At 40.9% G+C, this 288,358-nt stretch overlaps 5 protein-coding genes across 12 annotated transcripts; 3 read left to right on the top strand and 2 right to left on the bottom strand.

The window, feature by feature from the left end:
• Nucleotides 1–1,340: 1,340 nt before the first annotated feature.
• Nucleotides 1,341–15,177, bottom strand: cpa6 (carboxypeptidase A6). The gene is made up of 11 exons (XM_020646199.3): nt 14,782–15,177; nt 11,123–11,198; nt 7,318–7,442; nt 5,952–6,066; nt 5,352–5,453; nt 5,139–5,243; nt 3,852–3,962; nt 3,468–3,558; nt 2,432–2,634; nt 2,193–2,277; nt 1,341–1,995 (listed from the first exon to the last, which is right to left on the bottom strand). Exons 1-11 carry the CDS (start codon nt 14,895–14,897, stop codon nt 1,781–1,783), a joined length of 1,344 nt encoding a protein of 447 aa, XP_020501855.1. The 5' UTR covers nt 14,898–15,177; the 3' UTR covers nt 1,341–1,780.
• A 6,876-nt stretch (nt 15,178–22,053) lies between these two features.
• Nucleotides 22,054–109,101, top strand: prex2 (phosphatidylinositol-3,4,5-trisphosphate-dependent Rac exchange factor 2). Its single transcript, XM_020646529.3, has 41 exons — nt 22,054–22,564; nt 38,375–38,446; nt 39,802–39,924; nt 41,478–41,582; nt 43,764–43,865; nt 44,807–44,968; nt 47,802–47,935; nt 48,842–48,945; nt 50,392–50,541; nt 51,037–51,178; nt 55,518–55,618; nt 56,630–56,733; nt 56,816–56,865; nt 60,637–60,712; nt 61,707–61,779; nt 63,289–63,431; nt 63,775–63,867; nt 64,827–64,975; nt 65,064–65,149; nt 67,785–67,921; nt 69,404–69,521; nt 70,154–70,338; nt 72,310–72,471; nt 74,851–75,073; nt 75,187–75,394; nt 78,476–78,655; nt 78,887–78,981; nt 79,566–79,648; nt 80,490–80,580; nt 82,836–82,964; nt 83,903–83,944; nt 85,120–85,217; nt 85,349–85,495; nt 87,777–87,879; nt 88,035–88,178; nt 88,277–88,391; nt 98,940–99,006; nt 100,011–100,201; nt 103,905–104,007; nt 106,910–106,977; nt 108,235–109,101. Exons 1-41 carry the CDS (start codon nt 22,412–22,414, stop codon nt 108,278–108,280), a joined length of 4,857 nt encoding a protein of 1,618 aa, XP_020502185.2. The 5' UTR covers nt 22,054–22,411; the 3' UTR covers nt 108,281–109,101.
• Nucleotides 109,102–109,543: 442 nt separating this feature from the next.
• Nucleotides 109,544–166,380, top strand: c20h8orf34 (chromosome 20 C8orf34 homolog). 4 transcript variants are annotated; one of them, XM_065949062.1, is made up of 16 exons: nt 109,544–110,024; nt 120,954–121,098; nt 121,392–121,523; nt 123,419–123,538; nt 123,763–123,791; nt 124,575–124,738; nt 125,657–125,713; nt 128,066–128,232; nt 143,609–143,735; nt 147,431–147,516; nt 147,638–147,711; nt 156,156–156,282; nt 159,930–160,420; nt 162,493–162,589; nt 164,942–164,980; nt 165,802–166,380. In XM_065949062.1, exons 1-16 carry the CDS (start codon nt 109,956–109,958, stop codon nt 165,807–165,809), a joined length of 1,932 nt encoding a protein of 643 aa, XP_065805134.1. In that variant the 5' UTR covers nt 109,544–109,955; the 3' UTR covers nt 165,810–166,380. The 4 variants fall into 4 exon arrangements, with proteins under 4 accessions (XP_065805134.1, XP_065805133.1, XP_065805135.1 ...); XM_065949061.1 differs by having other exon boundaries at nt 109,545–110,024; nt 143,609–143,744; XM_065949063.1 differs by lacking the exon at nt 125,657–125,713 and having other exon boundaries at nt 109,546–110,024.
• Nucleotides 166,381–208,823: 42,443 nt separating this feature from the next.
• On the top strand, nt 208,824–243,919 carry sulf1 (sulfatase 1). 5 transcript variants are annotated; one of them, XM_065948712.1, is made up of 21 exons: nt 208,824–209,257; nt 222,113–222,402; nt 222,856–223,095; nt 223,747–223,898; nt 226,536–226,705; nt 229,534–229,684; nt 229,784–229,959; nt 230,152–230,280; nt 230,729–230,785; nt 232,914–233,040; nt 234,919–235,132; nt 235,582–235,828; nt 235,920–236,016; nt 236,113–236,207; nt 236,378–236,446; nt 237,268–237,437; nt 237,663–237,805; nt 237,948–238,071; nt 239,503–239,536; nt 240,928–240,978; nt 241,100–241,578. In XM_065948712.1, exons 2-21 carry the CDS (start codon nt 222,228–222,230, stop codon nt 241,257–241,259), a joined length of 2,781 nt encoding a protein of 926 aa, XP_065804784.1. In that variant the 5' UTR covers nt 208,824–209,257; nt 222,113–222,227; the 3' UTR covers nt 241,260–241,578. The 5 variants fall into 5 exon arrangements, with proteins under 5 accessions (XP_065804784.1, XP_020502057.1, XP_020502068.1 ...); XM_020646401.3 differs by lacking the exon at nt 241,100–241,578 and adding an exon at nt 241,725–241,909 and having other exon boundaries at nt 208,826–209,257; XM_020646412.3 differs by lacking the exons at nt 240,928–240,978; nt 241,100–241,578 and adding an exon at nt 241,725–241,909 and having other exon boundaries at nt 208,829–209,257.
• An 813-nt stretch (nt 243,920–244,732) lies between these two features.
• LOC109993243 (solute carrier organic anion transporter family member 5A1) lies at nt 244,733–284,498 on the bottom strand. Its single transcript, XM_029279527.2, has 10 exons — nt 284,426–284,498; nt 282,480–283,928; nt 263,195–263,327; nt 262,859–263,076; nt 257,311–257,475; nt 253,496–253,694; nt 249,819–249,978; nt 248,749–248,990; nt 248,544–248,608; nt 244,733–247,237 (listed from the first exon to the last, which is right to left on the bottom strand). Exons 2-10 carry the CDS (start codon nt 283,435–283,437, stop codon nt 246,780–246,782), a joined length of 2,598 nt encoding a protein of 865 aa, XP_029135360.2. The 5' UTR covers nt 283,438–283,928; nt 284,426–284,498; the 3' UTR covers nt 244,733–246,779.
• Between the last annotated feature and the right edge of the window lie 3,860 nt (nt 284,499–288,358).

Here is a 288,358-nt window from a genome sequence, read left to right on the forward strand (position 1 = left end):
ATGAATATAAAATGGGACCTGGGTGATATTTTATAAGGCTGCATTGGGTTGTATACTTATGTTAAATTAAGAATATGTTGTATAAAAGGGGAAAGCAAGCTCCCAATTTTGGACATTTTAACAGAAAAGAACATTAAAATGGAAAATAGGCAGTTTATGATTTGCATAACTACATTTATGGCTTTATCTTCATCATTCATGTTTATGCTTTTGAAGCGAATTTTTTCCACTAACAGCATGGAATTGGACTTTGCATATCACCCTGGATGTAGGAATACTTGCATCCTGTATATAATAATAAAAATTGTATTTTATATAATTATACATAGTTTTATGTGTAAGTAGTACAAATCTGCTCTCGTTTGTTAATGTCACATTGAAATGTCGTATACCTACTCAATTCTTTTTTTACGCCTCTCCTCACTGATGACTGTGTGCCTTCCCACATGTTTCGTATAGCTACACTCTGCCTTGTGCAGCCTTATAAGATTCAGCAAAGTCCAACAGCAAATATATCCAGGAAATCTGGCAATTTGACAAGACACGGATTTGGCAGTTGTGGGCAGCAGAGTTCGCGTTCACTTTGGGATGTCTTATGTGTCAGTTCAACAGTTTCTGAATCTGTAAATATGAGCAGAGCTGCAGAGTGAGAGACCAGCAAAGAAAGAGGGGGATGTTTGAAACTGAGAGCTGGATTACAAATGTTCGGCTTAAAGTGATCCTTTCATAATGAAAGTTGTCAGTTAGATGAACATAATGACTTAAATAATGTTTATTGTTCAACAGCCCATGTGTACAAAACATGCATAAAATGCAAACATGGGCTACATCTGCATGATAAAAAAAAAGCTAATCATTTATGGATTCACAAGCTGAGATTTAAAAACAAGATTAAAAATGACAATATTGATCTTTATTCATGAAGTCAGATCAAATACAGTTGTTAGAATGTCACAAAAAGGAAATAACCAGTCAAAAGTAAACGTTTCTGACTCTGTCACTGATCCATACCTGAGTAATGATGACACAGTAAGTTACTGAAGTGATGCGGCAGTTCCCCAATTTCAGTATGAAAAAATGTAACAAAATAAAAACCATACAAAAACGTCACTAAACCCACGATTGTCTTGTGCTAGCATATTCAAAATCCAAAATGGTTGCAGTAAAAGGGCATTAATACATTTAACATTATAGTCTGAAATCTATTCTGGCACATGGGTAAGGCTAATTTTAAAATAAAAAAGCATCTGTGGATAGAGATAAAGGGTTGTATTAATCAAAAACAGTTCATGTGTCGAGGCTTTTAAACATGATATTATAATTCGTAGCTGTTTCTTTAAAAAAAAAGAAAAGTGCTGTTGTATTATTACAAGTGCTCACATGACCATTATTTACTTAAGGAAGCTTAAAGTGTGAAAACTAAACTACATTTTTCATGTTTTTAAACAGAGAGCAACACAGATATTGCATGGGACACATGAACGCTCCACTGCTCTCTGACTCTGTTTGTGGGATCTTTACGTATATAAACAGGATGGTCACACATAGGATACATGGTTCAACACAAAAAACCCCACCACTAGTTCATATCTGCCAAAGGCATCTTATCAGAAAAGGAAAATAAGGTGAACAACCTCAAAAAACAAGGAAAGCAGATTAAAATCCATGCTTTGCTGGTTGTTCTCGTCTGATAATATCTTGTGGGGGGGGGGGGGGGGGAATATGAAATCTCTGAGGGATATGAGGTGTTGAGATAAGTGACCGGTGAGTGGCAGCGCGGTCATATATATGGAAATCGGTCCTTGTCTGTCTCGCACTTCTTCAGCAGACCTGATGCGATGGCCTTTACGGCCCTCATAGTCTCGGTGCAGGTCGGGTTGATCAGAGATTCAGGCAGGAGGAAGCCGAAGTATCCCGTGTCCCTCAGCTCAAACGCGAATGTGTACGGGATCCCGTTTCTGTACGCCCAATCTATGGAGCTGCCCGAGCTCACGTCTGCAGAAAAGAGAAACAAACAGTTGCAGCGGCATGTATGCATTAAGCTCCTCCCTTAAGGTTGACAGGTGACGCTAGAAGAGAGCCAAAAATCCTCAAGTATGGCATGAGAAATCCTAATGTCGGTTTTGTTTTCTGAATCCGGAAGACCATTTGAGTAAATTCCTTTAGAAGAAGAGTTAAAGAACTGTACTCACACAGAGTCGTGGATGCAGGTCCATATCTGTACCTTACTCCATAAGCAGAGTAGAGGGCTGTCACTGCATTTTGAGCTGCTGACTCCTGCATCGAGAGAGCATGATGAGGCAAGTTGATCATTATATGTCCTAACATCAGGATTTATTAGTGCTTTCTGGTGAAGTCACCTCAGCATACAACCACACAGGAGTCTGCTATGTAATGAATTAGAACCTTATCTTGAGTCATTACGTCTTACCACACAGCTGAAGTTGGGGATAGTGGCGTACTTGTAGGAATAGGGGTAGAGCAGCATTTGGGCGTAGGCGTGGATGGATATGTAGGCTTTGACATGTTTCTTGTGCTTGCGCAAGAACTTAGCAACGGCCTTGACTTCGGGTTCAGACTCGGGGAACGGCCCGCAGTAGGTGTCGTCACAGGGATGAGAGGAGGCTCCTTCCTCTGGAGAAACACAAAAGGGCCATTTTGTAATCACAACCGATTGCGTTAAGCCACAGGTCTGGATTCACAAGTCAAAAGTTTGTGTCTGATAAACAAATTATGTTTAAATGATTCACGCTTGACCTTGACCTTTTTAAAGCAGAGTCCAAAACAAAGCGTCATTTTTTTAAGTGTTTGCAATTAAAAGGAACTTTAAAAAGTCTAATCCAGGAATAACAGAAGCAAAGGGGAGGGTAATGTTAGAAATAAAAGTTATCCTTCAACTAGAATATGTCCTTTTTTTCACTCATTCTCAATTCTTTTGCACTTCAAGTCCATATTCTTTCAATCGTTTTTGTTTTTCATTCATGAGTATAAATCCTCACAATCATATTCTCTATGCTGCAAGACTACATGAACAGCATTGTAAAGTAAATACAGTGCTTTCTTTTACTGCTGTTTTACAAAGAAATTCAAAGTTTTTTTTCTCACAGCAAGTTCTCCAAATGACAAGCTTTGAACTAAGAAGTCAAACAGTCAGTATGTGAGCTTATGTTCCTTTGCTAGGGCACAACTTTGTGACTCAAATTCTTTCTGTATTGCAAACTCCTGTGCTATATTCTAAGAGACTACCCAGATTGATTCAGCAGAACCCATCCAACCACCTCCCACTAGAGACTAAATGACATCAAAAACAGACTGTCAAATATTTTATCCACAGCTTTAACACATTAACTGACAGAAAAACTACATCAGCAGGAGACTACAAGGAGTTCTTCGTCAAGTTGCCGCCCTCATGTACTGTGTGTGATTTCCCTCAGAGTTCAGCTGAAGTTCAGTGCTATAAAACTCACCACACCATTTCACCTTCCAGTTTCTGTTAGCATCCGTCCCTCGGCAGTGGAACTTGTGATTTCGGGACCTCGTTTTCCTCCAGAACCGATCCTACAAGTAAAATAAAGACAGTCATTTAATGTCCGCCGGCTGTCAGACGCATCTAACAAATGGAGCGTCCTGCCATCTCCAAAATAATCCATCTGTCACTCATGAAGCTCTGGTTGGTCTGTCACTAAAAAAAAAAAAAAAGGTTGTAACCAAGGAGCATTTTTCTTTCTGTTATTTTCACTGAAGATATGTTTTTGATTTAAGATCAGAAATTTCAAAAAATATCTGACTCATGCTGTTTGACAATTAAAGTAACCTTTAGTCTGTAGTGTATGTAAAAAGATGATCAGTACCGTGGTCCAGCTGAAATGATATCCATCCACATTGAGGACGGGCATGATGTAGAAGCTGAGCTGGTTGAGCAGCCGTCTCATCACAGAGTCATACTGATACGAGTTGACAGCCTGAAATTAGAACATTAGACGGTAAATTAAATTAAATACAGAACATAGAATAAACCAGTATAATTATAGAGTAAATTCACTGCGTTCAAAGTTATATTGAGTTGTGGTCCATTTACACATTTGCATGTAAATGCTACCCCCGTCTTCTGTTATTTTGCAAATGTCTGTTACTCCGTCAGTTCTTTTCCTGCAAAGCTATAGTGGGTTACTACTCATGCTATAGATGAGGATTGGAGTGAGGCAATCTGGGCTCTGGGCTAATACTGCTTATATACCTGCCCTTTAATCAGTCCTAGGTATAGGTCACAGGCCAATGTCGATAAGCTTAAAGCATTCAACAAAAATGGCATCCTGACCTCTACTGGCTAAACTTAGTTACTACATCACAGTGAAGCCACATCACAAACATGAATGAGCCAATTGGAGCATATATGACTGTTTTCAAACCAAAAAAAAATCTAATTTCAATCAAGTTTTTTTTTTTTTTTTTTCTCAGATTCTTTAATTTGATAAAATTCCTTTTTTTGACCTTTTTCTCCTTTTGAATTTGTGTTCTCTTTAATGTATTCACATCCTACTCCTTTTTTAATATTCACTGAAGGGTTTACTGGTATTTGTAAATCCATGTTTTAGCCTAAGGGGATAAGTCATGTTTTACTTTGTCTCCTGATGATTATGTTTATATTCAAAGCATCATTTCGGAGAAGTGTCTGCAAAGAGAATCAAGCGTAACTAAACAATGTTTTGTCAATAGTATGCTTCATTCCCTCAAACAGCTGACCTTTAAAATGGGCATCTGCTTTTTTATAGTAACACACATGTCTTTTCAGTTCATCTGGTTACTACACTTTAAACTTTGTTGATTTTTTTGTTCAAGCATTTTAAAAGTACCAGCCAGTTGTGGACTATTGTGCATGAATTAAGAAGAGTTATATGAAACACTGTGACTCATGAAACAAAAGAAATCGTAAGTTTTCCCATAACTGTAAGTGAACTGAAAGCAGATGTTCCTGTTTTGCAGCAGACCCCAGAGATTTAAAACAAAATCCCAGATGGTTTGCTGCAGGTCAAAGTTTAGATATGCATTCTTGTAAGACACTTTTTAAACATGCAAACAGATCAAACTCTGTTTCCATATTTAACTTTTCCCACAAAACAAATCCAATTCAGAACTACCTCTTTGACAAACCACTGGCAGAAGGCAGGTCCTATCCACTCTCTGGCATGGACGCCGCAGTCGATCCACACAGCTTTCTTCTGATGACGACTTCTCTTTCCTATCTGACAGGAGACAAGCACTTACAGTTTGAGTGCATGAGTGTGTGCATGCAAATGTGTGTCTTTTGCATGTCATTTTTTCATGTTTATGCCACATGCCTTCTCTCCTACCTGAAGCACATATAGCGGCCTTCCCTCGTACGACTTCCCGATGGAGAACATGTCAACCAGGTCTGAATGGGTTCTGTTCACATCAAACATCCATCTCTGGATCTTAAGGGTGAAAAAACACCATTTAAATATTTGTTTATAATGTTTTAAACAGAAACCAGGGAATTATTTAATTCATTTGATAAGCATTTCTTGTTTCCAGAAACTGAAAGTAACCCCAACAGTAAAAGATAACATGGTGATTAAGTAGATTTTTTTTTTTCTGCACATAAGATTTGTGTCGACTCTGAAGATCTCTGAGTGGAATTCTTGCTGCCTTATAGCACACTTTTATGAACCAAAGCTGATCAACCAAGGAAATAAAACAATATTATTGAGTGCTGGTAGTTGAGTTTATGTCTCTATTGGTGTGAGAGTAACACCTACACACTTGTAAGGAGAAACCTGAGGATTGAGGTTTTAAAAGCACCTTGAAGAGGGTATTAGTTTACTGTGAGTGTGCATTAGAAAAGAGAGCAAAGAAGAGTGTGTGAGAGAGAGAGAGAGAGACAGAGAGAGACAGAGAGATTAAGGTAGGCAGATGACTGGCTTCACATCTACCTCTTCCAGAGAGTGGTACACCTCGTAGTCATACTGAGACTCTGACCTCCGCCTGCGAGACGAGCGGTATCCTGTCTGCTTCTCAATTTCACTCTGTAGATTGGAGATAAAGACCCTGTGGATGGGGGAGAACTCATATGATGTACAAGATAGCCAAGCCCTGACACAACATAACAATAATATCGAAACATGTGAGTTGAGTCAACGAATTGCAGGAATTTCATTGACATTACTGTGTAGGGTTTTTATTACTTTTGCTTTTGTACGGATATATTTGTTGCTACTACTTTCAGTTTAGTTTTAGTTGTACCCCATGTGTATTAGGGTTAGGGTTAGGGTTAGGACTCAGAGTTCTGTCCCTTCTGAGTCAGTTTGATTAATCAAACATGTCTACCTTTGTTCCCTGTGTCTGTTCATGTTTTCTTTGTAAAAGTAAGTCATTGTTTTTTTGTGTTTTAAGTCCGTGTAAAAATCCACATCCGGGTCCTCGGCCTTTGGTACTTCACCAAACATGCCTGGATTTATTGTTGAGTCTTTCCTTACATCAATAATGCAGTTTTCTAAATGAGCCTTCACTGTGTTTGATAGCAGTGCTGTTTATCAGTATATGTCATGTGTTGCAAATTAGCCAAAACAATATTTATCACCATCCTTATCTGTTTATAGACTTCTCTCTGTCTACCTACCTCCCACTACGACCTAAAACAGACGACGTGATTGCTTTTTGCTATGCTATTGCTATGTGGGCAGCTTCTTAAACGCACTTCCTCACACTTCTATCTCTAACTACCTCGGTACCTCTTAAAAAAAGATGGATTATTTCCCTGAGGTGAAAAAATCTGACGTGTAATTTCCTCAAAGCCCAGCCACACACCAAAGACTGTCCCCTGCAGTGTAAAGCATTTTGAAATATTCTCAGCCAGTCAACACAGAGTAAGTGGGGGGGGGGGGGGGGGGGGGACCTTCATCCTCAGATCTGCAACTCCTCCCTCAGGACAGAGATGACAATGGAATTCTTTCTAGCCGCGGCTGCTTTGATAAAGCTCTCATCATTTCAGCGTTAATTTCGATGAGGGATGGGGCGGAGAGATGAAAGGGTTGCTTCTGGGAGCAGATTGCGAGAGGGGGCTCTGTTGTACTCTGTGTGTGTTATTGCGAGTCCCAGCTTTTGCATGCAAACTAAGGCCAAGTCTGCATGTGCAAATCGTATATTCCAGCTGGGGAAATCCGGGTAATTGCAGCACCCTTTGGATAACAGATGTGTTTCAGGGGTGTACAAACTCTACTTACAAGATGAACAAATGCTTACGAGTACACAAACAAGCATGTGTGTGCACTGTCGTCTGTACTGTATTTCCAGTCTTACCGATAGTCCATATGCTCGAGCTTTAAGCGTGCATGTAAACCTCGAGTGCTGTTGCGTTTCACATGGACGTCCACTGTGGCGTTTTGTTTGATGAGAGTAGCACTGTTGGGCTGCCAAAGGTCCACCTAAAGGAACATGACAAATATGTTAGAGCATCAGTAACAGAGACACAAACAACCAGCAGGACCTCTTTATATGAGAAAAATCCTACATTCAGGTCATAATAAATAGCAATATCAGAATATATCATGTCATATCATTGTATGTACCTAAATCAATTCTGAGCAGGTTTCTAAAAGATGGTGCAAAAGATTACTGTGGCCCGTTAAATTAAATGATTGTAACTTATACCAGTAATGATAACCAGTTCACCCTGTAACAAGTGAAACCTGGGCAGTTTGACACTTCTCCCATCTTTACTCTTGGAGTAAATCGGAGGGGAATGTGGAGGAATCTGTGTTAATAGGGCAACACTGACAGGGTCTGTTAGCTTTAGCGCACAGGCTAATCTAGCCAGCTATATAAACACAGACACCATGTGGTGACTGATAAAATAACAGAGAGTCAGGGAAACTAAAAAGAAGCAAGATATTAGTATTCTTTAAAGAAAAGAAGAGCATCAAGACACTCAGTGCTCCCAGCAACGAGAACGCTGTTTACTCAGAGTTTTTGTGTTTGCAGATGCGTGTGAACGTCTTCAGCTGGCTTTCGTTCACACTGTAGCAGGCATGCAGGCCTGCACACAGGCTTGTTAATGTGTCAATTGCTTTAATGGTTTACAGAAAGCACACCAGTTTGATTTAAAGTTTGCTTTAGGCTGGTGTAGAAAGTGCTACTCTGAAAGCCAAACAAATCCCAAACACATACGCCGAAATGCCCTGAAATATCCCCGATCAGATAACACAAGCTCCCACTGACAATTCTCTGATTTGAACATCTTTATGGCTGTATTTAAAAGCTCTAAACTCTTTGGGATTCTTCTCTTTCAGTGAACATAAACCTAATTTGTGTTTTTGTGGTTAATTTAACACTCACATGGGCAGAACAAGACAGGAAAGTTAGCTAAATAAATAAAAAAAGCTTGCCTTCCTAAAGGCAGCTGAGGTCAAGCTGTAACTGAGTGGTTATATAGAAAGTCAAAGAAAACAAGTTTATAAAAAATAACGAAGTAATGGGTCTGCCAATTGTTGGTTTAGCTTTTTATATATTGTTGGGCAGAAACGGGGAGATGGCATCAAAGTGGGGAGGACACATAAACAGACTGGTAACATTTCTATAAAAAAATGGCTCACATCAAATGCAAAGGAGAAGTCCAATAGGTAATTAGGGGAAAAGCAAAATTAAAAACACAGACAGGAGAGGGGAGACAGAGCAAAAATAGTGTAGTAAGAAGAAAATCCATGATAAAAACACTAAAGGACACAGAAACTAAAGAAAGACAGAGATGAAGTACACTTGGAAGGTTAATGAAGACTTGTCTTAAACCCCAAAGGAAATTCTGGTGCCAGGATGCTCCAACATTACAGTACAAAAGAAGAACAACTTATCTACATGACGTATGAAAAGCAAAGTGTATTATAAATTATATATATTTTAAAGTGCATGAGGGTAAACGTGCTTCAAATGAATCAATAGAAGTACAATAAGCTCAGCTCACAAAGGTAAACAGAGCCAAGTTTACAAAGACGTGGTGAACCGGCAGATAATGGTCACTGTTCAGATCTGAAGCAGGTACAGGTCGCTCTGTTTAACAGGTCATCATTTTGAGTATGTTCATAAACATGTTCTCCATGAGATGAAGTGCTTGTGACTGAAGAAAGTAAGTTTTAACTTTTTGATTGACATTGTTTTGTTGAAGGTGTTCAAGGTGTGTTTCATCTTTAGGTTATGTGGAGTTCACCTGTCAATCAAACAGTGCATCCTGGACTGTGAGGTTTACTATAAACTTGTAAAAACCTGCTAATGTGGATATTTTCAGTAGATCAGACTCTGTTGAGTAGACTGGACCAGATTGTTTCATGTTATCATAATCTGTTTTGGTGCTTTAAGGAATGCAAAACTGATTGATTGATCTTTGGAATAATCACCTGTAAGTGTTTTGAGCAGCAATCTTTAACAGGTGAATGTTCCATGTTTATTACTCAGCCATGGGCAAAGCATGAAATGTCTTTTAAACTCGAGTCCAATAAGTCTGACTCTATAGCACTACAGGCATGACAGTGCGGCTGAGCGACTAAAACCCAAGTCCACAGCTGTCCAAACACAAGCTGCCGCTGCCTCGGTTGGCCTTGGATCATTGTGCTGCTCTAACATACACACAAGTCTGACCAGGTCTTGACCAGCAGCCATGGCTCTCTCTTCGTATCCCTCACCACAAATCATAAACATTTACTGACTCCCAATTTTCATTCCCTTTTATTTCCCCGCTCACAGCTGTATTGCTTCTGGAACTCTTGAGAAAAATCTGACCTGAACCAAAACACATGAATTAAATTTATGTTGATGAGGCATCTAACTGCATAAATACACAAGTCAAGCAGACCAAACCAAACAAGGCCAAAAGAAAGTCTCTTCAATGACTCTTTTTCTTTTTTTACAAGTTGTTCAATACGTTTTCTTAAGGACACTGACTTGGTTTGAACAGATGCAAATACTTAAAGCCTGTAAAATCAAACTTAACTCTAAATAAAGCCTAACTATTGCCAAGCTTTAGTCTTCCAATCATTAACTTAGTTCTTGCAGGAAAAAAATGCAGATAAGAAAAGAGGATATGATTCTTGAAATGCTTTTTTCAATTCCAGTAAGTGGGCCTCTTGTAAAGACTAGCATTAATATAGTGTGCAATACCTCTCACGATGCAATGAATGAAATTCTGATGGAAAAATGAGTTTTATGAAAGATGTTTCCGGTACAATGGCCAAGTTTCAACGTACTGGAATCAAAGCAACTTTTAACTGTTTAATTCTAATCTTGAATGTTTCTTAAATCCCCCCAAGATTCAACTGCATCATGCTTTTAATGATTCAGAAAACATTTGTGCTGTATTTGCAAACTTAAACAATATGCAAAGGAAGGTCGTATACAGTATGCCCCTGGGGCTGATGGGTAATCACTCCTGAATTAATTTGGAAAAAGCCAGGCCTTGCTTTTTGCATTTTTTAAACAAAATATTTGACAACATTTTTCAGCCTTTTAAATTTAAACTCTTATTTGTCTTTCCCACTTAAATGTATCCATAGAATCCTATCTACAGTATCTCAGTTATACAGACAGAGAGTATATCCTCACTGTGACAGATGAACACACTCGGCTGCTCCCTGTCTCTCTATTTTCCTAACGCTGTCCCAGTCCTCTGTCAACTCCCCCCTCCCCTCCCCAGCGTCAAGCCTCACTCTGTCTGTGACTTGCTGTTTAAGTGTCATAGAAAGCCCAATGAGGGACTGTGGTCTGGTGTGAGCAGAATAATAACAGATACACTTTATGTGGCATTTAAGAAAGAGTGAAGTGAACAATAGTGAAGTAAACATATTTAAAACAGTCTGAAAACTTACCAATCAGAGTCTTACATCGTCCTTACTTACTTTGTTCAGGTTAATATATACAGTACATATGGGAGGGGGGAAAGTGGGTGTTGTCAGATGTAACTAATGTATCATGTCATGTGTTTTTTGTAAGCTGCTGGATGCTTTGAATTTCCCTCAGGATCAATAGAGTAGCCATCCATCCATCCATCCATACATACACACATGTCGGAGTAGTGAGTATGTGTGTTTAAAGGGAATAGAAGAATCATTGATTCACTGACCTTCATATGTCCCAGAATTCTCTTGAGCGTTTGGACCTCCTCAGCATCACTCGGAGTGATCCTGAAGACCTGATCCCTGTAAAAACAACAGAGATCCTCTAAGCGTCTGATACATGATCAAAGTGCCCTAAATCCTTTTTAACGGCAGTAAAATTTACTTCAACAGGCCTTGGATCCATTTTCTATAACATCGGGGGCCATGCAGTCACAGGCAATACAAGCTCCCTTTGTGCCGATTGAAGTTGGCATTTATAATAGCAGGTGTTTGGTGGAGGAGTGGGTCGGTCCTCGTCAGGGTCAAACCCCAGTCAAACAATCAGAGAGGGACATCATTAAAGGATTATATTTCATGTTTTCAGCTATGCAGGTTAAACCTGGAACTGTTTTTTGGTGGACGCTGTCGATATAGCCATGTGATATAGTTCATATATCAAAAGATTAAAGTTTTTTACTTCTCTAATATTTAATTATTCACAATATTGAATTACTTAATCGTAGTTTAAATTGACACAGCAATTAAATACTGCTTAAATCTGATTTACTTTTGCATTTCAATATATTTCTATACGTTGCAATCATGTAAAATAGGCATTATGTTGTCGTTTTCATTTCAATTAAAAACATGTTGAAGTATGAAGTATTGTGGTGCAATCACAAACAATGCAGCCCAGCATAAACAAAATACAAACAGAATAAAAAACAGAACTACTTTAGTGCAAAGTGAGTAAAATAATGATGTGCCTGTATGATTTAAAAATAGACTCTTTGCAAGAAGCCCACTATAAAACACCTGTGGAGCTTTTTTGAAAATCCAAGCAGTCAGCACTGTAGTTCACTGACATGTTCTTACACTCAAAGTTTTTACACACAGAAAACAAATCATTCATGAAAAGAGAAGTGGGATTAACTGTCTTCTCATACACTCCCACGCCTGTGACCACATCAAGCCCTGTCCTTCATAACCTCCACTGGCTCCCCATCCCCCAGCGTATCCACTTCAAACTGCTCATCATCGCCTATAAAGCCCTCCATAACCTGGCTCCAGCCTCTCTGTCTGACCACCTCCCCCCCTCCTGGGGGTACAGGGCCTTCTCCACTCCTTCTTTTACATTATTTCTTTGTTGTATTGTTTTCACAGTTTTATTTTGTTGTTATTCTTTGTTAAGCGCGAAAAAGTTTAATGCATTATTAAAACACAATGATGCTTGTGCTGATTTGAAGCCTATATTACCCAGCTTTGTTTTATCAGGAACAAAGATGAATCCTGCAGGGGAAAGTCCATCAGTTATTGGGAACATAAGTTTACATAAACAAACATTAACAAACATCTCATTGATAGAAGAAGTTTTAGAGCCTCTCTAACCTACAATACAATAATACTCTTAATCCCCAGGATGACTTTGACATAGCGCTGCTTTGATTCTTCAGATCGCAGCTCTTAAAAGCTAACATACTGAAGTGCTCCCTCAACTCTGTGTGATTGGTTACCTGAGTGTCTGCCAGGTTGTATATGTATATGTCCACTTTCATGTGTTTCAAACCTCTTTCTTCCTCTCTCAGATTTATTTCAAAGAGCTTTTTTTTTTTTTTTTTTCCCCAAATGTGCCACACAGGAAGTTGGGCCCCTCAAAACAAAGGTAACAGCAGGCGGCTCGGGGGTTTGAGGAACAAAAGGGACCAGGGTGTCCCATGTGAGCGGCCACCCTATTTCAGTGGCCGCATTAGCTGCCCAAAACCTGCATGTTTCCATGGCAACAACAGTGAAAAGAGATGGAGTCAAAATGAGGTGGCAGTTGATTTGTTTTGGGCGTTTATTGTTGGGATGGGATAAAAATGAGGAAAACTGAATGAAGATCCTGTGAGTTTTTAGCTGGTTATGAAATGGACTGAAAATATAAATGATGCTTTTATTCATGAGTGTAAGAAGCAAACTGGACCCTCAGCAAAGCGATCCGACTATTTCCAAATAGTTATTCTTAATGACTGAAACTCGGAAGTGATAAACGGAACACCGCAGAGACGGCCTTTGTTTACGTTCTTCACAGCAAGGATTCTTATTTTCATGATTCTCATGATTTGACCGTCTAAAGAAAGCAGGATTTTTTGCTAAAAAACAGACTGAGACATGTTCTCGACAACTTCTGAAAAGAGTTGAGAGGTACAGCTTTGTCTGTAGAGGATGCAAAATCAACACAGGCTAAAAGTTTCTCACAGGAGCTTTAGAGTCCAGTTAGCTCCATAATTCATCTCAGATTTCAAACTTTGAAAACAAACCTTGCAGTTTAGTATACTCTTGTTTTCTTTAATATAAGATAAATGATTCAATTTCTTCAACCCAAATAAGTGAAACTCTGTTTTTGTTTTCATTAGTGCAAAATAAAGTTCTTCCCCGTGTTCTTCTGCAGACCAAACTGAACCAGATCCTCCTCTTTGTTTTAGTGATCCCGCAAGATGACGGCAGGCTGTTTTAGTTTGAGTATTTTCTTGGCAAAGGCCTTTTGCTTTGCATCAACCAGCTGCAGGGCTTTCTGAGCTAAAGCTGTCCTCAAGTTGACTGTCTATTGATTCCCACAGTGGGACTCTCGGCAGGATGGAAGCAATTTGCTTTAAAGAGCAGACTCAGTGAACTGATACTCTATTCTAAATAAATCACCATTTCTGCAGTTTTAGCATCCAAATCCTCGTGTTCAAAATGCTAAAGTACTCTTTTAATGACTGATAATGACATTTTCTCGCAATAAAAGCTATAATCTTAAGACTGTAAAGGCTCATAGTGACTGATTCTGGAGTGTATCCAAAGTATATGTTGTTTGAGACATGAGAGGAGGGGGTTTCCAGCTGAGGTGGTCTCTCTCCGTTCCTGCTAAATTACTTCTGAAGCATTTTTGAAAAACATGACTCCTTAAAACATGTAGTGGCAATTTCTTCTTGTGTGTCATATGAAAATACATGCTTTCTACATGTTAACCTAAATTACTGTATGTGTCCCGCTCCAGATGGTCCCTTAAAAAACAACAACATATATTTGTCCCATTGCTCTACAAGCTTCACATCCAAGGCCAACCTGAGAGTTGCTATTATAGGAGCTAAGTAAAGAGGTGTGTGCCCTATATTCAGACTCATAAACATTCAGAAGGTTAGGCATGCCAAGACTCCGTCAGAAATGACTGTTTTGACAAATTCTCGCTCTCTTGCGATTATAGAAACACATGGCTACAGGAAAAGGGTTGAGAGCAGCTGCCTTGTTGCGGCTATAATTTTTTTTGAAATGAACGCTTTGACAGGCTTCTGTTGCAGGAAGCATCCTGAGTGACATCTGTGCCTATCATGGGCAATCTGACTGTCTCTCTGCAGCGGAGCACATCAGATTCACTCTTATCCAAACGCCACAAGACAACAAGATATGTCGATATTGACATTAAAGCACAATATTGTGTCTCACACTGGAAATATGTCTCAAAATGATTAAAAAATAAATAAATGTCGGTAGATAAAAAGACTTTGTTCATTCTGTCTGCTTTGAGATAAAGCCCTGATGTAGTCTGTGAAGAAAACTTCTCCTGTCAGCCATGGTGCACTTTTCCTGCAGAATGAGCACTTTTTTGGGAGCCCCAGAAATGAATGGGGGGGGGGGGGGGGGGGGGGGGGTCTTTACTCACCCTGCGTAGCGGTTGTTGTACAGATAGGCACCGACGGGACATAGCACGCTGCTGCAGATTATCACACAAGCCAGTAAAACTGAGGCGCGAAATGCGCTCCTGAGGTCCGACACCATCCTTGGCCAGCAGATCAAAGCCAAGAGACAACCAAATAGGCAACTTCACGGGGATGCACGTCAACTTATCCGGGAAATGAATGAAACTCAAAAGGAGTCGTTTTAGGGCAGCATCGGCAGATTGGTTACTTAGTTGTCGCCGCGCGCGCTTTGGGGTAGTTGTTCCTCTCTGACACAGAAGGTGCAAAAGGTGCGAAAACAGTCATCTGGCACACGAAGAAGCATTTGCCACCTCTTTTAAAGCTGTGGAGGGAATTGCAGGGTAGCAGCCGACTTTTAAAACGAGGAGGACCTGAGTCACGTGGGCCGGTGTCGGCAAAGTTGGTAACTGGATCCCTGATCACTGGTGCGCACTCAGTGGATAATCTACAGGCTTTGTGGTACGGTGACACAACATGTGGCTGATTATTATACGTCTCTATATTTCAATGTGATGCGCGTTTCCTGTTCAGACATGGACTGTATCAAATGATTCATCTTCATAATTCAAGAACAAAAGGCTCAGTCTTCTCAGCTCAGGTCTTTGAATAAGACCCTCAGCTTTTTTCATGCGCTCATACCTGAGAGCCTTTTATGTTTCTCTGAAATATGATGTTCAGTGCAAAAGCGCATGCATACTGTATGATGCAAACTCAGCTGGTTTCAGGTCAAACGGTAGCTGTCGTCATCCTCTCTCCAGGTTTTCTAAGTATTTTTGTCCTAATTTGACAGTTCGGTTATTGTTAATTTGTTTCCACAAATGTGTAAGATTTTACAATCTGAAACACAGCAGTGGAAAAATCATAAAACATTCAACCCCCCCCCCCCCCCCCCTCCCTCGATGTCAGAGGCAAATGGCTGCTGCCATAATGTAGTTAGCCTTTTGGTTAGATTTAGGTGGAAACTAAATTTGACTATATGAGGAAGAAAATAACACATCCTGAAAATCTAAATAGAGTTTGGTCCAAACTGTTAAGCGATTAAACTCCTAAATCCTCAGCTTCCTGTTGTCTGGCCCCGTTTACACCTTGCTTTAACATCCCTTTTTGGTGATTGTATCACAAGTGGATAGTCTTAAAGCACAAGTGAGTCCTGAGGATGCATTGGGATCCAATCAATCAGGCTGCATACAGAAGTAGTAACAGACACATTTATCCACACTGGTTAAGTAGTGTGAATACTTGTGGGTCCTGGGCCACATTAGGGGACCACCCCCTCAAGTGATGTCATCTGCGGTATAGCACTGTTAAGAACTGGGAGAGCAACCTCCCACTGAAAAAAAACATCATGACACAATCGGTCTCATCAAACCTTAATGATATAATGGTGCTTTTTTTCGCATAAGCAACCGGCAAGTGAGATCCAAACACAGAGGCAACTGGAGACACAATGTTGATGTAAAGAGAGAAGTGCTGTCCAGTTGTGAACAAATTACTGAAACCACATGTTGATACCGGGTGTAAACAGGGTCTCTTGTACCTTAATACCCTAGAGTCTAGAGCAGTGGTTCTCAACTGGTGGGTTGGGACAAAAATATTGTGTCAAAAATTCTATGAAGCGTTTTATAATCATGTTTGTTTTGTTTCTTTGTTCTGTCACTTTCTGTACTGTTTGAGGTCCAACCTGCACCATTTTTCATTGAACAAGTCTGATTGGTAAAAAAAAAATATCTGAAAGAAGGGTCGCGATCTTTCATGAAGGAGTTGGAGGTGGGTCCTGAGGCGAGACCAGGGCCGAGACCGAAAGTACTGACTATCCCTCAGCTCTGTCAGTGCTCTGGCCTGTCTCCACCAGGAGTCTCTCTGTGCAGCTTTAGGTAGCCCTCCCAGTTATTCCTGGCTTTCTGTGCCTCTGTTTGATCCTCTACTTATCACCCAACACAGTGATTAAATGTCTAAGTCAACCGCCAGCCTTTTCCTTTTGTGATTGCATGGCAGCAGCACATTTTTCACATGCTTCTCTCCAGTGTCAACAGTGCGCCACCTGTTTTACACCCAATTACTGTACAACAGAGCCTAAACACTCCCTGCTGCCTCTAAAACAGACACAGACATTACAGTAGACAGGAAAGGAATGCTGGTTTAGACAGTATCCGCTTCATTGCGCAAGAGATGTTAGAAAATTGGACTTAGGCTCTTGATTATACTGTTAATAATGATAATGTTTGCAGAACACAGGCGCTCAAGTCAGCAGAGACAAGTCGGTTTATGGATTGAATTTAAAGATGCTCCCTGATCCTCTTGTATTCTTTTAAACCCCGGAAAGTTTCAAAAGATAAACATAAACCTCAGAGTTAAGAGTAAAGGCGCGTCTTGGGATCCTTAACCTGACACCAAACATATTAAGCCTTTTGTGGAGTTACATGCATACACCGGAAAACTTCAAATTAAAAACCCGTCCCAAATTAAGGCCCCGTCCCTTTCACTAGCCTGGTATTGCTGAATCTTTTGACAAATGAGGCAGGTCTCAGTTACTGTAGAGGCCCCTGTGCATTAGATGTTGAAATAGTTTTTAGCTTGATCACAATAAGTAGGCAAAAGAGTGCAGCAGGATGGCTTAGACGGACTGTTGTACAAAGCTAGATGAAATTTGTGATTTTTAATTAATGTATAATGATATTTATAATGTTAAATATTCTTTCTGGTGTGTATTTTACAATCGTATAGCGTTTCCCATCTTTGCTGTGCGCGAGCTCGGTTTAAAAAATGATGAAAGGCCTGTCTGGTGTTGAAGCCTGTCCCAGATAAAGGCAGGGACATTTCATAGACTGACGTAAATAACAGCCTGTGCAATTAATTGAGGTTTTACAGTATTCATTTATGTGTATGTGGGTGACTCCCTTTCTACAAAAGTAATATAAAACTCATGCAACAAAATAAACAGAAAATGTATTTGGAATATGTTACATTTCCTCAGGCTATTTGGTGAAACAACAATGCAGGTTGTTTATCATTTTCTCCATATCCTGTGGTTATTACGTCAGGAGTAAAGCTAAAACATTTCAGGAAAAACAAACCTTTGCTAATATCTATTTTTCTTATAAAGCACAGAGGGGTGCACGACTCAAAACATTGAGGTAGTAAAGCCAAGCGTCGTCCATTTGTGAAGAGCTCTTGAGCAGCAAATGAAGTTGAATTCAGGGAGTAAAAACGTCTCTACTTTTAAGTGCAATAAAAAACTACTATCCATTAGAAGAAAAAAAAATCCCCCGTAAAAAAAAGCACCAGGCTTACAGGAGGGATGTACTGACAGAGCTATTTTTCAGAACTAACTTCAACCCAGAAACTTGAGTGTTTTTGAGCAGCAGGACGGCTACACACAGAAGCATATTCATAAAAATGCTTGCTTTACGCTCTGTCTATATCATGCTCAGGGATTTGTGGGCAGAGTGGAAACCGTGGCATTTAGAGGCTGTTTGGGTAGCTGGTCTTTTTAGCGTGATAGTTTGTACTGATTTGTAGGCTGAGGGCACAGAGGGAGCCGGTTTGGTGGTGTTTGTGTTGCTTTTAACACACAGGAACGCAGACTTGGGCGCTGGGTGCCGCTTTGGGATCTGGTCAGCAGAAAGAGGGAAAACCATGCATCTCTCTAAGAGTTGATTCTAGCGCCAAGCAATCTTAGAGTGGCATCAAGGTGCAGTAAATCAGCATGTTCCTCCCTGACTGTGTGTGAGGGGTGTGAATGAGCTCTTTGATAAGGGTGCAGTCTGGGGGCGGGGTTAGTACTGGTTTGGGAGGTGGGTCTGGTCAGACTGTTGGGGCTAACTGCAGCTCTTTGTGGTATCTTTAGGCACTCTGGAGGATCTGAGAGTCCCAACTGACCCTGAGCCTGAGGGCACATCTTTGACCTTTGACTCTGAGAGTAGAAGCAAAGAAAAGGAGTGGAGGGGGGTGTAGACCGAGTATGTGTAGGGGCCATTTGACAGCCAGGAAAGTATCATCTCTCAATAAATAGGTAGAGGAAACTAATCAGAGAGGATCTGAGTTTGCACTGGTCCATCATCTTCAGATAAGTGGATATGAGAATTGCACTGGCTTTGCTCTGCGGACATCAGACTTTTAAATATTAGACTACAAAGCACGAAAAACTTCAGCCACTAAATCAGATAAGATTGTTTGGCATAATATGAGTAAAACTGTTGAGGAATAACCTATTATCAAGTACCAGTGGTTCCATATGGGTATCCAAATGTGCCAAAAACAATTGTGTTTCAAATCTTTGTCTTTTCAACTATTAACTGTACCTTTAGCTGTGACAGACCTATTTGTCCTGTTACTACTTTTACTTTGGAGTTCATTTGTCTGTTTTCAAGTTACTGTTGAAACGTTGATCTACGGTAAGTTCCTTATTTCTTCCATCATGAAGGCACATTTGATCCAAACAGGGAATGAAGTACCCTAATCAATAAAAAAAAAACTAAATAAAAGCATAGAAAAGTTTCTTAAGAAAATCTCTTAGTTTAACCTCAACTGTATTCTTTACATCTCACAGTAGTACAAGATGCTGTGGACAAGTTGGTGTTCTGCTCACTTGGACATAAACCGTGTAAGAAACTTTATCCAAGTTTCATAAGACGTATAAAATCTTTGAGAGTTTACTGTTTGAACTGTATAATGAAATTGTAAATCAAATCCGTAGTTGTAATGCTTAGTTAGACTTGTTGATATGAGCCGTGGTTGTGTGTCTCACGTTGTAACAGGTATTCTTATCTTGAACTTTTTTTTTTTTTTTTTTTCAAATGTGGTTCTTAAAACTTGCAGAAAGTTTGCGACAATGTTTGTTGTAGTTCGTTATCACCACAAGATGGCAGCAGAGCCTTCATGTCGGTTCTGTACATGTAAATAGAATCTCTAGAATAAAGATGTTATGATTAAATGTAAGAAATCTGTGGTCATGTAGGCCTACTGAGAGTTATTTGTAATTACTAATATTATAAATAACGGTATTTATTGTTGATAGTGAATATTACAGAGAAGACGTTCAAAATGTGTTTAATGTTTAACTTTTTTCAAAAAGTTAATATTATTATCATTATTCTTCTTATTTTCTCCATATTCTAATTATATCCCTATATTTCCTACTGCTATTCTGCATATTAGAGCAACTGTAATGGCCAAATTAACCCCTGGAATTAAAGTATTTCTCATTCTGATTACATGTTCAAAAAGAGCCAGCAGCAACAATGAAAAAGTTAATTCCGTGCACCGAAGTCATGGGCAATAAAATCTGAGGGTCTGGAAAGCTATCTGCGCTATAATGGCTCATATAACGATATATGAAGACGGTATACCCAAAATGACCTCAAGGTTCTTTACTTTTTTAGGACTGAATTTGAGAACATTTACAGTCCAAGCCAGGCTCCTTCAGACTTTCAAGGACTAGTTAATACAAATGCCCAATTATGAGGCCTGCTTGATGGCAAATCTACATTCAGCAAGATCAGTATTTAATTCAATACAACAGCCCCCTCTGGTGGCAGACAGGATATGGTACAGCACAGGAGTTTAACGTCAGCGTTCAGTACTGCATTAAACCACCAGAGACTACTGCATATCAAGATTTGCTCACGTTTGACAGCTATGTCCTCGACTCACCTCACAAAACTGACACTTACCTGCAATTGAGACATTAAACCCCTCTATCAAATAAAACCCCCTCTGGTGCTGATAGATTAGGGTGGTCGGTTTAATTCCTTATCTCTTCTCATGAAAGTCCTTTAATAGACACGCAAACAGAATGAACAGAGATACATAAAAAATGTAGTGTGTTGCTTTTCTACAGAATGAATTTCATTTATTCCCTGCTGGTGGAAATATTAAAAAAATCTTCATTTTCAGCTTATTAATATGGCTCCTTAAAATTGCCTTTCAAACGGGTGAAATCAAAGCTGGTTCAAGTGTTAATTGCATTGTTTATTTAGCCTGGTGAAAGAATGACTCTTTGTCCAAAGGGGGTATATCTTCTAACTGCTGTTTTCATGTCTTTGTGTGGGTGTTTTTGCACTTCCGTCATTAGTTTGTTCTTCCCCCCCCCCCCACATAAAAAACATTGCCCCAAATACAAAGCAACAGCAGAGTGAGAAGTGGATGTGTTCTACAAAGCCTGTAGTGGCTACAGGATTTATATATTACCAGCTCATAAAGCTGTGGCATAAGAGCATCTGTTAGGTTCATCAAGAGAGCGGGTTTAAATAAAAGAAAACATGGAGAGGCACTTTTCTGCAGACATTTAAATCAAGAAAATTGCTACAAGGAGTTTTTTTGGGTGTCAAACTACTTACGTGTGTCTGTTAGAAACTTTGAGAAACAAATTCTGTCTGGAGATTCTGGGGCAAGAATGGATTTCCTCTCACGTAGAAACAACATAATAAAAAGGCTTTTAATGTTTAGATTTCACTAAATGGGGATGAAAAAGTAGAAGGAAATGAGTGCAAAAAAAAATCTCACATGGTCTCTTGAGGTCAGAGAAAGCAAAGTGAGGTGAAAAAGATTGATTTTTGGGATTTTGGTGCTTTTAAAGGAGAGATAGGACCAGTGGATAGAGTTGGTGTGCGTGTGCGTGTGTGTTTGTGTACAAAACTGGTTAAATGGTCCATTGTTTTAGTTTGTCTGCTTACTTGTTTGTTTAACTGTATGTTCACTTGTTTTTATTGATATATTTGTTTTCTCTCTTCTAGTGCACCCCGGGGAAAGAAACTCAATTCGGATTATTGATTTGTAATGTGTCAAACATTTTCAAATAAAAGTACATCATGAAGAAGAAAAGAAAAGAAAAAACACATTTGATTGCTTGAAAGTGATTTTCTACTTTCTCCAGTTTATGATGATGTGTTGATACAGTTTTGTAAACATTTGTCCTGTGCAGAGTTCAAAAAGTTATCTAAGATTACTACAATAATCCCAGAAGTACAGTTATTGCTCTTTCACATTAAAATAATAAACGTTGTCAAAACAAGTATTGTAATCAATCAGTTCTGCCTGTGTACCTGCCTGTAGTTTCTCACTCTTTATTACTGGAAATCTAGACGCTCCAATAATATCAAACAAGAGATAGTGAGTTATTTGGCTTTCCATTTTCCATACCTGTTGCTCTACTTTTATTTTTTAAGACAGCATCCGGAAGTCTCCAGATGTCGTGTTGAGTCTTGACGATGGTCCTCCCCTGCATTGAATGCTGCTTTAGGAGGCTGTACTCGGATGTAGTGTGTAGGAGTCACATGGACACAAGCTTGTAGCTGCTGTCCACTCTTCTGTGAGACTCTGTGTGAAACTGTCTCCCGTGCATGTCTTATTTAAGTCCAGTTTTTCCCATCTTGTTTTTTTTTATTTTATCTAGCCTTTAGTGCGTTTTCACCCAGCATCCGTCACAGCTTTTCATACTTTTTTTTTTTTTTTTTGTTGTTGTTGGTGGTGAACTTCCACTGCAGAGACCTGTCGCTCCCCAATGTTTCCCTACGCTGCACACTCTACACTTTCGCTTCTGAAACCTGTTGTGTGATGCGAAAACTTCCCACAGCCGCAGGAATTAAGGCTTGAATGAGTTTACTCACGATGACTGAGGAGAGCAGAGGTGAGCACAGAGCTGAAAGCGGGAAGGACCTGGAGAAACAGCTCCGGTTGCGAGTCTGCGTCCTCAATGAACTTTTAAAGACAGAACGGGATTATGTCGGGACACTCGAGTTTCTCTCGGTGAGTTTTGTCAATAACTTGAGCCAAACACGACACATAAACACACAGTTTAACTGAGAGTTACGAACCCCCCCCCGCCCCCTCCCAGAGCAAACAAACAAACACAAAACAGCGAGCCTGTTTAGTATGCATGGTGCATCACGACTCTCCCACAAGTGTTACAAGTAAGCAAACCCCTCTGCGCGCTACTGTTGCTTTATATAATGAGAGCAGAAGTTTTGTCAACTTTTCCTGTAAAAAAAAAAAAAAAAAAATCCTGAACTCCTCTTTTTATTGGGGATATTAACTTTTCAGATTGAAAGTGTGAAATTGGGAAAGCAGGCACAAAGAGGCATGGCACAGTCTTAGTTCCTGCACAGCTGGTGAGATGTTTAATCCTCCACTCAGCCAGACTGGACTGTTAGAGGCTTTCAATTCTTATAACTAATTGTAAGTCATTTTGAGCACTTGATTCTTAAAAGTAAAATGAAGACAGAAAAAAAAAAATCTAAGTTTCTGGACATGTCTATATCAATTTGAATGAAGTAACTTGATATCTTTGGAGGAGACAACAACCTCTGTATTTTTAACTTACCTGTCAACAACCCCTCTCTTATTCTATTAATATGATTAACCCACTTCCCACACACCATAGAAAACACTGCATAGTGACTTTTTTTTTTTTTTTTGCTTTCTTTGCCAACTTGTGATCAAATCCAGACATGTGGAGTTCTGCCAAGGACAGCACAGGTGGACTCAAATGAAAACCACTCCTTCTGGCAGCACAGCTCAGGCTGCATACTGAGCGTTACACAGGGTTGCTGCAATACAGGAATGATATGCTGTCAGCTTAATGGCATTACATAAAGTAACACCTTAACTAAAATAAAAAAATAAAAACGGAGGTGAGGGGACTTTCGGAAACATGGTCAGTTTGTATTTGAAAGCTTTGAAATGTGTCACTGTGGTTATTGCATATTTTAACAAAGAAAAGTCTGGATGTTGAGGATGTTAATAGTGGGAAAAGCTTGCAGTAAAAACCCTTATACGGTGTGTTGTGAGCCACTGGTTTGGAAGTGTCCTGTTGAATTATTCTCTGCAGTTTCAGTTTCGCAGCGCGACGGGAACTTTGCAAGGAAGTCCGGTCACTGTTTTCCCCAGACCACATGTAAGAGTGTGTACACCCTGACCTCCCTCCCACTCCCCAGATGTTTCCAATGGAGGACAGAGGGACAAGGAGGGAGGGGATGGGAGCTCAGTCTGGCCTTTCTTAGAAGTGGCATCATTGGAGAAATGGAAGGGGGGCGATTAGATGAGTGACTGTGTTTTTTTTTCTCAGAAGAGCAGGGTGTGTGTGTGTGTGTGTGTGTGCAGCCACCCCTCCCTCCTTCATCTTCCCTATAGTGCTGGGACTGGGATTCATTTCAGAAATTATGAATCCTTACAAGGGAACTCTGTTCTGGGACGGATGCATCTGACCAGAGTGAGATCTGACAGTTATCGGTTGTTGGTTTTAGCTGCGTTATCAAGGCCAAAAGATTTCCTGTTGAGGAAAAAGCTGCATATTCAAATAAGCATTCAATGCTCGAAAACAGATACAACCATGGAAACGCACTTAGCCGAAAAATATGCATTAACAGAAAATGGGCTGCAAACACACACAAATGGTAAAGTTAGCGTTGCAGTAACCAAAAGGTTTACAGGACTCTGACCCATAGATTGGTCTCAAGTGTTTATTTCCAATTCTCCCTCATAAAGTACGTCTCAAATAAATACAATTGACTAAAATCATGTTCCACTGGGCGCTCCCTACAGGCCTGCCGCACGTCTGTTGTGGGGACTTAATATGCAGTGATTTTCTGCAGAAATTGTTTCTGGATATGTATTCTTAAAGTACATTTATGTGTCTGTATTCTGGCACATTTTTTTTTATAATTCGCTTCACGTTTCGGTTGTCGTATTTGCGTCAGAATTGTTCATGTAATCCTAAATTGCAGCCTATTTTTCCTGACAAAAATCTTTGCAGCTGTTTCAGCGACTTGAGAGGACAGAAAAGAACAAAAAGTCACCTTTATCTACTGTCTTATGATCTTGGAGGGTCCCGGGGAGCGTCGGTGGGGGGGGAGACACTTGGGATGATAAAAGGCCGACCTACCAGGGAGAGGGGTCATGCTTGAGACTTTCATCTGATCAGCCACAAACACACCCTTGCCTTCACATCTTTGCTTCGTCATGCGTTTTCTTACACCTCTACAAGTTTCTGGTGTCTTGAGGTCAGGATGGCCACGCCGCCCCCCCCCCCCCCCCCCCCTCTGTGAGACTGGTAGGATAATCCAATGGGACTCAGAGTACCAGCAGAGAGAGTGGTAGACTGGATATTGCCTGAAGGGGAAAGGTTAGATGGGGGTGGTTTCTTCTCTTGTTAACCATATTTCCTGGAGGAGGAATTCCTCCGAGGTTAGGAAATACTGGGGAACAATGAGGCTCCGTTCAGTAGCCAAAGTTTAACAGTGGAGCAGAGATTGCCGCTGCTGATCTGTGGGACCCGAAAACAATGCATCTCAGGCTTACTTCACTCTTAAGGTAGTGGAAAACAACTCAAGAGAGCGAGGATGATTAGAGCACTTTGTCCCAGGACAGTCTGAGCCTATTGTCTGGCAGTACCTCACCTCTTGTGGGAAAATATTCAGATTGCATCTTGAAGGTCTAAGGATCGGAGAGTCTAAATTTGACTTTCTTAAATTTACGCAGAAGTCTGATAGTTGGAGGAAGGCTGTAGGGAAGCTGTCTCAGGCCTGTCTTACGTAATGAGCGTTTATAGCCTGAGATAGCTTGTGGTGGTGTTTATCTTGGACAGCTACGAGCCGATATAATGACAGTCATTCTTAGAAATGTCTGAATCAGGAGAACAAATCAAGGCACAGTGTAAACAGTTACTTTTAAAAAGTTGTTTGGCTTTCTGCAGTTTTTAAACAACAGTGTCAAATAGCATACTGATTCTGTCCTTCTCAGAGATATTTCAGGTTATTTTGTTGCATGATAAGCACATACGGAAGAAGAATAGATGTTTGGACATCGGAGGAAACCTTTCATGTGCTGATTTAGGAGAGAGATTGGAGACACAAGCTAACCTAATGTATTTCAAAAGAAGTTTTGCAGTGTGTTAAGTGATCCCTGAGCTGCTGCCTTCTCCAACAAAAGCCTGTTGAGCCGTGAAGCCGTCAGAGTGCAATGTTTAAAACATTTTGAATCCCTTGCATAAATAAGACATACGAAGATGTGGTTAAAAGACATTGAAAAAGTAATCATGTTGAAACAAATGTATTTTTTGTTTATGTGGAAAGGTGTGTGGTTGAACATGTTGGTGGCAGGAAGTTTGGGAATCAAGCCTAATGGAGAAAACTCCATCAACGGCCTCTTAAAAACCCAAATGAAGAAGTGAACACTGCAAATACTGGGTGTATTTGTTTATGGAGGTTCCACAGCTCAGATTTGGATTTGTTGACATCCTATATGAGAGAGTCCAGTAAGCTGAGAGGTGTTCTTTTTTTAACTGACTGGCTACTTTTGACCCTGAAAGAGGTCAAGTCAGGGGAGAGTGTTCATATGCTGCAGACAGCGCTGATGACCTCAAAGGTCACGACCTCTCGCCACCCTTTCCCCTTTCCTGTCGGTAGACTTCATGCCAGTTTTCAGCTCTTATTTTCTAAAGGAAGCAGGGACAGAAGATGCTGATTGTCGACATGGCCTGATTTGATAAAAAAAACAAAACAACAAACAAGACTGTGTAAACAAGGAAAACAAAAGGTTTCTGTGTGTGTGGTTGTGTGTGTGTGTCCAGTATCAGTACAAATATACAGTATGGAGGCATGTTGTAATAATCTATAAATCACTGACTCTATGTGAAAAGTCAACGATGAATCCTAACATACATTAGAGCCAAAATACCCTCAAGGTGGAAGCTGTCATCTTACGCTGGTGACATCATTTGGAGCGAGAGTTGAGAGAGCAGATATCTGGCTAGCAAAGCCGCAGTATTGGCCTTCCATTCCTTCCATTAACTAAAACACGCATTGAATTACAGATAAAACAACAAAGATCCCTCAGGTCAGAGCCGATTCTTGGGTTGGTTTGAAGCAGATAACTCACCGTTATGGAAAGTTGAATGACTCTTACTGTTTTTGTTTGTTACGTTCCCTCTCACTGTTTCTTTTTCTACTCTGCTAACGTGGAGCACACAGTGCCACAGGAAGCAGCATTCGACAAAACACAGCTGCCTGTTCTCTCTCTCACACACTGCCAGTTTGACTGTGAGATATTTACGCCCCTGTTACACCTCGTTCCGCATGTGTTTATTCACAGGGATTGAAGGTAGTAACAGAGGCATGATGGAGGGGAAGATGGCAGCAGTTTGAATCGTCGGAGCCAGCGAGAAAGGACAGCACTGTGTGTGCATGCCTGAGTGTGTGTGCAATATGTGAAAGTCCCGCTGTTTGTTTGGACGCCGTTCCTCCGGTGCCTCCGCAACGTACTGCATCCGGTCAGTAGGGGGAGCTCCACATGTTTTGACTTCAGTTTTGGGGAGGTGTCATGTTGTTCATGTTTTGAAGTAGTCTGTAACATTTAATATTCACTTTGCAGCATTTTACTCAAAGTGAACTGATAAATAGTGACTGAAGCCTGAGATGTTAATAGCTGTTGTCTGAGTCTGTTTGTGAGGATGCTGGGTGAGAGAGGGCAAAAGCAAAAGTTGTTTATGTCAATGTAATGACTAACTCTCAGTGATACAGCGACGAGAGCAGATAACATTAAGCTGTTTGAATATCTCTGTAAGCGGCAGATTGGATCAGACCGTCTGTATACAACATACACACTCACATGAAGCTGGTCAGTTGCAGTTGTGAGGCTGAGGGCGAGCGCTCAGAGACCGCCAGTGGCCATTAGTGTTGCTTACATGAACTTGTCTCCGCAATTGGGTGCATTTAGTGATAAGAGATTCCACAAAGAGCTGTTACTGCCCTTCTCTTTTCCTTAATTACCTGCTTTACTTGGAACTGATGATTGCCCGTTCTTACTGCTCCACGTCTACCTCCTCAACCCTGTGACCTTTCACACACCTCAAATCTCTCTTCCTGCGCCTCTTAATTTCGTCTTTCCACCACTCTTGTCTGTAAAAGTTTCCTATTATCACCACCGTACTCGAGCTGAGTGTTTCCCCATCGCTGACCAGCATCTCGTATAAGTTATAGCGTCTGAGTGGATTTCTATTTCTGCTTTAATTCGGCTTTGTTCTCTGACACAACCCGGTCTGTTCTTTGTTTCTGATACGTTTTTTTCTCCTCGACTCTTTTTAATTGGATTAGGTCAGCTGCTTCTCTATCCGGGAATGTAGACAGTTTCTATTGTCTGTCCTCAGTGTTAGGCCCCTGATCTGTAAAGCACACACTTGCATTTCTTCTACACACCAATGACACTGCACATGCTTTAAGTGTAAATAATCTATCTATACTTCAAATTCTATGTATGTTAATGCTCTGTGTTGTTGCATTGCCTCATATATATGTCTTTGTACATGTTAAGCACTTTACCTTAAAGCTTTTTTTTTATAGAGATCCTGAAGATGAATGGTTATAAGGATTAGCTCAGGATGACAGCCGACCCCTGTCCTGCACAGCATTTTGTGTCAGCCTTCAGTCCCTTAGCCATAAAAATCCCACCTGAGTGGGATAATCCTTCATCTATCGCGCGAGTCATTTTGAGATGGCTGAGCTGAAGCTGTGTTTTACCAACAACACAAGATATAGCAATTCCCTACACGTGGCAACGGACCTGTTTAGTAACATTCATGCCCACATCATGTGTTATGCAACTTTGACAGAGTCTAACAAGAAACATGGAACATTTTTGTGTTCAGAAAGCAGTGTAATAACTGACTTATCATGATGTTAGTTTAAGTTTCTTAATATGTTTGTAAGGATTAGTGTTGAACCACTATCATTTGGAATACTGGCTTAGTTGTGCATTGAAAGCCAACTGTTTTTTATTGTTATTTGCCAAAGTTCTTATATTGCCTCTATTGTTAATACTAAGTTAATATTCCAGCTTAATTCATGCAATTTCAAATGATTGGTTCAACCTTTTGAGGAATTAATATTCTGTCTGTCCTGCAGAGAGTCAGATGAAAAGATTTATTAATCAGCCATTGAGCTTTCTGAGCTGCTTGGATTCACTTAGCATACAGACCTGTTGGAGGGATAAACAGATACTTTGGCTATGGCCAAAAGAAACAAACTCGGGGCTGGGCTATTTTTCAGCTTTTAGAGGTCCTGCAGTTTTAGGTATATTAACCCACATGTTTCCTGTGTTTATGCTAAGATAAACTAAGCTAACCAGTTGCTGACTATAGCTTAATTTTTACTGTGAAGAGGTGAGAGCACATTGATCTTCTTTTCTGTCTTGTGTAGTTTTACGTTAAAGCAACATGTTCATATTTCTTAAAGGCTTTAAGTTAAATCACGGCTTTCTAAAAACAAGCATCAATGTTTAGCAATAAACTGTGTGCTTCTGCTTTCTGCTCTTTAATTCCCTTTTGCTGCATGCTGCCTCCATAGTCCTCAAGCAGCTTACACTGTAGAGAGTTTCTTTTGCTTTGTCCCAGGGGCCATTTTTCAAGCAGGATTTCCTTCCTTCCTTCCTTCCAGGCCCTCCCGGTCTTTACATTGTGCTGCAAGTTTCCTGCTTCAACACACTCGCTCTCACACACACTCTTCCCCGTATAGGAGAGAGGAAAGGAGAGTTTTGCCGCAGGTGCCCACTTGGCAATGTTGGGCTTATGTTGCATAGGCGACGGGGCTGTGTGGACCCCTGTACTGAGTCTATGGCTTGGTTTCAGCTCAGGAGGCAGAGGTGGCGCTGTCTTGATTGCCGAGGAGAAAGGCAGCCTTTGATTTAGCCAATGCCAGCTGCCTGGTCACATGGTGCTTACGTGCCACAAGTAGGAAAGTGGCGGGACTTTGGTAGACACACAGGGATGTCCAAGGAGTGTGAAGGGGGTCATTATCACAAAGGGGCCTGTGTTTTAGCTGGTATGCTTTAATGCAGGGATCACACATCTGCTAAGATCAGTATGCCTTCAGTGTTGGTTGAAACCTGCTTCAGCAATGCCGTTCAATGTGAATTTGCAAAGAATGAACCTATCACACTCTCTCTTATTAAAGAGTCCCACATAAACGTACAGCTGTCTCTACTCTTTCAAATCTGACTGTAACATTTTTGACAGAGAGTCCTGAAATGTGGGATGACAAGTTTCTCTATAGTTACACTCTCGCTTTCCATGTCATTAGTCTCTCCATATATCCTGCCTTTCTGGGCTCTGAATCTATAAACACCCACACCCGCCCAGCCAGACATGATGGGAAATTCCATTCACTCCAAATTATTTAATTAAGCACTTGAATGGGATTTGTTATAGTGGCTCTGAGAGTTAGACAAGTGCCCCTCTGTCCCTCGGCCTATCTCGTCTGCAGACATCCTTTTCATGTCTCTCCGTCTCTTTCCATTTTATTTCAGTCTCTGAAACGGGTTTGTTTTGGACTCTAACTTGCACAGTGGCTGGACCTTGTTTGTTTGATAGAACATAAGAAGGCCTCTCCTTTTACATTAAAAATCTTCAATTGGCTTTTCTCTCTCAGAGTTTTAGTGTCTAGTTCTGCCTGTGAAGCTGAAGTGTTTGGTTGCTGCAGTTGCCCTGCGCTTGCTCATGTTTGATTTTGTCTGGTCTCTGCTAATAACCTAAAAGTGAAGAGTACTGTCTCGACCCACTCTATATCTAGATATTTACATCGATGACATCATAATAAACTACGAGGGGGAAAGGACCTTGCTGAGAATTTGGCCTCCAATGAGTCTATATCAAACTGTTTTTAATTTTTTTTTACTCCTTTGGGCACATTGCCCAAGTTGCAATAAGAGTACACAAATAAAGACATGAGGTTTAGATACCTAAACATTTGTTTTTGTACCTGGCTTTAAAGACTTTTTAATTCTGCTGTAAAAAATGGCATTTTAATATGGGCTGTTATGGGTATTTCTTGGCTTTAACCTTAATCCCATCAGACCAGCTGCATAGCTTTTTGTCACAAGGAGGATAAATAAATCACTGACTCTTTAACAGTTCTTTAAAGTGAATGGTTTCATTCTTGCTTGCGTGAAAGAAAAGGCTTAATCTATGAACCTTTACACTCATTGCTGTGGCGCCTTCTGCTTTGTCCATTCACAGACAACAAGAAGACAGAACCCTGGCAGAAGGGGTTATTTGTACCGGTGGGCGTGCTTTGAGTAGTGCTTTAAGGAGAGTGAGAGTGGGGTAGAAAACTGGCTCGGCGTCTGTTCAGTTCTGTTCAGTGTCCGGTTTCTTTGCGTGACAGATCCTGACTCTGCAGGTTTCCTTTTTTCCCCCCTGACTGTCCTGCTGCGATAGACGTCTGTGTGTGACAGTCATGCTTGGAAGAGCACCACAGATTGGCAGACTGATGATTCTGCTTAGTCATCCTGCAGATCAATGCATGGTCCCCGTGGCTCTGATGGGAATTGCCAGTCATCAGTGGGTAATGGTTTGCTTGGTTTCACATTGAGGTTGGAGAAGCATGACTAGCTGTGTCTCTTAAGTCTAACACTCCTCTAGTGGAGGCTCGTTTTGCTGCTTAATATCCAATTTCACAAGTCAAAAGATTCCTCCTAATACACTGAGGATAGCTGCCATTTACAGTGCTGTGATGGGTGAAATTGAACAGAACTGCAGCCTGTCAGGCAGCTGGTGTAATGGACATGGCCAGACGCATCATTTTACGCTCATGCTCATTTCAATCCAATGTCAATTGTGCACCTAGCGCACCAACGCTGAGTCACAGACATAGATGAATTGCTTCATTTCAGCTATTTGTGTATTTCCTTTGCTGCCTGGGTCACTGGCAGGACAAGAAAGAGGAGAAAAAAAGATATATTCATAGAAAAAATACGTTTAGGAGATCTTTGAAAGCACTTTACTTGGATGGTCGAGATCATCCTTTTTTTTAAAACCAGATTACCCCAGCATTTTTCACCCAAAAAACATTGCCTGAAACAAAAAAAAAATCTTTGAAATGATAAATCCACCAAGTTCCATTAATTTTCCTGGAAAAAACAAGCCTCTTCTACAAGAGTATTTTGTTCCATTTTGGGATTCATCAAAAGCTCATTTCCTGGCTGGAATTTCAAATTAAAGTGAACAAGAGTTCTAAAGCCAAATGAATACACACTTGGTTCTCTCTGTTGTTAATCAAAACCAGAAATCCTGCATTGAGCTGCGCAGATGAGCCTTAATAGCCACTCCCACCATAGACATATTAACATTCCCCACTGTATTTATAGTGTCTGTTTCCTGTATACATTCCAAGCTGAGAGAAACAGGATGAATTTGGAAAATTAGCCAGAGGCATAACTAGATTGGAAGAACCAGGATGACTTTTGGAGGTGTCACCAGGACCTGATGAGGACAGGAGGGGCCAGCTTCACTACAAAGAGCCTTTTCTTGGTTTTTGGATGTTCCCTTGTGTGCCCACAGGACCTGAGAATGACAGACTCTTGACTTGAGGACTTCTGGGGATGGTTCAGTTTTTGCTTGCCAGGAGTTCTTTTTATTTTGTATTGGTGTGTGTCATTGCAAGAGATTTAACCGACCAATGTTGATTTGAAAAGCATTTCCTCTGTGCAGGAAGTACAGTAAAGGCAGTGTATCCTCCCTGAAGGGTTGTCGTGTTGAGGCCAAACAAAGCTCGTTTTTCACCCTCCCCTCCTTACCATCTCTACTTCCTCCGTTATCTGTTTATTCTGCTGTGTCGCTGTCTTTTCTGCTACTCTTTACTTTCCTTACCAGCACATACACAACCCCTCACACACACAAATCACATGGACTCAGGTGTTTCCAGAGCTTCCCCTCAGGCTTCCAAGCTGCTGGCACACCTGTTAGCTGCTGTCCTTAAAACCGTTATCACAGTGCTTTACTTTTAAGTCTGCCATCCTTTGGGATAGATGTATGATGAATAAAAATGAGACACTCACTCAAAAAGTCTGTTGCGTTAATGAGCTTACTGTCACAGTCTAGTGATTTACTACAGTAGGCTTTTTCATGTGGAAGCATTTTTTGTGTCTCCATCTCTGGCTTTGAATAGTCTTTGTCTTTTTTGTGTTTGTTAACAGGAGAGGATTCTTTTACAGATGGCGGACTAGAACACATTAAAATACCCATTACCCGTACATGACGGTAGTAATATCTCTTTCCACTGAGTTCACGATTTATGTGATCATGTTTGAGTGTTTGCCAGCTCTCCAATCAGGACAACAAAGCAAATTAGTGAACCATCGGTGGACAAAAGAGGCAGTATGTCCGATAAACTCTGAGAAAGGCCCATTTATTCTCCTGGAGTTCATACTGGTCACCAGTGCCAATGAACCCAAATCTGACCCTTTTGCAATTTTAGAAATGGATCTCACAAAGCAGCAACTTTGGCTGCAGAGGAAGCTTTTAAAATTTTACGGACAGAAGCACTATTTCATTCAATTTTCTACTGCTTTTAATATGGCAGCTTCAGTACTTTTAATTTCAGGGAGAGCATGGTGATCTACTGTTGAGCCAATCGCTCAGCTGGGACCTTGGATTTTTTTGTTGCATTAGTACATCAAATAGGCCCCGTGTTCCTCCAAAAGTTTTAACTTGAATGTATTAGCAGATGTTTTGAAGCTGGCCTTGTTCTTGATTCAAACTAATTTCTCTAGCCTGGGAGCAGCTACATATCCTTCTTTTTTTATTCCCAGTGTAATTCGCTGCATCATTTTCTCTCTTTCAGAACTTTTTTGTACACTTTTCCACGCCCAATGAGATTTGTATTCCCATCATCCGTCCATTCTGCATGGTGTGGCTTTGTAATGTGATGAACCACTAGCTTTTCCTCCCCCGGTGCTCTCTCCATCCTCTTGTCCACTGACTTCATGTTTTTTTTTAATTGTATTTTTTGACATACCCCAGATGCTCTAGCTTGGCAAATGTATTATACACAGACTTTATTTTGAAGTGCAAAAATGTCCTTCATTGTCCTCTTGTTATTTCATTTTTAGTTGATGTGTCCGAGGGAGCAAGACGCCTCTTATTTAAGCAAAAGTCCTTGTGTGGTTTGTCTGTTTCATTGACACAGAGATCAACATTTACAGGAGGGGAGACAAGCCTTCCGTCGATTGTATCTGTCAAATCTGGTGAAGAGATCTGGAGGGGGGGGGGGCAACATTGCAACAGCATAATGTCCATTCAAAAAGTATCCTGAACTAAGTTGGCTCTGAACACACTGTGTCGGAATGTAAACAGGCTTCAAGCCACTCTGTTTCACCTCTGCCTTTCACTTCCAATGCGCTGCTTAAATCCTAGGGCAATGTATGTAAACTTAAACTACCACAGTCCAGAGTGACAAAAAATAAATAAAGTTTTAGACCATACTCTTTGTCATGGATATATTTTTGCCTGCTACTAACAACTACAGTTAAAGGATCTATGTCCTTCTAAGTTTTGATTCCGGTGCTGGTGATTTGTGTATGTTTTGACCAGAGAAGTAGGCGGCCTTAAGGCACTCCACCTTCTGTTTTGGATGCCCCTCGGTTTGCCAGGCAAACCAACAGGTGTTGCAGCGATGAAAGCGAGCAAGCGAACTTGTTCAGAATTAACTGATTCTACCCAGCCTAAAAAGCCTCTGAATTTTTCGATTAAGCTCGATGACGCAGAAACATGGTAAAACTAGGATAAATGTTTTGTATAAGTTTAGGATGAGTACTTGCCAACACCCACTCAAGTCTAGGTAATGGAATACAGAATTCAAATCAATTTTGTTGGTATAATAAAGGCACACAAGGTTACCCCCCCCAACCCAAAAAATTATGTTTGCTGCAATATAGCATCAGGTAGTACGGCCATATTTCCACACATTTGTTGCCCACAGCATGTTACCCGGTGTTGATTAATGGCAGGGATGGCCTCATCCAGTGATTGGACCAATCCATTCATCACACCCAGCTTCCTTGTGGTTTAATGAAAACTTTAATGGGGTTTTAATGTGTGGTCCCTCCCTCAGCCATCAGTGACAATCCATGTGATTATACCTGGGCCTCAGGGAACAAAGTGACTTTCCGAGAGAGTTTTTCTTCATTGTTGATGCTTGATTGAGGTTACAAATAGTGTGTATTGTACAAGGAGAGAAGATGCAGGAAAAAGAACAGCGGTGTTTAATACCCTGTGGCTACTCAAGCAATTCAAATGAGTGAAGAGGGAGAGTTTGTCAGGGTGAATGGATGCCTTTTTTTTTTTTTTTAAGAACTTTCCTTAATCTGCCAATGGAAGGAAGACTGTTGTACAATCTCTGCTGTTGTCCAACTCTTTTATCCTCTTTGTCTCCTCAGTTCATCCTTTTGGCTCATCCTTTTCTTCTGAGTATCTTAGAAACATATGGCACTGACGGGGAAAAAAAAAAAACACTTTTTAAATCTCAAAGAATATTCCTGTAGGGAAAAGTAGCACTTATTGTGAAGTATATCCTTTTCTGTTCAACAAATCTCATCACCAACGGCTCTTATTCAGCTTGAAAAAGCAATAAAGTCTTTCTGTGATTCAGTTGAAGCCGGTGGCCTGGCATGGTGGATTCCAGCTAGAACGAACATCCAGTCCTAGGGACCAAAATGTGTCCAGGAATTTAATGGTCTTTGTAGAGAATGTGAACAAAGACAGCAGCCATGGCGGAGGAAAGTAGAAATGTGTTTGTTAAAAATTGACTCTGAAAACATGCTTCCAAAGTCGGGTGAATGGTCACTGCCTTTCTGTCAAATAACATCCCCCAAATCACAGAACACTGGATAACAAAACTAGATTTGAATTACTTACCACACTGAATTTAGATACAATCAGGATTTTGCAAATGAGCTGCACCGTTTTATGTACTGCAGTGCTGTCTGATACTGTACCGACCTGGAAGTGAGCTTGTACTCACAGTCACCACGGTTAGACTGACCATAAATTCAGTCAGTCCGCCAGCTTCCCATTCACTGTCCTCGGAGCTGTTCCAACAAGGCTGCCCCGGGCTGTCTCTTTAGGAGAGACATGTTAGTTTCCACAAAACAAGTCTGAGCCAGCGTCAATTGTTGGAGAATAACCAGAACAGTGCCTCAGATGAATGTCTCCGACCTTTTGTGTGGCAGAATCTGTTTTCTGTGTGCCATTGTGATCAACTACATGAGAGAGGTGTTTTTTTTTCTTCTTTTTTCTTCAGTTTTTACACCATCACTTTTATGTGCCAAAAGAAACACTCTCTTATCTTTGACTCTCTAATCTTGTGGGGGTGATAACACAAGTCATTATCTTCATCCAATCAGATTAACAGTGCCTGCGCTCCATTATGCCACTTTTTTTTATTTATTTTTTATTAATGTTGTTTACTTCTGCAGCTCTGCTCCTCGTGTTTTTGCTGCAGAGTCGACCCGCAGATATAACAGTATAATTAGTGCTTTGCAGATACAGTGATTATTTCCTGTTCAATGGAATCTTCATTATTAAAACTGAAGTGACGGACTCCCTAATGAGCCCATGTTTGATGTTACACATCAATGACAGGAAGTCTTTTTTATAATGCAAATGAGCACAGCTTTTACTCCGCTCAGGCCCGACACTGTAAGCCCTGTCAGGCCTGTACGAGAGCCTGTCTCCGTGTTTGTACATTTTAGACTTGCTAATCAGATGCTAATGCTCATGAGTGGCAGAGTTGCGAGGCAAGACAGCTACAGAATGGTAATCAGCATGGACTTGGCCTACAACAAAGAGGCTGATTATTTAAGCTGCATTTTTCCCCAACCACAAGTTTTTACAGTACTTCTACATGTCCTTTTGAAGTGTTGCTTGACATCAATATGATCTAATTAAGATGTTATCCGTTATTTCTCCCATGTCTGCTTTTTTTGAACAGAGCCTTGCTTTGTAACAAGCTTGAAATTGATATTTCACCACTAATTTAGCCAAACCACCTTCCTATCAGCTCTTAATTAATCAAATGAAACGTTTTAATACTCGAGTCACAACCTCTCAGCGAGATCGCAGTTTCAAGGAATAATTCTTGGCTCATCCGCTCATTAAAGTGAGCTGTTTACATGCTTTGTGGTCGTATTATGTTAGCTTGCTCAGGTCAGGCTGCCTGCTGTGTGGCTGCACAGGGAGACAGATGGCGTTATGGCCCTCAGTGGGGCAGTAAAAGGGATTGCCCATGGTTAGGGTCAACTGCAAAGACAGATGTAATTTTTTTTTTTTTTCTCCCCCTCTCCCGCACTCACTGTCCCTGAATACATCACGCTGTCTTTCCGTGCGGAGTGCGATCATGTTGGTCATGCGTTTGTGGAGCTGCTGTCGTCGGCTCGTGTAACGCTGTACCATGACATAAAGCTTTGTGCTGCTGAAGTACACACTCTCTGTGTCTGGGTGTGTTGGATTGTAGCGCTGCCTCTGTGCTAATTATGTTGTCTGTCATATTGTGATGCTGTTGTGACTTCAGTGACAGGCCCATTGATTGAGTCGGAATTTGAGTTTTGACAGCCCTAATGCATCCCGGGAGCTCTCCTTTTTTACATTTTGTTTTTAAAATGGTGTTATGATTGACTCACTTGGAATCAAACTGTTGGTTAAAATCCCTTTTTTGCCTTTCTTTTCTTACATTCAGTTAATTTATCTTCCCTGTTGTGAATCTCACCAAAGTGTTTCAGCAGACAGGTTCGGCATAATAAAATCGAAGCACATACTTTATTCTACTCACAGATCTCATCTCTGCTTTTATCTTACTTGAGTTTCTGGCTTTCATGCCATTAGGGGGATGTATAGAGTTAGTGAAATGACATGGGAAATGAAAATAAACGTCCGTAAGACTAAAACCCTCATCACACCAGCTTGTTCTTGTGATGTTATGCCAAGGAGACATTTTTCTTCTCACCGCTACTCTTATTCAAATTTGAGAACAATGTGGATGTCAGGGAGTTTGTTTTTGTTGCTTTAAATTAAGTTTGATGAAGCAGAAATTCAAAGCTATTACAAACAATCTCTCCTACTTTTAATGAAGCCTTTTAGATGTAAGCCTTGCTTCGGATTCCATCATGGCTTCCCCAAAGTGAAGTGCAAAACACACATCAATCAAATCGATCAATTTGTTTTCCACAGAGCTTTCTAGTGAAGATTGATTACTGTCTGACAAACAGTGTTCCATGCATTGCACATATGAAGATAAAGATTCTTGTCTGGTGTCTGCTCTTTTTAAAAAAAAAGGAGCTCTCCCTTAGGCAAATTTTGTGAAATTCCTAATTCTTTCTTAGGCACATTTTAAGAATACATTCAATGCAAACCTCCTTAATTTGCCATTCTCACAAAGTGCCTTGAAGCATTAAATAGGTTGTCCAGGGCTTGTGCAGCGAAGCAGCCTGGGAACCAGCGTCTTCAGGGACTGAAGAGCACTTCCCATCCATCTTAATTTAAACACCGTTGCTCTCTCTAACTCCCATCCCCAGCCACTTAACACCACCTTTGAAATACCATTACCATGCACTGCAATTATTATGATTTTTTTCTTTCATAATGTCATGTTTTTAGGTATCCATTGTGATGGTTACCAGGTGATGCAGCTGCACACAAAGCCTTAAATCCAGTCTTGTGTTCATCTTTTTTAAAGGCACAAGTTAATCTAATCCTGGGGCCAGTTGAGAGGTGTTAACTGATGCTTTCGTTTTCAGGTGTTTCTACATCGACTCAACCAGTATGCAGCCACCAAAATCGACAAGAATATCACGGAGGAAACGGTCAAGGTGAGGGTCAGTCTGTGAGTAATGGGGAGTGCATATTTATGAAAATGTTGAAGAGCAATTGACTTTGACTCAGTCGATGCAGTAACCAGATCCGTTAAAAGGCTGGAAAATGACGCTACAAGCTAAATAAAGTGGGTCTGTTCTTGTTTTGGGATGCTCTTTCAACCTAAAAATAGCAAAGTTCTGAATGAAGAAACACGAGAGTGGGCGATCCAGGAAGCAGCTGTGAATATAATCTGTTTATAAATGATTCCGTCTGGAGGATAATAAAGAGTCCTCTCTCACCGTGGGGGGGGCGTGTCTGTGACTGTTTCTGTGCGTTTGCTTACTTTTGAAGGTAAATACGCATTCAGTGGATATTTACTGCATGTCCCCTTTTTGGGAATTTGCCTGTCTCTGTTGTGTTTTGTTTGGAAGCATGCCATACAAACAGGATTTTGGGGACAAAAAAACGTTGGTCGTTATCGAGTCAAGTAAGCAGGCTGTGATGTCACAAAGCAGTTGGATAACATCCAACCGTTGGAGCAGAAAAGGCATTGATATAATTTAACCAAACTTTTTGCTGTTTTTAGTATCACTGAGGGTTTGTTTTTTTTTGCCTGGGAACACCCCTAAAAGACCTCTACGATTTAAATCAGCAGCTTCTTTCTCCATCCAGAGCCAGTGTGTTGTTTCGTCCTTTTAATATCACCACAAAAATGGGCAGAAATGAACACCACATAAGGGGAAAGTTTCCATTCAGCAGATCTTAAAAATATGCTCCTTTCTTTGAGCTTCTTTACTTAACTATATTCTTTATTATTCAAAATGTAATAATCAAAGTAGAGCTGCCTATTTGCCTATTTCAAAGAAACCACACTCTTTGTTTGGTGGCCTCAGAATTTTCCTCCCCTTGTCCCCCTGACCACAACAAAGCAGCAAATGAGTAACTATTGATTCAGGGCATTTTATGCACTCCAATAGCTGGCGGATATACCACCCAATTTCTAAGTATTGAAGTATTGAGAAGCCATGTACGATATAAAAAGAAACAGAGTATAATGATTTTCAAAATATTTGAACCTCATATTTGATTGAAAAAAAGCACAAGTACAACACATCGAATGCTGTAACTAAGATATTTAATCGTGTTTGGAAGACTAACTATATGCCCACTTTGAATTTGAAGCCAGCAACATGTTTTGAAAATGTTGCTGTGTAGCATAGTGTTCCCCTTACACATCATTCTGTAAGAGTTTGGGTACTTAGGAAACCGATCTCTGTAATTTTCTATCAGGCACTCAATCATTTTGGAAATAGGCTTGTACTCACATGCAGCATGACTATCGTGTGTCTTTCCCCTCTTTCCCTCTTAGGTTTTATTCTCCAATATTGAGGAGATCCTGGCTGTTCACAGAGACTTCCTTACCATGGTGGAAGAGCTGCTCCAGCCTGACCCTCACGCTCATCATGAAATCGGGCGCTGCTTCTTACACTTTGTAAGTTACACGTGCTTCCCCACAGGCGCCATTTCTAAATCCTCCCTTTCTTGCAAATCAAATCTCATCCTAGCACCTTTTAATATCATGTCTCTTATACTTATTTCACCTATATTTATCCAGGTTAGTCCCATTGAGATCAGAAATCTGTTTTTCAAGGGAGACATCAATGTAATCTGTGCTTGCTTTACGTCTTTGTTTACTGGAGCCTGTGAGCTAAAGAAGTCCTTTTTTTTTTTTGTGCCGATAAGATCTGCTGAAATAGATAAGATACGCCACATGTTGTCGATTTATCTCTCTGGATTACAGAAGATAAGCGAGAGCACATGTGTGATATGCTCTTTATGCCTCTGATATACCGCTCGTCCCTGCTCTATATTACATTTCTTTGATGCAGAGCCCTGAGGCACACTGGCATATAATAGCTGACAAAGTCTAATAAATCCTATCGTCCTTCTGCCAGTCTTTAGGCGGCTCCTCTGCCAGCAAGGTTGCTCATGTAGCATTGGGCCACAGCTGATACAGGGGAAAGAGAGATGATTTAAAAGTATGGTTTGCCTTCTGAAGAGATGACCTCATTGAGAAAACTGGATATTATTCACAGCATTTCTGAAAACCAATGATTAAGACTCTTAATTCAGTTTTGAATGACCATGTGAGTTTATTGAAATAATACTAAGACATATTTTCTTTCTCCTTCCTTTCTTTATTCTCATTTTATTTCGAATATCTTTTTACTTTTTAGTGACTTGCTGATGTTCCAAGACAGAATTACACAGTCTTGCTTTACTACATGAACATAAATATAAATAGATTAGTAAACCATTTGGGCAGTGGACCTGCTCAAATCCAAATCCCCTCTGTGATCCATGCCAGCAAATTGGTTCACTCTGACTAAGAAGTCCCTCTCTTTATTTCTGGAGTACAGTGGAGTCAGTCTCCAGGGCCCAAGAAACACTCATTTTGCAGGTTCAAAAACCTACTTCCTAGAAAACATAATTCAAGAAGAAGGGCATACTCCACAGTTAATCATGAGGTCGAGTTTTCACAAGTGCCCCCGCTTGTTGTTATGGCAGTTATGTCTCTCCACATAACCGTCTTTGTCTTCTGAGGGAGATTAGTGTGGCTGTAGAGCGTGGACTATTTCTGGTGCTCTGTGGTGACTTTGGAGTGAGTGATTTAAAGGCTGTGTGGTCTGCTCCCACTGCTGCTTCTCAAAGACAATGGAATATGAATGTCATGAGAACTGCTTTGGTGGAAAGTTGTCTCTCAGATGGCTGCAAGACAGATGATGGGGGTATGATGGGAGCCCCCGCACACTTTACAGTGTACGTTATGGTTTTTATGATGGGGAGGAGAGTATGGAGAAGTATATATGTCTGATCTACTCTCTGTTTTGTCCTTCTTTTTCTTCCAATTTTGGGATCCAAGAGTCGTTATTTCACTCTTATGTATTTCCTTGTCAAGCTTCATTTATTTTTATTGCCCCATTTCTCTTACTATCTAGCTACTTATGTGTCCCTGTCTTACCTGTCCTTTTCTTACTCTTGCAGAAGAGCCGTTTCCAGATTTATGATGAATACTGCGGGAACCATGAGAAGGCCCAGAGGCTGCTGCTGGAGCTCAATAAGATCAGGAGCGTTCGGACGTGTTTACTGGTGAGAAGGGGCTGTAAACATGCACATAATATCCATTTTCACTTCTCACTTAGCTAAGTTAAGTCTCAGAGGATCAGTGTCAGGGTAACTGTTTTCCATCAGTGCTCATCTCTACATGTTTGCAGATATTTTTGTGTCCATCTCTAACGCTTCAATGCATTTCATGATATGATGTTGAAGCAGGGTCAAAAGTCACCTTGGAGAAGTGCTTGCATAGAAAAACAAACGGTCACAGTCTCTTACATTTACAAACACTCAGTCACCCACACACAGCAGCTGGAGAGTGTAAAACCCTGTACTTCATGTTCCAGTGTGTCTAACAGCTGATGCGACGTGGGTGGACTCTCTCTTCCTGTCCCAACTATCTGAGGAACTTTCACTTCAACTGGAGAGCATCATGTTGCTAGAACATAAAATGACTACATCCTCACTGGCTTGCTAAAAAAATGTGGGTTTAGGAGTGCTAGTGTGTGCACACTTCTTTCTTCCAAAGTTATTCTTACTGGATTTGAGCAGTTTTACTTCACACAGAAAGACGACCCCTGTTCAGCTGAGAAGTTGAACGAGGAACCTTCTAGCTGTGAGGCGACATCGTTAACCACTGCACCACCGTGTGCAAATTCATTTTAAAATGTTTTATTTTAAGCTGATGATCAATTAAGAGTCATTCAATTAAATTGAAAATAGTAGATTACCTAGTTTCCAACTTTTTACACTGAACACAGAAGTAGAAAACTATTACAGCATTTGCGCTTCTTACCCTACGCCTAACACCAGAGGATATGTGAATATGGCGAATAGCCTCTTACAGCCCTTAACTGAACCCTGCTTACATTTAACTTAACACATTTTAATCATAGGCTTTGACAGTATGTAATGTTAGTCCTTCACCTCTTTACCTCAGAGCGGCACACTCTTGTATCACACTTTCACCCCTCGCGTTTTAAGACCTCCATAAAAAGAGAGCACTTTGAAATAGAGATCTACAGCACGGATAAACACCCAGCAGAACCTGAGTACAAGCACAGATTTACGCTCTATTGATTGGCTGATTGTTTGGTATGACCTTTCTTATGACTGTAATTGATGGAATAGTAAATCAACCTCACACATGCACATAATATTCACACCATCAGAGAAGGGTTTTGCGTCTGATTTACTGTCCATGTGTGCCTTTAATCTAGGAGGCCAGAGGAGGCAAAGATATTAATTGACTTTGATTTAATGAGGTCTTTATGGCCTTGACCTTTTTGTGACATACATCTACATCAAAGCTGAATGGGTCTTGTGTTACCCTCCGACCTACACTTAGCTACGGGCTAATATACCTCAGGTCAATTCCAAGGCCTTTCAGTGACCAGGGTAGGGGTACCTGCTAACATGACCTAAACCTTTGGCCTTCTGTCTACTACAAAGACTGGTTTATTATTCACAATGTAACTCAGCTCCTCAAATTGACAGAGATGATTAGCGGTTGATCTCATAACAAGTAACATCTGAAAGAGTTACTTTAAGCTACTGAATGCCAAGTTTAAGAGGCCAGTGAAATCTAAATGACAAAATCTGTTCTCAGTTCAAACTTTGTACAGATATTCATGTTAATTCATACAATATGTCCTTTTATTTAGCTTATGAAAAAGTAGCTACCACAGGTGATATTCCACATCTGCCTCAGCCGTACTCTGAGGCAGAGCACTAACCTACTAAACTGGGTTTCTTATTGTAACAGATCCACCAATAATATTCAGGTTCACTCTCTATGTTACCACAATGAATGTAATTGAGCAGTAAAATATCATGTAAATGCTTATTTCATTTTGGCTTGAGGAATACGGAAAAACTTGGAACAGTGCTTCAGTAAAAAAAAAAAAAAAAGTGCGTCTTCTGCCAGAATTTTAATTGGCCAGGCTCACTACAGAACGCTAATATTTTTCTTCTGATTGAACATTAATTGAACTTGTTATTTAGAGTTAAATGAAATGAATAGTAATGTATGAAAGCTGCAGATATATTTTAAAAGTCTTTAAAGCTTATTAGGGTTGGGCATCACTTTCTGGAGCACTGTTTCATTTACTGATTGGATCTTACCTTTTATATGTCTACCAGGTTGTTTATTTATTTTCTTTCAGTCTCACATAGCCGTCAGCCTAACCTTGTTGAAACTTCTCTCCTTTCCTCTAGAATTGCATGTTACTGGGAGGCAGGAAAAACACAGAGGTCCCGCTGGAAGGTTACCTGGTAGCTCCAATTCAGAGGATCTGCAAGTACCCACTGCTGCTCAGAGTGAGTGTGATCTCTGGAATGCTAACCCTGTATTAAAGCGGTGCTACACCCTATGTGCCTCCCCTATATAGGAGCAACTTGTACTTCTCGTTTCATGCTCCACCACCTGGTCATTAGTTTGGGCTGTCCCTTTCTATTCACATCAACCTCTGCCTCACTAATGAAACAATGATCTTGTGGTCTGACACTCATTGCTTTAGTTCCCCAATACAACCAAATTGTAGCAGTGACACAAGTCCTTTCATCACCTCCCCTACCCAGCTGCCCATCCACACATTTTGACTGTCCTCATTCATACCTGCACCATCAGTCTCTCTGATGAGAGTTTTAAAATCTCCTTTTCCAAATGTGAAATGCGAGTGAAATTAAATACACTTTCAAAGGCTTGTTTGCGTCAGTGATCTGAGCTGTCCTGTCTCATTCGTCTTCTTGTTATGATCTTATTAATTCACCCGGGCGTCGTATAAACAGGGACCGGCACGGGCACAGAGATGTAATAATAATAAGTGGGTAATCTGATGCTCTGCCATTTGAAGTCGTCCAGCTGCTACGGCCTCCTCCTCTAAACTGACACAGATAGCCATCCCATGGCTGCAGATATATCCAGAGCAGTGTAAATCAGGTCTGCAGTAGCTGACATGCTGAAACTCAGTGTTTAGACTGTGGATGCAGAGATTGCCATCGCCGCATAGTTTCATAGTGTAGCAAGGGATTTAACCATTCAAGTCAGGAACCACTGCGAGGTAAGGGGGGAATATCGGGGAATGGCAAATACATTTGTTTCTCATGCTTTTAATGCTGTGAAAATGTTGCTTCAGAGCCAGATTTCCTACAAATGTGATTTCAAGTCTTTTAAAAAGGATGCGATTTGTACTCCTCCACAGTCATGAACCTGTTTTTTTGTGTGTTTTTCTGAGATTGTTGGGTTTATGCACACGCAGGAGCTGCTGAAAAGGACCCCAAAGAAGCACAACGACTACGCCCTCGTGCAGGAGTCTCTGCAGGTGATGAAGGCCGTGTGCACCAGCATCAATGAAGCCAAGAGACAGATGGAGAAGTTGGAGATTTTGGAGGAGTGGCAGTCCCATATCGAAGGCTGGGAGGTGGGTCTCAGTTTTAAACTGTGTTCTCTGTGTTGAAAGTTTTAATCTCAAACGATGACTTCAGCTTAAACTGGCTGCTTTCACTTCTGGCTTGCTTGTTGCTTTTTTTTTATCGCCTTAAATACACAGCTGAGTGTTTTCCCCCCACCAAAGCTCAAAGTCATGACTTATTGAAAGCCACTTAGCCCCATGCAAGCAATTCAACAGGAACTTCAAGTGCTGTGACTTTTGTAGCCTTTTAAGCTTTCTTGTTCTCTGTGGGAACAATGGCTTATATTCACCATGGCCAGATTCTTTCCTGTCTGGATGTTATTGCCTGCTGTTAAAGCCGTCATGCTTTAGGGTGACAGATCCAATCATCCTCAGGTAGGCCGCATGTCTTGGTCTCAGGGCTTTCCTCTAGTTCACTTTTCTATTTGAGTTCTAGGATGCCTTAATAAAGGGTCAGTAGGCCTGGTAGGTGGTTGGAGGGGAACAGACAGTGATGGCTTTGGTGAGGCATTAGACTGGGACCCCTGACTTCATGCAAACCTGACCTTAAGGCTCCCTAGACACATACAGACTGAGAGACATTGCTCATGTTGATTCAGCTTTTCACTTAAGTGTAGGAAGTAACAGAATGTTTCTGAATACAGCATGTTACAAGATAGCATGATTGCACCCGCTTATATATGACCAAGATGTTCAAGTTTCTGTAAATATGATTTTTTTTTTCAGCCGCTGACAACTTCCAGTGATATTGCATTAGCAGAGAATTTTGTAAGGCTTTAGGTTTGATACTTTTGCTTTATAGCAAAATTAATGGAAACTTCAATGCTTTGGCGAGATTTATAACTTAAAAATAAAACAAACAAAAATCTCCTTTTGAAGAAGTTATTTGGAAAAAACTGCTTATTCCACAAGAACAACTCATCATTATGCAAATTATCAAATAAAGGACACAAGACAAGAAGCATTCACACACACGTACATACAAGAGTTCAAAACGTAAGGATAGTGTGATCATAAGAGGCTTTGCTTGAAGTTGACGTTTCTCATAGAAGACATGGTCCTGGCGGAAACATGAGCTCATTCTGGAGTTAGACCCTCTGACTGCAGCATGCCAAGCTCTGCAGCAACAGCATGAAGCTTAGAATTAGAGAGTCAAAAAACTAGAAAGAAAAGGAGAGAAGGCTAAGTGATGTTTGCTTCACTGTGTGGGTGTTTGAGGAATGATGGATGGATGAGGAGCGATTGTAAGAACTGCTGTTTTTTCCATTTCCTGCTCCTCCTTCACCTCCTCCTCATTGCTTGTTAGCCCTGACCTGCTCCACAGCTGGCTGCCCTCGGGGCATGCTGGCAGGTTCACCTCGCGTGGGAGAGACAGGGCGATGGCTGTTAGTGGTCACCATGGTGACAACAGCCAGTATTTGGTCAGGGCGATGGTTGAGAGTTGGTTAGTGTTGCGAGTGTCTTTATTTTGTCACTCAGTACTATATAAATATGGTAATTTTAGATCAGTGGTTTGTCGTTTTCAGATGAGTTTCATTTCACATTCTGTTCCCGTGTTTCAGTTTAATAGGAATTCTTAAAAGCGTCTTTAGTTTGCTTGACTTGGACTCTTTTTGACCATACTTTGTACATAGTAAATTGCATGTTCTGCTTTGTCATTCCACATCTTTTATCCTTTTTTTCAGTTCTTATGTCTGGTAGTTGCGCAACTATAAAAATACAGGGTTCAAATGAAGTTTAAACAGATAACTGAGGGTTTTTTTTTTTTTTTTTTGATAACTGAGGGTTTAAAGTGTTGATTAAGTTGAAGACTGCATGCACCCTGCGGAGAAAAGAGATAGAGTGATGTGAAGAGTTATAGAAAGATGCTGCAGACAAACTGAAAAATAAATGAAGTGTACATTAAAGGAATTAAGATGACTGGGGTTTCTGTTGAAGTTCGTGTGTCTGTTCTTTTATTGAGGAAATGCACGTCTAAAGTCCCTTGAAGTGACCAAGACAAGCCGGCCTCTCCATGTCTGGTGTGCACATATTCATTGGCTGCAAATAAGTTTAACATCTGGTCATGGGCTGGGGAGTTAAAGCACCCTACAAGAGCGGGGAGTCTTTAAAAAAAAAAGTGTGCAGGGAGAAAAGAAAGAGATTAAAAAATAAAAATAAATAAAAAGAATAAACTGGGGAATCAATAGGAGGAGAAGAGAGGGAGAGATGATAGGCAGAGGGGAAGGGAGGAGGAGAATCCAAAGGGACGAGGAGAGAAAGAAGGAAAAAGCAGGGTTAGGTTTTGGCCCGTTGATGTCTCCAGCAGGAGGAAATGCTTAGCACATTTTCCGGCTCTGTGCGTAGGGAGTTATTTTTAGCTCTGAGGGGCCGATCAAACGTGGTCCATAAATTCCCAAAGCCGGCAAGGTAAGGAAAAAAAAAAAAAAAAAAAAAAAAAAAGACGGCTCGCTTTATCACTTGCAGCAGGAACACCAGAGCAATGTGGTGACCAGGCGCGACAATGCAGCACATAGTTTGACTCGACGGGATGTTGTTGTAGAGAAGCTATTAACTGCTGCACATTTTAAAGTCCCTCAGCAATCTGGTCCGAGGAAGCAGGGAGTGTTTTTACAGACCCCCGAGAGACAGAACAGGAAAGGCTTCGCTTTGTAACCCCTCCTCGTGTTCAGACACCGTGTGTGAACACTCAATTGTATAGAAATAATGTGTACAAACTGATAGAATGAACACTTTTAATAACTGAAGAATCATTTTCTACTTTTTTTCCCCCCCCTGAATATCCCCTTCATTAAACTGCATTCAAGCATCTTTTTCCCCTTGTTTTTTTTTCTGTCTTCAGGGCTCAAACATCACAGATACATGCACGGAGATGCTCATGCACGGCATCCTCCTGAAGATCTCAGCTGGAAACATACAAGAGAGGATTTTCTTCTTGTTTGACAAGCTTCTGGTTTATTGCAAGAAGAAAAACAGGTGACTGGACCCTCGTTTATTCATTACTCTACACATAAAATCCACAAAGCTGTACAGGGATTTACATTCTAATAACAGTGTATATATATTTTTAAGAGTCTGAATAATATTGTTTATTCTAATTTCTTATTTCCCTGTCTCTGCACTCCTGCAGGACATTTGAAGCAGGGACTTTATAAATAATTGACTTACAGCACTTCCTCAACTTCAGTTTTTAAAAGGGAGCAGTGCACTGTGGGATCCGTTCAAGCGAGTGGGTTGATAAAGAAGTTATGCAGTAGAGGAGACATGTGAGAGAAGGATTTGAAAGAGTTTCTTTTTTAAATGGGGGGGGGGGTCACAAGAAGAGGGCACGTGATTGGTCTAAATTCAGATATGAACACCTTTCTGTGGACACAGGTTGTAGATTATTCTTCAGATAGTTTCAGAGGAAGTGAGTAATGCAACATTTATTTATCAGTGTAGTCAGCAAACTCTTACATGATTGCAAACCATTGCTTTGCTTGTGTAGACACGTGCTGCTCACACTGATCCCGCTACTTACAATGCACCCATGTCAAATCTGTGTTTTTGTCACCTTTGTTTACCCACCTCAAACCACGCTGCCACCTGCTTCGATTTGCTTTTACTGTACGTGCTGTTTACCGCGAAGTGTCTGCAGGTAGTGCATGAAAGCACATCCAGTTACCTACTGAAGAAAGAAAAAAAACTATAATAGGTTCCTCTGCTTTCAATGACTGGAAACATTTTCCTCACAAAATTTGGTTTCACACAAATATAAAAACATCCGATGGTTATAACTATATAGGTGTCTTTTAAAGTTCCTGAATGAATTGAGACTAATTACTCAGTCAGTAATGACATTTAGTAATCAAACATTATTGTGGTTGCTTCTCTCTATTCAAGGCGTTTAAAAAACAGCAAGACGGCCGCAGAGGGTCCTCGGTACCTATTCAGAGGAAGAATTAACACAGAGGTGATGGAGGTGGAAAATGTGGACGATGGCACAGGTGAGAAAGAACCAACTTTGTTTCCCCCTCCTCGTTGTTGTATTTCAGTTCTGTTGGCTGCAGGGGTTTAAAAATGTGCCATAATAGGAATGTTGACAACATAGTCTTTGGCTTCAGCCACTGCACATCTGTGTGATTTGGGCTCACCGATGGGAAAAACAAGATTTACCTTTAAACATTACTTCAGCCAGCTATAGTTACATATGCTTTGGGCTGTGCTGCTGCTGCTAGCACTTGTTGAACTTTTGCTCGTGTGTCTCTTGGCCTCACATAGCCGCTGATTATCATTTATATTTGTAGAAGCCATCATTTCCTCTCTGGCGGCCCTCGATGGGCAGCAATATCAGGTGTTTTTGGTGAGAGAGGGATACAGAAGGCTTGGGTCTGGTGAGGCAGAGTGGGAAGATAAACACATGAAGCAGGCGGCGATGCAGAAACTCTTGGGTGTTCTACACCACAGGCAGGAGATCTCAATCTGAAATCCAGCATGACTGGAGTATTCTAGCTCCGATTGCTATGTTATGAAAGCGCTGTGACTTTTTCCCTGGCACACATTCGCTGCCCTGAGGTTGAAAACGCCCTGGAGGCATACCGTATGAAGGACACCACAGTGTAGATGCTTTTAGATGTGATTATAACTGATGATTGTGAAAGTTTGTTTTTTGTTACACCCAGAAGTAAGACGAGGAGGTATTTAAAATCCTCCCGAAGTGATAGATTAATGACATATATTCAATTTACAGTCAAGACTGAATTTCCATTTAATCTGAGTTGACTTTACATCTGTATTTGAGTTTCGGACGTGGAACATAAATAGCTGTGGGGGAGTTTTCTGAAGGCTCAGTGGTTAATAATGGAGGTGGATGATTCATCCTGTTACTGTGTCCCCTTTTTTCTCATTAAAGGAGAAAACCGATAATCAATAAAGCACTCAATAGAGAGGCAATGTAGGCCTGGCACTGGAGCTTAAATAAATGAGTGCAGAGTCGATGATTGAAGATAGATTACATTATTCCCGGTAGCTTTATTATGTATGTTGTTTTTGGAAAATAGATGACACTGCACAGTATAAAAAAAGTCTTAAATCTTCATATAAAGTGTTGTCTCTTGTTGTGTGTTCCCTCTTCTTTCCCCTGTGAACTATTTCCCTTTGTTTTCTCTGATGCCAATTATTGGAGTTCTGACGAATTTCATTGACAGGTTTAATGCGGTATTTCTTGTTTACTGTGAGCCCAAATCTGTTTACAGTGTCATGATCAGTGCGACCACTAATTGACGACCCTCCCCTCCAAACATGAAACACAACGCTGAGCTTTTAAAAAGGTCTAAAAAAAAAAGAAAAAAGAAAAAAGAAAGTGGATTTACTCGTTCCACCCCTTCATGGGGAAAGGGCTTTATAAAAGTAGCCGAATCAAACTCTTCATTCTCTCCTCCTCTGCCTCACAGCTGACTACCACAGCAGCGGGAACATAGTAAACAACGGCTGGAAGATCCACAACACGGCCAAGAACAAGTGGTTCGTCTGCATGGCCAAGACCCCGGAGGAGAAGCAGGAGTGGCTGGAGGCCATCATGAAAGAGAGGGAGCGCAGGAAAAGTAAGAAGGCGCTTATTTTAAATGCAGTCAGTTAGGGAAACTCATTTCCTGTGTATTTTTTCTTCGTCTTCTGAACATCTGTCTTGAATCACTTAACTGAGAATATTTTCTGTGTATGGGAAAATCAATACAGAACAATTTGGCTTGAATAATTGAAAAAGTTAGCCCTGATCAGGTTTGGCATGTTTATTTAAGAGCAAATAATAAAGTATGTGATCTCTTTTGCTGGCATGATTGCTGCTCCTTAAAAAAATCAGGTTGAATGCAGCAAAGTTTCTTTTATAGTCGTTTTGAGATTGTGTACAAGAAATACATTTTCGGTGTGTTTCATTAGCCCTGCCTATTATAAGCAAAGACACTGAAGTGCACGTTACTCAGCTGACATTATGCTTTTATAGCTTGGGAATGATGTCACATCTGAATGCAAAGATCAATAGCAGCATGATAACGACCGGCTGTTTTGCGCCATTCCTCCCTCCCTCCTCTGCTGCACAGGTCTTAGGCTCGGCATGGAGCAGGATACGTGGGTGATGGTGTCAGAGAAAGGAGAGAAACTTTACCACCTCATGACCAAGAGCAACCTCATTAAGGACCGGAAACGCAAGCTTACCACCTTCCCCAAGTGCTTCCTAGGAAGGTACGATTCTTGCCGCTAAAAACAACCATTTAGTCTGTGAGGAAGCTGCTGAGTGTTGTTCTCTGATATCTTATTCTATGCATTTTAAAACATTATACTATATGTAAAGCATATACAGAGGCCTTGTAGAGGAGAAATGATCAACACATTTGCCTACAGTGGATGATCATATCTTCAGAGCAGCTAACACATGACCGTCTTGTGATATAGATGCCTTTCTCTAACCCTGCTTTCATTTAAAGTTGGTGAGGATTTCTAAAGACAGCCGCCGGGGAGAAGAAAGCCTTGCCGCTTTCTGTCCAGGAGACTGTGTGTGTTATGTATATCTGCAGTCTCAGTCATGGGAAAATCAAATCCAGCCAGATTTAGCCCATGAATCTTATTTAAGGATTATTGGTGTGGTGTCTGGGGACGGATCAGCCATTGAATGCCGGTCGTAAATCAAAGAGAGATATCCCTGTGCAGCTCAGCTGACTGCCCTCTCTCTTTCCCCTTGCCCATGTTAGATTACAATAAGCTCTCTGCAGAGGAATCAATGAGTTAACTTCAGTGGAGGCCCCTTGATGCCAGAGGGCAGCTGTTCTTCAGTTCATGTCCTTGAGTTTTAACAGCAATGCCCATGTACTTTCAATATTGACTTTTAATGAGTTCAGACATTTATTTCTACCTTGTGTTTCCCTGATAGGTGAGAATATTTTCTGTAAGAACCTGTTTTTGAGCTATTTTAAGCATGCATAAGTTATTGGCCCAATTTCAGTATTTTGCTTTCTTTATAGCGGATGTAAACATCTTGTTGTCAGACCAGGTTTGCATGCAAGTGAATGAGTAGAATAGTTGGTTCCCCCAGGGTATGATCCTCTCCAATAAACGCATACAGAGGTCTTTCATTTTAGCGTCTTAGATTCTCATTCACTTCAATCGCTGATAACTGAGATTTAGAACCTTGTGATCTTCAAATGATTGATTTGATTCAGTGTTGTTTTTCTTTCATTTCGCCGTAAAGCTTTTTACTGAAAACTCAATGGGATATCACACCTCTCGATCCCCTCAGATTGGAATTTGTAAAAGCCTCTAGCCTCAATTTTGAGGTCTGTTCCTCACATTCAACACAATTGGCTATAATGTACTCCCCACATTGTCAATACTTTGTGAGACCGAGGAGGTGACAAATCTGGACGAGGATTATAAAATCTACAAACATCTGGCTGCAGTCAAAGAGTTTTCCATGTTTGAAATGAAAATTGTCTGTGGTGACCCACAGTCTTTTTATAGAGTGATGACACCAGAGGAATTAAACATTTTCACGAGCTAGTCTTGGTTGGATATTATTTAAACTCTGCTCCTATCTTGTTTCTTGAAATCCCATAACAAATTTCCCTTGTTAACACACCGCAGCGTTTCACAATGAGCCATGTTTTCCATTTGTTTCGATTTTTATAGAAATCTTCTGACTGGTAATAATCACACTGAAAATCAACAGAGCTTAAACATTCCTCTCAAAAATCCCTGATATTTTAGAAGCATTGAGGAAAAAAAATAGAAGAAAAAAAAATAAACCAAAAAGCGTACTTGTGGCCATGTTACACAGCATGGTGGTTTGGAATGAGGGGTTACTTTCTCCTTTGGACCTCGTAGACAACACCAGATCCCTTGCGGTCTGGAGGAGGAATGGATCTGTCAGCTAAAAAGATTAAAAGGATCAAACCACGTTGACTCTGAAGAGATCATATGGTGAGAAAGCAGCTCAGAGAACCTCTATTTGGTAATGTATCAGCCTTTACACAACTTGTCCAACACCTGGATGACCACTTGTGGGTGAAAAGATATCGCTAGCTCCTCTGTACTTCCCCTGTCTGAGAGGATTTTGAGGATGGCTCCAAGTAGGCATAATTGGTGAATTGGAACCAGGATGGTATTTTTCTGATGAAAGCCACATTGCCTATGGCTTCATCTCAGCCCACTCCTTCCATTGTGAAACGCTTTGCTTTTATGCTCTTTCCACGCCTCCTCTTTCTCTTGTTTGAAATTTTTTAAGGCCGAAGGCTGGACTCATACTCCTCCCCTTTAAGTAGTGCAATCGTATTTGTGGTTTAGTTTCTATGACAGTGTAATTCATCAAAGGAAATGTGTGTGACAGCCACCTAGCGTGCAGTCATCATCCAATTTTAAACTTGGAATAAGCAGGAAAACAAAGGCGGTTCAGAACGTTAGTCTTTTCTACATGTGGTAGACAAAAGTGCTTGTTGTGATCGATGTTGATGAAAAGATTTGAAAAGAGCACAGTGAAAAGGTGTGACATCCTGTAAGAAATGCCCTTTGTCTTTGTCAGTCTCTGCTCTTCTTTGTGACAAGGAATAAACCTTTTGCTCTTTCAGCGTAGACAAATGACAAATCTAAGCTGATATAAAGGCTGCTTCTTTAGCTGCTTGTAGATGAAGACAGCATGTAAAAAATACACCAGGGAGTTGGATTCATGCATCAGTCAACGTTCTGAATTATTCTATAAATGTAGATTCGTCCAAAAATTGGTTTACGGTATTTTCTTGCAATATAGAAAGAGGTAAAGGGCTTTTGAAGAGTGATACTATTCTGAATCTGTTTTTAAGCTAGAGCCAGTTGACCAGCTGGACCTGCAGCCAATATTAGCATGACGGTTGGAAAGGAGAAATAGTTGGCTTGGCTGTAGTTGATAGACACCTTGTTAATTTGACACTTAATTTTTTTTTTTTGTTGATAAAACACAGAAGACACACAATGCTTGTTAGTGAGCTCCAGCGGTACAACTCTGCCTGTTTTGCTAGCTATTAGCGGACAGTAACATGCTAGCTACTTCCTGTCTTCAGTTTAAGCTGGCTAAAAAACTGTCATTGGCATTATGAGAGAATTATGAGACTGATTTACATTTAAAAACATCTAAAAACATTGATAAAATGATATTAAGCTATTTTGAACTTTGTTTCATACTGAAAGTATTTCTTCATAACATTAAAATATTAGTGAGAAACTAATTTGGATGGAAAAATATATAGATAATGTAGATGTAGATAGATTTTTTACAAACTGACCTTATTTGCTTCAAAATGACTGAAAAGAGCAAGGGAGTATGTGACCTTGTGACCTCACCAAAAAGAGACTTTTCTCATGTACATAAACAAAAATGTTAATTTTCTGACTTCAGAAGCTAATTTCGAGGCCATGAGAGGCTCCCTCACTCAGAGTTTTAGGTTCATTGACGAAATACTCTAGTTAAGTCAAACATGTCATGTCTGTTTACACTTGAAATTATACATTTGCACATTTAAAACTTTCAACCTGATTTGGTCAGTTTCTACCGCTCCACCGGTAGATTTAAAGTGTGTAACAGTTTATTACCAATGCTTTGACCCAAATCTACTTGAAAACAGCATAGTCCAAAACTCAGGTTAGACTATTTTTCCTTCATGGTTTAGGTACGGAAGTTTAAAAATTGACATTGTTATAGAGTTTTTAAAGTGTGTTTTTCCCCCTGTGGTTGGTAGCGAAGAGAGAGGACGCCAGGGATGAGTGGTTGAAGAGTGTAAAATGTGGGACGGATGGAGGAGCAGGAAGTGGAGGTAGGGGTTTGGCACGACGCTAACACCAGACCACCTCCGTCATGGCCTGAAAGTAAACTATGAAGAATTCCAGTGGTAATGCTGGCTATGTTTGTTTGTTTTTTTGGTTAGACAGGACACAGAAGATGTAATCAGAGAGGCTACTGGTTCCTTGCATACACTCTGTGTCTTTGTACACTTTTTTCTTTTAACTTGAATCACTAAATTATGGAGAATTATCCACTTTAGCTCATCCAGACCATCAGAAGATCAGCCTTTTTGTTTGTTGTTTTAAATGACCCAGAGCAAAATAAATTCTTGCATTTTTCAAAACTGAACTTCCCAAGAAACAACTAAATCCTTTGTTTTCCGATAGTCCAACTTTGTAAGTCTGAAATAAAAAAAGTTTAACTGGACAAAACAGACTAAAGACAGCTAACTGTTTTAACAAACGGATGTAGACCCTAAGACTAAATAAATCCTCCCTCATTGCCTGAATAGTATTTGTTTCCTCACTCAACTCAATATAGTCTGAATGTTTTTTATGGCAACTTGTAGAAGTTCTCCATAATGAGGTCAAAAGTCACCACTTTTTCCTTATTTACAGAATAGCAAGCCTAAATTCAAAGCTTTCTCCACTGATCACACACATCCTCCATTAACAGAGCTTTACGATATCCTATGAGGATTTTGTACACGTTATTTTGTGTTATGCAGGAGTGTCTGTGAATGTTTATACGCCTGTGTTGTCTTTTGTGTGTCCCCAGTGAGTTTGTGTCTTGGCTGATGGAAATTGGTGAGACAGGAAACCCAGAGGAAGGGGTTCACCTGGGTCAAGCTCTGCTGGAGAACGGCATCATCCACCATGGTTAGTTCTCACAATTTTCTCCTTCCTTTTCACCTGCCTCTACTTGCTTGATCAACATTTGCTTTTCATACTTAAACCAGATCTAGTACTGTCTAATTTTCCTTTTTCTGAACGGTTCAGAGCATTCAAATGCCTGCCATTGCCTCACCTAGCTTCTCTGCTTTTCCAATGAATGTTCCTCATTCAACAAGCAGAGTTTCATAACACTTTTACTTTCCTGGCATGTGCCTACAATGCAGATGCAGCTGTTTTATTTATGTAATAACAGGTGTCCCATTTAAACACTCCCTTGACACAATATTTAGGTAATGGTTTGTAACTATTAATCTTTTCCTAGTGTTATGTTTGTGTTATATTTGCTAAGCGGGCTGTTCCGTGGGTTTTGGTTACTACAAGTGTGTTTCCTGCATGAGGATTAAGCTGGCTAACACTTCGCATTTATACCAAACAGTGCATACAGCTCTGCATGTATTTTTTCCTCAAAAGAGTAGGGCCTCAAGTCATGTTGTAACTTAAATCACTCTGGGATGCTTTATTGCTTCCTCACAGAGAAATGAGATTGGGCTGCAGAGCTGTTGCTGACAGAGAGGAATAGCTCCAAGCTCCTCTGAGAGCTCTCTTGGTGCAGTAAGAAGTCCCCATGTGAAAAACGATAGAATATCTTTTCATAAAAACATTTAATGGAACCCGCACGGCTGCAGCCAAGAGTACAGAGGGGACTGTTATTACTTTTAGGAGGGTCCTCGACAAATTCCCCTACAGCAAGAGGAGCTTGAGCAGCTGTGTTATCTGTGACCGCTCTGTATGAGGTTTGCCTCTTGTCTGGAAAGCTTCTTTCACCACGCAGCACTGCTTGGCATGAATATGTCTTTAAACCTCTTATGCTTTCGAATTTGAAGCAAGATGAATAATGCTCCTTGAGGGGTTTGAGAATTTTTTGAGCTTGTTTCTTTTTCTTATTCTGGCACGTCTCCTTTGGAAACTTCCTCATGTTGAAAACTTCCTTTTTAGTCACAGACAAACACCAGTTCAAGCCTGAGCCCGTCCTGTACCGCTTCCGCTATGACGACGGCACCTACCACCCCAGAAGTGACATGCATGATGTCATATCAAAGGTGAAAACAGTGCGAAAGTACAGTAATATAATGCAATATAGATCACACTTGTGAATGTCATTTTCTCACTCTTGTTTCTCAGGGTGTTCGACTCTTCTGCCGCCTTCACAGCCTCTTCACTCCTGTCATCAGGTAGGCCGCCTTTCCCCTTCACACTCCATTGCAAACCAGCCAGTGGGGCTCCAGTAGCTCAGCATCTGGCTCTTACTCCTAAAAATAGCTCCAAGTCGAAGCATGGAGAGTGGAGGAGAGAAATAACACTATGAACTATGAGCTCATTGTCTTTAAAGAGGATGTGATTTATGCAGAACTGGCACAGATGGTGATGGAGTGCAGTGTGGTCCCTGGGTGACAGAGTTGGCTTAGTCTCAAATCACAGATGTGGTGAGGAAGATTGAGTCCATCAGATGTTACAAGTAGTTTGGGTTTGTTTGGGACAGAGATAAATGGAATCACTGTGATGAGTCCCTCGCACTGCTTTGAGATTAGATTTTTTTAGCATTTAATTACCTGTTGGTAAATGTGTCTAGTCACAGATACAAGGTGTCATAGTCAGTCCATGAAGACCATGTAAAATGCTTGTATGTTCAGAAAAGGATTAGTAAGTGTGTAATGAGTTGTGTGTGTGTTTTGTGAAAGGATAGTGCACCTTCTTGTACTTTTCTCCGTGACTAAATTCAAAGTTGCAGGTGATTTCTTTTTCCTTTGCTGTGTTGGTCACATAGCTCAGTCCATTCATCACAAATACAAATCAGCTGTTTTCTTTTATAACGCTCTTCTCAGGGGCCATTCAGTTGCAATACGCTGGTTTTACACATTTCAAAAAGAGTGCTCGACAGCTTATCGATCATGAGTTCTTAAAGGCCAGCGGGGAGTCATGCTGTTGGAGGCAAACATTGATTCCTTCAATGTACGTGATCCAAAGTATCAATCTAGTTAATCAATCGTTTTTTGTATAGAACCCATTCATAACAAACGTTATCTAAAGGCACTTTATAAAAGAGAAGGTAAACATTTTGTTTACTCTAATCCATCATGAGCACAGCACATGGCAAGATTTAGCAAAGTTACAGTGGCAAGGAAAACTTCCTTTTAACAGGCGGAGACCTCAAACAGACTCATGTTGAACAGCCATCTGCTGAAAGTGTGTTGGGCTTTGAAAAGTGGGATAGAGGGAGATGCAGGAAGAAAGAGACGGATAGAGACAAACAGAATAGGATAGGTTTATAGCAACAATGTCAGTAATAATGGTAACAGTATATGTAGTATCAGTAGTAAACAGCTAAGTATAATAATAGACTGATCAGTCTAATATTAACATTAGCAACTGTAATACTGATTAATGTTTGTTATGGAGGATTCACTTTGATATATATATATATATATATATATATGTATATATAATAATGATAATAGATGTAAGGGTGATATTAATATTTGTAGCAGTTGGAGTTAGGGGGGTCCATAGCAGCAAGTCGTCCACACCAACAAGAAAAGTTGATGCTACGAGAAAAGAGAGCTCAGGAGCTCCCATGAAGATACATGTATATGGTTAGTAACTCAAATGGTGCATTAAGATTTTCCGATAGTGACTTGTAGTAATAAGTCGCCTTTTTAGTATCTAAAGTTCAACATAGACTTTCATGTATTTAGGTTTCAGTCCTGAATCGATAGAAGTTCTACAATATTATGAATATTTTTGTAAAGATTTGCAATTTGAAGGACAAAAGTAAGCTCAGTCTCTACTTATAGATGGTGGCAATTAGTTCTGAAGTGTGTGAGAGCAGGATCATTCGGCATTGGATGTAAAAAGTCACTTGAACAGGTGTTTTTTTTTTTTTTTTTTTATGCCAATTTGGCACATCTCTTTGGCTTACTGAGCGATCGAACAAAGCGATCTCATTTTACAGGGGGAATGCCTCGGCATGCTTCGGTTTTTCATGTTGAGCACAGTTGAACAGTGTTTGAGGTGGAGGCGTCTAATTCGTTTTACCGCAAAGCACTGATTCAAGTTTGCCCGTCTATGCTGGATGTTGAATAGCCCAATGAAAAGCTTTAATTTCACACCTATAAAAACTGTGCCATGACTGCAGGAGGCAAACGGATTGAGCATGTATTCCGGCACAGAAGCTTTTTTTTTTTTGCATTTCTATTTGATCCAACCCCTGAAAAGCCTGAAGTGATTTTGTGTGTAAGCATTCAGTCCGTTGGCATTTGTATTGAGGCTAAACCTCTTGACGTAAAAACTCTTGTCTGTGTACAAAAGTTGTGCGTCGTTAGCCAGCATATCTGTGCCGTGTATTTTCACTGAGAGCCCAGGACAATGCATCACAGGGCCTGGGAATGCCAGAGTTTAATTGGAGCAAGCAGCCCTTGCCTAATTAGGTATAATTTCCTGGCAGGGTGACAAAGATGAAGTGAAGGGTGGTGGTGGGGGTATTGCACAATCCCTGCACCCCTATAGAGCTTCTCCTGCTTTCTTCACAAGAAAACTGGAACAATCTTCTCTGACCATGCAGTTTGAAATATCTGCTATAGGCTTGATACTGTGTGCATGCAATTTAACGCCTTATAATGCAAAACCGCACATTTCAGTGGAGAGCACTCATGTATTATCTTCACGCAGGGTGGAAAAACTAAACTGGCATTTAAGTTCAGCAGCAGAGAAATATTGACGAGTTGTCTTCGTTATGCTGATGGCTCCTCCAGGAACTCAATATGTGTGGATGCCTGTGTTGGTTTTCTAAGAAAAAAAAAAAGGACTTATTTATCAGGACTAAAACAGCTGATTAAAGCTTGAAATTTTAGCATCCTCTGCGTAATATTTTCCAGAGTAAGCTTTGAAAATGTAACATTTGCCTTCATCATCCATTTATCCATGCCTAAATGTCAAGGCAAACTTTCCTTCTTGGACAGCTAGTTTAAAAACCACCTCTCTGACCTTTCCCTCTTTTACTCCTGAAACTGCTGTTTCCTCATGCCAGACATATGGCTGCCCTTCGGACCGCTGTTTACTACCCATTTCTCACACTGACAGCCTCACTGTGCACCAGCCTCTGTAGCCCCAATCACCCTGTTTCACTTTCTAGACTCTCATTCAGGGGGGGTGGGGAGAAACAAGGTGCCTCTTTCCTTTTCTGGTCAGAGTGGTTTATGCATGGCACGGCAGGGCAACAGGCTGATACCAACACAGAGAGCAACGCAGGCTGTCAAAACGAGTTAGGAAACAGAAAGTTCCATTGTGGAAGAAACAGGGCAGCACTCGGCCTCTCACGCCGCTCTCTCTGAAGAGCTACAGACAGCTTAGATTTGACTTAAACTTGGCCCACATGTCATGTTTGAATTGTGTGTTTGTGTGTGTGTGCGTGCAAGAGGTGTGTGTGTGTGTGTGTCTGAGTGAGTGGTTGCATGTGGTGGAAGTGGTGGAGTGGTGTAAGTCACGGTGGTTCTGGACTTTCCCGGCCCCTGCGTGTCCCTTGGGAGGCCCCTGTGTTCATGGGAAAGTCACGGCTCCATTTCAAAAAAAGGCATTTCTCTGGGGGCCGCACGGACAGACGAGCACGGGGCACCCCCGAGCCAAACTCTGCAGGGGCAGTTACCAGCCGTGCTCGGAGGAATGCTATTTTGCTGTCAGCGGCTGTCTGAAACTCACAAAGATTTATGATGCCACTGCCAAGACTTGAAAAGTGATCACGCTTTGATGACAGTTGGAATTATTAATCCTCTTTTAGGCTTTGTGTCTAAATAGACCATGCAAAGACTGTCCTGCATGCTCAACATATGGGTTTATTGATGTAAAAGTGAGTGACAGAGTTGAAAACTTACATATGACAGTCCTATTTTCAACGTTTGATTTCATTTTCATATTTTACTAACATACTTTCTGCTTCAATGTCCATCCAGGGATAAGGACTACCATTTGAGGACTTACAAATCAGTGGTGATGGCCAACAAACTGATCGACTGGCTTATAGCACAGGTAAGCCCTAAATGTGAGCAAATGGTATCATACATCAACTTTTTGTCAGGCATGTCATTAAAACATTATGTTTAATAGATATTCTGTTTATAAATTCTCCACCACAAAATATGATTCAATATTTCATTCCAACAATGACAAAATAAGCTCTGTTTTACAGATGTTGAGGCATATAACTTGAAACATCAATTGCATTCTTATGTATATGTATTTTTGAGGTTCACTTTAAATTTGCCACAGAGGAAAGAAACTGAGATAACAAAGCATTACTTGCCGTCAGACTCGAGGCCCGCAGCAGAGCCCAAAGGAAACAAAAACGGAAAGCAGAATTGATCTGGCAGCTGAGCTTTATTAACTCTGACAGGAAGCTTTGAGGTTGACAGATTGATAGTCCTGTTCAGGATGACAACAAAGAAATGAAATGTGTATGGCCACCACCACAGAATCAATGGCAGACATCACATGTGTGTGCATATAAGCATACACGTGTGTGTGTGTGTGTGTGTGTGTGTGTGTGTGTGTGTGTGTGTGTGTGTGTGTGTGTGTGTGTGTGTGTGTGTGTGTGTGTGTGTGTGTGTGTGTGTGTGTGTGTGTGTGTGTGTGTGTGTGTGTGTGTGTGTGTGTGTGTGTGTGTGTGTGTGTGTGTGTGTGTGTGTGTGTGGTATATTCCATATGAATGAGTTTGACACAAGCCTGCAGAATCAGGACTTCAAAAGCTGTCACACTCTGCTGTCTAGACATGATTTTGGCCTTGTTTAAGAAGGAGGGCAGAGTTGCTGTGCAGGCCTCAGGGCTTTTTGACACAGGGACAAGCGGAGGGTGTAAGTCGACATTTTTTTCAGAGCACATGTCCTTTGTTCTGTCTGTCTTTGTACTGCATTTACTTGCATCTTCTTTGGATTACCCCCCCCTGTCTTATTCAATGTATGCACTCTTTATGCTTAAATCCTCTTTTCTCCGCATCTCATCTTTTTCTTCATGTCGTCTTGTGCAGGGGGACTGCAGAACGAGGGAGGAAGCATTGATCTTGGGGGTGGAGCTGTGCGACAATGGCTTCATGCATCACGGTACGGCACTGACTTTTTCAGCCAAGCAAACAAAGTTAAGATCCTGTTGTTAACCAACAGTGGAATCCTCTCCATCATTGTTCAAATGAGACTTAAATGCCTTAAGGAGTGCCTGACATAGAACACAAATACACTTGTGTTTCTTCCATTTCTACTTATAATTCCCTGCACACACTACAGGAAAAGAACATTTTTCCAATGCAGTAAATGAATTGGTATCTGTTTATGTGTTGGTGGTAAGGGCTATGAATGGATTCATGCGTACTGTCATTAGCTTGATGCATACTTGTGTGCATAAGACTTATGTAACCAAGGATTCATGCATGGTTTCCTTTAACTATGAGAACCTGGCCCAAAAACACATCGATATTTGTCGGCTTAAAGTGCAAAATGGTCAGTAGCCATGGTTACAGCTTGTTTATGTGCGCTAGTTTTTAACTCTGCGCATCCCACTTGCCAAAATCCACATCATACTCACTACAATATGAGTCACAGTTTGTCTCCACTAACCTCTGTGATGTAACTTCACCAAAATGCCCACAGTTCAAGCCTCGCACTACAAATTGCCAGCCCCTTTTATGAAACATTACAGTCTCAGCCATCAAAAGTTGCTTTCGCTTCCACCGCCGTCAGGGTAATTTCACCGTTTATACAGTAAATGATTTGGTCCGACAATTCAGCTATTAAAACTGTTTGTGCTATGTCTGAGCTTGAGGGCAATGAAGTGAGGAAATGTTTAAAGGAAACCGTTATTTCCCTCAGGGCTATCTTTTAAGTTCAAAACTGAAATCTTGGTACAGGCTTTATGTTGCCATGGAGTCAGGGTTCATTCAAAATGATATCTGTGAACAAAAGTGGAGTCCCACTTTTTCTCCTCTTTTTTTGTTGAGGTTCATTGGCATTCTCCATTTGGCATGTGACTAATAACTTCTTAACTGTATGTAAAATGTGTGCATCCAATTGTATGCCTACAAAGCACCAGATGAATCTGATGCTCTGATTATAAAGAATGGTACATCTTCGATATGTCATGGAGCTAGAACATGCTTAAAGTTCATCAGAGTTGTTTTTGCAGCCCATTAACCACATATCATGTGTAGTTTATATTGCATGCATTTTCAGCCTTTTCAAGTATTATAGGGTTTCCATTGATTTCTCAAGTCTTTATTACCATTGTCAAACTTACTCAATAGTTTGGAGCTATTGCAGTGAATTCATTCCAAATGTAACCGCTCTCTAAAATGTATCGTCAGGAGAAACATAAAATAACCCTCAAAGAAATGCTTCAAACTTCATTGTCACTTTGATGGATTGCACAAATAAATAAAGTCTGTTTTAAAACTTTGAAAGAAAAGAAAAATGTCACAAAAATATGATTTTTTTTTTCATGGGGTAGTTAAGTTAAGAGTTTTTCAATCTCTATGAAACTTGGAAGTCTTTCTTTGCACGACTGTGATTTTCTCAGAAGGTTTCATTACAGTTGCTTGTTTCATGTTTCTCCTCCATCAGTGTTGGAAAAAAGTGAATTCAGAGACGAGCCTTTGCTGTTTCGTTTCTTTGCGGATGAGGAGATGGAGGGTTCCAACACCAAACACAAACCGATGAAGCACGACCTGAAAATAGTCGAGAACGTCATCTCCAAGTCCCTCCTGGTGAGAGCTCACTTACACTCAGTACTCCTTAGAACTCATCCTCTCTCGGGGAGCTATGACCTCGCTAGCATGCAGCTACAGCTCGGAACAAACCAAAGTCACAGTAAATCATTATGAAGCGTACAGCTGTGAGAAGGAAAAATCACAGCACTGCAAAAGTCGGTTTTATACATCAGTAAGCATTCTTTTTAGGAGGAGTGAGCAAATACCACCAGCTTTGCTATCTGTCTGTCTGCACTACATTTATCTGGTGTGTGTGTGTGTGTGTGTTTGTGCTGGGTGAAAATGTGTTGGTCTGCTTGTTTGGGATTTTGTTGATGGGAGACATGTCGTGTTTTTTCAGATAAGGCCCAATGATGGTGGCTATGGCTTTACCCTGGAAGAGAGAAACAGAGTCCCCATCATCAAATCTGTGGAGAAGGGCTCCCCAGCTGAGGTAAGAATAGACATACAGTACATTTGTACAACATGTATGTGTTGTGTCTTTGACGCAATCGATATAAAAAGGAAAGGAAATCCCTTTCAGCAGAGTTGGGTTAAACCATATTAGATGATGCATCACTACAAATATGGCTGCTTCCCCCATTCTTAAATGTGTCTTACCTTAATGTGAGCACCTATCATGCAAGTTTCCTTTATCTCTGTCAGTCTACTCGGTTCAACACGTGGCGTGGATTTATCCATTGTACTGTGGAAAGTAAATTCACGTAATTGCTGTTGTAATAAATTGGACTTTGCAGTTTTCAGACCGTGAGTCTTTCTGCGTTATTGAACTTTGTTATAAAGAAGTTTCAGCATAGAATTGACCACTTCCAAGCAGATAAACCACAGCCAGCAGAAGCCATGTGTTGTTCTGTGGTTGTGGTTCAATAGTCAGTCAAAGAAAATAAAAAATCTCAAAGTGTTTGTTCCCCAAACTGGACCTGCTTTATGATAATGAGCACTGATGTTAAGGCATTTTTGACCACAAATGCAGCCCATTAATTGATGCCATATTTTCTCCTTTGGTGTTTTTGCTTTGATCTGATGGATGGAAATTGCATGGAGCTGTTTGAAAGCAAATGTGATCAATCTGAGCACACGACCCATAATTCCCTCCAGCCCTGAAGTAGCTCTGAATGCGTCTGAACGATCTGGATTGCATAAAGACTAGCAAGGATAAAAGTTGTTGTACCATATCGTCTTCTATAACTTGGGACGTGTATGCCTTTCCTTGTGATATATATAGAAACCCTGAGGCTATATTGATGTTTTTATGTCAAACACAGTTTACCTCAAGCTAAAAAACAGCAAGACTTCATTGATGAAGTGATTCTTCAAACCTGCTGCTCCACTCCATCATGCACTTCCATCATCTCCTCATTTCTTTTTGTATTTTGTGTTTTCTGCTGTAAGATGGCTGGCTTGGAGGTGGGTAAGAAGTTGTTTGCTATCAATGGAGACCTGGTGTTCCTCAGGCCTTTCTCTGAAGTTGAAGTTCTCCTCAGGCAGTGTTTCAACAGCAAGGGACCCCTCAGGGTGCTGGTTAGCACCAAGCCAAGAGAGTAAGGCAGAATTTCAGTACTATTCAAAACTATATTGTCTAAAGCTGTCTTGCATCAGATTGACTCTTTTCCCTCCTCTTGCCTTCAGGACGGTGAAGATCCCAGACTCAGCTGAGGGGTTGGGTTTCCAGATTCGTGGATTTGGTCCGTCTGTGGTCCATGCTGTTGGTAGAGGTAAGGAACTTAAGCTTATCCGAAAAAGTCCTCCTAACAACTCTCTGTTATTGTGTCCCAGCTGGCAAACAGCTGCCACACCAGTTATTGAGTTCATGTGTGACTCAGGCAATTTTTTTCTGCTCATTCTTTCCATGTGTCTCCATTGGCTGATTAATGCTGCTTCTGAAAGTGGGAATTAGCTCGTAATCTTTTCAAATCAGAATCGGAATTGTTTTCCTGTTGCCAAGTAGGCTGACATACACAAGGAACTTGTCATGATGTTATCGAGGCATAATGGTAAACACATGCACTCCTGAAAATTTCTCGATAATGAAATCTTCCTGAGTTGCTCTTGAACAAATATTCCGTACAGTTGGAGGTTTAGCTTTCGGAAGGGAAGGGTGTGTGGTTTCTCAAGAGATAAGATACAACATAAAAGTGACACAGCGGGAATTAGTGTCATGTTTTAAACACATCAAAGATAGCGGACTCCAACACGGTGTAGACAAACCTAATTGGATGTATTAGATTTTAGATATGAACGATATGAAGATATCATCACCCTGCCCACTCGCTTGCGATACATTTTCCTTCAAATTGGGTGATTTAGTAAGGGGCTTACAGGAAAAGATTCCTGGGGAAACAAATCCTGATAACCTTGGTGTGATAATTCAAGGTTTGCAATCACAGATGCAGCCCACCAGGAAAATTACAGGAGTGCATGTGTGAAAGGGGCTGCACAAATCTAAATAGGTAGGTAATAGGTGAAATAGCAAAGTGAACAGCAGTGCTCCAACTGCAGAGAAACCTGAATAGAATTAAAATATATACTATATGTAGCACTGTGATGTAAAAAGGCTGCAATTTAGGTCTTTGGTGTATCCAAATTACTGCAGCGTACCTAAAGATTCGGCCTGTGTTTGATGGAGAAGCACTCAGCATTTTTCAGTCCTGAGTCGTTTTCTCCTAACACAGCATGTGCAGTGGCACAGCTATCAGAGCTGGCACAAGATAGGGTCCTATCTGAAAACAATCCGTGGCCTTGTCTGGCTGTTCTCAGGGGAATTGGATCTTGTTTTCTTCCTTAAGCAATCTAAGTGAGATAGCAGGGGAGAAGTGTGCATGTGTGTGTGCGTGTAAGTGTGTGTGTGTGTGTGTGGTGTGGTTGCCTGGGAACCCTGCTGTGTTGTTTTAAGTAGATGCTCTGGTCCCCTGACACAAAGCTGATGATGTAGAAGGTGTGTAATCCCTCTGATTGTCATAACAGCTGCTCTCTCCGGGTGTCTGAAGTCACCACTCGCAGGTTTTACCAATTAGAGGCAGAGAACCCGAGAAGGAGCGTCATATGAGAGACGTTTGATAGATAAGACTCACCATGAAAGACATTTCAGGTGGCGATACATGCTATCTATATGATGAGCTCCTTCCTGTCATGCTTTACGTCACATCTCAATAATAACTTTGCCTTCATTTTGTGGTTTGGTACTAATTTTACTCTGGATAGCGTGTCCTGAAACAGGCTTCTCTCCCGGCCTGGCTCTAGCGTCCCTGTCCTCTTTCTAACATGTCTCATAAGACTCTCCTTTTTTAAAAAAAAAAAATATTTTACCCTTTTTCTCTTTTCAGGCGTGAGTATGAATTAATTAACATAGTTTTTAAAGTGGGCATTTGAAAGAAAAAAAAAGTAAATATGTGATGATTTGATGAAATTAAAATACTTACGTGTAAGTAGATGGAAAGTGCTTAAACTTATTGGAAGGTGGCAGTTAATGCAAATGCTTTAAGACCTGTTATAAAAGAGCTGAGAGGGTGAGAAATCCTCAGGCTCTCTGGAAGTATGTTCTGCAGTTGTGGAGTGTAGACACTAAAAGCTGATTCACCCTGTTTGGTTCTGATCCTGTAAACCTGTCCCAGAGGACCTGAGGAGTCTGGATGCCTCTTAATGAACTGTCAGGTCTGATGTATTTTGTAGGGCAGTAGAGCATCATTGTTATGAGGGTTTTGTTCTTTGAGCCCTTAACCTTTCATTAAGGGCCCAAGTATCTTGTGTGTGTTTTAAATTCTCTGTCTTGTGCCACATCTGTTGGTGTCCTTGAAATCCAAACTGCCTCTATCACAACAGCCTGTTTGACTGTTCTTTTCATTCAGTAGACCTGTCTGTTGATACACTGTATTACAAAGATAGTAAAAGCTGTACAGAATCTCCAGCTGAATAATTCCATTCTTGAATACTTGGAGGAATCCAGATTCTGTGTTTTGCAATGTGAGGAATGCAATCTATGAAAACAAATGGGAAGGATATTTTGTCTGCCGTGCACTTCCCTCTGATAGCTGTAAACCTTGAAGTTCTCTTATGGTCTGAATCACATCCCTCTGAGAGGCCCTCGTCTACCCCAGATAAACAACTTCCCATCTCTCTGCGCTCTCTCTCACACTCCTCCAGAGCTGCCAAAACAGGAAACTAAGTTGTTAATACATAGATGAAGATGGAATGTTGTTTAACCCCTTTTTGAGCTACAGGATGTGATGTTTTTTTTTTTTTTATTTAGGTTGTGCTGGTTGTTCCACAGTTATTCACCTGGGTATGAGTTTTCAGAAGTTGTTGCCCTTGACGCCTCTCCTTACTTTTTTGCCTGACTCTGTCTCACGCCAGGCACAGTGGCAGCCATCGCCGGTCTCCACCCGGGCCAGTGCATCATCAAGGTGAACGGCATCAACGTGAGCAAGGAGAGCCATGCCAGCGTCATCGCTCATGTCACCGCATGCAGGAAGTACAGACGGCCCACACAGGTGAGGCAGGAGAAGAAATTAAAAAAAATTGATTATAGGAGACACCAAACGTTGCACTTGCAGTTTAAAAGACTTTCATTCTAGGGGGGAAGAAACGAGGAAAAGAAAGTGGGGGAATTTCTTTTTCATCATCAGAAAAAGTTCCCTGACAGCATTCTTTTCTGCAATTATGTTGATTTGGTCTCACTTTCATTTCCCAGCCTTCCCATTGAATTATATGTGAAATGGTTGGAAGAAGAGAAGTGTGGGATATTACGGAAAGCTAAGTGGCCAATCAGAAACGAAACAAGGACTAGTTTACTGTGTGAGAAAAAACAAAAACAGACCTCCAAGCTCCCATTTACCTTAATTCTTCTCTCTTTCTTTTCTTTTTTTTTCTGACTCCTTCTTTCATTCTCTTGGGTCATTACTCAGAAATAATACTAGTTTTGGCTCCTCCAGCTGACCTCTGGCTCACTGCATTAAGCCTGCTGTGGGAGACTGGAAGGCTGCGGGGAGAGGTGGGAAAGGATCTGGGGGTTGGTGAGATCCCTGGAGGAAAGGAGGGAGGGAGGGAGGGAGGGAGGAAAAAGATGGAGGAGAAAGGGTAGAGTGGTCGCCAACAGATTATAGTACAGGGGGAGAAGGCAAGCTCAGTCCACCTGTTGAAGATTGTGTGAAAGTAGAAACCCAAAGGTGTATTTTAGTGTAGTGTTGCGCTATCGCCGAGACCTGTAGGGAGGTGAGGCCTTAATGAAGCACTTCAGGGTTCCAACACTACTGGAGGATCTGGTTTATATCAAGTGTGGACATAGAGGAGCCGCCCTCTCTGACTCTTTATGTGTGTGAGCAGTGTGTGTGCGGTGGTACACGAGAAGACCACAGACCAGTAGGCAGACCCAGCATGTAGCCTTGGCAGAAAACCCCACTGTGGGCTGGGGGTGTGGAGAGGAGAGAACAGACCCAGACGGAGACACACTCCACACAAAAACACACAGACACACATACACAGGCAGGGCTGTGTTGCACGCTGAAGTGAGTTGATGAGATTGGCATGGGTTAGCGTTTGCGGTCGCACCAAGCACCATGTTCCCATATGTTTGTGAAGGCTTTTCACTGCTTTCCTATGCCAAACCCACTGTGACACTGTACTCCGTATCTGGGCAGAATCAGCTAAACATGCTGCATTGTACCAAAACACACACACACACACACACACACAAAAACCAGAGCTCTGTGCTGTGTTCAGTTTATTTATTTAGGGGACACCTGTTGTGAGTGATGTCATGACTGACTGATTTAGGTTGACGGTTGTGTGTCACTGTCACTGTAAGTGTTCTAGTTAATTTATCATGCAGTTTATAAATGCAAAAAGCCAGAAATTTTCAAGTCAAAAAAAGTATCAGTGTAGCCAAAAAACTAAAAAAAAAAAAAAACCTCTATTTCATAAGGCGGGTGTGTATGATTTTTTTAAATTTATGTTTATTTTTTTATCTTATGCAGCAAGACACGATTAATTGGGTGTACAACAACAGTGAAAGCGCCCAGGAGGACAACCAGAAATCCAACCAGAAACCAACCACGGAGGAGAATGGAGACGGTTTCGAGTGTAAAGTAGAAGGTGACTACACACACACACATTCAAACATGAACATGAGAATTACTCATCTTGGGGGGGGGGGGGGGGGGGGGAATTTGAGTCAAGGTGTCTCTGGATTCAACCCAGGCTTGTTCGCGGGAACATGCACACGTCGGCTTCCCCTGTTAACGCAGAGACTGAGCTCAGAACCGGCTCATCTGGACTGTGTTAGTCTGCGAAAATCTGCCCCCTCTGGCTCATCAAGTGTTAATTCTCCCCTACAATTTATGGATCCCAATGAGAAAGTAAAGCTATTGCCTTCCTAGCAAACAGCCCGGGAGCAGGATTTATTGCTCTATTAAGTCATGGAGTTAGTGTAGGGTTGGTTAACGTAATGCCCTTTGAATTGCTTGTCATTTCTTTGGGGTGATGGAGGGGAGCCATATGTGGAGGGTGTTCCCCTGAAATGAGCTGCAGATTTGTTGGTCTGAGGCCTCCTACAAAGCAGAGCGTTTGATGATGAAAACACTTTTTGTGTTGAACATGAAGATTATTTGTGTTGATCACAGAACATGATCACTTAATAACTTTTGCATGTGTGCTGATATATTTAACTGAGATCTGTTCTCCCCCCCCCGCTGTCTCTTTTGTTTCTTGTCTTTCTACAATCACAGAGGTAATGGACAAATTCAACACGATAGCAATCATAGACGGGAAGAAGGACCACGTGAGTCTTACAGTGGACAACGTCCACCTGGAGTACGGAGTGATGTACGAGTACGACAGCACAGCTGGTATCAAGTGTCACGTGCTTGAAAAGATGGTTGAACCCAAAGGATTCTTCAGCCTCACAGCTAAGGTATTCTTTCAGTGAGAGGATTCTAGGGCTTTACGACGTGCTCTTCTATCTAAACAATACGTGATTATTGCTCTTATCCCAATAAAACTGATATTATTATAATCAAAACATTACAGCTCCTTTCTCATTCACAAACAAATGGTGATGTTACCGTAAAGCTGGGACCCAGTGAGCTCCAATTGTGATTTCAATGTTGATGGTTGGTTGAAAATGGGAAGTAACTTTAACCATATTTAGCTAAGAAGCTCAGAATCCACACATTACCTTTTAGTATAATGTAACACCATCCAACAATGATTTTAAAGAGTAACCTCGTCAACGGCTGGCTGGCTAGGTTTTGATACATTAGGAAATATTTGACTTCCTAGATATTAGGATATGGCCCAGTGTCCCTTTATTCACTCTATCTAAATCCTTTTTGGCATGGTTTGCTAAAGTACAAAATTGAAACAAATTTGAGCTTTCTGTTCGGAGCATGAAATTGGAGGTGATTAGGCACATTGTGAATATGGAGAATGTTGGGTCAATTTTCTTTTTTTTTTCTTTTTTTTTTCCACCAGGAATAATGATACCCACAAAGATTCTGGACACTTTACAAAACGTGGGAGTGTCAATATAGGCTCAAACTAATTTCCTTGTTTATTTACCGTCTGAAGAACATCCAGAAATATTAGTGTTTTTGTTTAGACTTGAATAATATGCTTGCTGTTTTCCATTCTTAGTGAGGGGGTTTATTACCCTTTAAGTGTTGAACAGCACTGTTGGTGTTCATCATCTCAGAACAACAATGTTTTGCATGATTACAAAGAACGATAAAAATGGAAACAAACCACTACAGTACCTCCCCTGGTCATCCTTTTCATTATTTATTTTTGCTGTTTAGACTGAAATGAAGTCCGAGGAGAATATTCACTCATATTTCAAATGAGCTTTGTCATGGCTTTCTCCATCAAGTGGGAAATGTTGTATTAATCACCCAGTGAAATGATTTGGATACTTAAGTGCATACTGTTCCAGCCATCAGCTCTCCTGCTGTGTAGATTGGCAGTCTTGAGGCTAGTTAAAAGTGACAGCTTTATTTCAGTCATGTTAGTTCCCAGCTGTGTTAAGTGCAGGCTTTTTACATCTCTGCGGCGAGGTTCAGAGAATGATCATTACTGATTTAAAATACACAGAAGAAAGACGATTCACTCAGACACTGTTGCACACATGCTGGCTTGGAAAATAAAATGATGTTTGGCAACAGCTTTCTGCTATATACCATAATGAGCAACATCTCTCGTCATGGTAAATTAGCAGAGATCAAAAGCTGGATTCTTGTCTTAAACTGATCTAGATTTACAGCTCTTCAGTTCAGAGTTCAGAAGGCTTTAAAAGCACCCTCTTTAAAGGAAACCCATTGGCACGCACAAAAATAAAAGTTGCAATATCCCCTCCGATGATAAGTAGTTTCCCATTCCTCAAAAGTGAAAGTAATTTTAGTATTATTATAAACATCTACCCCAGCAGTCCTTGATATCCTCTGAGATCTGTGTGATGTTGAATTTTAATATCACTAAGTCTCTTCCTGCGATTACATTTCCTCCACCGGGCACCTCATTAAACCAGCTCAGAGATGTGTGTCTCTCTTCCTCTGCATATCTAATATCTGATCTGGAAAGTCTGAGTCTACATACGTACAGCATATGTACCCCAATCTGGCTGCATCTCCGTGGATTTATGAGTAGCACACATGGATGCTTAAGTTATCCAAGTGAAGCTGCTCATGAAATGCTGAAGAGGAATCGGCCCTCCAGCTGAATTTTATGTTGAATTTGAAAGATAAACAGCTCGGTCACTCATTTACATCCCATTAGTTGTTCCAGAAGGGCTTTCAGAGGCATCTGTGTATCAGTTAATCATCTCTGCCCCTTGGTTTGCCCTCTCTCTCTCTCTCTCTCTCTCTCTCTCTCTCTCTCTCTCTCTTACCAGATCCTGGAGGCACTGGCGCGTAACGATGACACGCTGGTGCAGATGTGCAGCAGGTTGAGTTTCAGCTGTGATGTCATCCCAGAGGAGCTGCAGATTCGCTTCAGCGCCATGTGTGGTGAGAGGGTGGAGCACATCAACCGCCGTATCACCAACTACAGAAAGGTAACTGTCCTGCAATCAGAGTTGGGCACAGTTAATCAAAAATGTAGCAAAGACATTATACTTAGATATCAGTTTGACAGTTAAATCTGTTCAAAACACGTTATATTAAAGACATGTATGTAAAAACATGTATTATCAGAAAACAGAAAAACATGAGCTTTTGGAAATGTCAATAGATTGGAGACACATTAGCCCCTCTTTTCGTAAGTCTCTTTTACAGATTTACACACCAACTTTTATTATGAGGCTCATTCATAATAAATTATGAACCAGGCTGTGTTAAAGAAGTTGAAAATCTATCAACCTCCTTCAGTTCCAGACTTTTGCAGTGGAGTTAACAGTGGAGTTGCTTTGTGGGTATTTTTCATTTTGAATATCACAGTTTCTTTTGTGAATTGCAACTTGAGACAGGGATTTCTCTGACAAGTGAAGCTTAATTCTTGCTGTTATCAGCAGCAGTAACCCATACTTTTTGAATTTGCCCCTGACTGTGATTGAAATAAATCAGCTGTACTAATACACTTGTAGACCTAAAGTGAGGAATAGTTTAAAACAAGTACTGAAACACATAGATTTTCCTTAATGAATGTCTCCTGTTTTATCGCTGCAACAGCATCAACATGTCAGCTTGCTCTAAACAAAAGCCACAGGAAACAAATGGAACACAAGTGTCAGTGTGTGACGGCTGTTGTGCTAAAACGTAATCAGCTCTCATTGACCTGCAAGTGGAGAAGAAATATTTAGCCAACATGTCTGTCATTAACCTTCAAACTTGTCATTGAGTTTGTGAATATGTGTGCAATATGCAGCGTAATCCAGCGCTCTGTTCATAATTAGCTCACAGCTGGTTGTTGACGGAGCAAAAGCGTTTTCATCACTTCTCGTTCACATCTGTAAGCATGTGTCTATAGGCCAAACATCCCAATGCGTGCAAGTGTGCGTGAGACGGGAAATAGGAAAAGATCTGACTCGACATGAGAGCGGGGCCTTGGATTAATTACCAGTCACTTATAAATAGCCCTGCACAGCCACAGCCGGGACGTTTGTTGTGTAAGATCCCCCTCCTGCACTGGAGCATTCCTTTCACACAGGCCCCTAGAGAGGACGGAGGGGGCGAGTGAGAGAGGAGGGATGAAAGAGGGAGCACAAAGTCAGAGAGCGAGAGAGAGAGAGAGAGAGAGAGAGGAGCGGTGAAAGAGGGAAGAAAGGGACAGAAAGAAAGATCAGAGAGAGGTATAAGGAGAGATGTTAACCTGAGGCCTGGAAAAAGAAAAACTCTAGAGACAGACAAGACGGTCCCAAGAGAAGGTCAGCTCACAGTCCATCTAGAGAAAATCATCTCGCTTGGAGCAGCAACTTCATACACTCTAAGATAACCAGGGAGTCATGTTTAGTTTCACATCCTTACTTATCATATACATTATGCTATTCTGGACAGTCCAAGTTGCTAAAAAAAACACATATCTGATAGATAATGAAGCATCTTCTGGGTTTTTATTTAAGACAGGATATGAGCTCTGTGATGAAGAGTTCAAGGAAAGTGCAAGCACATTTTGCATTTACAAAGTGTGATGGTGATATTCTGTATTAGCTCCACTGGATCCGAGCAGTCCCTCAGACTTCCTGTGCATTGTGTTTAAACACAGAGATGCTATCTTGTAGCACATTCAGGAAGTTTTTTGTGTACAAAAGGGCCGGGTTGAGGTGGTTCCATAGAAGATACATAGTATTAGGTTGCCGAGGAGGATACTTGCACTCGTTTGAAAGCGTATAAAGGAGCAGAGAATCTTTGTTTCATTTAAAGTAATGTCATTGTCAGTGGAAAGTGTTTTTTTTTTATCAATTTTTAATGAGTTGAGTTGTTCTAGAGTTGAGCTGCTGTACACCAGTTAAATTAAGTTCGTATCAATTTCAGAAACATATGCGAACATTGGCGTCTGGAGTTCTTCACATTTGTGAACAGTGATGATGCTGTGTGTCTGTGTTGTGTCTTCAGATCAGGTTAAACATTACAGCTGCTGCATGGAAAAAAAAAAGGAGGAATGAAGAAAAAATATTTGCACGAGTGTTGAAACTTTTGTTCTCGCGCCAGCTGGTAAAATGTGACATTGAACAAAGCATGAAGTTGACAAATTGTTGTGCAGACCAGACACACATCAGCTGTGTCATTTAAACTTCTGAAACCTGCCTGCTGTACATTCCTATCCCCTATGTTTGATTACTATTGATTGAGCCCACTAGCCAATAAGATCACAGAATGGCATTCCTTGCAGTAAATGCCTTTATAGTGCAGGAGATCGACCAATATTGCTTGAACATGTCACCCCTTTTTGCCTTTTTGAACACCTGTGTGTCTTTTTGTTTCTACTCTTTTCATAGTTTGCTCGGGTGTTGAAGAACAGAGCGTGGCCCACCTTTAAGCAGGCCAAGGCAAAGGTGTCCCCCCTCCACAGCAGCGACTTTTGCCCTACAAACTGCCATATCAACGTGATGGAGGTGTCCTACCCGAAGACCACCACCTGTCTAGGAAGTGCCTTTGGTGTGCAGTTGGACAGCAGGAAGAACACGTTGGAGAAGGGAGGACGCAGAGATGCAGAACAGGGTAAGTCGAAAGAAGAAGAAGAAGAAGAAGAAGAAAAATAAAGACGCCTTTTCATCAGAATCCGCAGCGAACTTGCAGACTTTTTACTCATGTTTTATTTTGTTTTTTCTCAGGTAAACTAAACCCTATGGTTAATGTCCAGCACACTATCACCACCATGGCAGCCCCGTCAGGTCACAGCCTGGGCAGGACTGAGGGTCACGGCCTTCGCTTCCTGCTAAGAGAAGAAGACCTGCTCACCTTAGATGCCTACCAGAAACTTCTCTACAAACTCACCACGGTTGTGAAGGAGATGGAGACGCATGGGGCCCATATTCACGAGTGAGTGGCTACATACCTACAGAAGGAAAAAACATCTGTACCTGTGCAGTTAGAGACTCAAGTGGTGTTGTTTCTAATGGAGAAAGTTTTTCTCCCGTTGATTCTATTTGACTCGACTGAAAATGTATTTTGAAACCAGATTGCCTCATTTAACAAGCAGTAACTTTGAGCCGCCTGTTTGGTCAATGTGTTGCATCTGGCACTGGCTAGGCATACATTGTGGTCATTAGTCTTGCACCTGTGTGTGTGTGTGTGTGTGTGTATGTCTGTGTGTGTGAAGTGGGCTGTTCCAAAACAGAAACTTCAAGTCAGCTTTCTCTTCTATATGTCTGGACAATTTGTGCACAAAGGTATGCAAATGTGTCATTTAAGCGCTGGATTTTTAAACCAGATATGGTGTAGGTGAATGTTAGTGCGTGTGTGTGTGTGTGTGTGTGTGTGTGTGTGTGTGTCTGTTTGATCAATGTTTCTTGGTCGGCCACTCTATCTCAATCTATCTTTGGTTCATTGTTTGGAGGCACACGAGCACAGGGAAAGGAAGTGGGAAACTCTGCTCTGGTTCTCCCGCCTCCACCCCCAAAACCGGAAATACAAACTCAATGAGTGTTAGTGAGAGGGCGTGACATTAGGCCAGGTGCCCTCTGGAAATACCATTGATCAACAATGGACCACTGATACATGCATGCACAGTTAACAGAAACACACTTACCTCCATTTTTCTATCATCAAAGAACCTCTTTATACATAAGCTGTTCTCACGCACTAATTAGAAGTATGTGTTATTATGAACGTTTAGATAATAGTGCTATAATTAGAAGTCTTCTCAGCTAAGGCAGCAACATTCATGTCCCAGAGAAGGACATAAAAAGTCTCCAGATGGAGCTGTGCTGTCTCCTGACCAAGCAGTGCTAATAATGAGTCAAGTTCACAACGGGCGTCTTAATGGCCGTGTCTGGACAAATTTTGTCGTGCTGCTATCGCTGCCAATTAGCGCAGCCGTTTCCATGCATGTTCCAATGGTCAGAGACACGGCTAGTGAGGCAATAATGACCATTACAATTCCCTATCTGTTTAAACATGAGCCCCACACACACACACACACACACACACACACTCATTGCAAACTAGAGCTTGGAGCTTGTTGAGAGAGAGACTGTATGGGTGGCAGGGGGGGCTAATATGTGTTTTGTTTCTAATATTTGCAGCCTGTCTGCATCTTCATAATTGGATTTGGTTGCATATTAACCTGTTTACCGGCTCGCAGAGGGTCACTAGTGCTCGATTTGTGCATACACACCCTCTCTTTTTTCAGTGTCTCTTTGTGCTGTCACATTTCCTTTGTGTCTTGCTCTCTACACGCCCGTCTGCACACATTGACATGCTGACAATTCTCCCTCTCTTTGTTTTTTTTTCCCCTCTCTTTTTTTGGTGCGACTTATTTTGACAGCACAACTTTATAATGGTGTAGTAATGAACTTAAGTTGCGATATTTATGAGAGCCCTTTTGTGCATTATGTCAAACTCAACCGCCTCTGTTCCCAACACTAATCCAAGACAGGAATTTTACAGTGCATGCATTGAAGATAAGGCACATCCTTTTAGTCATTTAGGGGAAGAAAACAGAGATATGTGATGATGTTATATAATTTCTTGGCAAAATTTTCAGGAATCCATTTAGTTCACAGACGAGGGGTCACAGCTGTGTGTGGACGTGCCGTGCGGCTTGCTTTATACTTGGAACTCCTCCTAGATCAAATCCTAGATCCTTCCTAGATCAAATAATTACCCACTTTCCTGCTCCATTTTCCCTATTCTCTGCCCATCATAAATACTGTCCCAATTGGTAGCGGCTTGAGCTATAGGGTTCTCTGACTTATTTACCTTGGTGCATATTAAAGCATGCAAATGCCCTATCACAAACCAGCTTGTTGTTTACCTTTGTAGTGCAGATGCTCTTATAGAAGTGTTTGATGTGTGATGATTTAATTTGTCAAAGTTGGAGAAAGAGCTTCCTGTGAGAGATTAAGATTCTAATTGCCAGAAACAAGCAGCGGCGTACTTCGGGGCCATCTTCTCGCCTCTTTTTTTCCCCCCCTCTCTTTCTCTCCCCTTCTCTCTCCCACTCTGTGTTATTCTTTTTTTTTTTTTTGTGCCCCCAAAGGCCCCAAACTGTGCTCACTTCTTTACTAACCAATAGCCAATCACAGCCTGGAGAGCTTCTCCATGGCGATGGAATGCCACTCGGCTTCGCAGGGGCATTGTGGTGGCTCCTGGAGTGGTCCATTATGCGGGCATCTCTGTGGCCTGTGAATGGGTAGAAAGGGGGTCAACGGAGAGAGAGAGAGAGAGAGAGAGAGAGAGGAATAGGGGTGAAAAGAGGTGTTTCAAATCATCAAGAGGCAAAACAATCTGAGAGGCATTTGGGTAGCATGAGGAAGACAGGTTGTTTGTTTCAACCAGCTAAGGAAATGTACTTAAGGCTGGAGTTATGACACAATGGAAAATTGCAAGCGGGCACATATTGAAATTAGGCTGACATGCAAATAAACATTGCGTGTCAAAGTGAGATTAAAAAAAAAAAAAAAAAAAGTCAAAGCGCAGCACTTTTTGGAATATGGCTCTAAATGCCACCATGTGTTGCTGCAACTGTGAAAATATCCCTGCTGGCCTCTTCCTGCTCTTCTGATATCAGTCTAATACAACCCAGGCCAGAGGTGGTGGGGGGGGGGGGGGGGGGGGGCGTGATCTCTGCAGCGTATTGACACAGCTGTTCTGAGCTACATGTTTGAACCTATTAATACGGTGTGGATCCCCAACCTTCTGAAGCTGCGCAGCGGAAGCAGCGCACACACAGGTTGGGCTTTTGTTTGGCTCGCTCAGTCAGCTGTTATAAATTCCATGTGTACAGTTCAATGTGTTTTACAGTGCTGGGATCCTTGTACGAGCTTCCTGGCCTGATCAAAGGACTTGCTTTATCCTGCTTTGTTAAGAAGTGTTAGTTTTGGATACATTTCAGAGCTGTTTTAAGTAATCCCCCCCACACACACACACACACACACTCTCCTTGTTTTCCTCCATCAGCCTTTTATCGTCCATCACCCACCCTCCAGCGTCAGAGGCGAGGACCCCAGAGAGCTACATATCAGCAGAGAGCGAGGGGGAGAAGGGGGAGCGCAACGGGAAGAAAGTGTGCTTTAACGTGGCAGGTGACGAGCAGGAGGACTCAGGGCACGACACGATCAGCAACAGAGACTCTTACAGGTAAAAACACAACGACAATCCATAAGAGAGATGCTGTCAGAGAGGTTTTCAAGAGCTCAAACCGTTTCAAAAACTTGTATAAAAATTGAACATGATCAATCTTTATTAAAATCTAAAATTTGATAGCCTAGCTTGCAATATAAAATAGTATTGTACAAAGTGTTGAAAAGACTGACACAATATTTTCTTCTTCTTAAAATATCTATTCTATACCTCCCTGTTTCTTCTCAGTGACTGCAACAGCAACAGAAACTCCATCGCCTCCTTCACCAGTATCTGCAGCAGCCACTGCAGCTCTTACGTCCACAGCGATGAGATGGACTCAGGTACATAAATTCAGCATAGCAACCTGGGTAAATTCTCCAGCACACCATCGTTCACTTCATGAAGAAATATCCCATGTCCACACATCTGTACTCTGTGACTATGTGATAAGTTCCTGTCTGAGTGCAATAATTGCAAACCCGTCATCTACCACAATGTTTAAAAAATCCAAAAAAAGCTCCCTAAGTGACTGTATTAGGGATCAAAATCTATCAGTTTGAGGATACCTTATAGAGGGTGATAACGAAAAAGGCTGAAGTAGAATCTGATTGGCTCTGACAGGTGTTTGGCTCCAATTCTCAGCTGGATTTGCCAACAACATCTTTCACAGCTGTCTATCCTGTCATATATCCTGTCCTCCCTCACTCTGGATATGTCGCTCACTCACAGTCACAGCTTTACACGCGTGTGCAGATACATGTAGTGTCAGTGTTGCCTCTTTCTTTATCCTAAATATTAACAACTCTATATTAGAAATAAATAAAAAAGAGTCTGGATTCTCTGTCATGTGTGCAGTAAGACAACAAAGTGTTTCACAAGTTCAGAAAATGACTACCAATGACAAGTTGTTACCAAACCTCCGCAGGAGATGAGATGCCCTCCAGCGTGTGGCTGTCGCACGATAAGCAGAAGAAACTCCACAGCTTTCTGGAACATCTGTTTAGCCAGGTAGGTCATCTGCACAGAAGTGATTGGTATTCGTGGAAAAGCACAAGAAACTCATTTCAAATTGTCGTAGAATGTAAGAGACGATTTTCTCCACGATCTTTTTCTCCAGCATCTCCAGCGGGAAACAGTCTTTTTGATCGCTCATGTTTGGTTTTGTTCTCTTCTAATCCTTGTTATAGATCGCAAGTGGCTCTGATTTGATTGGTCAATAAACCAAAAACAAGATTAGTACTCATTATTGGAGTATGAACACAAAAAGATTAGGCTATAATGTATCAAGGGCAACAAAATGTTGGTGTTTTTTTTTAATTTGGACCTTTTATTTGACAGCAAGAACATTTAATTTAAATTTTTTTTTTAACTTGCTTAGGGAAAGAGAGTCGCGACATCCTTAAGTTGACCCTTGACCTTTCTGACACCTTTAAAGCAACGGTTGACCGTATCCGATTACAAATATACCCTCTAGCTACACATACACCAACTTAAACATTCATGGTCCACCCACAAGCAGTTTTACAAGGATGTCTCCATCTGCAGTGGAAACACTTTGCTGCCGGTGCACTTTTGAGCTGCTTCCTGCCCTGTGTTTTATTGCGGAGCCGTTTCCCCAGCTTTGTTTACATACTGCATAGCAAATTGTGTTCCTTGGGACTCTGTGGAATTGTGCATGTGAGTGTGTGTGTATGTGTGTTGAAGGGAGGGCGAGAGAAGCAGGTGTTGGTTTTATTTCGGCCCTTTTTTTTTTTTTTTTTTTTGCTTCCCTCCACATACTTTTGATCTGGGCTCATAGGGGAACTGTATCATCTCACTGCATCCGGCTTGACCCCTGTTCTTTCTTCAGGTTGACTCCATCAGCAGCATGCTGAGGGGAGCAGTGGTGGCTCGGGCCTTTGAGCAGACCAAGGGCTTCACACCTGGGAGAGGATTACAAGGTAAAACACTGGGAATGTGATACGGTTCTGCCTCTCTCAGCATCCCTTTTCACCTCTTATTACACAGTGCAAGAAGGAAAGAAACGTCTGACAAGAAGAGAGAGAGAAAATAAGCTACAAAGAAAGACGTTTTACACTTATAGTAGAAAAAACATCTCATTTTCTTCCGATCACTGTACGGAATGTTTTTTTTTTTTCTGCTTCCTGGGCCTTGCTGGGCTGCACAGTGGGCCTGATAGAAGAAAGATAATGTTGTAGAAACTCTGACTCTCGACCGACAGTGAAAGAAAACAGAGCACATGCTGAGCTGCCTGCGCACATGGGCTGTAACTTCCTGTTGTGTTTAAAGTGCGTGCGGGCAGATGTGATTGAAGCGACATTGAGAATGTGTTGTAGCAGGATTCCTGATATTTTCTCTTCCAGTCATCTCTTTTTTTTACCCCCTAATTTATCCCTCTGCTTTCCACTCACTTCATACTGTAGTGTTGAAACAGCACCTCTCAGTTGCATACTCATCTCCACTCTGCAGTTATTGCAGTGCTACTTACCACTCAGTGGAAAATGTGACCCTGACACAGCTCGTTTCTTTCGGATAATTTGCTTCTAACTATGTTTTTCTGCCACCTGACCTCATCTCGGCCTCTTCTATTTACCGCAAGGTCTATTGCAACATTTGATCTCACATGAAAATGTAAGAATGTTGCTAAAAAGGGCTGAATTTAACTTCATCATTTCCCACAGTCTGCAACTATTCACAAGCTTACGGTTAATCCTGTCATGACTCATTTAGAAGATAAGATAGAAGAAAGGGACATGCAAAAAAAAAAAGCAACAACTGTTTTCTTTCTTTTTTTTGATAAATGCTACAATCAGGGTGCCAAAACAAAAACTGTATACTTTTGTATGATCCCTCTGGTTTGTTTTGTACTTTAAAGGATTTATTTTCTACCTTTTGGATGTGACTTTAGAGGCTTTAAATGGCAGATTACCAAGTTATTCTGCATATTTGATGAGATACACTACCAAACATCTTGACCCATTTGGCTCACAGCCTCCCCCCTCTCATCTCAAGCTGTCTTCAAGTGAGCGCAGATATGCTTGAACTGAAAATAGGTCTGCTTGTGTGTGTGTGTGTGTGTGTGTGTGTGTGTGTGTGTGTGTGTGTGTGTGTGTGTGTGTATGTGTGTATCTATGTGTGTGTGCATCTATGTGTGTGTGTTTGTATGCTCAAATGCCCTCAGGAGAGATGTGAAGGCCTTGATCAGCGCTGATCCATCTCCACTTCAGTAATGCGTGTGGTTGATAACAGAGCAAATAGGATTATCTAACAAGTGGAGCATTCCTGCATCTGATCTCTCTCTCTCTCTCTCTCTCTCTCTCTCTCTCTCTCTCTCTCTCTCTCTCTCTCTCTCTCTCTCTCTCTCTCTCTCTCGGTGGCCCTCACACACACACAAACACACACTCCAAACCCTCCAAACAGCCAGCTCTCTATCATAGATCTCCTCTTTTTGTCTCCCAAGTAAACTTTGTAACAAGCCTTTCTGTCTACTTTAAAAAAGAGGTTTACATCAGTTTGATAGACTTTTACACTCCGGTTTTGCAGCTGCAAAGGAAGAATAGACTGTAGGTGGTCTGACAATGCAGGCATGCAGGATACACTCATCAAATAGGAGGTTCTTGGTCTGTCTGACCGACAGGATTTTTGAATTCAAAATGGAAGAAAATGAAAAGCTATTTGAAGAGAGATGAATGGAAAAATGAGTAAAAATGGAAATGCAATGAGTTTTTCTGAGCTGGAGTGACAAAAGGAGAGCAGATGCAGATCATGTAAGAATTTATTGCCATCTGTTATTTGTTTGATGTTGTTTTTTTTTTTTTTACTGAAATGGTTTGTTGACTGATAAATCCCTCTCTTAAATGAGTGAGTTGTATTTTCAAAACGCTTCTAAAGGTGCTGGAACGGACATTTTATGTGGCCAATAAACACCCATGAATAGAGAATGAGTAAGACAGCCAGGGGAGGAGAGGGGAGAGGACAAAAAGAGAATCATAAAGATGCGTCAAACAAACAGACATTGCTTTTTTTTTGCTCTGTATTAAATAATACAAAAGCTGGACGAAGGCAATTTGCTGTATGAATCCCTTTTCCCTTCTGCCTTGAAATCTTGATATGAAGTAGAGATATCAATGTAGCTGCAATACACACAAACACACTACGGTAATTCTCTTTGTCTGTCTGTGTGTGTTTCTGTCAGAGTTCCAGCAGGAGATGGAGCCGAAGGTAAACTGCTCCAAGAAGCTGCGCCTCCATGTCAAGCAGGATCCCTGGAACCTCCCGAGCAGCGTTCAGACCCTCACACAGACCATCGCTAAATCTGTTGAAGGTCAGTATGTCAAACATGGCTAACACAAGCACACACAAAGACGTGTCTTTTTCTTACATGGTTTTCGGGTCAACCTCATGCAGTATGTATCGTGGAAAAGCATAGCAGGCTCAGGAGTTAATAGTTCTTCAAATTGCTCAATTCTCCTGTGCGTCTCATCCTATTTATTGGATGTAATAATACTTCCTATTGCAGTTGTGTGGCTCCAGACATTCCCACATCGCTAACTACAGTATAGGTCTCTCTTTAAACTTTAAACATACTATTAAACTGTCCTAGGATACATATAAATCAAAGTTGACCAGTTTATAGAAGCACAAAGCTGTGAGATTTTCTTATTATCTGGATTGTAACTTCTGGCTTGTGTATTCCCAATGGGAGTGTGCAGCTTTGTGTTTGTTGGCACACATAATAAACACACAGACACATACAGACATATATATATATACATACAGATGAACCTGAGCTAACAGCCTGGACCCAAGGCCAGCCACATGACACTCCTGGGAAAGGTGAGCTAGAGGCCATAACAGACAGAGAACAAATAAACAGAATTAATATTAATGTGCAGCCTGGCCTGTGTGCACCTCTTCTTCTTTTTTTTTTTTAAAAACCTCTCTCCACATGATGACTTTTTCATGCAGTGCAGCGTCCTGCCAAGCTCCCCACTCTGATATGACTCTAAACAAATATGGATTTATGTTATTATCTTTGCCTGTGGCGGCGTTTTATGAAGCTGTGTTTATTTCTTTTCTTATATGTGAAGATAAACAGCCAAGGAGACGGAATGGAGCAGAATCACAGTCCCATTTATGATGTTAAGGGGGGGTTGAGTTGATAGTACGGGTCATGCTATTGCTGCAGAGGACGACGGCTTTTTTTTGGAATCGAGGTCCATTGCCTCACTGGAATGCTTTTATTTGTTTTGTATTTTTCAGAGGTGAAGACACGGCTGCTCCTGGTCTTACTGCAGTACACAGGTTTGTGTGACGATGAGTGATACATAAATCAAACAGCACATTATTAAACAGAGATAGTTTCATGTAGCAAAATGTATAAGCATAGCACATCTGCAATAAAGAGAGTAATCTGTACTGTTTGTTGTTGCTAGTGGCACTAAGATATATGAATTACACAAAAACATCTATTTACTTAACTCAAACTGAGTAAAACACATAAAACAATAAGAAGTTGATCAAAAAAGTTTCTATAAGCACGTCGAAGCTCCTGTGAGGAGTTTTAAGCCGGGGATGAAACCAGCTAAAATATACAGTATATTGATGGGTCTATATATCCAACAGAACCACACCACACCATCAGCAGAAAGAGTGTTTATATGGAGTGATGATGTCACTCCTGTTACTGCTGCAGCAGAGTCAGTGTCTCTCATCAGGGACAGATTGGATTGTTAAAAGAAAGCAGGAGGGTTTTTTGGTCAAAAAGAAAACAAAATACTTCTTACACATATTCAAGAAAAAAATCAGGAAAGAGACAAGAGGTACAACTTTGTCCACAGGGAGACACAGCCACAAGGTTTCTCACAGGAGCTGTATTATTGACTTGTGTATCAAGAGAGTAACGCTTAAAATGCAGTGACTACAGTTCAGGTTCTTTTACCCCTCCAAAAAACCAACACATATACGAGATACACCAAAAGACTTACACTGCACTAACAGATGCAGATGCTCATGAACATACTGTATGTATTCATTTTTGCTTCAACTTGTGTTCCACACACCTCAAGAAACTACAAAGTCTTTAGAAAAGGAGAACATGGTAGACTTTTTAAGATAGATAGATTGTAGTAGGATTGGTTTAAAGTTTCAGAGCTTGCAGTCATTCTTTATAGCACTTTATTACACTCCAAGAGGTTCATGAACTCATTATTAATCGACTTTTTAGGGGGCTATTTCTCAGAAAATTCTGTCAGAGACTAATTTCTACTCACGCATACCTGTTATTTGCTCACATATTTTCCCCCCTGGTGCAATATTAAATACAGAGCACATTTTTGTCATCTTATTGAAGGCCTGTAGAGTAGGGAGTTTAGAACGTGTTTAACCATTTACCATCTTCTGCTTCTTTTTTTCCTGTTAGCTCTTTTTAATAACATGGCTTGTCTTTAAGACTGACTACTTCCTTGTGTCCTCTCTAGACTCAGAGATCCAGTTGCGTAGGGACATGGTGTTCTGTCAGTCACTGGTAGCAGCAGTGTGTGCCTTCTCGGAGCACCTCCTGGCTGTCCTAAACCAGGTAATTTATTATAGTTAATTTGCTCATTTATAAAGGGCACCTTTATTAAAGCAAAAACAAGAATATCTTTTCTATAGCTTTGATTCTTTACCTCACCGTATTTACAGTTTTCACTTTTTGTGTCATCTCAGTTTCACAATGTAGGAAGGGAGTCAGACCAAGACAGCTCTGACCCCCAGGACCTCCAGGAGGCCCAGGAAGCCAGTCGCCGTTGGCTAGAACAGATTGCCAGCGCTGGGCTTCTCTTCCACTTCCAGTCCCTCCTCTCCCCAAATCTGGTGAGAACCAGGCGCGCTTCATCTCTCAGTCTGCTTTCACACACACTCTGACAACAGAAGCGTCTGTCTGTGTACACAAAGAAGCATTCGGACCAGCCCTGGGGTTGTGCACAGTGCCTTTTACACAGGCTGTAAAAGGTTAATTAAAACTAGAAAACATAGGGTACCAAATGTTAAAAAAATAATCTACTAAAAAAACAAACCACAGGGTTACAGAAGCTTGTATGAATATAAATAATGCAACATTCAGTGTAGTTGCTCTGCTCTGTAAATCAGTGTGTGAGCTTTATCAAAGCAAATACGATGCTTAAAATCATTAATAAAGATGCTACGAAGTTGCTGTCTGTTAGATGTTTAAAAAAAAAAACCCAGCAGACTGTGCTGAGTTTAGTGTACAGTCTGTCCACAGTGACTGTGCAGGGATGTGGTGTGAATCGTTGGGATGAGCAGTCATTCACAGATCCCCCCGCTGGCCTCCCTCATGTTCCACAAACAACAGCTTCACTGTCATCTTTACTGACTCTTGTTTATCCTGGAACTGTGTTTGGGGCTGTTGGTAAAGTAACCCCAGAAACCTCAAAATAAGCTAACTTTTCAGTACTTTCAAGATTCGAGATAAAATATGTTTATTGTCACACCTATTAAAAATAATTAATTTTTGTAAAGCATTGCTGGGAAAATTGCCTTCAAAAAGTTCAAATATGAGCTCTATATAATATTCTAAAATAAAGTAATGAAATAAGGAATCATGAATTAAAACACCCACAAGGATTTTTGAGAAAAAATGTACATCAGGTCTGAATATATGCAACTAAGGTAGTCAATTGTTTTTGAAGTATATGTATAATCATTCTCAAGGTCTCACGTACTATAAAAAAGTAGAGGAAAATTTAAAATAACCCAGGTCCAGGCACTCAGAATGGTTCCATCCTGAGTGCCTGGACCTGGATTATTTATACCGATGCTTTTTGGTCTCAAGTTTTCCTCTACTTTTTGAAAAAGTTTTCCCTTCCATGAGCACGGCTGTTTTAAGGGATACCAGAAGCGCTCCTGTTGTCCTCTCTCTGTCTCACCAACAATGCTAACCATTTACTAATATGAAATGCCAGTTTTTTAAACTTGTTAAGAAGTGCAAACTTTAAAACCAGCATTGATTTGTTTTTATTACAAAATATTTATTTAATGTCGGTTAAAGAAATAGGGCCATTATTTATGATTCTGTCAATGGATGACATTTTTCTTACTAGTACAACCCTCAAAGATCTTCAGTGTACCATCACTGAGGATAAAAGAACACATACACTTTTCACATTTGAGAAGCTTAAAATGTTGTCATGAAAATGACTTAAAAACAATCTATTATCAAATAGTTTTGATTTAAATTGAAATAAAAGCAGACTAGCTGGCAGGCAGTTTGCCCTGGCGGTTGGTGTGTGCCTGGTTTGTTATCTTTTAGTCCTGTCATAGATGAATTCACCACTCTTCTTCCTGTTCCTTCCTTTCTCTTTCTCTGTCTCTTTTCTCTTTTCTTACCAAAACATTCCCCTCTCAAGTGTCCATGTGGAACAAAACAAGGTCTGAAAGTACCTGCATGTGATTTCAGTGAAATCACACCATGCTCCTGTTTGGGGCACCACTTGAAAGGAAGCACAAGTGTTTGGCTTATTGTGAATACTGGCAGTGTGTGTCAGGAGGCTGTTTATGTGACGCCCTTCGAGATAAACTTGCCCACACACAGCAGGCAGCAGGCGTCAATTGGCAGGGCGGCGGGTTTTCCTGTCACATTTTTGGGCCATTTCAAATGTATCTCTCGAAAAAAAAAAGGTCCCTAATCCTCTTTCACCACTGCCCTCTTTATCCCACTGCATGTGGAGGAATAAAAAGGAAAAAGAGAGAGGAGTGCAGAGCGTCAGGATCTTAAATGTTTGAGTGGCTATCTCTGTGCCCACGAGCAGATGTGGTTGTTTGTGTGTGAGGATGCTGAGTGAATGTTTGAAAAGGAAAAACCTGCGCACGTACACACAATCAAAGATGTAAACAAACACAAGCAACCTCGAGCAAACAGAAAACAGACGGAGCAGACGCGCACTGTCATGTTTGCAAACCTGAGCAAAAGGGAGCTTGTGAGCATCTTCTTTTGTTGAGTGAAAACTTTGTCTTCTTTTGCTCTTAGAAAACAAGTTGCTCTTTCATTTGATTTCTGTGTAGCTGCTTGTACTCAGCAACTGAAAACTTTCTCCATCTCTTCACTCTTACTATTGTGTTTTCTTCCTCTCCTCAGACGGATGAGCAGGCCATGTTGGAGGACACTCAGGTGGCTCTAATCGACCTGGAGAAGGTCACATTCTACTTCCAGCAGTTTGAAGGGGAGCCTCTGGTGGCAAGTATGTGCACTAGGGAAATCAACTTTTTGTTTTTGAAGCATTTCTTTTAGTTTCTTTTCAAAAACCACAAAATTGAGCTTTAAAAAAAGAGCTATAAATAATGTATACCCTCTCCTCTCCCCCCTCCCCCCCCCTCTCTCTCTCTCTTGTGGCAGACATGCCCATGTCATACCAGGTCGAAGGCACGCGTCAGACCTTAAAGGTTTGCTTCTACCTTGAGAGTTTCTACTTCTCTCAGCTGCCTCACAGACTGAGAAATGGTGGAGGCATCAAAATCTACCCTGTGCTCTTTACACAAGGTAAGCCAGCAGAGTTCAAAAATGATTTGTAGGCGATCATAAACACTGTTTATGTAGAGTCTTCATCTCTGAAACTCTTTAATTTGATATCTCTGTAGCTCTGGAGAGTATGGAGGGTTACTACTATAGAGACAACGTGTCAGTGGAAGAATACCAAGCCCACATCAATGCTGCATCACTGGATAAGGTCAAACAGTACTACAAGAGACTGAGGTATGTTCAACACACTGATGTTACTTCTATATAATATCAGCAGGAGTGGCAAATTTACACACATTTTAATCAAGTAAAAGTATAAATACTTTGAATAAAGTTGTAGTTTTAGTTCAACCTCTTCACCAACGTAAAGGTCTCTAATGCACTCAAGGTAAACTGTGACTCAGCATTAATATACATTTTAACTATTGGATAGAAACCTGGTCATAATGTTCATGCTTTCATAACATGTGTTGATGCATTCAGATGAATCTGAAGCTCGCTATCAGTTACCCTCAGATTAATTGGTGCCAATTTAGTGGTGGGGAAAAAAACCCAAAACTTTTTGTGTTTATTTTGGATTCAGGAGAAATATGTTTCCACCAAAATCCCAGAAAACAAAGAAACAGGTGATACACATTCAAACTGTGATTTATAGCTGATATTCACTTTGTAACATCGGTATCGCACTTCATGTCGTTATGGTACTATAGAACAATGTTATTGCACATGACATGTTTTTTTCTCATATCGTGCAGGCCTCATGCACATCAGTCATAATGTGGGGGAGACAGCGCTCAATGTTGCGAAATAGAAATAATTAATAGTTCATTTCAAGTGTGTTGAAAGGAACTCAAATAAAAATCCTGCGTTTGAAAATGTTAGAAAGTTAATATAGTACAGATAGTTTGGAAAGTTCAGATATTTATGCAAGAATGTTGGAGGTCAAAGATTAAAATAATGATAACTAAAACTGTATTTAAGAATAGAAAGAAGTCCTTCATGGTGAGATATGAGAGAGGAAACCTATCAAGTTTTCCATCGAGGGAAGAACAAGGGTTTTGGAAAAGACAAAGGAGGTAGTTTTATTTTTTTTCTCTGACCACAACCCATTACTACCCCACCCCAGCCTGTCAGTCAGTCAGTCAGGGTTGACGCTCCACACCCAGCAGGGCCCTCAAGGTGATTGGCCAAGAGGCACACAGCGGGAATGTTTTATGATTGGTTGCGAACACACACACAGCAGGGGCGGCCGTGATTGGATGAGAGTGCCCAGCGTGTCACCAGAAGCTGATGTAGTGCTTTCTGTACAGCTGCTGCACTCGGTTACCTCACACCCCATTGGTTTGCAGCACATCCACGGCCCTCTGTGATTGGCCCCTGCATGGGTAATTTAATGAGGTGGAGAGAGCTGATGAAATATTCACTTCTGGGAGTTAAAAATAAAGGCTTTGCTTTTATTTAATCTCCTGAATGTAAGAGTGAGTGTCAGACTTTTACAGCATGCAGTCTGAATATCAATGAAGTTTTAATATTAGATGGCACTGTGTTTTGTCAGATACTAAATTACACATCGAACCTTCTGTTTGTAGAAGTATAAGAGTTCTTGTGAATGCACTAGACACCGTAAGGATGTATTGCTATTATCTGGCAGACTTTAATGAAGGAAATAGATGTAGCTTTGGCAAAATGTCCTCAAATTGTGCAAATTCGACGCAAGCTGAGAATATTGTAGAATGAAAAGAAGTACACTCACACAGTGATCCTCCTCAGTTCTGTTATTTGGACACTCTGTTTTCACAGATAGAAGCCCCTTTCCATCTCTATGGCCAATAAACCACTGCATCATGATTTAACGTTATAGACTACTACAGGCTTGTTCAACGGAGAGGCCGCTCCTGCAGGGCCGATTGAAAAGTATTTCTTTCTCACTACCTTCGATGGCGACTGTTCAAACTAAACAAGTGCATTAGATAATTAAGCTCATAGTCAAACTTTATCTTGTTATTTAGGGACTATCTGCTTTTTGGGTTGGTGTTAGAAATCTGCAGCTTGAGCAGTCATGTGTCACATTGTTGCCCACAACAAGGCATTCATTTACTGAGATTGTTTTTCTGCTTCCCGCCGAGGGATTTTAATTTGTTCGTGGTGTTTAGTTGAACAAGAGAAAACCACTTCAAGCTTTCATTTGTGTGTGGTGCAGCACTAAATTGTGTTGGCTCATTTAATCTTTTACATGCATCAGGTCGTTCTATCTCTCTGTGTAATGATATTATTTGTGTGCATGATCTTCTGGGATTTCACAGCCTTTTAATAGTGGAGCATTGGCATTTTGTGGCAGCTCTTTCAATTTATTGAGTCTTTGCTTGCCGGCTGCAGCGAGGACTTCATGATTTGTCTCTGAAATGTCACTATTGTAACAAGGGTACCAGAGAGAGGTTTATTATGTGCACACTTTGGTGAGTGCGCATGTGTCAGCTTTTATTTATTGAAGTAATCTAAATAAAATCATATAATGTTTCAAACTGTACCTTCCTGGAAATCCTCCATGTGATTTAGGTTAGCCTGTGTTTTTGTATGATCTGTGTTGTACTGTACATGTCTACACAGTTTGACCTGTTCAGAGAGAGTCTCATTGAATTGACAGCAGAGGCTCCAGCAGTAACTCGGAGCAGATGTGAGCCCGGTGATGTGGGGAGCTTCAGGGGTGCTGGGTAGGGCTGTGCAGAGGTTCAAAACCCCCTAAGATGAAGTGAGACTGGGCTCTTCTCCAATTCTGAATTTCCTGTTCTGACTTGTTGTTGCCCAAAAACTGTATAATTATTATTTTTTAAACCCAATCAGCTCTCTGAACACTTCAGAGGTTTTTTTTTTTTTTCTGTCCTCCTGCTGTCTGCCTGCTGGACTGGTTTACTGTGTCGCGTTCTTCTTCTTCGTTGAATCTAATGGCAGGTTACATTGTGTCGCGCTGCTATGATGTCACGCTGTTACATAGCTGACGCCATCCTGCTTACACGCTGCCTACCATGTTAGGGTACGGCTGGCTGTGGAAACGCAAAAAGATAAGGGTTATGCATACCAAACTGTACCAAACTGAGCCAAACTGAGCCAAACTGAAACAGACCGCCTGGTGGAAACTAAGTTTTACTGTAGTAACAACAGTCCAAAACCCAAAAATGTCATTATCAAAATATATAACAGAAAATTAGACAATATTCACATTCCAGGGGCTTAAATTAGTAAATCTTTGTTGATTTTGCTTGTAAAACAACAGTAATAATAGTATATTTGAATGGATTCATCAACCAATCACTTCAGCTGTTAGCTGTGGTGCCTATAATTCAAAGTGGCTCTTTAATTTCAACATTTTCTTAGTCAATCATGTGCAAGTGGAATAGAACCATGAACACTACCGGTAACATGTCTTTGATTTACATCAGAACAAGTTGTTTTTTCCCACTCAGAGGATTTCCATGTATAAATGGTAGTAAATGAAAGTATCCCCAGTTTGTTTTGAGCACTCAGTGACTACATTCTCTCCATTGCTGTTCTATTAGAGGCAGTTGTCTCTCACAGGGTTGCCATGTTTCTGTCGGCTGACCACAGACCAGCCCGTGATGTCACTCCTGTCTTCGTCGCAGCGCTCTAACCTCAGGCACCTCGTTATCCTTGGAGCTCTGCCACGGCAGTGTTGGGTTAAACCCACACTAGCCAGAGACTCACTGACAGACAGAAACAGAACACAACACGCAATAGTGAACTGGATGAACTGCAGGGCACGTTTTCATGTGGTCAAACCCCAAACACTTTCCCATCCACACCTCAAGACCCCTGCATGCGTTTGGGAGCCCTTAAAGTTTGAAGTGCTTGGGATTTTCTAACTATTAGTCATGCATGAGGAGAAATAATGGAGATGTTGATTACATTTAGCTTTTTTTTTGCATAAATTATGGTATTGGGATAATTTATATTAAAATAAATTGAAGAGGGAACATTGTTCATTATGCTTGGAACCTCTAGAACTCTACTGAAATGAAAAATGCTTCTCTGTGGATGCATCATGTTTGTGTGTGAGTGTTTGCGAATGTGTATTTGTTTGGTAATGTCGTTAGTTTTTTGTTTTACTCATCTACTGGCGCATTTGGCTTAGCACCTTTTGGGCCTTTGACTTGTTCATGGCAGTAATAATAATAAAAAAAAAAAAAAAACATTTCAAGGCTTCCTGTAAGATTTCCCAGCAGCCTCGCCCTCTCCGACTCACGCTGTCCCCATACCCACAGCATTATACAGTAAACACATAGTGCTTCATGAAGTCGTTCGAGTCTCCTGTAAAACATCAACTCTCCGAGCCAAATCTCAAGCACATGGCTGCTGCCACAGGAGTCAGCAGTATTTAGAGGCAGAACACGCAGCCACATTTTCAAGCTTTCATAAACCATCTCAGCTGACATGTGCATTTAGGAAGAGAAGGATTGAAAACCTGACATGCACCAGTTTACAGTAAGTCATAGCCTTTTTGTAGTGGAAATCTATTGCAGGTTCCTGTCAGTCAAAAGTTGGGAGTTTGTTTTTTTTTACCTTACTTTCAAGAGTTTTTAAGTTTTTGTATATACATTTTATTTTACAAACCCATGCAATACTTTTGCTTACCATACAGGCAGGTATTTTGGAGTAGAGGAATGCAACATATATAAAAAAAAAAAAGACGAGAAAATAAAATGCACCGAACAGAAACACTCTTTTCCTTTAGGACTTGGTGAGAATGGAAGAGAGGAAATTGAGAGGGGAATATGGATCGCCAGAGCAGGTTGGAAAGATGGGAGGGGATTTCAGGGGACGGATGAGGATGATGGGCTGAGGATGAGAGAGTGCAAAAGGAGGAAGAGTGCAGAGTGGCGAGGGGGGAACCAGAGCAGAGTCTGCAAATGTATAATTCAAAGGGAGAGATTATTGCAGGCTTGTGGTTTCATCTAAATGTACTCTTATTGATAAAAAAAAAAACTTCAGCCTTGGTATTGATGTAGGACTCTTGGTTCATACATGTACAGCATTGGAATGAGAGTGGCATGTATAGCATGTATCGTGTGTATCATGTCTGTATATTGTTTTCTTCTGGTGTAACAGTAACCTGGAAGTGCTGGCAGACGTATAGAATCACTTTCTTCTGGCACAGAAAGCTTGCATTGCTGGCGTTAGGCTTTGGTTCCTAATTAGAATGTATTTGGCAGTAGTGAGGAAGTGTTTGGCACCGTATCACAAAGCAGTTGTGGAATCTCCACATCTCATTGTAGATGTCCCTTTGATCAAAAAAAGAAAAAAAACACTTGATATATGTGGATATTAAAATTCTACACAGTGTGACAAATAGGGTATAATGAGAGCATGGTGGCTGAAAGATAAGCAATAATCTTTGATGTATGGTACTGTCCAGCGAATGGAACTCATGATGAAAACGATCGCCTCTTAATATTTCATGCTTTGTTAGGTAAACAGTCATCACAGCAAAGCTTTCTGGATTACTTGTGCTGGCAGTGTTTGCTTTGCGAACAGCGAGAAGGGAATTGGTGATCGCACGTCTCTTGATAACGCTCAAATGTTTGATGCGTCGAGGTCAGAGTTTCAGTTTCAGCACAGGTAGCGAGCGCCCTCACCGCTTCCTTTGTCTGTGTGGCAGAAATGCATGCAGAGATCGATCCTCTCACTTTGTGGAGATTTGACCCAGTGTTAAGAGTGTCAATAATAGGAGTCAAAGGGCTGCATGCACATCGTCACGGTAAATGTTATAAGCTGAAGATGTCAAGAAGAGATGGAAGGGCTCTGATACAGACTGAATTTGCCGCATCTTGTGTCAGAGACGTACTGAACTTTCAATCCCTTCCAACCCTTTTTTCCCTTCTCTCTTCTAATGGCTGCCAATTTATTTAAGGTAAATTATACAATAGGAAACAAAAACAGCCCAATGCTTTTGTGGACTATAACGTCAGGTAGAAAGTTTGGTATGTCCAATATTTAAATCTAGGTGGCAGAATCAATATTGAAAACAATAAAAAAAAAAAAATGGTGTTGAAACAGGTGTACAGGTTTTTGCTGACCCGGTAATGCGCTCTACTTCATCTAAGGCTTTGGAAGTCGTGTATACATACATATCACATATCTACTTCTGCATGCATTCAAACAAACAGACACAAACATCCTCCGACATCCATTTATTCCACCTCTTGGAGAATAAACATCTTGATTTACGCAAAGCTAGATGTCAGGCTGTGAGTGAATCATGATGTTTATTCTCCAAGGACACGTCCACAATATATACTGATCTGGACAATGAGACAATAAATAGTGCGACACGAGTTCAACTTATTCAGCATTCCTCCACTGTGCTCCCGTTTCACAACACCGCCACAAATCTGTAGCTCAAACAGCAATGCTGCCTCGTGTAATTGATGGAATCTGCCTCCTCCCATGGGCGAAGCTATGCAGCAATGACTGGTACTCTATAGGAATGGAGGCTGCCGCAAGTTTCTTCATCATCCATGAGCATTGTAAGGTTTCCAAAAAGAAACAGTAATGCAGCAGCGCAGCAAGGTTGCTTAAACGAGTATTTCTCGGATGACAGTGTGTCTGTAACAAGAGCAATCGTTTTAGTTTGTCCTCACTGAATCGTAACTAATTATGGATAACTCTCCAGTTTCAACAGGGAAACAATAACAATTTGGTCTTCTATAATTTCTCCTAGACAAAAACAGCTTATATTCTCTCTCTCTCTCTCTCTCTCTCTCTCTCTCTCTCTCTCTCATCACTTCCTTCAGTTTAGGAAGTGATGAAAATGGTTCAGCCCTAGCACCGGCAAAGGGAAGTCCCAATCCACCAGAGCACTGACGATGGTAGTCGGGCTTCATTCTGCTCCAGCTAGTGTGCACTGAACCCCGTCTAATACAGCCTAGTGAGTCTGAGCACCAGGGAGTCGGGTTCTTTTTTTTTTATCATTCCCCTTTGATTTTATCCTCCAACTGCAGTAATGACTTTGACTCATCTTTTGGCGAGTAAAAAAAACCCAAAAAAAAACACCTTTGCAAGAGGCCAAGACGTCTTTGCATCTACTTTTGTGTCATAAATTTGTTCACCATTTAAAACCGGTTCCCTTTTTTCATTTTTATTACATGCAGTAACAACACGTGTATTCATTGACATTGATTTAGCCATAATGTAGCATCGGCTCATTCTGACACCAAGACCCCATTAACACTAATCTACTTTCTGCTGTAGAGGCTAAGACATTTGTTCCCTGGCTTTCATTGACTTTTAAAAAAAATGTTAGCATGTTTTTACGTTTTTAAAATGTAAAGATATCTACTGACACACACACATTAAATGTATTATAAATTGCTCCTCCTGGTTGCTTCCCTGTTACAACTGAGGTTGACGTATAGCCGGTCGTTAGTATTTCCCTGGAAGTGTAAATAGGAAGGATGCAGGGGGGTAAGGATATGACCTCCAACACACTTCACACACACTATCTCATCGGTGTCATTGCAGAAGCGTCACCATGTGGCATGTGAGGGCTTCAGGGGGCCCTCATTAGCCTCCAGGCAGCTCTGCCTCACACTGTAGGGGATTGTGGGGGATTTAATAATGGTGAGTGTCATTCATCACAGCTGTGTGAGTGATTTACATGGACTAGCATGCACCTCTGCAGGGTCAAACATAATGCCATAAATCCCAGTCACTTCACTCATGTCCTCATGAGTGAACGGATGTGAAATCGAATCAACGGACTCATTTTGAACACTCTTCTCTCGAGGTATTTCAGGGACCATTTCTGTTCCTTTTGTTTTACTTTTGAAAGGAGGATGTCACGCTAATGTGCGGATTCCCACGCTGCTCCTGTGAAAACATCTGGGCCTTCAGATCCTTCTTCTTTTTTTGGGATGCTGCAGCTGACAACTAATGCTCCTGTGCTGTTAAAGGCCTCAAGTGTCCTGTTGTCGTGAAGAAAGCCGAAACAAAGAGAATCAAGCAGTGAAATAAAACCAGATACGCGCAGAGCGGGGTCATCGCTGGCCTGCAGCCAAGTCCTCCATTAGAGTCTCGCGTAAAAAAAAAGAGAAAATCTTTTGGCTGAGTGCGTTTGTAGGTGCGTGCGTGTGTGCGTGCATACTCAATAACGTCAGACCTTGTCCAATTTCTATTCTTTTTTGTATTAATGCACACTACTTGATAGTTTTTTTCTAGCTGGATTGCAGTGTCATACCCAAAAATGAATAAGAATAACTCATATTTTTGTATCTTCTGTTTTCTTTCGTACAAGTTAGTAAGAAAAAATGAATGAAAAACTTGTTGAAGGCGTATTTTTGCCCTCGATGTCCTGACATTAAATTCAAGCAGGTGTTTCTGCAGCTTAAATCTGTGAAATAATAGACTCCCTGTTGGTTTGGACTCCAAAATGTAGTTGTGTATCTAGTATTGTGGATGCAGAAGAGTGTGTGTGGGTTAGAAATGTAATTTTTCATCCTTAGTAAATATTTTTAAGGTGCTCAGTTTCCAGACCTTAGAGAAAACACCATCAGCTCAGATGTACTGCAGGTCCTCTTTAAACCACAAATCACTTGTAGTCTGACTCCTATTATTTCGTCATTAGGGACCTCCAGGAGAGGCAGCACTGCCGCTGCTCAAGCTGTGGTATTTTTAGAACGACTTTTACAACAGGAGGACGGTATAATCAGTGACCTTTCTTCTGCGCAAGGTCAAGACAAGGTGCTTTTATTTAGTCTACAACAGATAAGCAAATGCGTGCAGATGAAGTAGAGTTTTGCAGATAAAAGTGATTCTATTATAGACCTTGAAGATAGAAGTCTGAGCAGCTGACCGATAAGAAAGAGAGAAAAGGGCGAGTGGCCTGGCACAGCACGGTTGACATAGACGGATAATGGTACAAACCTAAAACAAGAACAGGAACTATTCAGTGCAAGGTTTGATTTCCAATATATTTCTTTTTGTGTGATTCATTGTTTTTTTTAATCGCTTCACTGAATCTCAGTTCTCTTTTTGTTTGACGTGTAAAAAGATTGATGTTTTGTTTGGAAACTTCTGGCTCAAACTTATCGTTCAGCAAGTGCTGGCGTTTGTTTTTCCACAGCAACACCACACACACTTACACGGACAGGATTTTACACACACACACACACACACACACACACACACACACACACACACACACACACACACACACACACACACACACACACACACACACACACACACACACACACAAACACAATGTGGCTGCCAGGTGTTTTACTCTAGAAACCTTAATGAGGTTATCAAATATTTAGAGATTTCAACTGTCACCTCAACTAAACACCATCTTGTTACCCTCCATTGAGATTAGCAGTTGTGGTCGTTATGTGCTCTCTTACGGGCTCTGCATTGAGAAAATTGAAGAGGTGTGTATTCGACACCGCGATGCGATGCAACGCGCAGACCAGCGTGAGCATCATGTGAATGAAAGGGCCATCTTGAACCAATTACATGGGCTGTTAGCTCCATCTGAACCCTTAGCAAACGCAGCTCGTAGTCATTTAGTAGCACTCAACACAAGGTTAAAGGATAATTTGCCAGATGGGATTAAATACCTGGAAAGCTTCAACAAGTGAGACACAAAGTGGACAGGTTACTCATCTGAATCCGAACAGATTTATACAAGTGAACTGGAGACGAGCTGTTTTAAGCATTATGCACAGCGTCATTAGCCTAAATGGATGAAGAAAAGGGCGCTCACGTGGAGGCTGAAGGGCCTTTTCCAAGTTGAGGAGATGTGTCCTAGTTTGTTAAGGTATATACCTATTGTTGTGTGTCTGTGTGTGTGTGTGTGTGTGTGTGTGTGTGTATTTATATAAAATTACAGTAAAATCTTCAATCAGAGTTGTGCTAACTTTACTCATGTCTATCAGTTTCCACACTCATAATGAATGCCTCCTTGTCCTGGTTTTAATCAGAGTGAATGCAGATGAATTAGCCCCGTTTCACTCACTTTTGTAAACAATCTCCCTCCTTGAAATTCTAAAACGGGACCCCCCCCCCCCCCCCTCCACCTCCTTTTTTTTCCAGTATAAGAAATGTGTACTGTATAGATGCCAGTGTGTTGTACATAACGATCCCATCTGGCAATAATTAATGGAGTATGTGATTTTATTACAAGTGGTTTAATGTGCTGTGGTGATTCTATTTTGAGCACACTGCTGGATTACTGGGATTTGATGGAGTCTCAGACTGCTGAGTTTGCACCAGTAGCACTCCACCTCAGATGGACTCATTGCGGCATACTCCGCGTCCTCTATGTCTGCACAGTGACACCAGTGCAGTGCTGCCCCCGGTGGACAAAACAGGAAAAATCACCTCCAAATTGACTGCACTCCATGAATGAATGAGGCAATGGCATTTGGAGGGATGCCCAGGACAGAAGATGCTTATTCTGTGTTTCTGCTGAGCTGGGCCCAAGTTACTTTCATGATTGATAGTCAGTTGGTGGAGCTCCATTATGAGCAGGTGGCCTACTTTTCCCAGAAAGGCAGACAGTGTTATGATGACCTAATGATGCAGGGGAAATGACGCCATTGTGTGTTTTTTTGAGCAGGCGATTCTTTAAATCCACAACAACTTGTGTATGTTTGTTGAATACATTTGCCTTTGTTTTCTAACTTCTTGATGGACTCTGTTTTTTTCATCCAGCTTCATGCTGATATCGGATTAGATTAACTGTATTTGTTTCTACCCTATCTACCCCAGGGCTTTCTACCTGGATCAGTCCAACATGCCACCCAGCTCTGCACCCAAAGCTGCCCTCATAGATAAGGTAAGACCATCTTCATGTAACCGCAGGCTGCATTCATGACATCATGGAAAAATAAACAGCATGATTATAGGCTACATCTAGATGCTGTGTTGTGGAAGTGCATGTATATGTAAAAAAAAAAAATGCTAAACCAACCAAGCCAACTGACGAATAAAACTAGTGGAAAAAGAAAGCTGAAACAAATACCTGTTAACTGTAGGATGTGGGAATGCCTCAGAAGACTGTTAAAAAAATGATGTTGCCCCTGGTATCATAAGAGAAATAAATTCAGAAGTGCCTTCTGTGCATTCTTTATAATTGGCAGCAGGGGGCATCTAGCCTTGTTTCAAAAGATGCCTGACTGTATGAAAATGACCCGACTTCAGAGTCCTTTCTTTCATAAGTAACTGTGTCCTTTTGAGTTTATGATCTCAATGTCCTCATCAATACAGCATGATGTCAATTATGTAAATCAAGGCACCATTTAAGGTTAAAACAGACAATGATGCAGAGTACGAATTAGTGCATGGCTATCTGTATAAGAAATGTGTGGATGCCTGTCAATCAGGACCGACATGTAACAATGCATATATCAATTATTTCTTCAAAAAAGCATCACCTTGTGGTCTAAAGAAACATTGGCGAAGGCATAAATGTGAAACTTAAGATTTCCAAAGCGGGTTCACAAACCAGTATATGTCTACGTCAAATGATCATGTACGCTCTTTTGGTAAATCTTTCAAGTTTTCTTTTGTATTGGAATGAACTTAAACTACCCATACTCTCCACCAGGAAGCTGTACAGTAAGGTTTTTGTAAGAAGGCAGTCCCTTTTTTTTCTGCACTGTTCTATAAAATAAGAGAAGAGAATAAGATTCTGCCCAGCAGAGGACCAAACACACATGACGATCTACAGATCTACTCTTTTTATGCACTGCTTTGCTCATAAGCGGTTGGCTGTGTTTTCTTTTTTTTTTTTACCCCTGTTAACCCCTCACTAATCCCCCCCCCTTTGTTTCTGCCCAGTTGATGCGTCCCCTTAACGCCATGGAGGAGCTCTACCGGCTGATGGAGAGTTTTATCAGTTGTCGCAGAACCGCTGCCTGTCAGTACACCGCCTGCGGGGCTTCTGGAGTTGGACTGCTTACTGTGGCCTCTGAGCTCTGCTCACGTCTGGGAGCCACACACATCGTCATGTGCAACAGCGGTGTTCACCGGTGAGTGTGTTGACACATATACCGTGTGAACCGCCTCCAGAAAAATTATACCTTCCTGCTTATCATTTCCCTCCTTCAGACAGCTCTTTTTGCAGTTTTACTTTCTCTTTCATCTCCTCTGCATAACACTCATCTCACCTTTACCCATTTTACCAGCTGGGTTTTATGCACCTTCTTTTATCCCTTGTCTACTCTGCTATTTTATGAGATCTCTGCACTCCTCTCTGTCAGGGTTTTCTATTTATACACATTTCTCTGCATTAATTACTAGCAGGATATTTGAGTTAATCAGGCCCATTGTTTCTCAGGCCTTCACGCAGGAAGGAGACAGGTCACTTACTTCCATTTTCATTTAATTCTATATATGGCTTCCTAATTCACCTGCTGCTGGGGGCTCCATTCATCAGTGCATGAGGACAGAAATATCCTGATCGTTTGTCACCCCTGATCCTCGGCTCCAGCTTTCATCTTTAATCTCTTACTCGGCTCTTTCCCTTCACCCGCCCACCCATCTCTGTGATACCCCTCTTCCTTTACCCTGTGACAGTTTCCATATCTTTATGTCTCAGCTGCACACACACACACAAGCGTCCATGTGTTCGCTGGATGTGACTGATGGCTTGATAAAGTGCGCTGGATGGAGCCGCCTGGTTGCCTGAGCTCTAATAGAAAGTTCCTGTCTGTGCAATAACTGCAGCTACTTTATTAACACACACCCTGTGTGTATGCATATGTGTTTGTGTCCGTGCAGGTATACACACTGTCCACAACTCATACAGATAGGCAGGAGGCAGGCTAGAGAGGCATGACAGAGAAAGGGAATATTCCTGCCATATGTAGGATTACTTGTGAACTCTCTTTCTGCTTAAACCCTGTTTTATTCCAAAAATCTGAAGATGAATGGGATTCACAAAAAATCTGATACAAGAAGCCACAAAAAAGGATCTGCTTTTGAAAGCAAGGTTTTAATACATAGGCTTTCCTACTGACAGAATACGTATATATTATTTAAATAAAACAAATTCACTGCTTTTCTTTGTAATTCCAAACAAAAGAATGTCAAACAAAATGATTTTCCATATTTCTCATGTAAATGGAGAGCACACAAAAATAAATCTGGTATAATTGAAAACCTATGAAACCAAGGCAGTAGATTAGTAATGTGGAAATTGCATTATCAGTGTGGCAGCCTTCTCAGGCACTATTGATTGGATTAGTTGACTTGATGGATGAGTTTTAATAACAGTGAAAGCAAGATATTTTTGGGGGCTTCAGCAGTTTGCGGCTCCTCTTTCCTCTTAGCTCCTCTTTTCTCTTTTGTTACTTTGTCCATCAGCCACACTGAAACCTTTAGAGAGGGGAAAAAAGGAGAGTCCACAGTCAGACCATCGATTATTTATGTAATGCACAACGCTCCAGTGGCATCACCCATTGGTTTATTTGCTTCGTAAATTAAGCCTGAAGCTCGGCATTTGGCTGCTGCCATGTGCGTTTTCTGGTCAGATTGTCCATAGAGAGGGCCATGGGTGACCAAGACTTCCCATGTTACGTCTTCTCATCACTACTGTCTGCTGCCGCCTTTCTGGCAATAGCCTACAATAATAATCCTGACTCCTATGCAGAGGCTGATGAGTCAATAAATGTACAATAAAGACTTTGCTAACAAGCCAGGTATGGGGAGTGCAGTACACCTGCTTTGTAGTGTAAAATTATCTGACATTAATACTAGAATTTCACCTACAAAAAAAACAAAGCTCGAGCACAGACTTCTTGGACGGCTCTCGAGTGTCATAAACAACTCAGAAAGCCGTATGTCCAATTTTGACTGAAATGATCCCATCAAAAACATGACTGAGGGGTTTACTTTGGGGTCTTGATTGGCTGAGTTCATGTCACCTGTCACTTAAAACAACCATACCCCATTAAATGTAATAAACAAGCAAACATTTTCATGACGTGTTGCACTTCCACATTGTCTTCATCTTTCAACAGTGGAGGTTTCAGCCTGTGTCTCACAGAGGACAGTATCACCAACTCATATCGAGCTGCTGACTTGCTAAAAGACGTGACATTTCTACCCTCGTTTTAATTCTCAAATTGAGTCAAATTGTTGAGTCCATTTCCTTTTCTGTCTGCATCTTCTCTGTCAATCTTCCTCTTTCTATCTGTTCGTCGCTCTCACTTTCCCCCTTCTCTTTTATCTGTACTGACTTGGCTCAGGAGGAGTGTAAATGGGATATGAGCTGGAACAACATGAAACAGATGGGTGTAAATCACCTCTTACTATCTCACCAGCCCTAATGAGAAGAGAAACCGTGCAGCCTCAGATTTCTTGCAGCTCCTTCATCCTGCTCCAGCTGACAAGATATTTAAAGAAACTCTGTGGGTGACTCTTTTCTCCCCCCTTTCTCCTTCAAGCTCAAAATGGATTCTGAAAATACTCTTGGGTGGACATCTTTGTGCACATATGGTAGATGATTGTTGAGTTCATTGCTTTTATCACTTTATGTTACGCTGTTAAAGTTATGTAACTGGAACTCAAGGGGACTTTTAAATCTTGATCTGATTGAGGCAAAGTTATGGCTCCTGGCAGCGTTAAGTCCCTCATGTACTAGTTTCTTCTTTTATACATTTTCTTATCAGCGAGAGTTAAACTTGACCAGAAGGGAAGGCGATATTAAACAAACAGCTCAGATGTCTTAGCAGTCTCATGGCAATGTTACACAATGAAAGCAAGGCTCACGACTTTGGACAGTTCAATTTACGGTGAAAAGGCCCTGGATCAATCTACTAGTGCAGCTTGTTATCATAGAACGGTCACCAGCAGCCTCGACACCTGTCACTGGCTCTCCGAGGATTTCTCCACAGACTGCCGTCTTCCTCTGTGTGTGTGTGTGTGTGTGTGTGTGTGTGTGTGCGTATGAACAGAGTCTTCTAATGAATCACAGACTCACACTCATTTTACATACATCACACCCATATGGCAGTGCGAGCGTGTCGCCTCTGCCACAGGAGACTCACAGACTCGTCCTTGGAGCTGTTTTTTTTCCTTCGGCTGCAACCGGAAGAATTATAATGGGGATGAGAAAATCCGGGAAGTTTCCTCCGGTGCAGAAAGTCCAAGATGAGGTTTAATTCTCTCTCTTTTTGCCGGGCCTAAAGCAGAGATCATGAGGGTTTGTTATTCTCCTTATGCTGCATGTTCTCTGGCTGTGGGTTACATTTCAGCTGCAAGTGAAATGATTTATTAGAGAAGAGAGGAGCCAAGGTGAAGCAGGAGGAATCCGATGGCAATGACAAGTTGTCAAGGAGGGCGCGAAAAAATGCACGCCGGGAGATTCGATATGGTGAATTCTGCCAGAGATTCATCATATCTGGATGGAGCCCAGAGTTTGGATATTGGGACGCTTTTGTTTTCAGTCGATGTTTGTCTTGTTTTCAGTCTCCATCTGTTGCAACGACTGCTTTTTGTCATGAAAGCATGAGGAGAATGAATAAATAAATAAATATTGAGTCAGAGACGGTATATATTGTCACCATCTATCATTCTATTGTGTCATATACAGGCTGTATGCTTTGATAGTACAGCTACTGCGTTTGTTTGTGGCGGTTTAAAAATACAGCATCAAAATTTTGTAAATATACAGACGGAGGGTGAATATTTGAGTTGACATTATTTTTCCCCCCCCTCTCTGACCAACAGCTGCACCCTGAGTGTGACACTGGAGCAGGCCATCCTGCTGGCTCGAAACCATGGCCTCCCCCCTCGCTGCATCATGCAGGCCACTGATGTCATGAGAAAACAGGTATTTGTGTTTTCAAAAATATATTTTAGACACACACACACAGTATCCCACTGTATTTCTTCTCAGCCCGCTATTATCACTACTGCAGTCTTATGTGTTATAGTCCCGGCAGTGACATTTGCATTCTCAGCATAAATGTAATTTTGTGAAGGTACTATGTGATGCCATTTGTATTTATTAAATTTCCCAACAAAAAAGCTCATATTTGGAACTCTCCCAATCTTTCTTGGTCTGTTTGTGGACTGATTTCTATGTTAAAGACATACAGGGATGTGGACTCAAATGCCTCTGTGCAGTTTCCTTAATGAGCCAACAATGTATAAAACTATCTTGTACTATTAAGCTTAAGAAATTAGCAGCTAATGTCAACAAAAGACCGGAGCCCAGCACAACACAGAGTTCAATATAGAGATGTATATCTACTGAACACCCTCTGGCCAAACCGGATTGTAAGTACTGCTTTTGGGAAGACTAGGGTCATCATTAGCAGGGCATTTGTTTCATCGAGGGACCTATTTCTAATTTAGCTTTCTTGATAACACCAACAAATTGCTTTTTAGCTTAAATGGCAAAATACTGTATTAATAAGGATTATGTCAGCTTAAGTCATCCAGACACTTGGGTTATCTGATTGGTAAATTCTGGATAGCTAGCTGTTTACTTTACTTAATCAGCATACGACACTGTTGCTAAGATACAGCTAGGTTGTTTGCTAGCTTATGTAATCGCTAGAAAAATACTATCTGAGCAAATATGTTAACTGGAGAGCTTTAATGGCTAAAGTCATTAATTTAGGGGACAGTGAGTGATATAGCTATTAGTACAAAGCAATAACTAATGTTATGTCTGTCTATCATGTTCAGTCATATTCCTGCAAGGGTTCATTCACTCTGCCCCCGTCTCTATTGAAATTTCCTGCACCTCTCCCCCTCTTTCACCCCCTATCAGAATTCAGTCTTATCAGATATGCATTGACTGCAACCAGAATATGAGACGCACCAAATGAGGCAGGGGGGGAAAGTAATGAGAATCAGATTGGTTGAGAGTCTGGAGTTTTTTTTTTTTTCTCTGCATGTCTCTTTTGGGTCAAAACCTTACTTTCTCAGTGCATAGAAACACATATCCACCACACTACAATAGGCGTCGGCCATGACCAGATGTTGGCCTACATCTAACACTCTCATTGGAAGTTCAGTTAGTGGTGATATTGCTGTTTGCAGTAGAAGGGGAGGATAGTCGAGGGGGGCTGAGATCCTGCGGGAGGAGAGGCATTTAATTTCTACTCTCAGAGGCTTTGGGCTGCCAGCCAGGAGGATGCAACTCAGTGTATTGTGTGACCTTGAGTATTACTGTATGTGGCTGGAGAGAAAATAAATCCCATCTTTTGGAGGACGTGGTTTGTTGTGATGGAACATGGAAATGTAAAGGTACTGAAATGTGTGAGTGAGTGAGTGAGTGAGTGAGTGAGTGAGTGAGTGAGTGAGTGAGATCTGCTGATCAATATGGATATTTATTTCTCATAGTTTAGATGGCATCTCCACTTCCTCACTTCACACTCATACTTCCAAAAAGGTTATCTGTACAGCATTTGATCTCAGCAGGACCCACATTTTCAAATTCATCTTGAACGACCACATCTGAGGGATTTGGGGGGAAATGGCAAAAAGTGGGTCGATTACAGCTTGATATGTGAACTATCACATCGTAATTACCAATACTTGGACTGTATACGAAGATGACATTTAGATCTATTATTAAACTAGAAAAAGTCTTTCTTCTTGAAATCTTGATTCTGTCAATAGAAGACACTTGTTACAACATGTTGAATTAAACTGCCCTGGTATTATTAATTTCTCTTTCTCATTGATGTCCATGCCATTGAAGCCTGAGCGGAATATAAAGTTATAGTTTTAACTGCAGGTGCATCATTAGTAAACCAGTCAGATACCAAGGCTCTTCTTATTAAGTACTGCAGAAATGTGAAACCATGTGAAAAATGAAAACATCTATACAATATAAATGCAGCCTTTGACTGCACAAGTTCGTCAGCATTTTTAAGAAACAATCAGCCAAGGACAGAGGGTTCTGATACTTACACATATTTTCCACTTGGACTGCTATATTTTTTATGTACAGTACTCTTCCATTTCACCCAAACTGCAGCTGTAAAAATGCTTGGCACAGTTTATAACTATATATATATATATATATATATATATATATATATAACTCATAGGATCTACTCTAGTTGCCCTGTCCTTTAGGGACATTAGGGGGCATCTCTGTCTGGCTGCATCAGAATGGGTGGCTGTGATAGGTGTCAAATAATTGCTGATGCTATCCTGCTATCTGGTTGTGTCTCGTGGCAGACAGGGAGATGTCAAACAGCAGAGAGGTCACCTAATGCACTTGTGGACAGTCATTTGCTCAAAGAAGAGATGCTGATGATCTCTTTGGGATAATGATTCGATATGTATTTTTGCTTGCGTGTGTGTGTGCGACACAGAGGGAGGAAGGGTGCATTTGTGAGTGCAGGTGTTCATGACTCTAAATTGAGTCTGAGTTAGCTCCGGCCCCATCCCCAAAAGTTGCGGATTTGCCGACTCGGCGCACAGCCAGCAAACCAAACAGAACATTAGAATAGAGCAGACATTTTCCTGACTCATAAAAATATTACTCTTAACACACACGCATTGAAGAACCATCCATATTCAAAATGCTTTTCAGCATACTTTCACTTTCTTACAAATACTTTTTTGCACTTATTTCTTTTAAACACATATCTTGCATTTGTGAGTTTCTTTTTTAAGCTCCTCTCTTCATCATGCTCCTCTCATCTACTTATGTTGCAATTCAACTTGATCCAACATGTCATTAATCGACGATTTCTGTTTGCTTTTAGGGGGCAAGAGTTCAGAATTCTGCCAAGAATCTGGGCGTGAGAGATCGCACACCATCGTCAGTCCCAAGGTAAAACTGCGGTCAAGACCTCCCTTTGGGAATCATGAGCAGAGAAAATGAAAGGATCGTAGCTTGTGTAGTTTGTTATAGCTCATTAACTTTGAAACACTTCCCATTACCACAAATCTTTTTAAAACATTTTTTTTTCACATTTCTGCCTTCAAGGCAGTCATTTGCATCACAGAGGTCTTGAAATAAACTTTTAGAGAGAAAATGATGATTCCCCAGATGTCATAAAGATGTTTCTTGAAATCACGGTGTACGCTATCAAATCAGGGCTCTTCATAAAATTATTTTATCACACTTTTTAAGCTTCTCAAATGTTCATTTCTGTGAAATGAGCATTCAGCCTCTTTCTAAATGCATGTATTTGTACAGTACTGTAGGCCTCTGATGTGCTTTTTGTGCAGGACTGGGGCCAAATGGTTCCATTAGAAGGGAGCTCCCTGCACTCAGTGGCCCCGAGATGAGGACATGGACTGCCTCAGCCATTTGGCTCTGACATATAGGCTTCTGTGTGACAGGCAGCCCTCTTGAACCTTTTAGTGAAATTGACAAATACAATTAAGGAGCGGGATGATTAGTGTTGAGACATTGTGGTCGGAGAGCAGAATCACTGCACTCCCCGTTGGTTTATGTCATAATTGTTGCAGTGTGAGTGACTGCTGCAGAACATGGAAGTGTGCTTTGGGGATCATGCATTCAGATTTTAGTGTGATTTTACCCTGCAGCCATATGAGGGGTGTAATGGATTATTTAAAACCGCAGAAGACAGCAGTGCCATATTGGGATGCAAGAAGCAAATATTACTGTGATTAGAAGAAAACATAAAAAATCTAAATGAATTGTGATTTCAACATTTAAACTAATGTTTCGAGTAAGGATTCATTTGACAGACTTTAAACCAGTCGTACTAAAATTGAATGCAGTGTTCCTTCTGTTCTTTTCTTGCAAATGAAAGGAAAAATAATAGTAAATGGTAAAATAAACAGTTTATTTTGTACCAACAACACTTGTTAAAAAGCTGAACTCTGTTATTTGACTTTGTAATGCAAAACTGGATCTAGACTATTTTCCTCCCGTAATGCAGCTACATTTCTGGTTCGCAGTCTTTGAACCAAACAACGATCTGAAGCCAAAGGGAGTTAAATCTCTCCGCAAACCACCTACAGATAGCTGCTCTTTGTTTACAAATGTTCTGATGTACAACTACTGGAGGCTAATAATGTAATTAATTCACTTTTACGCGTATGTTTCTCTGACCAGGTTGTACAAGCTCTGCCAGCCTCCACCCCCAGATGGTGACCCATAATGCATCTCATCAAAGAAGATGATGGGGAAATCCTGAGGAGCTTTGGGCTACCTTTCCTGTAAAAAACCCTCCACCAGCCATCAAAAATCAAACTTTTAAAGACAGTTATTGGGTCCACCTTCCTATTTTAAGAGTAGCAGGCTTACATGTAAATAGAAATTTTTAAACCGTAAATAGTATTTTTTAATACTTTATATTTTCCACTGTTGTACTTTGTATCTAGTGTTTTTGCTTATAATGCAATGGAAAACCCTATGATTGTAGGTATAAAAGGTATACACATATACCCTAAATTGCAGTTAAATCCGCTCATATAATTAAATAAACACATACAGTTCACCATCTGCATACAATGGGCTGATTTAACAAAGACACTGGGTGAAATAAGGGTTAAATTAGCCTTTCATTTTATCTGCTTTTCTTCAGCTTTGACTTTGACGCTGTTATCAATCCTCTCAGTATTAGAAAACCATCATGAATGTGTGTGTTTTTTCAAACTGCCCTCATGTTTATTTTCTTGTAAATATACATATTTAGTATGTTAATGTGCTGAAACATTGTCTTTGGATTTCTATGACTGTTACAAGCATGCATATGAACATTTTCAATCAGTATTAACATTATAGATTTTGGGAAGTAGATATGAACTATATTCTTTTATGTTATAAGGACATTACTCAGGATTAAAGTTTCTCTATGTGTTACAGTACTTATCATTGGATGTATCATTGTAGATGGATCTGTTGCTCACTACTATGCAAACAAACAGCTAATAAGTAATAAACTGCAACAATAAGCTCACTCTTGTGAGTCCAAAAAACTGTCGCCCACTGTTTGTTTTTGCATACATTTGAAAATGGTCGCCTTTTGCTGTATATTGTTCTTCCTTGTCCCCTTCACCAAAATGATGTGATAGGCTATGTACTTAATACAAACGGATAACAATGGTGGAATGCTTCAAAATGACTAAAACATCCAGCCCTACTTAAGTTGTTAAACTGTATCCTATTACAACACTTTTTAAAAAGTAAGTCCTATTTTATTCTACAAGAAGGACTAATTTAAGCAACACGCACGTTTTACTGGCTACCTGTTTGTTTATCAGCGACGTAACTGCACAATTTGCCCTAAAACTCTAAACTTTAATCGACTAACTTTGAACTTTGCCAGGTGTAATTGGCACCACATTCTGCACGTGCGCAGTGTAATAGCCTCCGCGTGCAGCTGCATTACAAGCCAGGGGGTGAACCGGTGGGTGGGTTAGAGCCATAGGTTAGAGCCCGGCGGATAAATGGGAGTGGCGGCGGCGGTGGCTCTGTTAACACTGCTGGCAGCCAGTGAGCGGAAGATTTGTAATCTCTGTCACAGAGCTGCCGTGCCATTGGTTTCTACCGGGAAGCTGCCGCCAGAGAGCCGTAGAGTTAGTGAGGCGACAAACTGGGGATGGTCCCGGGCTGAGTCTCCAACATGAGCCGGGCTCAGAGACGCCTGCTCCACACTGCTTGACTCAAAAGCCGCCTGAACTCACCCTGGCTCTACTCTATTTTATTTATTTTTCCCCCCCCCCTTCACATTTTTGGTCGCCGAGACGAGTCGTGAAGGACGAATGACACCGGCTCACCTCATGATTTCTTCCTGCTGAAAGCTCCTGCGAAGAGGCACAACAGTTTTCTTCATGGCGTCTCCACAACAGTCAAGAATTCAGTCGTATCTGGAAAATAATAAAATCGGACCTTTGTTTGAGGTGAGTGCGAAAAATAAGGAAATATGAAGTTCTCATTTGTCCATTAAAATGACTGCTCCTTTGCGCCACGCTTCATTAATCAGCCTTTAGTTATGCTAAACGATGAGCACCACATCTGAGAGTTGTCACTCTGGAGTTTCAGGCGATTTGTTGAACTAAACCATTTCTCTCCACAAATGTATTAACCTACTCTAGATTTTTAGGTTATAAAAATCGAACATTGTGACATCAGAAACCATATATAGGTTATATAGCTTATTTTCTGTTTAAATCCATGAACGTCCCACTGCGCTCCGTTACAACGAGATAGCCTGTTTTACAGAAACATTTGGCGGAATTGTATTCATTTTTTTTTATCATTACCATCTGTAATTTGCTCCCCAAATTAAGATGATGTTCCCTATCACTGCCTCACTCGACATTGTTACAGTTTGTTGAAGTTGTGGCCACTCAGGGAAGCCAGTTGTAATTCATAGAGCAAAGCAGGGCTGGCTTTACTGCTCGTTCTGCTACAGAGGACACAGCATAACTAACTACCTGCCTCTGTCTGTTTGCCAGTACAGGGATCTGTGTGTGTGTGTGTGTGTGTGTGTGTGTGTGTTGATCCAGGGGTGTTCTCAGTGTGGCATCCAAGCAACCCAGGGGAGAGCATGACTTCATCCCTTGTTTGCTATTGGATTTCATGCTGAAAGCTGGTGTGAGGCACAATCAGAAAGAGGACAGACAGAACTGAGTCTGCTTTTGCAGCAGGTCTGTGAGTCTGTCACTATGGTGGTACAAAAGGGTGGCTGTGTTCGGCCCAAAGCAATATTCACATGCACACGATGTGTTTCGCAAAGTGCTGATGTTTCACTTCAGTCTGTAGTAGCAGCACACACACAAACAAACACACACACACACACACACACACACACAAACGCCGGCTGCATGTTAAACAGATGTAGTGAGGCTTGTTTCAGCACCTTGGACAGAGACCCGTGCTCAACATTCATTAAACAGCAGGAAATGTCTTTTTTTGTGAGGCCACAGCAGTCAGTGAGGCTCACGCCACGCAGTGTGTGTGCTCTTTGTTTGTTTTTCCTCCTTCCATCGTCCTCTCCCACCTGTCTCACACCTATGTTTTCTTTTCTGTGTGTTCTCTATATTTGTGGCTCTGTCCACGCTTCAATTGGATCTCATTTATGTAAATATTGAAAATCACTAAAGGAAAGTGCTCATTCAAAACACCATTGTTAAAAAGATGAATCAGATCTTATAGTAAAGCTTTAATGCATTCTGAAGTGTGCCCTGAATACACCATGCAGTGTTTGTAGTCTGGCCAACGAGGACATGGCTCTTTGCTGAGTTGAGTATAGCATTCAGTCTATAGACTGTGGATGGTGTATTGCTAGTCTGCATTGTGCAGTGGAGATTTTCATAGAAAGCTGACAGATTGTTTTCTAAAGGGGGAGAGGTGAAAGTTGAATAAAGTGGAAAATATGAAAACCCTCTAGTCCCTGGTCTGCTGCTCTCCTGATGAGAAAATGATGAAATGTGCACCCGAAAAAAGCCCACACCATTTCTTTGTTGTCCCATAGAAAACCCATCCAAGTGCATTCAGTTGTGAAGAAACATGTTTTTTTATTATAGCAGGAAAAATAATCCAGGAAGAGAGACCAAAACTCTCCTTGTAATTTTCTTTTTGTTGAAATAGAGAGAGTAAGTGCAGCAAACTTGTGATTCAGCCATGCTGCTTTTACTGAATACCATAGCAGAAAGTTGGATTGCCATTCAAATATGATTTTTAACTATAATAATTATACATTTAAATAAGACACTGAATAATTTCTGAATACAAGAGCAAAATCCGGGAACTGTATTTGAAAAGTGGATGAAGTTACCATGACCGGCAATTAGTTTTGACTTCCATATTCAAGCCTCGAGTTTGTCTCCATATTGTTTTTGAACCTGAAGTGACCATATAAGGACAGAAAGATATAAGCAATCTCTATCATAGACTGTATATAACAAGGACGTTGGCTCAGTGATGTCACCCACTGGTTTCTAAAGAGTTGTTAGTAAGTTCAACAATGGCCACTTTGTTTCATTGGAAGTGCCAATTTTTGCACTTTTGCAGGTACATTGGAAGGTCTGTCTATACCTTACTTTTGGTCATTCTACAGTAGAGCTGAGGTGGGACTTAAAGAGCCTTTCAGATAGTATGTTGTGTGTGTGCTGCGCTCGCCGCGGGGTGGGCACGCACAAAGCATGGCGTAAGTTGCTAGGTGACCGAAACAATAGTTGGGAAATAGCTACTTTTATATTTAGGATGCATGGTATGTATGTATCTGTCCACTATTGAGTAGAAAGCGCTGGCCTTTCTCCTGCTGAGGAGGAGGAGGAGACGAGCAGCAAAGAAGAAGAGGGGTGTGTTTATGAAATCCTCAGGGCAAGACAGGATTTTTGGGGAGTTTGTCCAGGAGCTGCTGCTCTATAGCGACCTCTTCACGAGCACGACACACATTTCTGTTGCTTATTTAAATACACCTGATACACCCGAGCTTCTTGCCGATGTCCCGGTAGGCCTTTTTAAATAGAGCTCAGAAAAGTGGGACACCGTTTGGTGTGATCTGATCTTCCCTCGTGGTGGACACACCAAAGTGTCGCCGCAGAGCGCTGTGCCCAAGTAACTTACATTCAGACGGCAAGCAAACCTCGTTTCTTGGTCTGTATTTGTTAAAAGTTTGCCGATGATTTGTCAAAAACGGTAAAAGGAACCCTAAATCTTACCTTCTTTAATGTCGCTTTTTCTATAAATTAGGCCATTATTATTTGTACTGTGTTTAAGACTGGAAACAAGAAGAAATTTACTGAGGGATGTGATGGAGTGAGAGGGCATTTTCATATCTCCTTCATTCTATTGGACTTACTTCTGCAATGATTACAGCCCCCCTGCTGGCCATTAGAACAAATCCTGGATTAAGTCACCTCTGCGTTGGCTTAACTAGACGTTGCATACACTTCTAATGAACAGACCATACTCACAATGGAGAACGATATGTTTTTTCGATTTTGTGTCACAGCCTTTTTTCCAATCATAGTGTACTGTTATAATACTGGTAGTTGGACATTTTCCATGTTTTTTCCTTGTAAAAGTAGATATACCAAGCACATTTCCTTTGAAGAACTTTTCATGTACCTAAGATCTTTAGAGCTTTGACTTTTCCTCCAGTAGATGTGTAAAGTGCCCCCCCACCCACCCACCCCCCAGATCTCATCTACACTAAATGAGCTCCCTGCATCTGCAAAGCCCCATCACTTCCTCCTCATACCCCTGACACACAGCTGCAGTATTACAGTCTGAGAAACAGTGTGCAGGGGGGTTCATTTACTCACACTGATGAGACACTGCTTATGATGTGCCATAGAATTGATTCCTCCCCCCCCCCACGCTAATGAAATGGTTGCTCTGTAGAGATTTCAAGCTGAGTCAACACCGACCGAATAACCTCCAAAAAGTGAAGCAGCCTTTCATAATAATCATAGTAATAATTACTCCGTAGATTGTTTTCAGCCTCTTGTCTCTTGGAGTAAACTGATAGTCTTTTTAAACACCTCTTTACGTTCACATCTTGATGTAGAACGGGGGAATTATAGAGGTTCAAATTATTAGAATATTTGGTTGTACTCTGTGTGATCAAACAAGAAGGGGGACATTCTTAATGCAGCTAAAATTGACAGAAGGTTCAGTGCAACTTTATAAAAAAGAATCCATAAATGTCTTTAAAATCTTTGTATTATCAAAGAGGATCTGTGATATCTTTTGTGCAAAGCTTCTGTTAGTTAAACGTGTGTTACAGGACCAGTGGGTAGAAATGGAGCAGTGTGTGTTTCTTTGAGCAGCAGACAGGGTAGAACCCGCTCTCATGTTCCTCCCTGCTGTGATCAGTCAATCAAATCTCAGGCTGAATAATTGTTCTGTTTGAACAGTGAACCGACACATCATGAAAGTGAAGTCTAGACCGTTAAAAACTGAAATTGGGATTCAGTCAAACTGTCTGCTTTGTGAGAGAACTGGTGTCATTGTCCATTACCTTTCCCCCCGAGTGACTGACTCTAACAGCTTGAATAAAGGTCTGATTAATCATTTTGTTAACTCAGTATTGGTCTCGTAGCTCAGTGATAAACTGCAGCGCTGTTTCATCTCTTATACATGAAATAAATAGATCAGGTCCACATTACAATTATTTTTAATGTTCCACTATACACACACACACACACACACACACACACACACACAGACATGAATACTCACACGTGGTCTGACCTATTGATCCTCTGCCTTAAGAGGTTATTTATTCTACTTTTTATTAGAAGTGATCATTACATACTGTTGTAGCAGTTTGCTCTGTATGTCAATCTCAGTGAAAACATGTGACTTCTGTATGCATGCTGCTAGATTTGTGAATTTGACTCAGTTGATTTGTGATTTTAGATAGTTTTCTCTATTCAGTCAAAATCTAGAATTTGAGCTGCAGTACTTCTCACAAAACAATCTTGCTTTAAGATATTGTTTGTAAGCTGACCTTTTTGAGTCACGCTTACAGAAAAACAAACAGTTTAGAGCAGGTTCAGTCATAGATTAGAGGTTTTAGCACAAGTACAAACACACCTAGGAACGTTTTTGTCTGTCTGGGTTACTTCGTCATCAGCTTACATGTGGTAATGAAAACCCAGTAATTCATTTCACTTGTGGCTGCTTTGCTGTTACATTTATTGATTCTTTTATGTTAATGTAGTATTCAGTGCAAGATATCTGCAGAATGAGGTGGATATTACAGAAAAGCTTTTCCTATGATAGAACTCATTGGCTTGACAAGTAAGCCACCTTCTTATCCTGATGACCAAGCAAAATGAATGTCATCATTACTAGAAAATATGATTAGCACTCTTGTCATGTTTATCATCCATCTGTATGCTGGTGGGTTAACTAAGCACAGATGCTCAGTTTAATTTTAGAATACTATACTACACTATGAGGCATGCTTACATTAAATACATTACACTTAGAGTGAAATGATTTAGATTTTCCAATGGCACATTCTTATGATACCAGGGGAAAACGGAGAAAACGGAAATCAGCCTTCAGGGAGAGACAGCAGACTTTATATTTAGGATCAACACCATCAAAATTCAGAGAGAAACCATTTCTAAACCCATGATGTTCAAGACATAACACATCTACCCTCCTCATTAGATCACTCACAGGTGTGTTTTGGTTTCCATTATGGACAAGCTAATGGTCTTTTCAAGGTTGCCGATTTGATTTGACAGATGTATGGTCGTGCATCGGTTAACGCCATCGGTGAGCTCCCTCTCAGGCGTGGTTGAAGTAATAATTACAACAAGACAGGCAGCCCAAGGCCGGGTCGGTCCTTGGGGAGTTTCAGAAGGGCTGAGCAGGGAAAGCAAAGGATATCTGTGAGATCAGGCAGGGGGACGATGAGGGAAGTCCAATATGAGGAAGATTTAGAGCGTGTGACTGGGACGGGGGCAGGGAGTGAGTACGGGAAACAGAGAGAGAGAGTGAGAGAGAGCATGTTGGGTGTGTTGCATGCCAATAAAGTTATCATGTCCTCTTACAGCCTCAGGATGCTGCTATCTCACTGCTGTGTGTGACTGATAGTCTGCTGCTGGTGTGGGAGAGCTGATCATCTCATACACACATCCTTGATAGTAACTTTATATTTTTACTCATGAACTATACCTGTTTTTAAATTTCAGAGCAGGTTCACATTGATATATCCTTATGATATTCACATGCCTCATATTTACTCTTAAAAAATGTGTCCGCCGTAATTGTTGGTCCTTGACAATAAGAAAACACTTCTTATTCAGCTGAAGTGATGGTATCCACAATCCTCATTCTGTGCTTTCTCAGCTTCAGTTGTAGCTGGTTTGAGGTCTGCAGGCAGTCTGCATGAACCAAAATGAAGCTCTGATCTCAAGAAGTAACTCTCTCTCACAGAGTACCCCTGTAGTTTAAAACAGATGGAGGACTGCAGATCTCTCTTTCATTGAAATGTCTTTAGAGAAGGGATGTCAGCGCAGTGAGAGACAATTAAATTGACCAGATTGCTTCATATAGACAAGTAGAATGTGAGTATTGGTTTAAGATAGGCCAAGATGATTTTTTTTCCTAGAGGCTTTGTTTTGATAGGTCAGATTTTGCTGTTGTGCATAAATCATTGAAGATATTCCCCTTGTGCTGCTGACCCAACCAAACCAGCTGAGCCAGTTTATATTTACATTATTTTAAAATGTATTGTCTTAACAATGTGAAAAACATAGCCAATAAGAAGACATTTAAAGTAAGAGTTAAGTCAAGGAGCATTTGTAGTTTATAGAGTAAGTGGTGGAGTACATCCTGCAGGTGATGGATGGAAAATCTGGGCTGAATGTCCTGGAACACCCTGAAGGTCATAGTGATGATGGGAAAGTCTCAGTTTTGGAGTGATATGTAAAAAAAAAACAAAAACAAAAAAAAAACAACAACACAAAGCTGTTGTAGCTGAAGATCAACGGTCAGTTATGGTGAGGCCAGATTTGGACATTTAAGGAAGTAGAAGCGAGAAGAAGTACGAGATCTCCAAATGTGGGGAAAAATGTTCCTTTAAGGATATTTAACAAATCTTTCAAAACGTGTTTTCATTAACAAAATATCAAAAACCAAGATGTTTAATTTTTAGTGGCATCAAAAGTAACAACATCTGGAGATACATTACTCACATGAAGTTATTTTCAGTACAGTTTTCTGTCAACTAATCATTCTAGTAATTGAAAAAAGCGAGCCGGTCTGTTATTACTCATTTTATAGTATGCCTATAGCAATGCAACAGGCCTCGTTTGAATCACTGAAAGATATGGCCACCGTGATAGAAATGAACTTGAAGCAAACCTTCAGGATGGAGGGAGTGAGGAGTGAAGGCATCTTTTCCGTGTGTGTGTGTGTGTGTGTGTGTGTGTGTGTGTGTGTGTGTGTGTGTGTGTGTGTGTGTGTGTGTGTGTGTGTGTGTGTGTGTGTGTGTGTGTGTGTGTGTGTGTGTGTGTGTGTGTGTGTCAGCAGTGCAGATAAAAGCATCTCTCTGATGAGTGATATTTGGTAGTAGCTGCCCGGTCGGGTGACATTGCCTCTCTCCAAAGTCTCCTCTTCCTGCGTGATCTCTTCTGCTCCTGTCTGCCTGCTTTTGGATCTCTTCCATCTCTCTTTCTCTTTACTCATCCTCACCTAAATTGACTCATCACATCATTTTTCTTTTTCTGTCAAATACTGAACTCTTTGTGCTGGAAGCCTGATGGACAGACCCACAGACATTACCTTAAATACCCTGTGATGTGACTTTGTATTCCCGTATTTCATTGGCCAAACAGCAGGTAAATCAGCAGCTGTTGGCCTTTACTACGAGGACAGGGAGCTCTCTTGGGAGTCCTCCTGACAGAGCCGCTGCTGAATTTTAATTTTTTCATATACAAGGACAAATCTGAGGGAAAAGATTTCTGGATTTATAACTGATCAGAGAACAGATTCTGAGTTTTTTTTTAACCAGGCAAACATTAAATATTTTGGAAATGCATGCAGGATATTTCTGCAAATGTATTTTAATTCCACAAATACAGTATACAGAAATGATTGTCTTGCTTGTAGATTGTTATGGATAAATTGCCTACCAGAAAGCCAGTTTTATGAATGCTCAGTTTCTCCTCACACACAGCTCTTTACAGCTCAAATGGTTTGTGAAGCGTCTGTTATATTGAGGTGGAAATGCATCAGCTCAAAGAAAGGAAAAAAAAAAAACAAGCGCTTCGACCTCATTGTTGTTGTTCATGTAGCTGCATCAACATTGGAATTATGTTTTTTTTCTCAATCCACTCTTTCCTCGCTATAATCCACCACTTTTTCTTCAATGCTGCCTCTTAATGCTACTGTTCTCTCTTCATTTCCTTCCCACCACTGTGAAACTGCCTCTGTTGATTTCCCCCCTGTGTCCAGCAATCTACCACCCAAACTCTACCCTGTTTGCCGTCCTCTCCTTTCCACTTTGAGTTTGGGGAGTAAGTCAAAGTTGCAGGGAGCATCAGAGAGTATCATGATTGTCATTGTCCCCGGGGAAAGTCCTTGAGAGCTTTCAAGGACACAGTAGTCTCCTGGCTGGACGACGGCTTATCAATTGTGGCCGCCAAACTACACCGCCCGGGGCACAGAGATACCACTGATCTGCACAGATATGGACTTTGTGTCTCTGTACCTAGCGCCACCTGTTGGCCTGCATATAGCACCAGATTCGAAGGCTGAAACACACTCCTTATCTCCCCCCCCCCCCCCCCACACACACACACACACACACACACACACACACACACACACACACACACACACAAATCCACACTTTAACTATGGATGTTGTTTTGCTGATGCAAGTCACTTCCAACCAAATAGCATTAAAGTCTTGTATTTAGAAATGTTGACCCAAATTTGAGCATACATATCACTACGGTTCCTGTCAAAGGAAATAAGATGATGAGTCAAACAGTATGGGCTTATCAAATAGGACTCATGTTATTTTAGGCACCTCATTACCATAGAAAGTGAAAAGCGTCAGACACGCTTACCTTGCTCTGATGTTTATGAGACTTATGTTATATATGCTTATCCACCATGAAGACACTGTGGGATTTGTTGCTTCTTGAATGTCTCGTTGGCTTTTTTTTTGATGTAATGGAGATGGTGAAGGACGCAAAAGTACAAAGGGTGCATTAGCTCATTCCACAGCTTTTGTCACACCGGATGCAAAACACTCCACAGGACGTGCAATCAATATAAGTTGGCACACAATGGTTTTACAGTAGATACGTGGGCTGAATGCAGATGTGGCCACATGTGCTGCCCATTCTCCGCCATGAATATACAATATGTGTCCATCTGTTTTTGTAGTTGACTTTCTCCTGATGGATCCAACTAATCCAAGCACACCGTTAGTGGTGTTACACACTCTACATCACGGTGTGCTGTATCCACTGGGAAACACAATCACCAAAATCACCGCTGGGCACTCATCCATAAAAGAACGACACATCTGACTATTAAGACCTGGAAACCCTGGGGTGTTTAACAGAGTTCTGCTGGTTTGGCTTCCTGTTTAATGTACCAAATTACAGCCTTCGTTTATAGACCTCCTGTTGCTAGGTAAGTTAAATTACCCACAGGAGCCATTCTGCAGTAAATACAAATGTTACATCTTAAAACCGTTAGAGGTTTTTAACAGTTACACTCAGGCCACAGCATTTCAGAGATGATTAACTTGACTTTTTAGTGGGCTGTAAATTATCTTTCAGGATTTACCAAGTGCCTCTTATCAGAAATAACATCACTGTTTTTTCCGAAAGAGCTTTTAGATCACTTTTACTTTGTGTGGTAAGCAATAGAGCAAGGTTTATCCAGCCGGCAGAGAAACATCTCTGCACACTCCCTGTTTGTGCATTCATAAGCTATTTGTGGCAAATGCTGCTGTAGACACTGGGGCCGGGCAGGAGGTTCCTCCTGACCATTTACCTGATTAGCTTTTGAAACACACACACACACACACACACACACACACACACACACACACACACACACACACACACACACACACACACACACACACACACACACACACACACACACACACACACACACACACACACACACACACACACAGAGAGAGAGTGAAGCCAAAGATATCCAGCATTAACACACACATCAATGATCTTCTAAAGCCCCTCTAAAACACACATGCAGAAACAAGAGTGTTTCCACAAGGGCAAACACATACCAGCCACTACAATGATCTGTTTAGCTGCACACAAACATGTATACAGTATGTTCTTGCCACATTGAGCTTATTGTACACGCTGATTTTCACACACACACACACACCCTTCATTTTGTCCATACATCACTGCCAATTCACCGCAGTCTACTAATGACTCGTCTCTAATGAGTCATCCTGAAGTCAGCCTCAGCTGAGTTCGTTCTCTCATTCCATATCATGCCGGTCAATACGAACACACCCATGTACTCGGCTTTATGCTGATTCCACTTCACACATCAGATTCAGGCAGACGTCTATTCCTTACAGCTGTAATAAAAAAACAGCTTTTCTTTGGTGCTGATAGAAATGTGGGGAATTCTGTACAAAAAATCATCTTTTATTAACCCATGTGGTCCTTTTTCTTTATATTTGGCGTCTTTTTCCCATTTGACCATTTAAACTCCCTCACGAGTCTTAACCATGTTTATATAAACTGTCTCATTACGTTACTTTTAATATCCACTATGTGCTGTTTATCTCTCCCAATATATCAAATACAACAAAATAATAATGTTCCTTTTATTAATTTTAAGCACATGATTGATTCTGTTCCTCTGTCAGGTCCAGCACACCAGCTGCTGCTCACTTGATATCTTTAGACATTAAGGAATGATTTTTGTTTGGCAACAACATTTTTGTGCACAGTTCGATCAAATTCTGCAGTGTTTGTTTCCTTTTTTTTTGTTCCTTGTTTCTTGGCAGACGGATCGGATTCAAAGTTTCCTGACATGTGTGCTACTAATTGACACAGAAGGGAAGTGATCACTCTCTTTTGGGGATATGTTGGTGCAGTGTTTGCCTGGACTTCTTATTTTTTTAGGATATTGACATGTAGTGGAGCAAATGATGTCAACACTTTGGCTGTCTCTCACAGTCTTAGATAGTGAGGTCTAACTACAGAACAAGACCTGCACTGCTTGTAGGGATTGATTGTCTTTATCCACTTCCTCATTTTGGACACTCTGCTGGCCGTTCTCTCTCAGTGCTGCTGCAGCATCTCTTCTATCTAACTGCTCTCTGCTTTACTCTGCTCCTGTAGGAGTTGATGACCAAATTGATAACTGAGACTCCAGACCATCCAATCCCTTTTCTCATTGATCACCTGCAGACCAAGCAAGACAGCCCAGGCAAGCTGCACAGAGCTCTGTCAGGCTCCGCAGCACTGTGGGCGCAGAGCTCCCCAGGTCTGTACCCCCGAAAGCAATAACACACTATGAACACACACACACATACACACACACACACACACACACACACACACACACACACACACACACACACACACACACACACACACACACACACACAGACAGAATAACATTTGTCTTTGTACAGTCTCTCCAATATTGGCACAGAGACAGTCATTAGTCCGCATCTGCGGCAGAGCTTGCAGAGTAAACTTGGCTTCCATTCATACTCTTTAAATTTGCATAACAGTGGCATTGTGAGCAGAAATTATGACTCCCTCTCTTTTCAGAAAGCAAAAACACTCGCAGGGAGCACAGCAACTATGAGAAGCCATGGCAAATTCACCCGAAGAAACCGAAAAAATCCAAGAGTGACCTGGCTGTGTCAAGTATCTCTCCTCCTTCACCTGAATCCAAGTCCTGTAAGTTTCTCTTTTCGGTGTGAAAGTCTTTTTCTGCTTTTCTTGCACAGACACATAATCCCCTTTTGAATATGAAGCTTTACAGTTTTGATACCTGTTGTATCACTTGTATCCCAATTACACGCTCCATTGACTTTAATCTCCATTTTTAATTTGATATAATTATATCTAATTAGAGTTAGCACAGGGTATAGTCCAGGGTCCGCCCTCAGCCCTGCAGATGAGTTCATTACAAAGTTCCACTTTTTACACACTTGCTGCTGCACTACTACACACTCTGAAGACAAATTGTTCACAAAAGTTCTTCCATTAATGCTAAACGAATGCAGATGAGGAGATTTTTCTGGTGCTAACTTTTTTTTGTACCAGCAATAAATTACCTTAGCTATGAAGTATGACACTTGAGACAATGAGGATGGATCAAATGGGGAGCATGCAGAGAAGTAGTCTACTTCAATAATTTAACACTGTGCTCTATCACTGCCAGACCAGGGCTATTTCAGGCTGCGGTCGAGCATTCCTCACAAAAGAAAAGGAAACGACGAGTGCACAAAAAGAGATCAAAGAGAAAAAGTGAAAGTTAGAAGTCAAAATAAAGTAAGCGACACTCGGCGCACGAGGTGTTCTTCTCTTATGAGCATTAGCAGCAATCCTGCTCCCACTCCAGAGCCCTCAAAGATACATTTAAAGACAAGTCACATTAAAAATACATGCTCGTGTTTTGATTTGCAGAGCTCATGAAAAATTGAAATCGAAAGAACAACCGCTCATCATTATTGTAAAATGTTGCAAGAACAACAGTAGCTGTCATGAATATAAACCTCAGAGGTTCTAATATTCTTCATCTTTGTTTTGGTTTCTTCCTCTAAACTGATGCTTTAATGGGCAGCCAAAGTTAGAACTAATTCTTTACATTTAATGTATGCTATTTATTGACAGCACAACCCTTTGAATTAGCAGCACAACACAAAGAGGCGAGCAGGGAGAGGATAGCAAGACTTTTTTTTTTTTTTTTCACGATGTAATGAAAGTTTTTTTTTTTTTTCATTTAACGAGTCTCCATTTGGCTGAAAACATTTGCTCTGTTTTTATGGCTGCTACAATGCCAAGCAGCTTAGTCAGGGTAAACAAGGGTGGAGGATGGCAGATTGTAACAGCAGTGCTGTCAAATATTCACCATTGAGATTACTTATCCGTGTGTGAGTGTTTGTGTGTGCGTACAGAAGGGTGATGCTCACTCTCTGCACCTGTCATCACATATGTGTTTCATTCAAGCATACATGACATTTACTCAGAAGTTGCTGCATTCAGTTCTTTTCAATGAGTTCGTTAAGGCTAGTAGACAACCAGTACATTTGTTTGTCTTCTCGTCCTAGCCCACATGTGATTTCAAATTCAGCTGCTTTAAGATATGGATGAACTACAAGTAATCCCTGAACTGCAAAAGAATACATCTATTTCATTTTATAAATAATGTCTGAACACTTTATGAATTAACCATCATACAGAAGCTGAGGGACGCTGTTAGAGGACGTGGGCAGGATGTCAGTGCAGTATGTGGGTCACTTCCTGATCCTGTGAGTTATTTTCAATGTTGATCAAAGAGACTGACAGACTCTGTCCCCTGGCCTCTGTCCAGTGAGCTCTGTGTGCTTCTGAAAGAGACATGGTGACTTTTCTGCCAGGGTTTCCATTCCACTCCATCCTGCAGTTTAGACAAATACGCAATCTGTGACATTTAGAGATCAAACACATCAAATCCTTTACAGTTCAGATCTGTGAAAGTATGGTTGTTTTTTTTTCTGTTCCCAGTTTTAGAACGTTTGATCAGACTTCTATAACTTTATCTGAGGATAAATCAGTGTGTGTGTCTTTTTCTGGTTTGTGTCATCAAGTGCCACGATCTATCGAGTGCCCGTCCTGGGACTGGAGGGAGAGCCGGGACTTCGACGAGCTAAACCACATCCTGCGGGAGAGCAAGAAGCTGGGCAAGGCCCTGGAGAGTCTGTCCCGCAGTGAGTGGCTGCCACTTGCCCATACAGAGCAATGTTTAATACATCTTAACATACAGAACTAAAGAGTAGGCCTTTCTTGTAAATGTCACTGTAATTCCTGAGAGGAAACCGGATCAAGCAGCTAATCTTACAAGCCTGCTGAGCTCAGAAGCAGTCTTAGCTGGGATTTCAAATTGTATAAGATGCTTCTCTCTGCTTTAAAATCGTTTTGCTTCTCTCTGCAGGCATCGCCATCTCTGATGAGCTCGATCAGGTAAACGTTAGCGACAACTGACTCTTTTATTGAAACCCTCCACAGACATGTCCCTCATCCCTCATACAGCATCAAGTAAAAGCCACGTTTCATAACTTTCACTTGGTTGAAATGGCAGCACAGGTCTTCTTCTGCAATGATCTGCTATCTCATGAGAGTGATATGTGAGAGTGATACTTCAGTAAGCATGCCTTTCCAGCTCCCTCTCTCTCATTGTTTCAGTGTGCATTTGTACTTTGAGTCCTGCCTTTGTCCTCACACGGCCCCAATTCTCTCCCATCACAATAGTGCAGCGGTCGCCCAGGATGGAGACACACCGAGCGATTTGTGAATGATGTCTGGCTGAGGGACACAGCATGTGTTTTGACAGGACTTCACTTTCTGCACAGTGCAGCAGCACATGTCAAATGTCCTTGGCTCTCATCCTAGAGATTGTCTTTTTGTTCTGTGGGATGGGGCAGGGAATGAATACCAAACAGCTGCTCTGATCATGCAGAGACAATAGTTTGTGGTACTATGTAGGATTTAGGCAAAGACAAGCAGACATATCTTTGCCATCCGTATTCAGCAGAGTTGTAAATGTGTGCTGACTGGCTTTGGGAGCAGAAAAGAGAGGAGACAGATCTCAGATTCTTGTTCTTTGCAGTATAAAAACTTGGTGCTTTCTATTATCTTCCCTGTTCAATCTGATCCCCTTTTCATTTAAATCTTCATCTTTGTTTTTCTATCTGCCCTCCTCAGTTTATTGTCTTGCCTCTGATCATTTCTCTTTTGCTGTTTTAGAACTTGGGAGGCTTTAACTCAGTGATGCGCCCGCGGGTGGTGGGAGAATGGGTGGGCCGGGAAGAGGAGGACGCGGACCCGCTAGCTGCTGAAATGCTGCACCCTCCTGTCCCTCGAGCTAAAACAGAAGTGTGCTGGAGTGGAGACAGCAGCCCTGCTGGGAGGTCAGTGATTGACATTAAACTTGTCACAAATGTGTGTGTATGTGTGTGTGTAACTTATTTAAATATAAAAAAAGATTAAAAGTTATGGTTCACAGTGCTATTGTTGGCTCTTTAAAAGGTAGAAGGTAGACTTCTTACTGTGGCTCCTGCTGCCTGAGGAATGCCCATCTGAATGGGTTTGATAATCCCATTTCAAAGGCCCGATCAAACAAGCTTGCCATGATACTGCTTCAACCCAGTTTCAAATTAAAGCTAACCTCATTTCTTGGCGCTCAAGGCCAGAAGAATTTTGTGCTTGTTACTTATAAATACTGACAGTATGTCAGCTTAATTTGTTGGTCTTTTAAATCATTTGTTACCAATACTGAGAAAACTTTCCACATTTTTTGGTTTCATTTATTTGTTTGCTAAACTATCAAAGTTCCAAATAGCCTGGAACAAGCGGCATCTCTTTGACTTGGAGATAACGCTGCAGAGCCTGTGTGTGACTTTGTATAAGGGAGTCACTGGCGCTGCAGCTGCTGATGTGACTAATTAGAGGAGGATTGGATATAAAATCATAAATCATGTGCAAGCCTGAGCTGACATACCCGCAGTGTTAATCTTATTAGGTGACTGTATGGGTGGATTATGGGGAGAAATCACTTAGTTAGAAGTCTGAGCTGGGTGATAGTGGGGTGTGTGAGAGTGTGTGTATGTAGACTCACTGATGAGCTCCGCTCTGTGTGTGTCTGTAAATGAGGTGTCTCGTGTTTACCTATAAAAGGTGTGAGATAACTCCTGTGTGCTTAGATTGGTGCAGCATCTCAAAATAATTACAGCCTCTTCTCTCATCAGCTGGAAGAGGATTTGGCTCATCTGAGGGATCATTTCTATTAACTCTGAATTGCATTAACAGGGAATTTGCTCCCACCTCAGATCCTGTTGTTGGATTGAGATCACTTCCAGATCCTCTGAGGCACAACGCCAAAAATAGTAAGATCTGAATAACAATACATTTATTTTAGTTAAAGGTTAAGTGAAGTACACATTTACCAGACCTAACTCTCTATAGAGGGTGACGAAGAGTTGAGGGAATGGTGCGCCGAAGGACTGAGTGACTAGAGGCGAAGTTTGTGCGGTGTAGCAGTCATGTGGAATCCACTTATTTACAACAGGAAAATCATTGTTGTACTTCGGACATGAATTTGTTGAGCAAATAAAATCTTAGTAAATGTGGACGGGATACATTTTAGAATCAGTGTGCAATCTGAGGATAATATCTTGCTCAAGGTGCAGTACTAATAAACTTTCAAAAAACCTGATGTCTCTATGTTGACTGATTATCAACATATTAAGTTTTACTGCTGATAGCTAGTTTGGCAAAGAAGGAGGGGGGGTTGTTTTTGGTGGCGCATTTGTTTTCTATCATCTGAGGCCCATGAACAAGCGTATGCCAATTGAAATGTAACATTAACTTAAACCATTAATTTAAAATCCAGAGCCAATAGGACGTTGTAAGGTTTATACATGTGTATCAAATGAGATATCTGGCCCCTTTGAACTGATGAACCAACAGCCTTCTCTAAAACCCCTGAAAAACCTTTAGAGTTATTTCTTTACTTTAGTGGATTTACTTTTTTTCAATTTTGACCGTTTTGCTCCTGTGTCTCAATTTAGCGGCCCGCCTGTTACTGAGGTGAACACGGAGATCTGACAGGTGGTGATGTTCCTCCGTGTTATTTTTTTAGAAAGTGCAAGGGGTAGCTTGGAGATCAGATTGAACTGAGGCAGGAACCTCTTCAAAGAAATTGTTCATTGTGTCTGACTGTCCGTTGAGATGGGGCTCCCTTTACTCCGTCTGTCAGGTCCTTCAACTTGCACTCCCCATTTTGTATTAGATTTATTTTTAACTTACTTTTTCTGCAACAACATGTAAACTTCCAACAACAGGAATTTTTTTTTTCAACCACTGAAAAATGGTACTAAAAGGCATAGAACAAATATACAGAACACAAGTGCAGAATCACTGAAGCTATCTTACCCTGTCTGTCTGAGCAGATTGAATTATCACAGAAACACCATAAAGACGCTGTGAAGAGGTATCTGTCATCTCACGACCCTTCCCCATTATCTGTAAATAGAAGTCATTAAACTGAGATTAACATTAAATGAATTCTCTTCCGCCTGTTTCATCCACACCCGATGGGATTTAATTTAATTTAAAATTTTGATTTAATTAATGATGCTGCAGAAACCATCTTTCATAATTATAACTGTTTCTTTAAACATATAGAAAGGAGACCTGGTTTCCATCCTCCATGTCCAGGCTTTGAAAGAGGAAACCTCACCTCAGGAATCTGAAGGGAAGCATTTGATTTCATACCAGCCATGTGTTGTTTTTGATTCAGCAAAAGCCTGGAAGACTGCCTGAGAACCCTTTGGCTAAGGTTACTACGAGTGCTGCACTAAATAGGAATGAATGCAGTAGAAAAATGGTGCATTTCTATAGCTGCTTATGTGGCTTATGTTTGTGAATGGCTATGTATAATAAAATGCTGGCTTTACAGACACAGATCAAATGATAAATAACATATTGTACAAAAAATAATAAGCAACTTCTCTTCTACATGTTGTAAAAACTGTACCCTTGCTTCACTGTTTGCTTGAATGATTCAAATATTTGAACAATGTATTTTTCTCTCCCTGTTTGGTATTAATTCAATCTTTGTTGATTCCTTTTGTATTGGCTTATTTACTGTTGACTTAAAAATACAGCAAACACTATGAAAACCTTGAACATCCCTTCCTGGTGATAAATCTTCAGGGCCCTCTTTCTAACCTCACTTTTTCTTCTGCTTATAGTCTTTGGTTTGTGTTCTGACTACTTCCCATGTTGCTCACCTCGTCGCAATTAGCCTTTTTTATTTGCTCCTCTGCTTTCCATTTTTAGCAAGGTGCTCTGCACCTGCATGCTACTTCAAGTGATTGTATGGTATTTAGTCCCTAACAACCAAGACATCCTGCCAACAAGGACTTTAAATGTAGTGACATCTGCACCCCACTAAGACAAATGCAGCACTTTGTACCTCCAGTAATGCCTGACCTTTTTGATACAAGCTTCACAGATTAGAATGACATCATGTAATTACTGTATGAGCACATTTATTATAAAAAAACACACTATATTTATTTGAGTATGTTCCAGTATTTGAATGCATATCCCTGAGGTTGAGCAATGACATGTCAATATGTTTGAACATTTTTTTTTATTCTGTATCGGTACAGAACGGTCTTTGAGCTTGTTCTTTCTGTTCCTCTTCCTCCTCTCGTTTTCTCTCTCCTCAGCCTGAAAATGGAAACAAAGAGCAAAGGGCTCAGGGAGCAGCAGCAGCATCACAAGAAGCTCCTGGCAGCCATGTTGTCCCAGGACTCCTTCGATTCGGTCCACAGCCCTGCACCCTCAATCGCAGAGGAAGACATGGAGGACGAGGATGACGCCATGGAGCTTCTAGGTAAGGTTTTTCTGTTTGCTCACCCAGAGAGAAGAAAGAGAAAAATGTGCAGTGCATGGAAGAACACGAGGGGTTTCCCTGTGCGGTGGCCTACCGTTCATTTGTGTTTATCAGAATTTTTATAAAAGAAGCCATTTATCTTGGTACTGAGCTGTAGCTGTAAATTACGCCTTGTTAGTGGATGAGACGGATGAGCTGTTGACACACACACACACACACACACACACACACACACACACACACCAAAAACAGCCTCCTGTGGTTATCTTGCATGTGTGTGTAACTTCATGTTTGTCTAAGTATGCGTGCAGCATTTGCTGACTTTTAGTTTTTTTTAAGCTAGTGTTTGTAAAAATGGCGGTTAACAGAAAAAAAGTCATAAGCTCTTCTGGATGTTGGGTTTCCTACACCACCTGACTGTACAGTATGTGTAGTGACTCTTGGTTTTGGTCAAATATTTTAGAGTTTCCACTGCAGATGCAATGTAGCATTTTTAATTAAGAAATGTTAAACATTTGGTTTCAGTTTGTTCTTCTCAGGCGCATTAGACTTCACAGAAATAATCAGAACTGCAAAGAATTGATTGTATAACAGGCATGGACAGATATTCCCTCCTGGCGTGTTGTGTTGATGTCGTTACTGCTACTATTTCTCTTTATTTTTGCGTTTTCTTTATTTGGCTGCACGCATACAGTCCTCTCAAATGCAGCATTTTCAGACTTCCTCTCTGGGAGTTGTGGAAAAGCACTTACTGGGGGAAAGGGAGATTCTTCATTTCAGAGAATTAACTCCTGGTATTTAAATGAAAGTGGTAGATTTTTTTCTTTTTTTGCGGCTGAAATGCTGGATGAGCAGAGCATCAGTCGGTTTATGTGCTGTACTAAACAAGGCATGAACAGGTGCTTTTAATGGAAACTGCACTTCCTGTTTACACCGACTGAAGTTTTTGTCACAGATTTGGGACTTCACTTTGACCCGATTACCCCAGAGTAGCTCCTTTTTTTTATAAAGAGCTGATGTTGTTTGAGGTTAAGTGTGCACACATGTCTCAGTGTTTGTGTGTGTTCACATTCCATCATGCCATCAAATACAGTCATAAGATGGATGAGCAAGGGGACAAGGCAGGTAAAAGAGTGTGTGACGTGAGGTCTTACTTTGGCTTCGTTCAGCGGGCCGAGCGCTCCTCACTCTTGTCTGTGCACCGGCTGGATGTAACGCTTCACGCCACACTGAATTTGCTGCCTGAAGTATTTTCTGGAACAGGAATTCTTTCTCTGTTTTCTCTATTATAGATAACATCCCTGCAGCGAAAGATAGCCACACAGCAGACACACAGTAAGAGGGGTTAGAAAGTGAAACAAAGTTATTAACACTGTGTCGTAAAGGAAGGTCAAAGACACAAACTCGCATAACAACAGAGTCCTCTAATGGGGGATAGAATCAGAATCTGACTTTCTGGAGCTGGTACTTGGAAAAGTCCGCTTTTCTATGAATGCAACATAGAGGTAATGTAAAGTCACTCTGTGTCTTCTACCTTACTCAACAAATACATGACAAACGGTACTCGTTCTGAAGAATAACACCCCACAACCTTTTCCTCTTAATTCTGGTGTCTCTTCAGCATTGGGCCCAATTAAAGCTCTTCAGTTTCTCTCCTTTCTCGTCAGAGCTGCTGCTCTGTGGTGACACTTCTTGACAAATCTCCGTAGGTCTCTGCTCTCTTGCTCTGCTGTCACAGAATGAAGGCACTCGGCTTGTTAGCTGGATCTTTCATCAGGGTCAACCAAAAGGTTTTGTTTCTTTATTGATGTGTGCCAGGAGGAACTTATACGTTAACACAGGCTAGAGCTGTCATAAATAAACGTTCTTATCTTCAAAGCTATGGTTTGTTTTAATTGAATTGCTTGTTTTGCTTACGCATGATCAGATTACACCATGGTTAGTGGAAGCAGTAAGTTTCTCAAGTTTACTCCTTTGAAAGATATATATTTATTCTTTGCATTTGTCCTTGACATATTTGTAATAACTGTGTCCAGAGGTGCACACTGTCTCTCTCATTTTAAACAACCTCAGACTACAGTTACAAATAAAGTCGTTTTTGCACATTACCTGTGTGGATGTACGACACAGGGGCGGCAGTAGCTCAGTCTGTAGGGACTTTGGTTGGGAACTGAATGGTTGCTGGTTTGAGTTGGTCTGGTGGCTGCTGGCTGGAGAGGTGCAAGGTGACTGCCCTAGTACTGCCCATGTGCCCTTGAGCAAGCAAGGCAGTGGACCCCAAACAAATCTGACACTGTGTAGTAGTGTGTAGCAGCCCCACTCTGACATCGTTTTTAGGTTCTGTTTGTGCATGTGTGATACTACGGGCCTATGTGTGTGAGAAGCATGTATCTCAATAACAGAATGTAAACCAGAATTTCCCCTCTGGATTAATATAGTACGTAGAAAACGCAAATAAAAAGCCATCACAGAATTTGAAAGCATGTAAATAAATAAACAGTGCATTATTGTTTGGTAATAATCCTTCTTGCAGCTTTCTGCATTCACACAATAACTGAATTAGTTTTGTTTGTTACTCCATACCTTCACACATTGGTATGAATAATTAATAGAGAAAGCCCAGTTATCTCCTCTTTTTATAAATAATTACTTCTGTCAATGAGAGTTGACCTTGAAGTCTAGTAGACTATATTAAGTTGGCACAATTGATGTTTACATCAGATTTGCTTTCCTTTGCTTGAGCCAAACAAAGGTATGACCTCAGACAGCGGTAATAGTGGAAGATACGACCTTAAAGCAAAAATATTGATGGTGTGTGTTGGCCCTCCCTAATCATAGCTCTATTGCACTCATATTCCCACAGTGGCTTTTTCACACCACAGCCAAGGGCCGTAATTCAAAGAAAATAATGCAGCGAGGTCATTTGTGATCCTCTGTCAAAGCCCTTCATGGTCCTCTTTCTGCAGGGATCGAAGCTGCCGTGTCTGAGCGTCCCGTCCCGCCTCTGTGTTGATTAAAGCGATGCTAACTTGAGCATGCCCGGTTCACTAGGTGAAATGAATAACCCTCAAAAGGATTTCTGGGCCTGGTTTAAAAAGAGGGTACTGTCTTATGATGATCTCTGGAAGCCATGTTGATCGTATTATTGATCCCTGAAGGAGAAATACATCTTCGCCTATGCTGCAGTCCGCTTGAAGGTTAAACATATGGTCAGCTGCACTCCTGGAGGCTGTGCGGATTCACTGACTTGCTCAAGGACGTGACACCAGGCAGGGTGTAGAGTAAACTTGAAAATCAGTTTACATCTTTTAAATTATATAATACAACAAAATAACTTGTACTTTTAATTTCCACCATGATGTTAATACAAATTTCCATTGATAGGATTTTGTTAGTTTCATGATATTACACCTTTTCTAAGTTTGATCAGCTGTCTTATGTCCAGATTTTGATACACCTAAAACATTTAGTTATTGCTTGGAATACTCAACAGTATACAGTATTTGCTGCCTCGCTAAAGGGAAAGTTATCACCTCCTCGCAGAGGCAACAATGGAGATGTCTGCATGTTTACAATCTAATGTTTGCAAAGGATGACCTCTAGTGGCTAAACGGTAACATTACAGCTGCATTTTCTACAGTTCTACTAAAACAAAGGTTTTTGATCCAGGTTTCTAGTACTGATAACTGCTACTCTTAGATGATATTAGAGTTCTTCACATATGACACTCTTCCCATTAAAACTTTTGAACATGAATCCACACAGCCAAAATAAAAGCAGCCATGTTAGTGAGAGAGCCGTCGGTCTCATGGTGGCTCATTTATGATGAATTCAAACCTTCAGAGGAGACGGAAGAGTTCTCAGTGAAGGGAGGAGCACTTGTGTTTCCCTCTGTGTAAAAAACGGCGACATCTGTTGGGGAATAAGGTGCATAATAAAAGCAGATTTAGAGGAGACAAAGCAGGTTAACAACCAATCTCTAATTCCATTTTGAGCTGAGGGGTTTTCCCAACTGGGTGTCTGTATGCCAGCACCTGGATATGGAGCTCATGAGAATGACATTAATAAGATCCTCTTGGAATGGTTTACATTTCGGCTAGCAAAGGTTTTCAAGACTGAATCCAATTATAAAAACCAAAGACATGGCTTAGATGGGATTTGTTTTGTTCATTTTGTTCCAAATCCAAAATCAGCTCAGAGCAGAAGTCTCATTGACTCTCTAGCTGCGCTCAAAGATGGCACGGGGTGTTTGCCCAGTTGTTTTCATTCATTCTGCACTTAATATTTACCACAACCATTTTGAAAATGAACATGACTCAACATGTCCTTTTAAAGGTTTGGAAAATATTAAGGTTCTGTTCTACGCTGGGCGGTTAAACCACAGTTTGAAATGGTCTGACTTCAGAGAAGGTCTGAGTTCAGTGTGTGGGTGGAAACACCCTGTTTCTGGCCTTGCAGTGTTATTTTATAGAAAGTTAATGAGACCAGTTAACCAGTTATCCTCTGTGCAGTTGCTGCTTGTCATCATTGGTGGAAGTTTTCCCGTCCATATTTTCAAAATCTGATTTAGTTTATAGTTTATAAAAGTATGATCTGCATGCCTGTGGGCATATTATTGTGTTATTTTTACAGGACACACTGTTGGAGGATCGGAGCCGGGTTATTTAGAAGACAGGAAAGTTGCCTTCTTCTCATGTACACACACACTTATTAAAGTAGAGATAAATAAAGCCTCTTTCAGAGAAACAACGTCGGGTCTCATTCCCCCCTGCATGAATCCTCCGATCCTTCTTTTTGAGTGTTGACCCTCTCTGGTATGACTCCTGAAACAGGAGAGCAGGAGGCGAGTGTAGCTTTACCTGCTCTTGAGTATTCACAGTGACGCTGAGCCTTTGATGGGGACAGGATGAGGGCAGGGAGAAGCTCTGTCAGATCTTTTTGATATGCAGAGCACAGCATTGTCTGAAGTTACACTGCCCTGTGTGGCTCTATTGTTCGAGGATGTTATCTTTCTTGATCACATAGAGCATGTAATATGATACAATAGTGTCGTTGTTGTTGATATTTAAAGAGATGTGTATCAGAGAGGGAAGAGGGTAAATGAGTGTTTTTAACATCTCCTGTCTGTTAAACACTGAAGTTCAGTGCAAAATGTGACCCCCTGACTGTTGAGGGTTGTTAAGGTTCTTGCCTTTTAACTTGTGTAGACTTTAATTGTAATTCTTTTTTTTTTTTGATTCTCTTTTTATTTTATGTTTTTTTTAAATGAAAACAGAAAGGAAGGAAAAACTCTAAACATACTGTAAATTATTCAGAGGCTATATGTTCCCAAGCCTGTCTGCAAGTTCCCACTCCAACCATATACATATATTATTATTATAATATTCCCCTTTTCTTTTTTCTTCTTCTATTTTTCTTTTTCTTTTTTTTCCCATTTATGACTCAAGAACAGTTGTTCAATCGCAGATCAGAGTCAATACCGAGTCATACCATAAAAGAGAGAAAAGGCCCCCAGATTATGTCATATTTGTGCACAGCGTCTATGTTGCTGTATATGACTTTTTCCAGTTTGGCTATTTTTCCAAGTGCATGATACCAGTCTAGGGTGGTGGGAGCTGAAACGTCTTTCCATCTACAGTATATTAGCTTTTTAACGACTGCAAAAGCTGTAACCAGCCACTTGCTGTTAGTTTGAGATTCGACTCTGGAAATTACACCAAGCAGGCAAACTGCGGGGACTGGGTCTATTTGCTTACTTATTATTTCACTTACTTTTTGACATACCTCCACCCAGAAGCTATTAATTTGTATACAATCCCAGACCATGTGTAGGTAGGGCCCTGTCTCAGATGAACATTTCCAGCAGGTGCCTGTCTGTCTGAGGTGAGCCTACTCTATGTAACTTACTAGGGGTCCAGTGGTATCGGTGCACGGTTTTGAGTTGTGTTAATTTCAGTGAAACGTCTTTGGAGACTGTATGGGCTCTGCGCCAGACCTCATCCCACTCTTCTTCAGTTATGTCGCACCCTAAATCTGTACTCAACAGTCTCCTTGTTCCCTGAAAGTTCAATGTTATCTATGTTATAAGTTCTTTATAGATTCCAGGTGTGTTTATTTTAGATTGATCTCATTCTAGTAAGCATTTGTCCCAATGTGTTGCAGACAGGGTTCTTTTTACTATTGTTCCTGAGGGATACGACTGCACTTCTTAACTGGAAATATTTCCACCAAGGTAATTGGACAGGAGACATCTCTGCTTTCAGAGCATTATATGATTTAAATCCAACCTCTGTGTATAAATCAGCCACTTTAGAAACGCCACTTCTATGCAGCTCCTTCCATTGGATTGGCTTCTTACCTATAGTTAAAAACGGATTATCACAAATGGGTACCCATGGAGACTGTAATACAGCTTCCCTGGTAATTTTATGAATCTTCCTCCAGATGTGGTAAATGAAACTCAGACAAGGGTGTTGTTCTACTACACCTTGCTGTTTAATATGTATAGTATCTTTCAACTGAGCGGGTAGGATGAAGTGTTGCTTGATATTAGCCCAGGATGGCTCGGGTAAGGGAGATCTACTGTCATTATAAACGTATTAAGTGTGAAAGCCCAGTGATATAGTTGGAGATTAGGCAAATTAAACCCTCCCTTTTCTTTGGGTGTTTGTAAAGTTGTTAGGCTAAATCGTGCCTTGCGTCCACTCCATAAAAAATGATGTATGTGTTTATTAACTTGTTTGTATATATTATCAGGTATTTGGATTGGCAGCATGTTTAGTAAATAAAATAGTTTGGGGAAGACCATCATTTTTATGGAGGATATTTTACCCCAAAGGGATAGGTTCAGTCCCTTCCACCTCCCGAGTTGTTTTTTAATTTCCTCAAGTGTGTGTCCAAAGTTTACTTTTGTTATGTTCTTTATATCCTGTGGAAATGGAATGCCTAAATATGTAATGCCATGTTGAGGAACGGAAATGTTAAATGCACTCAAGTCAGGCAAAAATGCCGGATCGGAGAGGGGGAAGGCCTCTGTTTTGGACCAATTTACTTTGTATCCAGAGAAGGTGGAGAAATCATCTATTGTTGCCAAGACGTTCTTAACTGACTGTAGGGGCTGGGAGAGGAGCAAGATAATGTCGTCTGCATATAATAATATTTTATGAATTTTATTGGCTATCGTCACTCCTGTGATATCAGAGTTCTCTCTTATTGCAATAGCAAGAGGCTCCATGGCAAGGATAAACAGCAAGGGAGATAGGGGACACCCCTGTCTGGTCCCTCTATGTAGTTCAAAAGTGCGAGAGGCTAAACCGTTTGTAATAACAGAGGCACAGGCCCCAGAATATAAACTACTAACACACCGGATGAAATAGGGGCCAAACCCATATTTCTCCAGTATAAACAGGTAACCCCATTCCACCCTGTCAAAGGCCTTTTCCGCATCTAAGGACAGTGCCAGGGTAGGAGATGGGGAGTTTCTTTATGCCCACTTTATATTCAATAGATGCCTGATGTTATCGGAGCTGTGCCGTTGCCTAATGTAACCTACTTGGTCTGGATGAACCAATTTAGCTATTACCCGTTCCAGCCTATTAGCCAACACTTTGGACAATATCTTAATATCACAATTTAGAATAGACAAAGGACGCTTGCTCCCGCAAAGCAAGGGGTCTTTATCTTTCTTGGGAAGAAGAATAATGGATGCTGTATTTGAAAAAGTGGAGAAAGCGCCAGTTAGAAAAACTTCATTGTAGTGTGCCAGTAGTAGGGGTGTTAGTTTGTGTTGAAACTTTGAGTAAAATTCTTGTGGGAGGCCGTCTATCCCAGGTGATTTGCCGGGAGCCATTTGGAGGATAGTTATATTTATTTCTTCTCCTGTTATATCGCCCTCTATTATACTTTTTTCCTTAGCATTGATAGATGGTACTTGTATATGATTAAGAAATAGCTCCATCTTGTGGTCAATACTTTCGTGGTCAGATGGTGTTATTTCTGATTGGTATAATGACTCAAAATATTCCTTATAGGTGTTGTTTATTTGTTTCTCATTAGTCAGCACATTGTCATATTTATCTTTTACAGCTGTAATTATGTTCCTAGTTTTTACTTTTTTAAGTCTGCTTGCCAACAGTTTAGAAGCTCGTTCACCATCCTCATAAAATTTTGCCTGTGTTGTGAACAACGCATGTTCCACTGACTTTGCATATAAGGAGTTAAGTTGAAATTTGAGACTTGTAACCTTCCTAATATTTCCAGTTATGGGATTCGTGTACATTTCAGTCTCAGCTTCTTTTAATAATGCTTCCAATTTTAGTTGCTTCTCTGTCTCTTGTTTCTTCCTTCTGGCTTGAAGTCCCATTATCTGACCTCTTAAGTAGACTTTTAAGGCCTCCCACAATATACTCAATGAGGACACTGAGCCCATGTTATGTTCAAGGTAGCTGTCAATTTCAGTATTGATAAACTTGCACAGCTCCTTGTCATGAAGTGAACCCCCATACATGCGCCAGTTAAACTGCTGTCTGGATTTTTGAAAATGTGTGATGGCAAGTTCCACTGGACTGTGGTCTGAGATATGCCGACTCCCTATACTGCAAGTCAGAGTATTGTCCACCCAAGGCTTGCTCACCAAGAAATAGTCCAATCTGGAATGTGAATTGTAGGGTATTGAATAGAACGTGTAATCTTTCTCTGTCGGATGTGTTAATCTCCTTATATCCACTAATGATTGGTCTTTCATCAGAGTATTCAAAGCTTTTTCAGCATTATTTCTACCTTTGCTAGGAGCACAGGGCGATTTACCAATAACTTTATCCAATACAATGTTAAAATCCCCCCCCCCCATCACGATAGGGATATCTCACAGCGCTGAGATATGGTTATTAATTTCATGGAACACAGTACCATCAGAATTGGGGGGCGCATAAATATTAATAAATGCCATTTGGATGTTGTTAAGAGAACCAACAGTAATGACATACCTCCCATAAGCGTCACTTATATTTTGTGTTCATATCAGGAAGTTTAAACATTTATTTTAAAGCTGATGTTTTATTTGTTAAGATAATCAGTATGCTAACTAGTCAAACTGTCACATAAATGTGGTATGTGTATCATTCAGCTTTATGCGATATGATCTGTAGCACGTGAATCTGTGCGTTTGTGTGTCTCTGATTGCAAAGTTAACACGGCTCAGAGCTTTCTTTGTCAATCCCACTGTTGGCCAAAGGCAGAGGATGGAGTTAGCAGACAAGGCACGCACATCCTGATGCCAGCTACACACACACACACACACACACACACACTCTCTACCATCACCCCCATGGCCCAAACAAACAAGGACACAACAGTTACCCTGGAAACAATGTAAACCATCAACAACACAGTGGTTACAAACATGCTGCATTGAGAGAGAATGACAACATGTATTTCAGTGGTGTGAGTTGCTTTAGCACTAAATCTTGAACTCAACACAAACTTAAAGAGGTTCGGGTTTAACCCCTAAAGTTTTGCTGGCCTGATGATTAAAGTCTTAACGGCGCCCAATTTGACGCCTGTAAAAGTCTCCATGGTGCACATGGATACACTAATCGAGAGGCAAATTGCTGCGGTATTACGCTGGTCTTACTGGGAGCAATTATCAATAGCCAAGTAGACTGCTGTGATCATACCATAAATATTGCAGAAGTCATTACGCACAGTATGGCCTAATACCAGCAGGCTTACGTATCTCTGCTGTACATAAGCGCTGCAGATGAACAGAGGAGTTTATCTGAACGGACACAGTGATGCTGTATTGTGGCTACTGTAGCCAGACAGAAGCAAAAGGTAGCAGATAGACTCTAAAGGATGATAAGGAACTTACCAGCATTGTGTTGATAATCGGCCAAAGGCCCCCCCAACAGTTTTGTGTGCAGCCTTATCTAAGAGTTAAAAAGGTTACATCAGCGTTCTCTGGCTCCTGTCTGCTGCAACATGAAGATTTATGTCACAAAGAGACATTGAGTTATGTCATTTTCTGCAGTAATTGGTGTGTAATCAGAAGTCATTGTGTTTCAGTGGCTGCAGTTGTCTGTGTCAGGTTATGTGTGTGTTTGTGTGCTGCTGTATCCATGTGTTTATGACAAACAAACAAGAAAACAGTCATCTCTGTTTGGACTTAAAGGAAAGAATTCTTCTTACCACATGAACAAATGAAGCCATCACTCATGTTAAACTATGTTTGTTTTGTTTAAATCGCTCTGCTTTCATCAGCATCTTGAGACTCCTCTTGTACAGACACATTCCTGATTGATGGATTCTTAATGCTTTATTAAATTCATTAATGTGAACTGTAGGTGGCAGCCTTGATTCTGGCACACATTTACCACCCAAATGTAAAGTCAAATTCAAATGCATGTTTCGCAATAATTCCAAATCATACCAAACCTGAGCATTCTAATACATCATTGCATCAGGCTTTGCTGTGTTTTCACTTGACGTCCTAATCTCTGCAATACTTGCGGTGAAAGTGAGTTAAAAGGAGGTTTGCACTGAGGTCTGTGATAAGACTTTCCACAGGCCTCAGAGCTGTGATGTTACTCTGCTCATGTGTGCCTCCATCTGATTCTGATCAGGGCTTTTACTGCCGCACTCAGGGCTTGCGGCGGCTCGGAGCCTAGCAGACATATTTTTAGGCCTGGAGTGGAGGAGGGCTCTATTGAAAGCCGAGACATAATTATGAAATGTAAGTTGGAATATTGTTTTTATTACAAGCCAAACAAAATGCGTCTCTGCCGCGACGCACATCAAAAGACGTCTGCCGACTGACTGCCGACTGACTGCCGACTGACTGCCGACTGAAGGCTTTTGTGCTCGGGGGGTTTAATGAAAAACAAATGGCTGCTTGTATATGTGAAGTGTGAGGTCTGCAAGTGTCACTGTACGTGTTGGGTCGAGTATGTGCCGTGCGCCTTTTTAATCTCGAGTATGTTGCTCACACATGTGGGTCTCTGTGTGTGAGTGAGAGCCGCTTTCGACTGTGGCACCGCAAGAAGCAAAGCATCTATCACTTTTTTACAGGCTATTAATTAGAGGCCGGTGTTATGTGGCGAGACGTCGTCACTGCTCATGAAAGAATGGAAAATTCAATTATTTCACTTGGAGACAGGCGACACAATAACTCACAGCACTTGATGAAATTCCTTGGATTTGGTGCGGGAAATGATGAAGTGTATTTGTGCGTGTTCCCCCCCCCCCCCCCCCCAGTCCTCACATGTGGGGTAGCACCTTAGACGATTCCAGCACATACATCTGTCAACACGTCACCCAGGAAGGTGCATATCAAGCTGTTGGTGAAGCTAATTATGACTTCAGCTTTGTGTTCAGTCCTATGAAGAGCAGCCAAGAGTCATTGAGTATGTGGATATCTAAACAACATAAAATTACACGGAAACTTTAAAAGAGGAACACACAAACCCTCTATCTATGCTCCGCTTCTTTTTTGCTTTACTTTAAATGAGTGATTGCAGCAAGGAATTCCTTATCGCTCAGGCTCTTTTGTTGGGATTGCATCGCTGGAATAGTTTCCATCCCCTCCCACTTCTAACCTAACAGACCCCCCCCCCCCCCCCCTCTCAGTGCAGACCCCCTTTATTTATCTGCCATGTCTCTTCATTAGACAGCGGGGAGCACGCATGGCTACCCCGGTGCCCAGAGAGTGGAAATGTGACAGAGCTGATGAACGGGCGAGTGTGGACAGATTGTTTGTTGTGTCTAGATGGAGGACTGCGACGCTGTCATGCTCTCGGGGAACTGGCCTTCCTGGAGACTCACTGTAAACTTATCATGGTGGTATTGTGTAGGAGGTATACTGGAACCTATTGTGACCCTTTAGAGTTTGCTCTTTGTCATGTGTGTTTGACTATTTAGACATGGAAAAGGAAACAGAATGCTATATGGATTTTGGATTTTACACAGGAAAGAAAAGAGAGTCATCTAGATTTAAAGCAGTCTTAGTCAGTGTAACTTATACAACATTCATTGAAACATTTTTAAATGCCGATCTGGTCTTCTACATTTCTGTTTGTGTTTAGACCACATAAATCTCAGTTTCTTTTTCAAACAAACAACTTTGTGGTCATTTTGTTGCCTCAGAACATCAGGACACAGTTTGAACTTATGTGTCAGAATACTTGTGTGCTTGTAGAAGCAGTCATTTACAATGCTACCACCATAACACCGACCAGTTAGACACACATTCATCTCTTTAGCACTCCGTCAGGCCTTCTTCTGACACAGTGTGGTGTCAACACAGACATCTGTCACCTCTCCCTCCCTCTGTCGAAAGTTCAGAGTTGTGTGACATGGCTGAGATTCAGACTCCTGTTTGCCACATGAAGGGCTCTGTGATCTCTTATAGCCAGCACAAAAGAGAAAAGAGGATTTGAATTTACAGAAGTCAAACATCAGACATTCTGCAGCCAACATTTATAAGTTAAACAGTTTAGACATTTAGCAGCAAGCATTTTTCTCTGAACACTTCTGCATTCACAAACAATTACAGAAATCCTTCATGTTGGCTTAAAGTTACGCCTAACTTTCTGTTTACTGCTGTGAGCGCTGATCTTAGCAAGGGATAGTGTCCTCTATTCAGTCATCTAACCAGAAAATTGAACTTTTTCAAGCCTGAAAGAAATAGTTGTACTTTTGTACAAAATGTTGTGACTGTTTTAACTTCTGCTAGATTTCATTCGGACACCGTGTAATCCATTTTCTGTAAAAGGTGCACCCCAGATAAAGTCTTTGTTATTCTCTGTGACCTCTTTTAGTGTCTGTGATTAGCCTTCTCATCCTTCAGGCACCGGGGTCTTTCTCCTAATTGTTGTCTCATTCTGACTTGAGAAGGGAAAATGTTCAGCGGACAAAGCGGGAGTTGAGGTGACGAGCAGCTGTGTACACTGAGGTCATTTTCCCTTGCATGGTCAGAGCAGCTCGCTGTTATTCTTTTGGTGTTTGAGGAAGGCTACAGACTCGCTAGTATGTGTTTCCCAGTGTTGAGTCATGATTTGTATCACAGGCTATGATCTGGAGAAAATCTGGCATGTCACATGAGTTTGTCACCAGAAGAAGGGAGAGTTGTCAGAAGGGTAGGAGTTGGAATGGACAAGAGAAAATAGGAAAATGTCAAGGCCGAAAATCGAGCAGTTCCCACGACCAGCACAAACCCAAATGGCTGATGGCTCTGTATTGACCCTCCCCTTCTGCACACTTCGATGAATGGGACATTCGATATTGCTGCTTAAGGGTATTAGTGGAGCGTATCTGTCCTCCTCCAAACACTTGTTCTCAGAGAGAAACTTCCACATGTTGTTAAGTGAGATGGAAAGGCCAACTGATTCGGATCCTTGGAAAAAGTTTTAAATTTGGAAATACATCAGACTTAAAAAATGGTACACTTTATCTGTAGCACACTTTACATTTAAACAAATATTAAAGTGCTATAATATCGTCACAGTGCTTGAATTTGGTCAATATGGACCCTGATCTCTTTGGAGATTCACTTGAAACTACAAATGTGAATTACTGTGTAGCGGTGGCAACAAAAAACAACACACACACACACACACACACACACACACATACATACCACACCAGACAACTCCAACAACAAAAGATTATTACCAAACTAGGTGCAATTCATTCTTTACGGATCACACATTTTTTGTACAAAACTTCATTGTAATCCTGTCAAGGATGTAAAGCTGTCCAGATATTTTATTTGAAAGTGACTTCTGGGTCATGTATCCTTTGTGGACCATGTTTTTATTTTGTATGAAACTGACATTTCTGGACTGCCCATTGAGCCACACTACTATCAAAGCAAATTACATTTTTTAAATAATGAATGAGAATCCATGTATGATAGACATTGTTACAAAGTCCACAACCACTACACAGTGTATGGGATGGAATCACTCTAGTTTTGGATTCAAATTTTCCATAGATTTCCTGCGACCCAAAGGAGACAGGTGACGGGGTGAGAGAGTTCTCATGAGGAGATGTCATCTTATCTAATCCAGCTGCTTAGTCACGCATTCTCCTCTTTCAAGGTGTGAGGCCCATTTTTTTTGCCCCCAAACCAGGGGACCAGGTAAAAAGAAAACTATCAGTGTTGGTTTCAAATGACTTGACACACACATAGAGAAGGACACAAAATGCACTGAACTATGTGTACCATAGAAACAATGGCAGCGAGCTAGAGAACACACCGTGTGTCCTGAAGTCGTTCCGCTTCATTGGCAAAGCTCCTAAATTCTTCTGGTCTGACGGGAAGAATGCGACAAATACAGTCGAGGTAACCTTTCAAAATGTTCTGTGTGATTCCCACACCAAAGTAAATGTTGAAAACACCCACTCTTTTCTCATTGTCATAACACGGAAAGTTCTGCAATATGTTTTATCTCTTGAGGATGCACTTGAAACCAAAAATGGCTGTCTGATTCAGACTCTCCCCGTTGATCCTCCATCATATCTCATTAACTAAAACAGTTTTCCACTTTGCTACGACAACAAAGCTATTAGCCTTTCATGAATTTTCATGGATTACACTGAACTTCCTTATCATGCTAGTCCAGAGTCTATGAAGGAAACATGTTCCTGGATGAAAAAGTATTTACTCTGATATGATAGCTGATGTTCCTGTTTAGTCTTGTGTCTCATCCAAACGTTCAAATTCAATTCCACCATGTGGAGAGGATTTCATTCAAATAGGGAACAGCTGTTTTTTAAGATAAAGCAGATTTCCTCGAAAATGAAGACAAAAAGACAGTTTATTAAACGTGCTCTGAACCGGCACCTGTTATCGAAGCATATCTTCACATGAACTGTGGCAGGTGTGTATGAAGAGAGAACCTGAAGTTATACTCCCATGTTTGACACATTAAGACTTCTTTAAAGTCAAAGGGTCTTTGTGTGTGTCTTTGTGTTCAGGGACACATGGAGAGATCACACAAAACCAAACTTTCCGGCTCTCTGTCTCCTTCTTGCCGCTCATTTTTCACTTGCTGGCGTCATTGTTTTTAAGTCTTCCACTTGTAAATGTCCCCTTTCTCTTTCTCTTTCTGTGGCGCTGTCATCAACTCCTCCACATCTTTCCCTGTTACACAGTACGTTGTGTTGATGATGCAACTTGTGCGTGTGAGGGAGCTCAGCAGTGAGAAAGTTTATTTACTGTGATGTGCTTTGCTCGCTCCCTGGCTCTTAAGAGACTGTCATCACTGAGCATCATCATGACAACACAGAGACCAAAGTATGATTAATGACAGCCCTTTTTCTCTCTCTTGTTTCCTTGGTTTCTTTCTCCTTCCTCTGTCTGCCATTCTGTCCTCCCCAGAGGACCTGGATGACCTGCGGATGGAGGGTGTGACGGGCTTGGCGCCATCCGGCAGCAAGTTCAGCCAGGGACGCAGCTCCTACCAGCCTGAACCACAGGCCAAAGTTACACTCAACATCTGCTCCAGGTGTGCCAGGTAAATGTTTTCACAGTCTCTTATCTGGTGGTATGAATAGAAATTATGTTTTATCTGTCAAACCATTTTATTCTTGGACAAATAAACATTTTGAGACATTTTTATTTTTGGTTTCTAGCTGATCAAGTTTTGAAATGTATTGCTCACTATTTAAAGAATATATATTTTTTGTTCAAGTAGGACTTAAAAGAGCCAACAAGATCACACAAAAGAGCCACATGCGGCTCGAGAAGATCTAAAGGTAAAAACTTCCTGAAGTCTTTAATTATGACGAGGCACCAGGCACAGAAACACTTCCTTTCTTAAATCTAAATCCAATCAATTTTACTCTTAATTTTTTTTCCCTTTTTGGATTTCTCAAGTAGATTGAACATGATAATTAATGAGTTTCAGATGGTAGTCTGGCTTCATCTTAAGGTAACAAAACCTGTGTTTTTCACTCTTTGTGCTAAGCTAAACTTGGCTAACCAGCTGCTGGCTATAGCTTCATATTTACTTGAAAGAGTTGTAATGATGTTCTCTTGTAACTCTCTGGAAATGTCCACCCCCTGCCCTCAATCTTTAAACCAAATGACTGCAAACAAAATGTTGACGGCAACAGCACTGACAGCAACAGTGTAGCATTTATTTATTAAAGCGTTATCAAAAATGTTTTCCTTGACTCCTTCTTGTGCCCCTCCTTCCGCTCCCCTTCCCACTTGTTCTGCATCTGTATGGGAGATTTCAAACCTCAACCTTCACTACAAGAAGAACATCTCTGAACAGCATATCTGAAGTGCATGCCAGTGTTGCTTGTTTTCACAGGTCAGCCTGCACACGGATAATCGTCTCCATTATCACCCTCTCTTTTTATCACAGTTTTCTCTTGTGACACATTTCCTGTCCCCCCTGACCCCCAGCCTCAGTCTGCTGCTCACATTTCTGAGCGTTGGGTGTGATACCACAGACAGGTGTGGGCAGGACTTCTTCTTCTTTGATGCCAGTCAAAGATAAAAATGGTATCAGTTCGATGCGACGCCAGACTTACATATGCCTGCACAGCCTCCTCTGTTTGGGCTTTGGAATTTGTTTGTTTCCTTCTCTTCTTTCATTCATTCTGCTTATCAGCTTCACTCCACACACAGGCTGTGGGATGTTGTCAAAGGCTCTGCAGGAGGATGAATGGTATCAGTGTATTTGTGTTTGCAGTTTATCACTTGGATGTTTTTAAGCATATAGTTTATACCTTGGACTTATCATTGAGTCCACTCATCCAATCAGCCGAAGAGGAAGGCAAGCATCTGTATCTGGAGTTGATTTTTGGCTTCTGAGTTTTTTACGTGACTGAAATGTTAGACATCTGTTCTCCGTCTTTGTCTTCCTCTCTTTTTCTGGTCCAGTCCAAATTCCTGTTTTGTCCTCTTTAACCTGACCACAAAGTCCTTCCCAAGTTTTATTGGCGAAGGAGTGGTGGTCATTTGTCATCATTTTTTGGTGAGTTTCAGGGCCATAAACAGATCACCAAGTTGGAGTCGTAGCACACATGTTATGCTTTGATTCTGCTTCAGGAGTTTAGCAGGAGTTCATGCAGATTCATGGACACACGTAAAAACCGTACTTGCATGGCCTTGCACGCATACGCAAACATTGCCTCCATAAACAGCAGATAGTAAAGGTTGAGTTCAAGGAGTGGAGGTCCTTCCAAAGCCTTCATACTGTGTGTATTAACACTGACTGGAAGGGGTTACCAGAAACATATTTCAAACATGGCTAAAAGGGGCCAACCTCTAAACTGACTCCTCAGAACAATAACATATGTGGCCCACTTAGTGTCCTTGTGTTTAACACCTGCAGACATCACTACTGCACCGGTTTAACTCTGAACACAGGCTGTAGTTTAAACTTACAGTGATTTTTGTTGAAGTTAGTAGCGTGTAAATTGAGGCCTCACAGTACTGGATGAATTCTTTCTTTTATTACAGAACCTCCTAGAAGAGCAACCCTTGGCTCTGTGTGTATCTTTGAACAGTGACCAAAGTTGGGCTGGCATTCCTCACATACCCATCATCCCTCAGCTTCAGCACATGGGCTTTTATGGGTCAGGGAGGTCGATCACTCTCTGCATTACACTTCTCTTAGTAAGCATGCACACTTTATTCCATCCAAAGGCCTAGGCTGTCAAACAAGACCGAAGCACTTGGCTTAACTCTATACCACCCAAAGTCATGGAGAGGTGACACCTACTTTCAAACCCACAGCGTGAAGGCGACAAGTAGATTTCTCAGGTTATTCAATTCTATTGCATCACCAGCATCCAAGTCTGCCTAATTTGTGAAATGTTTTAGATCAGGAATCATTTTTTGTTGTTAAGATGTACAGTTTATTTCCATTAAGCCTTCAATAACAGGCTCACTTTTTATTCTCAAACTGTAATTCTTCCCAACATTCGACCTCTGCCACTGTCCCTTCCCCTCCCCCAATCCTCACCACCAAACAGTCAAGTCCTCCTGTGTGGCTCCTAACCAGCAGCAGCAGGTCAGGAAACACGCTGATTCCTCTGGCTCTCTGCTGGTTGCTTGAGGTGTAAAGGGCCGTGTGGCCTGTGTGATGTGGGCATGTCTCTTTCTCTCGGGCTCTCGCCCACCTCCTTAACGCTCCAGATTGGTTCTTTTAACTGCTGCCACCAAAACTCCCGTTTGCAAACACATCACAGATCTCGGGCACAGTCCAGTGGAGTTGCCGATGTGGATAGGAAATGGATAGATCTCCACAAGCCTCATTGGGCTTGTAGTTAAATTGTTTTCATACCAGGAATGTAGAATTTTAGTCAGGCCTTGTGGCTATGAGTAGCCTTTGTCAAGAGAATAGGAAGGCATTTTTATCGTCATCTTAGATCCTTTTTAATTGCCTTTTAAAGACAATTAAAATATGTAAGAGACGAAGAGAAGGATGTAAAAAAAGTAAAGTTATAGAATACACTTTCCTCATTGCAGAGGTAGAAGAGAAGAGGCCCTGCAGCTGACACAGAATGTCGTGCACCATAAAAAGCAAAGATCGCTTTTCTTCTTCTTCAGTTAATAGTTTCACAGATTACAGAACATGCGGTGGTGCATACTTGCAGTAAATAAGGAGTTTAATAAAACATGCTTCAGAAAAGAAATTCTGTGTTTCATTTCTTACATCAGAGCACGTGCATTAGATTGAGTGAAATGTCACATATTAGGTATTATATTTGTCTTTTCCCCCTGTTTACTACTATTGCAGGAAAACATAAATGCTTTAGTACCTGGAATCTGCCCTGCAAAAAAGCTGCAACTGAAGCTGCCTTCAAACAACTCTACTGCGTACTATTTGATCCATGCACAATGTGTCCCTTAATGAATACGTTTCTTTATTTCCAGCTGTTAGGAGAAAGAGAGAGAAGAGAGGAAAGAGATTTGTGCTCTTAAACTCACCCTCATATCCTTTTTTTTCCAGTAATGCCAGATTTTGCAGGAGAGATCATAAACCCACTAAACACTTCCTCTTTGTCTCATCACCTCAGACTGATCCAGACTAGATTGTCTTAGTGTAATCTGGGATTCAATTTCCAAACATGCATTTCAGTGTGTTCAGTGGGCGGGAAAAATCCTGATTTCAGAGATTATTTAAGTCCACTAAATGGCAGGCCTGTACACTAGTATTTATGTGTTACGTGTTGTCTCCAGGTTGCAGGGCGATAGTCTATCAGACGGCAGACCTGAAGACGAGCACAGAACCCACATATCTGAACAAGCTGTACCTGACATCTCTTGTAAGTTGCACAAAACACCTCAATATTCAGCAGGCTATTTTGTGTGTGGCTTTTTAATGTTTGCAGTCTCACATGCTCCTCTGTCTAAATTGTTTCTGTTTGTGTGCGTCATGTGGTGCAGCTCCATTGCCCGGGATGGACACGGTGGCAGGACGGCTGCAGGAATGCGAGGCCTTGTCTCAAGTGTCATCCTCTGTAAGTTTCCTCCCTGTATATCCCTCCCCCAACAATTAAGATCATTTTACAGCCATCAATTCTCATGTGCTCAGCTTCTATTGTCTGAGAGAGAGCGAGGGGGGGAAAAAAAAGCACCTCAAGCCTTCGGTTTGTAGAACAAGAACCGAGCAAAAGTGATCCCTTTTGTGCGGGTATTTCATCTTGCGCAACAGAACAAGTGATACCTCGATCAGAAAGCCTCCCTGTATCACTTTGCTCCCCTCTCAGGGCGATTGTGTGCGATCCAAAAGGTATAAATGAAAAGAATATCAAGTGACACAACAACAATCGAGGCTGATTTAGAAGTTTTATACAATAGACCTAAATATTTATGGGCTATGGGAGTTTTGTTGGACAGACGAGGCTTGCGTGATAACTACACATGCTTCAGGGGAGAAATCTAAAGAGACCTAATGTGGCACACACCAGCTTTACGCACAGGCAGACACTCACATGCTGTTAATAAAGCGTTCGGCTTAGACGCCGCTACCTTCTGAATAATTAGCTCCTAAAAAGCCCAATTCCTTCTTTCATAATTGACCAATCCAAGTGTTGGACACAACTTTTTACTGCATTTTAAAGAAAGAGGTTTGGAGCCAAGACATTGCTGCGTGTGTGAAGCAGATGCAGAGCGGCTGCAGACTAACTGGGAGCAGACTTTAAAGACCAAAAGCACTGTTGAATCAAAGACTGAAGAATCATGCAAAATTCACTGAGCAGAAATAAGAGAGTTAGTGTACCTTTTTAACAACGACCTGCCATAGTATTTCTCATTTTTATTACTACTCACTGTGTTCAGGGCATTAATCTGCACACACATTTATTTTTTGAAAAAAAAAAAAAAAAAACATATCTCAGGAACACCAACAGGCAATATCTTGCACAAAGAGCAGTCCACTGGGTCTACAGTGTGAATCACTGACTTTATATTATGATAGACAACACGGCTCCATCTCCTCTTGTTGTACAAAAGTGAAGCCATAATACCCCCTTTTTATGTCATCAAATGATGAATTGAAACTAAACTTCTCAGAAAATGGACAATTGACATAAGTGAGACAACTTTAAAGACAGAAACCACGTCTGAGAAAATATAATGCACATGTTTTTGGATTTTATAGTTTAACCCCTGTCCCATCTGTTTACATCGAGGAGAGCTTATGGCCTATAATGCAGACAGGCAGTAGGGAGAGCTCCACATGTTTGGGCTTCATTTTTGGGGAGCTGTTATGCCGTCCATCTTTTTATAGAGTCTATGGGAAGGACTGATGAGAATCTTATGGTCAAAAACCTTCTGACCTCTAAGAATTCATAGGCCAACTATAAAAGTGAACTATCTTTCTATGACAACATTTTACATGAATATATTAAAGGACGAAAGAATGATCTTAACTCCTTTTTTAACCACAAAGTCCAACTTCAATATAACATATTGCTGTCATCAAATGCAATTCTTATCATTATATCGTTCCATGCTTGTGAGCCGGATATCTCGGAAACACCAGGATGGAATTTTGTTAAATTTGGTGTACATACATATTTTTCTTCTATCTCTCAGAGTGCACAGCCAGCCCCATTGGATTGGATGCCTCCATAGTTTTGCTGTAGCAAGCAGAGTCAGTTTACTGTCACATGCTATGCAGAGAGCAGAAAGCTTGATACAGGGTTTTGGTTCTGTTAATGATTGGTATGTAACCTCCTGTTCACATTAGGCGTACATATACATGTTATGTTGTTTATGACTAATGTTTTCTTTAAATCATTATCCAATACACAGGCATTCTGTGGCAAACACAGGTGTAGATTTAAACTACAGTTTGGCAAGTTGGTTAGAGTTGGAGTTACGGTTGGTCAGGGGGATGTGAGCTGATAATTGATTGAAATGTTTTAGATAAAAAGATATGTTTAACTACAAATCTGTCTTTGGGAATTGGTTAGGTTTCTACCTGAATTATATTTCATCTAAACGTCTGACCTTCACGTCCATCTGGAGCTCAAATTTTGCAGTTACCAAATAGCAGTAGACTGAACACTTGTTCTCTCCCCTTACTCTTGATCTGTCTGACACACTTAAGAAGAGGTACTAATGTCCCCCATATTGGAAGCTCAGGTGAAAATATCTTCTGTCATGTACTGTAGCTAAAGTAGTTTTTGACTGTATAATAACTTAATAATAACAAATGCAACTTAATTGAACTGGTCTGTCAGGGGCTCGTGGGCCACAATCACTTTCTGTGTGGAAAAAAACTGTAATGCTTTACTGACATATTGCAAAAATATAAGAAAAACTTGTGGGTTTATAAACTCATTATTTGATACATGTCCAAAATGAAAAACCTTTATAAGTGTTCTTTGCAATGATCTAAACATTTCCAATTGTTTCTCAATGGTTTGGTTAATTTTGAGAACAGGACTTGTGTAACTTTTTTCTTGTTTTAGAAATTTTGAGGTCATATTTTATTTTTAGCACATTTCATCATGCATGGCCGTCGTTAAATGAAGTTTGCCTTGCTTCGTACATTGCTCATGTTTGGGCAGTAAAAGTTGGCGATGTTGGAAAGTAAACACTGTTAATGGTTATCATTATTAGTCCGACAGGGCCCCTTCCCTGCCAGCTCCTTTAGGTGATAATTGCCCCATAAAGACAAATACTTTCCTAAATCTATCCTCAGAGCAAACCCTGCAGCCTGTTCTTCCAGGTTCTCTTGTGAGGGTTCAGTGATATGTTGTATGGGTGTTACCCACATAAAACATGCCAGGGAAAAGTGTTCTTTTTTACAGTAGAATCGTGATAATTGGTATGATGCAATGCCATATGTACAGTAAGATACAAGGCAGATCCAATGTGATGGTATGTTTATTTTTCAAGGGGAATGTTGTCAGTATTTGAGTAGATACACTGTATAGCCTCTATATTTGACTCAAGTTAGCCCTCCACTACATGAAGGGTTTTCACAGACATGGTTATCATATAAGCAGCTTTTTGTGACTTTAGATTTGACGTTACAACATTTTTCCAATCAATTGTCTGCGTGCTATTCCATGAGTTATTATTGTTAAATGTGTTGTCATTGTTGAAAACAAATGAGCTGTGTGTTTATTCAGTTTGTTTGGAGTATGACATTTCATGTCAAGTTATTTTTCTCCAGATAGAAATATTTGTCAATTCTGTTGTTATGGTACAAATGCCTGTTTAAAATCCCATAATCTCTCACTAAATGTGTTAATGTTTCACATTAATGTCAATAATGGCTAATTTAATAACCATTTCCATTTACAAAAACAAGAATAAATCCATTCCATAGTGGTGCAATGGATAACAGTTGATACATCATCTGTTTGGATCACCCCCCAGGAACGCTGTATACATTTAATATGTTCAACTTTGTCAAAGATAATACAAATGTTTCTGTAGATCACAAAAAACTAGTTTTCAAAGAAGGATTTCTGTTTCTTGTTTATGTTGATGTAGACCTACTTAGTCCAAACGTAACAAATAGTTCTGTTAAAATGCAGTTACAGTCATAAGAATTGGAAAAGTTCTATTTTAAAAATTGTTTTTTTTTTTACTTCTGGCCGATCCGATCTCTGACACAAATCTGTGATCCAATCTGAACCATGTGATTTGTGATCTATTGCACCACTACAATTCAGTTTGACATTATGTAAAAAACTTTAGAGAATGTGTCCTGGAAGATGTCCACTTTTGGTATGAGAATAAACGTCAACAAATTATTATATTTAGTACAACATAAACGTAAATCCCAACACCGATTTGGGGAGCTCTGCTAAATGTTGCATCAAGTTAGAAGACATTTGTTACTGTGATGACATGACTTTACTGTTGGCCATGCAGCCTTTGTTTATCTTTAAAACGCTGCCATTAAACACCGACTTCTTGAACATTATATTTTCCTGCACATAATCCTTATTAGCCCAACCCTGTTTTTCAATCCCTCTTGAACTCCTCTTGTTACATAACTGTTCTTATTTTCTCTGTTTGTTGTTGCTTTATGACAGAGTTAGACACTATGTCATACAACCTGCCTGAGTAATGCTTGGATAAAGGTCTAACTATGTTATTGACAATATCCTGTTTACATTTGGCAATGCTAACTGGTGAGCCTGTGAGCTCTGTATACAGTCCATAAAATTCATTAGGAGTTCTTCTGTGAGCCAAAACAACAGGAACTCATTAAAAGTGAAATGTTACTACTCTCATATAGCCCGTCGACTCCCACAGCTAAGAGAGCTACCAAGGAAGACGCTTCTACTGCAAGATCAGTTCTCTAGAAAAAGAATACTGTAGATCATGTTAAAGTGAATTTTAATGGGGTGCTGGTGGTGCAGTGGTTAGTGTGCGTACCCCATGTATGGAGGCTGAAGTCTTCCAAGCGGGCGGCCCAGGTTTGAATCCAGCTCGTGGCTCCTTTCCCGCATGTCATTCCCCACTCTATCTCTCCCTGATTTCTGACCCTATCCACTGTCCTATCTCTCCATTAAAGGCACAAAAAGCCCAAAAAGAAAAAAAAAAATAATAATTTTAATGTATCAACCACTTTGAAGATTTAATTTAACAGAAAAGGGAAACAAAGAAATATCAAATCGTATCAAAAATTCTCCTTTGTGGGGTGCTGGGTTAAAATCCAACCTTTCCCACATGTCATTGAAGGCATACCCCCCCCATATCCCTCATATCCCTCACAACATTTAATAATGTCTTCAACATTCCCCCAAGCCTTTACGTATGAACTGATAAGACATGATTCCTCCTTGTATGTTTGAAGGCTTTGTAATCGGTTAAATGAAACACATTTTTGTTTGATTAGAATAAAAATAACTCGGCGCTTCAACACACAATGTTCCCTCTCACACACGTGCAGATCAAATCCTCATGCAGAGGAGCTCACATCTGCCTGAATGTTCCGTGTTTCACTTAGACACCTACTCACCCGTCACCTTTCTTTAATGAAATTCATTCTTTCCTGCTGATATTTCACATTATAGATGCTTCAACCACATAATGGAGTCAAGCTAAAGTGGTAGTCATGCAGTACTCATCAAGGTGAAGATATGAAGATAGTGTATATGTAGCAGTCTCGATCTGTTTTAATCACACTCATTCCTATTGGAAGTGCTTAAATTATTGATTTAAGAGTTGTACAACCAAAAGGCAGAGAGTTTAATCTAACAGAGATGAAGGTTCATTTTAAGATAGTCGCTGCAGACAATAAATCATCAAAACATTATGGTGTGTTTTAGCAAACAAAGTCCTGATTTCTGAAAAATAAAGAAGTTGTTCACATCTGTGTCTGTCTATGTGTTGTACATATACACACAGTCCTGTGTGTGTGTGTAATGTGTATTAGTCTCCGTGCTTCTCTTCCTAACCACTATAAGAAAGTCAATCAATAGTACTTTGCAAAGCCTCAAACCTCCAACTCAGCCCAGCCATGTCTGAGGTCTGACTGCATGCTCACAACCCCAACAGCTCTTGTAGTACGGGGGGCAATGTTGGACCTATCCCCAGATTGTGGTGATTATTGCTGACCACACACGTATAGCTGCACACATGCAGGCTATAAAATATTGAACTCTAGACTTCCAATCTCTCCCTCCCTCCCTTTCCACTCTCTCTCTTCTCTTTCTGTCTTGTTTGCTCTCAGCATGGAATCAATTTGGGCAAGAAGCAAGACCCTTGTTTGTTAGTCAGGCAAAAAGCATCACCAGAGGGTTTTTCCCTCTTCTCTTCTCTCATTTTGTTTTGTCATTCTGGGAGGGAGATTATACAACTTGGGTTCTACACCACTGACATTAATATACTCATAAGTCATTGTAAAATCATAGCAACTCTTTATTTATGAGATGAAAAGGCATTACCTCTCATCTCTTTGTCTGTGAAGATTAAAACAATGATCCAAGCATCCAAACAAAGGGAGAGCAGTTTTTATTCATGTCATATGTTGTTGCTGATAAGGACAATAGCTGTTTTAAACTATTGTGAATCCATTTTCATCACATCCTCCTGTCATGTCAGTGTGTAATACATCTCATTATTGTTTATTTGTATGCATTGATTTACTGCAGAGCCTTGCTGTTCTCCACGTGCTATTTTGATAGGCTGTTTATGTTGACGTCTGCCAGGTGACTTTCTAAATTTGTGTACCCTCACCAAACTTCATGTAACAACACTCATATTTGGATGCTAATGTCTGTTTATTTACTGATGCTATCGCGGGAGGTGAATTGCTTGCAGACTCAGAGTATCCGGTTTGTTTGTCTGACCATATGACTGGACAGCAGCACCAGCTTTAGCCTCGGTCTCCATGATATATAGGCCCTGATTAAAGTTCAGTCTTTGCTGCAGTGGACAGAGGAGCTGAAGGTCAGCAGCAAAGTAAATGTCAGGCAGTGAATCCTCATTTATCAACCGGTCTTATGATGCAAAACTGGGACATACCAATGAAGTTCTTGCCCACTTATTCAACAGTTTAAAAAAGGGGTGTGACTAATAATCAAAATGGCATTACATTTTTGTCCTTAGTTGTGTTATCGATATTTATATTTAAACAAATTCTGGAGGTAATGTGAACAGAAGAGCTCAATAGGCCAAAGAAGACCTTGACAGCATGATGATGTCAGACAGCAGCAGTGAAAAGAAGTGAACAGATGAAGCGTGATAACGGGTGAACCTTACACCAAAATGCAGTTACATTAATCCTGCACTTGAAGTTTTCATAATGCGTTCTGATTATCTTTACTATACGGTTATTCATTACATCATAGAGGAGGGGTTGGAATAGCAGGGTTACTCATACGATACAATATGATATGAATGGCTGAACATTAGATAATATCCTGATACAGCGAAACATCCTGATACGGTCACATTTGCTTTATTTAAGGAAAAACATTTAATAATACAACACAACATCTAATTAACCGAAGAATATAGATGGCTGTATAAAATGCCTTTTTAGGCATATTATTAAGGGCTGTATCAGGATATTATTCAAACGGTCAGCTATGTATTTCATATCATATTGTTTTGTAACAGGAGTAACCCTGCTATTCCAACCCCTACTTTTTTAATGCTATGACTAAGGGCATAATAAAGATGGATAGTGTGCATTTTGATAACTTAAACCATGAATCTGTTGGTGGCCTCGCTGTAGGAGCTGAGAAGACCCAGGGAAAAAAGACAGACAAGATGATGTCATGCTGTTGGATTTAGGGGGAGACACCAACAAAGAGCAAGCACTAAAGTTGGGGAGAGGGTTCAGTTCTAATGTTCAGCCTGCCTCGCTGTTTTATGAGGACTATAATTAAGGACTGGCTTGTGGTGCTGAGGTTCTGCTGCCACAGAACGCCTCAGACAGGAGCAGTGATCAATGATATAGACCCGAGGAATCATGTTCCATCATTTATCAGAATACAGCAACTTAACTTGTTTTTCATCATACCTCTTTTGCAGAAACAGACTGTTAAGCCCACTTTGAATCTGGCAAAGCATAAAATAAGTACCCTGTTATATCCCAGGTTTATCTTTAAGTGCTGTTGGAGGACTACACTGGATGTATATCACCAGGTCTCCCAGAGCTGTACTCTGTGTCAGCACTTTGTCAAGCGAACTCTGTCTCTCATTAAGTGCTTAGCGCATCGGGTGATGTAAGTGCTGGCATCAGAGGTATCATAACTTATCTAGTGTAAACCAAACATACAGGATGTGGAATCATGGCTGACAGGTTTTATTTCTCACCTGTGCTTGAATCTCATGTGAGCCTGGTCCATTGGCTTAACAGGCTCCTCTGGTCACTTGTGTGCCATCAAAGGAATAAAGTGTAGGATTAGGCACTCTGCCATCACAGGACTTGGCAACCTGAGGCTGCCTAACAGGTCTCTGTCCAAATTATACAGTGAGCTGGAAAGAGGTAATGATGAAACGGGTCACAACAACCACTATAAGTGATCCAATCTGTCTTTTTCAAGTATTTATTTTATTGTTATTCTTTGATAATACCAATGTCCCATACTCCTAGAAAACGATCCCAACTGGCAGATTTATTGTCCTACATTCTGGTTGATATTTGCTGCTGTCAGGCTATTTGCCAGCCGACTAATGTACGTACAAGCTCCTATAGATTTACTGATAGTTACACAAAAATGCTCTGAACCACTACTGACAGTCTAGCGTTCAGCATTCACTTAACAGAGCTCACTGCACGCTCTCTGCTTTCATCTACACTTGCTGTGGTTTCTTGTGTTTTTCTAAAGCCCATAAAAATAATAATTGGCCCCTTTTTTTTTTCCAGCAGATATGGCTCGGATATTTCCAGCAATGGCAGAAAATTATATAAAGAGTTAATTGAAGGGTTTGTCGTCTAATATGACTTTTTCTCTCCTCTGTTCTCCATGCTAACTAGCGTCAGGCTGTCTGGGAGGCTGATCTGAAGGCTGTGCGAGGTGGGAGCTCTGTTGGGCAGACGAGCCTGCTACTGGGCGACTCCCTCTTTTCTAAAGAGCTGGAGAACATGGGCAAACAGCTCGCTGGTAGGCTGCTTGTTTGGTTTGCATGAATATGTGTTGATCCATATGTGTTTCTGTTTTTATTAGTGGCTTTAAGGATGAAGAATACGGCTAAATCAGATACCATCTTTATGTGCAATAACACACTACATTGCACATACACAATGTCAATCACACACTGTTTCATCTACAGACTTGTCCTTTAGAAATGGTTTGACGCAGCACTTGTGAAGACTGGGAGGGGGAGAACTGGGTTAAAGAATTCCCTGCGTGTTTTTCCCCAAAGAACTTTCCTGCTTAATTAAAAGCAGATCTGCCTCCTAAAATTTGTCTGAAAACTGAAAAAGAATTAAAATATTTCTAACATGCCAGTAATTCCTATCAAATCCAGCTTTGACAGGTCCAATCAATAACTCAAGCTCTGCTGAGTCATTTGGACAAGATCAGAGTTTGAATGATTTGGCTGACGAAATGGAATTTGTGTGGCCTTTTGGAAATGCTCAATACCTAATGTAGATCATGCTCGTCTTTGATATTAGTGACGCTTGGGTGACTCAAAGACTGCTTTTGTTGTCATGAGGATCAAATGATATTCACTTGTATATCAGATGAAAGCCTGGAGTGGAGGCCAGAGGGCACATTGCCATTTACCGTCATGTGTCAGCCACTTGTTTGTGTATGCCTGTCCTCCCACTTTGTGTTTAAAGGCCTCATGCACTCCCTCACATACCAGACTTATTTGAAGCATATTAATCCTACTCATTGAACTTCTCACTGTGTTCCCAGCTTCTCTCATCTTTTCTGCTCATCTGCCGGTGCTTCAGAGGCACCATAAGAGGACAATTTGTGTTAACAGCACACCAAGTGTAGCCCCAGAGGTCCTCAGATGGCATTAATCGCTAGTCGTTTTACGCTGAGTTACTGAATATTAAGACCAAGGGCTCCCACCAGGCAATTCAGTGAAGCTGTACAACGAGCTAATTTGACTCTTTCAAGTCTTTATTAGCCGCTAATACTTTCCATGTTTGGTGCAAAAGTCGAGCTTTGGAGATCATATTGTTACTCCAATCATGTGGTGTGGAAATCACCCTTTGTCAATTTCTGAGATGAAATAGATCTTAGTTTCTTTTCAAATCAATATTTGCTCATTATTTTTATTAAGAAAAAAACGGTTGCATTTAAAAGCGTTTCTGATTTTCTACACTGTTGCAATATTAGTAATGGGGAATTTGAACCCCATTTTTCCATTTATTCCAACATGCCAAACTGCTCAATGCATTAGTGGTAAATTAAGGCTTTTGCTTAAATAAATAAGCGTGTAGAGTTTCCAGAGTTTCCCCGATTTAGAGACTGAAAGTCTAAGCATACACAGCGGATCGTACCAAGACTTGACGGAATTAATTGTTCAACCCAAGGACAATCTTAAATTTATTCAGGCAGGCAGTATATTTGATTGCTGTGAGCCTGAGAATCAAACACAGACAAGCGATATGTCATTAGCAGCGCTTTGTTTATTTTTAGAGGAGGGGCATGATAACGCTTGCATGTGCTCTGAATGGCTGCATAGCGTGCTGTGGTTTTGTACTCTCTCAACACGTGCAACCTCTGCTTGATCAAAGACTAATAGATGAGATCTGTTTCTATTTCTTCTTGTCTCCTTTTCTCCGTCTTATTTTCTCCCAAGTCTTTCTTTTTTCCACCTCGTATTACTTAAAGGTTGGATGAAAACTTATCAAAGGTTCCTAGCATATGGATTTTGATGCTACCTCTTTGAACTCAAGGAGCTGTCATTTTACATCAGTGTCTGTGAGACTGGCTTAACGTTTTTCTTTTCCTTATGAGAGAGAATTTAAGAAGTTAAGCTGTATGTGACAGGCTGCTCATAAATGGCAGGAAGAGGGAAGGTCGTGACTCGTTTACAGTAAAATCATGACTAGAGCACCATTTACGTAAAAGGAGCAAGACTTTCACAACAAACACATGTGGTGTTTATCATCTTACCGGTAAATAATTTGAGATGGAAATATCAGCTGTACGGGAACAGATTGCTAACGAACATATCCTGTTTATGTTGTGATGATAACATCAGTAGTGGCGTGGGTGATTAAGGGCTTTAAATGGAAAATCATCATATTTGGAAGTTCAGTTTTGTCAATTTATTCAGTTTATTTATTGCAAACTCTTTGCCTTTAATATGATCAAAGCTGATGAGTTATTAAAATAACACTCCCTACTGAGTGAGTACCAATAAAGAAATTAGCTATAGAGACACCAAACTGTTTTGCACCAGGTTGATAACATATTTATTTCTGCTGTAAAACTGAGCATTTAAATATGACTTGTCTTTTTGGAGCCAGCCCTTAATTGGACACTTGATGATCAGCAGTCTTTTTGCACTTCAGCATTGGCTTTACTCGGGTTGCAGCCTAAGTGTGACATACTGCAGTCCTCCCATGGACACAAGCCGATGTCATGATATGCCCTGAACACCCCACAAAGTTAATTATCCTTCAACTTTCATTTAAAAGGCCAAGCTGTATTTAAAGTGTTTTTCCTTCATATGATTTAAAGAGGTAGCATGTGTTGAAGGTAAAAGGGTTAAAGCAACACAGACACAATGTCATGCTGTACACATGCAGGTCGTCGAGCACTAACAGTACGAGCTCTGCATTGTTTCTCATTATAAAGTTTCACCTCCGTGCACTCAGAGCTGATTAAGCACAGAAACAGCGATATAATTACGCATGTCAGAAAAATTAAATGTATTGGAACCCTGCCGGATTGTATACAAAACAGTCTGGAGTAGATTTTATACCAGCTGTCCAAAAGTTGAGTTTAGGGTAGTACAGCAGACCTTTAGTACTTGAAATACTTCAAGGATATTTGTCAATGAATAGGTGCATGTGCTTCACATTTCTAAGTGGAAAATTTTTGTTTGTGTAGGAAGAGAGCTCAGCTCAAAAACAAGTTAAGAAAAGTGTTGTGAAATACTTTTCATGCTTCTTGTTATTTATGTAACGTCACACGTATACAGTTTTCCAAAAATATCCCCTTCAAATGATAACTCCCAGACTCGTTTGTTGAATCTTCATTGCCAGGATCTCAAATAAAAGCACAAAACATGGAAAAAGTCACCCAGATGTTGAATGCAGACGTTAGCACTTTTTTCACAAATCTAAATGTTTTTGAGACTACCAAACAAAAGTGTGTTTGTCAGGAAGAGGCTTTTTAAAAAAAATAAAAATGAACCACTCTCTGTTGTATGTCAACTTGGAACCTTTTCTAAAACAGGAAGCTGGATTCCCCACAACTCACAGGGTCTATAAATATTGTCATCATTGCCCAGAAGAAGGATTAAATCAAGCTGTCTCACCCACTTTAATGCTCGGTAAAGTTTGTGAATCATCAGTCTTGTAAGACGTATGCTAACCTCATAGCAGAACCTCTGAATATGTAATAAAGAATCAATCTGACTCTTACTTGGAAGCTTTCTCCTCCACCAGAGTCAACCAAAGTCATTCTTTTGTTACAGTCATTAAAGATATAAAAAGAGCTTGAACAATCCCATTCAAATGTGCCGCTTCAAATGAAGAAAACTTCATCCGATTAACTAGATTTTGTGCTTCTGAAGTCTTGACTTTTGTCATTTTTCCTCTTTTCTTTCCCTCCAGAGGTTGAAAAGGACTTGGCCAAGCTGGCAGAAGTTGGGAAGATGACCACTCGGAGCACCAATAATTCGCACAGCAGCCTGCTCCACTCACCGCTGCGCCACAGAACACTACCCGACACACTTCCTCTCCCCAGCCTGCTGTCTAGACCTCAGTCTCCTGCCGGCAGCCTCTCAGGCAAACCCTTCGGTGTGGGCCTCCCTTTGCTCAGCCCCAAGTCAACCTCCCTGGTCATGGGTCGGTCTCAATCTCCCAGCAACCCCAGTAGCCGGACTCAAACCCCCAGAACGCCCAGCAGGCCACTGACTCCAAATAGTTTACTGACACGCTCCACCTTTAACCCTGGATCTCATAAAGAGGTGACCTTCAGGAGGTCCCGGAGCCGCCCGGTGACACCCACATGTCAGCCCGTGCTTCCCCGCCCGCTGCTCACCCCTCCTGGACTGAGCACTACTGACACCCTTGGTGCTAGCCTACGGGCCTATTTGTCTGAGGTGAGATCCAAAACTGAGAGGTTTGGCTCTGTTGGTGACAAGCAACGATGACGAGCAATGACACCAAAAGGAAAAAGATCGAAAATGTTCATTTCAAATAAAAGGAAAAAGGTTGGGGAGAGTGTCAGATGATTATCTTTCACCGTAAAACACATCACCAGGGTTTCCCTGACATCACCCTCTGTGAGCAGAACAGATGCTGTGATGTTATTGTACTGTTGTATTCCAGGTTTGCAAATGTTTTACTGTAGGGAGTCAGACAAAAATGTGATTTAGCCAATATTCTTAGGTAAAGCAACACATTTGATATTATGTACCTGGAGCTAAGTAGGAAAAAGTAACGGTAGTGTTCAACAAATGATTAGCTAATGCTACTGGCTAGCTTACATTGTGTAGCTTTATTAATGATTTTAATTTAATAGTTGGTTTAATGAAATACATATTGTATTGTTCTTCATTTACCTTCCAGCCAGAAAGAACATCTCGTTACATGCTTGTGTTTTACTTTCAGTAGCAAGGAATTCCTTTTATAGTCATGTTATGACTTCAAGCTATTAGATGTTTCTGATACAAGATTCATCCAGTAATGAAACAGATCAAGGGAAGAACACAGTTTCAAACACACAGAGTGAAATTGTCATAAGCTTTGGGTCTACAAAATCTTGGGACCACAAAATCACTCCAACTTTATTGGAATGTTTCACTTTGGTGAGCGTGAACTTGTGAGTGTTAAAGAGGCTCAATGCCCAAGTAAAAGTTGGCTGTAGAACACATGAGACCCTTTACACAGAAACATTATGACACCAGAACACACAATATCACACATGTACACACCAGAACACTAACTCACATAGGCTTCATGTGGGGTTTAGTGGAGAGTCATGGAGGTCTGTACAGTAGTGTCTTTTCATTGTGGAAAAAGAAGTCTGGCATAAAAGGCGTACGTTCAATGGGATTTCTTTCTTGTAGTCCTTTCATGATTTACTTAACAGGGACGCTGTTAAATATGAGAAGGCCTTATTAACAGTAGGCAGGATTTTTGGAGCCCCTCTCTATACTCTTTGACAATTATTTTAGTTGACACCTAGTGAGATTATCCAAGATATCAGTGCACCCAGTCTGCTTTTATTGGTGCCAGCTGGTCCAATAGAGAAGGGCTAAAAGGAGACCTGCACAGAGAGCGCATTAAAAAAATACTTAGAAGAACTTTTTTTTTTTTTTTTTTTTAAAGAAACAGGACTTTTATTAAACATGTCCTTAAACATGAACAAAGGTCATTTTGCAAAGGGCCGCTTTTTATTCTATAAAAGACTTAAACAGGATGAAGAAAACATTTTGATTAGGGATGTTTCGATGTATCTGTTGAACATCAGTGTCAAGCATCTGGCAATTGTCAAATGATGTGGCGTGCACTAATGTCCGTAGTTGATGTGTTTCTGTTGTTACGCATCAATTTAATGCTGGAAGATAGTATAGCTAACTGATTCAGAGCAGAGGTTTTATTTTACCTGGAGAAAGAAATCACCTGTAAGACAAACTCTGATTACTTTTCATGGTCAAACAGAAAAGAACAAGTTAGAAATGTGGGAGTGAAATGGCAACGGTATCTGGAAAAGATCAGCACTGTATAGTTTTTAAGACATGTTCCAGTGACATTTCAAGGGGAGGAACTACTATCAAGAGTTGAAACACATTTAATCACAATGCTTATTTGAGAAACAAGACATGAGGCATATAGAGGTAATGAAGATAACGGCAGAATTGACTAAATTGTTTTTTTATCCGCATCAGGCCTGATTTTCACAATCTCTTCATTTGAAATCTTTTCAGATCTGATGTTTGAAGTGTCAAACTACTAAATGACACCTTGTAGCTGGATTGAGTGCATAGTTCTGTATATGTTTTCCTTAGATCTGCAGTCTTTTTAAAGGGACAGCATGTTTTAATTGACAGGCTTTCTAACAAACTGATTGAAGTCTATTGTATCCCATCATACATATTTTCTTACTTCAGAGTATGAGTCACAGTCTGCTAACAGTCCTGCTCTGTTATGTTGTCTTTTTCTACACCAGGATGAGTTTTACCAGCAGTTACAGGCCATCAGACAGCCTTGGCATATTCCCAGTGACACAGACAGTGACATCCTGGAGCCTCCTGAACAGGATAAGAGTGAGTGATCTACCTTAGTCGTCCTCCCATGTGTGTCTGATTGTTTTTAAATTGTACATTTACTATTCAGCACCATTGCAAGTCATTTCTAGAAGCTTCTCAGTGTAATTTAAGTACAGTTTTCTTTCCTGGCATCATGAACATATATTTCTATCAAGAATCCAGTCAATTGATATGAATATTTCATGCTCATATGCCATAAACCTGATAATAGTAGTGATGTGGCTGAGGTACAATACAGACTATGACTTTGGCTTTGAATATGACAGAATTCCATCAGACTTTAATGTTTGGCTTCATAAATCAAATGAGCATGTATAAATATGGACTATTTCAAGCTCTCTAAACGTTGGTTAACATATGGTGAAACTTTGTGAGAATTTATTTTAACAAAAATAAAATGTTATGTATTAATATTAGTCTGCAAACAGTAAACATTTTTTTTTACTTTTTAAGAGCCCTACTGCTGTTATTCAAGAGGATCAAATCACAATCACTTTTTTCCCCCCGTGAGGCCAAAATCAGGCTCCGAGAATCCAATGGCATGATTGAATAATTTGATGAACTAGAGATAGGCTCTTCAAAATTTTGATATTTTTCCATTTTAAATGTCTAACTGGCATGACTAATATTGTTCCCACCCCTACTAGAGCAAGAAGCTCTGAAGTTCATTTGTAAATCCAAAAATGATGCATGCTAAGAATTCAGAAATGTTCACAAATTAACTTGCCATGTTTTCTCAGTAAACAAAGCATCAGGACCAGCTACTCAAACGGAAAATCAAGTGCATGTGGGACCTTAAAAGACGGATTTTATTGACGTTAAAAGAATTCCAGTTAACACAAGTGAAAGATGGAAAATGTTTGTCACATGGAAATATAACTCTTCTTACAAGTTCCTCTAGAGGATCGTTGTTTTGCCAAATGTGTATCTTTCAAAATAAATGGATACAATTTCCTAATAGCCCCTGGGGGGCTGCTCTAAACCTTGGCAGTGGTAATAGCATGTTGAGAGAAGATAAAAGCCACACATTGAATTAGAGGTGGCTCAGATACAGGGAGAGAAAAAAATGACAGAGAAAAAAAGAGACCCAATAGCCGCAAGACGTGACAAAGCACTTTCTGGCGTGAGAGAGGGCTCACAGGACTCTGAAATCTGGTTTGTATGTCTTTGAGCATGTGGGAGTGTGTGTATTAAATGTGCGAGTGATTGTATTAGTCAGGATAAAATATTGAATATTGTTTTCAGAGAGTGCCCCCCTTCCCTCACACATCCAACTTCGTTTTGACCTAAGAAATATTATGGTTGAATAACATATTGGAAGCCGGTCTTTTCTAAAAAAAAAAAAAAACTGTCATACACAAACAGATGAATAGAGTAACAACCAGAGAAATCGTCCACAGTCTACTTCCTTAGAGGGTTTCCAATTACTTCAGGCAAGAAGAAAAGCAACAAACTGAAACATTTACATTTATTTTACAGCTATTTAAACTTGTAAAGAACAGGAATCTCAGCATGTTTGCGCATAAAATGTTTTTCTTTGGGTGTCTGGTCTGTACAGGTACCGGTATTTGCATGTGTGTCTATGGGTATAAATGAATACGGGTCCCACTTTAATAAGGCAGTCATACCCTCCTCCCAGTATCACAGCAGATGTGTCTGAGTGGGCGCCAAGTGTATGGTGAGAGCTGAATAATGGGAGAAAAATACATAGCTATTTCCTGTTATTCGGTAAACTTCCACAATGCGACAACCGCACTCACCACAATGGAGATGAAAGATGTCTGTCCTTTTTCTCACTCCTAACCTCTTTTTGTTCCTGACGGCTTTAGCTCTCCCTCTCAGCACCACTAGTGAATTCAAATAGACTTGTGGGAGTACATTAGCATACTGCAGTATACACTTGTCAGGATGGCTTATATAGAAGGTTTTTATATTGTTTTGCTTTTAAAGAGATTTTTCTTATTAACATACTAGTGTAAAATAGTCATTGCAGATATATACTCCAAGACCAATACACTACACCTCCCTTTGATCTGTTTAAAGCTAAAGCTAGTTTGCCTAGCTTAGCATTAAGACTGGAAGCTGGAAAACGGCTAGCTCTGGTCTTTCCAAAGTTGACCAAATCTGAAGATCTGAAGAAGCGCCAAAGCTCAATTTTTATCTCATTATGTCTTGTTTCTTAATTCTTAACAAATAATGAAGCATCAAAAAGAGCTGTAGGCCTTTGATTTATTTTTAATAAACAGACACTTTGTGTCACTTTGTTCAGTTTGTAAGACTGTAGATATATTTTTCACAGAGGAAATGATGCTACCCTACATGATACCTTTTGTCTTACTTTATTCACAGGTGGTGCTCGAGATGCCAATAAAAGATCTGTGTTTTCAGGTAAGAATCTGAAGTCATAAAGGGTTAACGGACTAAACCCCATACAGACAGACTCACCTTGGAATATGATGTATAATTTTGGTCACCAGACACCACATTTAACATTGTAAGCAACTGCCTTAAGTTTAGAGAGCCACAATGTCTGTCAATGACCTCAATCGTAGAGCCACAACACGTTTTCCAAATAATTATCATTGGGTGACTTACTGTAGCAGCCTCCACCTTCATTTATGGTCCATTCAATTACGCGCACAGGCTAAATGGAGGGCACAGCAGCTCTGAAGTGTGATTGGTTGAGGCCGGCCATGTGTGGAGACAGGGACGCTGTTGCCCTGTTCCATTAAGTCACTTTGGGTTCTGAGTTTACACGCAGCAGACAGAATCCACTCTGAGCATCAACATTAAGGAGAAGGGAGAAAGTCTGTCTGGTTTGAGGTCGTCTGCGGCTCTCCTTCTTGTGGCTCTGGAGGTGCCCACAGTTCCCAGCGTCAGCGTGCCCGTCTGGAGGGAGATCTGACAGCAGTGGCTGCTGCTACTTGGCTATCAGAGTGGCCAGACTATCGCCACGGCAACCAAACTCAAAGCTCGTTGTTTAAACCACCCCAATCACTGGTCTCCTAGAAGTAATTGTGAAATATGGTGGTTGGAACCATAACTAGGCAGCACCAGGCCTCATTTTCCACCTCATGTTTTTGCATGACATGTTCGAATATTAAATGGCTGCTTCAAAGTTATTGCCCAGTTATTTTTCTTATAAGCGGTTAAATGTGTCTGATTTTGGTTTCTAGGAGACTGATGTTTTGTCGTCTCATTTCTCATAGGTCTATAGTGATGAAGACCAGAGACATCGATCCAATCAAACTATTATGCAAACCACTGGACATTTTTGGATATATGTGTACAGAGACAATTATTTTTATACTTCATATGAATGAAAAGAAAAAGATTGTATACTTTTTCACAGATGTTTCATAAGACATTCTACTGTAACTCTATCACAAAGTATAAAACATTAGTACTTCAGAGTATGAAATATAACATTTATTTTTGTTTGCTCTATAGCATGCTATTGTACTTCCATGTGGAGTCAACAAACAGATGCATTTTGTTGTTGACAGACTCTTTTAAAGGTCTAGTGCATATTCACATTAAGAGAGCATTTATTGATATGCACTGGTAAAAATGTGTTTTTAAAATAGCAAATAAGCAAGTTGTGCAGGGGAAACAAGGAATGTGTTCAATCAATTAAAAATAAGTTAATGCCAATGTCCTGATTAATTTTTTATCACTAATGTTTCTTAACTAATATGCTTCCTTTTTTTGTGTTCCTCAAGAATGTTTAATTGCAAACATAACACTCCTAAGTACTTATTTAAATGACTGAGTACAATAACCATGAATCCAGTCTCCTCAATGCATTTAACTTTGTGTGACACGTGCTGTGCTGTTGACTACATTGCTCCTGTGCTTGACTGAGCATACGTTGGCTAAACTGTGGTTGTGTGAGTGTTAGACAGGCAATGTCAGCTCTACAGACACACACACACACGCATACCATGGACACACCCGCCAGCCTGACGCTGTCTGACGATCCCTTCATCGGAACCTTGCTGAGTTTTGTGGTATGGTATCCACCAACCCTTCAGTCTGTCTCACTGGATGTGGTCAACAACTCCTCAACCCTTCATTTATTTTATGGTAATTCCTTTAAAAGGATGTGTGAAAAGACTAATCATTTAAAACCCCATCCTGTAAAACATGCTTCGCGGGTTAATGTCTCGCTTATTTCTGCACGTCATGTGCTCATTGCAAAGGGATGTGGTTTTAAAAGATCTGTGGAAGAATTGAGGAGTCACAGCGGTGCCTTGATTTTATCTTGATAGCACTATGAACAATATTTTCCTGTCAGAAGGCGGAAATTACAATTTTCATATTCCATTTTCCGTTTTCACTTTGTCGTCGAGGACTGATTGCCATCTGTTCTTGTTCTACATCATTTGCAATCTGACTCAGTTTATACTCTCAATATTTTCTCTGAGTTCATGTGTCTCCTGCACGCTTTCATATCTTATGTCAGCAAAATATCAAGGCCAGAGGAGCTATGGGATATAAGAGGCCGTTTGTGAGATGAAGACTTGAATTACTGCCACAGATGTCACACAAAGACAGTGATCTGTTGCCTTCCCTCCCTCTGTGTATCTGTGAATGTCTCAGTATGTCACAGCTCATGAGGATGGAATGCACGGGGCAAATACTGATACCTCTTCTTGACTGTTACTTTAACAAAGGTTGAGAATAATTGAATAAGCATATATATTTGACAAGAGAGATTTGTCGTTTAATTAAAAAAATAGGAATCAGAAAGTTACTTCAAAATCTCTGGAGTATGAAACCTCTTACATCTTCTTAAAGAATGTATACTGTGAATACTTTGTACACCAGGCACAGTCGAGCTACTGCAGGGGCCACCCAGGAATTGTGGCAGACATCACCATACTTACTGGGAGATCCGGACCACCATCAATGGCCAACAGACTGACCCAGGTCTTAATTTACAACTGAACAGGCTGGGATTTACCCGGATGTACAGCACAAATAAATCTATGGTGGAAGAGAGGTATGCTTTGAAGGCATATAAAGTCAACGTCATTCCCTGCATGAACTTAAAAAGCCAACATTTTTATATCAAGAAAAAAAGCTATCTGAATAAATAGCTATTACCACTACACTGTATATGATAACGTAGAGGCTCCCTTCTAAACCATTTTTGTGAGAACCATCCAGCAAAGCTACCAGGGAGGTTTGTGTGGCCGCTTTTCATGGTAATCTAAAACACAATCAACAATCTGGATTTAGTTTTCTATGTTCATTGAAGTGAACTTCCCGTTTCCCTTCTCTTCTTTAACTGTGAACTTCTCCAAGTCTGTCAACATGAAAGTTAAAGTGTTTCTCTGTGATGTTTTCTGAAGCCAAGCTGGAGTTTTGCAACACTGAAATACATCACTTTGTAGTGTTAAAATCCATTTGCTGCGCGAAAGCAAAAATAAACTAAGTTCTAACTGCGTCATATGTTGTTGACGGTGTAGGCAATCTCAATTTTTCATTTGCACAGTTGGCACAGAACTGTTCTGCACCACTTGAATGACGGGTGTACCATTACTCCAATCCTAATTTAATATGTTGTTAAACCAATAGATATTGGGGAACTCGTGTTTAACAATAAAACATCAAAGTTGCAAATAGCCCTAATATGATACCTAACATCATCATTTTTTTAAAGTTAAATAAAGGTTAACTAAAAATAAAAAGGTGGATTGATGATAAACATTCAGTTAATATTTCTGAATATTTGAACAGGGTTGATGAACAGTTGTTTTTCCTCCAATAGTTATATGACACAACTACAAAGTTATTGTGCAGTGTTCTTTGCCAGTGCACACACCTTAAGCAAAGTGTGCAGAATTGTAGATGTATGTGTTTTCAATAATAAACATGTATTTTATTCAGTACTACCGCAGACTGTCATTCTGTTTGTAGGCCTACTAACTATGGGAGAGTCTCTTAAGTCTTTTTTTTGTTGTTGTTGTTATTCTTATCGTTTAGTAAGAGGATAATAATTATCTGCATTTAGCAGTCCAACAAAAAAAAAAAGTCAGTTCATATTTAATAACTTTTAACTTCCGGTTGCCATATTAAGTGTTGTGAACCGAGAGGCGTCCAGGTTCAGAGAACATCACTTGATGGGAGAACAAACTTCACCAGTACACCGTCTAAAGTCTCTAAATTTACATGCAAAGTCCTGAGAAAAGCAGCGAGTTTTGGCTTCGCAAGGGTTTTCTCGAATTTTCTTTGGAGGAGAACGTTGAATAATTAGATTAATCAAATGTTACCTGCGGAAATTTACATACCTGTAAAGGACATCCACGTTCAAGTTTGGAGTAACCAGAAGGGACATTTTAAAGGTACTCGGTAAACTAGTTAAGCTATATTTATTTATTTTTATTTTGTTATTTGGTTTTAAATGTGAATTTGTTTTATGAACCAGGCACAGTTAACCACACATGTAGTAAGGTTTACTGTTTACTGAGCTTGTTCTAAACTTAGTTTGTTGTTGTTGTTTGTCAACAGAAACACCAGTGACTTCATGTTAGTTTGACACAACACGGTTAATCGCTCGTCAGTCTAGATCAGGGGTGTCCAAAGTGCGGCCCGAGGGCCATTTGCGGCCCTTGAGGGGATTTTTTGCGGCCCGTGACTTCACATGAGGCCTTGATTAAGATTGGCACATTATCTTATTTTTCTTTTTCATGTTAACAAGGGCTGAACAATATTCCTAAAATAGAAAATGTTCAGTAACATGTATGTTGTTGTTTTTTTTTTTTGTTTTTTTTTAAATCTACAGCTTTTACTATTTTTTGTAAACTATGAAAAAAAACGTATGCAACGTTTTTGCAAACAAGCGGACTGTTGTTTAACCATTTAATGACCTGAGCTAAATGCAGAAAGCTTTTCCAAAAAAAATGAACCACGTTACAGGCTTGATTCTGAGAAAAAAAACAAATGAAGTAGAACGAATTAATCAAAATATTTGATTTCCTTTTATTAAAGGGTTTATTCAGCGAGCCTTTTGATTCTGATCTACAAAGCCTTACTATTTTTTCAACTATATTTTAAAAAACGAAACCTGTGGCCCGCGAGCGATTCTAATACGACAACTTTGGCCCGCAAGAAAAAAAGTTTGGACACCACTGGTCTAGATGCTTGAATTGGTAGGCACTTACATTTTTAAAAAAAATGCTTGTAATGTCGTCAAGAGAACGCACAAATTGTTCAGTTTATCAAATAACAGCAGTGACATTTTTTTTTTAAAGATGAACACCAGAGGCAGCCAAGTTCCAAGATAGCGGACAATTTAAGGTAAACTAGTTTAAGCTATATTTTATTGCAGAGCTTTTCCTTAGCCCATGTTGCTATTATTAAGCAACAAAAGACCAGTAGCCTGCAATAATAACTTGACATAAATATGTTGGTGATGAATATGGCATTTTTAGCTATGTTGTGATAACATCTTGAAAACCCAACATGTATTAATGTCGTGAAAATCCATGATAAACAGTGGATTAGTTTTGCTTTTTTTTTTTTGTGTGTTAAATCTCTTCAGGATTAAATCATAAACTGTTAAAAACTGCGGCTGCACAATGATAATAGTCCTTGACCCTCCTAACCCCAACATTGTAATCCAGAAAATATCCTTCATTGTGTGGCTAGTAGAGACTGTTAGGTTTGGCAAGACTTGTTAAGTGATGGACATGCTGTCTGTACAAGTGCAATGTTGTTTCTACTCAGATAGTTTTCCGAAAATTTCCAGCTGTTTACTATGGCAGTTTAATGGCTTTCCAATTTTCAGCTTCACATGATATAGTAGAACAGGCATTAATGCTTTTCCATATGGATTATCATGTCAGTCCAAACTTTTTATGATAAATTACACGGAAATGGCTTCTCCTCTGTGGTGTGTTGTGTTTGAAAGAAAAAGATCACTTCTTGGATCAACTTCTATGATCCTTTGGAACATCATGTATTTAATGTTGTTCCAAGGGGTTGTAAAGGAAATCCAGAAGGATTACATAATGGATGGATAAACAGGAATCCTGTTGTGATCTCTGGCTGAATGTGAGGATTTTGTGTCAAATCTTTGCAAAAGTCACAGATGGCTCATGAGTCTCGAGAATAGTCCTCACTTAAATTTCCAAGTTTGAGACCTCAGAGTAGCCGAACAATAGACTGATCTGTCCTGAATGTATCTTGCTTGTCTTTCTCACAGACTAATTCCTGGTTCTTCTCCCCAACTGTCATGTGGTAACTAGTCCAGATGCACGGGGATATTTTCTAAGACTGGGCTGTATGTCTGTTACACATTGGTGGGCGTTGTGGTGGGTGAGGCTTAGACCTGGGTCAAATGACTCATCCAGACCTAAAACTTGTCTTTTGGTCCAGGGAGTCTAATATGCGCGCATATTAATCTTATTATTGTTTAAAAATCGAGGATATAATCTTGATCTGGTGGTGTGTGTTTTGGAAAAGTTTGCGTTCGTTTGTTTGAATGCCTTTCATTCCTATTTAAAATGGATCAAAACAAAATAGTGTGGCATGGAAAAGAAAGCAATCGTAATCCAATCAATTTGTCAAACCTGCTCTTTTTTCTGTCATTAACATAGAAAATTGAAGTGAATTTATTCAGGCTACACATGGCTTTTTACTCAAGCTGTGATTTATTACACAATCTCAAGCAATTTAATTGTAATTGTCTGCCAGCACACTTGTTGGTACTTTGGCAAGTTTATCAAAGCTTTCATCCAGAGGATGCTGCTGTGATGGCTGCATATGATGTATCTGTGGAGCCTCAGTCTTAACTGTTAGTTGTCATGCAAAATTTCAAGTAGATAGCTGATTTGTTTTGTGAAAGTTATCTTAATCCAGATGCTGCACAGACCATGTGTTTAAACATGATCAGAGAAAACAAAACCAACATCAGTTCTCCCACCAAATGCTAATTGGATTCATATTCCAGTGAAAGCATTGTCTTGTCCTTTGTCTGTCTATGGGGAAGGGAGGAGATACATATTTGTGGGAAGATGGTGAAATGAAATCATGAAATGTCCGGTTTGCTTTGCAGTATTAAAGTTAATTTGGCAAATGTACAGCAGCTGTGTAATTGTCCTGAGGATTAATTATCTTGGTAAACTTTGACATTACGCTTATCACTTTGGACACATTTTGTTTCTTGAGTATGTCTACCAATGCAAACGACCACCATAAAACAACATTGATTTAAAGAGTTCTTAAAGACTTAAACGATTATACTGTACCTCTGCTCCTTTGCTTCCCTTCTGACTCAAATATGTGTTTAAACACTTCAACTATCAGAATTTCAATAGCCAGTTGACCTGCTCTGACACTTTTAAAACAATAACTGTGAAAGTGGTAGGAATAATATTCAATAATTTGATTTGGCAATAAATGGCTTTTTGTCTGTGTTTCATCAGTGCTCCAGGGGACAGCATGCAGGAACAGGGTGGAGAAGGATTGAACGATGATGGTATTACTGGCCAGCAGGGAGGAGAGGTGCTGTGTGATCGACTCAGTTAAATAACCCTCTTGTGGAGCTCTTGTAACAGGAGACAGGAAGGTGTCTGTACTAATGTCGGATGAAGTTTGACCGCTGGAAGCTCGTCTGGTCTTTCCTCTCAAGTGTATCATGCTCTTAAGTTTGCAAGTTGCATTTTGTTGCCTTACTTTTTGCTCCAACTTCGCATTATATTAGCTTTAAATCGTTGATGATGGTTAAAGGATAAATGGCTTGTAGGGCAAAGTAGAGGTAATGGTAGAAGACAGATTAATAGATGCAGTGTGAGTAACATTGGAAATGTTTTGGTTCTCATCCTTCCCAATCGCCAAGATGACGCTGTTTCCCCTCATCATAGGGTCATGCTGCCAAAAGTTGGATCCCAATTTCCCAGCAGTATGATGCAACATAGTTCAGGAGTCACGATCCATGAGCTACAGCCAGGTTGTACTGACCAGAATATCAACAAGTCATATTTGTTGTTGGATATTTGTTGTTGGAGTGGGTCATGATTTTTCTAAGACAAAGTCAATGAATTCCCCTTTTTTTTTTTTCTTTTTTTTTTACAGCAAAGTTTGAGTGAAATCCTGCCTGTGAGTCATCAGTGTTTTGAACTGGCTGTAAAAAATGCTTTCCATATTCTGGGGTTCATCGTGATGACTTTGAACAAAGACTGAATGGAGGGGGTGCTGGTGGCCTAGTGGTTGGTGGCGTGCACCCTATGTGCAGAGGCCATGGTCCTCCAAGTGATTGGATGTCTTAACAAGTTGTACCAGTTGGCTTTTGTTCCCAACCAAATCTAGAAACAGCTTAAATTCCCTTCTTTATTTGGTCTTTCAATCAAAAGGTTGTGTTTGAAGAAATGTACTGTTTATCCAAATTGAGTACCTCCGAAACCTCAGGAGGTTGTTCACACCACATGAACAAAGTTGAATCAAAAGAAAATGTTGTGTCAGAAGGTTACCCAGCAGGTAGTCTACCTCAACTCCCGGCTATGGAACTTTTTTTCAGACCCACTGTGTTTAGTCTATTAAGTAGGGACCACAAAGATGTAGGGAAGTGGAAATGTTGCAGTAAAATGCTGTAACTCGCACGTGTGGGTCTTTAGATTTTTTCTGTAGCTTAAAGGCACACATGCAGACTTTATGGATCATGATCTCATTGGTGTCAGCATAAGGGCAAACATGAAAATAAAATGGATTTATTGGATAAGAGGGTAACACTTCTTTCTGGTATCCAAAGCAACTCGGTGCTCAAACTTTAGAAACATCATTATGACTCTATAGAGTGTATAAAACGTATGTTGTGAGCTTTTATTGAGAGCATATGCCCTAGTCTTAGACCCTATTTCATTCGAAAGTCTATAATGTATAGTCACTGAGAGATCTTCACACTTGATCTTTTATAATCTTTGAAAATCTCTCTCTCAAGCTGAGAATCCACATAGTAGATACTTCTTCAGTTTGCATTAACAAACTAAAAGAGGCAGTTATCAAATCATTCAGTCCTGGAACTAAATATGAGCCATAAACTGTTTTATTATCAGAGAACTATTTCAAGATCACAGCCATTGCCTTCTTTTCTTCTGTTCTGTCTTCTATCAAATTGTCCCCTTCGACCTTCTTTAAATTGCCTTTGATATGTACAGTATGTCACATTTTGGCCAATCTAATACTATGGGATGGAGCGAATAGAAATCATTGAAAACCTAGCAGTTTTAGGGCTCCTCCATGATTTCAGTGACAGTTTAGATCATGGTTGGACATGGTGTGCTTAAGTTTCATAGCCTTTTAAGTCCAGGCCAAACAATGAGGGTTTTGAGGCTGATGCTTGTTTCTCTGATATATTTCCACCAAGCTGAGAAGTATCGGGACTTGCCAACAATTTTGAGTGAGAAAAGAAAGAAGAGCAACTCCAGAACAGAGGAGAAGGTCAGAAAGAGTGTTGAAAAATGTACCTTGTAAGCGGCTGTGGTCTTTGCCTTAGATCAGACGAGTGAAGACGTGTGAGGAGGTTGAACTGTGACAGCCCTCCACAAGAGGGCACAGATGGTGTTGCGGAAGGAGGATAACTTGGTCTCCTTCTGGAGTGATTCTGATGACATGACTTTTGGAAGAATCCTTCATGTTGAGCCCTGGGCTGGCTCTGGCCATTCATCTCCTGTTGTTATAAATCACATGTCTGAAAGACTGAGAATGAAGGCTACAGAGCATTCTGTAACGATGTCCACCCCGAAACACAACTTTAGCTTCTGACTATTTTGAAAACAGGTTATCTGTTTGCTTAGATTTAACTTTCCTAACAGAAGCCAGAGCTTTTAAGCAGACAGGTTTAGAATTAAATGGTTCAAATGTGAATATCTGATTAAAAAAAAAAAAAAAAAAAAAAACACAGCTGTCTTTCGTTTTCAGAATCTCTCTTTTGGTTTCACATCCCTGCCAGAGACAGCTTCTGTTTAAAGATGTAGTCTGATGGAAATCAGGCTTAAAAAATAAATATGTAATGAAATTATTTATGAAAATAAAACAATTGTCAGGTTGATTTAAAAGAATAAAATTGGTAACGAAGTACTAACTGCAGTTCCTAACTAACTAACCGGAGCTTTAACTTGATTTTATGCACTAATACAGATTACGGCCTCTGATTTGGCTTCATAGAAAAATCTACTAAATGAAAAGTAGCTTCATTCGAATAATTGTTGTATTTAGTTGTTATTTTTGCTCCTGGGATAGTCAATCGAAGACTGGAAATCTACTTGACGACTATAAGGTGTTAAATTTTAAAAACATTGCTAGTAGGGAACTTCTGGTCAACCAAACATTCCAGGTGTGTATCAAGATTTTGAAAATCTCTGTTTTTAATCTGCTTCTGGTCAGATATACCACATCTGTGTGTCTGTGCTTTGCTAAGCAGGTTGTGTGGCTATGAATTGACCATAATGGTATCACCTGGCCCTCAGTGCTTGTTGTCAGACACTGGAGCAGAGGACTAGTCTAGGTTTGATTTACAGGAACATGTGGTCTGGGCTGCTGTTTGTCCTTTCAGTTGGTGTGCTATTACACAGCCTTCCACTCTTTAGAAAGCTCCATATGGTGCAAAAGACATCTGAAGTTGTCTTAGGGTCTACCGTTTTGCTTGGAATGAAAATAGGATTGAATGGTTTGTTTCTCGGATGGAACGTTATCACTGACTAGCTCTTGAACTCCATATGTATTTCTTGAGGACCTCATTTTATCTGTAGGTTGTTTCATATGTAGCATGATGTTAAAGTGTATTATTATACTTTTGACTTTTTGACATCTTTGTGCAGGTGAAGGCCATTCTTTATACGAAAAAAGGTTTAAAATCTGAATTCTGCTGGTGCTATGCTATTAGCCTCCTTTCCCCCATAAACCTAATTGATACCTAAGGCTAGTGGTGAAGTGTAAACAGACTTCAGGCAGCTGGTGAGACAGCCATTTGTCTCGGACAGAACAGCCACCCAGTCCATAATGTAGTGCAGTGTGGATTGTTCACTCCCTCTTCTGTGGCTGTCAGGGCCGAACAGAGGCCAGGAGACAACCACACAAAAGAAATATTTGTCCAGAATGTCCAAGCAAACTTCCCAATTGAGGAGCCAACTTTCCCATCGCATTTCTCTGTGTCTGTGTGACGTGAAAGAGGAATTATGCCTTGAAGGAAGCAGCCTTTGCATTTAAAAACAGCCTTGACAACCAATGACCAGTGGCCACTGACAAAGTTATGCACCTGTTCCATTCAAATTTGACCGGGTCAATTCAACAGCTGAAAATATATGATGGCTTTACAGCAAATAAACACTTGGCAGGATTTTCAGAACTCTTTTTGCTTTGAACAGAATATTTGAAGAGGAATGACTGAGATTCAAAAATATTTGTTTTAGACCACACTTTCTTTAATAGTTGCTTATCAGCCGATCTGAAATGTTTTTTTTAAACCCCATTTAAAGAGTTTTTCATGTTCTTCAAAAAAGTCAAAGTCTCTATGTCTGGAAAATGATTACCATATGCAAACATCAAATATATGCTCATTGTGCCATAGTTGAAGGCTAGTTGAAGGCTTTTTTTCTTCTTCAAAGAACTGTGGTCATTGGTCAATAGATCACTCCACGGTTGAGGAAAAGGGGCTTCTCAGACAGCTTTGCAACCAGCTTCACAATGAACCAGGAAGTTCTATGTGCGACTTCTAAAACGTTTATCTCTCTCAATTCATGAGAGGCTGTTGGGTCTGCAGTTAAGAACCCTGATTCAGTCTGTGTGTGTGTGTGTGTGTGTGTAGAGTCAAATGTTTTTGCCAGTGTGAAGTGAAAAGGGTTGCCTGGGTGGTGAAAGCAAGCTGTTTGCTCATGCCCAGACCCGCAGAATGGATGAGGACACAGATGGGATTTCACTCTGGTGGACTTTTCTTCTGACCAAGCCTCTCTGTGTTTGGAGAGACATGGAAACCTCAGCTGGAATGGACAGGCATCTTATTGAATGAGGGAAGACTTAAGGCTTTTACCCAACAAGGGCTGAATAGGATGTGAGAGACAGGCAGCAGAAGTTGTGTGTGGGGATGTGAGGGTTTGTTGAGATGAGGTCAATATAATGTGAATGGCCCATGCTGTCACTCTCTCTTTTTGACTTTGGAAATGAAAACATGTTTTTAGATACTCGTAAACTTAACAACAACATGCATATGTCCATGTGGTGGATTGATATGAAATGGTGGTCTGTACCATAGTTGTCTAATGGAACTCAGGCGCGTCCGGGCCTTGCCCTCTGAGGCTCCATTGAGCAGTACTTCCATAAAACTTCAAAGCCTGGTCTAAATGAATCATCTGGGGTTGCTTCTCTCCATGCTGAGTACTTCTGCTTTTCTCGCAAAAGCCATGGGGGGAATCACAGAACAGCAGCACATCTTAAAAGGGAAACAAAAGCTCATCTCCAAGAAGTGCTTCCAAGAAATGGCTCTTGGCTTAATGCAGAAGGTATCCTCATTTGAATTTTACATGCTGTAATAGGAGTGAGAGTGCTTAAACAGATTTTGCATCACTGGTCTGTTGATCTCTCAATCGTTCAATGCTATTAAGAGAAAAAAGTGTCAGTAAATAAATACATCAACACGTCTCCTACCTTTGTTTCTTCTTCTTTCTCTGGTGTCTACCAGAAGATCCCTAATTTTTAAAGTGTTGACACCTAAAAAAGGGAGAAGGTAACCCTGTATTGGCCATCTCCACGTACTGTTCCAGTAAAGGTGCAATAACATTATTTTCAAATGCTCTATAACAGAAATCTAAGGATTCGAAAATGTTGATGGTCAGTATCTCAAAAAGTTGAACTTATTGCCCTCTATCATCTTCTCTGTCAAATAATGAGAGATTTTGTATCAAGAATTTGTTTCTTAGCTAGTTGAGGAATCAGGTCAGCAAATATATTGTTGTAGGAGCTGTTATCCAATCGATGATTTTACGCTGTATCAAAGTCATTCCTGATACAGGTTATATATATATATATATGTATGTATGTATGTATATATATATATATATATATATATATATATATATATATATATATATATATATATATATATATATATATATATATATATATATATATATATATATATATGCACCTGAAGCACAGAGGAAGTGGTTCTGAAAAGATTACAGTGAACGAGTTAATGCAACGTGAGGATTCTCTCTAATTCCCTGGGTGCAGTTGTGACTTGCTGACAGGTGTCGCATGACCTTGGGTGAAAGGTCAGCAAAGTTTCCATGGCAATACAAGTCTGGAACTGCTGGTAACATACTTTGACAGAACGAGCAAACAGCAATGGTTCAGTACGATTCACTACTGTGTATTATAGTCTATGGGTTAGGCTGATCCGCAGCGTTGCTATGTTGCTTAAATGTTTTCAGTTCCTAACGTCTTTTTCAAACGGTCAAAGCGTTTAAATCTAAAGCTAAAAGGAGTTGTACTTTCTATTGTGAAAGGTTGTCATTTCAAGGTCAAATGTTTTCTATTGACTTCGTCAGTGCACGTTCAGTATAGACATCTACTTTTGACTTACTTGGGATGTGCAGACCTTACACAGACCTTGTTTTTTTAGCAAGAGACGTCGGTATAAATAAATAAATAATAAATAAAACTAAAAGTTCCAAGAACCAATGGCACTGAAGTTATGAAACACTCAGGTCCGTAGGGTATTAGAGGCGTGGCCTGCTATTATGTCTTTCCTCTGTGACAAGAAATAACATTTTCCGAGATTTAAGAATATATAACTTCTTTATTAAGATAGTACTACTTTAAAACCACAGTTGACAGCTGAGGTGACAGAGTCTGATGTGTCTTAGACCTGGTGGAACAGAACTTTGTTTCAGAAGTGCAGAATGGCCACATTAACATCAGGTTAAACCAACATTGGGAATGGGAATGACGCCAAGATCATTAGAAAGAGAAAGAAAGAGCTCAAGGCAGGGTCAGGTTACATGTTGTCGACCCCCAGACCTACTCTGAACCTGCCTGTCAGAGGAGAGGAGGAGAAAGAGGAGGAGGAGGAGTAAAAAACGACTGATGACTGACACAATTTGACACACAGGCCTTGCTCAATGGCGTCCATTCAGCTGGACGCTGTTGCTTACTTAGGCGTTGGAGAAGAGCCTAATGAGATTTGATGCTTCTATTAGAGTAATTTCAATTCACACGGTGTTGTGCTGATCGGTGCGTGTGCACTCTTTCTTTTTTGAACAGCTAGTTAGATTTTAGAAACCAAACCATCTGGTGATGTATTTTCCTCATTATTTCTGCAGTTTAATCAGACAAGATCCAATTTCTTTCAACATGTTGTTGTTGGCCATTGTTGTCTGGTTACACAAAAGCAATAATGCATTCAGGATCAACATTATGTCAGTGACTTGTCAGAGCACTCCGCATTCAACACAGAAATGTCTGTGGCCTGGATGTGACATCATGCAGGGAGGTGAACCCAGCGCTGGGTCAGGCCCTAATGAGACCCACAGAAGAGTCATTACAGTCAGAGGGAGAAAGTTAGACTGTTGAGAGTCGAAAACCGCCGGGTGGAGCTAACCCCCTCCCCTCTCAGTCCATTCCTTATCCAACCTTCCCCTCCTATCCTCCCCCCTCTCCACCAGCTGGCTAACAGATGGAAGGACCTGTTGGCCAAGAAAGTGAAGAAGAGGGGAATGTGGGCGTGAAGGGGAAGAAAATTCATTGACAGATACATTGAATGATAAGCAAATTTTGTGGATCTTGAATCACAACTCGAGGAGCATATACATATTTTTTGTCTCTGTCTCGAGAAGTGTGACAGAGGTGACGTTTAGCTCGTGTTTCCAGAAGGGTTACGCAATGTTAGCGTTTGGTGTATTTGTTTACAAGGCTTGTGAAATGTAGGATGTCAGATTGTGCGGGGGAGAGTGATGAGAATCTCAAGAGGATGGGAGACCGGGTGGGTAGCAGTACAACGCAGGTTTGAAACGTGTGTGTGCTTGCATGTGTGTGTGTGTGTGTATGTCTTCCTATGAGTGTGCGTTTTTGTGTTTATGGTCAAGAAGTGCTGCAGTCAGAATGATCTCTGTCCTGCTGTTATTTACCCTCCCAGGCCCATCAGAGAGGAAACCACTGGGTGTGGTGTTATCAACAGGGACTTGTCCTCTTAGATTTATACAAGCACCAGCTTCTCAGATCAGCTGAGGGTTCCCTCTGTCCCAGTGTTTTTGAGTACAACATGTTTAAGCTGAATACACAGGTGGTGGCAATAAAAAAGACAGTCAGGTCCCAGTTTAACTGCTTTCTCTGTTGCTGCTTTACTTTCAGATATATTGTAGCTTTTTATGATGTTTTTATAGTTCTGTAAAAATTATAATTGTGTATTGATAAAGTATGTTCTGTTTACTATGAACAAGCTGTCTAATAAAATGAATACCTTCATGTTTTTGAGATCATGATATTTTGGATGTATGTAATATGTTTATAGTTTTATTACCATATGGCAACAGATAACATTTCTTATTATATTACAAGTCTGAAACACCACAGATGTTGTGAAAGCTGTTCATTGAATTTTTTTTTTTCTGTGCTGTATGCATAAGCTCGTAAAAATAATTTGTGGTAAAGGCCTCACACACAATATTTGTGTTATTTTTCAAATAGGCAGACTAAATGCATTCTTTAAGTTACTGAAATGCAAACTTCATTCCTTAATCATACAATCTCCCTTTCTTATTCTTCATTTAATAATAATAAATTATTATTAATAATAATTTTACCTCTTTGGGCAGGACATATAACATATAACATAATGTTATATGTTAATGTAAACCACTGGAACTGAATTGTATGGTGTCTTATAAGCCCATGAAGGTTGGGCACTTTGTGTTCATGACATGAAAATAAATTCAATCAATCAATGCCCCAACAATTTTGTTGTATAAGCATGCTCTGCTCATCTTTGTGGGATATTTCAGGAAAATCCTGAGTGGCTTTCCTCTCTAGCTCAACTCAGTTTTCTTTCCCACAGCTCTCAGAATATTTTGGCGGTCAGTCAATCTCAGCAGGAGTGCACTGTATATATTGCTGTAAGGTGGTTTGCTTTGATTTAGCTGGGACTAGTGGTTGCAATGCATTCTTGGTCTTCGAGCTCTGGCACTGCAGCAGCTTGATTTCTATTAGGTTCAGAATGAAAAAAAATGTCATTAAATATTTCCTGGCTTGGCTTGGTTAAAATACCTTTCAGGCCTGTTGCATGTCCAATCTTGGCTTCCTTAGTAGTCTGCAAATCAGCTTCAGTCATTCTATTTTTTAGATTTGATATTTTCTTCAGTTTCAGATTGTTTCATGTTTACTTGACCCTTAGCTGATCAGTAACTTCCTTTTTTTGAGTGACTCCTTTAGTATCCATTTAGATTAATTACACTCTATCCTTCACACTGTTGTAAAAATGTAGCAATTACTCTCATTGCTGTATCTCACTTCCTCTTGCCCACCCTCTTCACCTCCTACATTGTTCTCTGTTGGACTCTTTTCTTACAGCCCAAGACTATAAAATGCTAATTGCAATGTCAGTGTGTCCCAAGGATTTTTTTGCAGCTAAGAGGAGACCTGACCTGACGGGGACAGTTTAGGAAGTTTAGGGGCAGCTGCTCGTCTGTGTGAGAACATGGTCATCTCAGGCCTCTCCTCAGGGCTTTACTGTTCTCTTCCACCATGTTTTGTCCTGTTAGGGAACGAGGCACAGGGCCATTCAGACACACAGCCTCAACAGAGCTTCTGCTGTTGTCTGCTTTTGAAAGAGTTTGTCCCAAAAGCTAGACGTCACCTGACCATTCAGAAATACTGACTGAATAGACTGAATATAGCTCTGTTTTAAGGGTCAGACTGTTCTGCATCTTTCTTTATTGCTGTCTGCGCTACAGGCATCCTTGGAAAAAAAGACTTCATTTTATAATGTGAGAAACATGCTTGACTTGAAGTTTTGAATACCTTGTTGAACAGCCAGGAACGTTTAAGTGAGTGTGCTTTTGTTCTGTGTCAACCTTGAGCATGAAGATGGATGGCATCCTGTTGAGGCTGATTGACTCACTAATGTGTGGCACCTATGTGCCTTGTGTTAAATGTGTTGTTTGTTTTTGGATCAGTGTGTGCTAAAATTAGATTTATATGCGTCTGAGTAGTAGTTTAGAAGTTAGTCCCCGGAGAATGTGCTAAAATAAACTGTTATGCCCCTTTGGGTCCTTAGGGAGAACTCATAAACCCAGATTCCTCTTACAACTGAAATCCCCTTGTCTCCTGCGGGGAAACATAAATGGAAAAATGCAGGATATATTCTTTACTCAAGGGTTGCTTTTGTAAGGTGTAAGTCCTAACACATCACGACTCAGAATCACTGTCTGCATAGGCTGAGGTTTCATTTGTACTCATAAAAGTTTGGTTTAAGATCATTGTGAAGTTCTGAATATGTGTTAAACTTTTATCATGTTTGTCCATTCACAGCTACAGACCTTAATGCAATCGGTATGTCTTAAGCCCCATGAAACGTTTTAATTAGTCTGAGCCGGAATAGAGCTGTAAGTGTGAGTGGAAAATACCTCTGTGTTCTTAATAACCCACTCAGCAGCAACAAGTTCACAAAACTCCTATTTATGCTTCTGTTGACATGCAAACGGCTGTAAAGAAATTTACAATTATATTCAGTCACATAAAGTGAACAGACCTGTTTAATTGAACATTTAAACATGCTTTATGCACGTTAAAGAGAGAAAGAGATATACAACAAGGTGAACATGTTCCTCTTAACGTCTGCTCTGTAGTGACGGATGATACTGGCCAGGTTGAGCAGCTGAGTCGTCCTGATAAAATCAGGAGATGCCTGGAGTTATTGGTGTCTGCCTTTGCAGGCTGTTATTTCCTCTTTTAAGTGTGTCTGCTTAAAGACATAATTGAAGAACCTTTATTAGCCTTTAAGTTCTCAGCCTAGACGTCCTATGCTTGCATGTTTTCTCCGTTGCTTGGTGATTTGAGGTCATGCTGCAGAGACTAGTTTAAAAGTTTGCTACATAACAGAATGCCATTTTATTTAGCTGAGTATTGGTTGTTTTTGCTCTGTGCGGGAAAGCACCCTTGTTCACATTGTGCAGTCTTAAGCTCATATACCGAAAGCGTGTGTGTTGTTTTGTTTTTATATGAAAAAGCACAATAAATTTAATTTTGGAAAATGTTTTTAAAAAGTGTTACCAACCTTTTTATTTAAAAAAGTGCAGCTGTGTTTACAGAATCTATAAACAGAACATTCCTAGTATTCTTAGTAAAGTAGTCTTTGACTGCTCTGCTCCTCTTAATGCTCTGCAATCATTACTCAATAAACTTCTGAGCACTTAGATAAGCACCAGAGTATCATCCTGGTTCTCTTCAATTTGACAACCTTTTTAAGATTTGATATAAGTCCAGAACCTGAGTGCTAGTATGAATCATCAGCAGACTTAGTTTTAAAACATTAAATCAAAGTGTCTGCCCTTCTTCTTCTTGACAAAGACTCTTCCCTGTAGACATTCTTTCCTGTGTTCGCGGTAATGAGGACTGCGCCTGAACGTTTAATTGTCATTGAGAGTTAACTGCTGTCAAGGCCATGGTGACTCTCACTTGTATAGGAAAACCTGTTGTTCATTTCCTGCCTCTAAAGCCACAACACGCCTTGGAGCACAAAGAAGCATGACAGTTATATTTCTGGAAGAGGAAAGCTCTTGCTGTTTGTCTCCTTTTTGCTTCTTATTACAGTTTATGGTCAGTTAGGAAAAAAACTAGATGGAAAAGTTACCTGGCAAATTTGATTTAAATTTTAATGCTGTCTATGTTATCCAACTAGCAGTCAAAAAGGGGTTTCTATTTATAACGATTTGAATAGGAAAAATAAGAACATTCTCACTTTAGAAAACTGTAAACATGAAAACCTTTTTTCCCTTATTGAAACAGAGCCTTTTCTTTTCCATGCTGTGCAACCAAGGGAAATATGGAAGTCCCATATTGCATCCTTTTAGAGTCTAGTGATTTAGATTTTTTATGAAATAGAATCCAGATACATTACTTTTTAAATTATTCATCCATAAATATGAATTTAGGAGACATTTCACCCTTCCCTTAAGTCGACTTACTTGTTCCCCAGCTATTATGAATGACCCAGCCAGTGCCATGTGATCAATATATTTTCCTTTCCTCTTTCAAGCCAGTGATGTTCCTAAATGGGTCCTGCAGCTTTGGCCTGTTTGGCCTTTCTCCCAGTCACACTAATCAGAGACCCTTGTGTATGCTTGTCTTGCTTATTCACAGCCAGCCAGGGAGCTCCTCTAATTTATGAGTCATTTCCCAAAGAAAACATGCCGCCTCAGCAAGTCCTGATATAGGGATATGGGACAGTTTAAGTGAGATTTGATGACTGAGACAGGGGAGGTGTAGCGAGTGGAAAGTAGATGGAGTGATGTCTGGCAGGGAATGAAAAGGATTTATGAAGCGCCCCCCTATGACACTAGTCAACATCTGGAATGATGGCAGACAGTAGTGGATGACAGGTTGGGAAAAATGAAAAGGCTGATGACACATAAGGAGACGGGAAGTGAAAGGTGTGGGCAAAGGCAGCAAAGGTGGGACAGCCTGAGGGGCCCAATTCCACATAACACCAAGGAAGTCAAAAAAGAATGAACTGGTGCAAATCTCCGTCAGGTTTTAAAGATACAACATCCAGTGATTCATGTTTATGTTTGTCCAAAGCTGTGTGCCAACCCATCGAGTAAAAGCTGAGATATTGTATAAGAAAAGTAAAAACTTAAACCTAATGGGGGAAAAAAAAAATCAAGGGATTGCCTAAAATATTTTGCCAAATTCATTAACTAATAATAAGGTCTTTAAAAGCCATTTTAATGAGACAATATTGTCACTTGATATATTAACAGGCCTACTTGACACAGTCGCCTCTCACCTGTTGAGACAAATATTGTCGTTCAAAGAGAAAGCTATCAACTGTTATTATAGCGCCTGTGTTTTAAAAAGTGCATTAAATGGTCTTGAGGGCTCTCTGTCCGTCAGCACTCCTTACATTGCTATGGGATAAAGTAATCCTGTCATTAGATCACTGTAATGTAAGGGCTAAAGCTCTCTTTACTGTTATTATTTGACTGTTAAACCACAACTGGTTCCTTTTTTATTTTAGCAGCAAGGAAATAATTAGGCATCAGCAGTCCTCCTTTGAAAAACTAGCTTGTTGCACTTTAAAAGTTTTAAAAAGAGAAACTCTGGATGAGAAAAATACTTTCAACTTTGATGTCAGTACGACAGCTGTAAACTATAGTTTAAAGAGAGCAATGACAAAGAGCTTTCTTCGGGGAGACGCTTGTTCCTCAAGCCTGCGTCTTTCTCTCTCATTGTCTGTCAGGATCCATCTAACTGGTGTAAATCTGTACCTCTTTAGCCAGGCAATCATTTAGTCGCAGTCTTTATGTATCCCAAGGCTACAGAAATAAACAATTTAAAGTGCGGCGCCTGTTCTCCGTTACACAGGAATTATGCATGGGACATATGAGACGGAGACATATTAACTGTCAGGGTGGACGGGGGGGGGGGATATATTGAAAGGTGTGTTCAATTTCCATCCCTTTTTATTTATTTATCAGATTATCCATGGTTTGTTTTAGTGCAGAATGGTCCACATAAATAAGGGAACTGATGGCAATGCTTCACTGGGGTGTTCTGAATTTAGCTGATTTAATGGTGGAGTTTGCCAACTGCTTGTTTGATTTTTGGTTGGCTGGTTTGGTCTCTTTTTTTGGAAATCATCAATTGAAGGCCAGAAGGTTCTGATAAGCTCCAGTTTTGATGAATTATGATCAATTTTACAGAGTTCCTTCTTTGTTTTATTGCAAAAGAATATGAGTCATTGGTTGAATAATGTTTGCATGATGATGAGTTTACTCTCCTGATGGCTTACAGTCATCGAATCTGTCACACAAATCAGTTTTCTGTATCAAGTGACCACTACAACATATCCATTTTAGACACTAATCAAGTAAATGAGTCTTAACAGGCAGTTGTTTTTTGAAAGACTGACGGAGAAGAGATATCCATCTTCTTTTGTATGATGTTTTTGGGGATAACCTCTGTCCTATGCAATGTTTTTAACTGCCATCCGAGGGCTAGAGAGTTTAGTCACTACATAGTCAGTCGTTTATGGACCGGCTGTATGTCTGTCAGTAGATCCAGATGTTTCTGAAGCCCTTATTAAACGGAGAGCATATTGTCATAGAGGCAGTACATTTGGGAGCAGGAAGAAGAAGCAAATGATCTTTTCAGATGGCAGAGTGGAGTAGTTTTCAGTTTACACCACACTTTTCAGAAGCGCTCCCCCCACACCACTTTGTTCTTCTGTTGCGGTCTTGTTTCAAACCTGGAGAAACAGGTGTTTTTCATTTATGTTGTTCTTAACAGAGTCTTTTAGTTTACTGCCTGTCTCCCACTTACTTGTTGCTGGGAATTACTGTACTCCCTGGGATTTCTTTTTCGGTTTCCTCAGACTACCTCTTTACATTGAGACCCTTTAGCATCTCTCCTTGGTATGAAAGCCAATTTCTTTCTTTCAGAACAGCAAGACACTCGTCAACATTTATTTTGAGATTTACTGACGAGAACAAGGAAATTTAGAGCTAACATTCATCACAGCTGACTGCAGCTGGTACAAATGCAAACATGACTGATCCAACCCCACCCCAAACTCCCTGCACCCTTCAATGATGCTTGTGCCTATCATGTATTTTACTCCCAGGATTACTGTCAAGTTTGGCTCCTGCTTTCAAAGGCACAGTTGGAGAATCACAGCAAAAGTGGTGTTAAAACTTTGGCAAGCTGCATAAAGACAACAGCATGTACTGTCTCATAAAGCAGCATGAAGCAGGACAGCCACAAAAGCCTTGAAGGACATTGCTCCCAAAGAACACTCGAACACCCAGACTGTGAGCACGCCTTTGCTTCTAAAATACACAATGTAATCAAAATCTTCTGGTTACATAAATTAAATAATGTGAGCAACAGCAAGTTTAAAAATATTTTTTTGCTGAGTTTTATCTGCAAGCATAACTATCAAAGAATATGATATAGGCAATCTCTTTCAGACTCATGCCGCTTTTGTATGCTTGTAGCGTCCTATCTGTTCATGGAGATCATGGGTGGCTCATTGAGATGATCAAATGTTTATTCTCTCCCATCACAGATGTTTTATTAAATGGCACATGAAAACTTTTCTACAACACTTTCTGTGATATTCACTCTTTTATAAAAAAAAAAATATATATAAATGTTGATATTATTGTTGTATCTTACTCTCGAACTCACTTGTTACACTGCTGTTTTTTCTTTTTGTGCATGTTCCATCCCAATAGTTTAAGTTATTTCTCAAAGAAAGCCAATTAATAGTCACTTGGCCTGCACAATTTTTGCCAAAAATGATTATTTTCATCAATATTGAGATCACATTTATTAATCACAAATATTTATTGGTTTTAGGGGTAATTTGTATTGCCTATTTTAATTTTAAAAATACATATAGCTATTCACGTATAACCAGGGTTGGACTGGGACAAAAAATCAGCCCTGGTATTTTTGGCCCACAATGACCCTTAAAAATTGGCAAAACAACACCCAGTTGCAGGCCATACATACACCCATAGTCCACTGTTACACAATATCCATATTCAAGCAAAACTATGTAAGAAAAGAAGATCAAAAAGCTCTAGTGTTCAGTATTCATCCTCAACCAATAAAGTATTTTATTTAATGGTGCATAATATTTTAGCTTAATATTAAAGCTTTCCCAAGGTAAGGTTAACAGTGAAGTAATATTTTCTCAGTAAACTGTTATTTGCCATGCTTTTATTTGATCTTTTGTACTGTCTTAAGCTAAAGGTACTTTATTTCCTGGTTGGATTTTTTAAAAATACTTCACTTTTGAAAGAGCTTAGTCCTGAAGGCCCCTTCTTTTCAGTTGCTGGCAGAAAAAAGTTCTTCACATCTACTTAAATCTCAGTGCCATAAATCAATACACAAGCTTGATTTGGAAACATACTAAAAAGCAGTAACATGTATATCTATCTCAGAGGTGTCCAGTGTAAACAATCATTGTCAGGTCATTTGTAAGTTATAAACCAGACACCCTGTAAAGTTGCGCAAGATATTCATCACTATTTGTCACTACATTCAGTTCGAGATGTAGTGTAGTCGAGTTGCTGGGTGGTCATGCACCAATTGTATACATGACATGTTCAAAGAAGCAGATGGACGCAAGTTGGTAGTTGATTTATTGCTTTTGACATCCAGTGGTTCTCTCTAAGGAAAAATATGTCCCGTATTTCCTATATTTTGGTGTTGTATGTGTGGTGGACCATATCTTACCCCCTCTCCAAGCTACAACCAAATGTCTCCTTTAATTAAAATAATATGAGGGCATCTTGAGGGCATATGATAAAATGTCCCATCCATGCATACGACTTTCTTAACACTGCATTATGGCATCGATTTCACAATAATATAAAAAACAGAGTATTTACTACTCATATTACTAAATGAAAATGATGTTAAAACTTGAACTACAAAACATCTCATTGCAAAAAACATTTCTAGGCTGCTATAAAAGTCCTTCACAAGCTCACATTGGAGGTCTGAGGTTCGTGGTGGATTTCTGGGGTGGCACATAATGGATGCAGCAGCGACAAGCATCGCTTGGGGTATTAGTCTGTTGGTGTTCCATCATGGCAAAGTCAAGATGGTACATCCGATACCAACCACATAAATTTGAGTTGGTTCTGCCAAACCCCAAATAGGAGGGGTACTTCATTTTTGGGAGAATTTACATTTTCTTGTTTTGTCACAGATGAAGGATGTCATTTTTTAAATCCATACTGTCTTTGGGACATTAAATAATCTTAAGCATGTTTTCTTAGCAGTCAACTTAGGACATGGTTTCCCTGTCCTGACAATGGGTTAAATCCATTCAGTGTGTTAAGTAAAACGACTGTTTCATAACTTAATCCTATTGTGAGTAATTAATGAATTCATTGATGATAACCCTAAATACTTCTCACCGCATCAAACACATTCAAGTTTAATTGCTTTTACTCAGTGATGTCATACATAAAACAAATGTGGGCCCCTGCGCCTTTAATGATGTGGTGGGAATAATATCGTCTATGCAGCGATAGGGAGTTTGATTAATGGTCTGGAGGAGACACAACTAGCAGATGGTATGCTGATCTCATGTTTTTGGTTAGCACGTTTGAGCGCAGCAGCTGTGAGGCCTGTGCTTATAGCAACGCGTGGAGCACAGGGCTGTCATTAGAACAAGCGCTTTAAACGGGAGATGGAGTCAAATCACTTTGTGCTGTCTGGAGAGAAATCCTTGCTTATGAGTTGGACGTCTGCCCTATTTGAGCCTCCGATGGGTGGGCAGATTCTTGACAGGATCGCCAATTTTTTTTTAAGGCAAATATGTCTTGAGTGACAGCAGTGACATAAAGGGAAACTTACTTTTGAAGCATTCAGTTGAGTTATGGCCCTTTTGTGTTCATTCTGTGACCTGTGCTTTACATTAGAGGTATTTCCCAAAGTACAGGCAGTATGTTTTCTGTATATGATCTTTGAAAAAAATGGCTATTAGCTTTGACATTTGTTGTATAGGGATCATTTTAATGTAGACTTGAAAGCCCTGTTTGAAAATGAATTATTTCTAAGAATTGATCTAATAGTGTGTGTCATCTGTCAGGACAGGGATCCTGATGATTGCATCCAAAGCCTTTTTTTTTTCTCAGATGGAAACCAGGCCTCTCTCTGGCCCTCTGACTGGCTGCTGTATGCAACACGCTGATTAGACCTGCCACCACAGAGACCTAAAGGAGCCATTTGAGAATCACATTTCGAAGGGAGCTGAAGAAGCTAAAGTCTACTGGAAGACCTCTGTGTAACATCAACAAGGCAACGCCAAACTGGAATTGGGTAATAGTTGTGAAATCGGAGGTGAAAGTGCAGCATCCATCCAGCCCCCTGACATTGTTCATTCAAGATGAATGAACTGCATAACTATCATACAGCGCATGAATGAGATCGAACAATGTTTGGTTCTCATTAACTGTTGTTGTAACAGTGATATTATCTTGGCAAAATGTCCAGCAGATGCACTCGACTTCTAAGGGCCAGAAAACAAGCATACCATGCCGTCTACTGTATTTCACATCTTGACCTGGGGATGTCAGTCATTTGAAGCTATTTATCATAATGTGGATGCTTTAGCCTTCAGTCTTCATTGGGAGCATGCTATCGAGGGTCGCAGTTGAAGCTTTTAAAGGCAGGTTATTTTTTATGAACTTGGATTGTTTGCAAATGTTAGGATTTTTGTCCTGCCTTTGTGCTGACCTCTGATTTAAACATACATGGCTGAGGTACTGTATTCATTGCTCTGTTGGTACATCTTTGCTGTGTGGCCCCACTACACTTCCTTCCACCTGAATAGAGGCTCACTGGCCGACCACACCCAGCCCCACCGCTTACTTGTTTTCTTGAATTCAGGAGTCTTTTTAATTGAAACTACACTTCCTGTCATCTCCATTTCCTAAATGGTATACCGCCGTTTTCTTTAAATGCATGATATTGACATCAGGGTGAAAAGCTGTTTATGCTGCCCGCCTGGTACGTGTCGGGAGCTACTTGCAGAGCCTTCTGAGATAGCTCAAGCACGGACCATGAAGGCGTTGACACCTCTTTAACAGCTGTTCCCCCTCAATATGTCAAAGTCATGCACTTAGAGAAATGGTGGTATCTTTTTTAGTGAATGCACCTCATGGAGTGATTATTAATAAGACTTCTACAGGTTCCACAGACTACACTGAAAAACTTAAAATGGCTTAGCTCCACATTCTTTCAGTATGATATATGGAATGGGCCTATTTAAAAAGTAAATAATTTAATAAGAGAAAACATTTATTATTGATAATTATAATAAGGTAATAAGGTTTCGGTAGTACTTCATCAGACAAACGGGTCTCAGACGGTAACGTTACCAGTAAATGTTTGATTTACAAGTTATGTATTGTGCATGAGTTTACCTTTAAGTTTTTGATGGCCACATCGCTCTCCTTTGCAGCTGTCTTATGAAATGGATGTGTGAAGGTTTTTTCTATTTTGCTTTGTTTATCGAACATTACTTAGTGTGTCCTCAATGTCCTATCAAACTGGAACACAAATTGAGGATGTATTTTGTTTCAGTTAGCTAATACTAATCTAGACTTATATTGAGGTTAAAAAATATATTGATTGTCAGAATAATCAGGTGACTTTCTGATCAATCACAATTAAAAGAATAACTTTTGGATATACTTAGTCAGTCGGTGAACCAATGAAACAATTTGTCTTTCACTGGAGTTGGACACACTGATAACAGTTTAACAGTTGGCTTCCTTTAATTTGCTGTATCATTTAAAGTTGTTTATGTACCTGTATCTAATGCATAACAGGGTCTGGCTAACTTTATCAATTGAATCCAAATCCAGGTTGTGAGCAACAAGATGGCACCTTTTTTTTTTTTTTTAAAGCAGTCTGAATACCAGTAGAAGCTGATGTATATGTGTGCTTATATATCATTGTAAATAAGTAAAAGTGGTTTCCTGGCCAGGTCCCCCTGTTCTTCATCTCCTGGGCTCAGGTTGCAGCTCCCAGATGGTGCCTTAATCTGAAGGTCCTGCTCAGGTCACTTCCAGCAGAGCCAGGTAACACGAGCCAAACTCATAACCCCTCCATCCTCTAAAAAGTATCCACGGAGACCCAGACTGATGACTTTAAAGTTCTTTACTTCTTCTGCAAACTGAGCCGCATGGGGCTCAGTAAGCTGATGATGGAGGGTTAACCTAACTGAAACCTATTATCTACAAGACCTGCTGCTGTGCGTTTAAATCCCTCTCACTGTGTGCTTTTGATGACCAAGCATCTAACCTGGACCTAGTGGAAAAGAGCTTAAACATAATTGTGGTCAAATTACCTAAGACGTTACCTCATGTAGTGTTAAGACGTCTCATCAATTTCCACTCACTCCCACCTACCTTTATGGCACTATCCTATAAAAAGCATTTCACTTAGTAGAGGAGTGTTACCCCTTTCCATAACTAGACCAAAGTGCATCAAAATGCTACTTGTCAAAGTCATGGTTAGAAGCTACAGCACACTCTTGAGGGTTTGATACTTGGCAAGATAAGAGATTACTTGAACTTTGCTATCTCTGTGTCTGGCTGTTACTGTGTTTGGAACTTGGCTTGTGTTGTGTTTGATAGTGAGTGAGGATAGTTCTTGTATCTCTCCTGCAGTGTTTGTACCTTCACATTAGTAGAAAAAAAAATCATTTTCCGCATTCCACCCCTTTCTAGATGCTAGAAAACCCTTAAGATAAAATGTGAGTGCACAAGGTATGCTTTCATCCTCTACTGGCAAAAGATCAGGGTCTTGTTCAGGTAGCAACTTCATCACTCAAGGTTTTTAAGACTTATACATTAATTATTCAGTGCCTGCTTTTTTCTCTCCTGTGTGATGTCTTATAGGAGAAAAAAAAAACTCCTGTCATAAATATATTGTGAAAAGAATTGATTTTGATGTTTATAAGAAGGTGCAGACGTTTGTGCTTGTCAACATGTGTTTTCTTCTTCCCACTGACCCTCAAAGGATTCCAGTGATCTTAATGAAAGCAATTTTCATATAAAGACTCCTTTTAGCTTTGACTTCTTTGCACGAAGGCGGTAGCATTTTTGACTCAGCCGCTGTGAGGAAACCTGGCCTTTGAAGTAGCCTCTGGTTATTTTTCTGCTTGACAGATCAGAGCAACTGTGCAGAAATCAAAAGGGAAGTGCCCAGCCGCCCCAGGTAAATGGTTACTCAGGACTGAGACAGGACATTTTGAAAGCTAATATGGCTACTGCTGAGTTAGGGCCATCTGGACAATTTGCCCCCTCCTTCCAAATTCTTGAAAATGCGATGCTTAATAGAGTGACATTGTCGGCTGCACTTGTGAGCAGACCTGTGTGAGGTGTATCATATGACTCATCAGAAAATACTGCTGCACACCTCAAGGAGTGTGAAAGACGGACCTAAAAGCTGAGACATGGTTTGCTGCTAGTGAGGTGTTGACCAAGGCTATCCAGGCATGTCTGTCCAACCTCCACTCCTAAAGCAGGAATGCAAGTCGTGGAAAAAGGAGACCAGAAAATTCTTAAGACCTTCAAGACCCTTCATAGCACCTTGCACAGTTCATTTTCCCCATGAGAACAGAAGGTAGTGAGAGATGAGACACGGCTAATTTAGCTAAGTAAGTTGTGCTTCTCCACCAAGGAAAGTCTCCCATTGTGATTGTCCCTTAAACAGGCCAATGTGCGGGGATGAGAAAAGGATTTCCAGCACAGCAATTGCATTTCATTTTCCAAGGCCCCCCGGAGGGTTTCAAAACAACCTTTGGGGGTTAAGAGCAAAATCACTAAAAGCTGTAACACCACAACTGATGCCTTGTCAGGTCTGCTTCTCATTGGAAGGGATCTTGGGTGAGGGAGAGGTCTTAGAAGTAGGGCTCCAAGTTGCAAACAACCAATGCCACATTGGCACTCAACCTCACTGGGAATATAGATGCACATAAACTAAACAAGGTGGTGAATAAAAAGAGATCTAAATTGCCCAAAACAGAAAATAAAATGTTGTATTGTCCTTTGCAACTGTGGAAAACAACTATTAATGGTCCTGATTGTTTTATGGGATGTGTAATCTGCCCTCTTGTGTGGCCCACATGTGGTTACTTTGTCGAGAGGTTCTGGTCACAAGTTGACCACAAACTGCATTATATTGTAATTTATTTCAGAAGTAGGGTCTGCAATAGTTTACATGCAACCTTCGATCAAGATGCACATTTCCTGAAATTAATTTTTAAAAAGCAAAAAAATGGAAGTACAGTTTTAGGTTTAATTCAGGAGATATTTTGACTTTTGTAGATCATATGCTTAACACTAGATAGTTGTCCTTATCTACCTTTTGCATTAAAACACACAAATGATCACAAATCACTGTCACTAAGAGAAAAGTTACAGACTTTCATCAATGCAAACATTCCCACACATGTATTTACCTGCATATCTTGAACCTCCCTGGCCTTGGGGTGTTAATATTAAAAAAAAATTGTGAAGAAGGAATGATGCATAATGTTATTCTGTTAATGAGGCAGTGGCATTTATAGAACAGATCTGCTTTTCATGTTTGAATATGAAAAAAGTGCTTATTTTGAAATGGACTAACTAAGATTGTATCCTATGGAACTACCGTAATGTTTAAATATGACGGCTTAGTGATGTAAATATACTATGGTGGTCACACCACACATTTTCATGGGTCAGAGACCATGAACGTACTTATGTGTCCTAAGCCAGGGGATCCTCAAAAGAGACTGCAGACCCCCTCTGTCCCTGGAGGTGGTTGAGGAATAGCACATAGCACACAGCCACGCCCATGCACTTATCCAAAGGACTATCCAAATACTGGTTAACACTTTTCACGTTTGACTTAAAATACATTATTTATTCATTTCTAAGGCATCTCGGCGGCCCCCCCCTCTTGTTTGTGTCCCAACCCCCGCTATGGGATCCACTGTCCAAACGACATACATCATCTATTAAACTGTGTTATATGCTTTGCATAGCCATCAGTAAATAATTATTTCTGTAACATAGCCTTTTCCTACCTCTAAAATGAGTTGTTTTAATTTAGATGAAGATAAGAGTATGGTTTCTAACCTGGCCAAAAATCTCAGTTCTGGTAGCTCCGTAGTGAGCACTACATACTTGTGCTTTGATGTTTGCTTAGCTCTGCAATAGTCTGCCTAACTCCACCTAACAAATGCTAGTTGGCATTTTTATGGTAGTAATTCTGGCAGTTTTCGGTTCCACCACATTCTCTGCTTGTTTAACCATGACGACTTATACAGATCCTAATATGTTGGAGTGGAGCTGATAAATTCATATAGAGTCTAGACAGAAGGCATATAGATTCAAGACAGAAGTATAAATCAGGCTTAAGAAATGACTCGAAAAACATAGTACAGTACTAAAAATAGTAGTGTGGTGCGCTTGCGAACTCACAGTACAGCGTCAGGTTAAAGTTAGTTTGACTTAACCCGTTATAAACAACTGCTCTTCACCTTTGACAACAGCAAAAACCAAAATAGTCAAATTGCAACAAATGTGAAATTATTTAATTAGCATAAAATTAATCTAAACTTATCAGCAGTCTCATACAATGCCCTGTAGAATGCATTTTTTTTGTGGGCAATGCGTATTTTTGATGTAATGTTTTTCTTGTGCAAAGTTGTTTATCTAGACCAGTGGTGGGGATAATTTAGTGTTGTTTTGATAGAGCTCCTTGTGGCCCTGCTGGGCCTGGGGATCTGGGAGGTCTTTGAGGGAAGGAAAGGAGTTAGAAGAGGATATGAGTAGAGGTTGATTTATTTGCAGTTGGAGCTTAACCTTAGCTTCCCTTTACTTCCAGACCTCTCAACTCTCCAAGACACAGGCACACAACACACCAGCGAACCCAGGAGATTAATGTGGGAGTATCGCTTTGGTCTCTCATAAACAGATATATCTTATATCTCTAACTCTTTAGCCGAAAGTGACCCATTCTTAAGGATTCTGGTTCTGATTCTCTTTATTGTCCCACAAGGGAACAATGAAGACCTCTACTTTTTTATGGCAGATATATTTTTTGTATGTGTTTTTATTTTTCGAGCTAGGAATAAATGCAGTCATTAAAACACAGCAATTTAAAAAGGTCAGCTGATGCAGACATAAAACACAGAGACAGACTATGTTGTACTTAAAGAAGTATCAATTTTGTACCATGAGTCTTGAAGTCAGTCAGTCTTACCCAGGACTCTACAGATCTGTGATATGCAACAGATAAGTCTGTGTTAGGACCTATATTTTTTTCAAGAGAAAGACTGCCTTAGGGCCTGGTTCACACAAAACTAAAGGCTGATATCTGATAACCTTCTCCTATCCAATGGATGGCCAGAACAAACTTGCCAATAATGATTGGTATGTGTTTAAGACTGAGCCCAGAGCTGATTCTGATGTGAGACAAAAAAAGAAACACAGCTCCACGGAGTCTCTGCAGCACATTTACAAAGATTAGGTTAGAACTCTCTCAAACCGTCCTCTTATTAAAAAAGAATTGCCTGATTTTTCCATTGATGAGGCCCATTTTGGAGAGGATTAGGGGAACGTTGTGGGGATTGCTGCTGTGTTGTTCTGTTGCTAACATTGAGAGGATGTGAAGCTTTAATACTTCAATATGTTGCGCATTAAGTCTGAACAAGTTTGCCTCCCTCGGGAAACATGTTAACAGATAACAAATTTTCCTCCAAGCTCAAGATTTTGCATATCTGTTGGGCCTCACCGCATGTTTGCAGGAGGAGAACAAATCAAAACAGGGTGATGTTCGTTAGCCCAGGAGGTGAGTCAGGAGGTGGAATGATGTTTGAGTTTGCATTACAGCTTTCGTTTCTTCCCTACTGTATTTAATAATTGTTTATTGCCTCCCTATTTAGTAGTGTGTCTCAGACAGGCTGACATCTAAAAGCAGTGGCAAGGTGGTCTCTTTTGTTTGTAGCCCCATTTACACAGCCTATCAGGTGTAATACCTCTGTTAAGCCTCATCATCTGTGTAGAAGGTATAGAGGCAGAATGGTGGGAATCAGACTCATAAAATCCTTTATTTTAAAGGCAATCGTGTGTGCATTTTGGAGACAGTAAGGTTGACAGATGGAGAATTCATTCCCCAATTTTTAATTTCTTTTTTCTTACAGAGCAAATAGACATCTGGAGAGATGAATAGTTGCAGATTTTTTGCCCCCATGCTTTTCAGTTATAGATTTGTTTTTGAAAGCCACTCGTTAAATTTTAATTAAAACCCCCCAAAAATCTTAAACTTGACCGTTTGTCCACTCAGTAATTTATAATCCAACAGCATTTTCCTCAACTTCATTTGTACTGACGAGATCTCTTCAATACAAGGGGGATTAAGTGAGAGTCCATGACTAAAGTGTCATACCCTACTAATCCCAGACCTCTCTGACATCTCCAGCCCAGGTCAAAGGCCATGTTCTTTCCCCAGCCCCCTGACTACATTATAATGTGTTCAGGGTCAGTTTTATCCAAGAGGAACAGAGTGGATCAGGTCTTCCACGACTTGTTGTGGAACATTAAGTAATGCCGCAAAGCCTCTACATCATAAGGGATAATCTCCCTGACTGCAGGTCTTATTTGTTCTACTTATAGTTATAAATAGTTACATTTCTGATCTTTTCTAGATGGCTTACATCATGGCCAAGACTTGCATGCCTTAGACAATTCACTCCAAAAGTTTGGCTGGTGTTCAACACACTGGCACCACACACATATCTCGACCAAACACTGGCTCTGCCTGCTGTGTGCCTGTGAGTAATTTTGAGTGTAGTGGCCTTGTCAGTCAAACAGAGAGCACAGTGTTTTATATTCCGGGATATATTTGTGAAGTCTTAATTGTGGTAGCAAAGACATTAAAGTGAAAGCCCTTTGACTTCCTGCTGATCCAGATTTCTACATTTTTGGTGCCAGCAGCCTCGTTTTCTTTGACTCTGATTTAAAGCTTGAGGTTGGGATTTCTATTTGGCTGCTGATGCAAGAAGACCAACTTGCTGTTTGACATGGAACACAATTGTGAAACGTCATTAAAGAAGACGCCAAGAGCATGGGGTTCATATGGCAAACTTGATCAAGTGATGTGGGAAAGTGCTTAGAACACGTTATATAGTTTCTGTCAAACTTTTTGACTCAACATATTTGTGGCTAAGATGAATTGCTGTTCCTGTTTCCCCGAAACAAAAGGATTTGACCTGATGTGTCAGTGAGTTTGGAGCATGACTTTGGCCACTTTTACCAGTAGTTTAACACCTCATCTTTTTCATGCTGTCATCTTCATCATCCACTCTTCCTATGGTGGTTATTGCCATGGAATAGAAATAATCCCCCTCATGTTATGTTTCTCAGACTCCTTGTTGAAACCTTCATGGACACCTGGGAAACAAAAAGTACAACAAACATTCATAAAATACATTATAGGGATAAAGAATAATAGAAATGAAAAACGATAATACATGTATAGCCTTTAATTAATGGAAAATATGAAATGGTTTATCTATCTTGTTATTGCCTTTTGTTGCTTGTTGTGGCTCATTGTTTTTTTAAGCATAAAGTATTACTTTTTTATATCTCTTTTTATCACCGACTGTAAAAAACAAAAACAACACTTTTTATGCCTGCTTTTCTCTTATTATACCTGGATGGGATTAGACAACTGCTGAAAACTCTTTCACAGCTGTGATGTTTCTCATTACCAAAGCATGTTTATCTAAGCTATAGACTCTGATATTTACGACTGTTTTAATTCAGTCAGCGTGCAGTTTTGATTTCACCGACAGTTCACGTGGTGATCAGTATGTTTCAAGGGATCCGTTAAGCCTTCAACATGTTTTATACCTTTCTTTCTTAAGTGTACGGTTTCAGCATGTGTCACACCAAGCCTAACACATCCATCACCGCATAAAATGAGACAAAAAAACCCCAGTTCCTTTAAGAATTCATATCAAGCCAGTACAGCTGCAGGATTGTTGAGTTCATGAGCTGTTTTAGAAACAAGGACCCCCGAGTTGGTCGGGTTTGTCGGGCATGGGCCTTACCCTCAATTGAATGATTCTTTTTTTATGCGTCAGTAAAAAATATTTCATACACATTTCATGCCCCGAACAGCCTATCAGAAAGCAATAGATTCTGTTTCAGAAAAATGTAAAGGCTAATTCAATCCTGTAATGTGAACAGAATTGTCTAACACTACACGTCTAGCTAATCCCTCAGACAATAATAAAATGCTGAAATATAGAGTTGTTCAATGCAAGAAAAACAAAAGTTGGAAAGGGGACCGCTCACACTCCAGCTGACTGGGAGCGTTGGTATTCCTGACGTTACATCAATAACAATAATGGATGGAACTTTGTTTTTCTGTAGGGAGGGGTAGATCATCAGTTCTGCGTGTTTACTCTATATGTGTGTGACATCTTTGTTGTTGTTCCTATGTGCATGCAGGTCAGTTCAGGATGATGACCAGTTCACACTGGAGGCTACAGGCCACATTTAAATAATGTTGAACAGCCCCCAGACAGATTGTATCTGATCCAATCCAAATTGAGCTTTAGGCCTGCAATGTGAATTTAGTTAGTGGGTTAGTTTGATGGTATTTTTGCCATAAAAATGCTACAGGTTCCTGCAAAGTTACACTGGAGGATTTATGGGTAAAAAGTGCTGGATGTTCACAGTTCTGATACAAATCCGTCTACCTCCCACTAACTTTATCCTGCGCTGCAACGGCTTCAGTCACCCCGTAACGGATGACCGCTGGATCCGTTGGCCATCTGGACCCAGACGGGAACAGGAAATGAAGAATGTGGAATGAAGAAGGGGTTCTTTTTAGGATATGATTGCCAGAAAAAGAAAATCTGAGCACCTCCTTTCCCAGTTTAAGCCTGGACTTAGGCTAGGTATACCTACAGTATATTCTTGATGGGTAAGTATATCTTTATTACTATGAGTGATAGAGCTTAAATCATTGAAATGCATTTCAGCATTTTGAAACATCTTGATCCTACTGTGAGATAAAGATGTGTTTCTTATTGATGCATCAATTTCTTTCCCCCTACACTTAATTTTGCAACTTCTTCTCCAACCTTGATTTCCTCAAATCCTTTTTCCATCTGTCTTCGTTGCAATGCTTGTGATAATTTAATTCACGTTTAACTTCATTTTGATCAGATTTCTGCCCCTGTAGCCTTGGATTGTGTCCAGAGCACACTGTAGTGTTTTCAGTTGGTCTCTTTGAAGACATCAACAGGAGGGATTCAATGAGTAGCAGTGAGATTTGAAAACACAGATTGTACTTATTGATCCTTGTATCGATCTTTCTCATCTTAAGATACTCTAGGAAACCTTTTTTATTTTTTTGTGTCTGAAATATTTCTTCTTTTTTTTTCCTCCTTTTTGGCCTCTTCATTGTGGCTGAGATTCTGTGCTCCAAGAGGGAAGATAAGCACTTTCGAGGAGGATATTCAGAATTCCTTCACTGTTTTTCTGCCCTCTGATGTCTCCTCTCTTTTCAGGAGTATATTCACTGAAACAACTTCATAAGTGTCATCTTAGAGAGAAGGGAACCTTCCTTAACAGAGGTTACGCACAGGAAGAAGTTACTATAGGTGTGATTCCACCTACATGCAACATATCTCTCTGTCACATAAGATAGAAAATGTGCCCACACGTCCATATTGCCCCTCTCATTTCTCTCCCTCTTTTCTTTGTTTTTCTTTGTGAGTATGATGCCCGTTATAGAACAGCTCACAGAACAGCAGAGGAGCCCCATCTCTGCTCATGCATATTCAAGCACGTGTACACACACACACACACCCTCACACACACACACTATGAAAGGATTGGCTCTTGGTCAAGGCATCTCTGCTAAAGGCTGGTCCTGAACATAAGAGCTGATTGCCAGCCAAGCAGGACAGTTACAAAGTGGAGCATGGGAGGCCCCACCATGTTTGCAAAGATCTAAAGCCTCTTTCTCCGAAGCTTTGTTTGCATTTAGTTAGCTGCAGCAGCTGAACAGTACACAGAAAGCCTTTTCTTACCCTTTCTCTGTCCACTCTTTCTCGCTTTTCACTTTTTCTGACTTGGCTGCTTTCTGACAGTTGATTCAATTCCTGTGTACTAAAGGAAATGATGTGCTTAATTGGATTAAATGGAGTTTTCTTCAAATGACTGCTCACCCACCCACACAGCCCCCGACTCTGTATTCTCCTCTGGGATGGGCTGTCTGGTACATGTTTCCAGACTCCATAGTGTGCAGGGTGAGCATGAAATGGAAACCTGGGAGCGTGTTACCGTTAAATACGATTAAGTCATAGTAATTATAATAGATAAAACATCCATGATTTTGAGGCTAGCCCATTTAGAAATGTTCACAACCTGAAACAATGTATTTGCACCTTTTTCCTTTTTGGCTCTGTTACTTCCTGTGTGAGTGAACACACAAAGTTAAACAAAATTCTTGTTGATGTGGGGCATGAAAGCAGGTCTAGCAGTCAGTCATCTCAGCTTGCCATCACCATCAGCGTGCCACTTGGCTCAGGTTTATAGAGACACAGTAGTGTCTAAACTCATGCAGGCATCACTGGAATTTGCACCTGTTGGCTCCTCGTCTGTCCTGAATGCTGTCGCTCTGACTCTCTCTGTGACAAAAAAGCAAACATTTTAATTGCCTCGAGGATGACCACAAACCTGAGAGTAGTGGCTCATAAACATCCCTGTAGTTGTGCAGTCGTGTATGCATGAGCCCTTGGTGTAACTGATTTCCTCCTAAAGAGAGGAAGCAGAGTCCAGGGCAAAGATTAAAAGGAGTCTTTTTCCAGCAGCGTGCGAATCACAAATCACATAATGCCAAAGTGCTTCCTGTCTCGCAGGAACCCAACAAACACCCTGTTAAAACCGCTGCCACTTCCATGTGTTTTCATCTCACTGGGCACAGAAAAACATAGTTTGTATTCTAATTAAAGTAGTATGCACACCAAGATGTCCATGTGGACACCAGTGCTTCCGCAGATGTCTAGCTTGTCATTTAAGTTCTTGTGCCTCGTTATTTTTGCTTTCTGATTGCACTTATTTTTAGTTTTTGCTGTGAGAAGCAGAACAGATCATCCACTGTGGAGCTGTTATTTGGTGATTTATCACTAAAATCAACGTGATATGCCCTATTGATCCCCTTTGTCAGTTGAGGAGTTAAATTTGTCCTTATCGTGGCCTGGGGCCAGTGTGAGGAGATAATTGAACAGCCTATCTGCCCTGTGCAAATCCTAATTCAGACTCTAAACGGGCCACTGGGAGCATGCTTTGTAGGATTATTTTCAACAAGGCATTTTGAATGTTGTAGTGTACATAGACCTTCCATCCAGCGTACAGCCCCCCTCCCCTTTCTCCTTGTCCCTGCCTTTCACCTTTTTGCTGAGAGGATTAGTCGGGCTTCCGGAAACGGAGCACCACTTGATGAGAATGAAACTTCCCAAAGCTCCTCCGGGACAGGAAAGAGCTGGACACTGGCTTTATGACAACAATAACTGCCTTCTTTCAATATCTTTTGGGACTGTTTTCAGAAGTTAACAAAGAGTTGGCCTGTTTTTGCACAGAATTTCAGTGTAAACAAACACTATTGAAGCAGTTTTTTGCTACACAAGAGACTGAGTGGAGTCTGTGGAGTCAGAGGCTATGAAGGGAAATGATTATTTGTTGAATGCGTTATTGTTTGGTGGTGTGGAGTCTGTTGATTTGTGGCTTTAGAGGAACTCTACTTGCAGGGTCAATGATATGCTTTACCAATGCCTTTTTTGGTTTATCTCTAATAAATCTTAATGGAGGCTAAAATAACATTCTTTGTTGAGATTTAAATATACCTTTTGTTTTTTGAAAGTTCAACCAAAGGGTTCATATTCTGGTGGGGCTAAATCTTATTTCATAATAGGCATGATAAACAGAGTTCATTTACAGACTCACTCCCTCTTTTCAGTCTACGTATACACCAGATTGCTCTCTTTTTTTCTAAACCAGAGAAATCCAGTTTAAAAACGCCTCATGCACATAACATGTGTTTGGATGCAAATTTGCACGTTTTCTTTAATAATTAAATATTAAATAGGAAAAGGACACTTACCGCCACAAAAATTTGACATGATCATTGCTCAGCTTGCCTCCCTCATTTTTGGAGGTGTTGTTTAACTGGGCATACATCAATAACACGATTTTCCAGTCGACAACTTTATCTATTTTGAATCTATTTTATCTTGTCAGAACTTATTGGGCCAACACATGCCACAACAATATCTATCTGCTAATCTTTTTCTGTGAAGCGCCAATTCATAACAAACGACACTTTACAAACAGAGTGTCAACAGGCAGAAAACCTTGAGCTGAACCAGACTCTTGTTGAGCACAATAGTGCAGTGGTGAGCAGTGCAAAAATGCTGAGATAAACATGATAATAAATGTATAATTATGTAACAGATGGTTAATATATGAAGTAGATACATTAAAGGTTGGAATATAGTGGTGAGGAGCATAATAATACAGTATTTACACGATTAAGTTATTGAACATAAAATCAGTTTAAATAAAGATGATAGTAGTAGTAGTAGGAACCTGACAGTTCTACAGCAGCAGGCGGTCCACAGCAATGATCCAGAGGAACAAGACAACAGAGCTCAGGAACTCTCAGGAAGATATATGGTTAGTAATTGAAAAAGTACCTGAAGACTTAAAGGTTATTACATGCAGTATAAAAGTGAAAGTTTCCGACCCAAAGCCTCTTAAACTGGCATTTTAGCGGCAACATGTCTGAATCCGAAAGTGAAGAAAGTTACATTCACATGGATAATGTGATAAAAAACATGTCCATTATACCTTCATGTAACCTTCAGGGAAGATGTATGCATGCAGAGTGAGATAGCATTGCTCGTTAACATGAGATGTGTTTTGTTATTCATTGAGATGAATTCCGATGTTTGCGAAGTGTTTATTTTGAATGCTAATCTTACATAATGGTAACATTGGGATTAATTTGTGTATTTCAGTCCAACTTGTCTCAAACTTTTTTTTAATATTACAAATCAAGCACCAAATGAAGGCATCTATCCTACTGGGTGAAACAAAAGCACAACGCTTAATGTGTTTAAACTTAATCCTGTGTTTAAATTCAAGAACAAGTGTATTCCCCCTTCTGATGAAGTATGATAATGGTAATATCAAAGAGAGGCCCACCTTTATGCAGCAGAAGTAAGAAGAAGTGACATTTTCCTTTTATGACCCCATAACTGTGTCTTTCTTATCCTCAGAACCCTCTTCTTATGTGTCCTTATCTAATGTTCTTGCTTCTACTGCTCTTGTCTGACAGGATGGACTGAAGACAACAACTTGTTTGGGAAATTCATCTAGCGGAATTCAGTTCTTTTACACTCTTAAAGCTCCCTGGGGCTTTTCATGTGGTACCTGGTCACTACATTATCGCCATTGTCTGATCTGGCAGAATGCCTTTCATCTTCTTCCTTGAACCCAGGGAGAGCGATCAGTATCTCCCCCGCTGTATCTATCTCATTGCTTACAGCACTGGTTCCCAGCCATTTAGCAATTTACTGAACCTTAAGGCTATCCCGAATGGTTTCCGTTATCCCATGATTCACCAGATCAGGAGCATGATAGGATTGGCTTCTCTCACTATCTTTTCCCTACTTTTGTAGAAGTTCTCAGAAGGTCCAAATCCTGCTCTGAGAGAGCTCTCTGGGTGGTCTATCAGATTTGTTCTATGTACTATCATTATGTTGATTGTTACTCTCAACATAAATCATACTTGAAGTTTGGAAAAAAAGATGAAAAAGAGGTCTGCTACTGTTTTCAGAGAACACTGAATTGAAATATTTTTTAGATGGATTTGGAGATTGATCTGCCCAATATCTGCAACAAACTGTGTAAGACTTGTTCATGAAGAGTCTCTGTGTGTTCTTAAATCCCTCTGGAAGATGGATTGAGCAATATGCTGACAGTTGCTATTTGGAAAATCTGGGTGCACTTTCATTTCTTTTTATGCCAAGAATAACCCAATATAGGCTGCATTATTCTTGAGTTATATATCTGGAAGTTGGTAAGTTTTTTTTCACCTTTTTATCATTACAAATAAAACAATCTGTTTGATATAAGAGAAACGGACATCTAACTCGTAATTTTCTTCAGATCCACAGACTTTAAGATTAAATGTACTGAGGTTTGGGGAGTGAGGAAGAACAAGTTTCTTTCATGAAAATATAGTCACTTCATGTTAGCTAATGGCTTTTGAGGTAATACTCTGCCCTAAATGCCAACAGTCTTTACTCACTGATGTTTGGTGACCATGGTTGACCATCATGTAAACATCTGCCATTGAAGTGTTGGCACATCTGGCATCCAACCAAAGTCTGTTGGTGGATGTCATTATTAACAGACCTCTAAATCCTATCATCATCACTCAACACTTGGTCTCAGGTTACTGTTAATGAGTTCATGATGTGTTAGTGTATTCCCTTTGGTCTGCAGCTCTACCTGTTAGCTGCTTGACAACAGCTTTTCAAATATAGGTGTCAGCCTTAATGTTTATTGTAGCGATCATTGTTAACCTTTTGAGTAAAATAAAAAAATCCTTTTGATTTACCATGCAAGTGAGAGTTTTGTTGAACTACTTGTAAATTGAATGCTCCTAACATACAAAGCATGTTAACATCACAACAGAAAGATAAGGGTAACGGCTCAATTTAGCTGTTTCAAGTAACTGAGCTCCAAACCTCTCTAACTCTAAAAAGATTTGGTAGTCAAAGCCCCTGTGAGGAACTTCAGTTTGTGTTGTTTTTGGTGCCTCCTGTCGACAAAGTGGTATCAAACTTTTGATCGCTTTCCTCATCTTGTCCAAAACAGCCGTAGCCGGTGTTTTTTTGTTGTTGTTGTTTTTAAACCCATCGTGCTTTAACATCTAACATTTGAAATGTTGAAGATTTGCTGTGGAAACTGTAGAAAGGCTTTTTCTTCAGCGTGCCGTAAATAATCGTCATACATGAACCCCCTCTCCCCCAAGCAGTGGTTATAGGCTTAAAAAAACACCTATACAGAAACAACTAAGCTAGAAAACAGAAGCTAGCACTCTCTAGCAAACAAATACAACTTACTATAATCCTTATTTCATAGCGACGCACCTTTATAAGGTTGTTAATCTGCATGTACACTATAAGTATTGGTTGTCCTGGGGGGGGGGATCTGGCAATTTGCTTTCTTCAGGATACTGTGGCAGATCTTACCATGTCTGCATGGCCTTGTTGTTTTCATGTGTGTTATATCACATAGGAGAAGAAAAAGGGGCACATGCATGACACAGCAGGAGGGTGGCGTGAGGAGAGCTCCCTCCACATGCGTGTGCTGCGTGTTCAGCTGTCACTGAACCACAGAAGCCCCCTCACCTCCTCCTCCTCTATTCTCTACTTTCTTTTCTACTTTCCTTCACCCCTGCTGCCCCTCTGTCCCTACTGTATTCCTGTATCCTCTCTCTGTCCTTCCTTCTCCTGCCTTTCATTTCTCCTCGTAGCCGTTTATATTCATGACCAACTGTGCGTGTCCTCTCATGCTTTCCTGCTGAATCCCACACATCCCAGGCTCCCATCCGTGCCTCTCTGGCATGAACTCAACATGACACTGATTCTACCTCCTGGAGTGGAAGGGGTCCTGGGGAAGCCACTGGACAGAAGCAAATCTAGTCCCTAGAAACAACATCACTGTGGAGTACAAACTCAAGCACACCTTGCTTAGTGGTAGAAAATAGATTTGTCTGATAAGCTCTGCTCCCAGTGTTAGCGGTTAATTAGTTGGTCCTTGATGTATAGACTCCTGAGGATCTCAAAGGAATCCTAAACAGCTGACACAAATCTACAGCATGTTATTACAGGGCATGGATAGCAAGGTAGTACCTATGTGCTTGGTTTTAAAAAAAAAACAACCACTGTGCAGCTTAAGCCAGAGTCACCCCTATGATTTCCTTCCTCCACATCATGGCAGTATCCCCCCAGCTCCAGCTTGCACTCTATACTGGCACAGAGGGCGGACCACAGCAATGACACCCCTATGTATCTCATTCAGCCAGAGTGAATGGGGCTAGTGAACCGAGTAGCCCCCCCCAACACTGGCCTCTGCCTGCACCTGCAGGCCCAACTGATGGTTGGAAAGCTGGACGGAAAAGGGGGGAAATGTTTTGGATCAATTTTTAAAGTAAAGCTGGGAGAAAAGACGTTATGATGACACTATCCTGTTTTGAGGTTAAATTAGAGAGGTCAAAAATTTGACAAAACTGGCCTCCTTGAAGCTATTTAAAGTCAGATATCCTCATGATGGTCTTGTTGAATTTTTTGTGAAGATGGAGGGAGGGGGAGGGGGAGGGGGAGGGGCGGGGACTAGAACTACTGGCCTTCCTGCAGGTCATTCAGTCATTTGTAAGATGGGGCCATTTTAGAGACCTCACTTCGCCCTCACTTTTTGTTGCTGTTGTGTTCATCAGCAGAAGTGAAAATGGAAAGAGCGGTGAATCGAACGATGTGTGCTTGCAATCGGTGAATGAGCAAATTCTAACTCTTCAAAGTTTCTAGGTGCGTCTTTGCTGGAAAGGCCTGGTACTTGTTTTCCTCACACAAACTTAGCCTGATAACCTTTTCTGTCTCAGTGGATTTATGATGTTTACAGATGTGCTCAGCTTATGGAAAAACAGACCCTCTCCCCCAGTGGGGCAGCAATCTTTAATCCAGTAAAGAGCACAGGGATTTGGTCGCCCCTGGCCTGCCTGAAGGCCCTTTGGAAACCTCTCGGCCGTGAGAATGGGGGCTGGGGCTTCGAGGTGTGGGTTGGGGTGTGTGTAGCCATGCAGGAGGGGCTGGGGACAGTCTTTGTGAATTTAGTTAATCTAATTTGAGCTCTTTCCCCCTAAGGCTCTCTTTTCTCCCTCATCGCTGCCCCTGTTGCAAACATCAGTCCAAGCTGGGGAAAGTTTCACGTGTCCCTGGTGAAAATAAGCTTTGTTTAGTTTAATTCAATATCCTCATTTGTAAACCTGGGGCGAATATAACCATGACTCTCACTGAAAATCTCTATGAAGTTGTTTGTGGTGCAATCAAATTAAAATGTAAACATGATACACATGGGAGATCTCGGCCACATTACAGCATAACATCTAAGAAATTTAACAAGACAGGTCCCATACTTACAAATCATTTCAAGATACAACAAATAGTATGAGATGGCTTTATATAAAAGGAAGTTATCCCATTAAAAGTTGAGTATTAAGAATAATGTGGGAAAACTTTACCATTGATTAAGAGTCATTTGGAGACAATCAATGTTCTTCATTACTCTCAGTCTGTTAACATGTTTACACTTAGTTGTATTATCAAAGACTTGAAACAGAGGCCACGGTGTCGATGCTTCTTATTGAATGTAAATGACCCACTTAGAAGCCTTCCTCTGTCGTTTCACACCTCTGATTAACTCATTGTGATGCTGTCGGATATCAAATGGGCATCAGCTCATTAGGGCTGCCCTTGAAGTAGCTGCTGAGTATCATCAGGGTCTTGTAATCCTTTTTTTTTTTAATGGATCAGTGAGTAGGACAGTGGTTGAACAAAATGATTAATGTGACAGATTTTCTCAACAAATGTCCCCCGGGTTATGTGTGAATGAGTTGAAAATAGTTTGGTTCATTTCAGAAACGTATCAGTTACAGTTTTGATGGTGATTGTCAGCTCCATCAGTCTGCTCCCATCAAGCCGTAAACCCGTAACCCTTCTTATCTCTGATTCTTTTCTTTTCCTTTTCTGTCTCCCTCTTTCCTGAGCTTTGTAATTTTAGTGTCTTTCCCCTCTGCCCTCCTTTTTAACTTAAGGCAATAGGTGGTGAAGGGCAGGAATGCAGCTGGGGGACTGTATGGATTTATCACACTAAGGTGTGAGGGTTGCTGCCTGTGCTTCTGTGCCTGGAGACGTAACAGTTTAGTGCCAACAGCATTCCCACCATGAAGGCAATACAGAATTTTATAGCTGTTTTAGTTTGATTCTTTATACCCCATACTCAGCAGCTGCAGATGGAACAGGAGGAGAGTGGTCTGGTACAGAGGGTAAAATAGTTTCTGTATCAGTGTGTTTTTAGCAATTGCTAGAGAAATGTTATGTAACATTAGCAGAATATAAAGCACAATCTCAGTTTATCTTCTTATTTTTATCTCTTTTTTTTTCCGCCACACAAACATTCTCTCTGTCCCTCTCAACTCCTGCATGCTCTCTCTCTCTCTCTCTCTCTCTCTCTCTCTCTCTCCACTCTTGCTCTCCCTCACCCTCTCTCCCCTCCCATTCCTTCGCTTTCCACTCCTCTCACTCTCCCCGTCCCTTCCTCCTACTCTGCCTCTCGGGTTACGATGACTGGGAGTTTTCTTGCTTCCATCTCGTAGAGTATCTGTGTATGTGTGTGACTGCGTGTATGTGTGTGTGTGTGTGTGTCTCCCTCAGCACTGTGCTGTGTCCTTGTCCCTGCCTCCTGGCAGCAAGGAGCCACCCAGCAGCCGGACTGTGATTGGGCAGGGGAGTGGGGTTCTTGACACAGTGCGGTGCTGACTGCTTCAGGACGTGTTTCAACAGATGGTCGAGGTTAGAGAGTGTCATCACATCGGAGAGAGGATTAGAGGAGAGAGGTTGTCTTCCAGGAGCTGTGTGGTCCCCCCTACTATTCAACCCAAAATCCAGCTTCAAGACAGGGACAAGGGAGAACTGCTCAAGAAACAGGAGAAGCAAACACAGAAGACCAATCCTTGCCTTGCCTCTCACTCACTCGGCCGGCACTCTGCTCTCCTGCATTTCAGGTACTTTCTCAATGTGTTTATTTTTGCCCTTTTTCTTCTGTTTACCACTTTTTCTCCACTGCTCTTGGTGCCTAGTTTACACAATTTGCAGTAAATTTTTGATGCAGCAGGCTGTCAAAGTGGGAGTCTGTAAGTGTAATAAGTATGTGCTGCCTTTACAGTCGCTCTGTGTACTGGACTTCATAGTTTTCCCCTGAATGACAGGAATTCCCTCCATCGCAAATTCCTTAGTCTCAGGGGATTAGACAGCAGCACATTCCATTAATGTCATTTTTCCACAATCCATAAGCAGCCATCTGTTAATTTCTATCTCTCTGAATGCAGGATGTGTGGAGAGTGGAAAGAGAGCTAAGTTTTGAAAATGTTTGCTGTCAATCAAAAACACTATGCTGCATTATTAACTGTGTCAGTGAGGGCATCCTAAGAGTTATGTATCTCAACATGGGTAACAAATATCAGTTCTGTATTTCTCTCTGATTGTCTCTCCTGACTGATTGATTCTGTTTTCATCAATGATGAATAGTTTCTTTATTTACTCTGCCATCTGCTGTAGTTGCAAATGAAATCCCATTTTATGTACACTTCCATAATTCAGTGCAGTATTTTAAATTCCCTCACTTCAGTCAGACAGGATCAGTTTTTACATAAATCTTATTCAGAGTGCACTTCTGGCACCATGTGTCAGTTTATGCTAAATGGATGAGCTGCTGAAGAGTGTTTTCCGGACAAACTGTCAGAGCTCAGAAGAGAGGCAGAGACTCAGATTGTATACCTCACTTCAGCCATTGAACTCCTGTCAAGTGAGAAGGGAAACTTGCCAGTGGAGTGGCAATATGATGTATGGTACCTATGCCTAGCTTAAGGCACTTTGCATGTGGGTGTATACAGTATGTGTGTCTGTATGTGTGTGTATGAGGTGTCTGCGAAGGAGATTGTGCAGCTGTGAAAGGCAGTGTGGACAGCAGCCGGGCTGAGAAGAGAGGTGGTTGTATGGGTGAAAGCTGCTGTTGTGTAGATTTCTGTTTACCTAGGTAAACCAGCCGCAGCTACACTTCCTGCTTGTTTCTTCAAGTATTAACACAACCACCAATATGCTGTGGCAACTGTTGCGTTAAGGCCAGTGGAGAATTTGGCTAAATAGAAGATCAATGAGGGTAACAGCTGAAAGGTTTTAGGGAGAATTGAGGGAGAAGTTTATATTAGAAACTGGAACATTTAAAAAAAAAAAAAAAATTGGGGGGGGGGGGGGGGGGGGGGGGGGCTTTTCATGGCTTTATTGTAGAGATAGGACAGTGGATAGAGTTGGAAATCAGGGAATGAGAGCGGGAAAGGAGCCACAGGTTGGATCTGAACCTGGGCCGCCCGCTTGGAGGACTATATAGCCTCCATACATGGGGTGCGCGCTGACCACTGCGCCCAGTTTTGAAGTCAAATAGAATGGCTGTCATCGATAGTCATAGCAGAGAAACATCACATATACAAATAACATGCTCCAAAATATCCTTTTACCAAATTTAATTTTCTCTCAAAATCAATTTTGTACATTTCATGTATACATTTGCTATGAAAGTTCATCTACTTTAGGGGGAAAATGTATGACTTACAACTTTATTTACTGTGTGTATGACAAATGTTTTCATCCATTCTGCTAGTCCAAAGAAACGTGTTTTTATAAATGGAAAACAATATGCTGTGGTTCTTTTCAAAGCGGTTTGTATGTACCAGGCAAGATCAGTGGCCAGACTGGCTTACATTTCAAAACATTGAAAGTGCCAATTTGTATTACTGAATTGAGGAGCTGGAGAAAAAATGATGAGGCCTGCCTTTAAACTCTCACAGTTTGACAAGACTGATCCATAAATCTTCCCTTCACTTTCATTTCACCCAGCAGATTTTCGATTCAATCTTGATTACCGCACCCAGAGCATAGCAAAGCAGCTTTGGGACCTTTTTTTTTTAGAACTCAGCGCTGTCTGCCAGCTCAGAAGAGAAGGAGATCCTTTAAACAGTTTAGCTTCACTGTGCTACAAACAAGAGCGTGAGCAGCTGCTGCAAATAATTAGGTTCTGGGGAGTAGACCCTCGCCAAGACAAACGTTGTTCCAGTAGCAGCTCTGCCATCATTGAATGTACTGTGGTGAATGTGTGTGTGTGTGGGCGTGTGAATGCAATAAATGAAGTAATCTGGTCTCCTGTTAAGTATGATGAGGAAGAAGTAGTATTTATACTAACAATATTCGTCTTATCTGTGTGTTAATTTTTTTTAAATGCCAACCACAGTGAATCAGAGGCTTCCCAGACATCCTGGGTGATTTCTTACATGCCGACTAATGAAGGTCAAAAACATTCATAGCAGACTCATACTGTAAGAAAGGGGATTACAAGTATGCATTCATTCTAGGTGCCATGTACAGTAGGTAGTACTTTAATTCTTTAAGATTATTTTTCATATGACTTTAAATTCAGTGAGTGTTTCAATGAGAACATTTGAGCTCTAACTCTTGAATGATGCACTATCCATCTATACTGAAAACTGCAATCAAATGGAACAGTTGAACAAGCCAACAGTTCCAACAAATTCTTCTGCTGAATGCTTCTGCATCTTTGCGAAGAGAAGATTGTTGGTTTCATGCCTTTTGATCCCTCTAGTTATATAGCATCTCTTTCTGTCTTTTCCATAGATTGTGTGTGTTCTCTTGTGTGTGAGATGTTAAGAAAGATTTCCTAAACCACCCTCTCCTCCAGCACTTGTTTATCTCTTCGGCTTAATGATAGTGTTCCTCACGCTCGCCTGATTGCATAGTAGCGCTGGAGTAGATTGCACAGACCTATCACTGCAAATGACCAGTATTTGAACAGTGAGTATTTGGCATGCCTTTATTTGTGTGGGATCTAGAAAGGCGATCTTTAGATGAGTCAGCCACTTTCTCAGTTCCTTTGTTGTCCTCACTGATCAAACACTTCCACTGTGTTTCGATGCACTTACGTGCAGCCTTCAAATGTGTCCTTGACTTTTAAGGAACATTTCTCCAGGGAAATATGCCATGCAAATCAGGATGCGCACACACCCACTGCAGTGATCTCTTTTGGGGAGGGGGGGGGGGGGGGGGGGGGGGGGGGGGGGTGTGTTGGGGAGCTCACAATAGCACCCTCATGTGTTTGTTCAGCCCCCTCATTTGAGTGGTAAAGGTCAGGGCATGCAAACATCACAGTCAGCTCATCTTTAGTAGGAATGCCAAATCCTCAAACCTCGGATCCACTTGCACACAATGAAGAGAGCAGCACACTAGATGCTTATACAATACTTAACTTTATTTTTCGGCATTGTTTCTTTTTTCTTCTCTCGAGCTTCTACCCTGATGAGTAGTTGGGCGACAGAAGATGTATTTTGAGAAGAAAAGGTTTTGCAAAGCCAGGAATAACCTCTGACCAGGTTCTTGTCATTGTCTCCAGAGAATAAATCGTGCAAGAGATGATGTGGGACTCCTTTTGGGCTGTATTCATTGCAGCATACTTTAAGCAACTAAGTGAGAGAGGAGATGTAATGCTTCTTCTGTGATGTCCAGAGCTGCTTTTGTTTAAATGTCACTGCACGTAGATGCAGCATGGGCTTAAGAGGGGGAAAGAGAAAGCTGGGTCAAGAGAGACACAAAGGGCAAAGTGGAACAGGGATAAAGTAGAAGAGGCCAAGATAAGAGAGAGGGAGGTGTGAACATGTGATTAAAAAAAAAGAGGACCTAAGAAGTACTTTGAAGCGGACACAAAGATCCAACGATCAGAGGCTGGCGCTTTTGCACACGCTCTAGGTTGTTGTCCACACGTGTTCGCATTTGAAACACATGGACACAAACATAATCTTCTTGTGACACATGCATGTACAAAAGAGAAACACAGGAAAAACGTGTATACACATACGCACCATCCACAAGCTGACCCCCTCCATCCTCCACCCCCCAGAGGGCTGCACTGTCTCTGCTTTGTCATCTCTCTTGTCCAATAATCCCCTCCCCAGGGAGAAGCAATCTGTTTTAGATTTGAAAGAGAAAGGGCCCTGCCTGTATCACGTACAATTAAGCAGCCGTCAGAATGCGTCGGCGTAAGTTTGGAGGGAGAAGTGCTGCCACTGGGGGGTTGTCCCTTTCATCCACCGCTTTTCCAGAATGGAGATAATGGGGTGGGAGGGTTGGAGGGATGGGAATGAAGGGGGGCAGCGGGAATGAATACATTTCCTCACCCCTCTTTCCCGCTCCACAACTCGACTAATAGAAGCCAGCATGCGTTTGTTTCAGCTCTTCTGCTCCCTTTCTTCCCTTCTCCCCTGGAGCGGGCAAACACATTCAGCTTCTGCCAGTGCTCCCCTTCTCTGCCCGTGTGTGTTTGTGTGTGCAGAAACACTTAGATGTGTGGACTTGACCATGTGCTACTGGTAGCCCGTGGTCCTGTTTGCCCTTACTTGAACACTTTGTGGCTTTGCTGTGTGAATGCAGAATGGCTGGTTATTTAAGGAGCTGAAGTATTGAAGATTGAGCAACTTTGTTTAAACCGACAAGGTCCAGCATTGCATGACAGCATTATCTCCGCTTTGCTTTTCTTGAATTGCCTGCAGCGAGTTCAACCAAGTTCAGCTGGTGTCTCTTGAACATGCTGGGATGATGTGTCGACTGCATTCCTTCAGCTTTGGCTCAAACGTAAGGCATGGAAGGATTTGGAGCAGTAAGCTTCCTGTTTTATTCTTTGTAAACTAATTCTATCTTTAGTTGATAACCTAATTTAGATATTGTACAGTGCAGGAAGATCTTGATTTTTGGCCAGGCAGGATAACAAATGACGTTACTGCATGCTTTGGAAAAGCCTCACACTGAGCCAGAGGCAATGGAAAGGAGAGCTCCCCTTTGTACAAATTACAGGTTACGTGTCCGTCTGAGTTGAAGTCTGACTGATTCTTGCTCTGACTCTTTCAGTGAATGATTAGTGCTCATACAGAGTATATGATTTCCAAATACACACACACTCGCCCCAAAGGCGTTGGTTAAAGAGGAGTGCTGAACAGGCACAGGTGCGATCAGGCAAATGCATTTTTATGAGTGGTATCATGTTGGTGTGTCACAGCCATGGAGAAGTTTGTTTATGGCGTCCAGGGTCACGCAGGCTGGTTCTCATGGTCTATGTTTGTCTATGGTTCCCAGAGAATATGCCTACACATGTTCCACATTTTAAGGGTGTTTGGTTTCATGCGCCAGCAGCAGTACTACACTGCTGACTGAGCTGCTACCACGTCACCCTGTGGAGGAATCTGCCTTATTCCATTTCTTGTTTATCTCTCAAAATGTAATTGGTTTGTTCTCTGAAATTGAGATGCTCTTAATCCAATTATTTGTTAAATACTCATTCAGTTTACTCACTTACATCAGCGTTGGCTTTCATAAAAGGCCTGTATGTTTTTTTGTGATAGTAAGCATCATTCTGGTAGCTTGGATAGTGATCAATGACTACCAAGACATCATTGGGTATGCATTCCTAGAGAGGGCCATGGAGTAGTATTGGTGTATGTTGAGTTTAAAACATATTTTTCATTTTCACTGACAGAAAAACTGTTTTCCTTCTCAAATGTATATTTATTTCAGATGTTTACTGTCATCTTATTATCTGTCTGTTTGTAATTATGTCATAAAAGTTAATTTTTCCCAGAAGAGCAGAGCTTGTTGTATTTGAAACCAGGATGTTCTGTTTACCTTTTCTCTCTCTTTTTTTTTTTTTGCTGCTAAACACAACTCTGCCTTTATCGATTTAAACACAATTATCTCCAGTCAGTTTCACAAGTCAACAAAACTCTTATGTTATTAAAGTGGGATGGTGAATGGTTAAGTTATTGAGCTCTACCTCATCATAGCTTCCCTGAGTTAATCAAGTAAAGTTATACAGGCGTGTGGTGCATTTGTCGATGCATGACCGAAGGTAAGGGTTGGAATATAGATTGACTGGTAAATGGAAAGCTTTGCCTTTATGCTCAGCTCCCTCTTCACCACAAAGGTCCGTCACAACGCCCGCAGTACTGTTGATGCCGCACCAAGCCTGTCTGTCCATCTCAGGCTCCATTTTACCCTCACTCGTGTCGTGATCAACACCCTAAGAGACTTGAACTCCTTCACTTGATGCAGGGACTCAATCCACACCCGGATGGAGAAAACCACTGTTTCCAGCATGGCCTCAGACTTTGAGGTGCTAACCCTCATCACGACTGCATTTGACTGTAAACCATCCCAATGCCTGCTGGAGTTGCTGGCCTGAAGAAGCCAACAGAACAACATCCTCTGCAAAAAGCAGAGATGAATTTCTGACTGGAAAACTCTCCTACCCTGAATGCGCCTTGAGATTCGGTCATGGCGGAGGACAACACGCACCGGGAATGTGTCTTTCTTTGTGCTGAGAATGCAGACACAGATTTCACTTTGTTCATACAGGGACTTCAGAACCCACGGCCTTGGAACCCCATATTCCCAGACTGCCCACCACATGACCCCTCCAAGGACACGATTGTAAGCCTTCTGCAGCTTCACAAATCACATGTAGACTGGATCAGTAAACTGTTATGCCCCTCAAGAAGCCTTGTAGTGCTGGTCCACTGTCCCACAGCCAGGATGGAATCTGCATAGTTCCTCCTGTATCCAGGGTTCGACAATCAGCCGGAGCCTCCTTTCCGGCAAACTGTTATGAGCTTTCCACAGAAAGCTGAATAGTGTGAGACCCTGATATTTGGAGCACATCGTCCTGTCCCCTGTAACCACCACCCCGGTGTGCCATTCCACAGGCACTATCCCAGACTTCCATGGGACACTGAAGAGGTCTGTCAGCCACGACAGCCCGACAATGTCCAGAGCCTTAAATCTCATCTACACCTAGCACCCTGCTACTGAGAAGCTTTTTGACTACCTTAGTGACCTCTGCCAAGGATATAGGGTCACAATACTCTGCCTCCTCATCTGAGGGTATGTTTGTTGGGTTCAGGAGTTCCTGAATAAGTTCCTTTCACCGCTCAACGATATCCCCAGTCCCCAGTCTTTTTCTCCTTCTTTCCTTTTGCCACCATGCTGCTGATTTCATGGAAAGGAAATCAATCTCTATTTGTGACAATTACCTCACTGGAAACCCATTGAAGCAATTTGCCGTTGCTCTCTCTTGTGGTAATAGGAATAATTTATCTGGGCTATATTTGACAAGTCAAAGAGACAAGAAAGCCACCCGTGAGTGAGCAATATGTTGAAACCAGGATGTTCTGGTCTCGCTTCGGCTTTCTTTGGATCTCCCACAGCCTGATTGTGTGTTTCTGATGGGAGTGTGGGTTTTGACAAGAGAGTGGGCTGGAAGAATATAAATGATTTTAGTTCATCAGAGATCGTCTATCACAAATGCTTTCCATTCATAGCTTTGAATAGATTCAACAAGAAAGGATTGGCTTTAGACCCATATCATATAACTGTGGCTGCTGATCCTCTAATTGTGATTCCATGTTTTGGTATCACACTGTAAATCAGATAAGTGGTTCTACTTTCATTCACTCTATCCCTCTCCCTTCTCTCTTTTCTTCCTACCTACACTTTTTCTCTCACTCTTTTCCTCATCCTCTTCTTGAATGCAACATCTGCTTTTCCACTTGTAAAAACAGATTTAACTTGAAAATCAAACTTCCTTAAAAGAATACAAGTGATGACATATTTATATGTGAGTTTAGTGCGGAAATATGTAATATTATGAACCTATGATTAGGCCCATTTGTCATTTTTACCACTTTAGACGCTTATCTATATTAGCCTCAGAAGCACACATGCATGCGCACACACACACAAACAAATATACGCAGTCAGCTTCACCCATTTCTGAAATGATCTTGTGTTTTTTAATTATTTCCCTCTTAAGATTCTTTAAAACCCCCACATGGTTTCCCACAGACCACCTGGTGGCCCACAAGCCATTCCCACTTTGAAGTCTTTTGGTCCAGGATTCATTTAATTATACATTAAGATGCATCCATAATATTGATGGGGTGGCCTGGCAGCCTTGGCACTACAAAGGGTCTCTTACCAGGTCCGAAAGAAACACGAGGGGTTCCACTAATAGCGGTGCATGCACTCGCTCCAGGTTCACATTTCACTGAATCGAGCCCATTCTTCTTCATTAAAGTAGCCTGCATTGTACCCCAAACACACCACATACCAGGTGAAGGGAATCATTCCAAGCTTTAACATATGAACTTTTATAGCTGTAAAGTAGATTCTGGACGTGCTTGTCAAGGTGAAGATTTGCGTTGCCATAAACACGTTGATACAGTACAAAGAGCCAGTGATCTTCCCTCCCTGCTTTGATTTTTTTTTTTTTTATAGATCCTACACCAATCTGGTCATTTTGGTCAAACATATCTGTGGAGTTAAGAGTCTGAAAACATCAAGCTCTGAGCATTTTCCAAGAGCATACTCACATACTGGGTGCACTGTGACAGAGCCCTCCTTCGGGCCTGCTCAGTGTGGCTGACGGGCATGTCTTGGTGGGTGCACTGTGGTCCCTGACACAGGCCCTCCTCGGTGTAAAAGGCCCTTGTCCTCTACATATTGAGCTTATTTTTTCACAGACAGAATAACCTACAGAATTCAAACTATGCCATCAGACTTTAATACCCACTCTTTGCTATTGTTCCTCTGGGACTTGGCTGCCTTAACGATAGACTGTGCAAATTGAGAGGGAGCGAGAGAGGGTGGACAGGAATAAGAGGGGTTTTAAATTGCTTTGAAATGGCCATTGTTCTTAAAAGTAAGGCCCTTTATGATTGACTGAGTCACTGTAGTGGAGCTGGCATCTGTTTTGGGTTTGACTTGCATCTTGTTGGGGGAAGGTAAACCCCTTCACCTCCAAACTCTTCATGTTCACTTTCACATAGTACATGGACAGAGAAGAGGACAAATATGCTGCTTTAAGGTAATCAAGGATTCATAGTTATCATTCAGTATGCTAGTGACTAAAGAATTCATGTATCTTCCCAGTGCATCTCCTGTTTTTAAGTGACTAGTCATAAATGCATTGGTTGCCAATGCTGACTGAACAGAATCCAAGCCATATGTACGCTGTTCGTCTGATGAAATGAATACACCTGCCAATCACAAGCAAGCGTTTCCTAGACTTTTTTTTTTTTTTTAACTTTCATTCCTCTATACTGAACCCCCTGCAGTTCATATTTTCTCTTCCCTCAGAATTTTCTCTCTTAACCCTTGTGTGTAGGTAGCCTCAGGTTGCTGAGGTTTGGTGAAACAAGCTACCATCAAAGTCATATTACCACTAGGGTCAGAGGAGGGTCAGGGTGCAGCAGGGTGTGTGGTTTGAGGCCCTAACTGGAGGGCACAACTGCCAACCAGCCATATAGTACTGCCCTGGATGGTTACACAGGCAACAACTCTATTATGTCCAGCTTTACTCAGTGCACAAAGAACAGCTGTCTGTGCAGCCATACCAATCACTGAGCAATGCTGCATGTGCCAAAGGAGGGTAAGTGAAATAGTTTTTCTCTTCAAGTAAAGGAGGAAAAAACGTTCCTATCATGAAAGATTATTAGGGTGTTGAGGTGTGCTAAACATCCCTAGTGTTGATGGCTATTAATCTGAAAATTACACATCTTGTGTATCTGGCAGCTGTGTGTCTGAACTCCATAGTGGTCTTTTTGTTCCAGTCCTTTGAACCCCTGGGCCATTTAACGTTCCTCACATCCCTCCCCATTTATTCCTCCCACATCTTACCCATGATGAGTACAGTAAAGGCTCATTTAAGGGTCATTAGTGCTAATCCTGTAAAACAATGAGGAAGGAGAAACAATGTGCTCCCTAGTCTCCTGACTATGTCCAAGAATAAAGATCTCTTGTCTGATCCACAGATGTATAGAAGAAGCCTTTTTCTACTTATAGCACACTAGATTGTATAGATAAAAAAACTCATTCACAATGAAAGGGTTTATGAAAATGACTTGAAACTTTTTTTTTTGTAAGCAAGTTAGGAGGAGAGGTGACCTGAAGGTTTGGCAAAGCTTTCTAATTTATACTGCGTTACTTAGATCATATTCCACTGGCGATTGTGTGTGGCAACTCAAATTATCCTCGCCATTGTAGTCCGTAAAGACAGTGTAGTTATTGATACCACTATAACTAACAACATTAGCACCACAAGGTTTGTGTCAGTTTTCACAATGAAACTTCTTGTGTGTTTTCTTATTTCTCTCAGTCTCATGGAGAGGCTATTGCTGGAAACGATTGCCATGCGTAATTGAATTTTTGCTGGGTGCTAACATTACAATAGTTGGCTGACTAGCTTAAAATTGATTTCAAGTTTCCCAATGCTCGACAGAAATAGAATTTTGAATTTTGTCCAGATCTGGGTTGCATCTATTGTTCCCGGGAAGCGTTCCCATTTTTGTAGGAGGACTTGGACCCTCACAGTAGGAGAATATGTTTTTTGTGGGAGAAAGCCTTTGTGTGTGAACGTCTGATGAGTTTCTGTGTGTCACCATATGTTTGTACTGTAGTTTGTGTTGTGTGCGTAATTCACTGTGAGGTTTTGTGCACTCTGCCAGCCTGCGCTGGAGGGGTGTTTGTCCAAACGGCGCCAATGTTTGCACAGGGCTGTCACGATGACTGGGTTGGCCGGCCCAGACACTGCTCATCTGAAACGCAGGATGGACCAAAGTCCTCTTAAATCTTTGCCTGAAGCTCCATTGGAGACAACTTCTAACTCGAGGAACTCCAGATAAACAATTCAGCACAGAGAAAAGAACATCACTCACCTTTTTAGCCATTTCAATGTTGCTGTGAGAGGGAGTTGTTGTGGTTGTATCTTTATGTGCAGTCAAATGTTTAGCACATCAATCAGAGCAAGTGATTACAGACATGAACTTGTGCACTTTCATATTACAGTCAAATATATAGAATAAAAATAATTGTCATATATTATGTAAGGTCAGATATGAGGCAATTATATAATATGTTAAGCTTGGCTTTTCATCATGCAACCCTTTCATCATCCTTTTCAATCAGCTCTCCTCATAAATTCACACTATCTGTAAAAAGACTTTAGTCTTAAATAAACATAGTTTTAAGTTATACAAATTAAAAAAACATTTATATCTTAAAGTCTTGGCCTTGCACAGAGCATTAAAGCTGAGCAGTGGTCTGCACTAGAGTACCTGAGTACCTTTGCAAAGATCTAATGGCGCACAATCAGTTTACAATCTGCAAAGAGAAAACCTATTTTTTTATTTCAAGCGTAATAATTTACAGTATCAGCCTCCATATCAGTTATTAGTGACTAAGTTCATAATCATTATCAATCTTAAAATTCCCATATCTGTTGGAATCCAATTCAAAGTGCCTTCCGTTATGAGTCGGACGTAATAAATGATGACTTATTTTAGGTGTCAGCTCATACCCCTTTCCAACCGGCGTGGAAATGAGTGGAGGGTGGAGCTTCACAGTAGGGTTTGTCAGGCTCAGGTGTTATAGACCTGCTATTTGTTTTCAGGCCATTAACTCACAATAGCGAGCAGTAAGGTTCCACTCAGCAGGACGACTGCTGTCCATAAGGCCCTTTTTCACAGGCCATGATGGAGTACTCTTTGTCCAACGTCATAGTTCATCTCACAGCCACAAGCCATTATGTTACAGGCTATTGTTATGCTATTGAAACGGTAGATGAATACAGTGGATTTATGGATTAATGTTTGGAATATATTGAATTAAAGTGGTATTTCTTTTTTTACATTATAATAATCAACATAGTATTTATCTTCTAATTTTGGAGCGCTTAGGCTAAGCACTAGTATAGATTAAACACCAGTCCCTGGTATAAAGGAAAAAAAGGATTTGCAGGATTTGCAGACTCCTTTGACCAACCATGACTTTGTAAGTGAGCAAGAGGCTGCAAAGTGCTATAATGACTCAGTGGTTCTCTGTGATTGGCGACAGTGGCACTGGGGTTAATGTAGCGGAACCCTCTCTCCACCTCCTGTGCCCCCTAACCCCTTCCCCCCCTAGTGTGGTCCCATCCTCCCCACTGGCCCTCTGTCACGCTTGACTCAACAGGGGTGACTTTTGAGTGACAGGTGGAAGGTGTGCCACGATTGGCTGAAACACGAGAGTGGCTGTGGGTTTTGAGTGCAGGCAGCCAATGGCACAGTCTTGGCACAGCTAGCTGAACAACAGCTCTCCAGTAATGTTAGAGAGTTTCCGAGTGTGAGTGTGTGTTATCGGATACAGAGGGAGAGAGTGAAAAAACACAAGAAAAAGTACTGGGATAATATGAGAAAAGGCCAGACAAAATGAGACTGGAGGGATCCTCTGAGGTAAGAGCAGTATTTCTAGATCCTGTCTGCTGTTTTGTAGTCTTGATGTTTTTTATGGGTTGCTGTGATTCTTGTTTTAATTGTGGGTCAGAAGAAATGATGTTGAGGGATTTTGTTTTCAGTGGAGAATATTTATGAGGTTTCAGCCAGGATGCAACATACGTTTGAACTGTTGGGCAAGTTTTTTTGTGGTGGACCATCAAGGGCTTAAGTGTGGAAGGAACTTTTTTTGGCTCCTCTGTTAATGTATTAACTGTTGTTTGAGTGTGATTTGTGACAAGATGCAGAAAGTGTTTCTGAAGTGAATAGGCTTAGATTTTTCTGGAGGGAATATTAGCTTTCACTGACTATCTTTCTGAGAACGTAATGCAGTCTTTCTACTATTCCACTGTAAAAAAAAATGTCTTTCTATGTTACCCCATGTTCCTTTATTTAAAATCTTATTTAAATTTAAAAATGTTTTTTCTCTTTTTGTTTCCTTCACAGCCAACCACAGCTGCGAGAGCTGCACGGGTGTGAGTAAGTGGCCTGGCCGGACCTCTTCTCCTGACTGTCCCCATCCTCCCACCTACCCAGCTTGTCTCTTGTCGTCTCAAGCACCATGCTGGTCCGTTGGCTGGCTTGGATGGCCCTGTTGTGTCTGGACTGGGCCCCAGGCAGCTGGGCCTTCATCACCACCAGGGCCCAGGGACTGAGGGGTCGCATCCAGAGGGACCGCAGAAACATCCGGCCAAACATTATCCTCATCATGACAGATGACCAGGATGTGGAGTTGGGTAAGGCTGGCACACTCTCTTGTCCTCTGTGAATGTCTGGGACCCTTTTTCAAAACCCTTTTTTGTAATAAAAAAACAACAACGTTTCACAATGTGTATTTCTTTAATTTTTGTGAATCTCTCTTGAGTTAATGCTGTTTAATCAATTGCTTTGTCTTTGAGGGCATTGCAACAAGACTTGCGTGGCTTTTCTCTACACATTAAATATTAAATTCAAGCCATTAGCCAGAGCCGGATGGCCATCTGGCCTATTAACTGCTGCATTATAATTAATTGCCACTCAGAGAGAATTTAGTCAGAAAAGGTCTGGTTATGTAAATAAACAAACTGTGTTTATTCACATGGAAATCAATGAATACTTTGTCCGCAGGAAAAGACTTGTTTAAAAAATGTTCATACTGTTGAGAATGCATGAAAACAAATAAATACTGACCTCTGTGACTGGTTTCTCAGGTTCTTTACAGGTAATGAATAAAACTCGTAAGATCATGGAAGATGGAGGCACAAGTTTTACCAACGCCTTTGTCAGCACTCCGATGTGCTGCCCGTCTCGTTCCTCCATGTTGACGGGAAAGTATGTCCACAACCACAACACTTACACCAACAATGAGAACTGCTCGTCCCCTTCCTGGCAAGCTCAGCACGAGCCTCGCTCATTCGCTGTCTATCTCAACAACACTGGCTACAGGACAGGTTAGTGAACAAAGATATGCACTCAAGTTTTTGGAGCACTTCCCTATGCAGGATATTCAGAGTAAGGGTTTGCTTTTAGTCCACTAAGACCTCTAATGCATTGCTGGTAAAGCTTTTTCCCGTTATTTAATAAGAAAGTTTAAAGTTTAAGTGGTACGAAGTAACTTTTTCTCTAAGATACTGTCAATCGCCAAAAGTTCAAATGTGCTTTTGGACCCTCTATATTAGATCAGTGCAAATTTATACAGTTAGCCAGACTCTGCACCATCCTGCCTGGCTGTCTGCTGTGAGAAATGCAAACACAGTGATCTTGCCAGGTTGCTGTCATGTTCCCTCAGACAGTGTCTGTGAGAGTGATGGGCAGGCGTTGGAAAGGGCAGCTCAGTGGGGTCCTGTGGGCTGCAGCGTGGCCTGCGGTTTTCGAGCTGATGCGTTAGCCTGCAATTAGCCTTCCCTGGGACAGCCTGGCTCCCTGCCCAGCCTATCCCAGAATTCTCTGCAGTGAAGCCAGGGAGAAAGTAACAAGCAAGAAAGTTATGCGTCACACAGAGAAAGAGTCACAGATGGACAGAATAGAGATCTACAGGTACAGGTTTTATATGAACAAATGAAAGATGCTGAAAATACTTTTTCTTTTCTTCTCTTCTGTAGGCTTCTTCGGCAAGTACCTCAATGAGTACAATGGCAGCTACATCCCACCTGGGTGGCGCGAATGGCTTGGATTGATAAAAAATTCCCGCTTTTATAATTACACTGTCTGTCGGAATGGTTTCAAGGAGAAGCATGGTGCTGATTATGCCAAGGTATTTGTTTCCATCACTTCTAAAGGGGAACCATTATTCCAGTCCCTCATTTGTTTTCCCTTTATGACCTAATCTAAAGACTTAGTCTGACAAATTGCAGGTTTCATTCCACTTCTAAATACAGACAGCAGAGCACTTCACTTATCATGGTGTTGTGATCCAAGCTGACAGGAATTTTCATTTGAGAATTAAAGGGAATGAGTTGACTGGAGGTGGCGTCTACTCTCTGCTGCATCCTTTTATTATGACGCACCTTTTCTCAACATTTAGACATTTTCAAGTTAAAGTGTATTTATGAGAAGCAAACATTGCCTGTGATAAATATTACCCCCCGCCCTCTAACTCACTGTGAAGTTTTGCACAAAGATTATGTGCTATATTAACACACAAAAAAAAAAAAAAAGAGAGGAAATTTCACTTTACCATGGTCTGACTGGAGATAATCATGTGGTTACACTGTCTTTTTGTGGCTCTGGATGGCATGGGTGATCAATCTTCCCCAAATGTTTTTGCAAGAGCTGTCAGTTTGTTTTTGCATCTCCATGCCAATATCTTCCAAGGTAGCTTTTCCCTTGGCATACAAGGAATCCATGAGCAGGGTTTATAGTTTGGATACATGTCAAGTTTCAAGACTGTCTGCCCAAAAGATGTGCAAACAAATGTTTGGACTGCTGCTCCCCTGCCAACTTGGACTAAGGTGTAAAAGTACTCACAAGCTGAGGCCCAGGTGTTTACATGACATTGGCTTGGTCAGCAGATTATGGTTTAAAACCAAATGGACACACGATTTGCTATTTACTGCCAAAACCCATCAACATGGCACCACTAGGGCAAACACAACTCCTCTTTTTAGATTCACACAGGGTGAGAAGTTTATGGTTCTCCACATGTAATGGCCTTGGCACACCAAGACATTGAGATTAGATGAGGCACTCACTCAGTGATTTCATTCAATTAAGTCTCATCTGGTTTTCCATCTGTGGGAGGATGAGTTCACTGAGGTTAAGGTTTTGTTGAATACTTTTTTGTGTCAGTTTTTATTGTAAAATATGGGATCCACATGTTTTTTCCTTCTAATTCCACTACAGCAGTTAATACGGCACAATGCAGCCTGCTTGAGCGATTACATGTTATGCTTAATTGTCTTCAATTTTCCTCTGTATTGAGATCAGGCAGTTGGCCCTTCAAACCAAAATCGCCCTGCTTCTTTGATGTTCGAACCATGTAGGCTAGTGTTAAGCTTAACACTTAACATTCTGGAAACAAACCATGTGTGAATGAGTTGGATTTCTTTGATTGCCACTCTGTATTCGTCATTTCCAAAAGGTTGTGGGAGAAGTGATACTCTTCACCTCCTTGACCATTTCATAGCTGCTGGCAAAGCATTCTCCATGAAACTGTCACTTCCTTTGGACCTCCCAGACCCCTAAACAGCATTGACTCAATTTTGGGAAAGCCAGTTAACACAGGGAAACAAGCGCGGCATTGCTTTGCTCTGCCATGTGCGCGCAATCACCAGCCTCCATTGGCATGCACAGCCGCCAGGCCTTTAAAGCTGTCCGGACTATAAAGCCTAATAATAGAGACAGGATGAATCAGCCAGACACACTTCTGACATTTCAGGGAAATCACCCTTTACCCTTTCATTCTGAACCTGGCACTCCCTTCCGCATGTTGTATGCCAGACAGCAGCTTGCCAAAACTACAGGTAGAATGATTGGTCTACTTTCGGAAACTTGGCAAATGCTTTTGAGATTTCAGTTCAGGGTGTGACCTACTGTATATTTAAGAAGAAAAAAAAAAAGTCTCCAACATGGCTGAAATAAAGATTGTGATAAAATGTCAACGACTGTGGCTACTTTGATGTGACGATTTTTAAATTTCCTGAGTCTTTAAAGCAGGCAATACTTTTGCTCTTTCAGCATTGCTAATGTCACTTAAATTTAAAAACATAACTTGGGAATCTTACATCTTCTCCATCTCTATTATGTAAGTGACCTGCTGCTTGTTTCCACATTAATACGTGAGGCTTCAAACATTTTGAGCTTTTTTGTTTGTGATTTGTGTGTTCCATCATTTCCCAGTATGGATAACCGAGAAGGAGGGAAAGCACATTTAAAGAAAAAAGGGACAAAGTAAAGTGAATTAACATAGGAGAAAGAGAACGGATAGCCTGGAGTGAAGTACAGACGGTGGGAACTGTCATAACAACATACCATTTTAGAGCACCAGGCTCCTCTCACCATCAAGTGGTGTCACATTCAATAGTGCAGAGATCCACTGATGAGGCAACAGCCCGTATACTGTATACACATACACACACAGACCAAGTACACACTCTGATTTACACACACAGGCAAGCTGCCAGCTGTTGACTCGACAGATTGGTAATGTAGTGTACTCAATGGCCCCAGTTCATATCCCCACTGGCCACTCTCCATTTATTTGAAAATGACTGGACAAGGGTAGGCAACATGTCACGGTGATTGGACTGCAAACGAGTTTTATCAAGGCTCATGTTGTTTAGCATGTTCCCCAATTCCACCCTCTTTTTTTTTAACCCTCTGTAGCTGGGATTTTAAAACCTGCAACACCTAATAAATCCCATTTATTTGAGGTTTTTGCTCTCTTTTCCAGGACTATTTCACAGATTTGATCACCAACGACAGCATCAACTTTTTCCGCATGTCCAAGCGGGTCTACCCTCACCGCCCTGTGATGATGGTCATCAGTCACGCTGCTCCACACGGCCCCGAGGACTCGGCTCCACAGTACGCTGAGCACTTCCCAAATGCTTCACAGCACATGTAAGTTACATGCAGACTCAAATTATCGCACATGCTCAAACACATATGCTCATCAGGGTTCCCACAGAGGAATTTTTAGCGTTGTGAAGTAAAAAAAAAAAAAAAAAAAAAATTAATGTTAAGGGCCCAGTTTTATAAATTACATACCCAGACATTCCTGCAGCTTTCATCTGCCCCAGTATGGAAATTTTCGTGTTAACATCCAATTAGGGATTTTACGATTTGGTGTACCTGACATTATTACAGTGCTCACGCCCCTCAATCCCCAGTGATGACAGGTTGCTTAGAAGCTGCTGGGGTCGCTGACTTAGCAAGCGTGAAATCAAAATGATTTATCATCCAAGAAAATGTGGGGCACGTACCATTAAGAAGATCAGTGTTGGCTTCTTTTAACAGAGCACTGTACTCATGCCAAGCCAACATTGGCCTCCCTAAACTCTCATCACTAAGTTGAGGCAGCACTCCAATACTCGGGGTCGCTCCATGGAAACGTGCCCGTGCCTTCTCTTGGTGGGCCAAGGCTCCAAAGGGTGCACTATTCCACTGGGTGGGGGGAGGTATGGTGTTTTTAGAGAGGTAGATGTAGCGTTCTCAGCAACAAGGCTCCTTTTTCTGCTGAATATTCCTCTTTTTGTTTGTTTATCAGCAGTTTTTAGTGTTACTCTCTTCCTTCCTCTTACTTTCCTTCCACTTAACATTCCACTCGGTCTGTTGGCTTCACTGCTCTGTTGTCTATCTCTATATCTCTGCTTCTGTTTCTCTGTTTACCTCTCCTCCTGTGTCTCCCGGTGTCATCTCTAGCTTTCTCATTCCTTGCCTATCTCCCCTTTCCCTCCCCTCCTGTGAAAATTCACAGAAGACTTCCTGTCCATTTCAATCAGTTTTCTCCCCGAGGCTCTTGGGGTCGATTGGAATGCATTGTGTGCATCTCAGAACACCCTTTGTGACATTATTAATTTATTTTTAGCTCAAGCCTTCAGGGAGTGGGGGTGGAGCCAGGGCCTGTGAGTGACTAAAGGGGTTGCCCCAGTGATTTTGTGTAGTTTGAGTGTGTGTGGATTATGTGGATTGGTTACTGTGGTGGCCCAGGTGGATGATGGATATGAAAGGGTGTTTGTTTTGGTGCTTGTTAAGTTTACATTTTCATAACACATATGAAAAAAGTTTTTTATTGGGAGGTGTTGCAGAGCTTGTTTCCTTATAGATAGAATTTATTGCAAAGTTACATTTTGAAATGTGATAATTCTCTACATTTCCAACCTGCCTATGGAAATTGTTGTTGTCTGATCATCTTCATGCATCTGTCTGAGCAACAGATGAAATATACCTCTCAATCAAAATGCACAGAGTTGGGAAGAAGCATCGTGGCAGTGAAGCAGCAGCTGCCTCATAAATCATGTGGTGTCTGTACTTTTGACAGCAACAATAGCAGGGGAGGTTTGATGTTAATGTCATTAACATTCCTCACTGAAGGTGTCTCCTGGATCCAAGCGGAGCGCCTGACTTATTTTTAAACACTGTAGATGTGCTGCGGTTTTGCGGCGGCATGTCTCTCTGTAGCAGGGAGTGAATGGAAGTTATTCCGGTCGTAGCTCAACAAGTTGCTTCAGGGAATGTTGCTAATCCTCATGTGGGATATGTCCATGCTAAGTTTTGTAAGGTCAGGACAGGAGGCATTCTTGGGAAAACAGTGGGCCCTGGGCTCCTGTTATCCGGGGCTAATACCACAAAACATGACCTATGTGTGACAGGTGGCAGGTGTGACCTCTCCTATAGACTGGCTTGATTTTACTGACCTCTGCATTCCTGGTTCCCTGGTGCCCAGGGCCCCATACCTTGGTGGCCCATTGCCCAGAGACTAGTCCCTTTGTGGGGCTTATTAGACCGCCTGGCTAGGTGGGTGAAGAGTTCAGCCTGCTCACAAAGCAGGCCTAAGGAGACGAGAGCATAAGGCAGCTCACTCAATCAGAGCATAGCAGCTTCCATAGCAGGTCTCCGTTTAGTATCTAAGTCTTGATACTTTTTCTGATGTTGCTTGGACAGGAAAATGAACTGATTCACACACGCTATCATATAATAATGTATTGTAGAAGGGAGTGTATTGGCTTCGTCTGACTACAAATCTGCCTTAGATCCTGGGGATATCTAAGTATACTCAGAGTGTATTATTCTGTGATATAATATATATATATATAATATAATATAATATAATAACTGTATCCTTCTCCGTACTGTCTATTGTTGTGCTTTCCTTTTCAGCAGTCAGGTGAACAGGCCTTGTGTGCTCTAACACAAACAAGACTGCTTTTTTGTCCGCTCTTGTTATCCCTCATTTCAAATGACCAAGACATATTGACTTTTTGATCCAAAAGTTGTTGCAAACTTGACTTTGGGGAACATTATTTTCTTTCAAATGTGCCAACCCTCAACTGACTTGTCTGTGCCAAGAGCGCCATGGAGCACGGAGACTCTCGTCTCTGTGTGAAGAGAGAGATGGCCGGAGAGAGGTGTGGAAAAACAGCAATGCTGCCTACTGCTGAGTATTCGGACATTTCCTTTACCAGACAGAGCAGCTATTGACGTGTTTAGAGCGCAGTGGACCACTGTGGCACCTGTTACTGAGCAGTAGTTTGTGAGAAGTAGCAGACAGGTGTTTTTTGGCATCTGAAATGGGGCCTTACGTGCATCCATAAAAAATTCTCTCACTTCTTTGAGATCTCAGGAGATGCATGGTATACATGCATGTCCTATAAATCCTAAAAGCAGGCAGGTTTTTTTTTTCCCCACATTTTTCCTGACTCTTATCGCTGATGCTTTTTCCCTCCTAGCACCCCCAGCTACAACTATGCCCCAAATATGGACAAACACTGGATCATGCAGTACACAGGCCCCATGAAACCCATCCACATGGAGTTCACCAACTTCCTCCATCGGAAGAGGCTGCAGACACTCCAGTCTGTGGATGACTCGGTGCAGAAGGCAAGTGACTTTTAAGGTTTCTTATGGGCATGTAGTCATTGGAAAATTTCTGGGTTATCCATTGCCTGTGTTCTCATTGTCAACCATTTTACCTCGCAGGTTTATGAGATGTTAGAAGAAACTGGAGAGCTGGACAATACTTACATCATCTATACAGCTGACCACGGTTACCACATTGGTCAGTTCGGATTGGTCAAGGGCAAGTCCATGCCTTATGACTTTGACATCCGAGTGCCATTCTTCCTGAGAGGACCAAACATAGAGCCAGGGGCAGTGTAAGTCCAAACAACTTCATTTGCTTATAACATTACATTGCCTACACTTTGTAAAAGGTCAATCATCTGTACTGGGTGTATCTTGATGTTTTTCTATAGTGTTATTTGAATTTGTTTAGATTATTTGGCTTTGTTATATGATATCACTGAATGTACACCAGAATTAAATCTTACGTGCCTGTTTTTCTGCAGAAACCCTCATATGGTTCTGAACATAGACCTAGCTCCCACGATCCTCCACATTGCCGGGCTGGACACGCCTCCAGACATGGATGGAAAGTCCATCCTTAAGCTGCTGGAACAGGAAAGGACCGGCAATAGGTCTGTATGGATCCATCATGGCATGCTTGTCATGGATATTATGTACAGTAATTGCACAGTGTGCATGATATGTTCAACAGTACCTTTCATTTACCATTATTGAGCAAATGCACATTTCCAGAGCCAAAATAATTGCGTTTTACTCCAGCTGAGCAGAAAGTGGGTTTAGGGCAATTTGGTGGATTTTCCTTGGCTGTGGGACTCTGGCTTAGCTTCACCGAGGCTCTGCTAATAAGGTTTCCTGTAGAATTTGTTTGCAGATTGAATCATTTCTTTCCCCAGCAAACACAATCAGAAGACAATGTAAAAAATGAATGCAAAATCATTTTTCTTTATCAAGCATGTAAAAAAAGCACAAACTGCCATTTTCAATATGTATCTTTCTCTTAAGAAAATAGGTGCTTAGGCCTTAGAGTTTCTATTAACGTTGTGCGTTTTGTTTTCATAGATTCAAACCCAACCGGAAACCCAAAGTCTGGAGGGACACATTCCTGGTGGAGCGAGGGTAAACTGGACCTCTATATTTCTTTTCCACACCACAGACACATCCAGCCTATTGCAGAGCATCGAGTGTCACAAAAACCTGACGAAACATTTCGATGAACCAAACTGTGCAAGGCTCAGTGCGTGTTCCCTCTTCCAGAAACGCAGCTGCTTCTCTTGTTATCTGACAGACGTTTCCTTACCGCAGTCGGCCTGGAAATAAAAAGCGCTGGAAGAGGTTTAAAACGTGATGCTGTTAGGTGAAGCTAAGAGCGGTTGGCAAGTTATGACGGTTCATGCAAGAGGCCCAAACATTGTGAAACAAGGTCGTTTGATCATTTACAAGAAAAACAAGCAATCTTTGTCTTCCAAGGAGCCTTTCATATATCAAGACCTTTTCTTGGGCAGTATTAGCCCTCTTTTCTTCAGACAGACAGACAGTACTTTCAGTAACATGGTGGAAATTGACTCATGCTAAATAAACAAAGGCTAGTCAGGCTCAGGATGATGTTACTTGAGGAAGGCCAGAAGACTCAATCCAGTCAGAGGTCACTAGCTCCCAAAGTGAGGAATGCAGCAGCCACACTATAGCCAATGCTTGATTATTTCCCCTAGACTGTTTTCTTGTAGTCCATGCAAGTGCATACAGCATGCTATCAAAAACCTTGTCAGTTATTTACTCAGCCTCTCCTCGGCTGTCGGATAACATGTTGATGATACATCTAATCTGTCAGCCAGGTTTTGTTCATTTAACACAAAGTTTTGGCTGTGGTAACCTAAAGATTTGGAGAGAAATATTCCCATTCAGCTTTTTTTTGCAAGAACAAAACGTTAAAAAAAGGAAAGGTAGAGGACATCAGGACATCGGTAGAAAAAGGAGGGAAGAGTAACACTGGTTGGGGCCAGATTGTGCTGGCAGCTTGTGTAATGGTACTGTATTGTACAGTATGTCATGTTCCCCCACACAGCTGCTGTTTTTCCCCAACTATCATTCCCTCACCGTCCTTTTTTTTTTTTTTTTTTTTCTATCTTGGCCATCCCATCTCCTTTCCACTAATATTGCTCGTTTGCGACTGCGTCAACATCTGCAGACACGAGAGTAGAAAAGAAGCAGTAGTTGGCTCTGCTGCTACTCATGCAGATTGGTTTCCTGCTGGGCTATGTTTGTGCAACAGAAGAGCTGGCCGCTCTGTGGACCGCTGAGTATGAAATGAAAAGAGTGTGGCCCTTTGACCTGTTGGGGCTTTAGCTCATTTAATCCATTCCTCCATTAATCCACACTGTTTATAAAGGCTGTCTGCTCGTGCGCTTGTCTCTAAACGCTGAGATTAGCCTCGACATACACACAAACAGTAGCTGATGTTTTTGTGTAGTTTTCTCACGTGTTAGGTGATGGTTCCCATGATTAATATCAGTTTCCTCATGCAACCTTACAGTACTGTGGCTTGGGGCCTGAATAACATGGGACTGACTACTTTGTAAATCCAGTCTTCTTCATAACGCAGACGTCAGAGAGCGACTCTGACAACAACTGCTAGCTCTTTAATCACAGTTGGCTAAATGCTAAATCCTACAGCCAAGCCAGTTTGTGAATATTGGCTGTTTTCCCCTGAATTAGAGTGCTAGACAGGACTGGACAAGACAACAGGCCTTCTTTTAAACGAGACAGGTTGTTTTGTACTTCGCAGTTGCCATCATTCTGTCTGCTTGTTGCGAGCAGCCAGGCCATGTTGGCAGAAAGTGAGGGATAGAGCAAGGGGACACAAGGGGGGCTGGTAAGGCCTGAACACAGACTCAAGCCAGGCCTTGTGGTAGTAGCGGAGGAGAAAGGGGGCAGGGTAGTTGAATGTGATGCCAAGCCGAGGTCAAACAGCTTGGCCTGGAGCTGAGCGCTGGTGTGACGCAGAGCTGAGCTCCGTGCCCAGACCCACCGGCACACCACAGATGCTACATAACTTATCCATTCACTGGCCATGACCACGAGAAGCACACAGAATGAGCTGTGACAGAAAGTAAAAAACAGGAAACTCTTAAATTGTATAAAACTTTATGTTGGCTCCCTTAGGTTTAGTAATACTTTGTGTGCTGGCTCCCTAAATATGTCCTTTTGTTGATGCTTATTTCCTATCACCTTTTTTTTTGTGCCGCAGAAAGATCCTGAGAAAGAAGGATGACTCACTGAGTACTCAGCACACCAACAGCCTTCCCAAGTACAAGAAGGTCAAAGAGACCTGCCAGCAGGCCGAATTCCAGACACCCTGTGAACAGCCAGGACAGGTAACACAAACACACCCATCTTTTTTTGAGCAAATCTTTGAGCAAATCTTTTTTTAAAACACAGATGAGTTAGCCTTGATATCCACAAAGGGAGGTTTCTTTAGTTCTCTTAAATGTTTATGAGTATCACTGTTGAAGTGACCTCCATGCTGCCTGCTTAACTATTCCATAGAGCCACAAGGAAAGTAGCCATTTAAAGAGTGGATCCTGTAGCACTGCTTTGTGGTGCATTACTTACACTAATTAAAAAGACATTTGAGCAATTCTTGTTGAAATAAATTCTGAGTGAGTGTAGTTTGATTTAAATACATTTCAGTGTACTCAGTGTGTATGCATTTTAAACTGTGCCCTGTGGACGTGTACAGATTGTAATAACTTATTTTTTCTAATATGCCATTGCTTAGCATGAAGAGAGGATTGCACTTAACGCTTACGAACATGCAAGTGTCTCATCGTCATTTAGTTCTAATCTGTTCAGCTTCTCTTCTCTGTTATCTACATGCAAAGAGGAAGAGCAGGGGTCATTATCAGGGATTACGGAGAATATTATGCCTTTAAAGGACAGCTTACCTCCCTCTCACAGTGAACCAAACCTGTGGCTCAAACTGAATCATTTCACAGAAAGAGTTAATAATGGGCTCTTCGACAAGGATACGGAATCTCTGTCTTGATTCTGATTTAGGGTACAATGAAAGACGTTTTGTTTTCAAAAGCCTTAAAGGTTTAAATATGACCAAAATGATCTTCTAAGAGCATAGCCTCTGTGGGTTTTTTGTAACAAGGCTTCTGTGGTCCTTCGGAAATGGATGGTGTGATAACGCTGTGAGTTTGTTGTGGGTTCACCAGATTTACTCACCAGGGACATAGAAACCTCTGTGTATGTGTATGTTTTTTGGGGAGGGTGTGAGTGACGTGTGGTACTTTGGCTCTTTTTACTTCCCACTCATGTTTCAGCTTGCATGGTCAGCCATGTCTGCTTCTAACCAACCTCCACCTCCTGCTTAGTTTCTCATCCATCCTTGGAGTCCTGCTGCTGCTGCTGCTGCTGCTTTGGTTCTGTTGTAGCTTGAAATTACTCACAGGACAGAAGGCGAGGGAGGAGGATAAAGAAAGATGGAGATTGTTTTCATCCCTGAGTCTTAATACATCTCTCCGTCTCTGTCTCTGCTGACATTATGTCTCTGCTGGGCCTGTAAGCTCTTCCTCACTATATGAGCCTGGCAAATGAAACCGGATCTTCCACATTGCTCTTTGTTTGGACCCTCATTCCCACACTCACCGCTGATCATTTGCACGCCACTTCTGCAGATACACATCTTCCATTTAAGCAAGGCCCAACTAGTGCTGCTACTCACATCAGTTAGCCTGGAGGTTCTTTAACTTGTGAGAAAGACACAGACGATATATGGATGTTGAGAAAGACACAGACGATATATGCAAGTGGGTGGGTGTGTGTTTATTCCACTGATGACGCACTCGGTCTCCGTGAGAATGATAGGGGTATCTTTTTTATTTTATTTTCTAGACACCAGACAGGCCCAGCTCATCTCATGTGGTCGTTTTGGTTTATCTGTCCAGCTGCTTTTGGATGCCATGCCAGGCGGAGATTTGCCTGATATATCTGTCAAAGGCATTAGTTTCAAAAGGAGACTCTAAAGTCACAGCAAAATAGAGGCTTTGTTTGAGATTAAGTTGTTCTGATTGTTAACATCTCGAACACTCATCAACTAAACGCTGAGGGAACATCTGGGATCGTGTTAAAGATACACATCAAATACACTTTTTGGTTGGTTCTAATTTGTAGTAATCTCCACATTTAAATTAGATTTAGAGAATAAAGAATTCATGTGGAAATGTTCTCTCTACTTTGGTTGACAGAAGTGGCATTGTGTGGAGGAGATCACCGGCAAGTGGAGGATACAGAAGTGTAAAGGTGGGTCAAAAGAAGGCTCCAGGAAGAGGGCCCGCAGCCTGAAGCCCCGCAGCAGTTACGACAACAGAGAGAGGGGCTGCGACTGCAGTGATGCTGCCTTTAAACCCTCCAGGGCCGACCGGCGCTCCCACCGACAGTTCTCCTCCTCATCTGGCCAGCGTGAGTGCACATGAATCTGTTATTGCTTCATCTAATGTTGTTTTAGAGTATAAAGTCATGTAAAGTCATGGAGGAATGTACGTACATGTGTGTAGGATTAGTCAAGATATCTCAATCCAAATGTAAAGAGCCATGTCCAAATGCATTGATTTTTTTCTTAACTTATAACTTTGTATTGATGTCTGCCTCTCAATACAAGTTTGAGAAAAAGAAATCTGCAAAGGCTCAAGGCTAGATTTCCTGTAATGGATTTTTTAAGCTCTAAAGGGAGACAGATGCATTGAAATAGCAAACATCCTGCAACAAGTTCTGCAATTTGTTCTGTGGATGTTTCCCTGTGTGTGTGTGTGCTTTATTAGGTTTATTGGATCCGAGTGGTGTGTTGCCCTCTAGTGGCGTGTGGAAAAAGTGCAACCCCAGAAATGTAACAACAAAAATGTGTTTTATAGGTTATCGTCCACGGTTTGTCCACACTCGGCAAGCCAGATCCCTGTCTGTGGCGTTTGAGGGTCAGATATATGATGTCGACCTTCAAGCGGACGATCAGTCAGCTGTCCGCCGCCGCGTTATCTCAAAGCGACACTACAACCCTGAGGACCCGGAGTTCGATTTAGGGACTGATGACGCTTCAGAAGAAATGCTTGCAGATGACACGAACGCTGTTGGATACCCGAACTCTGTGAAAGTTACACACAAGTAAGAGGGATTAGCACAATGACGCACATCTATATATACTGTATGTCGGTCAAAGGAGCAGTGAATGACATGTGTGCTCCTTCTGTTTCAGGTGTTTTATCTTAATGAATGACAGCATCCATTGTGAAAGAGAGATCTACCAGTCCTCCAGAGCCTGGAAGGACCATAAGAGCTACGTGGACCAGGAGGTGAGTGGATACATATGAATCTTTTATTAGGTCGTCAAAGATTTGTTATACAAGACAAAAGATTATTGTTAATATCTGTTGCACATTTGATTGCAGATTGAAGCCCTTCAGGACAAAATCAAAAACCTCAGGGAAGTTAGAGGCCACCTGAAGCGGACACGACCAGACGAGTGCGACTGTGGAAAGAAGGGGTCAGTCATTACAAACTTACCTTTAAAGTGTCTCTCTTTCCTGCTTTTTCCATACAGAATGTCATTATTCTGAACATGTTTTGCACCTGATTCAAATCCCTTTCCCAAAATGCAAAGCCCAAAAGCATTTGTGTCTGGTCCTTAGTCTCTTTCTCTGTTTATAAAACCAGCTATTATAGCAAAGGGGACAGAAAAGCAGAGAGATTGAAGAGCAGGAATGATCAACTCCATCCGTTTAAGTGAGTTATTCTTCCCCTTTGAATGATGGTTTTCCCCCATTTAGTGTCATTCTTTATAGATTAATACTCATCCTGACTTTGCCTGATGCCCATGTTAGATGTCATTTGGCCAAACATCTGTAAAGATTTGCATGGTCACTGCATGTATATATAAAATACACCTTCATTCAGATAACTTTGTAGTCCAAAGATGACCAATTCAGCATGTGTGTGGTTTGTGTTTGTACTGTGATGTGACTATTTCCCTTGAACACAAACACATTCTTAAAAAAGCACTTTGTCTCCACGTTTTTAATTCAGTGTTTGGTCCCTGAATGGTCTAAAAATGACAAAGCAGATGTATTGCAGGAACCCGTTCTTTACCGTGAATGTGTGTGTGTGTGTGTGTGTGTGTGTCTGTGGGTGGGTGGGGGGGGGGGGGGTTCTGGAAGTGATTGAGTTGCATGGAAAGATAAAATGACTCAACAGAGGGGAAATCAGTCAATCCCTCAAACAAAGCGATCAACTTGCACCAGGAAACATTGGGAACACATTATGCCAATACAAAGCAGCTGTTTTTTTCTCGGTGCCTGTTCTGTGTTCAGACATGGAGGACGATGGGACAGTGGCTAGAATGTCATCCAGAGAAAATTGGACAAAGTAAGAGCTTAAACATGAAAGTAAACAGGCTGTCATACCCTGGCATCAGTGATGCCTTCTGGAAGTCCCCTCAAGATCTTCCACTGTGTGGTTGCTGGCAATAGGGAGGGGATGTGGGCTGATGTCATCTTTGTGCTGCGCAGCTTGTTTGTAACATCTTTACCTTTTTTTCCGTCTGACAGGGAGGCTGCGGAAACCGACGGACATTCGCAGTTGTACAACGAGATCCGTAGGAGGAAGAAGGAGAGGAAGGTGAAGAAGCGGCAGAGGAAGGGAGACGACTGCAGCCTTCCTGGTCTCACCTGTTTCACACACAACAACGACCACTGGCAGACTGCTCCCCTCTGGTCATGTATGTATTCTCGCACCAAGGTCACCACAACGCAAGACAATGACCTTGAGACCTGTTTAATGTAGAAAAATATATTTTCATTACAAAAACTGTGGGCAACTCTTACTCACTCACCACATTAAGGCTACTTTTTCTAATGTCTACCTCTACCATTTCTTTATGAATCCATCTTGCACATCGCTTGTCGATTGTAACTGACGACAATTAATCTCTGTTGCTGTCTAGTGGGCGGATTCTGTGCCTGCACAAGCTCCAACAACAACACCTACTGGTGCCTGAGAACCATCAACGAGACCCACAACACACTGTTCTGCGAGTTCTCCACCGGCTTCCTGGAGTACTTTGACCTCAACAGTGACCCGTACCAGGTGTGTGAACATCTGTCTGCAGTCATTCAGCTGTGTCCCTGCATCAGAAAAGTAGCTGGAACAACACATAGTGACGCTAAAACAAAAATATAATGTGATGCTTGAGCTTCATTTGTTCTATTTTTTTGTATTACTTGTGCAGCTGACCAACGCCGTGTATGCAGTGGATAGGGAGGTGCTGAACTCTCTCCACGCCCAGCTCATGGAGATGAGGAGTTGTCAAGGTTACAAGCAGTGTAACCCTCGTCCAAAAGGCTTGGATACAGGTAAAAAAGAAAGAGCTAATATTTCACCTGTCCTAAAGCGTTGGTTCATGTGGACGTTTACACCGGGTATAGTGGAAGTTGTTATGCATTCAATGACTGAAGCAGAATTTACACACAGATGTGTTGGAGTGAAGAGAAGAGAGGATTACATTTGAATATAATGAATGTTCTAAAAACGAGAAGCTGCAGCAATATTGATGCTTAATATATTCCAGTCTTCTCTTCTGCTGTGTTGTGAGTCTGTTTCAGTCCCAGTGGTGTGTGTTTGCACATATCTGCATGCTGCATGTGTATGGGGACGATCCACTCAGAAATGTATGCTGAGATTTCCGGTGGAGGTCAAGGAATCACTCTAAATCATTTGTTGATGTTTGTTCAGTGTATTCTTTCCACACTCTGCACTCTCTTTCCCAGAACAGGACTTCCACTCACTTCCTCTTTTACATAAACCAAGTGTTTCCAGTTATTTAATGTTACAATAAAAATGAGGCCCTGTACTGTATCATTGGTACGTCCTGGCCGTCATCCTCGCTGTGACTCATTGAGTGTTGGAGATATTATTTTGAGGGTGCTGTCACCAAGGTAATAGAGGCTGTCGTTTTATTTCTGCTCGTCATGCATCAGTGCTAAAATCAGCCGTTACGTATTTTTAATACAACCACATGCAACCTCCCAGAGTACATATACCCTGCAGAACAGGATGGAAGGGGTTAATAAGTAATAATGCTATGATGACCAAAGCATGTAAGGCCGAGCAGCAGCTTTCGTGTGTGGCATGAACCGGCTGCGTTGGTTTATGTCCTTAGGGTAAAAAAGTTAATGTCTGTAATTACCAGCTGGAGAGTGGAGCACTGGAGCGGCCAAGCTGCTCTGAGAAAACTGATTGTGTTTCAACGCTGGCACACCGGGCTTGTCAAAGCGGTGCCAACACACGTCACATAGCAGCCTAAAATCTCTTACTCGCACTGACTGCCCTCGCTCATGTGTGATGCCAGCTCCATGAAGCGATGAAATTGCTGTTGTGGTTACATCAAGTGATGTTTTTGTTGGAGGAATAGATTATTAAATTTTTAACTGGCCTCATGACATGGACCTAGCAGTAACTTGCTTCTATTTATGGCGTGTGACTCAAGGTTATCCAGTCAGGTGATAATAGCGGTTGTTTATTTTACTTTGAAGGGGAAACCCCCGTTAAACTCTGCACAACACAAGCCACTCAATTCTGATCCTCATCCCCTCAATCCACCGTTTTGAAAACCCACCATTCAAATCTCTTTTCTCCTCATTCTGATCATCCAATAATCACATTTGTCCCTAGGGAGTAGCAGCTGTGCATGAAGACATCTTCAGTGTGAATGATCTCTTTATCTCCCTCCCGTATCTCCTTGAATCAAAGAATTAACAATCGATTGCTTTTATTTTCCCGATCAGGAGGTAAAGAAGGAGGAAGCTATGAGCCACACAGGTATCCACCAATTTTTGTTTCTCTTCAGTGGCTTTTTTCTTTAACACCTGCATGGGCCGAATTCGCCTCATACCCACTAATCCATCCATCCATCCATGGAGTGCTGGCACTTGATCTGTGGCTGCATGCTGGGAACACGCTAACAAGCATAACAGATGATTTTTTTTCTCTCATTAAAGCAGCTTGATTTTTTTATCACCTCTGTGCACAGTATTTGTCTTCACTTAAAACTGCTGGGTAATGTCAGTCTGCAGCTATTTGAACATATAATCAGCAGCCCACATTGTCTCTGCAACAAGCTTCATATATTTGCAGTTGCCTGAGTCAAAATATAGCTTCCAACTTGTATCATAGCTATTCTTATGATAGCATGGCTAAAGACGTCCTTCAGTGAGATGCTGAGTATGTGCTTCTACTTGAGACCCAACCTAGCATCGAATGCACGTGTATGACAATGCATGATACTGTATCATCTCCTCATTCATACATCACACTCTACATGAAAGCATAAAGGAGAAGTTTGACATTATGGAAATACTCGTATTGGACTCCGAGAGTCTAATGAGAAGCTCAATGGACAACAGCTGATTAGTTTAGCTTAGCAGAGAAAAATAACTTGGTAATCAAATTGGCTCTTGAACTGTTTTTTTTTTTTAATTTGAGTTTGCTCATAAACCTTGGTGTATTTGTGTTTTTACAGGGGAATCAGGCTACTTGTTTCCCCTGCTTTCAGGCAAATATAGTTCCATACAGTACACATATGGAGCTACATTCAGGGGGAAATTAGCTTAGCTTAGCATAAATACCTGAAGCAGGCGAACAGAGTTAGCCGGGCTCCACTGTGAAAAAAGTGTAACGTAAAAACATTTGTGTTTTTACAGGGGAATCAGGCTAGTGAACTTATTATTGATCCATTGAGTACATGTATGGGGCTACAGCCAGAGACAGTTAGCTTAGCTTTGCTTAGCTTACCATAAAACTAGAATTGGGAAAATGAGCTAGCTTGACTCTGCTTCATAACCTGCATAATTTGCATTTTTCCAAGGAGTCAAGTTGCGTTGTTAAGCAGTGCTTTAAATGTTAATGCTAAGCTAAGCCAACTCTACGTTGACTGTAGTTTCATTCACGTTCTGTTATAAATCTTCTCACGTTCAGAAAGAGAACAAATAAGAACATTTCTCAAAATGTCAAAATGATTCCTTTTACGATCACCCTCCATGCCATGTCAGCTACATTCATATTACAAACCATCACATCAGTTCTCCAGTGTGTCACTGTCACAACATTCATACATTTGCTCATGGCCATTAGCTTGTGGTAGAATGGACGCACGAGTTGCTGTGACCTCTCTGTCCTCCCAATGACCTCTGTCTCTGACACCTGCTTACCAGGCAGCAGCAGCACCGAAAGTGGTCAAAGAGGAGACCAAGCCTCTCCTTCCTGTGAGTCCCTCAGTCTACATGCAACCATCTCCATTCTCTAGCTGCAGTACACACAAGAAAGCTCATCTTAACAGAAACTTGAAATAGCAATTGTGCTTCTTTCTCCATTTTTGACTTACAGACATGAAACAGAATCCAGGTTTAGCCTTTTGCTGCGAGTTTTCCTTAATTTGCCTCTTTTTCTGATAGCATTTTGTTTTGTTTTCTGTGGATACACCATTCAGCAGCAAGCTTTTCCTTTTTCCCCTCAGCATCTTCTTGGTTTTTTTTTTTTTTTATAGTTGTTCCTTCTCCTGTTAAGTTTTTTTTCCAGGTTGCCTGACTTTGCATTTCGATCGAGTCAAGTCCTTTCATTAACTGTGCCATCATGTTTTCTTGTACTGCTCAGTTTGTTAGACTACTATGATGGATCATTCAATGTTTTTTTTTTCTGTCTGTCTGCTGTGAATTTTTAAGGCAGCATGTGTTTGCACTACTCATGGCTTGAGCTTAGTGTGGTTGCTGTGTTTATCTAGTTTATCTAATGCAGCTTTTGTGTGTGGGTGTGTGTGTGTGTGTGTGTGTGCGCGCGTGTGCGTGTGCTTGTGTGTGTGTGTGTTGCTTGGGGAATCAAACCCCACACAGCTGGCTGCTGTAGTGGGAGCAGGAGGCTGGGCATGACTGCATGCTGTCTCAGTAAACTTGAAAAGAGCTCCCTGTTCTTCTACTTCACGTCTTAAAAGTTTTTCTTTCTCTCTGTTTGGCAGCACACAGCCCATATGGGACGGACGACAAGGTTAAGCTGCCGAACTTGACGGACGAGGAGGTGAACTGGCAGGGACTGGAGGATCTGTATAGCATAAACGAAAGCCTTTATGAATTTAGGCCTGACTACAGCCCCAGCCCAGACAATTGGGCAAACTTTGAGAAGGATGTAGATATTATATTTGCACTGCGTCACGTTTTAAACAAACTCAACCGAACCCAAGACCCTGACGACTCCACCCTGCCAGAGCTGGGCTCCGGGGCCGGGGGTGGAGGCCTCGAAGAGGGCAGTGGTGAAGAGTCTGCCTCAGCCATCAACGTCTGGCCAGGCCTGGCAACAGAGGATCCCCCCACCACCCCCGCCCCCAGCAAAAGACCGCCGGCACCACCCACACCCAGGTCCACACTGGAATGGAAACTGGAATCTGTCAACGACCTTCCTGAGAGACTAAAGGAAAGACCTGGGGGGTCTGTGATGTCAGGGTCACTGGCCACTGCATCATCAGAAGGTCCAAGGAGAGACGGGCTGTTGTTCCAAAGCGACACGTGGGTGCAGCAGCTGGAGGAGATCGAGGGAGACTTCTTCAGTGGGAATGGACTGACTGAGCTGGAGACGCGACATGACACACTGCTGCGCACTCACAACAGCCTGCAGCTGCAGCCAGCAGTGGAAGGGGGCCCTCAGGGTCTCGGTCTTGGCCTGGACCTTGAAGAAGAGGAGGACATTTTCAAGGCGCAAGGCTACCTCCCTTTCTCCCCACAGACACTGAGGCCCAAGGTGCAGACCAGCACCCCTGGGAGCCCCCCCTCCTCACAGAGCAGCACCCCACAGAGTGTGGGTCATGTACTGCAGGTACTGCCTCAGACCACACTGCCCCTCACCTTGGACTATGAGGGAAGCGGCAGCTCTCTGCCTCAACCCTCTAATCAGACCCTCTGAGGCAGACGCTGGTCGCTATAGAGACACAGGGACACAGTGATTGGGAGATGAACTAGCCAAGGACAAAGGCATGTGAGGCCACCTCAATCAGAGGTGTATAATGAGTATTGAAATTATTGTTTATTTTTTTAAAGGTGCCTACATTTATTAGTAAACAGTGTTATGTTTTTAAATATATATTTAGTAAAGAAAAGCCTTAATGCAGCTAAACTTGAGTGTTGAGATTACAAATGGTTAATCCCACACAGATAACACACCATAATGTTTTTGATATGTTTTTATGAAAAACGAGTGTGAATGGTTAGCATTAGCTTTAGGTATGTTCCAGTCTTTAAAAAAAAAAAATCCATTATCATAAATCTGCCTGGCAACAGGATAGCTAATCACTGTTTTATCACTTACATTAACAAAGTCAACAGACAAATGTGTTTTTCTGACATATCCTGCACTTTTAGCTCGGCCCTCCGCTGTTTGTGGAGATGAAATGTGTCCTACGTTCAACTTTCTTCATTTTTTTTATTCAACTTTAAGAACTGCTTTGTCACTTGTGAAAACCATCAACACGAGTCAAACAAAACCTTATTTATTAGAAGCTATTCTTAAATCTGTTATTTGATATATTTTATAGCATTTTATGTCCTGTCTTTCCATCTGCTTTTATTAAAAGTATCAGATGTTTGGACAATCATGGGTCATCATGGGTTTTAAGTCATCATCTTAGTTATTCTCCTACATTAAGAATGTGCATTTCTATGTCTTTCCAGGGAATTAATGCACCACTGCACCAGCTCCAACTTTGTAGAGTCACATGCTTGTCACCATAGCCAGTTGTTTTTAACATTACTAAAAGTATCTGTACTAATTACAAGCAAATGTTTGCAAAATCACCTGGGCTCCAAAAAATGTTCATTGAGTAACTGTAATGGGAAATGTCACCAGCTAATCACGTGGTGTATGATGTCGGTCTTTGATAATCCACAGAATATGTGGCTTATTGTCTAATCAGCCAATGTAACTCCCTTTGAAATGGTTATACTGTCTGACATCACACCGTCACAGCTCTGGGTATGATCGTTTACAACTAAATGTGTGACATTTCTACTAGTTGTTCATCTCTGCTGATGGTTATCATGTTAAACTGGTTCTACTCAGCTGATGCTGTCTTTTTTCTCTCAACAGTGTGTGTAGAAGTGTGAAAACAAAGTTTGGTTTCAGGAAAGCCATGAAGCTGTTGAGAAATAAAACCTTTCAACCTTCCCAGTGATGTTTCAAATGTTGATCCTTTGAAGGGAAAACATTAAATCAGCCAAGTTAATTTCCTTTTTTTTTTTTTTTTTTTACAGTTTTTAATGACAAATATCAAGTATTCAAGGCATTTGTAAACCAAGTGCTCACAAACCAACAATTAGACTTCTGCTCCTGAAGAACTAAAGCAATAAGAGCTCGACTTTCAGAATGCAGCTTCTGTTCACTTTCAGTTGAAATACTGATGAAAGAGAACGAGTTAAAGCAAAAATGTACAGTCAAACTGAAGTCGTCAGTGTCAGCAGTAATCCAGGCATCTGAGCAGCAGGTTTACAGTAGAGTCAGAGCAGACATCCCTGCCCTTTCCCGTGGATATGCTCGTGTGGAATTACTGCATGATTCTCTGTCCTGACCTACGGTTCTGATCTGTGCTGATCAACTCAGAACTTAATTTTAATCCAAGCACATTTAAAAAAAAAACATGTTTTGAATCATCATTTGTATTGAATCAGTCCATAATCTCATACACTACCACTTTATAATATTGAAATTTGTACAAGATAAATCAATACTGTCACGTTGGTATTCCTGTTTGAAGGCTGTGGTAAATATGACTGTAAGGGGACAGGCAGAGAGTCATTACAGGTGGAGATAAGAAGGGCATTATGGGTAGAAAAACTTGTTCATCCTCCTGACAGAAATATATATATATATATATATATATATATATATATATATATTTAAAAAGCACTGCCCCCCCACCCCCCACATGACATAAAGCAAATGCAACCCTTCCCACGAGAGTAATACTGTTCAAGCACCGCGACACAAATTAACCTTTTAATGCAGTTTGAAGTCTTAATTTTTATATTTGTCTCCACTATGGCATGGTGTTAGTTCATAAATATTCTCATAACTGTGTGAGCTCTATAATACGCTTCATTTGCTTTGTCAGTATTTACACAATGATCACTTATGATTATGTCAATTTGAGGTACAAAGTCACAATAATACTAAATCAGTTACTGCTGCTACCACTAAATCATCTTTACCTGGCAGAACAACATGAATCTCGGCCAAAAGCATTCACTTTTTAAATATCTTCACTGCTTCCATTAACTAAAAGCCAAGGAATATAAAATAACTTTAGACAAAAAAAAAAAACCCAAATTGGTTTCAAAATGTGTGCCACTGAAGACTTTGTGTGCACCTAATGTGTATCTAATACTGAATTAAGGTTGTTTTTTTTTTTTTTACATCTTACGACCCATTTAATTTGTCTGAAAACAAACCCTGCCTCTTTAAATGGCGGTCAACCAAAAAAATACTTGAGCCCAAGGTAAAAGAAAAATCTAGTAAAACATCCGCCCTTCTCAGATTTGTGCTGGTTAAAGACAGATCTTTGCCCGCAGCAGTAATGTGGTGTACAGCAGGTCATTTTTTGTAAAAAAGAAAAAAAACAAGCTAAGTTCAGTGCAGTGTTCCAGTTTAAATATTAACCTTTTAACCAAGAATCTCATAGCACAGTAGGTCTGATAAACAGCAACATTCACTGGCCTTCACACAATCTTCTCAACGTCCACTTGAGGGCACCAAACACCCAGAAATGGAATAATCAGCGGCACATTAGTTTCACTGATAAAAGTTGGTTCACTGTTGTTGAGCATGCTTTCTGCATCATCTTTTTTTCTTCAAGTCTAATCTACTAGATCACTACTATTTACATCTAATGACAATACAAATGGAGAAGCCATTGCACAAAGCCAAAATGATGCATCTTTTCTATTTTTTTAATGTTACAATAGATACAAATAATTTTACTTTGAAGAGATTTAAAAATGGGTGAAATTTGTTAAGAAAAAAGTACAATTTTGTTGCATGTTCTGAATCTCCATTATGTTTCCAGTTCAAGTACAATCACATGTTTAGGACTTACAGTAGCTTCAGCACATGGTCAGAGATATGAAACCTTCCTTATTCCTCTCTCCTGTTTCTAGTTACTTTTTGTATGAATTAAGTAGTTTCATAAGAACGAAATAAAGATATCTAGCTACCTGACAAGACATGACTTTTCACAAGTCGTTTAACACTGTACCATTGGTGCTTGTGGGCTTTAAGCTACATGTTTACCTTTCAAGGCATGGAACTTTGTCTGTCCCTCAACACAAAGCTGAGGGAAACAAAGCTCACGAGCTCCTCACATAGAGGACAGTAACTGGCTTTTTCGGTAGCTAGCATGTAACCTGGTAGCTAGCTTTGTATACTGGACTGGCCGAGACAGCCTGAGAGGCACTGTTACGAAAATATGTGAGGGGAATAAAGATTGTGAGAGGACAAAATCAGATGGATGGAATGGCTAAAAAACAAGGAGATGGCTGATATGTTCAGCGCTCAGAACAACAACAAAATAACAGGATTATGAATTAGCCAACAACACATTGGTCTGAATGAATGAGGCAGGGAAGACAGAAGAGTTTCAGATCTAGTATAGAGAGAGAGAGAGCTGTACAGTACTGAGAAGGGAGGCGCTGTACATTGGATCTTGCATAGTACAGGTTTGTCACTTGTGCTTTAGATGTCTGTAAGGAGATTGTAATGCCCTGCCCGCTAACAGTAGCACCGTGTGACGTCTTTACATCATCCGAACCTTGAGGTGGAGGTCTGACTGTTTGTGTGGCTGCAGCTGACCTGTTATAATAAACGACAATGAGCAGCCCTTTAGGTGAGGTGGGCGCACCTGTGTATCTTCCTGTCAGTTGAGGAGCAGGCTAAAGCCAAACCAGGTGTCTGATTGGTGCGGCGCAGACACCGTGTGGTGCAGAAACACAAACAGAAAGGCACATGTCACGATGAAGCCCAGGCTTTGTGGCTCTCAGACATGGGCGGAGCCTCTGTGGTGATGTGGCAACAGGATAGGCGGGGTTATTGCTTTGAGGGCATTGCCTGGGCAGCTGAGGCTACTGTGGCCGCGGGTGAGCAGCAGGGCGGCTGGTTGGTCGGGCCGCGGCGGGATGAAGATGGGGCAGGAGCGGGTGCGTGCGTGGCTCTTCTGGCCGCCGGCATGGCAGATGAGCTCGCTGACGGTGCCCAGTGGAGGCAGGTGCTGGCGCCAGCGCTCGGTACGCTCCTCCTTGTGCTTAATAGAGTACCAGGTGAGGAAGATGAAGATGAAGCCGACGAACTTGAGGCTGGCAGCCAGGCCAAAGTAGACGAATCGGAAGGAGGTTACGTCGTACTCCCAGCAGGAGCCATGCACACCGCAGTCCTGCTGCCACAGCATGCAGGTGGTGTCAATAACAGCACCAAAGTAGATGGGTGTGGGGATGTAGGCTGCAAGAGGAGAGAGACCAAACTGGTTAACAAGACCTGTACTAAGTCCAAATCCAAAACTTTGTACTGATATTTAGGATCAAGTGTATTCCCGCTGCAGAAGAAATAACTTTAAAGGTGCTGAAAGTCATTTTAATATGAGATTAATTTATCATATTAAGTTTGTTTATTAGCATTATTTTAAATATAGTATGGGCAAAGGTTAGGCAACAGCAATATTGGCTTATTTTATCAGTATTTTATCTCCTTAGTCAGAAATATTTAATGTGATAGAGAAATAATTCATGTTTTACACAAGGTGTTCTGCAGATTTAATTGTAGAAGTAAGTATGCATTTTTATTTTAAATACCTGGAGAAAAAAGAAAAACATTATTTTCAAAGCTTCCTTTCTATTTACTAAGAACAGTTAGTTCACAGTGAAGTGCACTTACTTCATGATTACTTGCTGCAAAGTCAAGTATGTACAGAAATTATGGCTAGAATGCCATTGGAAGAGATACTAAACTAAATGTACTTGAGTGCATGCAGCACTTACATTCCACCACTAGGTGGAACTATTTCACCAAGATCAGAACTCCTGTAAACCACTGAAAGTTCACAAAATATTTGAATGTATTTCAAATCAATTCATTCATTACAACCCGACCAGTAAAGACAGCATCAGAGGAGTAAATACTTTGTTTAAACATAATGTATCTCACACCGAGTCCACAAAAACAGAACCTTATGAACTGGTTTTTAAAATGTATTGCTGAGCTGTGCTGCAGGATTGCATCAGACTGGATAAAGAACATGATTACTCATTATTCAGACCAAACTGTAAAAGCACACACACACACACACACACACACACACACACTCTCTCCTGACCCTGATCTCACATGTTGAGATGGTTTAAGAAGAGTGACAGCTTTATGTTCACACAGACATATGGAGCAGAGCAGAGGCAAGTTCGGGCAGCGCTCACTAACCCTGAGGGCTTTTCTACACTTATCTACACAGAGTTCACAGAGGTCCACTACAGAGCTGCAGCCCCGCTCACCTTTCAAATTGTAGGATGTTAACAGGGAGAAAATGACAGCCTGTAGGTTATGGACCAGCTGAAAAACCTCGACTATAATAGCTTGATTAGAGACACGACTCTACTATTCACTAATTAAATATATAAATCATCTTGTGTTAGCAAAGAGAATGGGGCCATAATATGGAAACACAAACTATTTTTTCCATTCTTATCCAGACCTGCAAACGACTAAACTCTACTTGATCATTCACATAGTGTGCTTTGAATATTCTGCAGCTTACCAAGAGTTCGGAGCAACACAAACTGCATGCCAAGAGCAAAAGGCCTCTCCTGTTCATCAACAGACCTGAGAGAAGAGACAGAATGTAAATGATACAGATTCACTGCACTGTATCCGAATAAAGGACAGAGGAAATAAATCAACCTTCATAGCAGAGTAGACAAAAACAACCAGAGGTAATACTTTAGAGATGAGCTGATTCATACCTGAGTGTGACGATGATGGCGGAGGGTTGGGCACAGGCGGTGATCAGAGTGACAATGAAGAGGAAGATGAGGAAAGGGATGAGAGTGTTACAGGTGCGGTCGCACTTCCCCGACACGGCGTATCCATTCTCATTCAGGTAGGTTTTAACGATGACTAGCTGCAGCTGGTTGACCTGACCGCCAGAGGACGGTGTGATGACCTGTCTGCTCTGCACACAGCCGCAGTCTGTGTAGTTCCTGATCTGTAAAGAAAACAAACAAAAAAAAAAACTGTCCAATCAGCTGGGAGTCCTCTAGAAATGCAGCCAAGGATTATTTTGGTTATAAATGATCTGGTGGTTATTATTGCAACCATGCAGGTAGGTATAGTTTGGACTATTAAATGTTAGAAAGCTGTGAAATAGTTCAGCACGATTTTCCAGAACGAGAAGGGAGGCCTGTTGTTACTCCAACAGTTCAAAAACAATCGGTGTACTAAAAGACATAAAACAGCATATCTTAACATTTTAGAGGCAGGAACCAAGAAACTTTTCAGCTGGAAATCACCAATTCAGCTATTTTTCATCAAAGTATTTGGCATCAATTGTTGTCTGTCATTAATTGTCACAGATACTGAGTCAATCAATCATTTTAAATTCACTCAAATCTGAACTGTTAATTATCTAGCCATCCACAGACTGGGTGGCACCAACGATGGGCTCTACACAGAATCTAGACAAAGAATCTAGACATTTCCTTTCCTCTTGTTACTATAATTTCCTATTTACTATTGTGGCAGGGGTCCGACACTTATTGTTCTTGGGAGAAGAATGGGTGTATTGACCATGTCTTTGTGTGTGTGTATGCAGCAGGTCTTTGTGTGTCCATTAAGATTTAATGTCTCCTTCAACTGAGTTCAACAAATTCATATTTATTGAGCCTTTCTTGTTAACTTAATAATAATATACTTAATGTATAAACGGCTTGATAGCAAATATTTCAGACTGAACAACAATGAAGCTGTCGGTGTAGCAGGTACATGACTGTGTGTGTGTGTGTGTATGTGTGTGTGTGTGTGTGTGTGCGCTCACCCCTGTGCTGTCGTTGCCCACAGCGCTGCATCCAGCCAGGCATGGGTTAAAGTAGGTGATGCCATCAGAGCCGCAGACCGGAGCGTACTCGTGGATCCTGCAGCCACAGTTCACGTTACAACTGCCCGTCAGGTTTCTGTGGGTCATCGTCAGGGTCGGCCTGCGAAGGTGGACACACAAAAGATGTTTTAAAAACAGGGACTGCATCATTGTTTATATTTACTCGAAGAAACTACCACAAAACTGAACTGTGAAGCCTGTATAGTAGAAGTACTGTTTAGTGCTTTTTATTACAGAGCAGGGCCTTCAATCGTATTAGTAGACCGTGTTTCTGAACTGTTGGACGTTTAAATGCACAAGACTGTTTTGTTTTACTCTGCTAAGCCAGTTAGCATCAAAGACCGGGAACTTTTAAATATCTGTAGATCTGTAGGAGCATTCATTCTTTTTTGACATTTGAGTTTCTCATTGTTACACTTTTGTGTTTTTAAAGTGGGATAACTTTAATGGAGATAACTATGATAATAATTAATATTGAAAACAGATTTATGGTATCTATGTTGCATTTTCATACTACATTTCTAGACAGACCAACGAGTTCCAGCAGAAAAGTCAGCAGTGTGTCTTGTCCTGACTCGTCTTTCTGCATGGCAGCACTGCATGAAGTTTACAGGAATAAAAAAAAGAAATCAATGTTGTACTAGTAGTTGCTTTTTAACAGTATTGAAGTTTAACTGTTACATTGTGTATTTAATGTGAGGTCAAATGTCAGTATAAAAGAGGCTACCACTTTTCTCTACAATGCTTACTGTAGTCTCATTATTCATCTGCAGCACATCATCATTTAAACTTCCATCCAGCCCCCACCCCTCCCCCCCCCACCTCTGTGATGTGTGATGATAGAATGACAGAGACGAAGGGGGGCTGAGGAAGTAGCACCTCCAGCGGCTCGACAGGCAGTGTGGGAACAGTTGCTATAAGCCAAACTGGACTTCAGCTTTGCCTGAAGCGGGAGCAGTGGAGCGAGTGGAGGGTTTTCTCTGCGAGGCTTCGCTCTGAGCTCTGCGGAAAAGCCACGGACACGCTGAACTAACACTGACAGGACATCTCCATCTGACTGTTTCATTTGTCAGAATTTGTTTCTTTGATGCCAACAACTGATATTCTTCAAAGAATACATTGTTACATAAGCAAATGAAAACCTACTAAACATGGGAGATTAGAAAACCCTCAGTTAACAATCATCTCTCACAGAAAACTTTAGGTGAACTCTTTTTGTATTGGACGTCCCATTGTCATAACCATGTCACATTCCAGACACTCTGTGTGAGGGACAGACACAGAGTGTGTGTGCTGTTAGCAGAAAAAAGGCATCAACCCTTTTGGATTTGTAACTTCACTGCACTTATTGAACATGCCCTTTTTTTCTCAGACTTAAGCCTGTCCCTTGTTAAACCCTACAGATGCTGGGCCTCTTTGTGCTCGCAGCACCGCACACAAACAGATCCAGAAAAGCTTCATGTGATTCAACACTGCAGACACTGAATAGAAAACAAATACAAAACATTGTATTTTGAGGAGGTGTGGTTTTCCATTTCTGATCACTGGGTAGTTTCATCGGGAAAATGAAATCAGCCAGAGCTTTTCATAAAGACAATTCTGCAGATTATCAGGAACATTATATCAAGTGATGTTAGCTCGAAAAGACATTTCAAGTCTGTCCAGTCCTCTTTTTTTGTCAAATTGTCTCTTATGTGTCTATAGGGGGGGACAGCTCCGTCTAGACTAGTGTGAGAAAGTATAGACGGGTGACACAAAGGGTGGGTTTGAGCGAAACATTCCTCATGTGGGTGCCACCAGTGACTGGTGAGCAGTGCAGTTCATAATGAGGAGCCCTGCCGACTCACACGTCTTGTTGACCCCTCTATACACAGCGGCTTGTGTTGTTAATGGGTCAGCTCTGTGGCTTTAAAGGGCACACCGGCTATTTGCCAAATAGTCACTTTGATTAACGTAGTTATGTGAAAAGTCAATTTCACAGAGATTTAGCAGCTTCACCTGTGTGCGACCAATGTTTCAGGAACTTCTCAAAGAGAACACATGACATGCTCATACAGCCTACAACAGGGAGTGATATTAAAGTATGTATTTCAATCTTGTACTATTAAGTATGAGCTTGCGAAAGTAATCCTTGAGTTTTTAATCAATTTTATGAACAAATTCAACAAGCATCATGCAGTGTGATGAGGTCAGTTCATGGTGCCTCAATGCCTCGGGGTCTATGTGTGTGTTTATTAAGGCCCTGACACACCAAGCAGACGGCAAAGAACTAGTGGCTTCCGTATTTCTTCTCGTGCGCTGGCTCTCCTGTTTCGCTTAGCTGAACAGCCAATCAGAGAGATTCCTACCCCCAACCGCGAAGGCGACTGCTCACACCGATTCCACGTGTGGAACCGCGAAAACTAGGGCAACGACCACTGACCGATGGCCGATGGTCTCCTTGGTGTGTCAGGGCCTTTAAGGTGTGCATGTGTGTTTGTGCTCTGTATTTCTGTCTGTGAGGCCTGACACATCTGATAACAGTTTGTGAACTCGGCTGCTGACGCTTAGTCGAGATGCAGATTCAGAAATAGAGGTGGCAGAATGATTCACTGGAGCCACGAGAGCAGATGCCTCTGTTGCTAATTAGTCATTCTCACTCAAACGCCACGTCACAACGAATGAGGATGACGAGAGCGATGACAGCATCCCAGCCACACGGCTTCCTCCACTGTGAGTGTTTGGTCGAGACAGTTATTAGAGTTTCATATAAAGTTTTATCCAAACATTCAGGTTTACATCCATGAGTGTTTACCAAAGAATGACACTGTAACTATGGCCTGGGAGAGATATTCGTAAATTGAAGATATTAAAATAATGAATTTTTATTTTTCGGCTTTTTACGCCTTTATTTTTAGACAGGACAGGAGAGTGGTAAATTAGGGAGAGACAGAGGGGGGGGGATGACATGCAGGAAAGGAGCTACTGGCCAAATTGGAACCTGGGCCGCCTGCAAACTAACCACTGGCCCACCAGCGCTGTAAGACTGCAGCGCCAGGATGTTCCAGAGATTTTGCGTTCCAGTAAATGGGAAAGACTTGAGTCACATCATATTGCCCTTTGACCACCAAAGTGTGTCCTTGAGTCCCACTCGTACTTTTTAAAACGTCTCTCACAGCGGGAGATTTTTCTTGCAGACATTTAACTACAGGGCTGATCGTAAAGGTCTGGATATGGGTAAAGAAAATACATGTCTGTTTGGGTGCACAGACAGCTGATCCGGAAAATTTGGGGGAAACTTTGGGAGTGCAGTGCAAGTGTGAAAGTGGACGTTTGTAACAATTATGAATTTATTCCCTTCAGATGTTCTTGCTTTATTACATTCACAAGAACAGTTTGGTGATAAAAGAAAAGTTGTCTCGTGTTTCCTATAGATGAAAAAAAATGTTGTCCATTTATCATTCTGCCATGTGATGTTATGGACTCATCACATTTTAAGATCAAAGCGACTGTGACCTTTAACCACCCAAAAATTCAGGACATTTTGTCTAGGTCTCCAAAAATTGGAGATATAAAAGACAGACAGACTACTGATGTGGGGCTGTAGGATCAAGGAGCAAACATTTGCGTGTCCTTACCCGGTGGTGTAGGGTATGTTGATGCCTCCTAAGTTGATGCTCTCACAGCCGACGATGAAGAGTGTGGAGAAGCAGAGCAGAGACACACCGCTGCAGATCATGGCCAGCTTGGCCGACTCTCTGGCGCCGAGCTTCAGCTTCTTGATGATGTAGCCCCCCAGCACAATGCCCACCCCGGCACTGGGTACGATGATCAAACCTGTGAGAGAGATCAAAGAAAGGAGGAAGGACGTGTTAGAGAAATTAAGAGGTGTCGCAAACAGTACAGAAATAGAGCAGCTAATTTATTTCATGAAAATGTCAACGCCTATTTAATTACAGTAAAGCATGATTGACTTTGTGGAATAAGAACATGTGAGACTTTATGATGTCTTGTTGGACACAGTTGCAAGAATATGAAACATGTATCTGAATGTGATTAACATGTCAAAGCAAGAATAAATAACTTGATCTAAAAAAGGAGCAGAAAATGCCTGTCTGCATCAATGTGACCGTGCTACGCTGCAGGCCATCAGTGGTTGAGTTCAGGCTGTGACACGTGCGCTCACTCTACTCGAGCTACTCTAATTGACAGCATGGAGACAGAAGAAGTGTCATGGTGCAGGAGATAGAGCCCAGGGAGGCTGCACATGGCCACCCTCCAGCCTGACCAAAGGTACTCGATGACATGTAATGAGCATGACGCCGGCAAGGGCAAAGGGTCATTAGAGAAAGAGGATCAGAGAGATGTCATCGGTATAATCTGAATAGAAGCATGTTTGTGATTGTGTGCAACATAGATACCAAGAGAAAGTCGGAGAGGGAGAGGGAGTGTCCGTGAGCACGCTCAGTGAGAGCTGAGCAACAGACAGCTGTAACAAAACATTATCCTGTAAGTGCATGTTTCTGTGCTAAAACCTTGAGCTTTCTGCAGGATTAAACATGTACACTGCCAAAGCAGATATCATATCAAAGTGACATATACACACACACACTCTATTTCATGCTACACAAATTATTTACAGATATCTTTTCTGGATTGCAATGCTGGCATAAATGTGAGGGAGTATTTCTTTTATAGGATAAATATGTGCATGGACACATGTCACTGCTAATCTGTTACAGCACAGCTCTTAAAATGAGAAAAGCTGCAATGGAAGTACAAGTTGTTATAAAAATGTTTGTCTCTTGCCGCTTGTAGAGAAAAGCCTGGGACAAACACAAAATTTGAGAGTGCATGTTTGAAAGGAGAAGTGTCTGAGGTTGGAAAAGCTACTGAATAATCAGACACACAGGCAGAGAGCAGCAGCACAGGGAAAGTGCCAGCTGAGGGAGGTGTGTGAGATATGTTACAGTGCTATTTCTGTATCAACATCTAATGAGCATGTAGCAGCGATGGCTCTTTAACCGGTCCTGACACACACTCGCACGCTGTTTGCTTATGTTTTGTTCTGAAAATCAGCTGCCATTCAGCTAGACAAAGCCACCATTCATTGCTGCATTTCCTAAATTCTTCTACATACATATATATATAGTATGTCTATTTTCAGAATAATTGTTTAATCCATTACACGTTTGTGACTTCCAAAAGCATTAAATGTATCTCTTTCTGAGCGACTGCCCGCCCACAAAAAGAGTACATTTTCCCTCTGCAATCTCAACACAAAGTTTATCATAGCTGGTCCACTGGTAATAAGGGCTGGGCTTCGTTGTTGTTGTTTTTGTATAAACCTGGTAAATAACTTAAAGTTGCTTTAACTGATTTTTGGCCATAGGAGCAGTGGACACAATATTTTAAGGTGAACCTGTTTTAATACTGTTGCTTAACACTAACATTATATACAAAGACTGAGGGGAGTACTGAACCACTAAATGCTCTACTGGGATCACCAGCTGCTTGATCACTTTTCTGCCTGTCTTGTTGAAGTTGCTGCTGGGGGTAATGCACTGTGGGCTTTAGAGGATCAGTCTCCTGCTGCATACAAAAAAAGAGACTGAACAAAGCTGCTGGTCTTAAAAAAGACATCTTCAAAAATGCTACAAGGCTCTATAGAGCTGAAGAGAAAAGCACAGTAGTGCTATAATTCTCCTACTAGTAACCCAACACCAGTCATTTTTGCTAATTGTTAAATAGTCAATATAGTTTTGAATTTCTCATTAATTGGCTAACAGATTGCTTTTAATTCCACACATTTACAACAGGAAGTTAGGGAAGGACCTGTAATATATATTAAAGAGATTTTAGTATCAAACAGCGCTGGAACCTTAAAAACAAACAGTTATAACCCGTCACTGCTGGCTGGTAAGAGAAGGTTTAAGAAAGCAGAGCGCAGTTTAAGCATTACTTTGTCTTTTGAGAAAGTGACATACATAGTCATACATACAAAGATACTACTTCAGAAGCTGATGTCTTTTTGTGTACTTTTTGTTTAATATATAAGCATGATGTTAACATTTTATCCAAAGAATACTGTTTTAAAGTCAAGCCTCACAGAGATAATAACATGATTATATATTATTATTATTATTATTATATAATATTTTGGTTTTTACTCTTTTTTTTATTAGCTAGGAGCATTTCACACACAAAAGCAGTTGATCATTATTTCTGCTTAATAACAGAAAATGTGGGTGTTGTTTTTTATTTTATTTCTCTGACTGCAAATCTTTCAATTTTCTTTTTAAAATGTTGTTTAAATGTAAGGTAAGTTGATCTTTTTGTGATTTACTTTAGGTTCGATAAAGCACTTCCCAGTTGATTTGTATCAGTAAATGCTAACAAAGAGATAAAAATGCTTTCTAAGCTGAAAACATCTTAACTAAAATCATGTACTCATTAAAGACAGAAGTCTGTCCGTACAATGTCACATGTACTGACTGACATGGTCCATCTGTCTGCCTGAGGTCGGAGGCTCTGTGCTCCTTCTCCTGCTCCTCTCCAGCCATCATCACATCCCAACAGTTTGGCATCCTTTGGGTAGCTATGGCAACAGCACCATCCGTTTGCCGTTAACCCTTGTATCCTGGCAACAGGCAGATGAGATGAGGCAAGGGTATTGTGTGTGTGTGGGTGTGTGTTTGTGTGTCTAGAGATGACCATACGTTAGCTTGGAAATAATTGGACACACAATAATGCAAACACCTTTTTTTCCCCTTTCACTACATGTAGTGAGTTAAAACATGTACCCTTGATATAATAATACTCCTAATTTTAGATTATGTATCGTGTATTTGTAGTTCTGACTCAGACATTTTCATTGTACATCCTTCATATGTGGTGAAGTGTGTTTCCAGCAGTCCACAAAGACATGTGTGTTTGAGTCAAGGATGTAATGAAAGAGCATCACTGAATGAAAGTCAGCTACTCTCCATGAATCACTGCGCTGCTCTGCAACTGTGAATCACCGTGTGAGCACATGGAGAGGTGAGACTACACGGCAGCTTTAACTGGTGCACAACAATAGTGCATATTGTACACATGGATGTGTCTTATTTCAGGACTAGGTCCCAGAGAATAAAATCAAAGAATGAAAAAAAAGATTGACGAATAAACCATTATTCACTTGTGTGTAAATGTCTGATATGATCAAAATAATATTTCAATAAATGCTGCAGTTTGGGGAAATACATTTGAATGAGGGCCATTCTTCTGTGGGCCGTTGTGCCTCATTGATCTCAGTAATCACAGATCTTTGCACTGTTCAATTATCTTGTAAAATGACAGCATTTCACATTTCACAAGAGAATGCAAAAACATGCCTGCGTAGAAAAGAGAATACTGAAGTAACAAAAGGGTCGATAAAAGAGGACAAATACAAAAATATCAGAAGACTTACCGGTGTAAATGCTGGCATTTGAGGCGGGGATACCAAACTGTGACTCAATAAACTTTGGGATGAAGGTGATGAAGGCGGTGACGATGGCGCACTCTGCCGTGTAGGACAGACTGACAAACAAGAAGGTTATGTTGCTGAGGATCCTCAGTGCTGCCTTAGGGAGGTCTGAAGAGGGAAAAAAGACATGACAGAGATCTTTATTACGGTGTGCTGTAATTAACAAACAATCAGACTCCCACACAAACTGAGCTCGACTGATTCACTTGAAGAACGATCATTTCTAAAAAGCTGTGAAGGACAAAAGAAAGAAAAAGCTTAATATGTGAAACAAAAGAAACCTTTTGGTTCGGTTGAATGAAAACCAAAGGTGAGAAAAGAGAACTTTTAACACCACCTTCAAGTGTCTCAGAAACACATGTACACTCAAACACCCTCAAACATGCCTTCAGCCTCGACTCATTAGATTTGGATAAGTACATTGTTTCACGCAACTATGCAGAAGCAAACAACAAAACATAAACACACAGATGCTCCTGTAATGTAGCCTGAAAACAAACCAAGAAAATCCTGTAGCTAACAGCAAGTTTGCTGTACAGTAAAGTATGAGCATCATGTGAGTCTCTGCTGTGAGACCGAAACAAATGCAGCTCTGTAAGGCCAGCTTGAATGATGTCATCCTCAGTTCATCACAGCAAGATTGAGCATACTCTAAAAGTTGGTTTCCATGTGGTTTCATTATCATACAGTTCACCACCTCGTCCTGACGCTCAAGAGATTATAAGTACATAACTGTTACTAAGCAAACTCAAACGATTAGATCTCTATACTCCAGCACTTAGTTTGCATATGTCTGAGGAAGCTTTTTAACTTTATTAATCCCCACAGATAAAACCCATATGCAACTAACTGATGTCAGATGCCGTAAAGAACGTTTTCCTACTAAGAGCTAAGCTTTTCACTTACAGGCACATCAACAGGACAGATGCTTGCCGTCATAGCAACTCTTCAGACTATGTCCTGAATCATGACTCACACCAAACAATGTCTGCTTAACAGCCTCTTTTGCATGGCCATTTGCTTTTACATTTTCACCCATTTGAAACTTTGGGAATTTGGGTTTATGTATTGTCAAAACTGTGATTTAATGAAGTGTATTTGATTACAGCATGGGTTTATGATTCTATATATGCGATATCTTAAGCGAGACAATATGTATCAACATATATTACATTTAAATCATACTCATCATATGAGCACAAAAAAGTGTTATAGTATTAAGAAAAAAAACATTATATTATGGATAAAATTATTTAAAACTTGTTTTTAATTCAATCTGAACAGATGGATCTGTATTTGTATTTATCACAGTCCCAATAACTGTTAACGTTATAGCACTACTTTTGCATTGCTGTTCACACGTTGCGATTCCACAACAGCATCAAAATGTAGTTTCAGCGTCATTACACCTTTACACTGACATGATGCCTCTGCGACCGCGTAATAAAGGTTTCCCAGTGCGTTGCAGAAGCGCAAGAGGAACGGTGTTTAAACACACAACCCGAGCTTCCACATACACATACACACAAACTCAAACTCACATTCACACACAGCCCCATCGACTCTGCGTCTACCTCCGACAGATCACTGATGGAACAACTTTGTCCCACCTCTGTGCGATACATGTTTTATACGAGCCGTAACAGGGGCACAAATATCACACCTTTAGCTGGCTATCTGTAAGTACTACATGTAAACTGTTGGTAAAACATTTAAAGGGTTCTGCAGAGACAAAGCTTTGTCCCTCGATACTTTGCCATCACACCTGGTAGAAGTGAATACCACATGGAGGCTTTACTGTGCCAAATGTATTCTAAAACCATGTTTCCATGTTCTACAACAGAATCCAAACCATCAAGCTTTCTGACCCCCATCATGCACTGTGGGTACTGAATAAAATGTCAACCAATAATATGAAATCTTAAAGTTTGAAAGAGACTGCCACAATGGGATCTAATACACCTGCGGGTCTGCCGAGCTAATAATCCCAACTGCACAAGTATGAACACAGGGCTAGGACTAACTGAGGTGTTAATTGAGAATGAATTAGATATTAAAAACCCACCATCGGTCGGCATTCATCTTCTAAATTTAGAGACACCCAATTATGTACATCTCAACTTTAAGCCCTATCCCATCATCCAGCCAATTGCAGAAACATGAAACATGAGTGTAGAATTTTTTTTGTTAACTGTCCTTGCACTTGAAAAGTTTGCATTAAAAGTTTGCAAGGTTGAGCTGCAGAACACAGTTCTCTGGGTTGTTTTAACACAGAAGAGCCTTCATACCACAAATCACTGAGGTTGTAAAATTCCAGGTGCATGTTTGACAGAATGGGGTTCTCCACAGTCCACAGGGACCAACGACTCAAGCTGCTGATTGTTTACCTTTAAAGATCAGCAGATGTAGTTATGGCAGCTTTAATGATGTCCTAAAGAGAACCAGTGGACATGCTGCAGGAACAACATCTCTGAATTGTTACATTATTATCTAACAAACATCAGAAGGTAATCTAATGAATCATCTGGTAGTGTCATCTATGTGTATTATTAAATCAACATGGAAGCATATTAATCAATATTGAATTGAATCGTGGCAGAAAGAATCAAAATGGAATTGAGTTCTTGACCATACCCAGCTCTAAATGAGACGTTGTCTTCTGCAAAGGTCCTACCATTTAAAATAATGATCAGTGACTTGAAGAGTGAGGTCATTGGTGTGCAGAAAAACCATCAAACATCTCAAATTTAATGAATTTGAACTTTGGGGACTAGTTACTCGCAGAAAAACTCAAGAGTATTGCTACATTTGACCTTCACTATCGGTGGGATGAAGGAATGAAAGAGTGACCAAAGCTCGTGTTGAAGACACTTAAACTCTAACATTATAAATCAGTTTGACTTTTCATTGTTCTTATTGTCCAGTCTGACTCTCTTTGCATGCCAGTGTGGTCTGTTAAAGGTCCATATTTGGCTGAAAATTAAAGACATTTAACATTTGCTAGGGACATTTGGTCTAACTGAGCACATCATCTCAGAGTTTAATATGTTTGGGTCCGGAGTGTTCTTTTCCGGGCTGGGTCTGGGCTTGTTTTGTCTCACTGGATTCAAACAAAGGCATCGCAAAGACAAAAAGAGAGAACAAAAGAAAAGGCAGAAACTGTGGATTATGCAGACTTTTGACGGGGAGTTTATTATGAAGCCGGTCAGCCTAATTGGATGACCCAGTGCCTTGGCATGGGGATAGCCATTTCTGTACTAATTCAACTGATCCTGTTGTGGGTGGGGAAACTGTTAGCATCTGCCAGTGTTACCTGAGATCAAAGGTATGAATAAAAAAAGTGAAGCTAATTGTTTCATTCCTGGGGAGTGGGCTGTAATCTTGTCTGGAGGGGGAACAGATGGCGAGGTCCTGTTGGCATCTACAGCAGCTGCTCCCTAAATCAACCAGACCAATGACTTGCATTAGTTGCTGCATTTGCTATTTCTTTTTTGCTGTGAGGGATTAGCTGATGACTGGGAGAAATTCTTTCATCCATCTGCTTTAGTGAAACATTGATCTTTTAGCGGAGAGAGGTGATAACAGCATAGTATTTGTAAAAGCTTCAAAATAAATAAAGCTGCTTCAAGCAGTGTTTAAATCCATGAGGATGGTTAATATTTGTGTCCAGGGGATCACTGAGAGCTTATACTTTTTTTATTTTAATGTAATAATATCATAATAAGTGGAATAATCTGTATTTCTAACACTGAAGTGTGAAAGCTACCAAGCCTTAAACATTAAAGCATTAAAATTGAACTGAATAATAAGTCCATCCATGGAACATTTTAATTAATCACAAACTTAAACTCACAAATCTTAAAAATCGGTTTTCATCCACAGAATGAGAAGTTGCTTGTTCGATATATTATATCTTTTCTGTAACCTGAATATCTTTGGGGCTATGGCTGTTCAATTATTGATTGCCTTAGAATGCATTTTCTTTACATATTTTTCACCAAGTTATTCCCCTTATGAATAAGTTATTTATAGATTCACTAGTTCGTTCGTCAATAATCACTGCCCTTTGCTTTCCTGATGTTTGTGTTAAATGTTTCTATCACTGTCTGAAATTTAAACATTGGTTTTGGATTAAACTGTGAAGTGAGTATTGTGTCATCTTAACTGTGAATACTTTTTTCCTGCTTTTGAGGACACCATATATGAAGCTTAATTTTTCTGTATATTTTAAATCTTGTGAGTTTTTACACATTTTTCTGGGTATTCAAGTGATAAACAGTACATGGCTGCAGTTAATCATTTATTATACTAAAAAAAGTCATGAATTGCAGTCGACAGCAGTTGGCCGAGGTCTGGAACATTTCATAATGAAAAGTGCTTTAGTCTGATTCCATTACTGACGATATTGTGTGTTAGCATATTTCTCTGTTTGCTGATGATCTCAAAGGCGAAACAAAACGCTCAGTGAAAACAGCCACTTCAGTGATGCTTTCAGGAAGTGCTGATTTTGTGCTACAGACAAATGCACCCTCCTCAATAGAAGGACACACACAGCAACAAAAATACATCCCAGATACAAACACTGAAGAAGAGTTTGCAGAGTTTGCCAGAGTTTGCACAACAGCCTGAAACATCCTGCAGGGACACGCAGAACAGCAGGAGCGCTACCATTGATCTGAAGAAGCTGTACTGCATTCATGGTTACAGTGTTTTTTTTTCTGCTGTCTGAGACAAAATCGTGTCTGGGGAACGCACATCAGCACGCATCGATGAGTATGCATTCATTTGAATCCATTTTAGAATTCACTTTGGTTATGTTGCATAAAATTAAGCGAGTGAGAGCTACCCTGTCTGTTATAGATTTGCTCTACTGCAGAGTCTGTCTACTCCTGTGTGTGGAAACGTGACTGAGTTCCCTCGAGAGCTCATTTAAGAGAGGGGGAGAGGGAGAGAGAGCTGTCTGATATATTTCTCTCAGTCAGAAAAGAGGAAACTAGGATATACTGGAGCAGAAATCAGGGGGGCTCTCCCAGGGAATACCCGGAGTTTCCTGATAAACCTAGCTCAGAGAGGACATTAAAAATGGACACCGGTGCACAACAGACAGCAGCTTGACATCAAGCATGCATGAAAAATAAAGTGTCCTTGTACAAGTAAAAGTTACTAAAATGAAGTTTTCAACAGACCGCAGTAATGTGTGATCTTTGCCCATGTTTGCTTTTCATTCACAAAAGTAAATACAACCTAACATTCCCTCAAACAGCCAATATTTGCACTGAACTGTCATCTTCATTAGTCATCTGTGTGGACAGCGTCCTCCATCACAAATCAATAACATCTTTAAAGGAGATCTCAATGGAGCTCCCACTATTAGATAAAATGACTAATCCTGCTAATTGATTGGATCAAGAGCCATTTGTACATCAATTGCTCAATTTCCTTTATGTAGCTAATATGTAAGAGTCCACACTAGATATTAACTTTTCCATACCTTTGATGTCCTTTCCGAAGCCCATGGAGGAGGAGACATTCTGGCCTTTGCTACTGGACTTTTCCTTCATCATTTCATCGTCACTGGACACGTCCCCAGGCGAGCCGATCTTTTTCTTTTTCCTCTTTTTGTGGCGAGGAGGCAGCTTTTTGGGAAAGGCAAACATGGGAAAGATGACCAGGAGCATGGCTACGGAACACAAGAGAAAGCCGCTCCACCTGATGGGAAGACAAAACAAACAAAACGGCTGTGAAGACAGAACAGATTGATCTTCACAGGAAGGAACACGTTCATAAAAGACTCAGACAGTCATACAGTTACACAATGCATATTTACCAGTTCCCAACAAAGCGAGGGTCACTCTGGTCAATGTTGACTACAGTTTTGGGGTCGACGTAGAAGCCGATGAGGACGCCTCCCAGCAGATAGCCAGCTGCAGGTCCCAGAGCTCCCATCACATACATGATGGCTGGAAGAGACACAGAGAGAGAAACATTCAGAAACCTTCCTAACATCAAACAGTCTAAAAACTGCTCTAACTGCAAATACTTGAAATAAACTGCAGGGTTTTTGGAGCATATCACCTTTATTAGCTCATTTTAAAAACAGGAAGGCTGCACTTTGTTTCACAGTGTTAGCTTTTCCACCTTCTTCATTACAGCTGTTAATAACCCATAGGTAACAACCTGTGACTGTTTAAATGAGACCTGAGGGAGCTGTTCATTACCACTGATACATCGCCCACCTTATTCACAACACCTGCACTGAGACCAGTGGTAACTCTCCAGCAGCCCAGAGGTCATTCCTCACAGCTTTTGAAGCATCTGTAACACTTGACCTTAAAAAGGTCTCACGTTGACCTGAGGGCACGTCTGCAACTCGCCCAACCTCAGAGTGAGTGAGGGGTGCAAAACATTAACCCTTGGGGACTCTCAGACAGTCACAAAGGTGAGCCAATCACACTCCGTCACTTCCCCACAGGAAGGGAAAAACTCATTAAAGTTAGATAACCTTAGTTGGACAAGTGGAAAAACCTCCCGCGGACATCCAGCAGCGACGCAAGTCAAAGCCATTTTACAGCTGTAATCAGAGGCCAAAACTTTCTATAATTACACCTGGAACATTGCCGCAAGCTGCCAGGGTTTGTGTGTGCATGGGTGTGTGTGACTGAGGGGAGGGATTAGCTCTTTATTATGGTTGTGTGTGTGTCTGTGTGTGTGTGTGTGTGTGCATATGCATCCAATTGTTTCCATGAATGACAAACTTTTCACCCACAAATGAGACACCCAGCAAAAGGCTCTTGTTCATTTTCCTTTGATTCAGTCACTTTTATTACACAAAAGGATACCAAGTAATAAGAAACTTGGAAGAAGCAGAAATTTTGAAATGAAAGCTGCATTGGCCAAATGAAGATGCCATTGTCCCCGCGTTTTTTAAATCTAAACTTTTAGGAGTCATGGTGAAGATTATCGGTTCATGAAGTTGTTGGTCTTTTTTCCATATGAAAGCTGCCAGCAATGAAGCCGTTTTATGGAAAGCCAGTGTTATCTTTTTGCCGCCAGCAAGATCTTTAAGAGATAGATGTCATCTTTACTTAGCCCTTCAGGGATAAATTAAACAAAGAGGGACTTGTAGGTCGGACTGATACTACCTCAACTAAGAAATGAATCAACTTCTTCTAAAACAAATCAGTAGAGGAACAAGACCATGCTCCTGTATTTGAGATTCTAAAGCGTCACATTTCTTGACTGACTTAAGACCCATGAGAAGCAGTGTGTGTTAATTTGTGTGAATGTGTCTGTGTTCAGAAGCATGTGTGCTATGTTTCCCAAATGACATTGGTCTCAGGGGAGACATGAGACATTTCAGAGAAACACTTACCCTCTGCAAGGTTAAATAACAAATGCACCATGCAAACACACGCTTCTTAGCTGTCAACAAAGTATGTTTTGTCGGAATGGAAGCTCAAAAAGTCATTTCGTCTGTTCGACCAAATGTTTCAGCAACTCAGCCAAAATTTGCATTTAGCATTTGTACATCCCGGGAGGCTCTCATCTTCTCCTGCCCTCTTATTTTCATCTCAACAACACTTTGAGCGAGTCTGCACATCCCTTCCACCCTGGATGCAGCCAATACAGCACAAATATGCATGTTCACTTCTATACTTTATTAAATCACGGCATTTAATGAAAAACTATTGTGGGTAGGGGTGAAAAATATTGCGTTGAGAAAAAAAGGGCCCTTCATAAATCCTCTTATCAGCCTAATGCAGACACACACACACAAGCTTACACAGATGAAACCAAAATGCAAGAACACAATGGACCATTCTCTTGGCTCCAAATACTCCGGAGAAAGGACTTTTTATGCAAGATTTTGCACAAACGTGCATTTGTTAAGATCGAGCAATGCAATTGGATATGTAAATCAAACATGTATAAGCATATGTACGTATATGAGCCTGAAGTCTGTGGCAATTTCTTAGCTATAACTCAACGTTAGCAGTAGACATGAATCACTTTTCTAAGCACCTAAAGCAGGTGTCCTTCCTTCTTTCACTTCTCCAGCCTTTCTCTCATTCCCCTGCGTATCATATTTCATCTTTTTAATCTCTTTCCCTGCGTCGTTTCTCATAACCTACCAGCCACAGAGTCAATTCAACACAGCAGGCTAACTGTTAACACAATGTAACTGGATAAATCCCCCCAAGAAACCATAAACAAACACTCAGTTGGCAAGGACAGTGAGAGGTCTTATCTTACCATCTCCATCTCAAAAATAAAAACATCTCACAGTGAATCCCACCTTTGTTCTACACTGCAACATAATATACAACATAATACACTGCATGTATAAAGTACAGAACATAGACAGCAATATAAAGAATGGCCATAGCAGCAATTAGACCTTGATGACTGAGTTTATAGATTCACATCTCCTGCCTGACTGAGCTTTAGACCTGTTTGACTCGAACTGAGCTTACAAATGAAATGTTGACTAACCCAACGATTGTTCTGCACCTCTGAGTTCTTTATCATTCACTGAAAAAGAATGGACGTGACAAGTGTGTGAATCAGTTGTGTGAGTCAGCCTTTGCTTTATTTCAACAGGATCTCCAGCTGAAATTATAACTAAATTAAAGATTGACATTTTGCAACATGAAGAAAATGTATTCATGAATCATTCTCATCCCCTCACTTTGAATACTGCTGACCCTTCCTTTGCCCCACTCATAACCCACCATCATTTAAACACACTTTGATACCTCATGGGCATCCAGCTCTCTCAAGGCAAACATGGCTGGAAATGATGTCCTGTTTCAATGGTCTTTGTTATTTATTTACTTGTTGTGAACTGTAATTGTACTGTCCATATTGTTGGTTTTTGTGTACCAATTGACCACTGGCAAATGAGTTTCCCCGCTGGGGATTAATAAAGTTTCTAATCTAAAGCCTGGGCATCAAGTTTGGTCCTTTGATTGCCCTCCAATCTCCATCCTCCCCTCTGTCCATGCACCCAGGCAATAACGGCCATATTTTATCCCCCTTGGGTGATTGTGTAAGCGCCAGCCTTGCCACTCCATCCATCACATTAACAGCGTTCTGCCTGGTTGGAGGACATAGTGGGGGTCATAAACTGAGCCTGATTCAATGCCCTACACTGCCCGCTTGGCACCAAGCCGTGGTATTCAGAGATGAGGGGATTGGAGGGCTTGTGGCTGGGCTGAAGGGCGGCAGGGGAAGAGCTGTCGGATTGAGGAATATGCTGGCACAGCATCAGCGCTCCATCACACACACTAACAAACATACTGTGGTGATACACGTCAGCGGAGCACAGGAGGTGCATGCCAATGTGGAACGCATGGCGCACCACAGGCTCAGTATTCTCAATTACGCGATAGACCTCTACCAGCAGCACGTGAAGGACGAAACATTGTAGGGCTCTCATATGGCCGTCAAAACGTGTCGAGGTAATGGATCAGGAGCTCTCTATTACAGTCATTGGCTTTTGCTTCTTATGTTATACAAAGTCAGCAAATCAACCAGCTACATAACCATCCAGTCTGACTTTCAATATGTTGTGGTGATTTTGTGCTGACTTTGTTATATGCATTAGACATGCATGAGAAGATTTAAATTAAGGATGAAGTCAGAGCGTGCAAGATACCATTATACAATCAGAATCTAATATCTTCAATAATTTATAAATGAGGTTTGAGAAAAAGTTGATTGCACAAGCCAGGAGGTAAAAAAAAACAAAAAAACACACACATTAAAAAGAACCAATCAAGAAGCATCAGAAGGATCAATTAAAGCTTGGTGGCTTTAATGTCAACCAAGGTCACTCTGCACTGCTTCTTGTAATCGCACATGAACACTTAACATTCCTGCACGTGATAACGAGGCAGGGGAAGTCCAAGGGCATCAAAGGTAACAATGAGGGATGGATAAGGTGAGAGAGTTAACGGTACATCATTGACCCTACTTTAGCGTTTCAGCTACAGGGAGTTGTGATGGATGAATGCAGCGATGTCAGGCAGAGGAAGAGAGAGATTTACTAGGACATAATCCGGGACACAAAAGGCAATATGGTGGCACATAAGAAAGGAACAAACGTACAAAGTGGGTGAAAGAGGCAGTGGTGACAAGAAAAACAGATCAGGTAGGAAGAAACATAATAACATCAGAGGGGTGGGGGAGAGAGAGTTATTGAACATAAAAAAAAAAAAAATCAGAGAGATGGGATAAGAGAGGAGGCAGGCTGCAGTCTGTGGTGACTGATCCTGCTCTGAAACACAGGGATAAAGCTTGCTCAGCAACATCCCTCTCACATCTAACCTTCAGGGACCAGTGCAGCACTGTTGTCTCCACTTTGCATCCTCCACACTCAGTAAGAGTCTCTGTGTTCACGAGCTGCACTGACTCAATCAGTAGACATGAATGAGGGCGAAACAGAAAGCGAAGAAGGGGAGCACAGAGCAGATAAGGTTTGTGACAGAAACATGACTACAAGAAGGTTAATACTCCCATTTTATTAGAGAGGTTTGTATTGTTTCTTCTTTCTTTATTTCATAGCTGCAACTAATGACTTTTTTTGTTGTACAGGTATTTGAGAAAATGGTGTTATTCTTTTTCATGTTAAAATAATTGTCAATGGTTTTCTTTTCCTTTTCTTTCTACAGCCCTTTAGATTAATTAAGAGATTAAATGCCAACATTTTGAAGCAAACTCAAGACCTTCTATTTTAGTCCGACTTTAATTAAATGTAATTGTATCTTCTATATAACCTCATTTATTTACTCCACATTTGATTTATATTATGTCTTATTCCATTTTCTCTGGATTTCTGTTTGTGTTTTAGAATCCGTTTGACCAATTTCTTTATTTTTATATTACAGTGCATCGTCTTAATCTGCTCAATTTTCTGTATTATCTTCAAGTGTTATATTTTTCTTTCCTGAAGTTTAACATTTTAATACTACCTCCTGTGTTTCCTCATTACAGATGTGTGTTTCTTCTGTTCCTCAGCACTCGTTTTAATCAAGTCCTTTATTCATAACAAAATATGTTTTTTTCATGGATAGTGATGTGGAATTAATCATATTGTTTTATATATGCTGTTTGTTCTCAGATCTATGTGTTACAATGAAAAGTGCTACAAATAAAGTCTGATTATTCCACACCCTATCATGTAAAAAAAGAAAAAGACCCATTGAAGCAGCACTTAAGGTCAATAATTACTTAAAATGTAGAATAAAAGCCAAATGTTTTCAGTTGATGTAAGAAATGCACATCTGTGATATAAAGCACTGAGCTGCTTCCATAGTTGCCTTGACTGTGAATGGAAATTCTAGCATAACAATAAAATGTAATCTGCAATCCCCATCCCCCTCCTCTGACCTTCTGTTCTCCTCACCCCTCACCCCTGAGATGCATCCAGAGCTGCAGAGGATGGAGGAGGAGAAGTCGCAGCAAAGCGGACCTGATGAGGAAGCACATTGCCCCTAATGAAGCAGCTCCCCTGTGGCCAAACTCATTACCACAGATTAATGATTTGATTTAATTACGTGGACAAAACACAGGGCAGCACTTTCATCGCCTTGTCAAAACACTGCGAGGTGAAAAGGTTGGCGTTGTTACTCTCACAACAGAAGAATCATGACAATCAGGCTATCCCGCAATCACATTTGCAACTTCTCAACTATATAAATTAAAATGTGTGCAAAATGTGTGTGTGCGAGGCTGGTTACGTTTACGTGCACACCCATATGAACCTTAATTCATTTGGGGATTTGTTTCTCTTTGTCACTGTCTTGCAATAAAGGCTGCTGAGGTATGGGCCTGGCTCCCGCTCTCTGGCTGGAGACTTACTTTCAATAAATTATGTAGCTCTCCACCTGGCTATTTGCCTACAGAGCTCGATCAGCCTCCAAACAAGGCTGGAAATGGATGGCATTGGATTTGTATTCAATGTGTTACGCTGTCTGTCTAATTTCTAAAAAGACACCTCCAGGTTCTCTTTTCAGTGTAACTCCAGAGCCATGTTGTCACGTTAGATTGTGCAGCAGAAGACATCACACTACACTCTCACTTGAAATAATAACTGATTTCCACACCTGTTTTATGTCAGAAAATAATCAAAATAAGCTTTACTGCTTTTTTTTCCCCAATCACATTTACTGCATTATACAGTCAAGCTCAATGTCTTGCGATCTTTGGGAATAGTGGCTTCAGGTGACAGCTGTATGACAGTTGATCCATATGGTTGCTGCAGTTAGAAAGAGAACAAATAGAGAGGGACAGCACTCGGTGTATCCCTGTGGTATGAGGGATCAATTCAATCATGTGACCTTCCCCAGTCCAGAGACAAGAGGAGAAAAAAAGACAATGAAACATGGGAATGACGGCATTGTCATGTTGACTTGCTGACAAAGCAGTGTCTTCTTACAAGTCCTAACCTTACAGTTTTACCCCGAGGGCATGCAGGGGGACTGTGGCCTCTCTCTCTATCTCTCTCTCCACCTCACATACACACACTCACAAATATATACAGACTCGAGCAGAGTGTCAGACAGTGGGACAAACTGCATTTACATGCATGAGTTGGAGGCAAAAGCCACACACTGTGAGAATGCTACATTTTATTTCAAAAGGAATTTTTTCTCTGAATCAATTCGCAGCGGAAAGCTCTCCTTCGTGTGGCATCATGTTCTCATTCTCAAAGCTGTGGTGCATCATATTAATGTGTCGCAATGCAGAGTGCAAAAGGGCAAGTTGAGCTTGAATACAGACCGGACTGTGTTGATTAATTATTATTATTATTGAAACAGTCAGATCACTGGTCTCTCAGCTCTTAAAATAGCCGAGCCAATCACAATGACACAAGCAACAACAGCTCGACAAGTTAAGAGCCCTTCTTGAGGAAATCCTAAAGATGCTTGGTGATTGAGGTCAGCTGGATGTGAAACGCAGCACCAGACATGGGAATAACTTTGGATTCTAACATTCAAATCATATATAAATTCAATTAAAAATATTTGCGGAAGAGATTGTATCACATCATTTCTAAGCAAAGCCGATTTTTATTTCACAATTTAAAATGTCAGAACTGTAAATGTGGTACAGCAGCAGTCTCATGTAATGCATTTTAATCATGAAACAGGAGTTACTTAGATGTATTATTTTACTTAGAAAGGAGGATTAATGAATTCTAGTTATCTAATGTTTCTTGCATAAACGTGCAGAGAACAGACTAGCCTGATGTGTTTGCACTTTTGTGGGGTTATTCTGCAGCAGCTTGGTTTTATTTCCATTTGATTTGATGAAGGTAAACACACAGGATGGTCGTGCAATATGCTAAAGCAATCGGGCACGGCGCAGATTTATCCACATATCGGTCCTGCTGCCATCATCTATCTGAAAGGATTTAATGAACTGAAAGAGAAGCTTTACACACGAGCAGCTGTGCACAACACAACCAATAAGAAAAACGTCTATTATTTCAAAGACTGGTTTTCCAGCACACATTAACCACATTAAATTGTATTGTTTTTGCAGATTTAAAATAATTGTTTTTGTATTTGCTTTGAGCATTTAGTTTGCTCTAGTTAACTAAACTAACAGATTGGCAAGAGATGTGCAATACATAACAGAGGGTCAAAGAAAGACATGGCCACGATTTGTATTATCAGATTAAGTTTGTTTTATAGTGTATGGATTTTCAATAACATTATGTTTTTTTAATAGTATTTCACTTGTAAAGGTGAATGACAGAGGAATCTCTTTAGACTGTAAGTAGTATAACAGTGCGGTATATATCTTTATGTAAAGCATAAAATGTGATTGGGCCTCTTTAAATTATGATTGATTGATTTCTCACTTTGTAGAAGTAAGCACAAATTGACACCATATATGCCATTGTTTACAATATCGTAACATATTGCCATTAAACAAGATCCTAACCCTCGCACCGTGATATGTATTACATGGCCAGAATTTGATCTTTTCTCATTGCAAAGACGTTAGACCATTTTCTTTCAAGTACCAACGATTCCCCGTTATCATCTTTTCTCCCACAGCAAGGTGTTACAGCGACTTATTCCAACACTAAAGTCAGAAGAAAAAGTCATAGAAAAGGAGATTTCTATGCATTGATTAGACGTGTTCCTACAATAACCTTCAGGTAAGTAATGGAAAAAATGTCTTTATTGGTGCCATGGCTTCGTCTACAGTAAGAACAGAATTTTGGACGGAAGTGGTGTGAAAACAAGAGAGAGGATGTGAAGGGGCATAAGCAGAAAAAAAAAGCAATGGAAAGTCAACAAACTGGTTGGCAGCAGAGATGGAGGAATCGAACAAGATTGAAACATTCATAAATGTTGCTGAGGCCAAATTGACTTCACCAAACTCGCTCAGTAGTTTGAACTCTGTTCAAGTCAGTGAGACACATAATTTGCGCCTGTTGGATTGCGATTAATGATTAGATCTGTGAGATTGGTAATTTGAATTAAAATATCAACTCATCCCTATGAAGCCATTTGCAAACAAGCTCAAAATAAAGTCTACTTTAACAACCATGCTAGTTAACACAACACAAACTGGGTAGCTGTCCAGTGCCAAACTGTTACAAACAGGTCAGGAAGTGATTCTTCTGCCATGTGTTTGAGCTGGCAGATATTGACTCTTTGATAATAACATGCAGATTTTACTTTGCAGGGGCACAGCAGTTGGTGTAGCGATACCAGTCTGTTCGGCCACCCAAACAGAGCAAAGCCTCAGCAGCAGGTCTATAAATATGCCACTGCATGTGTTTGCATACAATTGGCAGTAAACTGTGCGTGAACATGACAGACTGCAAAGGAGAACACTACTCTTCTATTACTCTATATTGATGTAAAATAGCTCAAAAGAAAAACATTTAGTTGCATTTCACAAATAAATAACTTGTTCTTGCGTGTTCATTTTGATTTACTTTGTAGAACAGCTTAATCATACTGGATTATTACAAGGACACCTGATTCTGATTGGTCAGATATGGCATTCTAAGCTTTGCAATTCTTCTATAGCAGACCACTGCTATGAAGTTCAGAGCATTGGTCCAACCTAGACCACATGTAATCATGTTGTTTTGCATTTGTTCATAGTAACATGTCTTTGAGCATGCTGACAGTTAGGCGTCCTCAATCACGTGCTTCGCTATATCACCCCATCACACTTTAAAATCAGTTGAGATATTTAGTTTAATTCAATTTATGAAGAGCTAAAAAGTTTCAGAGTTTAACTTCGTTGTAGACAAAGTTCAAACTCTATATTCTAACAGATGGTTTTTCAGTAGGATAAATTATTTATCAATAAAATAATTTCCAATCAATAATTTTGATCAGATTATTGATATTTTGATAGTAGTGCTGTACATTAAACCTTACATATTTAGCGCTTGCAATGACCTGGATATGGAGTTTAACTTAGGTTTATATCAAATGCTGCAACAGTGGATTGTAAAAAAAAAAAAAAAGACCACAACGGACCAGAGAGATAAGAGTTCCATGTACTCAAACATGTACTCTGTCTGCTATGCTCATATTCATAAAAGATTTAAGAGTATAGTAGCAGTCGTTGAGAGCACATGCAGTTCAGGCATCCCACAGGCAGAACAGTGGGTGGTAAAAGGCTACGATAGGAATGAAATTCAGATCATGCAGTGGAGTACAAGGCACAGAGAGATGCAGGATGTGGTGAATATCTTAATGGATCAAGAACACAACTTTGATCCTTGTGTGCAGACAGTACAGGCTGGTACAAGGGCTTATCAGACACAAGTGACTTCTGAGAACCGAACGAACAGCTACATCAAAGCATTTCTTACTTCGAAATCAATCCTCAGGCCAACCATCAGGCTTTGGTAGCACTTTAACTTTTTGCATTCATGGTATAAGCCCCTTAAGCAAAGACCTGACTGGTCACAAGGGGTGCCAAGAATTTGATCAGCAAGCTCGGACTTTCCCATCCCTCCCCCTCTCCTACAGTGCAGCAGAGTGACCTCTGTCTCTCCAAATAATGTGCATCATGTGCTGCTGATGTGGTGCATGACTGATGATGCTGGGTTGAGGTAGAAAAAGGGCAGGTGAAGATCCCATTCATAAATCTTGTAAAGATGCTGCATAGAACTAAGATGAATTCTGTCATCATGCAACAACAAAAAGGAAGGACTTCCTGTTTTGTAATGACGTTTTTTTAACCACAATTCTCATCACCACAAGAAAGGGACAAGACCAGAACAGAACATTGCAGTTACATTTTTATTAAAGCTCAGTGTTTCCCCTACAATTATATTAGGGGGGGCGGCCTAATATAAAACTCTGTGATTGTCAGAGGACTCACAGTTCCTAACTCCAACACCAAACAAGCATTTTTTTTCGCTGATTCCGATGCTGGCCTAAGGCTTCTGGGCCTGCACTGACAGCAAAAGAATGCATATCTGCTGTTGCTGATGAACTTCAAGGGTAAAAGGGCTGGGGAGTACGGCTGACTTCAAAGAAATCTTAATAGCAAAGTCCCAAAAATCAACTGGGAAAACGGAGATGGAAGGAGAACCCAGCCAGCGAAACGTATCGGGTCACTATTCAGCTGCTCGCTCTTCAAATGCTGAATTTTAAAATGCAACTAGGCCTCTAAATCCATCACTGTCAGGTGGGAAAACACTGGTATAAAAAACATATAAAGTCTGAGCTACGAGAAAAGCAGAGGTTATCAAATAGGCTTGTGTGTGGGTTCTTTATTAAAAGGCTACTGTAATCAAATTTACTGTATGTTGAAAATGTTTTGCTTCTGTTTATCTCTATTATTACCCAATTGTTGTTGTTTTTTCTAATATTTTGGCATTCTGTTTGATGCTGACCTTTATTCATTCCACATTTGATCTCATTGCATCCTGAAGTTTGCATTCAGTTGCATTTTTAAATTCTCCTATTATAACTCCTATTCAGACTGTTCCATTAAAGTCTGAATGCCTTTATGTGAATGAACTACTTGTAGGCTCAGCCAAGGCTCATTTATTGTTCTCAGTAAAAGTCTATCATAAGGCAAACCTGATAAAGCCTGCAGCTAACAGCTCTGTACCTAGTTCTCACTTTTTATTTAATGAACTCAAACTGAAGGTTGTTGATATGAGTGATGATTCACATTTGACGTTATTGCTCTATTAAATTTGGCTTTCACCAAAACCCTGGAGGTATTTCTGTGCACAAAGCAATCCCACTTTGTTGTCAGTCAAGTTTGTTGAAGAAGGAAGCGAAAAGTTCTGGCCATCTTTTCCAGTGTTATAAAATGTTATTTATTAGACAGTTTGAAATCTATTTCACTGAGTCCTCTTTGCAATCTCCCCTTGTGACAAGCCAATCAAAGCGACACAGTTCTCTTTGACTGGCTCAGTGATGGGATGTCATTCAAAGGCAGAGCATAAAAGAAATGTGCTAATTCCTTTGTGCTGCCTCTCTTTCATATAATAGACTTTTTAATATTCCCCGGAAGTCTTTCACACACTGTAACATTAAGTAAATCCTTTAGCTCTCTACTTAAATGACTTAGTCATCATATTTGTGTGGATTTTCTTCCTAATCCAACTTTCTTTGTGACTTTTACTCCTATTCACACTACATAAAAGGAGCTAATATATAATTAGTACTACATCCAAGAGTGAATGCTTAAAATGTATAATTGAAATGGACTTTGCTTAGTAATTTATGGCAGTGAAACCTCTTGAGACATTGAGGGAAAAGGTGCAGGTAATTACCTAACTTGCAAGTATGCAAAAAGTGATTGAGAGAGAAGGGAAACATGCAGGGACAGGTGGTCTCTGCTGTTTTCCCTCAACTTTGTGGTCTGTGTTAAGTTAGCATATTGCTGTTTGAATTAGTCATGAGATTAAGAAGGCAGACAAAGATAATTGAAAAGGTCTTTCCAGGTAAAAAAAAAGAAAGATCATTCTGATATAAAAACAACTGTCAAACAAAGCAAGTTATTTTGTGTAGGAAGATGAGGAATATACATTCAGAATGTAACAAATATATCCAGCGCCTTTTAGAGTTAGTTAGCGGTAGAAACTACAACACACCGTTCACATGCTCTCATGTGTGTCTAGTTTATTTTTGCCTTAATGTTTAAACGTTCAGTGTAGATATGGTGTCTGGACTGTAATTATAGCTGATCTAAAATAGTTTTTTGTCAAGGATTAACAGAGTATCCATGTTTCTATTTTTGATTAAGGAGTTCTGACTTTACCAAACCTATCCTATGGAAATCCTTGTATTTGCTGCTTTCATTCCCTCTTGCCAAAAAACATACACACAAGTGAAGTGCTCCTAAATGTTTGTCTCTGCATAATGTTCCAGCATGTAAGAGGCTGGTATACAATCTTTCAGCTGCTAAGTAGTCATGAATGGAGCATCTGGGCTGGGGGTATAACCACATAATGCTTAGGGACTGTGCGCATGTCTGTGTATGCATTAGAGACAGAAGTATGGGGCTTCGGTATTATTTTCCCACAAGCTTGCACCTGCAAAAATGGATGAAAGGATAAAAGGCTAAAGTAATATATTTTAAAAGCTGAGCATTATGTGAACTAAACAGTTAATGTAGATAACAGTTCATGAAAATATAATAACTGTGGCAGAACACTATGGATGGAGGGCACAGCTTTCATTCACACCATTCTAGTAGCAGGTAAGAAAAGAACTCAGAGTGCTGCAGCAGAGGCGCCTCCTACACACTGTGACAGAAGTGTATGATGTCACTCTGTACGTGAATGGGTCAGACTTCCCTGCAGTCTCTTCACACAAGCACATGTTTTAATACCGCCGCATGCATGCAGAAAAACTAACTACAGCTTCTGCAACGTGAAACCCCGCCTTCTGCTTGCTGCCCCAAATCTCACCCACCCCCAACTGCAGGTGCTCACAAACCAACATACACACATATGCTCACAGACAGCCACAAATGCAAGCGCCCAGCCGGATCTCAACAGCTGCTCTCTCACCATTCACACACCCTAAAAGGGGCTGGCAACAACCAGGGCCCCTAATGTGCAAAATAAACTGATGTTTGAACAAAGCCTTATAAAATGATCCTGGAGCAGCAGACTTTTCTTTTATTATGAATAACCTTCATACTGCTGTGGACTTCTAACAATTTCTTAAAAAATAAAATCTGTCTCCCCATCAGCTGTATTACAGTTACATACCTATTAGCTTGCATTATATAATGTACGACCAGCTTAATGCTACATTTACTGGAATGACAGAGCCTGGCAAAGCCGCTAAGACCCACAGATGAATGGGTACAGCAAGAATTTGCCCCAATCTTTAGGCCTGTGTGCATAAATGTGTGTGCAGCTGAGAGGTCAGAAAATGTTCAGTGCCATCCATCTCCCTCAGAGTGGGTGCTCCTGTTCCTCCTGGAGGCTCAACACAGATGGGTCTGCTATATATGTGCAGCCAGGACAGTGCAATAACGACTGAAGGTCAGATAAGGAAAAGGGCAATGTAAGGAAAGGACAATTCAGGGGATAAAAATGGCAATAAACCAGATACAAACTGTCATAAAAGGCTGTTGCTGTCTAACAAATGTTTCTCTGACGTCCTAATTGTCTGGATGTCCAGAATTTGCTTTCCTAATTGTTGTATTTATAACCAAAACCAAAAAAATATCCTCAATAAAACAGCTTTTTTGTGATACACATTTCTTACATTTAAATAAATACCAATAGCTTTTTCTCCCACCAGCAGCCCTTCCTCCCTTGTTCTCCGTCTACTGCACACGGGTCAAGGAGAACAATAGCCTGTCCGTTACTCCGAGGGCGACTAGAATGAGGGGCGATATTTATTCATCTCTAAAGCAAACACTCCTAGCTTAAGGCAGAATAAATCTGAAGGTCTCACTGTACTGAGCAGATAATATACACAAGAAGAACAGAAGGGAATGTTATTTAGCTTGACGTGTGTTACATGCTGTACCAGAATTGACGCAGGTCAGAAATTATATTCCAATGAAACTCTTTCCTACATTTTGAGGAATCCATCCTTAATAGTCCATCCAGTGCTGATAGCCATCACAGGACATACTGTACCCCTGGCAACAGATAAACATCTGATAATCATTGACGGCTCATTTCCTGACTGGACACAACAGGCAAAAAGGAAGGGCATGTTTTTCCACAATGTTGATGAGCTTAATCAGGGATAATGCACAGAGAGGCTGCAGGTTTTCAAGTGTTTTCAGCCAGCTGAGATGAAGGCAACGGACATTTGGAACAAATTGGCCTCATGTTTTTTTTTTGTTACTGGCCATACAAACATTTCAGGGAAATATCTGATTTTACAGCATAGACATGAGAAGTATTCAAAGCTTTCCATCTCGACAGAGAAAATGCCATGCTGTTTGCAGATGAAGATGTGACACTAAAACATTATCAATAAGATGTGACTGATTCATTTATGGGTGTCATTTTTCCAAATCGGCACAAACTGCTCAGGTAATCATGCAAACCTTTAAGATGTTCAATAATTAGGATTTATTGTTTGTAGCCAAATATGCAACCGGACCCACTCAGTCAGAATATCAGAAATATTAATTTTAAATATACAAAACACATAAGAAGTAAGAACCCCCCCCCCCCCACATTATTTATATGTCGGGACAATTAAATAACTTCAAAGCCATCTCAGGCCATTATTTAATTGTGTCCTAAACAAACAAGAGCCAGGGATCAAGGAGGATTTGGTGGACCAAAGAGCATGCAAGGACAAAGAGAATATCCATTCCTTCCCAACATAGCTGGAAACAAAAGATTTCTCAGCATTCCTGTATCACAAAAACATCTTGTGGCATTTCCCCAGGAACCTTCCCACACTGTCAAAACAACTAAGCCCCAACTCTGAAAAATGGCCACAGACCACGGCCACTGAGGTCAAAACAATGACTAAACTACAGTTGCTGTGGTTGAGACCCCTGCCTTAGGAAACACATGTTTGCCTGATGATTTTACCATATCCCACCAAGCTTTCTCTTCCTACATATAGTGAAGGAAGAGATCATTTTCTAGAAGGAGTGCAGCTTTGTAAAACTGATGAGTTTTGAGTCATTAGTGGCACAAGAACATCCTCAGAGGGGTCAGCTATTTACAGGGGGAGTCATAGTAGTAATAGTAGTAGTAAGAGCTGGCAGCCGAGCAGTCCACTGCTAAAAAGGTCACCTGCTGTTGAGTAACCCTGAGGGTCTATGTGGCCAACAGGAAAATGGAAAGTGGGCCGTGATATCTAAAACCTCCTTGAGAACAAGCCAAGGGGACAGTGATGAAACAGCACAGGTCTTCTTTCTATACGTTTGCCAGACTCTGATGGGGGTGGGGGGGAGGGGAATATGATCTAGCAGCTTGGACGTCGTGCATAGAGAGCGGGTTCTCTGGGGCCTTGCGCGCTTGTGTCTGTGTGTGCACAATCTACATTTGCTTTCAGAGCAGGAGGACACACATTATTAAAAAAAAAAAAAAAAATGGACTGTGCGTGCATAGAAAAGGACGTGCCTCGGCTGCTCGGGTCACAACAAATAAAAAACGGAGTGAGGGAGGACTGTGAACTATCTGTTCACTTCTGTGTTTTTCTAACACGATTTAGGCGAGAGACTGAGAGCAACTGTTCTTTCTAAATTTGTCAAGGGGAGAGAGCAGAGAGCACACCCTTGTGCTTACGCGAGCATATGAATGTGTGTGTGTGCGTGTGCGTGTGCGTGTGCGCGTGTGTGTGTGTGTGTGTGTGCATGTGCGTGTGGAGAAAAGACCAGTGTTCAATCTGTCCCGGCGGGTGCTAAAGCTCCTCTCTTTCTGAACTGAGCACCTCCTCTATTCCTCCTCTCTGGTAAATAAACAGTCCTCTACAGTGCCGCTGTGTCAAGCTGAAACTGTATTATATTCCTTAACAAAATATTAATAATGCCTGGGTACTAATAACACAGACCAGAGCAGTATGTTCGTTTTCAAATCATTTGAACTTAAAGCTGGTTCAAGCAGAGGAAAGAGACTGAAGGCCAGGAGGAATCAATGAACCTTTACTACATGATAGACCCCGACTGATGTATTGTTGATACCAGCAGAACAATAAAAAAAGATCATTATAATAGCAGTAGAGATGCCATGTAGGTATTTTTGCAAAACACAGGATTTTTTGGAAGCTGATGTTGACATGCAGACAGCGATCTAATCAGAGCTGACCTCCACATTCGTCCCACATCAATAACAGCTTCTCAACATCATTAGCCTGTAAATCACAGAGGCCATCAGCGAAAGATAAAACAGAGGTCAACAGCCCACAGCTTTGAATGGATCAACAATTCTCAACGAAGAGAATGCTAATTATTGATCATTTTGATCTGTGGGTCATTGTGCTGCCAAAACAGACTGAGATGGTTACAGATTGCTAGATATTAGAGACATTTGAAACCAGCAGAGACAACAAAAAGGATAGAAGCTTAGCAGAGTTTCAAAAAAGGTCAACCTTCACTTAATTGTTACTTGACGCGACAATGAGCCACCTCCTTATATGATGGAGAGGCCTTTCAGAGAAGGACACAGACAAACGTTCACCATAGAGACGACAAGAATGGTATGCTGTAAATCTGTCAGAGCAGGAAGAGTGGGAAGACTGAAAAATTAGAGAGAAATGTGCACACATTGGATACTTGGGCTCTGGAGCGGCCAGCTCTTGTCTTAAAACTCGCTGGAGAAGTTATATAAATCCACAAAAACCTTCAAAAAGACTCTGAAAGCCAAATTGGGTATACCCTAATTTAACAATTTCCTTACCCCAAGGGGAGTAAAACTTTAGATGCCATTGTCATTACATTACCATAGAGACATGAGGCCAGAGTTGGGAAATGGGGCGACAGGTCAGAGGGAATGGCCCACTGTGTGTATGCATGCATACACAAACATAACATCCTGACAAAAAGATACACACACACTTTCTCTCCCTCCAAGGGCACCAGAAGTACCCCAGTGTAAACTGCATTGTCCAACAATAGCAGCTCCTCCCTTCTGAGACAATTTGAATTGAAATGGGGTTTACATTAATGGATTCATGGGGGGGAGGGGCACCTCAAGGTAAGAGTAGGGGGAAAACCTCCTCGAGCAATAGGTAGCCTATATTCAGCAAATTATTTTTTGAATAGATGGAAATGGCTTTGACGATTTCTGAGTGGATGGGTGCAGTGACAGCCTCAATCTGTGTCCTTGTAGAGAAGAAGGAGGTTATGGATGAGATGAAAATAAACATGTTAATTCTTACACTTGCTTGAATAATAACAAATCCCGATGCCTGAGGACTGAATCCCTTTAAAATAACATAAAAGGCCAGCACCACCTCAACTTCTTCACTTAGATGTGTTTCTTGCACCATGTACCTAAACTTGCATCAGAGAATGTCGCGGATAAAATGTCCCCCAACGTGTAGATAATAAAGATCAAGTGCAGTTACCATGGTTATCTGAAATGTAAATCAAGGACTTTACTCTCCTACTTATCTGCTGCCTCCGACATGTCTGAACATGTCCCCCGTTTTCCCGAACTGTGCTCTGCGGGAACGAAACTGATAATCCTCTGAAAGTAGCCATCAAGGTCAGGCTGGTAAACACTGTTTCTGATGGATATCGGGACAAGTGGATGTCTTGGCTGTGATGACTCAATGAGCCTTTAGAGCACTGGTGATGGTTGTGAGTTCTTTTCCACGGTGAGGGCCCAGCAAGTCTTTTTTTTTTTTAAAGGCTGTTCGGTGTTTCCCCTACCATTATATTAGGGGGGAGGCCTGCCCCCCTTGAAGGTCAAGTAAAACAAAATTTGGGGGGCTTTTTGCGCCTTTATTGTAGAGATAGGATAGGAGATAGAGTCGGAAATCAGGGGAAGAAGTCATTTAAGGATACCTTTCCAATAAAAAAGGGCATCTGTCATTAAAAGTAACGCATGAACACCAAGATTCCTTCAAGTGTTTGTGTCGGCGTGTGTGATCAGTGGGATACTTATCTTTTTTTTTTTTTTTTCAGGGACACTGATTTGACCCCCCTGTGAAAGACATTGCACCATATTGAAGGGTGCCCAATGTCTCAATACGCCAACTTCAGTCCACATGCTGATGGCAGGATTACTTCTGCAATCATGAAGTCCTCTACAAGCTACGTAGAGTTTGTGGTATGCATGTCCAGTCGATCATACTAAAGCCAGAAGAGCCCCGGCATACCACATTAATCACAGGATACCGGTGCCGAAAAAGTTTAAATGATTTATGACAGAATAAAACGGAAAATCTGGTACCGCTCAAACACAACAGACACCTGCTTTTCTGGCTTTACATGAGAGCAAGTTTCAGTACTGCTGCCAGCCTTCTGTGCACACGCACACACACACACACACACACACTCAAATGTAAGGACAAAGCAGTATTATCTTGCACACACATACAGTACAGGACCATTAATCATCGGCAACCCAGTTCTGCTTCTGATCCCCCCCACCCCCCCCCCCACACTCCTCACATGTGCTTCAGGCCCACGGTTGACTTTGCAGTCTCTGTATTTACTTCAATGTAGTGCAGAGGTTGCATGCCGTGAAGATTAAATCAAAAGGACAGAGAGCAGGATGGGATGAGTGCATTGTTGAACTACGTGGGGTATACACTTGTGCAAATACCCTTCTAGAAAATCATCAGCAAGATCAAACCGGCTCAAAACATGCATCTAATTCTGATAAAGTGCAAAAATATTCACTATTTCTAATTTAAATCAAATCTGCAAGGATTCATCGTTGCATTAGACACCACTAAGAGAATAACACAAGAGCTCTGTATCAGTCAAACACTAGTGCAACGCTAAGCAGCCAGTCTTCTGTGTTTATTCAAATTAATTCAGCGTGTCTGGACTGTTTTAAATCACCCTACTGTTTTCAGGATGTAACATAATTCCTTCAATTTTTGTAAATGTCTGTCATAAGGGGGACAAAAACACAATTACTATCTGAATACAGTGTTTACACCTGCCTTTACCTAGCCTTCTGTTTAACTGTGAGTGCAAACAGATTGCCTTACCCAGGTAGAGAGATGCATTTTCTTTCTTCACATTGTCATCCAGGTATGTGGGCCCCAGGGTGTAGATTGGCGTAGACCCCATGCCCACAAGTATCTGGGCGCAGATGAACAGCGTCACATACAGGTTGTGCTCGTTCCCCTCCTGATCTCGAGGGCAAGATGCTACATCAAGATCTCGGCCGCTGCTGTTACCGCTTTGACAGAGACCTTCGTGGCCCGCTGATGAGTTCATCTCCTGGATCTGGTACGGGGGTGAGATGAAGTGTGGTAGGGAAAACAACGCTGCCCCTACAGCGATGACCACGCCACCGACGGCCAGCCACCGCGGCCTCTGACCTCTCCCGCCGAAGTACGAAATGAAGACCACCACCAGCAGGCTGCCGATGTCAAAGCAGCTGACCAGAAGGCCAGACTCAGAGCTGCGCAGGCTGTAACGCTTCTCAATGGTGGTGATGACGCTGCTCAGGTAGCCCGAAACCATCAGTGACTGGATGAAAGTCAGGTAGCACATGCAGAATAGAAAGCAGCGGGAGTCACTAAGGATAACCCGCACATACTTTCTGGCTGGGATGCGGATAAGGCGGGTGAGAGAGAAACCCAGTTTCTTGCCACCAGAGCCAGACGCTCTGTGGCCCTCCACAGGCAACGAGCTGCTGAGCCCCACTATGCTTGAGGCAGACGGAGAGAAGTCCGTCCTGGAGGAGGGGGACTCTGCCTGGCTGAAGTCTGGGGTTTTTGGCTGGAGCTCACTGCTCTCCTGCATGGCCACGCTGCTGTGGACAGTGTTGACGAGCCTAAGTTCTGCAGTCTTTTGATCGGGCTGACAGGGTCCGTTGAGGATGGGTAAGCTTTTGGACTTGAAGCCGTTTTCCGGATCCGTGTACTGGTCCTGGAGTTCACAGATCTCCAGAGACTCAGACAGGTCGCTCCCCGTTTCGTAGTTGTCCGAGGAGGTCATGGTGAAGCTGAGGATGCAGCTCCTGTCGACTCCTGACTGCGCTGAGGGGGTCTGTCAGAAACTAGTGCCACATGAGGACTGAGTGGAGAAAAGACTCTGCCCTCCAAGTAGGACCAGGGCGGACCCCTCTAGCTATGTGCATGTTTTATTCCACATATAAACAGAAGCTTGGCTCTGTCGGAAAAAAGCATCTCTAAAAGCTCAACACTCATCAGCTTACGATTACAAGCCACTGAGTTCTTGACTGAATACAGAATTGTGACGCCTTTCAAGAAGAAATGCTTCAGATTAATGTCTGTGGAGTTAGTTATATATATATATAAAAAACAAAAAAAACAGCATAGATGTCTTAAAAACAGGTAACTTAAAACAAAGAGGTGCTGTCTATACAGTGCTGCATCATTTTAGGATCCCAAGTAGATTTTATGGCTCTTTGTTAGATAGCAACCTTCATTCATAAGGTTTCCTTTGTCCCATAGCTGTGCAGCATCCTAAGGGGGGGGAAAAAAGGGAAACATGAATTAAACTACTAGAAAGTTTAAACTCTAACTAGCAACTCTAAAAAAAAAAGACCATTTCTTTACTAAAATGTAATTATGTTCACTCCTGGTATTCTAGATATGTCCAGGCTGGATTAAACAGCTCACTCAATGTCGCTTAATTACAAGTCAAAAGAAAACATAACGGAAATATAACCTGCACGGAAAAGCAAAACACACCGGTGTCACACTGTCGCGGCGGATAATGCTACAGTGAAACCAGCTCTCCTTTGTCAAAACGAAAAATTATACCAAGAGAACAAAAGACCACGCTGTCCACAAACGTCTCAGACATGACTTTAGAAATAAATAAATAAAAGCGGTTCGTTCTCGAGACATTTCACAAATTAAGCGACAGTAAGTATCGGCAACGACTAACAACGGCAACAAATATTATTTGACATAACTTGTAGGAAAAGGCTGGAGGTTCAGAGGGGTGTAATACTCACACAGGACAGAGGGAGGTAGCCTGTTGTTCTCTACGGAGCGGCCACTCAGTGAATGAAATCTGTTTGATGCGGATGGCTGCTGCTGCTGCTACAGCCGCTGCGTTCAGGAACGGTCGGAAATTTGCGCGATTACGTGTTCGAAGCTGAAATAAAGTAGGAAAAGAGCAGTTACAGTGTGTCATTTTCTCACATCCATCGATGATATGAAGTCATGTGTCATAATATTCAAATAAGCATTGCGTAAAGCAATTGAATCGATACCTTAAATACTTGATGGCATTACAGAGCAAGGCTTAACACCCTCTGTAAACGTCTGTCAATCAAAGTAGGTGTGTGCTATTTCATTTTTTTGAACGTATGAAATCATAAATAAGTTAATAAATATGTCTCGGTCGTCCTTGGAGGTATTTTCACCGACAGAGAAACATACGCCAACACTTCAACACAACTTTACCGCTGCTTGACAAAACCCAACAAGGAGAAGGTAACGCGAACGCAGCATATCATGAGGGGGGACTTGTTTTTCCACGGAAATAAAGTTGGGATTTGTAGTTCATATCATGCATCAGCTGTTTATTAAGCTTTCTAATTACAACATGTAAAACTGTGAATGGTTGACAGAGGCTTTACACGAGAATAGACACGTTGGACTCCTCTGGGAACACTAATATGTTCACATTTTTATTTCAGTTAATTTCGCTTTCTCGTTATCCAAGGACTTCATGTACCAGCATGCTTGTCAGTTTATATGGTCGCTTGTTTAGTGCCCTACGTCATCCTGACAGCTGGGACCCTTGCTGACCCAGCAGTGATTGACTGGTCGCAGGCTCATATAGACAATGGGCTCTGTGCCTAGTAGGCTCTCAGACGCAATAAATAGACATAAATGTCTTCAACGTGTATTCATTTCAAAGAACACTATACCACTCAGCCATTGCGAAACAATTAAATCAAGTGGTACATAACAAGTAGAAACCCTCTTGTCCATTCTTTTTTCTAATGGCTATCGCAACACCCCAGAAGACATGAGATTTAAAGAAAACTACAAATATGTAAAAAGGTCAATTGTTTTTAACTCTGTACAGTTTTTTCTATCAATGTTCACTTAAATGAGAACAACTGGAAGACATCATCTCTGACAGAGAATACGATGTAAGCTACCTATTGTGTGCGGGTTGACTCCCAGTGCCTGTCATAGGGATGGATGACTTTCCCCAAGGTCATTAATTCATTTCCTGGACTACGAAAGCTTGGTGATCAATCCCGCTCCTCCTACCTCCTCCTCTTCCTATTCATTCTGACACTCTAGTTCCTCCTTGGAGAAACATCATCTGAATGAAGCCTGAACGTCAATTCTCAGCTTCACTGCCCAAGAATGGCATGTGTCCAAGAATATTTGTGCGAAGTCTATTAAATACATTTTTTTAAGGCAACACACAGACTGTGCTTTAACTCGCACGGTGCAGCCTGAATCACTCCCATCATCTCGTCTGTGTCTAAAAGAGAATGTCTGTATCTCAATTAATCAGAGGGACCAATGAGAAGCATCACGGTCCATCATATTGGCCTCTGTGGCCTCTTTTTTAAAATCTCTCTCTGACTATCAGCAAGGTGCTGGCTGATCAATAGCACAAACCACCATGAATACACAGCAGCATAGAGTGGGGAGAGGTATTATGAAGCAGATTGTGGAACTGAATCATAATGGTAGAGATTTAATTAAAACACAATATTATGTATGTAATAGATGTATGTCCCCTTAGCCTACAGTACATAATACAATATATGTTTTTCATTTACAAATCAGAACCCCTTAATACCCTTTCAATAATTTGATGAAAGATATTTTGCAATTTTTTTATATTCACAGAACAGCTTTGCAAACCCTATCATCCAGTTCATGTGATCGTATTGTAGAAATATTCATATCAATCAGTCATTGCAAAAAATGTCAGACATAATAAATAGAAATCGTGTAACAGATATGTGTCTATCTATTTCCTATTCTGTATTCCAAGATGGTTTGTTTTTTTGAGTTGAGGAGCTAGTGACAGAAGTTATCACAAAATTTCAGGATATGATTCACTCTCAGAATAATTGAACCTCGTAAAAGTCAACCACATATTGACTTTTACACTATATGATCCAAAAAAAGACAAGACATTGGAGTGGTGCCTTACTTAAGAGATAATTCCGTTACTGGAGGTTTAATAATACACAGAAATTGAGGTAAAAATGTGCTTTGTTCTTCAATTTGTAGTCTAAATCTATGATAGGTTTCATGTGAATGACAGTATGGTGCATATTACCAAACACTGCATTTTCAGCCAGGATCGACCCATCCTACACTGATGTAATTAGTGAACTGTGGCGCTGTGTGACACAAATAAATATACATCTGAAAGTTGATTTCGTTATTGAGTAAGTTACTGAGTAAGCACATGATGTTCTCCCATATACATCTGAAAGTTAATTTCGTTATTGACTAAGTTACTGAGTAAGCACATGATGTTCTCCCATGACCTTCTTGAAACTGAGAGAGAGTTTGTGAGGCCATAGACCTCACAGAAGACAAGAGCAGATATGTCCAAAGTTTATTTTTTAATGCCCCCTCTGATACAATTTCAGTGGAGTACAATGCAGCTTTAGAAGTCTCTGCAATAGCACAAACAAAAAACAAGTGTTGGTAGAGCAGAAAAAACACTCTGAGAACGTCCCATGTGAACGATTGAACCAGTACAATAGAGACTGAACAAGCATGCCTGCATTTTTAAAAGAGGGGGTCGCTACAGAGCCTTACTTCAGATTTTCCCACAACCACTGCCTGCCGTCATTGCTGTATTGTATTTCTCATATACACAGCAATAAAAATACACAGTCTTATTAGAACAACTGTAAAAATCTGTTTATCACTCACAGGGGTGCAGAAATCAAAGCCATTTAAAATATCAATACTTGTGGGTAATATACTGAGAATACAGTGCTCTGCAGATAACAGAGATAACTGTGCCAATAACAATGAAACTGTAAACTCCATCGAATAGCGGGATACACTTTGTTTAATGTTACCCTGTAAGTGATATAGTTATAGAGTGATGGAGCAATTTACTGATTTAAAAGTTGATTCCAAAAAAGGGGAGACATACAACAACGCCCTCTAGTGCACAATCAAATGCAATAACGTCAGTGTCTGCAGTGGGCATGTGGTTCTTAAGATGACCACTAGATGGTGCGTTCGACTTATTAATGTGTGCAATTAACAGGAGAGCTGTGTAAAAAAAACTTCTTGCAGGTCAGTGGGAGTAATTGATCTTTATCTGATCATACAGAGAGAGACTGCACTAAAGGATTCCTATTAAACCTTGCAAATTGCTGAAGTTTCTATACATTTTAAGTTGTTCTATCATTTTATTTCCGATTTTTTATGTATCATATAATATTTCATGAAGCTGTATTATCTGATCGTAAACCTAGTGATCAGTTTATTGTACTTGGAGTGCTGGTATTTGGCTCTGGAGAGAGCTGTCTTTAAAAAAAAAAAGCTGAATGATTTCTCGGTCATATTGAAGCTTGAGTTCATATTTTATATTGAAGATTAAGCATTTTATTTTCTATAAAAAAAACACTGCTTTAGAATTTGATGGAAAGACGTTGAAATGACATGTGTAACCAAGGTTTTTGCTTGATTATTTATTTAGCTTTTTGGAGCTTTTATCCTACTAGAGATTGAGTGGACTGGTTTGTCTGCCTCTGTAATACAAATGTCAATTGTGACCTTTGATTTGAAAGTCTGTCTATAACATGTTATGACAATTTGTATGAATTATTTTGGTTGTATTTTTTAAGAAGGATTTTCTAATTTAAGGTGGATTTAGAGTGCTTTGTGGTTTTGTACCACTTTTCTTTTATTGTTTAAACATATTAGAAGTATAG

The sequence above is a fragment of the Labrus bergylta genome, chromosome 20 (genome assembly GCF_963930695.1).
Source record: "Labrus bergylta chromosome 20, fLabBer1.1, whole genome shotgun sequence".
Lineage (NCBI taxonomy): Eukaryota > Metazoa > Chordata > Actinopteri > Labriformes > Labridae > Labrus > Labrus bergylta.

Coding starts and splice junctions, on each gene's coding strand:
- cpa6 (XM_020646199.3), bottom strand. CDS start 14,897: ATGGTGTCGGACCTCAGGAGCGCATTTCGCGCCTCAGTTTTACTGGCT. Junction 6,067..7,317: donor CTCGAGCATATGGACTATCG/GTAAGACTGGAA, acceptor CCCCATCCACAG/GGTCTTTATCTCCAATCTAC. Junction 2,635..3,467: donor CTGGAAGGTGAAATGGTGTG/GTGAGTTTTATA, acceptor GTGTTTCTCCAG/AGGAAGGAGCCTCCTCTCAT.
- prex2 (XM_020646529.3), top strand. CDS start 22,412: ATGAGTTTACTCACGATGACTGAGGAGAGCAGAGGTGAGCACAGAGCT. Junction 61,780..63,288: donor CAATGGCTTCATGCATCACG/GTACGGCACTGA, acceptor CTCCTCCATCAG/TGTTGGAAAAAAGTGAATTC. Junction 67,922..69,403: donor AGTACAGACGGCCCACACAG/GTGAGGCAGGAG, acceptor TATCTTATGCAG/CAAGACACGATTAATTGGGT.
- c20h8orf34 (XM_065949061.1), top strand. CDS start 109,956: ATGGCGTCTCCACAACAGTCAAGAATTCAGTCGTATCTGGAAAATAAT. Junction 123,539..123,762: donor CCTGGAGAGTCTGTCCCGCA/GTGAGTGGCTGC, acceptor TTCTCTCTGCAG/GCATCGCCATCTCTGATGAG. Junction 124,739..125,656: donor GACAGCAGCCCTGCTGGGAG/GTCAGTGATTGA, acceptor CTCCCACCTCAG/ATCCTGTTGTTGGATTGAGA.
- sulf1 (XM_020646420.3), top strand. CDS start 222,228: ATGCTGGTCCGTTGGCTGGCTTGGATGGCCCTGTTGTGTCTGGACTGG. Junction 230,281..230,728: donor CAGGAAAGGACCGGCAATAG/GTCTGTATGGAT, acceptor TTGTTTTCATAG/ATTCAAACCCAACCGGAAAC. Junction 237,438..237,662: donor GACTGCTCCCCTCTGGTCAT/GTATGTATTCTC, acceptor GTTGCTGTCTAG/TGGGCGGATTCTGTGCCTGC.
- LOC109993243 (XM_029279527.2), bottom strand. CDS start 283,437: ATGACCTCCTCGGACAACTACGAAACGGGGAGCGACCTGTCTGAGTCT. Junction 257,476..262,858: donor CTTCGGAAAGGACATCAAAG/GTATGGAAAAGT, acceptor TTCCCTCTTCAG/ACCTCCCTAAGGCAGCACTG. Junction 247,238..248,543: donor TGTGTTGCTCCGAACTCTTG/GTAAGCTGCAGA, acceptor CTCCTCTTGCAG/CCTACATCCCCACACCCATC.